General features: G+C 41.6%; 3 protein-coding genes and 5 long non-coding RNA genes across 15 annotated transcripts in view; 3 read left to right on the plus strand and 5 right to left on the minus strand.

The window, feature by feature from the left end:
- The first annotated feature begins 21,993 nt into the window (after nucleotides 1-21,993).
- EGFR (epidermal growth factor receptor) lies at nucleotides 21,994-174,549 on the plus strand. 5 transcript variants are annotated; one of them, XM_064419575.1, is made up of 29 exons: nucleotides 94,731-94,841; nucleotides 98,683-98,755; nucleotides 130,838-130,989; nucleotides 132,451-132,637; nucleotides 133,286-133,420; nucleotides 135,183-135,251; nucleotides 137,425-137,543; nucleotides 138,973-139,114; nucleotides 139,795-139,911; nucleotides 140,474-140,600; nucleotides 140,698-140,771; nucleotides 141,951-142,041; nucleotides 142,786-142,985; nucleotides 144,018-144,150; nucleotides 145,498-145,597; nucleotides 147,466-147,623; nucleotides 152,959-152,994; nucleotides 154,278-154,419; nucleotides 156,078-156,200; nucleotides 157,407-157,505; nucleotides 160,940-161,125; nucleotides 164,397-164,552; nucleotides 165,353-165,428; nucleotides 166,593-166,739; nucleotides 169,075-169,172; nucleotides 169,711-169,878; nucleotides 169,970-170,017; nucleotides 170,117-170,222; nucleotides 171,249-174,549. In XM_064419575.1, the coding sequence occupies exons 3-29, from the start codon at nucleotides 130,909-130,911 to the stop codon at nucleotides 171,623-171,625; spliced, it is 3,495 nt and encodes a 1,164-aa protein (XP_064275645.1). In that variant the 5' UTR covers nucleotides 94,731-94,841; nucleotides 98,683-98,755; nucleotides 130,838-130,908; the 3' UTR covers nucleotides 171,626-174,549. The 5 variants fall into 5 exon arrangements, with proteins under 5 accessions (XP_064275630.1, XP_064275623.1, XP_064275637.1 ...); XM_064419560.1 differs by lacking the exons at nucleotides 94,731-94,841; nucleotides 98,683-98,755 and adding an exon at nucleotides 21,994-22,447 and having other exon boundaries at nucleotides 170,120-170,222; XM_064419553.1 differs by lacking the exons at nucleotides 94,731-94,841; nucleotides 98,683-98,755 and adding an exon at nucleotides 21,995-22,447.
- LOC135300280 (uncharacterized) lies at nucleotides 28,656-43,155 on the plus strand. Its single transcript, XR_010362145.1, has 2 exons — nucleotides 28,656-28,734; nucleotides 41,541-43,155. It is a non-coding gene; the product is annotated as an uncharacterized LOC135300280 (long non-coding RNA).
- LOC135300275 (uncharacterized) lies at nucleotides 67,328-84,769 on the minus strand. Its single transcript, XR_010362130.1, has 3 exons — nucleotides 84,591-84,769; nucleotides 84,189-84,291; nucleotides 67,328-67,953 (listed from the first exon to the last, which is right to left on the minus strand). It is a non-coding gene; the product is annotated as an uncharacterized LOC135300275 (long non-coding RNA).
- Nucleotides 93,360-94,661, minus strand: LOC135288034 (uncharacterized). The gene is made up of 3 exons (XR_010351396.1): nucleotides 94,441-94,661; nucleotides 93,550-93,915; nucleotides 93,360-93,449 (listed from the first exon to the last, which is right to left on the minus strand). It is a non-coding gene; the product is annotated as an uncharacterized LOC135288034 (long non-coding RNA).
- On the minus strand, nucleotides 138,289-144,116 carry LOC135300278 (uncharacterized). Its single transcript, XR_010362132.1, has 3 exons — nucleotides 143,977-144,116; nucleotides 139,051-139,241; nucleotides 138,289-138,401 (listed from the first exon to the last, which is right to left on the minus strand). It is a non-coding gene; the product is annotated as an uncharacterized LOC135300278 (long non-coding RNA).
- A 21,408-nt stretch (nucleotides 174,550-195,957) lies between the features above and the next one.
- On the minus strand, nucleotides 195,958-206,839 carry LOC135300305 (uncharacterized). Of its 2 annotated transcripts, XR_010362158.1 has the most exons (4): nucleotides 204,262-206,839; nucleotides 202,061-203,527; nucleotides 199,116-199,333; nucleotides 195,958-197,372 (listed from the first exon to the last, which is right to left on the minus strand). It is a non-coding gene; the product is annotated as an uncharacterized LOC135300305 (long non-coding RNA). The 2 variants fall into 2 exon arrangements; XR_010362157.1 differs by having other exon boundaries at nucleotides 202,061-206,839.
- Nucleotides 206,840-207,029: 190 nt separating this feature from the next.
- LANCL2 (LanC like glutathione S-transferase 2) lies at nucleotides 207,030-241,089 on the plus strand. The gene is made up of 9 exons (XM_064419607.1): nucleotides 207,030-208,110; nucleotides 218,153-218,270; nucleotides 223,283-223,490; nucleotides 225,689-225,836; nucleotides 226,447-226,593; nucleotides 230,256-230,438; nucleotides 232,737-232,913; nucleotides 236,225-236,297; nucleotides 238,035-241,089. Exons 1-9 carry the CDS (start codon nucleotides 207,910-207,912, stop codon nucleotides 238,148-238,150), a joined length of 1,371 nt encoding a protein of 456 aa, XP_064275677.1. The 5' UTR covers nucleotides 207,030-207,909; the 3' UTR covers nucleotides 238,151-241,089.
- Nucleotides 241,090-245,434: 4,345 nt separating this feature from the next.
- VOPP1 (VOPP1 WW domain binding protein) overlaps nucleotides 245,435-288,358 on the minus strand; it is a 61,724-nt gene continuing 18,800 nt past the window's right edge. For all 3 annotated transcript variants that reach the window (XM_064419622.1, XM_064419616.1, XM_064419633.1), the window contains exons 2-5: nucleotides 263,530-263,588; nucleotides 250,306-250,383; nucleotides 248,149-248,285; nucleotides 245,435-245,892 (exon numbers count right to left, since the gene is read on the minus strand). In XM_064419622.1, coding sequence (XP_064275692.1) covers nucleotides 245,711-245,892; nucleotides 248,149-248,285; nucleotides 250,306-250,383; nucleotides 263,530-263,588 — 456 coding nt within the window. In that variant the 3' untranslated portion in view covers nucleotides 245,435-245,710. The remainder of the gene's footprint in view (nucleotides 245,893-248,148; nucleotides 248,286-250,305; nucleotides 250,384-263,529; nucleotides 263,589-288,358) is intronic.

Genomic DNA, 288,358 nt, shown 5'->3' on the forward strand with positions numbered 1-288,358 from the left:
TTCTTTTTAAAAAGTAGAATTGTTTTTATTCTCCTTGCAGAAATACATCACAATACATTCAAGGCTGATGGTGTAGTTCCATTTTTAAGCCTACCTAGTGGAGTACTGTCCTGACTGTAGAGCACAAAAAGCTGTTCTGCAGAGCTTTCTTTCAAAAGGAAAGAAATCCATTCAAAACAACCATCAAGCTATGGTAAGGGCTTTTGTTTGGTTTGTCCCAAACAGCCTCTTGCAGATGATTATAAGCTACATTTGTCTCTGCTCCTTGTGTCACATGGAACAAGGTGCTGTGGCTGCTCCTCTGACCTCTACACAATCATCACGGTTACAGAATTCCCCACTGCTACAGAGATGCTGTGTGGATGGTAGATTAGGATAAGATGCTGCTCCCAATGCTCAAACTTTGCTTCACAATAGGGCTATTTTTGGGTGAGTTGCTCCTCCATAGGGAATTCCTCCCCAGTGTTCAGTATGCTTCAGTGATGTAGGAATTTGGTGAAAATCCTGTCAGGTGAAATCCTGTCTGATGTAGCTGTAAATTACTGAGGTTAGGTTGTAGATGGCAAGAATCAGCCACTTAAATTAATTGTGACATGTACAATACTTGGTAGGTAGTGAAAAAATTACTCATAAACAGCAAAGATAGCAGTATTTAGTTCTGAATTATATCTGTGGAGCTATTTCTTTCCTTTAAAGTATTGAAAGCACTAAGTACTTGTGCACAATTCAGTTCAGTGTAGACACTTCTGAAAGCAGCTATAAATATATTTACCTCTCCAAATTTGAGTAAGCCTCTGGCAAGTGTGAAATATTGTCAAGTCTGTTTTGCATTCTCTCAATGTTTTGATGTCTGACTTCTGCTTCATGCTACCACAGAGTTGGCAAGGCATAGACAAAGCATTTTTCCCAGCTCCCAACAATATCATAAACTCCACAGGCTTATAAAGCTGTGTTTATTCTGGTGGCATTCCCTAAAGTTGCAAGTATAAAGACGCCTAACAGAAAAAAGTAATACTTTCGGTGCAAATAACAGCAATATATTTATATATAGAAAAAGTTTTGCTGTACTGTGGTAGAAATTTGCCAAGGGCTAACTGGCCACAGATTGCAATTTTTCTTGCAAAAAAGCTACTTTGAACTGTGCATGGCAATCTGACTCCATGCTTGGGACTGCTTGAAATGAGCAATGATCCAGTGATATTCCACAGGGAACCCTTTTTGGCACGGCCTGCACTCCTAACCTGGCCTTCACAGAGAACCAGACAAACAGCATAAAGGCATCTATGAAACGCTCCTGGTCGTTGTCCTACAACTTAATTAACTCTGTGCGGATGTGAAAAAGCCTCTGTGTGGAAGGTGACAGAGAGACCGAAGGTCCCAGGGATGAGGCACAATAGTGCCTTTCCCTCCTCCCCTTCCTCCCTGAGTCTGCTCAGATACATTTACATCTGGTATTGCAAGCCACAAATGTTCAAAACTCTTGTCACTCAGGAACAGTGTGATTTGTTTTAGTAATCAGGTCATCTTAATAAATATGATAATATGACTTTGTTTCTTTGCCTTCTGTTGTTGCACCTACAGATTACCACCTTTTATGGGATTTTTTTTCACTTCCTTTTCATTTATTTATTAGCCAGTCATTTCAATCTTTAAAGTTTTCATGCAGCACCAATGAGCATGACATTTTCCTTAAAATATGTGGATTGAAATCCTCTGTTAAACTGAGGCAGCAAATTTAAGAAAGATACAAAATGCCACAGGTTCACACTAGAATGACTGTTGTCCAAATTATTATTTATAAACATGTAGTAAGTAAAATATGATCATCCCAATGATTAGCAACAGCACAACTTCAACAGCATGTGTCAGAGTCAGACAGGCTTCACACAAGAATGCCAGACAGCAGGATAGAAAACAAATCATTCCCTTATCAGGTATGCCCTCAGAGAAGAGCTTCATGTCCCTAGAGTACTGAACACTCCTGAAAAACTTCAAGGTTGCAGGAAAAGTAAAGAAATAATGCTCTAGAGATTGAAAGTCCTTAATGAAAATTTGTTATAGCCAACCTAAAAAAAAAAAATTTATTAGGAGCTGGATTCTGTCTTCATATGCTACAGACTGTCTTAAGATGTAATTTGTACCTATGAGAGTCACTCATCTCATTTGAATTGTAGTTTTGGATTGAATGTGGAAGTTTTAGAGGTTTGTACCACTTGAATTTATATTTTTGAATAGCTGTTCAACTGATGGTGCTTCTGCAAGGCTCAAATCCTGACATGGAGAAGAAAAACTTTCTTGGGTCTCACAGGCTGTGGTTCAGCCCCCAAAACAACTCAGCACCTCATTTTCCTGTCCTTTTTAAAACTGAATTTCCTGAAGAAGCCACCATAGGCAAGTATCTCTGTCCTGGAACTGTACAGCTCAGAGCAAGACCACCAACACTCAACAAACGTGCCTGCCTCACCACAATCCTTTCAGCAAGAAGTCAAGTAAGGACTAAATTTCCTAGATGAGGTGGGCAGGGCTATTGGCAAGTCCTGTGCAAGAGTCATAAGCATTCTTTATTCCTAAATCATATGCCTTAGGTTCTTGGAAGCAAATTATTGGTCTGTGCTGGTATGTAATTACCTTTTAATCAAGTGACTGAGACTTCTCTTTTGTTGTTTAAAAATTCAGACCTGGTATTGAATGATAATGATTCACTTTTCAGGTAAAAATCTCAAGTAGCATCCTTAAAAGTTCCCAAAAGTCTTGTGAAGTAAGCAATAATGTCTGACTCTACAGATAGGTACATCTTGCTCTGGCCAGAGGACAATTCCATACAGACAACTAGACCCTCACGGCACCCATAAACTTTGGCAAACATGAGCTACAATAATTTGCCCACAGTGGGAATGTGAGGTGACTGGTGTTCAGTTGCCCGAGTGTTTTGCCTGCTAGCCATATTCTTTAGCCACTGGGCCTTCGCCTGGAGTGTCTGAGTGCTGTGGTCAAGGTCTGCTGCAGGCTACTGCAAGTTTGAGACATGGGCTCTGACTCAAAGCAGTCTGGATTTTGTTTGTTTTCTTCCTCAGATGGCTTTTTCCCTGGTCTCTGGCTATTATATTTAGGCAATGAACAGAATAAAATTAAAAACTACTAATAGCAGTTACATCGGACTGAAAAAAATACCAGCTTTAATCCTTTTTTCTGTGTCTTTTCATTTTCCAGTATCTATAAAATCAAAATATTGAAATATAGCAGATATTGGTCAAGCATTTCTACAGATTTGAAGCTATGTTTCCATAACTGTCCATTGCTTCTGGAGCGAGAAACTAGGGAATGGTTAAGCTTTCTTGAGTGTTCTGTAAAGGCAGTAAGCCCCATGAGAACTGTTTTAAGAGCAAGTCCTCTGTCAAGTGGGGAAAGCCTCTGTACACTGAGGGTCGTTGCAGTGATCCCATCTCTTGAAGTTTGTGGTCTTAGCACTGGGTCTGATGTCATTTGGGAATGTTTGCTTTTGTTTTTGGCAAGCATGTTTGCTAAGTCCATTTTACTTGACTTCTTGCAAGACAGTATTCATGCACTGTCTGCTTATGCTCTTTGTACCATGGTCACCATCTGATTTCTGCTTTGAGTTGCTTGAGTGCATCAAGCAACTCGACTAGCTATCACATTTGTACACAGGAATATTTGAGGGCAGTTTTACTTCTCCAGACAAAAGTGCTAATCTATTCATAAAATGAGTTTAAAAAAACCAAACCAAACAAACAAACAAACAAAACCAAAACAATGACAACAAAAAACAAACACAAACCAACCCCACAAACCAGAAGAACTAGAAATTATTTTGTGCCAAGGTGAGTATAAGAACTGTCGGTGCATTTGATTACTTTTTTCCCTTATAATTGTGACCATTTATATTCCTATAAAGAAAAAGCCAATAATATCTACAGAGCATGTTTAATATGTCTAAAGCAGACTCTTAGAGGATTCTCTTTTCCTTCTCTTTTTCTGCATGCAATGTGCTGTGTGCTCTTCAGGCACTGTTCTTGTATGTACAGACCGAGTCATTCCTTCAGGGAATAGGAGTCATGTTCCCGTGCTGAGTCACGCTGGCCAAATACAGAGTATCAAGCATCAAAAAATGAAGAGCAGCCTTTGCCTCAAAGAGCTTTTGGAAGTGGAATGTATCTTAACTATTACAAACATTTGTTGAGCAATTCTGACAGTTCTATAAAATTCATTACTATCCTGAGAGTAGGAAAGGGAGTACTTCCAAAAGTGGATGAACTAAAGAAACGTAATTTCCTATAAATCTGTTTCATTAAAGAAATATGTAGAAATCCTGAATTAATCTAATACCTTATTTAAATCTATTTATTTTTCTTTTCTATAGTTTGAAGAGGATGAGTTCATTGGAAATCTCTTTCACTACAAAACATTTATCTCTCTCTGAGAGGCATCCAACAAGACTGTTTCATCTCAAAAGCCGGGTTAAAAGAATCTTTTATTTTTGGGAGCTAGCAGTCACCAAACCAGAAGCAGTGCCTGAAGGGTTAGTAGTAGCAGGGAAGGAGGTGCTGCTGGGGCAGAAATGTAGGAAGATCCCGTAATGTCTAATGTGCTGAAAGACAAAGCAATAGAGTGAGTCAAGGGTGAGAAACTTATTTGCCTGTATATGAAGCACTGTAAGTCTCCTATAAGTACACCTTGGATTGCATTGCCTGATAAAGCAGTTTTATTCAGGGTCAGATGCAACCTGGGAGCTTGCAGAGTAGCATCCTGTTTGAATACACACAATGAGACATTAGATTCCTTTGTTTGGTTATGGAAGAGCCAAAAGCATGCTGAGGTGCTTGGGTTCACGCGTCGATCATTGTTTGCGTGCTTTTGGTTTTGGTTTGAGTGTACAGAACTGCTATAAACAGCTTCTGAATAACTTCTGAACTTGAGCCCTGTTTATGAGCTAGGACGGGTCCAAAGTTTCACATACTCTTTCGGTTCACTAACTGTGCTGCTCACATGTGACTGAATTTGTATCTGGACAAGATATCAGATTAAGGGGAGCAGTGTGTGGTAAGCCTCTTCCTTCTGGGATGGAGTAAACATCAGCTTATGATTCTAGCTCTAACCAGAGCTCTGTGGGTGCAGTAATTTGACTGGTGCTGTTCAGCATGTGCTAACGGGCTTGGCAAGGACAGCTTGAAACACTCTGTTCCAGACTGGACAGGAACCCTGCATGAAGTTTGGAGGAAAGGCTCCATTCATGGAGAATCACTAGAGCTTTTTCTTTTAAGGAACAACAGTTCCAATTCACGAGTTTGTAAGTGATCTAGCAAACAATACATGAAACAAGACTCAGTTGTGAACCACAGGTGAGGTGCTGTAAGCTTTGAAGCTGACAGACAGTGAAGGAGTTACTGCTTGGCTTAACCTCTCAGCAGAGCGAGGTGCAGTGCTGTGTACTGAAAATATGATATCCCTGGGAAATTTGTTTCTGGTAAAATATATTAATAACCTGATATCCTGTGGGAGGGCTCTGGAAGTTCAAAAATTACAATGTGTGGGCCCATCTAGAATGAACTATTTCTGATTGCTTCAAAATTACACTTAAAACTGGGGAACTAAAAATTCTCCCCCCAACTGATTTTCCTTTTCTTTTCTTGCTCCTCCCAGGGCTTTTCCTTTCCACACTTCCAAACACAGCAGTTGTAAACTATGCAGGAGAGGCCAGGCTCTTCGCCACTGTGGGAATTGTTGAATGAGGGCTACTTCTGAGACTTCACCACCAGCTGCACCACATTTGATCTAACAAGGCTCCTGATAAGTACACAAGGACTTTAAATGAAATAGCAGCTTTGATAAATAAGTAAATAATACCCCCAGCTCTCTAGAAAGTGGGAACTGTTCTCCCCTTTCCTTACTTGTGAGTATAAGCTCTGCCCTCTGAGGCTAGAGAAGAGCTAGCAGAGCTGCCTGCCCAGCAGCATCCCAGCAGCTGCCAGTTACCCCAAATGGCTCAGCATGCCTGGGAACATCCACGCTAGCCAGCCCTATGCAAAAAGGCTCTCTGGCTGCCTGCACAGACCTGCGCAGCTATTTGAGAGTGTGCTCTGCGAATGCCAGCAGTACCACCCAGACTCCAGTCATTAGCCTAAGGTCATCAGTACATTTCTCTGCATGGGAGTGTCTGCATTTTATGTATCACTATGGCTTGTCTGGGTGTGTGTATATTTGTTTGTGTGCTTGCTCTGTAATGATCCAACCTATCTTACATGTATATTTAAAAACATTTTTTAAAAAGAGGGTAGATATCATTATCTAAAGGAAAGCGAAGTGCAGGGTCGGAGGTTATGCCCTTTGCTGAAGGATGCAGAGCAGGGACATGCACTGGGGCACCAGGTTTCTGACACAAAACCTGCAGACTCTGTTAAGCCATGTTACTTTTTTTGCCTCCTCCGTGTAGGAAGCATTCTGAATTGTAGATTATCTAACATGCATTCATGCTGTTGTGCTTCAGAAAGCCCTGTGACAAAGGAGAGGAAATTCTGTTTCTTTAGCTAAGAGCCTTTATTACTTCTGGTGTTACCCACAACAAGACTTTAACTCAGCAACAATTTACACCGACTTAAGCCTGAACAGCAACCCACTGCTAACAAGAGCACTCAGTGCATCCTTCAGCAAATGTCTGCCAGTGACCAGCCAAGTCCAGCTGCATTCATTTCCACTGACCAAAGCTGGTGGTCAGGGACCCAATTATGACCTCGAAAACTAGAGCAGAGTCCTGCAGATTACCTGATCCAACAATTAGTCCAGCCCTTTGCTTTGCTGCAGGTTTGTTCACAATTATCACTCTTTCGTGAAATTATTAGTTTGTTTATTGTGGCAGAGTTCACTGAACAGGAAGCTGATTGGTAGCTTTCAGGTTTGGAATATTTTTGCTTCAGAACAGTTTTTTTCCCCAGAATTTTTCCCTAAAACAAAAATGTAGAAAGAATCACTTCTGGAAGGGACACATTTTGTACATAAGATTTTTGTTTAGCCACATTATTCAAAGAAGTCTAAAAATAAAATTTATTCTTAACCAATAAATCATTTCAACTTCAAAATATCTGAAGAGATGAGATTTTTTTTTTTTTAAATTTTTAAGCCAAATACAATTTCTGGAATACATCAGTATGGCCTATTCTGTGATTCTCACAGAAACTAGAATTTACATAACAAATGTGCCCACCTTCAAAGAAGACTATAAACTCAGAGAACCAATTGAATAAATCACTTTGCAAGAGAAAAATACTTTCCTTTGGTCTTTTTTTAGACTGCAACCCCCTAGGGCAGGGATAGTCTTTATTTTATACCATCTATCACACCAACTCACTGCTGAAATTTAAGAAGTAATAGTTTCCACCAGACCTGATTCACATCATAAAAATCAGCTTGTGCCCTCTTGTTGACACCTCTGTGTAGGACAGGAACTGAGCAGATAATTCACATGGGATGTTGTTTAATTTCAAGTGGAGTTAGTGAGATAATGTGGTGTAGACTGCAGAATTTGCTCATTAGAATAGCACAGTTGGGTTTTTTATTCATTTCTCAGCTCTTAACCACATTCTCATATCTCATTGTAGATTGTAGATTGCAAGCCATATATGAAACTAAAGCAAAAAACCTATGTGTATTTTTGTGATATATGACATGAGATAATTTTAACATTTACCTGTGTCATTGCTGTGTAGTCATTGAACACCATTCTGTTACAGCAAAAATAACTAAAAGAGGTTTTTTCCCTCTTTTTATTTATGTCATGAGGACAAGCTTGAAACAAACTCCATTCCTTCTCCTTTTCTTTTTGCCTCCCCTGCCAAGTCAGTTAAATACATGATTCATAAGGATATAATTTGATGAATTTGACTTCTTATAGTGGTACTAGCATTCAGGCAGAGCAGAAAATGTGCTTTCTGTGTAATATCTAACATGTATTACCCCATGTTCTGCTTTTCCACAGCAAAACAAAAGAACAAACGCTATCACCTTTCCTTCTCTGTCACTGTAAATTATCCTGGGGAATCTGCTGCTTGAGATTAAAGAAGATCAAGCCACAAATGCTCATGGTGCTGAGCATCCTCATCTTTTGTTAGACTTTGCTAGAATCTGTGGAAGCCATACGTGTGCCTATGGAGGCTGGTCTCTTTTCTTAGTGCTGTCCAAAATTGCAATGCCTCTGCACATGGATGGACTTATGGACAGGTTCGATAAGTTCTTTGAGGACCACATTCCTTAGATAACTTGTCAGCATCTTGTTCCTGCAATTTGCTGGAACATAAGATCAAGAGCTTGTCCCTTGGCTCTGTAAATCAGCAGCTTGAATGTAGACTGAGGTGTTGAACATGCCTTCCTTATTTTGCTCTTTGTTACTGTAGTGCTTTTCTAATGTTATGCACATGTCGTACAAAGCAGAAATTTACATATTCAGTGTGGCTACCGAAGTGTTCCACACTAGAGGCAGGATTCCAAAGCCTTTACTCATAGTACAAAGGTCCCTCCTCCATGAGTAATGCCTTGGAGATCAGGGAAGCTCCTAGTGAAATTAAGCAGTTACTTAACACATGGTCAAGCTTTAGAGCCTTTCCTTGTAGCATTAGGGACAAATATTAGGATCTCTTCCCATCCTGTACCTCTGAGTTGATGTGATCCTGTTTAGGTTTGTGTCATGTGGGAATAAAATCAACAGCCAGAAACATATAGACAGCAGCCTGGTACCAAAGCCAAATCAAGGGAACTCAACCCAAATTATCACCCAGCTCTGGATATCTTAGACATCTGTCAGTCCCTATACATCCAACATTCCACAAGTATTTTTAGTAGCTGGACAGAATATGTGTCCCATTCCATGATCTCAGAGAGAGAGCATCTCATGAGTTGACACTGGAAAAGCCTTCTCTGCTTTTTAAAAATAGCTCCAGTTGTGGTCGATAAAGGCTGTTCACTCCCCAAGGGAAGGAGAAGAGGTGTTCTGCCTTAAAAGCTGGAGAACAGTGCCTAAGGACCTCCATTTCTGCTTGCTTAATTAAGGAGAAATAGGTTGTACTGTGTCAAACTAAAATAGTGTTCCCATGACACCTCTCTTTCTCCATCCCAAACAATCCCAATTGTGGTGTTATACCTTTCCTGAGTCAGCAATTGTGTTTGTGCCCCAGTATTTAGCAACCCAATGAACTCGAGCTCTTTTATAAATTGCTCATATGCATCACCACATCCCATGGCAATGTCCTTCCCAGCAAAGCTGGGCACTGAGGGGAAAAGCACAACTTTGGTAAAATAAGGTTCTTGGAGAGTGTGGGCTATGGGTCCTGCAGGAGATGGCCAGTGACTTCTGCTCTTCTGGGCCTAGTGTCAGCAGAACAAGTTTCTCAATAGCCTGGCCCTGACTCCAGCAAAACTGGTGCCTGTTAGCAATGCCATTGCTATTTGGGTGGGAGGCAGTTATCTGTGTTAGGCCCAGATTTATAAAGACACTGCAGTATCTAATTCGTAAACTAAAAATCTCTCTACTGTGTTTAGGATGAAGGCTAATCTGCCAGCTTTGAGCAGAGTGAATTGGTGAAACATTGGAAGAGAACTTGCAGAACTTGTTATACTTGTTCTGTGAATAACATGAGGCTTTCTATTTCCCATACTCTTGTTCTGACGAATTTTACAGGCACTAAAGTAAACAAATGCCTTTCCTAGAGAAATGCTACTATTTAAAATACTCAGGCTGGATTTTGTTTTAAAATGGAAAGAAAGCAAATACATCATTCCACTCTGATTACCAAGAGCAGTGAATTTTTTTTGTGCTTTGGACCTGCCTAGAGGCACATATGCAACCACTAAGCAGCAAACCCTACCTGAGTTCATTGTCCTCTTTCACACTGGGCTCCAAGTAAGTCTGGGTGGGCTCCACATCACAGGCAAAAGGGAGGGTTGAACCAGTTCAAGCTCTGGAGCTTCCTGCTCATGGCCTCTGTTCTCCCCACCTTGACCCATACACACCAGCAAGTGGCCTCCCCCAGGGTTTTACCCTTGTTTTAATCCCGTCTAGAAAATGAAGTGTCAGACGTTCATATTAATGTAGAGGTTAACCACCTGTGTTAAGATCTTCTGGCTGGTCTGGCTTGATTCATACTGCTCTTGTCACCACACCAGTAATTAAGAGTGAACAGAGCAGCAATGCTAGTGCTGTATCACATCAACCTGGATATCTTTCTATTTCAGGGAAGAACCTTCACTTAAGAAGTGAGAGTGCAGCTGGTCCCTGAAGCAGGAAACATCCCTTTGCAGATACCATACCAAAATAATTTTGGAATGTCAAGATTTTAAGAATATTTAGCATTCTTGAAGCTCTCCTTGGATGTGGTAATTAAGTTGTAATTCTTAAAAACTATTTAGGTATTTGTGCTACTTGTTATCCCCAGTTTACATTGGGAAGGTTGGTCTTACACAGGCTTCCAGCTTTTGAAGCTCTTACTCCTACTTCAGCATCTAATTTTTTCAGGCCACACATAGAAATTGTGAGGTTTTGAGACATTTTCATTGTAATTCTTATTTCCCTTTATTCCTTCTCCATACTCAGATAAAACTATTGTTCACTTATGGTCAGTCTTCTGCTTCTTGAGAAAGTGCAAAACAAACACAACCTCCTTGTTTTCCTTTCCTGAGGGAAGTCCTTGTGAGCCAGCAGCCAACTCTCCAAGGAAGCCCTCTGACTTCTGTGTGGGTTTGCTCAAGTAGACCTGGCTTCTGTCGCACTTTATGTTAGCTTCAGGGTGAGATGCAGAGATAAAAAGAAAGGTCAGGAGCAGATCTGTGAATGACAAACATCAGAATCATGGAGTACATGTGCCTCTGCCATGAGCCGTAACAACTCTGGTAACCTTGGACCACACTGATGTCCTGATACAGTCTCTTTAAACTTACCAAAAAAAGCCTGGAGAGAGCTGTTCAGACACACTGCAGTGTGCTCCAATTCAAATAAGGTCACAGAGTTGCACTCTCTAAACCTATCATTATTCCTGAGGTGCTAGAAAGGACATCAAGGACACATTTCAGCTGTTTCAAGTCACACAGTCACAGCTTCTTGCCAGCCCCTGATTTTTTAGTTTGGAAGAAATATTCATGCATCTGTTGATCCCCATTCCTATTAATTAATTTTAACCAAGTACTGTGGAAGAGCGAGGACCTCCCAAGCCTTGTGAAATCAGATGGTAGGTAAAGAGGAGATGCTGAAGCTGTTGTATCACCATCAGCCCATGTGGCCAATTACCATGGATACATCTCCATACCAGCTGCCTCTAATCCAGCTGGCATTGGAGGGCAGAGGAGTGTACTGCAGATGACAGGCAACAACAAAGGGAGAAAGCAAAATCACTTGTAGGAAAACAGTCTCCAATACTTCCATTGCTGGGAGCTCCAGGCATTTGTTGCCTGCTCCATGAAGGAGAACCTTTTCTGCATTCTGCAACCACATAGAAAACAGGCAAGATTTTAAACACCTCATCCATTTGCAGACTTATTAATTCCCACAAGACCCTCATCTCAAATTAATAGATTGGGCAAGGCACACAGTGAAAAATCAGTCATGCAAATAAGTCAGAAAAGCCAAAGTATTGGTTTGCATGAGCAAGTGCTGGCTGGATAAGCAAGGGCTGGGCAATGTAGCATGAGCCCATGAAGGAAGAACATTATTGAGGCTTAAATTGATAAAACCTTGAGGAAGCTTGAGTCATTGGTGATAAATTTTTGTCTTCAGAGGAAATTAGGCTTAAAGGAAAAGGAGCTGGTTTAAAATATATTTAAAGTATCAAATTGCATGTATTTATGCCGAAGTCACTTTCCCACTCCCACAGACTGGGAATAGAAATTGTGGTCCACACTAGCCTCTTTGAAAACTGCAGCATCAGTTGTTTTACAGTCAAATAAGCAATGAGGTCAGGAAGGAAGCAGGTCTGGAAAAGTTAATGCCCTTGCACTGGGTCTCATTTTTAAAATGAATTTGGTCTCTAGTTCTGCAGAAGTTGCTGGGAAAGGAAGTAATGCATGAAATCAAATGACGAGGTGCTTGTAAGTTTGGGGAGCTTCTTATAAGATGGGATGATGGAGACTGTGAAGTAACCTATCCAATCTGAACTATTTCAGGAAAAAAAATTGGCAGGAGGCAGGTCTCTTTATCCTCATATACCCCTGGGCTCTTTCATGGTATGCTTTCTATTACACCAGGATATTGTGTTCCTGCCAGCAGTGCAGGATATCACACACTGGTAGCTGGGGGTCTGATGGAGGTGGGAGTGTACACACGGAATTGATTATAGGTTCACATCCTCTCGATGTAAAGTCACATGAGGATTTTAAGGACTGAATCTGAGTTTGGAGAAGAGGAAGCTACAGAGACAGCCATATCTTAATTACCTCTGGAAGGTTTACTGCAATGCCAAAAGAATTGCTCATCTGTCTGAACAGAAGGGGAGTACTGCCATCAAAGCCTTTGGGAGCTCAAGAAGTAAATACCAGAGAGCTGAGATCAAATAGATATCCTGAGGTGTGTTGGGGACCATGCTATAAATAGGAAGAAAGAAAAAGCTCAGAGCATTCAGGTGGCCCCTCACAACCCCTTTTTGTAGCCATGTTTAGACAGCAGCTAAAATGGGATGTCAGCTCTTGATTATCTGGTTTGTGGACTAACTTTGTACTGAGTTGCAGCACCTTATTTCTGTGGATGCAGTGGCCAGCCCTGGTTCCCACCCTGCCTGCCTGCTGATGTGTACCACTGTAATGGCTCCCTGAAGGCTGCTTTTAGCCTGTTCTTTTCATTATAAGTCCTGTGTATGTTGTTTACCTTGCAGTATCACTGGTAATGGGAAGTGCTTGGCATTCTCAACCTTTTGCCGTTTTCGTATCAAGTGGTTTTCTAGGTAACCCATAAAAGACAGGGTCTGTTTATTTTCTGGGTTTGGGGTCAGCCAGTTTGGAAACCTCAAAGACTGAATTTCTAGGTCTTGTCTTGCCTTCTAAAAATTAAAATTCTTACTTCTATAGGAACTAAAAAATTTTATTGTGGATGCCATGGGACAGAGAGAGAGAAACAGCAAGCGTTTCTCACAGTAGCTTGTGAGAAATTTTAAGGAGCTGGAAAGATGTGACAACTTGTTAAGTATAAACAATTTGCAGGTGGTGTTTTTCCATGTTGCTTTCCTGTTCTTTTCAAGGACAGTGTGCAAGGAAGATGTTTTTGTTAGTTAGCCAATCAAATAGAACCTATCCTATCACTCTGTAAAAACCACGTGGTTCTCTTGAATAAAGCCTTCTTTACCTTTTCTACAATCCTACCTCTCACCTGTTCCTGTGTCATTCTCAGTGCAAGAACGACATTTTATTGCTTCTCTATTTTTCTGGAAACTGCAGATTGTGGGCAAGAATTTGTAAAAGCATTTTGGTTAGATCTGGAGTGTGATTCTGGGGCTGATCCTCCTCATGCCATGGGTTTTGGGTGCAAAACCTGTGTTTCTTCCAAAAAGAGCTAAGCTGAAAGATGTGCTCCAGGGGCATATGTGGCACACCCCAATGAGTAGTGGACATTCAGTCCACAGGATCACAAGAGGCAGTCTGAACTGAAATGTCCAGAAACACATGCAGTGACGTTGACAGGGCTTATGTTGCAGCTGTTTTACTTCACAAATCCAATCCTTGAACACCAAGTCACTTTCCCAAATCTCAGTCTTCAATATTGTACCTTGCTCTGTTAGCCAAACTGCCTTAAGGCCTTCCACAGGGGCTTTTACATTGGCTCCTCCTCATTAGAAAAGAAAGATGCCATTGCTGGAAATTTGTGCACTTTGTAACATCTCTGATTTACAGAAGATGATCTTCTGCTCAGTCACATTTGTTGACAATCTCCAACATGCTGCAGAAAACTTTTACCTGAAAAAGATTTTGAAAATTAAAGGTATGATAAAAAGATCAGCTGTTACCTGTCCATGTCCTATGGAATTTGTTTCAGTGCAGTTGCAATATCTCTGGGATTTAGGTAACAATCATCAGATTGAATTGACTAAACTTTGCCACGTCTTTATTATTTAGCTATGCAGTGCTGAATAAAACATGATAGAATATTTCATAAAGCATTATGACTTGTTTTGCTTTAAATAAAAATGATCGTTTACTCTGTGGTTAAAACCCTTGGGGGATAAAATCTCAAAGCACATGACAGAAAAATGCTTTACCCCTTCTCTTCAGTGACAGCTTTGCTATTTGGCTTAGCTTTACTGTGGAAAATATGCAAGGTAATTATTTCAGTGGCATATTTCTGGGATCACAGAGAAGGAATAAGCAAGGAAGGGTCTATAAACATTAGGGTACTTACTAATAGGGCTGGGAGAAAAGAACTGATGATCACCTCTGCTTTTTTTGTCTAGAAAGGAAAATGTACCTACTCAGATACTTTAGTTCTTGAATATGTGTGCACTGGGATGTGTAAGGAACAGAACTGCTGACTTCAAAATGTTGGGAAATAGCTATGACCATGTTCATGTTGGTCAATTGTGCAGGGAGTGTTCCCTGCACATTGTGCCAGATCATCTGCATTATTCATTTACACAAACAGGCTAGAATAGCTAGTACTCTTACACATACGGTTTGAGAGGCAGTGGAGGGCAAGGAGTGCTCCTCATAGGGTGGAACTACATCACTCTGTAGGCTGAGAGACTTTAACATTTTGATGGATACAATCTACTCTGTGACAATTCATTTCATACTGGAGAATGGCCCTGTACATTTACTTGTCTAGTCAGCCTCTGTCTATCTTTGTTTTAATTTGAGTAACATATAGGAATTCATGTAGAAAAGTCAGCTAAGGTTAGAGACACCTCCATAGTGCAAAAAGAGGAGTGGATATAAAGGAAACTTGACTTATTTTATATTTGCTAGCCTATATAAGGACTGGTTGCTGTAGTTTTTCAGAAGAAGCACAGTGTTGCAATGTCTTATCATTCCTATCTTTGTCCACTTTGGATGCAAAGGGGAGGAGATGGCTGAATCTGAAGAAACCCCCATTAGCCACACCCTTGATGCAACTCACATTCTTTGTGCCTTTACTCAGGGCTACCAGCTTGCCTCACTCTCTCTGTGCCATAGATTCCTCAGCGCTACAAACACCTAAGGAGACAGCGTTTTGAGCAATCACTTGCAGTATTTGCATGTGGTATTCAACTTGGTGTGGGAGCTGGGAAGAGGGAAGGGAAGGGAAGGGAAGGGAAGGGAAGGGAAGGGAAGGGAAGGGAAGGGAAGGGAAGGGAAGGGAAGGGAAGGGAAGGGAAGGGAAGGGAAGGGAAGGGAAGGGAAGGGAAGGGAAGGGAAGGGAAGGGAAGGGAAGGGAAGGGAAGGGAAGGGAAGGGAAGGGAAGGGAAGGGAAGGGAAGGGAAGGGAAGGGAAGGGAAGGGAAGGGAAGGGAAGGGGAAGGGGAAGGTGCAGGATAAACACAATCAACCCAAGCCAACCACCTCACCTGAGCTTGGCTTCTTGGCACTTTTACTCTTCTTGAGTCAAAGTTCATGGCATGGGCTTATACCTTGTTGTCCCCATCTCTTTGTCACTGTGGACATACATGGGCTGTGACAGGCTGTGCAGTGGGTCAGGAATTAGGTGAGCAAGGGCATAAAGTGCAGAACAAACAGTGAGAGTAATGCAATTAGCAGTGTTAATGGTCATAATCAGACACCTAGCATTACTACTCACCCATCCTGAATATGCAATGTGCTCTGATAGTGTCACCATGCACCAGCACAGGCTGGGTGGGGGTTGACCTGCTGGAAATGAGCTCTGTGGAGAAGGCCCTGGGGGTCCTGGTGAACAACAAGCTGCCCACAAACCATGTCCATGAGAGGAGACCTTATGAATGCATGTACATATCTGAAGAGAGGGTGTCAATTGGATGGATCCACTCTTCTCAGTGGTGCCCAGCAATAGGACAAGAGGCAGTGGGCAGAAACTGATGCACAGAAAACTCCATCTGTGTATGAGGAAGAAGAACTTCTTTACTGTGCAGATGACCAAGCAGATTTCCCACAATACATTACTCAGAGAGGTTGTGGAGCGTCCCTCACTGTAAATATTCAAGAACAATCTGGATGCAATACTGTGTCATTTGCTCTAGGATGACTCTGCTTGAGCAGAGAGGCTGGACCAAGTGACCCACTGTGGTCCCCTTCGATCTGACCCATTCTGTGATTCTGTTAGCTCTGCTTCCACTGACATCTCATTAATTGACATCATGCTCAAACTATATTTGCTGCAATCATACAGAGTTGTATGATTCCTGGTTGAATGATGGAATACATGTACCATAGTAATATCCAGGTATAAGTAACCTCAACAAAGTACAGAAATAAGGGAGAGGCTTGTTTTTATGTAGGAAACTTGTGCTGTTTAGTAACAAAGATTTTGTATATAATATACCTCATTCCATCATAGTATCAGTCCTTATGTCTTTACCCTCACAAACTGCAAAACTTACTAAGGTAAGAAATGCCTAGTTTTTGTACTTGTTAAAGTTTGTGAAAAACCACAGTAGTTCTATGTGAAGTTACAAACAACAAAATGACAGATGCTTTTAAGCAGGAAATGCATTCTACCCTTTGAAATTATCTCCTAGATAGCAATGGAGGTGCCACATTCCCCAGGAGTTCAGCAGAGATTTTGCTAGAGGGGAAAGAACAACTATACAGTGAGTAAATCAGAAACTTTTGTCAATACATAGGTTGCTCCTACGAAACCCTGATAACCTTGTTCAATTTATGTTATCAATTGCTGTGTTTATCTTCAATACTGAAAGAATTTGCCATACCTTTTTTTCTCTTGTAATTACTCTAGATGTTAATCAAAATGCACAAAACAATTTTTTTCCCCTGCTTTATACTGGAAAAAAACTTGGGGGTCTTTTCAAAGAGAAGCCATAATTCAGAAAATAGATGGCTCACACTTTCTCCCATGCAATGGGTAAAATTAATCTTCGGGTGCTAAAAACCACTACAGCCACAGGTTTTATTTTTAAACTTTTTTTTTTTTTTTTGCCCACTTTCATTAATGTACATGCTAGTGCTGTGAATCCCTAACAAGGTTAAACAATTTTAAAAGTCTTTTCCTGATTTAAGAGAATTTTGTTGAAAAATGCCACAGTGAACTTGGTGACTGAGATGATAGATAAATGTAACACAGATATAAAAAAAAATAATTAAAGAATATGTAGGAACCCTCCTGAGATAACACTTTGGTCATGTGTTGAAATATTGACTGTGCCATTTATTATAATTAAGGCTTAATTTCAACACTCATGTTTGTTGGTGTTGTCCTTTTTAAGTGCTGTTATACAAACAAACAAAAAACCAAACAAACTGCTGGATTCTGCATGTGGGATGGGGAAACCCGGGATGTATGGACAGGTTGGTGAATGAGATGCTGGAAGCAGTGCCATGGAAAGGGACCTGAGGGTCCTGGTCAATGGCAAATCGAATGTGAGTCAGCAGTGCCCTGGAAGCCAGGAGGACCAAGTGTGTCCTGGGTACATCAGACACAGCATCACCAGCTGGGCAAGGCAGGGAATTGTTCCACTCTGCTCTGTACTGCTCTGCTCTGGGGAGGCCTCACCTCGAGGGCTGGGGGCAGTTTTGGGTGCCACAGTGTAAGAAAGGTACAAAGCTATTAGAGAGCATCCAAAGGAGGGCAACAAAGATGGTAAAAGGCCATGAGGGGAAGCTGTATGAGGAGCAGCCACGGTCACTAGGTCCGTCCAACCTCGAGGAGACTGATGGGAGACCTGACTGCAGCTAAAATCTCCTCATGAGCAGAAGAGGAGGGGCAAAGACTGATCTCTGTGGTGATCAACAGTGACCAATGACAGGACCTGAGGGACTGGCTTGGAGTTGTGTCAGGGAAGGTTTCCGTTAGATATTGGGAAAAGGTTCTTCCCCCACAGGGTGGCTGGGCACTAGAACAGTCTCCCCAGGGAAGTGGTCACAGCCCCAGGGTTGACACAGTTCAAGAAGTGTTTGGACAATGCTCTCAGGCCCATGGTGTGTCCTGTGCAAGGCCAGGAGTTAGACTCGATGATCCTGATGTGTTCTGTCCAACTCAGCATATTCTGTGATTCTGTAAACAGTGTTAAGCAAAGAGAGAAAGATAATCTGTGTAAAAATCCATCCATTTTCATCAGGGACACTCTCTAGAAATAGCATGTTCCAAGGTTTAAATAGAGTTCTTGAGTGATAACCCTAGCTCTACCACTAATGCTCCGCCCAAGGCAAATTATTTTACATCTATAAAATGGAAATTATAGCTACTAACCTGCTTTACAGGAGATTTGCAAAGATAAATTACTTAATGTGTGTGCAATATTTTCAACATGCAAAGTGCCATAAAGCTCCATGAATTTTTATCTCAGACCTTGCTTTAAAACTTGAGTGAGCAGTCATAGAATACAAACTACAATGCAAAATACAATGTTGACAATCTCAAATGCCATGCAAAATCTGAGCAAACCAGATTGTAAAACTCCGCTAATTCATCTCTACTTAATTTCCTCTCTTCCAGTAAAAGGCCTGCCCTTTGAAACTACTTTCATAACTCACAGAGAAGAACAGCATCACCATTGAAGAATGGTTGCTGATAAATTTTTTTGAGGGGCAAATGCTGACCCACTCTTGGTGGATAATGAAAAGCAGCACTTTTTTTTTTTTTTTCATGTAAGGAAAGGATCCAGCAGCAGGGATTTTTTTACACTTGAGAGGATTTTGAAACTCTGTGTTTGGAGGGAATGTGGAAGAGATAGGAGAATTAATCCTACTTTTTCCATTGAAAGGAAAATCAGTTATTCATTCTCTTACAGCTACTTCTCTCCATGTCTGGCAAAGTAACCAGCTCAGTGGTGCAGGCAAGTGGTAGTGAGTCAAATATTGCAATCCAAAAGTATGTTCATGTGGAAGAACTACCAGATTACATGATCTTCACTTCATAGGTCAGCATGTTTATCCTTAGTATATAGAAGACAAGATATCTATCTATCTATCTATCTATCTATCTATCTATCTATCTATCTATCTTTCTATCTGCATGCTATAAAGCAAGCAAATCAAAAGAAAGCTGAAGACAGATGTTGCATTTAGTATTTTCATTATGAACTATCAATTTAAAAATTGATGATCAAAAGGTCGACCTTTGTTCCATGACCTTTGATCCATGCACACATGCAGCCAGTAATAAGTAATAAAATTTTGCAACATGAATATTGTGTGCCCTTGGTAAAATTCATGTTCCCTCCAAAGGAGTTATACCAAAGCAGCACTGGGTATGTGACCAGCTGTTTAGGGAATATGTTGTGTTTGAATTCAATCCATTTCAGAAATTGCTCAGTTGGGTAAAAAAGGCCTGAAATTCCTGCCTGTGGTAAGCTTCTCAAACTTCAGTCTAAGAGTTCTTTTACGTGTCTCGTGACCTTGGCAAGCAGAGCACAATGCCACAAAAGTAACACATTTGTGCTCACAAAGGTGGGAGGACAGAATTTACAGCAGCTTGCTGTGCAGCCCCTTCAGCAGTACTGCACTGCCAGCAGCAGATGAGAGTCTCCTATAGTGGGTAGCTGCAGAGTGGGAAAAAAATTTAAAGGGGAATTTGCCTAGTCTCTCCTTGCTCACCGTGTCAGCAATGAAGCAGGTGTTTAGTTAGGATTGAATACTTGAATTTATGTGCGTTTTTGTCAGGGCAGTACATGAGTGGGGGGTGGGGGGGGGGGGGAGGGCGGGGGGGAGATGTGAAGCAAGTATGTAATGTTCCTGCTCAGTATATCAGGCAGAATCACAAAAATTCTGCAAAGCAAGTATTTGTTCTTCAGCATGTTAGGACAGGATTTGGACCAGTTTCTCCACTAAATTCACATGCAAAAATGTTTTCTTTTTTTGCTATATTTGGGTTGGTTTTCATTTGTTACTTTGAATCCTTTCTTTTTCTAGATTTTAAAAATCCTGTTACCTTCTATATTGGTAGCTTGATATCCAGTGTGCATGTCTAGGGGCACATTTTTATTTATTATTTACCTACAGAACTGATTTGAAGTTCATTTCTTGGTTGTCTTAATTGCATTTCCTTTATCATAGTGCAAGCTGTAATCATTAGTGTGTGTTGAGGATGCTTTGCCAATCTTCCCTCCCTAGAAATTGATCTCTTTTTCCTAGGTCTCTCTCACTTTTAAAGATCCTCCTATTTGTCTAAATAAATGAAAATTAGCCACATACACATAGTCTTTATGAAGTTGCACTGTGTGAGAATCTTTGAAGCAAATTTGTACTAATATTGTATTGTAAGCTAAGGTTCTGCCCTCAGCTACAGCCACGAAACCAATCACATGAACGGAGTTCCTCGGATGTTGGTAATGTCTGAGTTTACTTCAAAGTGCACCTTTCACATTATTTACAAAATATAATTGAACCAGAATGTCAGCTACAGCATATGAAAGCTGTCTTGTGATGCAACTCATCCCAATAAATGATTAAAGGCATGTGGCCAGGCATCGGGCTTTGTGCTAGGATGTGTAAATGGGATGGTAGTTTTCTTTGCCTAGTTAGGAGAGCGGCTAGTTGATCTATTAGAAAAAAAAAAATACAGAGGAATTTGACTGGTAGGAGAAGGGTGATGGATCTCTCAGGAAAACATGCATAACAGAGAAAAGTCAGGGTACACTCAGTGACTATTTTGCAATCTATTGTGCTCCAGTACTCTGTGACGGACACAGACGTTTAGCATGGAATTTCCCAAACCTCATGTCATTATTTGCTGTAGTTCTGGAGTTCCCACTTAATCACAGCACTTTTATGTCTTCATATCCTATTGACTGTGTAACCTAAGCCCTCAAAAGAGTTTTCTGAAGAAATTACCACCAGCGTTCAGCAGGTTTCAGTGTTGAATCCTGATTTACTCGGAGAAACCCCAGCCCAGACAAGTGGCACGTACGTGTCCTATTTACATATCTGAGTGACAAGACTGTGCTTCCTCCCACTTTCCAGAGAAACAGCCTCTTAAAAACCCATAGGAATATTTAAATGAATCCTGAATACCTTGGGTTTTCCTCTTGAGAGAAAGGAGCACCATACCGGTACTCTTTTGCTTAATGTCTGTAGATGTACTTGGAGCACCTCAGGAGCACTTGTGTTATTTTGTGTTTGTTAAGTAACTTGCTACGCGGAGCAAGGGAACTTTCTCCGTGCTGGCGGCAGGGGAATAGAGGCGGTACGGGCAGACATGCACCCAGCTATCCGTGCGCTAAATACGCATTAAAACCGCGCTGTTTCATTCCACGCACGCACTTGGCCTTGCAAATATTGGGAGTAAAATGACGAGAAGGAGAGCAGGACTATTCGCAGAGGCCGAGTGGGCTGCGCTGGTTTCGGGGGCAGAAAAGAGGCCGGAGTCCCTGGGGAGGGGATCGAGCCTCCGGAGCGGCTTCACTGCTCTCCAGTAAAACGCCTCGGCTCTGCCTTGCGCTGGCGCGGCGACGGGAGAGCTCTCCCTGAGGAACGGGACGGGACAGGGCTTCTGCTGCAAGCCTGCCGGGACACCCGCACTGCTGGAGCCCTCTGCCCCGCACCACTCCCGGGAGGGAGCACACGGGAAGGCAGGAGGCCAAGCCGCTTTTTTGCCAGCAGTGCCGCAAATGCACGCTCATGCCTTTGGCAGCTGCGGGGCAGAAACTGCCAGGAAGTAGAAAATCCATGTATACACACCCTCCCGAGCAAGGAGGAACGACTGTACTATCTCGTCCCCGCTCCCACCTCCTCTCAACCTGTATTCCGGGACAGGTGGGGGGCCCGCCCCTTCTCCACCTCGGCGGGGACGGCGCTGCCGGTTTCTCCTCCCCTCTCCTCCTTGCTCCCTCCCAATCCTCCTCCTCCTTGGCGTCCCCAGAGGGAGCCCCTGCGCTCCGCGACCGAGTGGAGAGCGCAGCCGGGCGCACCCCGTCCCACAGCCGGCTCCAGCCGCTCCGCAAGCCCTTGTGCATCCGCCGCCGCCTGCAGCAGGAGGAGCAGAGGTGGGAGGAGGAGGAGGAGGAGGAGGAGGAGGAAGGCGGCAGCCCGCCCGCAGCGGGGCACGCACGTGTGCGCGCAGACCTCGACGGCCGCCCTCCAGCATGCTGCTCGGAGCCGCGCAGGGCAGAGCGCCGGAGAGGAGCTGATCGCTGCGGCGGGAGAAGAGCAGAGGGGAGCCGGAGCGGCTCCGCGGAATCACCCGTGCGCCCGTCCCGTCCGACCCGCACGCAGTCCGCCGAGGGAGCGGCGGTCCCGCAGCATGGGCGGCCGCAGCCCCCGCGCTGCCGCCGGGCCCCGCCGCGCCGCTGTCCTGGTGCTGCTGCTGGGGCGCCTCGCTCTCTGCCTCGCCGTGGAGGGAAAGAAAGGTAGGGGGGCGGGGGAGCGAGGGGGCGAGGGCGCGGGGGTCCCGCCGTCCTCTGCCGGCTGAGTACTGGGGACCAGGGAGCCGGGGCTGCGGGCGGCTGGGTGCCGCGGCCTCCCGTGGGGAGAGGCGGAGGGAAAGTCCCAACTACTTATTTCCCTAAGAACAAAAAACAAATCAAAACAAAAAACCCACCCCAAACACAGAGAGAGGGGAGAAATGGGGAGAAAACCAAACCTATAGCAGCGATCACGCAGCCCTGACTTCCTGATTCTTGGCTTATTTTCTTTTGTGGGGGTGGAGGAAATAAAAGGGAATAAGCCTTGGCACATCTCATCTGTTGTGCTTCTCTTCTTTAGTGTTTCTTTTTACTTCTTTCCCCCTTCCCACGTTTCCCAGTCACTCCCCGGAGAGCACTCCCCGGCTCAGCCCAGCACAGCCGCTCTCGGCTCCCCTGCACCGGGGCGGCGGGGAAAAGCCGCGGGGTTCCCGAGTAAGCGCCGCTCCGGTGACCCGCTGTCGCTCTGACCCGGACACCTCCGCTTGTCCCGTTCAGAAATACTCGTAGTAATAATAGAAAGAAGTATACACCTGGGGAGGGGGTGACTGAAAAAAAGGGGAACTTCGTGTGGGTTCTGGCTCCCCAGTTATCAGAAAGAGGAGCGATTCATCCCTGCCCGACTCGGCGCTAAGGAGCCGCCGTCCCGTCCCGTCCCGTCCCGTCCCGTCCCGTCCCGAGCCTGCCGGCGCTCCGGCCCCGGCGCTGCCCGCCCGTCCCGGCGGTGCGTGGGAACAGCACGGCGGGGCTGGCTGTGGGGCCGGGGCGTGGGGCTGCCATGGGTGCTCGGGTTTTCCTTCTTTATTGGAGAAGCTGTTTCAGAGGGTGAGAAGACGTTTCTGGCCGGTCGGACCCGTCACATTTTCTCTGTGTGTGGTGTTCTCTTTTGTGAGTTTGGAGAGCAGGCCCCGGCTGCTGTTCCAGCCGGAGAGCAGTCCTCTTTATCTTGGAAATCTGCCAGCCAGAGGAAAAAATGCAGATTTGGGTGGTTTGGTTTTTCTTCTTTTTCCTTTCATTCTTTTTAAAGAAAAAGCGGGAGAAGAGAATTATTACTTACTCGAAGGGCTGATTGCATGGCTCATAGCAACTGAGTTAGAGTCTTTCGTGACTGTGGACTGTAAAGCCGCCCTGAAAGTGAGGAACACCCCATCCAAAAGAACTAGTTGCACAACCTTTAAAAAGCGGAAAGATTCTCTTGTTCCAGAACTCAAGTTCATACCTGTTGTTGATGTAACATGGGCAATTTTTCTTTCCTGGTTTTCTTTTTATTTATTTATTTTATCCTCATCCTTTGAAGGTGATGAGAAGTAAAGTGCCTCCCATCTGCTCTGCCTGTCTTTAGAGATGCAGTCTCAGGTGCACATGCCCTGTATAATGTGTTAAGAGTGAGGAGAAATACCTTGTTTATAATGCTTAATTCTGTGTCTTACAAGCTTAGGAGGTTGCCAGTTTTTTGAGGATTACTAAATAATCAATGGCTACATGATAAATCCAGTAGAGGTTATTCTCAGGATGTTGTGTCAGCAAGTAACTGTTCCTCTGGTAAGAGCTGGAGGCTCAGTGGCGGAGGTGGAGGCAGAAGGATTTCTTCAGAAAGCATTAATCAATTTATTTGACTTCATTAGTTTCTCCCCACACTTGAAGATAAGCAAGAAAATTACTCAGAGGCACAAAATGAAGCAGCATCTGAGAATCGTGCATTATTGATTTGAAGCAACAGGTCCAGCAGGTAGCAGAGGATCAGTGTATGTTTGGGACTGCCTCCTTGGTCAAGTGATAAGATCCAGCATCAGAATTCAGAGAAATACTGAAAGGAAATTTGCTGTCATAAATATATGCAATACTTCTGCAAGTTCAAATTGCATGTGAAATGGCACTTCTTAAAACTTCAACCTGATTTGTTCTATTACCAAATGGAGTGGTCTCAAAAAAGAAAATGTGCCTGGGCAGGTGTTAGAAGAACATCAGAATCAGCCTATAAAATCCAATCAACATAATGTTTGAATGGAAATTTAAATACAATTACATCTTCTCCCAAAATTGTAGAATTAATTTCTTGAAGATGGATGAGAGAAAACTGGTTTTCTTGTAACACTGTAACAATTAAGATACAAACAAAAGCCTAATTGAACATATTCCAGAACCAAACAGCATTGCTCAAAAGTGAAGTACTCTCATCACAGGGATCAATACCCGTCTCTATGTACCAGCTATGATGTTGACCCACATTAAGCACAGTAGAACTAATCCAGACTTCCACTAATCTACCCGGGAGGCCGGCTTGGTGGTACCTGAGATAAATACCTGTGATAGCTGGCCACTTACGCTGGATGCATTTGACCCGTGTCCTTTTTGTGTGCCAGTGCTCGGTGACAGTGCTACGGTTCAGCAAATTGTTTTTTGTTGCTACACATTGGTTTTGTATCTCTAGTTTTGATCTGTAGCTGCAGCCATTGTGGGATGGGAGTGTGCTGCTCCGTGTCAGGAGTGAGCATGCAGGCGTGCCAGGCAGCTCGGGAGCTGCCAGAGTGGACTGTGGTAGCCTTCTGTACCTGGAGTCTTATACAAAGGACTAAGTTCTTTAAGGGTATCCAAGTATTCATGTCCATGTGAAGTAAAAAGCTTTTGTCTAATGTCTTGTGCAGTGTTTATGTGTGGGCTGTGTGTGTTTTGTCTTGTAGTTTCTGCACTGTGTATTTTTCCATGCTTACTTGTGACAAATACCTACAGGTAGATGAGTCTTTGTGGATTGTGCAGAGCTTAATCCAGTTACATGCAAGCATCCAGTGCTTTTTTAGATGCCCTCCGGTGTAACCTGGCCTTCTCTGTGGAGCAGAGATCTGTCACGAGCCTGTGAGTTGTGCCTGCTATGGGGGCCTCCCAGGAGCAGAGGGCTGCCCACACATCCACAGGGTGGCTGAGGAATCAGCAGTGTTCTCTGCCTAGCTGGTACCAGGTAAAGGATATCGCAGACTCCTGTTGAAGTCCCGGGAGAGCTGGCACACTGTTCTCTCATTCCTGTGTTTGTATTACCACTGACACAAGAGGAATTTTCTATGTGGACAGGAGCTGGTAGTATGTTTGTGTAAGTATTTATTGTGTGAGGTATTGTCTATGCAACCATTTATTATTTTCTATTTTCTTGGTAAATGACCAAACATTTTTGCATTTGCAAACTAAAATAAATCTGTGTAGTCTTGATGGTAAATACAGTTAAAGAAATGGAAACTTAGATACTGATATGGCCCGATTTGGTGGGATAATAGAAATAAATAGTGTTGAGTGTAGAGCTGCTTTTACTCCAGTGCCTCAGTGTGTGAATGCTTAAGAAAAAAACGCAAAACTCATCATTAAGAGCAGTGAAGGGAAGGTAAAATGCTAGCAAGTAGTCTTAATTCAGGCAATCTGCAAAAAATAGTGACTATATGCAAAATTTTATGAGGGAGATTGGCCTCTCAGCAAAGTGTGTGTGTATGGTGAGCAAACTAGATGCTGAAGTGCTACTAAATACAAATGTGTTATTTCTTGCATCAAGAGTATATTAAGAGATTTTCAGATAAATAGGAAATCAAGATCAATGCCCTGGAGACTTTACAATCAGAGTAGTCCATTGTAATTTATTTGTTAATTTATAAAGAGAGACTTTTGGGGAGTGTCGCACAATGCCATTATGGTCCTCAGGGCTGACTTTTGCATTTAGGTATCCATGTATCACTGAAATCTGGAATATGCTAGCTTTAGCAGCAAGATAGCTGACTAGCCAAACCAGTTCCTTCAGAAAGTGTCCTTATCTTCCTTGAGCACAAACTGCCTTTGCTTAATAGCCCTTCGGAAACAAGCCTAGTGGAAGGTTTACTTCATTTTTGGGAGGATGACAGTAACTTCATGGAATGGTTTTGCATAGAAACTGTTGATGTTGCTACAAACTCTTGCTCTAGTCCAGGTTTCAGTAGTATGTGTGCATCCGAGAGTACAGTCATACCGTGTGTGTGAGTGGATTATCCCAGAAAGAACCAATACTCAAAATTAGTGTCAGCATGTTATGTTATAAGCACCAGCATTTACGGGTATGAGAACTTGTGTTAAATCTCATGTTAGACTTGCATCTGTATTGCAAAAGGGTTTGTGTAACACAAATTTGACATGTAGATCTTTTATTTGAGGGAGCCAGAACAGGCTGTACTCACAAAAGCATCCTCTGGCTGTTCTATATTAGGAACGCTTCCTGGGGTGACCTGGCTGACAAACCTTTATAAATCTACACTAGTCAAATTCTGTAAAAAGATTACTTGCTAAATAGAATAATTGCCATTTTGGAATTGTATAAATTGCATAAGGCATCTTCTAATTGTATTTATAATTTCTCAAACTTCCGTTCTGCTGTACTGCTCTCCTTGGACATCTACTAGTGGAAAATGAACTTTTGTCAGTCAGGGCTCATCTGGCACAAGAATCACATTCAACTTGGCTGGGAAATCACTAGCTTTATCAGAAAGAGAAAGTTATTAGGAAATGCAGCAGAGCTGTTATTTGCTTCTCAGTGGAGGATCGTTCTCACTCTTTGACTCCTGCATTTGCTTTGTGGAGCTGTGGGAGGTGTGTAGCCTGCGATGAGCACTCGAGCAGCAGTTTCTGCGGTGACAGGGATAGTTGCCTGTCTCGCACTCGCCTCGAGGTTAGCTTGAGCAACACATCTTGCTCTAAGTGCAGAACTTGCCTCTCTGGATCCTGAGCAGTGCTTCACGCAGCACCTGTGATAGGGACCATGGCTGGGAGCTGTGTGATGCTGCGCTCTATGGTGGAGGAACAGGGATAATAATGAGGGGCCCTCACCGCTGGGATCACCCTTTAAACAAAGCTTCTGCAATGCCACACACCTCTGGTGATAAGGATGGTACAAGAAATGAGTTGGATGTGACCTATCAGAAGCCCTCCATTCCTGAGCACCACTGCTGTTCTTACCTCTTGGCTTCAGAGAGCTCATGAAATCCATGAGTACATGGAAGGCCTGCACTATGGGTTTGTCAGCATTGTGTAGGTGTTGATAGAAAGTGTTCAAGTGTTCAGTGAATTATGTTTTTCCAGCCATTAATGGTACCCAGTGTGGAAATCCGCTGCTTAGTGTTTTTTGTGGACTTTGACAGTCCTTGTTCCGCTTAATACAGTGCACGCTGATCCTGTAAAGTACATATGGATTTAACCTTCCCTTTCTTCCAGAATCTTCCAGGAACACTATTAGTTGGTACAGTAGAGACCTAGTGGTATTTCAGTTCATTCTGATTATGTTACTTCTTGACTTCCAACTATGGCAAATGGAATTGTAATGCTTCCTTTTTTATGGCTGAATTCTGCTGACCTAAGAGTATTGAGTAATAGTGTATTTTTTTTTTTAATTTCAGAAATAGTTACAGAACATTTGGCATTAGTATGTGCAGAATAAGTCATTCTTAAAGGAAATGTGGAAAAAAAAGATGTACTCCTCTGTGCAGAGAAATTGGACCAAAATAAATGCCTATTTCTCCTGAAGCAAGGTGGTTATTTATTAGGAACTGCAACACGACTTTGTAGTTTGTCTTAAGGGGGGAATGTGTACGTGTGGGTATTGTGGTCTCCATGCTTAATGTTATTGAGGGTTGTTCAAAGGAAGAAGCATGAGAAAACTACCTGTGAGATTGTGTGTTTAAACAGGAAATCTTTCTGATGACCAAAGTGAAAAGATGCGGCCATGTGGGCTGGCCATTGACAAGTGCAAGTGCTACCACACCACACCTTTTAAAAATCATTTTTTAACAAACAGAAGGCATAGTTAGGAGACAGACGTGCTGGATTTATGTATCCCATAGCTTTCATTTGGAAGCTTCAATGCAAAGTGTGTTTTGCCTGTTGACAGATCCGTGCAAGGCAGATGCAGGGATTCTCCTTCTGCCAGCGTTCCTTCGTCCGCCCAGCACATCTGCGTACATGAAAGTAAACATCTACGTGTTCACATGCATGTTCTCCTAGCAGAGTGCATTGAATCATGGGTGGCTTTTGTTTGTTTCAGTGGTTGAAGAGGAAAAAAAAAAACTAGAAAAAAGAATAATTTCCAGTCATACTGAAGCAAGTATATCAGGGTGGTTTTAGTGAAATGAAGAGAAAAAAGAAACCCTGCAACAAAACACCAAGAAAAAAGCCCTGTTTTAATATAATCTGGAAGATCAAATTTGACTTGATACTATTTCTTTTCAAGTCAGGTAAGAAGCAAAATGAAATGTTGTTTGAAATGAAAATTTGCAGGTTTATTTTGAAAATACCAGAATACCACTTGATTTTCTTATACCTCCTCCCACTTAGTTTTTTTTGGCCAAGGTATGTTTGCTGAGCTTGTCTCAAAAAATTAAGGCTTTGGGAGTGGGGTAAACTGTCATTTGTGTACACATTAATAGTTCTGCTCTGATCTCTGTGAGCACTGAGATAAATGAAGTCCAAAATGCTTTGTGATCGCTTCTTTCTATTTTCATAAATTGAAATGGTGAAATAGCAAAAATAATGAAATAGGGATAAATAAATAGGTTTAAATTTAAAAAAGCTTGGTATCCATTACCTCCTTGGCCTTCACATATTTGGCCCTTTCACCATCTGAGCTGAGCTCCAGTGAAGGAGCCTGAGCCTTGCAGGCTCCTTGCTGGAGGCAGGCCAGGGCTCTGGGCAGGCAGGGTGACACTGCAGAGCAGGAGCAATGCCCCAAGGGCCAGCAACGCTTCTGAGTGGGTTAAAAGCCCTCTTGTCTAGCAGTTGCCTCTCTCTGGTTGCTTTACCTTGGAAAGGTGGTGTGTGAAAGGTGGGTAGCCTCTCCAGAGTATCATCCAGCTCCTTGGAAGAGTCAGGGATCTGCCAGCCCCTCCATCCCAAACTGAAAAACAAAGCTTTTTTAAATTCAGAGCCAGTTGTGCCAGAACCACTCTGCTGGGGTAGATGGCTCCTTCCTGGGTGCAGAGACCAGTAGGGCTGGATGAGTTGGCAGGGAGCATGCCAGACAGGATGTTTTCTGGGTAAGAGGTGGAAGGAAGGAGAAGAGGATATAAACCAGCTGTCTTGATGACAGGATAGTAGTATTTTAGCTCTGGCTTTTATAAGGAGAAAATTATCACTTTGTGGGAATGGCGTTTGTATGTTTGGTAATCAGGATATGGTGGCATAATCCCTGCCTTCCCATCACCAGATTCTGCAGTAAATACAAAGATAACCCGGAAAGCCTTGGAAATCAGCCAGTCTTGGCACTGGGGCACTGCGAGCTCGCACAGCACTTTTCCTAGATAGGGAAAAGTATTGTTTTACCTATCATGATTCAAGGGCTGGAAGCCACAGAGACTTTGAATGCCTGCCTGAGGCAATACATCTGGCCACTGATGAAGTTGCCTGCTAGTATTTTGGCCTCTCACCCCATGCCCAAGCCAATGATAAACACTGCCTGGAGTTGAAGGTAACCAACATCCTACTTGGGGCTTATTCACAAGCTTTGAAAAAATGTCTCATGCACAGCATCCTTTCTTCCCATTCCTGAAGGCCCTTCCGTGTGCCCTTCCCTGGGGACATGTCCCTTGATGGAGGCTGGCCGGAGCCTGGGATGAGGTGACCTGTGGTGGCAAGCATCTGGCCTGGCTCCTGTTGGCTGAGGCGTGCTCACTCCCTGCCTGTCGTAGGGCTCAGCATGCCTGGCCCCTTGCTCCTCCGCCCCGGGGAAGCCCTGGCACCTCCTGAAATAACAGCACTGTGAGACAGTAGCTGCAAATCAAGGCTGGGTGTAAGCAGGTGTATTGTTTCCTAAATTATGCTTTTAATGTAGCTGCAGCACAGTTATGATGGCAGTTTTAACATTTGCAAGACCTAACTTAAAAAAAAAAAAACCAAACCTAAAACCAACCAACCAAACAAAGAAAAAATTGTAGCTTCTTCTGTCTGGGAATATGTATTCATGGATAGGTATTCACTCCCTCTCCCCCATTAAGCTCTGAGACATATGTGCAATTCTGAAAGTTAAGTTTGAATCACATCTGAGGTGGTGGATGTTTCTTCTTGAGAGCTATGTACTTCAGTTCTGCAAAGTGAAGTTTATGGCTGCATATGCAGTTCCCTATTACTAAGCAATTTTTTCGTCTTGAAAATACCGATTTTCCCATCGCATTACTTAATTCATTGCATTGGAATTATTATTTTTTTATTGAATTTACAGTGGTTTTTTTTGAACAGTGATGTTTTCTGAAGTTCACTCAGGAAGTAAAACTAAAGAAGGAGGCAGGGTTCAAGGAAGAAGCTTGTTTTAGCAGTTGGGTCAGTTATTTCAACAATGCCTTTAGCAAAGAAGAGGCTGTTTGCACAAATCAGTAACTAGTTCCCATGATTCAGATTGAATCACGTAGCTCAAGTCATTTGAATAAATAAATGACTTCTAGTAAGTGAGACAACCTCTGCAATTAGGATGGCATGCTGCATATTTCATGTTATTTATTATGTGGTTTTCAATAGATATGATTAAGCTGGTTTACACTTTGAATGCTAGGTAGCATTTCAACACAAGCCACTTAACCAGAGCTCACATTAAAATGAGGTGCACATATGTTTTGCACAGGTGGCATTGTGCTGTATCTTCTACACTTATATTTTCTTGTGCATTTCCTACAAACAGATTCTTAACAGGAAAAAGAAATCACCTGGCCAAGATGTAATCTTAGTGGGCAATGCTCAAGCAGGTGCTTCCCAAATATTTACAGTTGCTGCAGTCTTAGCTTTCCTTCATGTCTTCCTTGGCCATCAACTCCCATGAATGTGCATAACCAGAGGTGCAGAAAACTGCTTTTCTCAGACGTGTTCATGGATTATGTGCTGCCCCTGGTGTTTCCAAGGGGATGTGCTTCATGGGTCACCTGCAACTTCTGCTCTTGGATTTGGACTTTGGATGAGAGCATTGCAATTCAGTGTAGAAGGTAGGGAAGAAAAGGTCTGCTTGTCCTTTGTTTCCTGATGTTGTTATTTTGTACTTTGTTGTAATTTTGAGTAGCTATATTATGGAACTGAAAACTCCCAGGTGGTTTTGGTGTTGTGAAAATAGTATTTAAAAAAATGTCTGGTCACTTTACTACTCTGTCATATCTGTTTGTGCCGTGTACAAAACAATATTAATTTAAGAAAATATGCCCTGGACCATCAATATGATATGGAGCCTTGGGATATGGAAAGATTCGGGGCCTACTGGCCAAGTGATCATCTGCTCTATTCAGGACAAAATTTTGCTATCGTGTTTCTTTCCAACTTTTTCAGTTAATATAGTATGAAAGATACATTAAACACAAGATTTATACAAAATTGATAAAAGCGATTTCAAAATAATGAAGATAACATATCTTCAGTGCCAGATAAAAATACCATTTTGCATATGTGATCACTGTTTCTTCTGAGAGTGGAAGTTACATGAAGGCATTGGTGGTGAATTTTACACAAATTTTAGAAGCTGGGAGAAAAATAAAACCTTCCTCATTTTCTTTAATCATTGGGAAGGGACAGCTGTGATATGAGCAGATATGACTAATGTTTGACAAATTTGTTTCTCATGTGTTGAATCTGAAAGTTCACAGATCATCTACTGGGCACAAGACAAAGAAGTCTTCCCCCACAAAAATGTGGGGGAGGTATCCTCAAGTCTGAGTGACTGGTGGGCATGATGTTTTGGAAACTGCTAAATAGCAAGGACCTCTAAAAATGAAAATCTAAGTTACCGGAGTGGTTTTTCTCTTCCGTTTTTATTTCTCATGAATGGAATTTGACATTCTCATTTCTTTAACTGCTCTTCAGACTATTTCAGTACCAAGTACATGACTTTTTTTTTTCTTTCCTATTAAAAACAAACAGAAAACCCCAAGTGAAAAACCGATTAAACCAGAACAAAACAAACCAATTTTTTTGGAAGCAGAAGTGTTAGTTGGCAAAATCCTGACTCTGGAAGCTGATTTGTCACAGCTAGACCATAATTGGAGCTGTTAGGTTTCCACATGTACATGGGTTTTGCACCACAGAGCAGCAGGTACGACGTGGGGCCCTTGGCATTTGAGGAGAGTTGGGAAATTGTGGAAGTGTGACTTTAACTTCTCTCCCTTAGCTGAGCTCTGAAAACACTCTTAAAAACCAAGCTGTCAGAAAACCAGTCACATCTCCCCTCCCTCAAGTACTGGTCCAGATCTTTCCTAATGGAGACTTGTGGTAATGTGAACACAAGATTAATTATGTCCAGCAGGAGAGTTTTTTACACCTCAGGTTCTATATTCGAATGGTGACTGGCATCAGAATGCTGAGACTGTCCTTAGTGAGACACAATGGCCAGTGCTGACTGCCTGTACAGATGGACCATTTGGTGTTTGGCTTTCTAATGAAAAAAGCCCCTTCTAGCTGGTCCCTGTGCACCCAAACATGTTGGGGACACAGCACAGGCTTCTATTTGAAGTTTCACTCGTGTAGCAGAGGAAGACCAACATGAGAACTGAGCTGGTGTCTGTGCAGTTGACTGAGTAAAGTGCTGGCAAGGTGTATCAGCTCCACACTTTGCCTTTATTGCCATGTTTGTAACATCTGGGTAGATACTGATGCCATTATCGCTACCCCAAAATGAATGGCAGAAGTTCAGTCATAGAGAGTAGGAGAAGGGACAAGTATTTCACAGCAGATCCGGAAAGGAAAGCCTGTAAGACAGATTTATGTTATGTGTTCAGCTTCCACCTGCCTGTAAGGATAAGTAATTGAGTTGCAGCATTTTTAATTTGGTGTAAAAGTAATTTGTAGTTCCTAATTTGACCTCTTGCAGTGAGGAAGTCTGCAGTAAGAGGTGAAGTTGAAACTTAAGCATCTTCAGTTATCTGGTAGGATCTCATTATTTCTTCAAACATCTGTTTTAGGATACATGCCCAGTTAATGGATCAGTTTGATACTTGTCTTTTTGTTTTGAATTTGAAAGGATGACCACTGAAACGCTCTCTTATTTCCATCTGGTCTTCAAAAAGTAATTAAATGTTGAACAATGGTATTGTCAGTCTGTTTCCTACCTAATAAGCTCTTCAAGGTGCTCTTGTTAATGATTTTATTATTTCAAATCTGCTCTTGTTCTCTCTTTCCCTCCTTAATGAGGCAGATCCCCTAGGCTGCATCAGTTTATCACAGTTGTCTATGGTAGATGAACTAACCCAGCACCAAGGAAGTTTGTGTTCAGCAGTGTGTAAGATGCTCCCATCAGTATGTGTGGATAATTCTTGCTGACACATGAAAGACTTAGCATGTGCAAAAAACGGAAGAACAGACCCTTTTTCTAAATGAGAGTCATCTTGATTTGAACAGCAGCAGTCTGGTTTGCATCAATGAGCACATGCTATTCAGTGAATTAAGAGTAAAAATAGCTAATTAACACCTTCCCTATTTCTTTTCTGTCTGGTCATTAGTTACTACCAGCCAAATTAATTCCTGTCAGCATAGGGCCTGGAAGGGTGTCAATGACAAACTCGGATCAAGAACTGAATCCTTTGATTTTCTGGGGTGACTTATCACCTTTTTTATTGTATTGTATAATGTAATTTAATACAGGTGTGCTAAACCTGTGTTTTGTATTTCAACTTGTGAAGAGAAAATCTGAGTTGATTGTTGGAATTTTAAAGAAGGGCTATTTTATCCTGTTTAGCATGGGACCTATTGGATCCTATCTGTGGACTAAAATACAGTTTCAGAGACTCAGATAATTTCAGAAATAGCAAACATATGACTTCTAAGTAAACAGACTGATTATAATAGAGAAGATTAGCAAATGGATAGTTATGGGCCAGCTCTGTACTACTGAGAGGGATGATATTGTACTGGTGATCGCACTGTTGGGCTTAACGGCCCGTAAACTCTGATAAAAGCTTTTGTAAAATTGTCAACAATAATTCCATCCATTGTTAGATTGTCAGTGAACATCTTAGGGTCCTGGAATAAATTGCTACCATCAATTCTGTTAATGTAATTTCATAAAATAAGGCTTTTGCTCTGAAGATGTAATAACTCTTAATAATAAATAATAGAAAATGCTGTCAGCTAAAAATTGATGGCTCAGGTCCACTGTTGCTGTAGCTGCCCAGAAGTCCCTTACCTGGCTTGGGCTGAGGTGGGTTTACATTGGAGGTTCCTGTGTGTAGAGGACAGGCACTTTTTCATTACCTCTGCCAGTTGCTCACGAGGTCAGCAGAAATAGGCAATGTCAGTGCAGGATTTGTAGGAAAATTTAAAAAATAGTTTAAATTTACTATATTTCTACTCTGTTGTTAGCTTTCACCATGGATTTTTTTACATTACAATTATTAGAACATGAACATTAAAAAGGCTTAATTAGTTTCATAAGCATGAATACTCTATTTAAAAAAAGAAGCACTTAAAGTTTGGCTATAACTTACAAGCTGTGTCAATGTATGGTCTCTTTCAAACTGTTTTCACAGCTACTAGCTTCCTATCTCCTTTTTATTTCCCTCATCCCTTCCACATGATTGGTTAGGTAAATTATTCGCCATAGTGTGATGCAAAATGGGCTTTAATCCAAAGTAGGAAGAGAAGGAAGTGCTTTTGCAAGAAAATAAATAGCACACGGTATTTAACAGTGCATTAAGCAACATCACGGTTAATACTGCACTGATAATGCAGTGAGGACGGCAGGAAAATATGTCATTAGTTTAGTCAAGCAGTGAATTGCTCCAGCTCTGATATTTTGTTGGTGATATTCAACATATCTAATGCGTAAGCATTGCTAATACAAAGCTTAATGAAGAGTTCAACATGGACTTTCCACTTCTGCAGTATGGGATAGAAAGAAAGAGCTGGTGTACCTGCCTGTAGGTGGAGTTTCATTTTTGTACTCTGAGAAGGAGGGGAACAGAAATGTGCTAAAGAGAGACGCAAGGTCTGTCCTCCTAGAGTTACTGCTTGCCCATATTTATTTTCTTTAGGGGTTGATGGTAGAGGTAGGAAAATATCTTGAGGGAATATATTCTCCAGTTTCCATCTACACAACTTCAGGAGTGCTTACCCCAGAAAAATATAATTTTGAAGTTATTGATCTTGAATGGCCCTTTGATAAACTTGCTTGCTTTATCTCCACTTTCCTGATGTACTTGACAGGGGGTGGTAAAGTTGAATTCAAGGAGGGGCTCAAAATTATTTGCCTCCCCAGCTTCAGAATGTGCAACTTTGAAAAAAAGCATTGCAGATACATACATGGAAGCTTATAGAAAAGGTGAAATTAGGGAGAGCTGGAGGAAAGAGAAGAAAAGCTGGAGCTCTTGCTTCTCAGTTACAGTAACACTGCAGCAGGGACATGCATTTTCTCTTCAGGCTCAATCCAGCAAATCATAGGCATTATATCCCTTTGAAGTCTGTGGATATTTTGCCTGCCACTGCAGGTTCAGGGTTTTTTTATTACTTATTTGCCTAAGAAATTTCTTCTCATCTAGTTTAAAGGGAAAAACTGATATGGAATACCACATATGAGCACTATGCCAAAAAGTAATTCTCCCAAAACAGAAGGTAAGATGATAATCACATCCCAAGATTTTATGGTATCAGTGTTATAACTTGCAATGAGTCTTTTGCCTGGGTCAGGCAAGTAAGTCTAGTAAGTAGATATTCTGGTAATTGTCCTTCCATTTTCTTTTCTGAAAATATTATTTCTAGATATATTCTTTATACAAAGAATAAAATATATATTTCTATATATTTTATTCTTTATATAAAGCGCTGTGGCTTCAGGCATTGATTTCTGTAAGCCAAAGTGGTGGTCCTATGGATTAGCAAAAATGAACTATGTCTAAACTTGCTGTAATGAACTTTATAGAGTTGAGAGGCATTTCACTCACACACTGGATGTGTTGAAGCCAAAATTTTTACATGGGAGCTCTTGCAAAGAAGCATGTCTATATAGCATACACCTCTCTCTCTCTCTCTCTCTCTTCCTGAGAACTATTTACTATAGGCCTGAGATGATATGTTAATATGTAATTCTTAGTATATGGAGGCCTCTGGCACTCTTGCTTTATCATTAAAAAAAAAATGGTGTTACCACAGCAACTGCTGTGCCACCCGGTACTGAAGCATCTCCCATCTATGTAGCACTTATAGAAGTACATTAGACAGATTTTTAAAGTGCATGTAGCTAAAGTGAGAGTAGGAACTTAACACTTGGTGAATGCTACAGTGGAAGGAGATCATAAATTTTTTTCAGAAGTTGAGAAAAGTTCTTAACAGAAAGAAATAGCAATAGATCTAATTCAGCAAGCTCTTTGACAGATGCATAGTTTCAAATCTATGTACAATCCCTTTGAAATCAGCTGAGCTCTGTGTAGGGCTAGAATTTGTACGGGTTCAAGAGTCTTGTTTTACAGGTGACAAAAATTGCATTGTGAAAGGGAGTGATGGTTTTGAGAGGTTCCAGTTGTAACACTTTCGTGGGGTGTGACTGGTGAGGGCAGATACCTGGCATTTCTCTACAATGAGCCACTGAAAATGATTGAAAGGGAAGTTGTGAGTAACTGGAAGTATCAGAAGTTTTGATTAATGGGTTATTTTGAATTTTGGACAAGGCTTTATGTTACATTTGTGTATCACCTGTATTTGATATAACAAGGAATATGTGTTGAAGGGTGTATATATGTTTTGTTGTCTATTAAACATTAGAGCGGTACATTGTAAAAGTTTCTGTACTATAAAATGTAATTGTTTTAGGGGAGGCAAGAGGCCTAGGAAAGACTATGAAAGGTTTTAAGTTAGTCTGAATCTAGTAGTGTAAACCTATGTGAGTTTTCCTTTCAAGACACTGAGGCGTAAGAAGACCCTGCTATAGCTGGATGTTCAGGGCTGAACCCAAGCCCTGGTGAAGCTATAGGTTGTCATTAAAATCCCTATGAAAATTCACAATTTTGCATGAAAGCCATGCTGGGTTGTAAGACAGCTTTCCCTTCCTAGCCTTGGTCAGGCAGGCACAAATATTGACAGATCAGTTTAGGATGATTTCTGAACCTCTACCTTTTACACCTTCGCTGTGGTATAACCCACAGCACTTAAGCTGATATTCCATCTCTGTAATCCCCATTCGGATCTTTCTCATGAATTCTCTCTCTTGGTAACTATATTTACTGTCACTCTTATTTAGGATGGTAGAGCAGGTTTATTCTTGATAACCATCCTACAGCCTCAGTATGTTTTGTTTGAACAAATGCCAAAAGCACTTGGCAGTTCAATGAGTTAAAGGCAGCAATAGGGACTGTATCCTAGGACTGGAAACAGCACCTTTGTGGTGCTGCCCAAACAATAAGAAAAACTGATTGAGAGGGTCACAAAGAAGTTTCTTCAGAAACTCAGTTTAGCTCTGGTACAAATATGACAGGGGAGTCCAGTGCATGAAAGATATGTCTTGCATGTCCCCAGTACTGTATAAAATGAATAGGTGTGTAATGAAAGTGTTCAGACACGTAACATGTATGATAATTTGCCTGAGACAACAAAAACAAGTCAGTTTGTGGTCAAAAGCAGAATTTTTAATTATATATTTTGCTATTTGTATGTAGTACTTTAAATGTACTACATCAAAAATTGAATGCAGGCAGTGATTTATCTCGGAAAAATCCGCCTTCAAAAATCCAGCCTGTCTGCCTGATATCTAATTAATCACTAACTTCTGATGATAAACTCAATGTTACGTTGGGAATGCTTTCCAGCACTAGCAGGTTTTTAACAAGCTGCTTGAGATGCATATTAAAAATGCTTTTGGAGACATAGAGGCAGAAAAGCTTAGAAGTCTGATGAGTGTTTATCTAAAAGAAGCTCCCAGGGGCAGAGGAACTGGGTTCACCATTCGTAGTAGTTTACCCAGGAAGGAAATTTATTTGTTTGTCTACTCATAGAGACATTGAGGGGACAGTCTGTTTTGAATTTTAAAATTAAAGGCAGTGGCATTATTTCAGTACATGAAGTTCAGGGCCTTGCCTAAAGGATGTGGTGGTAGGTAGGGTTAATACCTGAAAATGGTGTTTTGTCCATAAACTCACAGCCTGTGTACAAAGTGAAAGTGAGTGGCTGATGTCAGGGAGGGGAAGCTTCCCAAGGTTTAGAAAGTTATTTCATGGACTCCGTATTTCCTAATGCTTAGTGATTCCAGTTTAAAATGCATATGTTCCCTTGCTGTGTTTCCTGATTGTATACGATATGATATGCTAAAGAGAGCTTGTTTTAGCTATGGACTAAGTTAAACACCAAAGGCTTCTGAAAGCCAGGCAAGCTTGTTAGGATATCTCCCATTTATAGGAAGGAATAGCAAACATTTGCCTGTGCTGCAGGCAGCTGCATGGGAGCTGTTACCTAAAGCTGACAGTACTTTAACATGCACAGGTATGAAAAGGGGACAGTGTAAGTGTCTGCAGCACTGTGATATGAAAACATAAGGTTATATTCTACCCTTAGATGAGTCTTCTGCAGTGCTGAAATGCTGAGGTACTGTGCTCAGGTCTGAAAGCAGACCTGGGTAATACAGTCAGGAAAAGCAATGTTCAAATGCAGGGATGCAAGTCTTTCAGGTTTGCTCCCAGTCTGGGCTGTCAGGTGTATAGGATTTGTTGGGAAAAAAAAAAGTTTGTTCTTTATGATTCATTGTAGATAAGTCCTATGCCATAGTCTGTCAATTACTTTTTGTTGTTTTGGGTATTTATTTCAGCTCACTGCAACTGCAATAAGGAATTTTGCATGGAAATCATAATCTGTTGCAGATAAAGCAGGGGATTTTGGCTTAGTGTTTCAGAATAAGTGCCCAGGAAAGAAGTTTGCTCAGAAGAAGTATGCCCAAGAAAAAGATACCCCAAGGAGGAGCTAAAATTACCTGAATTCAAGTATCAAATCCTTAGCAAGCTCTAGATTTTGGGGAGACCTTTGGTTTTGATTTTGTTTGGGTGGGTTTGACTTGACTGTATAGGGATCAGAATAATGGATTTCCCATGAGATAGTCAAAAGAGGATTATAAAATCAGGATCTGTGTATTATAATTGTCTGCTGTATAGATTTGATATGGTCAAAGCCCCACCCCACCCCCAACCCCAAGTAATTGTGTGTTATCAAGAATTAAGTGCTGCAGTACAAGCTGTGTGTACTAAAGAGACTTCATTTTCTTAAATGTTAAACGAAGGGTGAGTGAAGCCACAGCAGTGTGTAAGTGCTGGGGTCTTGCTGTAAGTGCAAGTTTGGAATCTGCCACACAATCCAGTGCTTTGAGGAAATGTACCTGTTACTAATTGCCTCTGACTTTCCAAGGAGTGTGTGGGCATCCTCGAGCGCCAGACACTGCGCTGGGTGGGCGATGCCCCCGTGGGAGCCACTGTCCAGGCATGCCAAGGGGGAGCCTTTACCTGTCCCGTGGCTCCTGGCACTGCTCACAGCCTTGGCATGCTGGCCCAGCTCTGTGCCTTTGCTCTTTGGCCCCGGCTTGGCATCAGCAGGGGTTGGAGCCTCCTCGATAAGCAGGGAGGTTGTGTTTGGGTTAGGCATGATTCACCCTGTTAAAACTTCTCTAGGTGAGGTCTGCCTAACAGCTTCCTTAAGATCCCTTTAATTTTTCTGTCCATGGCATTTGCTTGCAAAGTCTGTCAGTGTTTCTAGGTTGTGGACTAATAGAAAACAAAGCAGGGAATTAAAAAAAAAAAAGAAACTTATAAAGCTTTGAACTATATGTTGTCTACAAACTGTCATTGGCCATGACTGCATATTTATTAGTTCGCAGCTTTAGGATATTCTGCTTTCATTAATATTGAGAATTAATCTGCACTGTGTTTTTTCTGTAGCATTAGCAGCAATCCTTTGGCTGAATACAAATTAGGTTTTTTGCTGCAATCCAAATTCAGCTGCGGGTAAATACTTAAAGAGGATATTTATGAGGTGCCTACATGGCATAGTGAATTCTGGTTTGGGTGTTTGCTTTTTGTTACTGTTTTTCAGCTGGGTTTTGGGTGTTTTTTAGTGACACTACTTTCTGCAGCATACCAGGATAACAGGTGGGATATTTACATCTCTATTCTTACTTTCTTTTTTTAATAGCACTTGATACCGTAGAGGCCTAAGGAATGCATAACTAATTTCCATTGAAAGAGAGTTTGGTCCATTGGCAAAAATCTCAGGACAATAGCTGCTTTGCAGTTAAACATGATTTCTGAAGACAAAAGGCCTTTATAAGGTAAAACTAGCCCTGTAATATCTGGAAAGCCTGCAAAAGGTGCTGCACAACTTTTGCACTTAACTACTGTATCACAAGGATACTTGCAGCAAACTGGCCAGACTGAGCTGTGAAAAAGAGGGTTGGACACTTCTCCTTGGCCAAAGAACCTAATGCCAATCTTGGTCATGTTGTGTTTGCTTTATTTTCTCCTGAGGTATGCCTTTGCCCAACCACTCGGCTGTTGCCCTCACCATAAGTTTTCAGTTGGCTGAGCATTCTCAGGGCTGATTTGTGCCTTTGCACGAAGCTTCATAGGAAGGAAAAGCATCTTACAGCTTGGAAGCGTGGAAGAGAGCACCATATGATGGCTGTCCATCCTATTATGTGATCCAAAAGGTGTTCCTCCCCAACAATTTTATTTATTTTTAATTGAATATTTTCTTTTAAATTATGTGCATTGGACAGGCAACGCAAAATGCCCTTGATAACTCCATGGTGTTTTGAAAATGCATGTTTGTTCTTCAAGCTTGTTTTGTACCTTTGTCCTGGGCTCCATTTTATTGTCAATTTAAATCCATTAGGAGGAGAAACAAGTCTCCACAGATCCTGTTGTGTACAACAGCTTCACATTTAGATTTGAAGTGTAATCATGCACAAACATTGACTTGACCAGTATTGCTACTGGCGTTCCTGTTAAGTGGCTAGTTTAAGGCTTAATGACCCCTTTGAAATCAAGTGCTTGCTTTCTGTCATGTATTGATGGTACTGAGTGAGGCCAGCAATTGAATTGTTTTATTTTCTTTTCAGTGATTTTTAGAAAATGTTTCAGCTACTGGCCTGGTTTGTTCACTCCATTACCCTCACTGTTGAAGATCGAGCTGTTTGGACAGGGCACGTGCCATCCAAACCCAGCTGGCTCATGTAGCATCCTCAGGATTTCTTCTCAAATTTGCTGAATGCTTGGTAATCTGCTTTTGCAATCATCATGGCAAGAAGTTGCCAGTTGATGAGAAATTTACATGATGCAAGAGAAGACCCCTACATAGCAATGAAAATTTTCATTGGTGACACCAATCACTGTGGTGAGGTCTGAAAAGTGAAGCTGGGGAGACCTTGACACTGAGTGTTGCCCTGTGTTTCTCCATAGTGTGCTTAAGGTGTAGAGAGCAAAAATCACAAAGTACCGGGTCTCTGAGTATCTGCAGTGAATGAAATAGTTCACAGAGGTCTAAAATGCAACTGATTGAAAAAATAAATGGTTTGAGGTTTGTTAATGGAGCAAATTGCTGGAAGCTTTGGGATGAAGTACATAGAGATGCTCACTTTTTATGTCACTTAGCATTAGTTTAACACAGGACAGGCTAGATGCACCATGCTTTTTACATGGGATTGGCACTTTAATGCTTTTAACCTCCTTCTCCTACCAGAGAAAAGTCTGCATCAGCCACTGGCACTTACTGAAGCCTTGGGCTGTGGAGTGAACATCCCCAGCTAAACATTGAGGAACCTGAACAAAATCAAATGAAGCTTTTGCACCTTGTTATTCATTTTGTACTCAGTTTCTCATCCCATTATGAATTGGAATAATTTAATTTAAAAAGGCAGCTGGTAAAACCAAGAACATACTGAACTTGGCATCAGTCCTCTTGTGCAAGTCTGGGACTCATAAAAGACTTGGACACAGGATGAAGCACCTTCAGCGAGAGCCCCTGGCTGCTTCCCAGGACAGCTGCAGGAATGCTGCAGCCTCCTCTGCCAAACGAGGGTGTTGCAACATGCAGCCACTCCTGAGCACAGAGGGTCTTTCCCACTAGCAGCTTTCTTCCATGGAAAAATGTGTTCCCAAAAGGGAAGACTGAGCCTGGGACCAGCCTGGGGGGTCAGATAAGATCTTTCAAAATGCCACTCTTCAGCCCAGAGATTGAAGAAGCCTTTGATTATGTCTGCTCTTTGGGACGCTTCACAGTTGCAGCACATGGTGTTCTCCAAAGTCGTGTGTGTGACCAGAAGCAAGTGGGCACTTGGGGAGACAGCAAACCTCTCTTTAGTTCATCCCTCATGCTGTTAAAGAAAATCCTGCTTCCAGTGCTTTCCACAGTGGTTCCACGAGCTCTTTCTGCCTCTTGCCACAGTGTTTGCATGCCTCTTGTTCTGGAGGGGTACAAGGAAAGTTGAAGAAATCCTTGCGAAAGGCAGGGATTTTGGGCTCTTGGCAGGCCTGTAAGCAAGGCGGTTTCTGACATTCCAGTTCTACCTTTGGAAAGTTTGTTGTCACATTATGTAGAAGGAGCTCTGCTTATGAGGGAATAGCTTGCTGCTCTTAATTTATGGAAATACATGGTGGGTCTGTACCTTCAGTGGTGGATTCTATGAACTTAGAGTTTCTTTAAAGTCTGAAATTAAAGTGTAACTTTTATTTTTCTGCTTAAGCTGTGCAATTTGGATATTTGCAGTGTTCTAGAGAGGCAGCAAAATTACTGTTGGCTTTCTCACAATAAATCTTTGACCTTCCCCACCATTTAAGCATTAGCAGATTCCCTGCGCTGTGTATGGGGGTGGAGAAAAGAGCTGTGGAGTTACACGCACATGCTGACACACACGCACACATTTGTTAGTAGCTCTAGCAAGCACTTGGCCTGTGATCTCAAGGCAGTGTTTGGGGCTTTCTTTCCTCCTCTGCACAATACTGGATGTAAAGCAGCTATGCTGCAAAATTATGTACAAATTAGGGCAAAACTGTTACTCCATGCAATTTGCATCATGTTCAACGCTCCCCCCAAGTTCCCTGGGGGAGACCCGTAACATTTGTTGGTGTGTGTTTGTGAAACCTCCCGCGCCCAGCCCAAGGCACTTGTGGTGCTTGGCTCCTTCCTTCAAGCCCTCAGTGTTCATGCACTGATCTGTCATCTGGCGGCGGATGCAGAAGTTGAAACTTCATCTGTGCATGATGCTGATCACGGAGATGTAGCGTGAAATGGGAGTTTTCCCCACGTTATGTTTCCATGAGTTTCAGACTTCAGCAGCTTGTGAGCTTTATGTAAGCTGATGGATGCAAAAGGAGTGCTGAGCGCTGTAGGCACAGGGCAGGGAGAGGAGCAGAGAGGATGGTTTCAGGGCTGCACACATCTGTTACCTTCATGCCGTGCTCACAACAGAGCAGCGGGGGCTTTTTGACACTTTGGATTTTTCTCAGTTCAGTTGCTCAATCCCAGATTTTGTTTTGTACATTACTGTAGTTTCACATTTCACTGGAAATTATTTACTCCCTGTGCCAAAAATAGAAAGTTTGCAGAAAATACAGAGTAGGTTCAGGAAAGATGAGCAAATACTTGTGGTGGAGGTGATTAGCTCCATAAGTTACACTCAGGTTCTCTCAGATGGAGCAGACGAACCTTTGTGCAGCGCATCAGAGCCAAGTGTGAAAATAACGGGTATGAGTCGTATCCATGGCAGATCCCAAGCCTCTCCCTTTGAGAATAAACCAGACAAAAGGGCATCTGTACTCTTCTGATGGCTAAAAGATCTTACCAATTATAGAAGATGTCTAAAACAGAGTAGACTATACATTGTATTACAAGTGCAGAGAAGTATTGCTGGTGACTGGGTTTTGCTAGGCTAACATTTCATCTGGGATGGAAACTATGAGGCTCTCCTTAGCCTGCACGTTCTGCAATAACATTTTATCAGCAGGCAAAGTCTCATTAAATACACCCCATCGGCTGTGCTTGCACTGCCAATTTTTGAGTGGAAACATTGTATTAACTTGGCTGTTCCCTGCAGGATATTACTCTTGGAAAATTATAACAAAGTGAACAATCCCCAAATCAGCATTTTTCATTTATAGCAGGCCATAATTTACAGTACAGTATGGATCCATGCCTGCCTGGAGAATTCCCTGTCTGCCGTGGAGGAGCATGCATTTCTGTATTTGCCCAAGAAGGCATTTGTCTTACATGCACACGGTGGTTTGGATCCACATGGCCTCTGTGTTTCGCTGTGTTACGTGTAATGACTCATTATCAACTCTCTAAATCCAGGCTGCATATCCGTTTTAGGACCACAGTTTGTCCCCTGCATGGGAATGGCATGCACTTCCCAGGGCCAAAAGTAAAGGACAGGGTTTTGCCCCTTGCGTTATCAGACCCCAGCCTGCTATAACCACCTTAATGTGAAGACTTTACAAGAGAAAGGAAAATAATTACTTCAAATACTAGACAAAAATCCAGCACCAATGTTTTTAAAGATGAGTTTCAGGCACTCACGGAGATGACTAAACAACCCACCTCCTTGCACTCTAGAAGTTTATTGCTTGTAGTATCTATGATTGCTTACTTAACTGGATAAAGCCAGTGCAGTGGTTTCATTTAAATTCCGGAAGCTTTCAGTAAGCAATGCCCTGAATATATTTAAAAAGAGCAGAAAATTTTGCTGTTACAGGAAAAGGAGAAGAGACCATTTTTCTTCCCCCTATAAAGTTTTCTTTGTTGAGAGTAATGAAGTTCACTGCATGCCCATAGGTTCTGAGTAGTTGTTCTCTTTTGTTTGTGTAACAATTTGTATCAGCAAATGAAAACAGTTCAAGCTATTCACTTTGGCAGTTTCTTTTTTGACAAATGCAAATACTAAATTGTAACATGCTGGAATAGTCCTAAGTCCTGGGGGCAAACCAACCTCTAGTGTCCACAGAGGTGTGGTTGGTGCTGCATTTCTGTATTTACTTACATGTATCTGTGGAAATGTAGGTCTATTCTTATTTTTACACATCTGCTGTGTAGTAACCCCGATTCTTTAAAAACATTACCAGCGGGGTTTTTATCAGGCAGCTTTAGTCTAACTTAGTATCAGATATTTCCTGGCAAGTGAAACTATTCCAGCACCAGTACTTCTGAGACTGATAGCTTTAGATACATAGTCTGTGGATATTGTTGTATGTTAAAAAATAAAATGAAATAAAATTTACTCAGACAAGTATAGTGCTTTTTCCATCCAAATCTTTTCCCTTTCTTTCTGGAGCATTTTGCGGAGTCTGGATGGGAAAGTATGCTTCCCTTATTACCATTATAGCTAAGAAGAAGGGGTAGATATGGTTTGTACTACTGGCTTTCATTCCCACCAACTCCTGTTGGAGTATGGCTTCTCCCTTTCTTACTCAGTCTGACCTGATTTAATATTCTGCTTCAAAAGAGGGCAATTAAACAAAAGGTCTGCGCTTTGTGCCAGCATCTTTGAAGCCAAGCATGAGACTCCATTCCCAGAGGATGAAAGATAATTTCCAATGAGGCCTAAAATTTCTAGAGCGTAAACAAAGTAAGTGGATGGTTTCACTAAATTGCTGTATTTATTAATAATTGCATTAACTGCCTCTTATAGGTCTACACCTGTTGATTTTTGCATTATTATTATGGTGGCCAGTTCAGTCTTTTCAACACCAGGGAGGTGTAGTGAGTGGTGGTTGGTGTTGTTTCTGTCTGGAGAACAGGATGAGAGTGAAGGTGCCAAATCTCTTTTTTCCACAATTTTTTAATAAGAAAGAGGGCAGCAGCAACAGTTAAATCTGCCCTGCACCCTTGTAGGTGATGAAATAAAATGGAATGACGTTTTGGGGAAACTGGGAAGTCACCTTAATTTTATTCTTGTCCTGTCATTGTTCTGTCAGAGTGAAAGGACCTCTTTCATGATTTTCCTTTCAATTTTTTTGTAAAGCTTTAAAACATGTTCACTGAGACTAGGTTCTCCTTTCCAAATTTGTTATTAAGAGTCAGCATATTTGAAGCCTTTGTGGGTGGGCTCATAAAAACTTGATCTTTCTTCATGTTCTTTGCATAATGAAGAAGAAAAAGTAAAAACACCTCTGGGGGATCCTGGTAATTGAAACCTAATTCCCAGGTATTTAAGCATATTAATGTCTTTAAAGACAAGGCCAAGACAAGAAAATTATGGGAACATCGAAGGACTTTGTACATATTTGTGTGAGGGGAAAAAAATTCACAGCCTTCACTTTAAAAAAAAATCTGGTTGTATTATTTTTTCTTTAAAACATAAAGAGAACTTCTAAATTAAGAAAATAGGAGCAGCATATAAAATGTTGAATTGTAGCCCTACTACTCACTGAGGGGAAAGCAGAAGCTTCCTGTGTGGTTGTATCTCTGTTGAAATTCACATAGAACTTCACAGAGTTGAGAAAAAGATTTTTTTCTGTACCTCCCAGGTGGAAGTGCAATGAAGCGAAAGGCCCATGCCAGAGCTCACTCACTTAAGCTCATGGGCTGTTCACAATTACACTCTCCAAAGTTGTTCCTGCCTCTTAAAGATATGTGGGATTACTAACTGAAGATAAGGTTGGTAACGACCCCAGTGCAACCTGTTAGCCTGATTTGATCCTGCTGTGCAAACAGAGAGTGGAGACCTGAGGGAGGAGTCACTCGTGTGAAGGTAGATCTTGCTGCTTTTCAGCTGAAAGCTATCTTTACTTTTCACCTTCCAAAAGTCAAGTCGATTTGGTTAGGGACTGGGCTCAGAATCTAGGTCTTGACTGTAATGAAATGTTTAAAAAAAAATAAATCAATAAATAATGAGAGAACAATTGTTTCCCTAAGGCAAATTTGAGAAGGTTGATTAATCAGCTTTCAAACTTGAAGTGATACAAACCACTCTCCTCCTCCCCAACAGCAGTTAATACCAGAAAATTTTCTATAGGTAGTAGAACATTTAGAGCTGAATGGAGATTGGGCAGGGGATGTTGTAGAGAGCCCACTTTTAAATATAAATTTCTGGGGAGTGGCAGCATGGAGGAACTTCTTGGTCCTGTCATGACTCATGTTTGCAGCCTTCATTTGGTAGAAAAGTCATTTGCTAATCTCATTGATGCATGAAACTGTGCTTGCTAGTGGTTTGGAAAGCGTGTAGGATTCCATGCATCCCATGAGTATAGGATTTGAGGTGCTTCACTTCTTCCAGGAGAGGGGCAGAAGGTTACAATTGGAGAGCTACAGGACAGTTGCAAATGTGTTTGGCTGCTTGACCTTTATAGGTCTTCACACCCACTCCTGTAAAAGGGAAAATTGCTCTGATTTTGAAGTTGTTAATCATTCCTTACTGTCCCAATGAGTTCTTGGGACTCTCCTGATCTTCTGTGTAGAAGCTGGATGCTTGCCAGCTGCACAGGCTGCTGTGACTCATTCCCACAGGACTCTTGCTGAAGCATCAGATATGTCAAGGCTGTCCTAACCTGTTATTGGGAAGTCTCCAGGTTTTTATAGATAACATGGTTGAATTCCATGCATTTGTCTTTGGGGAGAGATTTCTGGGTCCCATCCCACATTTCAGATTGATGCTTGCCTGCATACAGTTAAATGCCCATGGCCAACACTGCAGTCCATGGAATCCATTCCATGGAGAGCCCTCAGAGGTGCATTGCTTAGACCCTGGCGGGGGGAGGAAGGATACGTGTTCTGTTTGTGTTGTCTCATCACTCATTATTTGGGAGAGCAAGGTGTTTTGGGGAAGAGGGTCTTTTTGGTGTTTGGGTTTGAAAATGCTGTCCCATGGGCAGTTGGTGTGGAATAGTGGTTCTGTTAGACATATCTCATAGCACCACTGCTTCTCTATCCATGAGTTATCTTCATGTTGTTCAGAATGTCTGCCCTGGGGTCACAGACTCCCTCTATAACTGCTTGTGAAGAAAATTGCTGTAACCTATCTTTTTTGAATGGGAGAAATGAGGTCAGGACAGAGACTTTAAGTTGCCTGGGGTAGTTACTGGCCTTTCCTACTTTTCTCAGGAAAACCTGGATGTTGTGGTAGAAGCATCTGTCCTCTTGTGCTGGGGTGGCAGGTCTGATGAGTAACTGGCTACCTGGCAAGATCATTATGTGTAATTAAGACCTAAAGTGTTACTGAGAGGAATGCTGATTCCTCTTTTGTACAGGTAATTTATCATGTTTTGTATTTCAGCTGGGTTTTTTTTCAGGTGTGTTGTTCATTCATGTCACCCTGTTTCTGTAATTTAGTCCCTTCTGGGTGATAGTGTGCTCTGTTTGCATTACCAAGCACAAACTTTCCATAGATCAAACCTTTGGCTTAGACATAGGGTGCTTTCTTGAATCTGTGGGCTTTGTAGTCTTAACTAAAAGCCAGAAAACAAAAAAGGTTTCATACTTTGTGGTGGAGGAACATTTTACTGGAGACATTTCAGCCCAGCTGGTCATTACTCATCCAAATTCAGTGGTTGCACTTAGCCCATGTGGGAGGGACATTGTAATCTGTAGACAGGAAGTACAAATAAGGGATATTACTTGGGAAAGAAATTTAGATTATTTTCACTGTGAAACCATGTGTGTGTGCTGTGGCTCTGATACCAATGGAAAATGCAACTTTGAGTGTTCACTTCAGGAGAAGTTTTTAACAGTTTCTGTACTCAGTTTCAAAATTAAATGTTTCTGCAACAGGTTCTGCTCCTGAAATCTCTGCTCCTTTTGCGCACCAACACATAACATCCATTCTACTTTACCTGCACATTTCTAAAGCTTTGGGATCTTAAACTCATCTCAGATTTGTTTAACGTACATATTTTCTTGAAGCATTTAAAATAAATTAGCGTATTTTCAAGTCTCTTAAGAGGTGGAAGAAGGGATGGAAGTTTTCGTATGAGATTTTGAGGACAATTTTGAATGGACCCTTTTTATTTTTAATCCTTGATGTATCCAGAAAATTACTATGGTAGAAATGATGGATCAATTAAAGCTAAAATGGAAACACTTGTATATTATTAAAAAAGAAAAAGAGAGTAAAAGCCATGATGAAAATGTGGAGCAGACGCTTCTTCTAGTCTTAAGGAGGAGCTTAGTCCAATTAATGTAGATGGCTGCAGAGGCTTTTCATCAGAGCTGTGCATGCCAGGCCATGTCTGAGCAGGAATATTTTCTCTCAGTTAATAAACATTTGCTCTTTGCCCGGGGTGCTAAACAACCCTGTTGTTCTGTTCTGCCATGTGGAACACCTCTGTGAGCTTTACAAAGGAGACAAAAAAACTTCAGCTTGGCTGAGTAGAGCTCCTTGTGTTTATACTGAAAGCTGGAACATGTTCCCCCTCCTCTGCCTTGAACTTCTTGATTGGTGTAACTACACCCTGCCCTCTACTGCAGAGCTTCAAGCTGAGGTGGTTTTCTGCAGCAGCAGCCCTCACCAGCAAGGTTTCAGCCCTGGGATCGCCTGTAGGAACGCCAGAGGTGGGACCCAGCTTTCCCTTTGGGTGATCTGGTGGCAGAAGGACAAAGTGGACAGAGTAAAGGGCAATGTCCACAGCCTCCATGGAGAAGAGTCTCTCTCCAGAAGGAGCCCCTGGGCTGTCCTATCCCTGTATTTATATTACATGTAGTTGCATCCTGCAAGCGCTGTGCTCGATGGAAGAGGTGTAAGTGAAGGGCTGAATGTAAACTGATGGGTCAGAGTGACTTCATGTGTGGCCAGATCCACTCTGAAAAGTCAAAGCAGATTAGGAAAGCGGGAAGCTGTCTGTTTAATGGTGAGCACATACTTCTGAAGAGCACAATGTGTGGGTGGTGGTGTAGTAGAAGAGCAGTGTGTCTGTCTGTGAAGCTTTGCATTAAAGCAGCCCCACTGATTAAAACTTACGTACAATTGGATTTATTCTGTGGCACTTGAGAAGGCTTCTCCTGTTACTTTGAACGTGACCCTAAGACAGCTGAGATCATATTGTCAGATTTTTTTTAGCAGTACAGTGTTTTCACAAGGTATTTTCAACTGGAAAGAAAAGAGAAAATACTACAGGAAAATACTACTAATGCACCAACTTTTTTCACACACAACCCCCCCAAGTATACTTATGCCTTGCATACCTTTCACATGTAGCAGGCACTTTAACATCTGATTTGGACTTGAATGCATTTGTTTTCAGAGGATATAAATTGGATTGATCCTCACTTTTCATTCAGGAGAAAGGCTAGAAAAATTGCTTCCACAAAAGAAAGGTGGTAAAGTTAATGAACTTTTTATATGGCACAGACATAGCATGCAGAGCTATTCATATGCTTCTAATAATTAGTGAATTATGTCCACTTAAAGTGAATTGAATTGTATCTTCTATCCTGTCCTCTGAATAGCAGAGGTTTAGCATTACTTTGTTGTAGTGATTAATATTCAAAAGATCAGATAACACCAGATATCAGAGAATAGATAAAACCAGTTCTCTTGTGAGTTCAACTCCGATACTATATTGTGACTACTAAGGGCTCCCTAGCTTTTGTTAGAATGAATAGCATCCTTTATCTAGGTATTTTTCATGCAAATGGTAATATTAATAACAATGTAGTCTAGTTAAGAAGGAGTTCTGATTTCACTTCTAATTGTAGGACAGCAATAATTCAAGCGTTATTCAAGGAAATGTATGAATGAGGCAGTACAGCTTGGATTCTCATCACACTCAAAAGGCCTGATTTGGGTCCCTGGCAAAGCTATCAGGCCCCAAATCAGAATTTCAATCAAACCATGTCCACTGGTGGATGTTAAATGCCTGGTTGGCTCTCTGCCTTTCTTTTGCAGAGTTTAACAAGGGCCATAAGGCTTTTAGATCGGTATTGCCCTTCCCCACCTCATCAGCAACAGTTGTATTGTGATTCACAGCTTGGATAAGAAGTCCCAATACTTCCCAGAAGGGTTGGAGAACTGCATTCCCCAGCCCACAGCCAGTTCTTGACCTCTCCGGGAGACTCAGTGAATCGGGTAGAAGGCTTGGTGGGTTTTTCACTTTAGTTATTCACACTGCACCTGGAAGCATTTTAGAAGGTTTTTCCTGGTTGTGCCCCAAGCTCTCTGGAGCAGTGTGGCTGCAGAAAGCTCTTTCAGCCATCGGATGTAAAACAGTTTTGCAGTGGGAGGAAGATTCCTTCTCCCTCCCACCCTCAGCCATCCCTTAGGAAGTTCACTTTGGGAATTGTGTTACTGTGTTTGGCCAAGAGGAACTCACTTATTAAAAAAAAAAAAAAAAGTCCTGAAAATGAGCTTTACTGAAATTTTGTTAGTATCTGGGACTTCTTCAGTGTTTTTATTTTATTTAACCTTCATCAGACTTTCTTCTTCTGAAACAAGATAGTGATTTAAACTTTTGCCTTTGCTGCTTCCCTGGAGTTAAACATCACTCCAGTCCATGCTGTCGGTTGAACGTTCAGCTATTAAGCAGAACTTAAGTTAATTGCTGTACTGATTAAACAGCAGTTGTCACCACTCCCCCAGGTGAGTTGCCTGGGAGATACTCTTGTACTGAGGCAGTAAAACTATTTCAGAGAAAGTGAAGGTAAATTGGTATGCACGGGTATAATTAAATATAGTTATTATGGAATCTGAAACAGGACAACACTTGAATTTGTAATTTTACCAGACTGAGTTCTTTCACAGTGTATTTTTTTCAGTATTTTTCCAAATACACATGAAATTTATTTCTACAAATCAGTTTTGCAAAAAGGATGTTTTCTTGTTTGTTTATTTAAAAGGAGATGAAATGGAACACGTAGCTGGATGCTCTTACGCGCAAATGTTTGAATTGAGCAAGCCCAGAAAGTGTTTGTTTGCAGTTACACACATTCCTGAGCTAAAAATTTTGGCCTATGTTTCATAAATATCCCTTGGATCTCTTAGGATAAAAGATTCTAGGTAAATAGAAGTATTTCTATAATTGCTCTGCAGCAAAGCAAAAGCTGTTATCTTCTAATCCTAAACAAGGGAATGTACTTAGAAAAGCCCCAAACAATCCCTTTTAAATTTCTTTTATTCTTTGCTCCATTATTATGACTAGAGGAAGAAAAACTGCAGAATATTTTTTAAGGCAGTATTTGGAAACTGTATACATTTCCAGGCTTCTGAGTTTCTGAAACAGAACTATGTGTTGTCAGAGGCTTTTGAGGCTGAAAGAGGCTCGGGTGACAGGCTCTGAAGTGGAAGAGCAAAAGATGTGAATTCTAACATTTCATTAACAGGTCTGTTCCCTTGATCTTCTTCCTTTGAAACTGTCTGCTGTGCTGTGGGATCCAAATTCTGCTGAATACCTCTGTGAACAGGAATGTGAATAGCATCTCTTTCAGAGTTCCCGGGTTGTGCAAGGCAGTAACAAATACCCGGTGCTCTTACAGTTACCAAAGGGGCATTCTTCAAACATTTACACAGTGCCTTTGCTTTAAGCATGCAAGGAATCTCACTGCAACTGAGCTGGAGCCTAAATGTTTGCAGGACATTTAACCACTGGAAGCACAGCCCTGTGTCACTAATGAGTTTCTTCCTGCCAAAGGGGCTGAGACATGGGCCCATGCATTCCCTTTTCAAAGCATCCACCAATGCCTTTAGCTTTCCTATGTTTGCTTTTTCATAAATACCACACAAATACCACGTATTGCAACAGCACTTTGTATCCTATGTCCCGTTTGACAGCTCTGTCAAGTTTTACTTAGATTTTTAAAAAACCCTTGAACTCCTTACCACAGTATTTGCATGGGTTCAGAGAGCAAGCAGGGGAAATCTGAAGATGAAATATCTATCAAGTACCCTTTAATAGAACTGCATCCCCTTGTTTCCATATTTATTTTAGTGGTAGGTTGATGGAGTGATAAAAAATGTTATGAAAGGCATTCCCTGCTGTCCTGGCTGCTTTCTTCTGATGATGATGCTACTGGAGCAGGGACAAGGTGGAGGGACTTACTGTTCAAATGGCCAGAAGGCTTTTACAGTCCTGAGACACGCTGAGCTTGATTTACTTGTATTCTGCACAGGTTAAAATAGGGATTGAAATGGTATGGGCTTGGAAGGAGAAAAGAAACAGATGTATCCTTGGACATGAAGCCAGTACTGAAGAAAATTGGCCTGGTCTGTTCTTCTCATTGAGTAGTTGCCAACCCAGTTTTAGCATAGCAGTTTATTCAAACACAGGCAGTTTCCTTTTCTTGCGTGGTATAGTGGACATCAGATGAGTATACAACAGGGTGACTTGAGGGCAGGAAATGGATGATCAAAGCAAAGATTTTGAGGAATGGTAGAACTTGATGTCAAATTTCAGAGAATTTCCTTTCACTCTCTAGCAATTTCCAAGAAAAGGACTTGGGCTAGTTGTCCATCCCAGACCACTGTCCAGGACAACAATTCTTAACATTTTAAACAAAATTTTGGATTTTATAAAGGAAGTTGAGTGCAAACATCTGAATTCTCCTGTGAAGTTGTTCCACCACCAGTCTGCTATTTGTATGGTTTATAGGATTGTGCTTTTCTTATTCTGCTGACCTGTGGAGCCTTTGAAGAAATTTGTCCATTTTAAGATGTTTTACAGTAAACCAGGACACAGCTGAGTGGACTGGAGGCTATTTATCTGTAGTTCTTCAGCTGGTTGAATGCGATTCCTGCTGATTTGCTGGTGGAGACTAGTGCAGTCTTCTGACCCCTGGATGCTTCTCATAGCTGCCATAAATGGTTTTGTAAAGCAGCTCCTTCAAGTTATTGATATTCCTAGGAACCAGTTTCCTCTTGGCAGCTGTATTCAGATGGGCAGAAGACACTGCTGTTGTTTCTGTGCTCTTTACCATTCACAGGCTGGAGCTCCAGGAAACCATTTTTAAGATGATCATGGTGCTTCTCTAAGCTAAAGCCTCTTGGATGAAAATCTCCACCTTCCACCTACTTAAAAAAAATATCGCCAGGAGTGCTCTTGTGCTGCTTGTTCGCTTCACATGCTTCTGCTCATTTTTGAATGAGCATTAGGCGCTCAGAGGAGCTGAGCAAATTGTCACTGCCTAATTTGCAGAATTCAGTAAATGCCTCAAAGAAGCAGAACTGCTGATACAGAGAAATGTCCTGTTTGACATCTAGGAACTTATCTGGAAGGATTTTGCCTGTACAGATTTGGCAAACCGCAGATCTATTCAGTTAATGGTGACAATAGCTAAAGATGCAGTTGCTGTGGATTTAAGCAGCACCAAGGTATCTGTGCCAAAGCTGTATTCACTGGAAACTGAGCTTTAGTCATAAAATTAGCTTCCCTTTCAATAAGATAGAAATGGAGCATGTAGTGGAAATATTATCTGGTAATTTACTAACACTGTCCTGCCTGTAAATTCTTAAAGAGCAGTTAAAATTCAAAATACAGCTGTTTCTTAAGGCTTTTCTGGAGAGGCTTTGAATAACTTCATCTCACGCTGATTTGAAGAAAGCAAGTGAATGCATGGGTGTGACTTTTGGGAACAGGCCTTTGTAAACCGGCCATCTCCAGTATATTAATGACTATTTACTTTCAGGATAAAAGACATCTGTGACATAATCTTTATCTCTGTAGCAACTTTTTTTCTTAAAGCATTTGATAAAGATGTAACTAATATGGCTCCAGAAGCCAGTAAAAAGCCTAAAGTGAAACTTCAAGCTCTGTTGTTTTGTTTTTCAGATTAATATTACACAGTTTTTGTATGCCTTTGCATCATGCCTGTTCCAAAAGCTTCCTTTTTTCCTTTAAGCAGTCAAAGCACACAAACGACTTGCACACAGTCATGGCATTTATATGTAACTGATGAGATGTTTGTGTGGCGAACATGGTAGTAAAATCTGATCTGCTGGACAAGGTGTGCAGTGTAGTGGTGTGTTTTGCCAGTTAAGGTGGGTGCTTATGGGCACCCAACAGCCAGAACAAGGAGTGCAGGGAGCGTTCAGGCTCAGGTGTGTCTGGAAGCATAATGCCCCTTGATAAGGGCTGGGGGACAATCACGTTCAGCCATCAATGGCTGAAAAGGCTTTTTTGTAGAATGGCAGTGGAAGAATGCTATCGATGACTTGTGCAATCCAAACATGTGACATCAAGACAGCTGCAGGGTTTTGTTATTGTTCGGTGTCCTGATTCCAATCTCCAGTACATACCAGTTATGTTTGGTCACTGGAAGTGTTCCTGTATGTACATGAACTCCATGTGACAAAAAGTACTCCTCTCAGAGGTCACAGGTAATTCCTTTGCTTTGGCACAGGAGGCCTGCCTGACAGTACCTTCTAGTGTCCTTCAAAATGACAAATGTCAGATAAACACACCTTGGAGAAGGCCTCACTGGTTTTGCCAGAGTTTTGGGGCTGTAGGATTTCAGTGATTTCCCTTGTCTCCCTAGTCTCTTTGGAGATAAGTCCTTTTTTTCTCTAGAATGTGTTCCCATAAACTGTCTAAAGAGGAGAGTGGTCTGTGGTTATCAAGAGCTTTCAGTTCATGCTGTGGCTGATCAGTTACTTACAAGGACACCAACTCTTGTACTTGCTCTAGACATTTCAACCCTGATGATATCTGCTAAGCTCATCAAGAACAAAATAATTAGTGTTAGGTGAATAAGGATTAATTTATTACTGCAGGAATATATGTGAGGCGTTGGTATCCTCTAATCGCAAAGCTCTGCTTCCTCACAGACAGACATGAGGTTGGTTTTTCACAGTTCTATCCCTGAATCAGTAAATCCATTTCATGGATCCACCTCAGAATTTTATCAGAATGAGAAAATTTTTTACCTGAACTGGAAATACTCTCCTGATGGTAACAAGTGTGAAAGAAAGATGGTATTCACTCACAAATAAGAGGTTTCCAAACCAGAGCAGCAGAGGAATGCAGGTCAAGATCAGGGTGTCATCGTGATGTGACATAATGTGGTGGTGGAACCACATGATGGTAGCTGACACTTAACGATAGGTGCTTGGGCATGGAGCAGTGGAGCAATGATTGGTGATACAGAAGAAACAGTCTCAAATCATCCTACATAATGTCAAGGTGTCAGTAGTGGCATCACTGCTTGTTTTTAACTTGTGGTTCAGTCCTTAGCTGTGTTAAATTATGTTTGCAGTCAGTAGGGATGGTGATTATCATGTTTAATCTTACCCCAAAGCAGCAAAAGATAGCCTTTCCTCAGTCTCTCCTTTGTCCACGATGACTTATTTTGATCGCTATTTGACTTTCTGGGAAGCATGTTTTTCACAGAATCACAGAATGTTCCGAGCTGGAAGCAGCCATAAGGATCATCGAGTTCAACTTCTTAATGAATGGCCTATACAGGGATCTAGTCCACAACCTTGGTGTTAGTAGTACCATGCTCTAACCAACTAAGTAGTACCATGCTCTAACCAACTAATCTCAGGGTTTTTAAGAAAAGCTGTTTGTAAAAGTGGAAAGGTCTGTACCCAAAGTCATATCAGGTGAGGGTGGGCAGATTTTGAAGCCATTAAGTGTGACTTGATCAGATGTGCTGATGAGAACCTCTGTGTATCTGTAATAAAACACTGACCAGTGCAGTGCGGACTGTGTGGTTTTCTCACTGACTTAAGCAAAATGCAATGCTCTTCCATTTTGCTAATAATTCCAGCAATGGACCTGGAAAAAGATGTCTACGAGGAAGCCTGTGAAGGAAGAAGGCATGTTAGGGAATTTATCCTGAACCACAGTACTGTAAGGAACTAGTCACATTGGCTTCCTTTTTTGATTTGTACACAATTTTGTCCTTCAAAGCATCTGTTCCTTCCTCTCCTGGCTCCTGTAGATGTCTTTCCCTATAATATGTGCTTTTTGCTCTTGGGGCCATCAGCTAAAATATCATATATAAAGATATTTTTGTCTTGATTAAATGCACTATTAAACCTCCAGACATCTTGCAGTGAAAGTATTTTCTGTAGTTACTTGTCTTGAAGGCTCACTGAGGAATGAGGAATACAGGGAAACACTTGGAAATGCAATCAGATGGCAAAATATTTCTTTCTTATAATAAATAATCTTCATATTTTAAAGTATTGTCACATTAGCACTTGTGCAGGTCTCTGCTAGGTACAGTGGACAGTCTTTTAGCACTGTTTTAACAAGATACAAATCTCACCTCAAATGCCTTTATGTGTTTTCTCTTTACCACCAAGATAAATACAAGCAATTTTTGTTCTAAAGCTACTGAGTGAACAGTGCTGTCTAACTGTAAATTGCTTTAAGGGGAAATCAATACAGTGCATCCACTTCTAATAGCCCATTTGCCAATGTTTTTTTAAAATCTATGTATAAAGTTTGGGCATGGATGATCATTGTTCATTTTTTTTCACAATATATTGTATATAATTAATGGCACAATTCAAGGGCACAGTGAGAAGGTCATGAGGTTTTGAAAGAAAATGGCAACTGAACATGGCAAAGGGAAGTTTATTGTTCCACAGTGTTCTGTAATTAATCTTAATAAAGATTTGCTCTATATAATATAGCCCTTTTTTATTGAGTTGTTATGTAGTGGCTTTTACCACTGAGGATCCCTAGAGCACCTACTTTCGTAAGTGAAGTTTAGAGGAAAATGAGTTATTTGTTCATGCTGCTTCCTCCTCGGCAGCTGTGGATTTTCCCACTCGTCCATTTCAGTGTACCATGTTATGAGATGCATTTCCATAGCAAATACAACATAGCAAAAGCTTTCTCAGACTTGATTTTTCTATCTTTATTTTATAACTAGCTGCATCCAACAATTGCTCCCTGAGAGTATTATAATTTCATCTCTATAACTTTTGTGGTCACATACAAATCCCACTGGACCAAGCTACCATGATTTTTTGTTTTGTACAATTCACCATTGACTTTGAAATGACAATTGAAACGCAAGAATTTCTACTTCAAACTTGATTGCCTGTATAGCAAAATGATTTGTTTCTAACTGCAGGGCTGAGAGGGAATGCTCTGGAGGCATTTTTCTGCAGGGTGGACAGTGCTTGGCTGTTCTCAATTTACACATGCTTGAATTTTGTGTTTCCAAAAATATAGTTTCCATCTATGTTCCCGAAAGTTTTTCTAATATCTGGGGGGTTTTGGAATCTACTGAAAAGGCATCTAATTTGTAGGGGTTTTTCTTGTTCTATTTTTTTATGAGGTCTCTTGTTTTCTCAGAAAAAACTCTGCAATGGGATTTGTGCTTATGTCCCGAAGCAGAAGGATGCAGTAGGATAGGAACAGCTTTCCCAAGGAGCTGGTGCCGAGCTGGTTTTGAGCACATGCCCATGTCTCACGCTCAGACAAGAAGGGTCACAGATATCTGGGGGGGTATGTGTTTGCACCTCAGCCTCTCATAAAGTATGAGGGTGTATTGCATAGTGGTCAGCACAGATAAAGGAGTGAAGGCTTTATACCTTTCCTCCTTTCTGCTTGGTACTTGCCTTTGCTTGTGGCTGCGTTTGTGAGAACTGTGCTTCAGAACAGATGTGATGGTCTTGACCAATTTCACCAGTGTGTTAGAAAAGAGCAGACTTTTTCCTACAACATCTGTGTTGTGCATGTGTTTTCTATTTTATTCCTCCTTTTCCTTCAAATGTTTGTATTATGAACCTGGTGATGAAAGCTCCCTTTTTTTTGAGCCCATTTTCAGAGCTGGGTACCTTTCATAGAGTATGGTGGGGCAATAAATCACTTTGTCCTTTATGATTGTAACCCCAAATTAGAGGACCAAGGTGATGTGCAAGGCTGGTTATTTTAGTCCCAAGGTGTGTAGGAGAAATATGAATGACAACTTTTTTATTTTAAGGAAAAGGCTATTATAAATAAGTTGTTGAATAAGACTTTTATCTGAAGCAAGGCCACAACCTTGAAAGTCCATATTAAAAGTACTAAAATGCAAATAACACAGAACTATTATTTTGTCCACAAAGAAAGTTTCATTCAGTATAGCTGTTAAGGTGTGATATTGTCAGTCTTTATCTCTGAAAGCTTATACCCAAAGCTGTCTGGTGTCAAAGTAGAGTTTAAGATGGGTTCCTGTGAAGAGGTGCTTGTCTTTGTTGGAAGAAGGAGTCTGGCTACCTCAGTCAGGCAGGAATTCAAGTGGGTTCCAGAGAACCCTTTAGAGAAGACCTGGTAGCATTTAGAATATTATGTTGCAGAGTTGCTGAAAGATTGTTACATTTTTCATTTTCCCTAAGGTTTAATCTGAAGCTATTTCAAAATAATTATCTTGAGAGAGTTTTTCTAAAATACAGTATCCTCGGTCTGTGACTTTCTCACAATGTTGCTAGTGCTCCATGGTTACCATCAAAGTTCATGTCGTGCTTTGCAGTGGGATAGTCCTCTTGCTGCTTGCAGCCATGCTAGGACTCGTTTTTACAATGTACATTCTTTCATACGTGTTTAATCTTGGATTATCTATCTTTTTTCTTCATTCTGCTGTCAATTTACTATTATCCTACAGGTCTCTGCAAATGGTGATGGCTTGTCATATGGTACTCTTATGGTCTTTTGAGTGGTTTCCCCCTTTTTCTCAGTTTTGAACAACTATTGAGATAATGCTGGATTGCCAAGTCTCGTGGGAACACTGTTATTAAACTGTGGCCCATATTCTCCCTTCAGAGGCTGAATGAAAAAAAAAAAAACAGATGGGGCCAATTTACACATTAAGAAAAAAAACTTAAGTAAATGAACAGGAAATAACCACTGCCCTTATATTGCCTTTTGCTCATTTCTGATTCTTTCTCCTTTGTCATTACTCCCCTGTGATGTCAAGTGTGCTTGGTATGTGGGTTTGGGGCTTTATTGCTCCCAGCCATGTCCTCTCTGTCAAAGTTCCTAACTTTTGAGTCACTATAGGTGAGACTGCCTGCATAGCCCATGCCACTTCCCCTGGCAGATGGGTAGACAAGGCATTTCAGACAGTCCTTGTGGAAGATGAGGCAGGGGATCTGCAGGAGGAAGGAGAGCTATTGTACAAAAAATCCTGAGATTGACTTCCCTTCTTAAGCAGTTGCTGAAGCTGTGTTGTCAGCTGTCACTGCAACACTGCTGCTACCCCTGGGGACCTGAAGCTCATAATTAGCACTGTCAGTTGGATTGCCAGAAAAAAAGAAATTAAATAGGGGTTAAAAAACAAAACAAAACAAAAACAAAAAACAAAAAACCCACAAACAAACAAAAAAAAAAAAACAACAAAAAACCCCAAAACAAAACAAAAAAAACCCCAAAAAAACAACAACAACAAAAAAAAAAACACCAAAAAACCCAAACAAAAACCACAAACAAAAAACCCCAAAACTGATACATAAACTGTATAAAAGACCAGGGAGAAATCAGGAGTTGGAAAACTTTCCTCTAGTTACTATCTTGATGGGTTTTTCTGTAGCAGTGCTCTCTCCCTGTAATGGTGTTAACCTTTGGTCTGTAGTTTGCTTCCTGCCAACATCTGCCAGCAGCCATACTTGTGTTGGAAAACAGGGATTAACCAACCAGTGTAGGATTAACCCCATATTTCTTTCAGCATTTTCTGCTCAAGGAGAACCTCATAGTGCCTGAAAAGATCTGAAATTCATAGTAAAGCTCACTCAATAGCTTGAAGATTTTTCTACTAAATTTAATTGGGGCTTAAATATTTTCAGAAAATATCTGCTTTAAAAAGCCTAACATTCCAAATGAGAAAAGTAGTTTTTATGTTATCTTAAATGTCTTTGCAGTGATGATTTGCAGGTGAGGAGGGCCACCAGATTTCTTAAGTACAGTGCCACCAAAAGAACTTCGTTTGGTGGTCTAAGGTAAAATGATGAAACTCTTTAGGCCTACATGTCAGAAATACAAGGAAAAAAGAAGTGGAATTTTTATTATAGTTTCATGTAAATGGAGAGGCATCTGGTGTAGTAACAGCAGATTCTTTCATAAAATAGAAGGTGTCCCCAAACATTTACATGCACGAGCATGTAAGTGCATTTTCACTTTCCAATAAAGCCAGACCTTGACCAAAAACCTGTCTCTACCTCTTCAGTTTAGGCTCATCACATATTCAGCTACCTAAAACAGTGGTTGTAGGAGGTGTAAAGCTTAGCTCTAGTTCTTGTCCACTTGCTGCTTCATGTATTCTCCAGCAGTGAGTCTGCACTTGCAATTTGAAGACCACTGGGTGTGGGGCTTGGAGGGGTTTCCCTCAAACCAAGTCTGCAAACTCTTCTCTGTTCTTTTGTGTGTCTGCAGCAATCTACTTTTTAAAAACATGTACTTCCACTTCCTTGAGTCTAAACATGCTCTTTTAAAGATCCCTCAAAGAAATGCCTGGGAATGTTTGAGAGAAAGGGAAAAAAAATCTTCTTGATGTTTGTGTTATGCCTTAGTTTGGAACCCAGTAGTAGGCAGATTATTAAGAATGGCTTTATTAGTTAAATGTAATTGTTTAAGAGTTTGAGTTGAGATGAAGATGTGGATTACCGTACTGTACCGGCTGAAATAGGAGTCTTTCAAGTGCCTACAGGAGAGTTTCTCTTCCCTAGAAAGATATTTTTCATGCTGATTATTTCTTTTAGAGCTCTTTAGACCAAGAACCACACTGAAACCTCTGACTCCACAGTCAGAGGTCTGAAAACACTGAAAATGCATTAGGGACAGGGAAGGTGAAGGGGTCATGGCACCTTCAAAATGTCCTGAGAATAATACACACCCAGCTCCAGCAGAGGTATGGTAGGTGGCATGTCCTGGCAATGGCAGGGAGGACTTTTGTCAGGACACCTTCCTTTAGCTGCATACAAGCCCTGAGCCTCAGGCTCTCTTCAGGGAGGAGCTTCATGCTCTCCTTAAGCTTTTTGGCAGACTGGGGAAGTTGTTTCTTGTGGGAGGCTTTTGTGAGGCTTGACTGGGAGGAGGACAAGGGTGAGCTGCAGTACTGAATAGTGGCCAAGTCTGATGGGCAGTTTGATCTATATTGTATGGACACCTCTCCCCAGCTTATTATTTTTGGCTTGTATTGGCTTCACAAAGAGGTAAATCCCATTTCATTGTCCCTTGCCCATCTAGTCTCAAGATTTTTTATTTCAAATTTTAAAAAATACATATTAAAAGAAAAAAGAAAGCTGATTGATGTAATTCAGTACCAGTTGGCTTGGTGCCTGAGCAGATACTGACTGTTCTGCAGCTGTCATGAAGGTGGTCTGAAGGCACTGAGTCAAAATAAATGTCACATCACCTGCCCCAGGTAACCCAACAGAAATGCTGTCATGTGCCTCTGGCTGACCTGAACCCCTCATATCCTTCCATGGGACTCTTTATCATGGGTGATGGGGGAGCCACAGCTTTCCAGTCCTGTTGTTCAAACCAAAGAGGGAGGTGGGAGTGCTCAGCACAACCCACGAGGGCTCCAGCAGCAGTGTCCCAAGGGACAGCATTACCAAGAGCTCATTTTCTCTTGTCAAACATCAGGCCCTGGCATCTCTTCTTTTTTAATACATCAAGGATAGGTATGCTGTGGCTCTGGAATGAAAAGGAAGGTGCTGGAAGACTCTGCCTGGTTCCTGAGCTGCAAGCCAGTGAAATTTTGTGGCAAGTCAGCTCTTGAGTGAAGGCTAAATAGCAAGACCTGGGTGGGGTTCGCCTCTGCATTTAGAAGTAATTCGAGTTGTCTGTGAAGGACCAAAGCAATTTTTGGTTCTTTGATGTAAGAACCAGCCAGTTCTTGACAGTCTTGAGTCTTTCTGTGGAAAATAAATTCAGCACTGGCACTGTTTGAATAAATGAAGAAAATAACCTGAGTTAGAGTTTGTTTCAGAGGTTGTTACACCCTTTTATGAAATAAAGGATCTGGTAAAATAAACATCATCAGTGCCAACAAGAAGGGGGGAAAAGAGAAGCTGTTTGCCCCTCTGCTTCCTGCTGGTGTCATTGCCTCCTGCCCTGATGAGGTTTCCTCCAGCCATCTCTCCCTGCTGCAAATGTGCCTGTGCTGCATTGGTGGAGGCTGTTGTTTTCCTGCAGCACCAGTGTCTGTGGTCATAGCTGTCATCTCAGATCAGCTCTCTTCATTCGTTGCTCCGTCCAGCATTTTATCTGCACTAACCTGGACTTCAAGGGTAGAAAACTGTCTCTGCAATAGCAATGATGAAGACAGACTTGATATGTTAACTGTGAATTGGAGAAGATGAAAAAGCAAGACTTGCCTGAAGATGGATCATCAGAAATGAGCAAAATTAACAAGGTAAAGCAGAGCTGCTTATGCCTATGTGATAGTCTGCTTCCCTCATGGGTTACCTATAATTCTGGCTCAATAAATAAGCTGTGGACATTGAACCTGCTGGGAATTAAAACCTAGGTGGCAAGCTCAGGGTAGGAAGGAAACGTAAGCCAAGAGTTTCAGCGTTAGGGTCCATCAGCCACTGCTAGCAGAGCTGGGGCCAGGAGATGCAGGGGGAGGAAATGGGTGGATGCTCAGTTGCCTGGGTTGTTTGCTAAATTAAGGCACATCTGTGAGTCTGCCACAGAGCAGTGGAAGTCTGAAACAGTAACTGTCCACCCGAAGACCTGTTTCCCTCTATTTCCCTCTATTTTGTAGAGAACTGCCAAATAGGAAAGAAAATAAGTCAAAACCCATGGATAGGTATTAACCTTGGCTCTCACTTGATGACATATAATCCAACCTCAGTTCAGCCTAATGCTGTGAGAAGCAAAGCTAAACAAAGAGGAAAATTAAAGAGGTGAAGAGGAGAAAGAGTAGACCTGCAGTAATAATTTCTTTTCCCCAGTTCATGAGCCGAGAAGGCTGTAGGGTAGATGGATATCCATCTTGCTCATAGGCAAGAGCCACTTCTCCTTTTAAGGCCTCTTTTGTATGTGAGGTGCTTTGATGAACAATGGGAGTTTTCTACAGGAAAAGACAAAAAAAGAGCTAAGGTCACTTGTACAGTTGAAAAGTAATATATTTTCCGCTATACTGAAGGAAAGCTCAGACCATGCCTTCAGTGTTCTTTTAACTGATTATTTCCATATGGACTGACGTTTTATGCTCCAGTAATGTTAGTGCAGCTGAAACCCAAGCAGGTCTTAATTCCTGTACTTGCTGCTGCAGAAAATGCACCTCTTTGCATACAGATTAGTTACATTTTTCTCCAGCTTTCTAGTGTTTTGGGGGGAATTTCTTTAATTGCTTAAGAGCAAGCTACTGAAACCACTCCTGAGCTGTTGGAGGGAGTGGGCCCAGTACTAAATAGGAGCCTTTCCAGCATCCCAGAAAAAATTCTCTGCATATTGTTGATTGTTTAAAGTTTTTCCTTTTTTCTGTATTTAGGATACTAATGAAATTTAAACTAAACTAGGAAATTAATAGAAATATTTACAGTGCAGCTAAAATAATTTGTGGTGTTAACACAGAAATAAACATTCCCAAGAAAGGATTGGAAAGCAGGATTATATCACAAAAAGAAGTAGCCAGCACATTCTTCTTGTCCCATCTTCCAACCTGTCACTTGTGTTTGTCTCTCCCAAATGCCATGGACTCTTTGCATGTTTTTTTAGATTAAATAAAACATACAGCTCTATATATTTTTTTAATATTGGGTCAGAGAGCATAACTGGCTCAATCTGTAAAGCAGAAATGAAAAATATAAATATTTTAACAAGTGAGCAGCTGCTGCATTTTCACTTCTTACTGCATATACTATTCTTGAAGGTACTGGGAAGAGAGATAGGGCTGGAGGAGAAGGAGGGCAGAGAGATGGTATGTAAAGGGAGGCTGAGAAAATGCATTAAAATGACACATCTTGAGAGAATCTGTTTGAACAGTGGAGATTTACAAAGTTTTGTCCTACTCCATGGCAACTTGGGTACACAGATCAAACATGTCATAGGAGTAACATGGGGCAGGTGAGCCTTGAGCCAAAAAATTTGAGAGGGAGCAATGTGAGGGGGAGGGTGATACTGGAGGACTTTGGAGACCGTGTGCTGCACATGAGTAGCAGGTCTGGCTGAGAAGGGAGGAGGATTTGGTGCCCATCATGGGCTGCCATTATCTCCAGCTGGAGATTTTACTTCTCTTTCAGAATAGCAGATAGGTACTTATTCTTTTTGGGGATTTTTAGACAAAACCTTTATTTACAAGCCCTCCAACACTTGTTTAAGGAAAAATACATTTTTTTGCTTTGCTCTGCTTTAGGGATGAGGCTTGTTCACCGCTTCCCTATGGTCTGCCATGTATGACCAGAACACTTTACTCCATGTTGACTTCGTTTTTGTTTTCCAACATGCTCTAATATTTGCATTTCAATTTGGGGGCATCTTTTAATTTATTTTTGCTTATGTGTCTTGACTTGTTTATGCTGTGATAGCATCGAATATCCCAGCCACTGACATAGTCTCTATTATACAGAAAGCTAAAACAAAAGCATTGGTGTAGATTTGGAGCTTTGAGAGCTTTTCATGCAACACCAGAAACCTTAGATCATTTCTAATGCATCCTGATTGAGAGGGTCTCACTTGAATGGAAATTACAATGTGATATCATGCTGAGACCCCACAGATTTCTCATGGCAACTTAACACATTCTCAGCTCAGCATAATTCTTCAGTCTTGTACTACTCAATATACGCCATTATCTTAGCTCAGTGGGTCTATCTGAATTGACAGATTAATGACAAATTGTCTTGTTTTATTCCATTTCATAGTAGAGTATAGGAATTAAAAAAAAAAAAAAAAGATGAGCTGACTTCTTAAAATAGTCTTTATGGAAGCTTAATGTCCCCTGCGGCTAGAGAATGTGCATGCACTAAAATAGGAAAGCATGCTTCTCCATAGGAATAGTGAATATATTCTATAGTGAATACATTCTATAGTGAATACTTCTCCATAGTGAATTATTGCAGCTGAAACAAGGATTTGTTGCTTGAAATTCTGCCTGTGTAAAACTATCTGCAAGTGAGAGGTGAGCAGTCAAGAGGTGAGCTCCTGTTGCTCTCATTCCTGGGGTGAGTTACCAGTGGTCCCAGGCATAAGCAAGGTCCCCTTAAAAGAGGTGATGCTTAGGCTGATAATGAAGTATGGCCCTGAAGATCCTCTTCTAGGACAACCCATGGAAATGCCTATAAGGAAAGTAGGGATGAGGCGTGCTTTATTCCAGCATGGCTCATAGTTCCTAAAACAAGTGAAAGAACTGTGTTCAACTTCAGAGTCAACTTCCTAAGGGGAATGTTGGAACTGCACTCCCCTCTCCACTCCTTTTCTTCTGGCCCATCACACATTGTTCAGGTTAACTTGGTTTGACCCCAGTAGCTGGGTCTGCCATGTTTTACCTGACTGTGTGGTGGCTGCCTGTAAAATATCTGAGCTCCAGTGGGCTGGAGTGGAAGCACATCATAAACAGGAGCATGGATTCTCTCTATACCACCCAGCAAGGAGGGGAGAGGGGATTAATATGGGAAAGCTATAGGACAGGAGGAAATGTCCTCCTCCTGTTACTTTAACTTCTGATGGTACTCCTGAAAAGCAGGGGCTTTTAACATTTGCTTCTGCTTGTTTTCCTTGCTGTTTTTGTGTGCATCTCTGTTCTTCACCAAAACTTGTTTGAAAATGATAGCTGATCATGAAGTCCCTCAAAGCTTTTCATTAGATACTGTCAATAGCTGACCCTAGCTAAATTCCAAGGGGAAAGATACATGAAGCAGTACTACTGCTTTAAAATGTTACGTAATTAATTGCAAACTCACTATTTCTCCTTAGAAAAGACAGAGGAGGAGCAAGGTGGGCACCATGAGGACATCACAATTATTTCACAAACCTCTTCAGTCCCTTCACCTGGGCAGTGCTAGCACTATAAGAGAAAATACATGTCCACTTAGGGATGGTCAGTTCAAGTGGAATTTGTCTTTATTCATTTGTTCGGTTATGTGAGTGTCTTTTGTTTCTTCTTGAAAGCATTGTTTGTTCAAACAAATTATGAGAAAGAGCAAAAGATGGTTCCATTCTTTTCTGATAAAACCAAGGGGTTTGGATTGTGAGAGAAACATCATTCTTGCAACTCCAGAAACTAAGGCAGCTTTTAGGCAGTGAGCAGTAAGCAGGTGGTGAATGTTAAATAAAGAGATCAAGGAAGGGAGCCTGTGGTTAAAGAAGGATGGGGTGAGGCTGGGACACTTCTGCCAGGTTCTGAAAGTGGGCTATCATTGTTTAGTCTATGTTGTGTCCAAGAGGTTGGGTCACTCTTTTGTGACAGACCAGCTGCTCTACTCCCTCAAGTCACAAAGTTAGCAACGTGAGTCCAGAATATTAAGGTTTTGTAAGAACAGGGCTTACAAAAACATACTTATTTACATAAGTTCTTGTACTCTTTCACACACTTGAAGTTCTTTTGGACAGTGGATCAAGCAGAGTGTTTGCTGCTGCTTTCCAAGCACGTTTGCTTTCCCATAAATGAGTGGCTTCATCTTTTTACATTTATCCTTTGCTTCTGAGCAGTTAATTGTTAGCTGCCTGAACCTAAGAGAAGGCAAGAAAACATAAAAAATCAATACAGATTCAAAAATAAGACACTTCCCTTACCTATATGGTTCATTGGGAAAAACTTTGCTTTTTTTTTTCCCTAAGACCTTTCTCAGTAGTATATCTATCCAAGACAGTCCTTTATTTTTTAATCTAAGATAGCATCTTGGGAGCTTTGGTTAGTTTTTCTGAGATTTATGATATCTTGAGTAGTATAAATTGTAGGAACATTTCAAAATAATGGATTATTTGATCTCCTTTATTTAATACTTGTCCAGGGAGGACACCTTACTTTGTCTGCTGCTTCCTGGTTTGGGAAATTATTGGGTTGAGGAGACGGCACACATAAACTCATCACTGTGAGAAAACTCTCTAAGCTGGTCCCAGCTGCTGGTTCCACCACTGCCCATTGAAATTACAGCTAAGAAGGGCTTATTCCTTGGGTTGAAAACTCCAGGGTGACTTAGGTTTGGGAGGAAAGTGAGAGGTGTGGAGCTGATTGCCTCACTGGGGCAGCCAGTATCAGTGTAGTGGACAGGGATACCCATCAGCTGCTCTGTGGCCTGGCATGGCTGAGTGGGAGCCCTGGAGGGTGATGGAAGCAAATGTGCTCCATCGTTACTTGTGTCCTTCATGGAGCCATAGAATGTTTGGGGCTCGAAGGGATCTTTGAGACCATCCAGTTCCAGCTGCCCTGCCATGGGTAGGGACACCTTCTGCTTGCATCAAGTCCGATCCACCTTGGCATTGAACTCTTCTGGGGATGGAGAACAGGAATTGTAGCTGCTGCTAAAAGCAATTCCTGAGCCTGTGGATGTATAGCATGGCTTTAAATTAAGCTCTGTGATCTCCAAACCATATTGTTGTCTTGCATTACAGTGTGTTACCAGACTCCTTTCTTCTTGCTCTTCCTTCAGTGAATGCAGAAAACTTGCAAAGTTTTATTACTTGCAACAAAAGATGGCAAGCAAAGATATTTGCCTGTATACTTATGCCTGTTTTCTGGAGCATGTTTTTTGAGGTTAAACCTGCTGGTTAGTTCTGGTCAAAGCCAAATTGAAGATCCTGTATGTACTTGCAAACAAGAATATATTTTATTCCATTTCCAGCAGCACTGACATTTGACAATTGGCAATTGACATTTTCTTCAAAGCCCAGTATCCTGGAAACAAGTGATTAAATTACAATTTTAAAAAAAACCCAACAACCTCACAAACCCAAAGAAGCCCACCCAAAATGCTAGGTTTAGTCTTCCTGCTTGTAGAGAATGTTATGAAATAAGACTTCAGTGCTTCTTAGGGTTTAAAATGTAAATAAATACAGCTCTCTCCACATTTGTTATCGTACATTTATTTTAATGAAACTCCTTTATGGAGACCTGTTTACTTTGAGACTTCTGAAAACATACAGGTGATTGTAGTAAATGATTCAAACACGTAGGGCTTTCTTCTGTTTAGGCCTAACATGTTTTAATAACACATGTATTAATAATTCCAAAATGTTTCTTAATGCATATAATAGCTGCAAGTTTCTTCTTCATAGGTTTGAAATTTTCCCATTTGAAATTAGGTTTATTTAATTATAGTTGGATTAGGCACAGGATTGTGCACTGTAGAGCAGCCTTGAAGGCAAGATTTTTGTCGTGCTTGGTGGTGGTATCAAGCAGGATGGTAACCAAGCCCTGGCACAATCTCCAGAACTGGTTATTTCAACACTACAGGGTATGCAAGCACCTCTGCAGACTCACTTTTGTGTTACCCCCAGTTTCTCCCAGGTTGCTTGTGGTTTGGTGTTCCTGTTAGCTCTGAATACATGCTCTGATTGCCTGTAATGCTCGGAAGGTGGTGAGCACACTGAAACTGAGATGGCTGGGAAGGGGGATTGTTACTCAGGAAATCCAACCTGGTCTTGGACTTCTTTCCCCATATTTTTGGCCGACTCCAGCACCGCATAGATGAGAGCAGGGCTTGGCAGCTGTTCAGGGCTAATGTGCCAGACTGTATTTTCCTTTCCCAAATTAAGCATGCTGGTACAGTGTCTGTGAGAGGTAGTAGTTCCTGGCTCCTAGCTTTTGCCGAGTTTGGAAATCACTGAAAGCCAGGAGCTACTGTGTGCCAGTGAAAACTGGCTTCATACTGCAGCATGCCAGCTTGGTTTAGAGAATCCTGGAAGTGATGGAGAGCCCTGTGTGAAGGCTCATTTTTAAGATCTTTTACTTTGCCTGTGCTCAGACTTTTCCCAGGGAGCTTTAAAATAATTTCTATATTAGCTCACTTAATGGCAGTATACATTTTTCCTGCCCAAATTTTTGAATGAAATGGGGGTGAAGACATGAAATGAGGGTGCAGACATGATGTTATCTGTCTCTCAGCCCACCACACTGGCTAGTCAGTGAGTGAGAATCACAGCTTCCATCAGGTCTCTCAGCAGGCTGGCTTGCTTTCTGCAGGATGCTGAAGAGATGCTTTATTCCCAGCTGTTTCCAAATGCAAATCTAGGGTCTTTCCAATTCTTATGTGCTTATACTTTCTAGGGTTTTAGAAACTTGTCGTCTCCAAAAACCCCTTTTTGCAGCTGAGGTGCAAGTTTCAGAAATACACTCCAAACTGCTGGGGCTTCATCCAGCATCCATGTTTTCCCTTCCTGTCCCCGTGGAGTCTGTCAAGGAAGGTCCTTGCTGAATCTGGCACAGCAACTCAGCAGCAGTTGCAGCTGCTCCCAGGATTCCTGGGTGCTTACAGATAAACAGTGGTGTTGGTATCTTAATCCCAAAACCTTTAATTACTTTGACTCAGAGCTATGTCCCTTCACTTCTCCTGTCCCTGTTAAAAGCACGGCAGCCAGAAGTTGCTTGGCAATACCAATGCTCTCCTGTTACAATACAGGGCACATGCTTGGGTCTGTGCTGCCTTCGATGCTCAAGCCAGCTGCAAATGTTATGGCTGGCTGATGAAGCATGTCTCAGGCTGTGCTGCCTTGCTGGTTGCATGGTGTAGCTAAAAACCTGCACAGAGTTTTTCCTTTGCTTTTTGCTTTCAATTTGCCACTGCTGCAATATTTGGGCATATTATTTACCTGCAACTGATTTTCTTTAATTCAAGGGACATGCACTAATGAAAAATGGTAAAGTGGAAAGTAAGTAATAGTGAGATCACATGAATTCTCCCAGCATGGGAGTTCCCTGAGCAGTTTTCAGGTTAACAAAGCAAAGCTGCTAAGTCCCATTTCTGTTTTTGTAAGGATTCATCCATCCGTTCCCATGGTCTGTCCTCAAACCCTCTGAAGTTTAGTCCAAGCAGAAGCTACCTCTGATGTTCTGAGTTATCTTTTTTCCATGCAGACTTGTCAGCCTCTTCCATAGCCATTTACAAATAAACACAGGAATCAAATTCTGCTCCATTTACAAGTAGGTCAACCTCACTGATTTCAGTGGGACTGCTGCAGACACAAGTCAGCGGAATATGTGCTCCATGTTTTGCTAAGTTGTTGGCAGAAGGTGGATTTGTATAAGCTCACCAGAGCAGAGATTGTCTTTACATGAGAAAAACAACACTTAGCACAACAGTCCCTAATTCGGTTTTCTCAGAGGTGCTGCAATAACAAATACACTAGACCCGGTTACCAGCACTTAAAAGGATAACCTCATCCCTAGTTCTTCCCCCAGATGTAAGAGGGGGGATATATTTAGAATAAAGTCATTTCCCCACTACCACCACATACAAACAAAGCTGTGCAGTTGTAGAAATACTTGAGACAACATGTGCAACTGATTCCCACTGGGTTTGGTAACTGAGGAGACACACGGTGGGAACAGCTTGGAAGAAAATCTTCAAAGACTACGTAAGGACAGAAGTGCCTTTGCAGTGAGAGCCCTACCGCAGACTTTGGCTTTTATAAAACCATTCTGACACTTGTGATCTGAAGGAGAGGTCTGAAGCAGGTTGAAAGGGAAAAAATATCAAAGACATCCCTTACTTTTCATTCTGCTGTGTGCCCAAGTTTCCCTACTATCCTCCTGTAGACTCATTCACCAAAAAATGAGCATGCTGTGGAAATTCACCAGGTAGAATTCACAGTACTTCAGTTTTGCCCCTCTGCTTAGGCTTGTGAGAGCCTTGAAGATGCCCTCTGTGAGCTGATAACTGCTGGTTATGTCTTGGGGCCCTGACAGTGATCTGGATTCTGGACCAGACCTTTCCCTTCCCTCAGGCATTCTTCAAGGCAAGAGCAGCACAAGTGTCTGAGACACGGATGGGTGCTCTGCTTCTGCAAACAGGCTGCAGGTATTTGCACCATTGCCTTTTAAACAGCTTGGGCAGTACCAGAACATTGGCAGTTACTGGTAAATACTTCTGTGAGCAGAGGATAAACCATCAAGGGCTGCCTGATTTCTTCCTATTCATCTTCCCAAAACATAGGTTGAAAATAGTAATTGATTATTTCCCCCCTATTTATATATCCCCTAGAAGAACTGTGCACAGAAAGCATATAGACATAGACACCTGCTCTCCAAGTCGACTCTGTCTAGGTGGATTGCACACACCTCCTCCATCCCATTGGCAGCCCTCCAAATGTGTCTTTTTCTGCTGTTCTCCTCAAGGTAAACACTCCCTGGTGTTGCATGTAGTAGCTCTGTGTGAGATGTACTGCAAAATGTACTTCAGCATTGGAGTCTGCTCCCCCCAGCAGAGCTCAACTTCAAGCAGCAGTGCTGGGTTAAAGTCCCTGCAAATGAACCCACTGTTGAAAGCAACTTACACCAGCTGAAAGGATCATTAAATGAGGTGCTTGGGGCTTTCAAATGCCTGTGTTCTCAGTATGCCACTGTGTAGCCTCTCTTCAAAAGGCTGTAAGAGTATTACATGCTAATCCCAATTACATTCAAAATATCCCTGGGTGTTTACCACTGTTACCCTCTCTTTTTCATTCTTAATTGCATTGTAGCTGAATAACTCTGTACCCACATTGGATTATTCATGAACAGCATATTGAATTGTACTCTTTTTCATTTCACAACAGGGATCTGCTGTTACAGGATTGGTGTAGTCTGAAGCAAGAAAATAATATCTGCATTTCAAGTCCTTAATCTTGTCGCAAACCAAATAATAAGAGTTGTTTGGGTTGTTTTTTGGTTTGGGTTTTTTTTTTTTCCCCTACAGGTAGGTGGTTTCCCAGTGAGATGTTCAGCTTGTAGGATAAAGACATGCTAAACAAGATCTATGACCTGTCAATATTGGGTTTGGAGATTATTTGAACATCTGTGTATGTATGTCATATATATGCTGATGCTTTGGGAGAAAAATAGTGAGAATATGTAAAGCAATACCAACACTAATATAGCAATAACACTAATATATTGGGGGGGGGGGGGGGAGAAGAAACATGGGGGGTTTTGTCTGTCTTGTTAAATACCTACACCACCAGTTCATCCCTGTGTCACATCCCTGTTGGCTGTTAGGTCTCTGCAGAATGCAGCTGGCACTGGTCAGTGCAGCCTCTGTGCTGCGGCAGAGGAGTATCCTTGTTGCTGAAGGCAGGCATTCCCAGGGTAGTTAACTGGAGTAGCTTCTGCTACATCCCTTCCTTGAAGTTTTTCTGGAGATAAACTGAATTTCAGTTTCCACAGCTATTGTAATCTGCCAGGTTCTGCATGGGTTTTTTTCTTTCTTCTGAAAAAACCCAGCCTGCTCATATGTTCTTTTTAAGTTTTAAGCAAATATTCTCAAGCCTGATTTATCCTTTTTTTCCCCCCTATTCAATGAAGAGGAGATATGAATACTGCCAGTAGTGAAAATAATTGTGCAGGTATTTTCATCAGGTGTCCATGCAGACTTGTCTCCCTGAGATTTTAATGAGTGGCACATGTTGGACAAAGAGAATGAGCATGTGTACAAGTGGGGGGGCAGGCTTTGAAGAATAGAAAGAGCTGCTCTTGGGGTTAGTAATGTTAAAATGGATCAGCTTTGATTTTCTTTTATGACTAATAATAGCCTTTTCTCATAAACAGGATGGAAATTTAAAGTCCAAGAACTTCGCAAGTCACAGTGCATTTTTAGGGTTTTGGGAGGATTTTGGAGGAGGAGGATGGTTTTGTTTATTATTGGCTTCCGAGTCCCCAGAGAGGTGGAGCCTTGGATGCAGCAAAACCTGCAGAGTATACCTGCATTCTGACCTGGGCATCTTCCCATACCGCTTTGGGGTTTACTTGAGCCTGTGTGAGGTGCTGGTAGGTGAGAGCCCATGCTCTCAAGAAGGATTTGTCCCTTGTCCCCTTTGTTTTGAGGGTCGGGGGGGTTGTTCCTCCTGCCCTGCTCCAAAGGAAACGCAGTACAATGAAAACAGCGGGGCCATGTGTGTGGGCTTGTGCTGTTGTGTGTAAGCACGCACCTGGGAAGCCTGGGATGCTAAGCTCTTAGGGATATGGGTTGCTTAGTTAAGGATGGAGGCACCATGTGAGTCCAGGCTGCTTCAGCTGAAACTGAGGTTTGGAAGAAAGATATTAAGCAGGTTGGCAAGGTAAAGCACCCTGGCTGTGTGCACAGATATAAAATAAAAAGTTTGTGTCAGTGGTTTATTTGGATTCTGCTTACAGTTTTTGCTGAATATTTAGCACTTCATCTAGATTTTTCTGGATTTTCCTCTCTTCATCATTCTCCATTAGCAAAGTCCCTTCCTGAAATGTTTCTTGTTGCTTTTCTTTTTAAAAGCACTTTGAATTGAAGGGAAGTTGTTTTCTCTTTTCCCTTTTGCCAACCATGGCTATGTTCCCCTATCTGACTGGAGGAAACCTTTGCTTCCTACCCAAGCCGACCCTGGGTAACCCTGCTGCAGCTGCTCACACGAAAAGCCTGGGATTCTCAGTGCAAGCTGAAAGGCACATGCAGGAAAACTTTTTTTTTCCCCCTGACTAACAAAAACCCACTGGGGAACTGGAAGATTTCCCATTGGTTTAATTATGGTGGTCTAATGAATTGCAAAAGTTAAAGAGGAGGAAGAGTTCTTTAAATGAATCTCAACTGGTTGTTTTTGTTTGTTTTTTTTTTTAAATTGAGGGATTTCTGTAGCCTAAGCTGGCAGGAGAAGAGTGGATTCTTCAGTGAGAAATATAGAAAGGCCTGTCAATGTGTATTACTCTATTAAGCTTTAACCAAAATTAATCAGAAACAACCAGGGGAGAAGGCTTTATGTGGAACAGACCCTCAGTTAAATAACTTCCATTACTGCATTTAAAACATTTGTAAGTACAGTGTATAATAAGTTGATATAGGCAGTGGAGTACAGGTACAGGCAGGGAATGAAATACCAATATAATTTATTGTATACATGTATTTAGGAAACTGTTTCCAAGACTGTGTTCCTTATCCACAAATCTGGCTTAGGGAATATTTGTTTTGCCCCCTCTTTCATACTCACCTACTGTAGTTTCCCACCTCCACCCTGTGCCTGTACAGATGTTTGTACTTAGGGCTGTACTGGAAATCAGGTCTCTGGTTCTTTGGCCAGAGTAGTTAATTTGTGTTTAAAATATGAATGAGATTAGGGTGGGGGAAGTTGGGGTCTTTCAGGAGAAGCTAGAGGGTAGCCCACTGCATTTTTGGTAACTGCTAGAGAAAACCAATATAGCACTAAAGCCAATGTGGGATATCCTGTCATGTCATGGGTAACTCTTGGGATATTAAATCCCATTAACCACCTCCCAAATAAGCACAAACTGAAAGCCCCAGACCCCTTGCAGAATCCAACTAGGTGGTCAGGTATGGACTGGAAACTGGGGAAGGTTTTCTAATAGTAGCCAGGTGGTTTTGCTGCCCTGGGAGCTCAGCATGATTATTTTCTCTCCGCTTCTTGCTCCCCTATGCTCCTGGTACATACAAACATAGCATTATAGGCTGTGCTGCCTCTTCCTCTCCACATGCAAAGAGTAGCAAGCCAAGCATACCAGCAAAACAAGGTGGGTCAGATGAAATACAAATGTTTTTTATTTTGCACTTGTTACAGCTGCTGCCTATGGATGGAAGGATTTTCGTGTCCCAGCATCCTGTGACCTACTTAGAGAATTGGAATAGCTTATGTTTGCAGTTCATTAGAGAAAGGGATTCTAATATCTAGAGGAACATGATGACTAATACAATGTAATTGGTATCATGGCAGTCATATAGACATCAGTCTTGTCTGTACACTGGTGTTTCCATGAATGCCTTTAGTATGTCCTGCTCTCTCAACAGCACTTAGCATTTATCCACTGTCTTCTGCTTTCTGAGATACAGGACCATTTATGCATTTATACACCCATTTAAAAACAGAGCCAGGGGCCTTTGATGTTAAGTGTGCAATGCCTGTGTAGAAAGCTTGTCTATGAGTAAGTTTAGTCAAAAGAGCTGCAGTTCAAGTAGCTGCTCTTAAAACATGTCATTTGCCCTTGATACTTTCATGATAACTGTGATATCTATAGCAGTTCCTGTAAAGAGCATTGAATATGGCTAGATGATATGACAGTAAAATTAATTTAAGGCAAACTGCAGAGTTTTCAGAGGGGCTGACTACTTATATTGTGTTTCTGGCAGAGCTTGGCAGAAACCCTGCAAGGTTTGCTTGGCCATGCAGCCTGCCAGCTAATGCCTGCTCTTGCTGAAAGCGTGTTAGATCCAAATTTTCTTCTGTTTTTGCTTTGCTTCGTTGCTAGCAACAATTTCAGCAGTGTTGAAAGAGAAAGTGCTTAGGAGTTTCTTACAACAAAGCCAAGTAATCCCTCTTGGGCTTTGACTGTCGTGAGTTTAGCCCTGGTGCCACTTGTCCACATTTCACCCTTGGTGGGATTGTTCTGGTGCAAATACTTGGGAGTGTTATTTTTGGCAAGTTTGTTGCATTTTCATTTAAAATAAATCAAGCAAATTCCTTTGCTATACATCGGAATAGCCTTGTCTTTGATCTTGGTCATAGTTGAGAAGTGCAACGGGGAAGGAAATGGGGAATTGATGAGAATAGTGTTTTTCTTGCATGTATTATTTGATATTATTCATCTCTCTGGTATGAAGGAATGTTGCTTTAAGCTGCAGCAGTTCTATTTTCCAGGCAGTACCTTGTGTATGCCAACACCTGTTTTTATTTGAGATAATTTCTGCACCACTGTTCCTTCCCCCTCCGTCAGAGGAGGTGAAGGTTGGGTAGAATGGCCCTTCCCCTTCACTCGGATTAAAATCTCTCAGCCTGTTAGTTCACCGGGACTCTTTCCAAATCCTTAAAAGGGTTATTGGCAGAGCCTCAGCTGGTGCAAATCAGCCCAGCACCGTTGCTTCTCAGTGGCCCTCTGCCAGGCTCTGTGAGCTGGACGGCTGGCCGAGCAGCCCCAGCTATTCCTTATACCTCATTTCAGCTTGCTCTTGTGTCTGAAAAAGGGTTTAATTTGCAAAGGAAAGATGCATGGAAGAAGAGGGGATGTAAGAATGAGTCTGTTCAATGCTGTGTGTGACTCAGCACCTTTTCTTACAGACAGGGATTGCCACAGCCAGAATTGAGCAAGGCAGCAGCAAGAAACAACAATTGAACTACCAGTTCAGTTTTAATGTTGGATGCATTAGAAAGGAAAAAAAGAAAAAACTAGCAAAAAACCCCCTCTTCTTACCCCAAGTTTAGATACACTGAGGGGAAGATTTTTACTCTTGTCCAAATTAAGCTGAGGTTACTTTCTGCCTGGATGCCCCTGTGGCTTTGCTGTCCCTGTTCTGGGGTGACAGAGGTGGTGAGCACTGGGTTTCCAGCCCTTATGGCTGACTTGATCCATTCCTTGGTAGCCATCAGCCAGCAGGCTACAGCCAGGCATCAGCCAGCCCAGCTGGCTCTGCTGTAAGGCAGGCTCATAGGGAGGAAGGGCAAAGACCAGCAGGGTTTAATACAATAAACTATCCCAGAGAAGCCTTTCAGGGAATGGTGAGTGAGAGCTCATTGTGACTCTCTTTCCCACAGGAAAAGAGAAGGGAGGATACTAACCACCTTCGAGGAATGTGTTTAACAGATTGCAGGAGCCCATGTTGCTGACAACTGCAATTGCAGCTCTGGAATCAATACAGTCCCAGAAGTTTGAAGTCGCTTGACAAATTGCTTGTGAATGAAAATCTCTCCTAGAAAAAATAATACATTTTCAAGCAAACACTGGGCTTAGGAAGAAAAATAGCAGTGAACAAAATTCCCCACTGCTGCTTTGATAGCCTCATCCTGTTCCCAGCAAATTACAACCTGGCTGACATTGTGAAAGCAGTGAGTGAAAGTCTGGCTGTTCACTGCTATCATCTTAACAAAACCAAGGGTTGTTTGGAGCTGAAGGTGCTGTGAGCCTCTGCAAGCATCCGGTGCCTGCTATATAGATGTCAAAAGCAGGCTGGAAGGTTCCAGATTGATATTACATTCTCCACTATTCATAAGCAAAAGTGAACCAAGCACAGGGGAGAGAGATATTTTAGTTACTCCAGCTTTGAGAGTTGGATCAATAGCCCATCCGTCTGGATTTTCTTTGAACTGGGTGATTTTGCACTACAAAATAATTCTGCTCGCAATATTCCCAATATTGCCATTTACATTTATGGACCTCCTAGCATTATTCACTTCCAGACTGTTTGGAGAAAACCTCTGTGTAACATGTTTTCATTTTACCCCATCCCTACAAGCTGACTTCAAGCAGCAGCAGAGCAGCTGAAGGAAGAACTCGTAACTGTCTCCTGTATTTGCAGAGCTCCCTGCTTCCCCTTTGTATATATAAAAATTAGCAATGAGTTGGGGGGGGAAAATCATGGTGACACCAAATAAACTCTCTTAATTGACACGGAGTTTCCATGCCACTTAGCATAAACACTGTGGAAGTAAGAGATTTACTGGCCTTCAGTTCAGGCATGCTGCATGGTTGGGAAATCCCACAAGGTGCAGAGATTGTTTTGGCAGGAGAGTCAAAGTTTATGAAGTTGTGAGCACCCCTGATGCCACAGGAAGAGCTGCAGCTGAGGGAGGACGAGTAAAACAAAGCTTAATGGCCAAGCAATGCAGCTCCATAGTTAAGTCAACATGACATAGGTTTTGGAGACCAGTAGTACTTCAAACATAGCAGGCTGGCTAAGAAGCTTAAATCTGAGCTTAAATTTTAGCCTCAACACATTTTACAGTTGAGTAGGACTGGAATATTGTCCTTTGAACCAAATATAAAAATCTTTAGCCAAAGAATAAATGCTGCCATGTGGACTTTCCCATAAAGAGTACAAGCTGAATGGTAACTGCTTTTTCTTATTCCAGGTGTTACATTGGCATAAGCTACGGGAAGATTTTATAGTCACATTGAATATATGGTTGGGGAGATATGAATCAAGTAGGGATGCATATTTTTAAATCATAACCTTTAGTCCTGAAGCACAAACTAGAATTTAGTGTGTTCAAGCACAAAAGCTTTAAATGGGAAAAACTACTTATAATATAGTTTTCACATGAAGACAGCTTTTGACCTTTACATTGATGGGAGGAATTTTTTGGTATGAACACCATTTCAAGGTTGCTGGCTGAGATTCAAATGACATCCAGAGCCCATACAGGTAGTTGCTGCCAGTGTATTTAATCATAAATGTATGTGGCATCCCACCTGTATCACCAGAAATCCATCTGTAATAGAGGGGGCAGTTTAAATATCCATTCTGACCTCTAGCAGTAAATGCTTAGCAGCTTATGTGCCAGGCTGTGTTGCAAACATGAGACATTACATTTGTAAAAAACCCATAGTGCGTTAATCCCAAACTTTTTCTTTTCTGGATTTTGAAAATTGTTTCTGCTTGCAGAAAGCCTCCAAAGCTTCTTACACAAAAGATTTAAGTGATAGCTACTTAATTTCTTCACCTAAAACTGCTTCCAGGGATGGTAGTGCCAGTTCATTTATATAAGTTTTTATTCTGACTGTGGTTTGTTCAACACAGTGTCTTTCCCCAGGTATTTTCAGACAATTTCATAACAAATGTGATGGCCATGCAGTGCTGAACTAGCATTTGATATAGGTTGTGCACCCTGCCAAAAAATCCTTAAACAAATAAATCCTGAACATTTTGTGTGTGGTTGGCTTTCTTCTAAGAGCAAGTAGATTTATTTAAATATTTTTATAAGTCAAACTGTAGAAGCTTGAAGACATTAGAAGGGATTTTAACTACTGGCACACAGTCTAGTGTGACTCCAGAATCAGACCAGATTGAAAGAAATGACAGGCAAAGCAGCCATTGGGAATTATAATGGAGGAGAAAGTTACGATGTACATTTCATTTGACAAAATCTTTCCTGGTGTTACCCACTAAGAACATCCTCATTCTCCACTTGCCCTTACCTTGGGCTGATAAATGCCACCCCCTCACTTGTACCTGCCATGCTGTGCAACACTGGAGAATTTAAAAATAGCCTGGCAATTAAAATGGTTTAGGTTGGGCTGGTTTTTTTTTTCCTTCTTTTGGAGCCAGACCTGTTAGTCTGGTTCACAGAATGCAGCTGCTGAAACAGTTGAGCCGGCGCAATGGAGGGGGTGGCAGACAGACAGACGGCCTGGCAGGGACAGGAAGGGATGGAGGAACAGCAGCAGAGGACCAGAATGTATGGCTGGTGAAGAATCCACCTGAAAAGGCACAAACAGCACATTCTCATTTTCTGCCTCTGTTCTTTCTCCTTCTTGGATCTCTTTAGGGAAGACCCCTTATGTCACCATGCCTTCTGGGCTGCACATCCAAGCATTTGTCTCTTTCTAGGATTGATGCAGGCTGATATTAGCTGGGGGTGATCCCTTTTCAAATGCTCCCCAAGCCACTTACCTACAGAGTATCTAAGGAGAGCTGTTTACAGGAACCACCATACCTATTTTCATACAAATTAGCCACCAGCCTGGAACTTGTGATGAATCTAAAACAAACTTCTCTTTGTCCTGTTGGATGGGTTTGAAAAGAAAATTTATGGGTTTTGAAGTTAGTGCAGCGAATTAGCAGCTGCTTGTCCAGTTTCTGCTGCATAATATTGTCATGTTGCAACAGGTTTGTCCTGGAGTCAAGAGGCACTGGTATGCAACCAGCCTTCCACAATGCACAAATCCTTCCCGGGCACTTTTTCATTTGGAATTGTGTGTATGGTGATGAGGGAAAGCCTCTCTCCCCTCCCCTTCCCAAGCCCCCTGTTTTTGTAGCTTGAATGTGTCCAAAGCATGTTGAATTAGCACTGAATTTCTGGTATGCAAGCAGAAAGTTCTGAACAAAAACCAACCCTACTGTAGGTAGCCTCTGCTCACTTTGTTGCATGTGTTGATGGAGTGTGGGAAAACAGATGGACTGAGCTTTACCAAATGCAATTTGAAAAGCATGCAAGCATGTAGTGGCATAGGCAGCTATTAATACTTTAAACACTGGAGTTGTAGTTAAATAAGACAACTTTTCTTTTTAAACAAATGCCAAGGGGTTTTTTTTCATAATACCACTAATTATTAGAACACACTTGAAAGGTGTTTAACTTGCTCCAGCCACTTCATAATGGCACCTTTCCTACTACAAAAACCAGAGGGAATGAGGCAGACTTGCCCACACAAGTTCTTCCTAATTTACTAGTCTGTAGTTTGTTTTTTTGCTTCATGATCTCACCAGTCTTTCGCATGGCTCACAGTCTATGTGCTCTGTTGCAGTCATGCACTGACAGGGGTTTGCATGGTTCTCTAGCAATTTGTTAACTTTCTGTAGCTGAGCCTGTTTAACAAGATGAAATGAGATTTCTGCCCCAGAGTCCCCTCCCTGCGCTACAGCAGGTCTCACAGGAGGTTGATGAGGTTTTTAGGTCAGCTGGTTATTTCGCAAATGCTCGGCTGCAGAGGAGAAGAGCTACATCTCTCTGCAGCAGAGCTGGTCATCTCTGCAATAAGGTAGTAATAACACGTCCTAGCTATGGTCAATGAGTGCTTTGCAAATATTAGCAAATCCAGTTTTGATTCAACTCTTCTGTGCCTGACTCTGCAAAGATAGAGGGAAAGGGAATTACTTACCCAGCACTGTGCAGGAGGTGCATGCTGGGGCCCAGTCTAGTGCACAGAGGTAATGTTTCCTCATCTAGATCATTAACTGCAGCATTTTAGCTACTTTTCTCCTAGTGTTGCTTAGAAAGAGGTGTTTCTTAGCTGTGAGAACAGTGAGAGCTGTAAGAACATTGGCACAAGATGAAAGTGCTGTTTGATGAGATTAAAGTGTTGGGCATGAAAAAAAGCAATGCTTTGAGTTGGGCTAGAGATAGGCACAGGCTTGGAAAAAGAAGCAGAAAGGACAAGGGTCCTCAAATGGCTGGAGGTAACCATGCTCTGGCAGGCTAAATGAAAAATAGAATCCTGCTTTTTATATTGTGCAACATACTTCCATTGCAGCATTGGAAATGCTGGATGAAGCCATGGCTTTTCCATGTTTTAGACTTCAAGTGTTTTGTTTAACATTCTGGTTGTGACACCAAGTGGCTTCAGTGGGAAAGCATTTACAGTGGGGAAATAAATAAACCCCATAATCTTTAACTACCAAGACCAGAATCTTCATGGGCTAGTGGTGATAAAGCAGTGGAAGAGCAAGAGAACTGATGTGTGATGAGCAGCACATCAGGCCTTCAAGACAGCGGGCATTCAAAGTGCCACATTGCCATCGGAATGAATGAGCAGTGGTAGGTGTACAAACCGTGGCTTTGCACAGGCTGTTGGTCTCGTGTTGTTACAGCTGAAAAACTCTGATGTTCAATATGGTTTGTGAAAGAAGTCTTCTGTTTTGGAAAGAACAGACAGAGGAGTTTTGTACCATGAAAGCTCCCCAAAATGTTTGGGAGTTCACTGTGCCCCAGAGCTGTCTTCTTGTTGTGGAGAAGAGACAGGCTGAGGTTTCCCATGGTACTGACAGTAATGCAAACTGTGAGGGGTTTTTGTCATGGGCAGACATCAAAAGAAGGACAGTCCTGCAAATTGTTCCTACCTGCCTATTTCATCAGGCATCCTTATCTTTTGCCCTCAGTAATCTGGAAAATGTGGTTTATTCAGCTTTACAAGGTATGAACTGTTTCCCAGGGAATTCTGGGCACCTATACCTCTCATTTAAACTTTCAGATATATTAGTGTACTTTATTTGATAACTGAGTGCACCTGCTTTTCTTATTGCTTTGTTGGAGTTCTCTTTGTTTGAATTTGTAAAATATTGTTTCCTAGAGGTAGATGTGCAAGTCACAAGTGTTAAAGCTTTTCTTAGCAGCTATCTCAGCTTGATGCTAAGAAGCGGAAACATATCAGACTTGTGCTCCCAATTTATAGCCATTATTCTGCACTCACAGGAAACCTTAACACAGAGTGAATGAAAGGACTACAGTGACCTGCATATCTTCCCCTTCTGGTTTCATATTCAGAAGCTCATTTCACATTTTACATTTCTGTCCTGTTTCTTAGATTTCCATTTTCGTCATTCTGGTAATAGCATCAATTGGTAAAAAAAACAAACTGGGATTGGCATTCAGCTTCATTTAATAGAATTATCCAATGACGATCCCTGTGACATTGGATACCTTGCCACTGCTTCTGGGGGCTGAGGACAAGGAGAGGAAATGGGCTGATCAGATAGCTTTATACAAGAAACTAGAGTGAGACTTAAGTTCTTTTCTTCATTCATTCATTTTTGGTCAATTTCCTTAGTTACCCAGACTAGTAGGACTCAGTGGAGTACATTCTTTGCATTTACATGAGAATAGAGGTAAATGCATTTAACCAGAAAAAAAATTATTGTTAGCCAGTTAAACAACCTGTTTTTGTACTTTTCTCCCTTTCAAAGTTACTTCACTTTAACAGTATATTGTCAAGAGTACTCTGTGCACTTAAAAGAAATTTCATTCATATGAATGCAAAGCTGCACAAAACCTTCCCACCTTACTGGTGAGCTGCTCTCTTAAGACTGGAGTGAGTGTCCCTTGCTTGGGGATGTGTAATAAAAACAGAACATGGGAAGTCTCTGTTTCCTTTTATTTGTCTTGCATTCAAATGCTTGCATCAAGGACCTAAGAGTTTTGCTACAAATCATGCCTCTTTTTGAGGTCATTTCCCCCAAATTTGCTTATGCCTTCTCTTTGTGGTGATACTTTCAGTTCAAAACCCTACTTCAGTCGTAGTGGGAACATTCTTTCCAGGCCTGAATAAATGGACTGTATGATCAAGGTAACCCTTTCTGATAATCACTTACCATGTGATAACAGACACCAGCCCTTGCACTGCGCTCAGCCATGGCAAGTGATTTCACCTTCATGGACAATTTTCAACAGGTGCTTCTTCAGAGAAGACAGGAACTTTATAATGGCACAGGAAAAAGTGAAAGTTAGAACTTACACAGATTTGATATTTAATAGCAATTTCTCAGCGAAGACAGTGACAACTGATTTCTTGTGTGTTTACTGGTCTGGACCCATCATCTTTCTCAGTTTCTTTCTCAGAGCAACCCTGAAGAGCTCTGAGTCTCCCTGAAGGGTTCAGTAGCAGCACGGGCTATTGCTTTTCAGTATGCTGCTGGAGTCCCTGGCTGAGGCTTTGCCAGTGTCAGGCACACGCAGGAGCTGGTAGAACAATCTTGTTTCAGAGAGGACTTTACCTGTTGGCTCTTTAGGGTGGAAACCTCATCACAGGACAAAGAGTAAAGCCAACGTGCTGTATTGGCTTGAGGCTATCCACCCTCCCAGGGGTGGGTCTCACAGCTCCTGGGAACACCCAGAATGTTTGCAGGCTCTGGTACCACCTGTACCACTGAGGTAGAGCAGGAGGAGCCATGTAACAACTACTGTAACAGTTTAACACCAGAACGCCTGCTAGCCAGCACTAGATGGTAACTGTGCCCTGCAGCTCATGCATGTACTCCTGGCTCCTCTATTTTACCCCCACCACACATCTGTGATGTAAAAGCCAACTGCTCCATCATCGATATTTACAAGGTCTTTCCAAGCCACAGCCCACACTGAGGCTTGATTCAAACCTACGGGATGCAGTGACAGGGCTATTTAACATCAAGGTAGGGCTTCCTTTTTTTTCCCTCACCTATTTCATGTGTAATGGCTTTGTTTTCTCTGGAGAGGTTTATTTTCCCCAGTGGAACACCCCATCAAGGTCAGTCATCAGGGCTTGGAAGAGTGTGTCAGACCTTGAGTCATATCCTATGCCATCCTTCTCTCTTATCCGGTTGCTCATTTTAAGAGTTTTTGGAATGGCTTTGTCTTTGTTCATGCTTCAAAGATGTCTCTCTTTTCATATGTGATCCCCGTTGTTTGTTTAATGACAACCTTTCTGGGAACAAAAAAATTAAACAGCCACTAATCAGAAAAAGAATTATTTGTGATTACAAGGGTTCCTGAATTGACTCTTCAATGTTCCTAGGCTGCTGAAACTAGAGGAAAAAAGCTTAGACTTTTAAGTCACTTAGAACATCACTTTTTCCAGTCCTGCAAAATGACTTTTCTACCCATCAACATTTTGGATGAGCTCACAGCTGGTAAATGCTTTTATGTTGGCGGCTTACAAAAATACAAATGCAGAATTTGCTTTCACCTAGATTTACTTCTTCCCCCCCCCCAGTATTTCCATTTTCCAGGAGCAGTTGTTATGAGGAACAATTTGGGTGAATATCACAAGGAGTTAGGAAAAATTATATCGCAATTATTTGCACCAGAAATCCATTTAAGCATTTTTTTGCCTCTTATTTGCCGCCAACTCAATTTTACACTCCAGAAAACTCTCCTTCCCCTCACCTCTCTTCGTCCTTTCCAGTGCCTTTGTGTGGTCTCCTGGGTCTGGAGCTTCTTTCTGGTTTTTAAATATATTCTCTGCTCAGATGAAAAGCAACATATTAAGGTCTCTAGACCAAAAACGGGACATTTAAGGGTTTGGCCTTTTCTTTTGTTTGACCTTTTTTTTGTTGTTGTTGTTGGTTTTTTGGTTGGTTTTTTTGTTTTGTTTTGACCTTTTTTTTTTTTTTTTTTTTGCACTGTGTGTGTCTGTGTCAGTGACATACTTACTGCTCAGTTCTGAGCACACAGAGGTTGGAGGTGTCTGTCCAGTGAGGCTGTCCCATTATCTCCAGTTGCAGATCAGTACTTTTCAGTTTGACATTCCCATTCAGTGGCTGTTCCCAGTGGCCAATGGGATGCTGATCAAAACAGGAGCAGGTGTGAGGAGTCCTGCACAGATCCTTCCTCCACCACAGAGATGGTTGACCATGGGGACTTTATATTGAATGTTGCAAAAAGAAAGGCTTTAAAGTGGTTAAGTGGGAAGGAATGGGAAATGCCTGTGAAGAAAGTACAGAGCAGTAGGGAGCTGAGGAAGAAGTGAAAACTGCTATATAGGTGGAGTGGTTTAGACAAGAGCAGGTGCACAACAAAGAATGTGTAAAGAAGTGAAAAATTCAGGTGTTGTCTGAGGGCATTGGCAAAGCGTGCTGATAGAAACATGATGGTACAGAGTTCGGTGAGCGTGTTAGGGGAGGTTGTGTCACTGCCTGGGAGGCAGTGCACTGAGATGATCTTCGTTGCCACATTTTATGGCAGCATTTCTGTGGGTGCAGCAAGATAAGCAGCCAGAGCAGGAGCTCACATCTTGATGTACCAGGAGGAGGTGGAGAGGAATGGAGAAGTTTGTAACAGTTTTGGAGAGGAAGATCAGCGGTAACTCCAGGTCACACCATCTTCCAAATGTGGTGTTGAGCAACCTATTTCTCACTGCTTTCACCTTCAAAGAGTCCAGTGAATATAAACAGCACACGTTACTCTTTTTGTGGCAGTCTGGAGCATCTGGTTTGAGTCTGAGGAACTGTAATTATACATGACTGGTGTAGGTGCTTCCCTAATGAATCTAACAGCTTTAGCACACCAACAGTATCCTACACGCAAGCAAGAAAGTTAACAGGGAACATCCTTGACTGAAGTGACTTAAGTGAGAAAAAAACTTTTCCAAGTTGTGAAGCAGTGAGACATCTCTGCAGAGGTACTGTCAGGGAGCTGCAGCTGCCGGAGTGCTGCTGGCAGGGCTGTGAGATGCCTCGCCTTGCAGCCCCAGTGGCTGCAGCCTCTGCATTGCATGAAACATGTGGGGCTTGCATCCTGCAATAGACACTTAAATAGGGGGTTTTTTTTGCATGGAAAGAGGGTCTTCATGGCTTTGGCTAGGTATACAGCATGGTTTTTAAGAAGGACAAGGGAAAAAAAAATTCAAATTAAAACTAAAGAAAAGAGAGAGAAAGAAGGAAGGAAGGAAACAACCAGAGTTTTTAGTTGACATACTGATCACTCATCCTTGTGTTTTGTTTTCTTCAGGCAGGAACAAGAACTGTCTCTGTGTTTTTTCTAGGCCATTCAGGAAGTGTTACAGAGCAATAATAGCCCAGTTATCTAATAGTCAAAGTTTATTTAGGCTTTCACTGCTTCCCCTGCCCACTTGAGCCCTCCCCTCACCCCCCCAACTCCTCCTCCCCTCCCCCCGTGCAGTTTGTTGGGCTGTTCTAGACTGAGCTCAGTTTGACAGCCGAATGGGGGAGGGAAGCTGCTGCCCGCATGTCATTTCCATTACACTCACGCATATTTTCATCTGGAAACTTTTTTTTTTTCCCCTAGTCAACAATAACAACGGGGGAGGGAAAAAACCTATGGCAGTAAAACATCCTGTTTATCTTCTGGTCAACGCTTTGGGGACTCACCTTCATGAGACCCCCGAAGCATTACATGCCTGCTTTAATCAAGCAACACTGATCAGTTGGTACGACACTGATTGAAAAAGAAGTCTTCACTGTTAGGGCTGCCCAGAAGTTATAGATATTAAATGCTTATTGTACTTCTGTATATTTCATGAGCAGGAGGATCAGATAAGAGGATTCCTTTGTTAATCATTGCAAAACCCCTTATCTTTTCCTTCCTTTCCTCTGCTTTGAAGCATGCTGGAAATATTGTGATAAATTTAGATTAGGCAGTGGATGATAAACCCCAAAGGGTGTTTTAGTTGGTGTGTTTGCTTAGAAGTTGTCATTCAAATGTTTCTGATGCTCAGAAGGAATGGTACGTTGGGAAAATAGCTGGTGTGAAGTGTGCCATACAGTAATGTATGCAGTGACACTGCAGTGAGAGGAAAAAGCAAACAATCAGGTATTTTGGCCACTTCTCTTCTGACTCTGCTTACTGAACTGACAGGAGATGCATGGATGTAAGATACCAAAGACCGGGTCAGAAGTAATTCCAAGCTGGTTAGCGGCAGCCCTTCCTTTTTCCCAGGACATTGTGTGCAGTATCATACAGAACACTGCGAAGACCCTCAGGTGGTTGAGGCATGGTGCTAACAGTGCCAAAGCTGGGGTTCAATGCCTGTACGGGCCAGGAGTTCACTTAGGAGTTGGACTTGGTGGTGATCCCTGTGGGCCCCTTCCAACTCAGAATACTCTATGATTCTCTGAGTTTATCAGGAGTGGGACGTAGAATCTGACATCCCTAATCTGATTTTGATCTTTTTATGATCATCATCTTTTCAAAATCATAACACAAGTAGAATCTGGGCCTTGGCCAGCAGATGATGCTTAACTGCCAGTGGGCAGCTCTCAGGTCAAGGTTATTTCCTTGTTTTCAGTCAGTGAGCCTCTAAAACAAATGTATGGTAAATTGCATCAAATGCAGAAAATTTCAGTGCAATTTCTAAGTGAATTGTGAGGTCTTTTTAACTTTAAAAATAAAATCCGAGGGTGTTATTTTGTTAAGGTAATGCAACATTATAGAGCAAATTATAGTACAGTGAGACACCTATGAGCATGTGACATTTACAGTAAAGTCAAGTAAGTGTGTTATAGCATGACTTACCTCTGTTATTACCACATCATTTGGCACTTGAAAGAAATGTTCCCTTATGTGACATATGTGAAAGAAAAGATCCAGTCCACTCCTTTATGCTAAATGTGAGTCTTTGCAGAGCTGTAGTTTCAACTCCCCTTCTGAAGTGCTGAAGTTTATTGCTGTATTTGGCTTATCCTCTGAAAGGACTATTTAGCAAGTAAAATATTCTTTTCTTTCTCCTTTTGTAGAGCCACTGAACTGTTTGGAAGCTTAAATTGCACTTCTGAGCTCTTAAAAAAGAAAAGGCATGGGATTGTAGCATTTGTTCTGCAGTGTTTCTAATGCAAGCAGTAATCCCCCTGTGATGTTATTCAAGCCAAAGAACTAGTTGTGTACTAAAAAAATCCTGTATGCACAGATTTATCCTTGATATGTTTGTTCCTCCACAGTTTATGTTGCATATTATTAGGGTCAAACTAATCAACTGCAAAGTTTCACCAAGGGTTTTTCTCCTGGTTTACTGTGTCCTGACACCAAAATGGGACTGCTGTGTTCAAACATGCAGGCTGGTAGAGATCTCATGGTGGACATGCTTCCAGCCAGGGGCAGTGCTGGTGCAAGGCTGCTGAAAGCTGTCCTAGGGATGGCCAGCTGTGCTGCCAGCTACCAGCTTGCTTGTGCACTCAGATTAAGCTTACTGGTTTCCACTGATGTGTGCTAGGTTTAGCTTCTTCCCAGTGGTGCTGGCTGGCCTGACGTGTGTGTACTGGCAGGACTCTTGTGGGCTGTTCCCTTTGCCCTGGCTGGGTTTGGAGCATGAGTGAATATCCTCTCTAAAGGTAAATGTGTGTATTTGGTGCAGGCTGTGTTGATAACGCGTATTCTATTCTCCAAGCACACAGCTCCCTAGGGATCTCAAGGCCCTTTGTGAGCTTGTGCATCTGCAGTCGATAGCTGCAAGCAGAAGTGGCATTTTATGTAACTGCCCCACCTGCACTCTGCACACTTAATTCCAGGCGGGACGTGCAGCTCACATTCCTGACCCCCAAGCTACTGCCATGGGCTCCCCATAGTTCTTGGTTCAGCCATCCCCATGGAGTTTGCACTGCTCTTGCTCCCAGGGCTGCAGCCAGGAGCCCTTAGTTCCTGTTCCATTCCAGCAGCAAACTGGGGGCTTGACAGCTGGATATTATAGTCAATTCAAGGGAAAATGGAAAAGTTCCTCCTCTCCTTAATCTACGATTTAGCATCTATCAATGGGACATTATTTATATTATAGGGTCTTATTTATTTATAGAAACCTGCTTCAGAAGTTTGCCAGTTTAACCTAATTATCCCCTTCTGTGGGTGCACTTACCAGTAGGTCTTTAATGTGCTAATGGGAAAGCTGTTACCGATAACATGCGGGAATTCTGAAGCAGATCTGGAGATTATGAAGTACAGTGATTGGGGGGATGTGAATCCTTAGCATCTCTTTGGGACAACCTGTGGCTGGTTGGCATTCAGGTATAAAGTAGCAAATCCAGCCAACATGTAGGTTAGCCACTAGAAAAACTGTTGTGCATGACACAAATCCCAGGTTCCTGGTTTTGTCAGGAACTGGTAATTCTAGAATAGGAAGGGAAAGACTGTAAGGCATTCATGTTAGGGCAAACGGGCAGAAGAAAATAATTATGTGATCTTTGAACCCCAGATTTACCTTCATATTGTACCACAAGTTTGTTCTTCAAAATTGGATGCAGGATGAGCAGCTGGACATTTTGACTTGTAAAGCCTTTGCAATTGCATGAGTGCACACATGCACCAGCACTAGGTGTACACATCCTCCTGTGTCAACCACTCAAGTCTGCAAAACTCTGTTAGACAAATATCATTTATTTCTGTGTTTTGTTTGTTTAAGCTTAGAACACCCAAGTAAAGCTATTGGCTGCTGCTGCAGTTCAACAGGAATTAGATTCATATTTCCTTAAAATGTTTTGAGGGGGCTTTATGGGAGACAGACAAACAAAGGGTGAGTGTGTGTTGCAAGTGAGTGTGGAGTGTGCTTACGGCCAGGAAGAAGCTTGTGCTGCATCATGTGGGGATCTTCTGAGCTGTGGGCATGAAGGAGGAGAGGGGCTGGGCAGCATCACTCCCAGCGTAGCCTGCCTGTCCCTCACTGCCTTGCTGTGCCCAAAACCCGAGTGAGTTGCTGAGAGGAGACTTCATCCATCTTAAGACAGTTTTAATAGTCCTAAAAAAAATATGTGTAAGCCATCTGTTAATTAAACTCTTAGTCTAAGTGCTTTGGAGACTAGGATGAATGTGAGGGTATGCAAAAAAAGCCTACTTGGATTTGCTGGATGTGAAAAACAGGGTCCTTGAACCTCTTCTTTCTCCTTTATAGCTCCAAAACCATCTGAAGCACCAGTAATAGAATTACTACAATCACAGTTGCCAGTATGTTACACTTAGAGCTGGTCTTGGCTTTTCTTATGTACATCCAGTTGCTGTGGTGAATACTCTTGTGTTCACAAGTCATGCATTAGGACTCTTAATAGGTGCCTTCTATGTGTACCCGAGGAGAATAAGGTGAGAGGCATATTTTAGTAATGAAATGCAAACCCTGTCATTTATTATGTTTGTCGAGTTAATGAGAGAACATGCTGTCCACAATGCTCCCACATGCTGTCCACAGTGCTCTGTAGAGATGCAGCACACTGAACAGCTTTCCACACTTCAAGAGAAAAACATAATTCCTGAGGCTGAGTCCCAGGAGATAATGTCTGGTGATAGCATTCATTCGCTGGAATTTCTCTTTCTGTGCAGATGGCAGCTGCCATTGATGGAAAAAATATATTGGTACGGTATCAAACTACACACCCACTTAGGATATAACTCATCCCATGTATTACACAAGAATATTGTTATGTTTCAGATGTCTCCTGGAAATAGCAGGCTTTTGACTTCTGGGAAGGTTTGGATTAATTTTGCTAAACCAGATGCAATGACGAAATTATATAAAATTCACATGTTCTTTTCATTGTGGTCAGGGTGTATTAATGACAGCCATCTCCCAAACGTGAATTCTCAGCTCATTGTTTAGAGAACATAATTAAATTTTTGAAATTAATTAAGGTTTCCAATTTAAGTAGCACTGAGCTGCATGCAAGAAGTTCTATTGCCAGGTAAAAATGCTGTGACACAACCATTTCAGTGCTGTATGCTGTATCAAACTGCTAAAGAATGACATCCAGCACAATATTGACAAGGTGTGTTAGATAAAACATGTGCTGCTGTGATTTGAGTGCTTGTCCTTTGCATTTGTTTCATAGCCAATATAGTTATAAGAGCATTGAAAAATTATTTATTTTGTTTATCTGCTCAGAGCATTTACAAATCCCCTAAAACTAAAATTGTCATGGATGTGGATTTAACTTATCAGATAGAAAGTCTAGATTATCTGTTGTTTGCCTAATACAAATAAAGCCACTTTATTTACAGGGTAAATTTGGTGGCATTTGCCAGCAGAGAACCCCTTCTAATGAACTGTGTGCTATTCCATTTGCCAGACAAGTGTTTTATTTTCATTTCATGGTCAATGGAATCTCTTCTTACAGCAGTTGCATCTAAGCCACAGTCCAAGAATCTAAGACTTGTGAAATACAGAGCAGAAAACAGTCCTGTGCTGAAACAAACAGATGGGAATTTAATTGTTGGGTCTAATCTTGTCCTTGGTTTTAGTCAACAGGAGATAAACCTGCAAAGTAAGGGCACAAATGGACACTTAAAAGTTTCTTAGGTGATAAACACTCTTTACTTTCTTAGATTTCAAAGGGAGCTCTAAGGCCAGAGCTTACAAACATTATCATCTATACTTAATTTCATTTGCTTTCTTATGGGCAGGGGACTATTTAAACTTCCAAGTCAAGTGAATAAGAGCTTTCACAGCTGGAAAGTGGAACATAAATTGCTAAAATAGTCCCTGAAAATTTGTGCAGCCAAATTTTCTTTTCTTCCTGTAACCTGCATCTCTTTCTCATCCATCCGCTAATTACAAGTTTCACCAAATTATTGGGATGTCAAGGAATTTTTCTTTACTTCTTTAGCAAAAGGACAGATTTATATTTTTAAATAAGACTGAGATCAGGTATTGTTATTGGTTCTGAGACTACTGTGATTGTGTGTGTAAACAGCCAGCATAACACAAACTGCAAACCTTAAAATCATGTAATTATCTGAAGAGTAGTATTTTATAATACCAGTGGTGCTCTTTGATTCACTAAATTGTCATCATTTGCCATACTTGCATTTCTTTTTTTAAAGTACTATCACATGCCTCATTACAATTGCATTACACACTGTTATGTACTTTGCCATCTACCTCACAAAAATACTTCTTTATAAAAATCCCACTGCACATGCAACACTGCAGAAACCATCACTAGAATGTTACATTTTGGATGATTTTACTGACCTAAGGTGTTATTTATTATCCAACACATTCTTCCCTTGGCTTTGCTGGTACCTAGTACAAGAATAGTGAGCATGATGTTATCCCCTCTCACAAAATAAATCCCCCACTGACCAAAGGTTTCTGAAGAGAAGGATGGATGGACAGACCAGCAAAATCCACTGCACATTCCAGTTGTAGGGATATACTTCTAATGCTCCTACAAAACAAGTCTTTCATCTTAGTGGGGTTTCCCCTTCACGGTTATTAATGAGATTAACATGTTTTCTCTTTCTTTAATTAAAATTCCACCTACTTACTTGGGGATCTGGTACTGAAATGCTGCTCAAGTGAACGGATGGGCTCCTGCCTCATGCCCCAGGGTCTGATGGAGCCCGTCAGCAGAGGCAGCAGAAGGAGTGTCAATGGCACACGTACATCTCAGCATGTAAAACACACTCGAGGGTAAGCCAGGGAGAATGTGCCTCTTCTCGTCCCCCCAGCACTGGCCTGAAGTATCAAACTGTCAAGAACAACACTGGGCCCTTCCAACCCCTGAAGGAGTCAACAGGGAATAATGCCTTCTGTCTCCCTCCAGCTGGGCCATGCAGCTGGAGTGATTTTGAAGCCAGTTGAGTTTCTTTTCTTTTGTTTGAAGTTAGTCTATCTGTAAGAGGGCTGGAATTCTGGAAAAATGAAATGCATCTCATTAAGTGTGAGATTAAAACTGGTTTTGAAAACATTAAAAGAAGCTCTTGGTGTCTTGGTGTCTGATCTTTATTAAAAACACTTTGTTCAAGCCCATGTTTTATTAAAAACAATTAAATTAGTGTGTTCAGTATCTTGGAATTAAATATATGCTTTTCATTTGAGGAGCTAAATTCATTTGCCTCCAGAATTTCCATGTTCATGCAGAAAGAAAAGCATCAAGGAAAGAGCACCTTCACTTTCTAGAATGGTACCCTTTTAGGTAAGGCTCACAAATGCACAGCTGTAGGGGGGAACTAACACAAAGTGTTAGTCTGACAGCCATCCAAATAGAGTGTTTAGGTTTTTCTTTTCATAAAAATGGAAAGAGTTTTCCTTTTTACAGCCTTGAACAGATATTTCTGCTGCTATACTTATTTCTTATAGGAATTTCTTAGGGGAAGTTTTGTTAGTGTGGTTTGGGTTTTTCGCCTGTAAACCAGAAGCAGAACATCCATACATACATCATAGGCTCTTTCAGGCAACAAGTGTCCCTTATGATCCAGAATAATATAGACCATTTAACCATATCCAGTTATTCCTGAAAGTGTTCTTTCCTGGGCTTTATCTTTCCCTTCTCAGTGTAACTTTTGGCCACCTCTGTGAGTGGTAGAATTAAAGGAGCTCCTTCTCTGTTGATGCTTCCTGTGTCTCCTGGGTGTGGTGCCTCATCAGAGTAACCCCAGTTGCCCTCCTCTTGTTGGTATGTCGTGATCTCCTTTTCCACCACTTCTGGCCCACCTTTCCATGACCTCACAGCTGGGTAGGAGTTGCTCTGTTCAGTCTGCCCAGTGGTGGAGGAACAGAAGAGCCAGCTTTATGCTGGTGCCCAAGGAGAGAGAGATCAAAGTGAAACAGCACCAAGGTCAATGGAAATTTTTTCTGTTGTGGCTCCCTAGAGCCTTTGTTTGCTAATTAAGGGGCCGGGGGAGAATTCAAAGATTGTCATGTGAACCTGTGCTTTTTTTAGAGCCCATATCTTTTATACGTTTTGTTATTACAGTAACAGAAGAAGTTATATATGAGGTCACATACAGCCAGGCCCGCGCTCGTGTTTGAGATGCGGGCTCGTGATGAGTGACTTTGAGTGGAGACTGACTTCTTTATTGTCTTCACTACTTTTTTACTTCTTATGGGTGAGATAAAAACAAGTAAACAAAAGCATCACATGTCAAGTGCCCTGTGGTTTTGAGTGTCTTATTGGCCAAGATGAAGATGCTGAAGGCTTCTGCTTTCAGGTGCTCTTTTGCATCCCTCAGACTGTGACTGGTATTTCTGTTGATATTTTGATTCTGTTGGAAAATAGAAAGAAAGATGCCTCAATTTGAGTGCCAAAACTGAAATCACTCAGAAAAGAATTTATACCATAGAGGAGAAAGAGAAACAGAAAACTTGTCGCTAAAGATGTAGGAAATTGCTCCAGGCTTAATTGTCATTGATTTTTTCAAGCCCATGCAAATCAGAATATGTGTGTTTATCTGTTTCTGGAAAGAAAGCTTAGCCACAAATGAAAAAGTTGTCTCTTGGTTTTGTTTTTGTCTGTATGTTTCTTTACAAGCCAACAGATCAACAAAAACTTCAGCTACTCAGGTTTTTATATTATCAGGTCTTCTTTCCTTAAGATTATTCTCAAAATGCCAACATCTGATAAACTGGAAATCTGAAACACCAGGAAAATCTCAGGGCAAATAACCAGCTCTTTTTCATATTTATCTAGCAACTTCGATTTTTTTTTTTAGCCTTTTGAGCCCTCTGCTGGGTTTGTATTTGTTGAGGACAGTGCAAAGAACAAGTCAATATTTATTCTAGTTAACTGATAAATAACTGGATGATTCAGAGAACCTTAGTAAGAATACCCTTGTCATGGTCATTACTGACGTCTATGGGTTTATTGCTCACTAGGTTTCTGCAGGAATCTGTAATAAAACCCCTAAACATAGCTAGAGCTCTGAATGTAGGAATTGGGTGCATACTGCATGTAGAGAGTTAGCAATTGCAGAAACACAGGGAAGGTATCAGAGGTTTGCAATTAAGCTTCAACCCTAGCACTTGCACTCAGAAAGGATTCATTGTTTATAAACTGCTCTGCTTTTCAAGGACTGAGCACATAATTAGCATCCTAGCTTTTAAATTCTTCACCTAAAAGGCTCCCCCCTCTTTTGTACGGGTTATTCTCTGTGCAGTCATGAGAGCAGAAAAAGTGGTGTATTTGGTATTTTTACTTAGTATGCACACCCTTTGTAAAAGGAAGTTTGAAAAATATTAGTGGAGCTTTTCTGTTTAAGTAGCTGAGGCTCTTTCAACCAAACTTTAACAGCTCCCTTGCTGCCACCACAATCTCCTCCAGCTCCTTCCCCTTATCATTGAGAGGCCAGTACAGTACGATCTGCTAGAGAACTTGTTGCTATCTGAAAAGTGTCATGCCCTGAAGCTGCTTTGATTTCAACCAGCTGAGCTTACAGTCAGACCTTTGTAGACCATTAGAAAACCAAACAGGGCTCTAAAAAAGCAGAATAATTGTTTATAATGGAAGCTTTTCAGCTGTGTATTGCAACAATCTAATACAGCGTAGAAAGCTGGAATGTCCTCAGTAGAATAGATCCATGGCTGGAATAAGGCTGCTAACAACTTTGGTGTGTAAGTTAAAGATGTGTGCCAGATGGTGTATGTTTAGTGTTTTCCTTCTCTAACAATATTTATGGTCCATACATTGGAAAAATAAATCTGTGGCTTTTTAGTACAGACCACTCTGGTTAATATTTCTATTTGTGGTATATTGCTCAGCTTCTAAATAACTCTGTGTTTGGAAGAAGGAAACTTAATCCTGTTATTAAAAAATGGTTCTGGACCTCCCCAATTGGTAAGCACCTATTTGTAAATATATCATTGAAATGCTCCTGTGGTATGCTTGTATCTCATTTTCTCATGAGAGTCAACAAGCATTCTTGTGGCCACACCTTTTCTCTGCCCTCTTTATTACCTTCTTGATAAGTGTAAACCTTAAGTTCTGGCATGGGTTGTGTGGGGAGATGTTGTGTTTTTAATAAAACTTTAGAGGGCTACTAGATGTTGTTAACAGAGTTCATATTTCACCTCGCATCAAAGACAAGGGCCATGCAGATGGCATAGAATGATTTGAGTTGGAAGAGACCTTAAAGATCATCTAGTTCCAAATCCCCTGTCATGGAAAGGGATTCCAACCTAGGTAAGGTTGCGCAGGGCCCCATCCAACCTGGTCTTGAACTCTACCACCACTCAGATCCAGTTTACTATCAGTTTCCATCCTCCTTGTGAATGGTTTTGGAGACATCCATGTGCTCTCAGGCACCAGGTTCTGTTATGCTCTCTGTTCCTGTTATATTTCAGCCCTACCATACAAAATGGTGAATGTTCTCAGAGTCAGCACAGGGGCATGGCTATGTCCTTCCACTGAAATGCTTGAGATTTTAAATCTGCCAGCCAGAACATGCCTGCATTTAAAGTAAATTGCATTTAAATAAAATTAAGACCAGCGTTTCTTTGCCACCTATGGCTCCTATCTGGAGAGGGTGTATAGTCAGGGGAATAAGTTGTGCAGGCTTTTGCCCACGTCAGGTTAGTCGAGGGAAAGCATTGCTGCAGGGTTAAAATCAGTAGCTTCCCAAAAGAGACTGATGCAGAAAGACTATCTGGGGAGTTGGGGATAACTGTTTTCAGGAGGGAAGCCTGTGATATAGAGAAAAAATGCCCTTGGGAAGGAGAGAAATGGAAATAGTTTGCACTGTTGGTTTGGTCTCTTTATGCTGGAATTCTGAAAGAAAACTTAATGATTTAAAAGGTTTGGCCTCAAACTTTTAGGCAGTAGTAGACTAGGGCTGTTACAAAAGCAAAACATATGTATTTCCTACCGTATGCCATCACTCTCATCTGTGGTCCTTCAGAGGAAACATGCCACAGAGGGGAGGACTGGGGCCACGTTTCCCATTTCTCATCACGCAAATGTCCTCATTTCTCCTTCCAGCTCTAAGCCTTAGGAGCAACACTGAAATTTTATCCAAATATGTTACTGCCGAGAACAGAAACATTCCTGGAAAAGCAGTCCCTGCCTATAAAATGTCACCTGACTTAATTAGTCTTGTGAGACATTTCCCTAAAGGTTAATGAATACACCCACTCTCAAAGAGGAGTTTTGTAGTGGATTCAAAACCCCAGAGAGATGGAGAGAGAAGAGGGGTAAACTGGCTCCTGAGAGGTCTCAAGAAGGCAAAGTATCACCAACAGCCTTTCTCCGATGAGCTCTCCAATGCTGCCATTGCACTGTCTCTCCAACAGGTTGTAGCTATGGCTAAACCAAGTTATTACAGCACACTGGGCACTTTCTCTTTACAGCACAGCAGATGCTTTCTTTCACTTTCACACTTTGAAACCCTTGGATTAGGCTTCTAGCACGCCTTGTACAAGACTAGCTTGTAGCTTATCCTAAGAACAGAGTAGGAGTTCGGTTAGATTTTAGGATAGGTCATGTGTGTGTTCTTTCCCTTAAATGATCCTCTTCCCTCTGGGTGGTGAGGAGAAGCTACACTGGAGTCCTTTTGCCAGCCTCTTTGTTATTCATTCCCAATCAATATGCATCCTACAAAGCTTCCATCATTTTCATATACAAATATATGGGTAATTATATTATCTCACTTTTTTGTAGTCAAAGCCCTATCTGTCTTTTCCCATAGAAGCAGAATAACAGCAAGAAAAATTAATTCCTCCCCATCTGGAAGCTGATCAGTGGAGACTGAGCCGTCAGAGGTGATGTTTCTTTGGTTTACTGGCTATATATATTTTTATTTCCTGGAATCCAGCAGTCTCTGTAGTCAGTGTGTATTATATTTCTAGGCATCTCTCTCCTTCCCTCTTGAGGGAACTGCTCATAATGTTTCTCTTTGCCACATTTTTTTTGGACTTGTATTACAAGGAAGAAGGAAAAAACCTGCAACGTAGGAGTTTTTCCGGACAAAAGCAGTAACACGCACATCTGGCTTATTCTGATACTGTTTAGAAGGAAGAAATCTGGGGGCGTGGGGTTAGGTTTTGTTTGTGTTGACTTTTTCTTTGGCCTCTCCTACCACACGCAGGCTCAGCCCCTGCCACTTGAATTGGCCAGATGCTTTTGGATTGTCCTTATGTTGCTGATGCAGTGGGTGTTCAGCAGCTGCATTACTGGCTGCTGCAACAGGGAAAAGCCCGGAGCCTTTCTTATCCCAGAGCTATTATGGAGGGAAGTCTTAGGGCATGGTGTCCCCTTGTTCCAACATGTACCAAGGTGCAAAATTATCAAGGTATTGGTATTTGCCCAATTTCTGCTAGATGACAGGAAATACAATGAGTCTGGGACTTCTGCCTGAGACAACGTGCTCCCAGTGGAGTCAGTGACAGAATCAATAATTCAAAGGGCACTTAAAAAGCCCAAAGGAGCAGTGAGGAGAGTGTCCAGGTATCCATGAACTGAAGAGACTTCTTCCTCTATCAGTACATCCATTACCTGACCTGAGGCACTAATATGGACGTGATCTTCTGAGGGACATCCTATCTGCTGCAAAGCTTTGTAGATGTCTTGGTGGCTCCCAAGGCCATAGAATGTGGTCTGTGGCTTTTCTGTTGGAAAGGAAATTTTATAAACCCTCTTAAGTTGACTGGGGCCATGCTGGTGACCCATGATGTAGGCTGAGGCATATGGCACTGCCTTCCAGTTCTGAGGCCTGATTTTCCCCTAGGAACAGGATTTTCTCTTTTATCCCTCCACAGCAATGGGTATTTTGTTGGTGTTTGTTGTGTAATACCACTGGCTTGTTGTTAAAGGTCAGGCTTTATGAAAAGCCACTGCACACGCGTTAGGTTTAATGGCATGACGTTAAAATAAGGAGGGGCTGGTCAAGAGGCTTCCATACTGAGATCTACACTGACTTAAGTGTAAAGTCTCTTTTTTCCAGTAATGTTACCAGTCCACAAGATACTGCTCCTTTTGCTCAAAGCACTACAGACACTTCAGCCCTTTCTTTAAGCAGCAGGCACATTATCACTGCTGTTGTTAACAGCTAGTGCATGAATAGAGCACTTTCCCAACTCTATCCCTCCTGGTTAAGGACTGTGTGTACTGACTTTTTCTCCATTTTTTGGGAAGCATCAGATACCTCACATCTTACAGTGCTGGTGGTGATTTGCCTGGGGAGCCCTGTGATACAGCTGTGAGCCCTGTGATCTGCGGAAGTTAGTTAAGAGGAAGTTCTCCCAAGCTGAAGGTCCTGAGCAGCAAAAAAGCCTTCTTGTCCAATAAATTATGGAGATGGATCTGGCCAGAAGAATTTTCTTCTGTGTCTCCTTTAGTTTTAAATTGAATTTTGATAAATAAGGGTTTTGTATAGATGTACATTTCCTTTTGTGGATCATGACATTGCGGTCATGAGACTGCAATCTCAGCTGGGTTTTGCACACAGGAACTGTATCTGGTTGTACAGATGTTTTCAGCATACTGTTATATCAGAGATATCTTGTATGAACATTTGTTATAATTTGTCTGTCTGGGTGTTAGGGTTTTGGGTTTAGTGGGGTTTTTTTTCGTTTTTTTTTTTTGTTTCCCAGGGAGATAAAAGAAGAGTTGATTTGATGCATGAAAGGAATGTTGGTCCCAAACCAATTGTTTGTTATTTTCTCCAGACCAGTATGAGTGAGAAAATTAAATGGGTTAACAGCAGCTGACTGACTGATCTGCAGTCTGTTTTTCTTCAGCATTCTCAGTCTCTGAACTTTGATCCAGTTCTTTGCAAAAAAAAAAAAAAAAAAAAAAAAAAAAAAAAAAAAAAAAAAAAAAAGAATAATACCTGTGTTGCAGAATTAAGCTTTATGGCTCTTCTGGTGACGGGGCAAAGAAGATCAGGACATTTTTGTTTATAGTCAATATTTTGTTACTCAAATGCTTATTAGTACTACTAAGTGAAGTATGAAGTATCTTGGAAGAGTATAAGGGTTTTGCTACAGTGATAGACATATTTAAGTAGAAGGTTGGGGAAAATCAACTGCGTGTGCAGATTTCCTCTATATTTTTTAAATTGCTGTTTTAAGTTTACTTTCTGTTTGTAATTTGGTTTTACCATAGCTGTTTTCAGAGCATATGTGTAAGTAAGTGAGTTTTGTGCTAAGCCATTGTGAAGAAGGTAACTTAGGAACACAATATGAATCTGAAACTCATGGCAGAGGTGCATACTAGCTGTCCTTCTTACAACCATCTACTTTGTAAGTGGAATTATTGGAATGCATTTTCCCAGGTTACTAGTATTTGAAGCTCTGGAGATATACTTAGATTTTGTTATATGGTGTAACTTGTTGCTCAGCAAATATTAAGTGCCTGATTCTGCTCTCCTGAAGTCATTGGGATCTTGGCTGCATGTAAGATTAAGTGCAGCTATGTTTTGTGTGTATTTAAATAAGTTTCTGATGAGACTCTTAGTAGTTAATTCTGCCCTTGTTACTTGATGTGAGGGAACTGGTTGTGCTCAGTATCATAATTCAAGCATCCAATAAAGGAGCCAAAATGACATGCCATGTCTCCAGAGTCCTACCCTTACAGGAGCTCACTTTTTTTGTTTGCTTTTGCAGGGTGCTATGTCATAAGAAACTTAAACAAGTATGTAGCATATACTAGTCTGCAAATAACACGACCAGGGCCAAAAATAATGTTTCTTCTTTGATAGGAGAATAACTAATTGTATTTATTTGTAACAGTTGTTGTTAGAATTGTAGTTCTCACTTGTGCAGAGTGGCCTTTGTAACATAGAAGGCCTTTTCCTGATGACATATCTGTAATTCAAACTTTGAGAAAAGACAGAAACAACCTTTGAAGATTATTTTGTGCATGAACATTTTCAAAATATTTTAATATTAAATCCTTTTCACTCTCTTTTGTGATAATATTGTTTTCGAAGAAATAAGGTGATCATATTTTTTTGGCAAAAAGGTTTTCTGAGGGAAACTGCCCACAACTGAAATATAAGTGCATTTTCACCCCCAAGTAGTCACCAGTCTGTTTGGGATGTTAAAAATGTGTATGTCTGAAGATACTGTTGTTTAGGATAATTGTGTTGATAACAGCAGTCTCATTGATTAAGGCTTTTAATAGAATTTTAATTTTAAAGTGTGTGTGTGTATATATATATATTAGAGATTGTTAAATCTCTAATAGTAAAAATTTGCAGCAGCTGGAAGCACGTTCTAGGTTGTTTTTAAATTCTGTGGTCCCAAACTATGCAGTCTAGAGACCACAATTTTTTCCCCATAGTACAGCATCTTACCTTTTTGCTATGCCTAATCCTGTGCACTTTTTGTTGTCTCTTTTATTTATATTAAATCCATCTGTGTTTCATATGACAAGTATTAACATGACAGATTTACCCCGTCTAGGAAACCAAACATATTAGAAAGCCTGGTCTATGCATTACCACTTTCAGAGCCTTCCAAAAAGTTATTTGATAGTGAGTGGTGACAAAAAAGATAGAAGTTTTGTTGCTCTGTAATTTTCATTAAGTTTAGGCAGGAAAGATTTAAGCTGAATTTTTAATATACAAGATGAGGAAAAACTGTTGAGGTCCTCTGGGTGCACTGCAGAGTGAATTGAAAGGCAAGAGTTTCATAGAGGCAGTTTCTCTTTTTCCTTGCAAATGAAAAGCCTTGTTTACCAAATTGGAAGAGTTTTGGAAAACTAAACGATTGTCTGTTCATCAATTCTAGGGTCATTTTGTAAGCTTTTTAATGGGCTATGTAGTCTACTGCCTACAAGCAATTTTAGCATAACAACAGGATGGGAAATTCTTTTAAAATATACATTTTTAATGGTGCTAGAAACGTACTTTCTTGCGTAGTAACATGAGTGATGGCAGAGTGTGTATTTCTGGTTGTGAAGGTAATCATTGCAACCCTCCTAGAAATACTGTGTCTGGGAACACACATTTCAGCAAAGCTGCTTCTCTGCCCAAAATCTGGAATTTCAAGCAGATTTTGCAGGAAGTTGTGGTTTAATCATCTCAGTTGAACACAAGGCAGATGTGGCCAGGTGGCTTCTGTGCCCCTTTTTGGAAGCAGAGATCTTCCAGAGCCCTGGTTCAGACAGGTCAAACCCACAGAACATGGGAGAGTGTTCAGCTGGCAAGTCTGGAAGAGGCTTCTCTTCCTGGTCTAGCAGACTCTGCAGCCTGTGGCTTTCAGGCTTGCTTTGAGCCTGCCTAATAGCAGAGCAGATTCTTTGAAGAGACTTCAGTGTCACAGCTGGTGAAGGGATTTCGGCAATTCAGCTTGGTCCTTATTTTCTAATTTTTATAATGGTCTTCTTTTATATACTAAACCAGGCCTTATCCTTTCTGATTGAGCAATTTAACAGATTTTAACAGATAGCTGTGTGGATGGTAGCTACAGCACATGTATTTTAAAGAAATTTGAGATCCTGTAGCCCAGGTTCTTTTGATGCAGACCATGTTTGTATTATTTGCTTAGGTACCTTGTTGTAGGGGTTCTGGTTTTAATTTGTGCTATTCTGGGGACACCAGGATAAAAAAATGTAAGTATAAACACATGTGAAAATGGGATTCCTTTGGGGTCCTTGAGTGAACCTGTTAGAAAACAGGATTGAAAGTATCTTTTCTTGACTGATGATTTTCAAGAAGACATAGAGCCTACAGTGCAAAGGCTCTGTACCCAACCATGTACCCAACCATAGTCAATTCATTTTATCATAATTTTAATTTCTTTATCAGTAGCCAGTATTCAGCTCTATGTTTTTCTAGGCAGAGAATAAAATCAGGTGCTTGACTTCAGTACTGAAACCCAATTTCTGCATACTCATTCATCATGTGAAAGATAATTTGAGCTCGGCCATGAACGTTTTACATCAGTACTGGCTTTTACAAAGATAGACAACACAATTACCAACAGTCAATTTTTCTTATTAAGACAGAAGAGAGGGCAAGTTCATTTCTCACTAGTGTAATTCTGAGGTTTTCTTTTAACAATAAAAAGAGCCGAGGGAAAGCACAGGGGGTTTTACCTCAGGAAAAGATGTTTATATCACCTTAGCAGGAAATTAAAATTTGATTCATGATAGTAAGAAGAAGAAAATCATGCAGGTATTTACTTCTTTGGACATTGTACAGGGCTGTGATGGTTATTTTCATGTTGCCTAATTAAATGCAATCTCAGTAACTGAACACTGATTTCTCACTAATGAGGTGGATGAAACACTGTAAGATGACCTCTCAGTTATCTCTAAGTCCAGCATGTTGCCACTGGAAATTAGCACTGCAAATACTAATTAAGGTCTTGTTGGGTTGATCCCTGCTCTGTTAGCCCTTCTGAGAAAGCCACAGCCGAAACCTTGCTCGCTTTAACCCATGCTCAGAGTTGGGATGTGAGCAGGCTTTGTCAGGAGGAATAGAATCATCTTCATAGCTGGGTTCTCTTCTCTCTGTTTGCCCCTTGAGAAGACAGTGTTGTTGAATGTGATGCCCAGCAGTGTTCATGAAATGAACCTTGGCTAGGAGTTAGGAAAAAACCAAGAAACTACAATCAATCATATCCAGCATCTTAATAAATCAAGGACAGTTTCTGTAGGAAAGAGGGGACAAGCACAGTAGAAGATATAGCCTTGCATTTAAAGATTTCTCTATTAAGACATGACTGTGAAAATCTGATTTCTGCCTCTCTGCCTGAAAAGTGCAGATTAGCCAGAAGAAATAAAAAGGTGAAAAGCTGACCTGTTCCACCAGCAATAAAAAAGTCCATCAGTCAATCTGGTGGATTAATCTCTTTTCTGCTGTAACTGTCTTCCATATGGGAAGGTTTGGGTTTTTTTCTGAAACATCTGGTTCTCTCAAGGCAAGAGAAGATCTCACTGTTTACACAGAGCAGTTCATATTGAGAACCCCAAGACACTTTAAAATAGTAGCACTCTCTTTTGGTATGTTGTTCATGGAAAGGCTTGCTTTCTGGCATGAAATAAAGGTGCAAACTGTGAGAAGCAGCTAATTATTGAAGGAATATTAATAGAGGAATGACAGCTTGGACCCCCCCCCCCCCTTCCCTCTCCTGCTAGGCTTGATTGCTAAACTAAAAAAATGGAGCAGAATATCTTTATTTGAAGTGTAGTATCATTGCTGGTGAGTCACCAACTCCTATGGAGTTAAAACAGTACAAATCCTGTTATTTCAGGTGGTCGTGCAAACTGCTTAGTTTCTGTGTAATTCTGCTGCTCCTGGTAAACACAGGGCAGAGAGCAGAATGGGAATAACCACCCCTTCCACTCGAACCTTTCCCTAGTGAAATTCCGCTTTTATTTGAGAAGACCTAATATGAGTGGGCTTGTTAGTAAAATGGTATAAAATTAAGTCACCTTTTTTCACCATTATTCCCACCAGACAGTTCTGTGAGGCCCTGAAGCAAGTCACTGGCAGGCAGGATGAACTGCTTAGGAGCTAATAAAAATATTTAAAGGCTATGTAAATATACAGAGCAGTAACCAGATACTGACTTTCTGTTCTCTCCACAAAACACTGAAAATGAGGCATCTGCCTGTAACAGGGGAAAAAAAAAAGGAGAGGTAGAGAGATCTTGCTATCCCCTTCCCTGCAAAACCTTCCCAGAGGAAATAAAATGCTCTAAGTCAATCTCACAGTTTTGAGTGCCACCGAATTCGTGTCCCTATGTTGGATTTAAGCTGCAAAGCCAGGCTCTGTCGGGTCAGTCAGGGGCAATCCCTTCTGCAGAGAGTGGCACACAGGTGTGCCCTTCACAGTCAATGGGGCATGAATAATTTGCATTTTTAAAAGTATTTTCATTAATACCACACATGTCATTGCAGATGTATTCATGTGCTAGTACCAACAGTGAGCTCTGATAATTTGCTAAAAAGAAAAGAAAGGTTGCAAAAAAATTGTAATTTTTTAGGAGCAGTGGTATCTCTCCTGCTCCCCCTGTCAAATTCCAAGAATAGACTTCTCAGATCTTGGGTTCACTAATTTTTCATCCATAAAATAGATTTTGATAGCAGAAAGGATGGGTAAGCCAACAGGGTTATGCTAATGCTGAGAAGGGAAAAAATATATCAGTTTTGCTACTGCTCATGCAAAGTTCCTTCTGTGTGCAGAGGCAGGCTCAGCTGTGTATCTTTGAGGGGAAGAATAGGATATGATTTCTGATAGCTTTAAAAAGGAAGGTGGGGTAATATGAACACATTGTCTATTGGTTAATAGTTGTTCTCTTCTTTACAAATAAAGCAAGAAGGGACAGGTACAAGAGAAAGAATTGGGAGCTCTTGATTTTTCCCAAATGAGTCAGTCTTCCTGAGGGTATTAACTTTGTCGTTTATGCAGATGATAAAAAAAAGAGTGGATATTTAAATAAATGCTCTCAAATTCACATGGGGATTTACCATTCTTTGAAACCGGCTTCACACTGCCCTTGTTCATGTTCCTGACTGCAGTTTGGCTAATGCTGCCTAATTATAAAAGGCTGTCCTGGAATTGGGCCACAGAACATGGATCTGAACAAGCACTTCCTTGCATATTTTAGGCTATGGCCAGAGACCCTGTCACCAGGAACACCCATAGGGAAAACCCCTCCAGTGTTCTTGCCAGTGCTGCAGGCACAAACATGATGTGAAATTCTGGGATGAATCGCTGGTAGTTTCAACAGGATATTTTCCCATGGCAGCAGATCAGGGACATGCATTTGCTTCAGGGCACAGGTAACTGCATTTATTTTTCCTGTTACTTGCTATGTGCTGTGGACTGTGTTCTCCCTCATGTCTTTATCTCAGCAAGTCAGAAGATACTGTTAAGTGAAGGCAGAATTTGGTATAGTAATCCTAAGCATGTGGCCTGTGGTAGTCCCCTTATGCGTCAATCAGAGGAAGTATTAAGGGAATTATTTTACACAGACCATTTCGAATTTTGTTGTTGTAGCTCTGGAAATTAAGGAACTGTATCATAGTTCATGGGAAAATTCATATTCTACTCTGTGTAATGTCAGATATGTGTGTGTGCATTGGAGCCTCTTTGACAATGAGCAGCCTTGATCAGCTATGAGGATCATCCCCTAGTGCTATAATTTGCTTTGTTTCTCAGGAAATTTCATCAGAGCTGGGTGGTGATTTTGTGCAAGAACTCTGTTAGCTTTCTTTGCCATTATTCTCTTCTTGCCCTGCTTGGTGCCTCCACATCCTAGCAGATACCACCCTAGAGGGTGGTGGAGATGGAGGTGGTGGAGATGTTGGTGTCCCCAGGGGCATCTAAATGGCTCCAGCATGTATTTCAGAGAGGCCTGAAGAAGCAATAACTTGCACTGGCTTTAGACTTCTCAATCTCTGGCATCAAGTGGACCAAAGTGACCTTTGTTTCTTCATAGTAAAACATTGTGTCATGCCAAATACTGTGAGTAATTCCCATTTGGCCTCACATCATTTGCCTATGAGTTGTACATGAATGGTACTAGCAGCAATAAAATCTTGGGTGATACCTGATATGTAACTCCCTTGTCCCTTGCTGGGCATAATTCTGTTCCTAAATGACATGCAACATGTTTATTGGGGACAGGTTTGTCCTATCAAATTCCTAGTGCTTTGCTGGGTAGCAGCCTGCAAGGGCAGAGGAGGAGTGCCCCTGTGGGCAGGAGAGCTGACGCCATCCCGTGTCTCAGGGATCTTGTTGCCCTGTTTTTCTCTCGTCCACTAAAATGTGAAAAGCAGACTTAAGTGGGTGACAGATCCAGTGAAGAGTCCGTGCCCAAGTGAGTGCCCGGATGTTTCTCCCACGTGTCAAGTTTTGCTGGTTGATGTTTCTGTTCACAGCCCAGAAGCTGACTTGGTGGCCATGCAAGCCCTGGCCTGAGTTAGTGGTGAGCAGCTGACTGCACCTACCCTGTCTGTTCGTCACCCTCTCCCATTTGCTCTTCCCAAATCCTATGTATGTTAGCTCAGAATGTGAATTTAATTTTTTATTATTATTTCTGATTTAACTCAGCTGGGGGACATGTTGTATTGCAGCAGAATGCTGACTTCTCTGCTCAGCAATGGCTTGGGATGGCAGGGCAAGAGCTCTTGCAGGCCACGGTAACCTTGGCTTCAGCCAGCTGTCATGCTCAGGCAAGTTTTGTCTTGCTCCGTGATGCTTACCTGGCCTTTTGTCACAGACCAGCCCTGCCTCTCAGAAGCATGACTACACCATGAAACTCCAGATATTGGGCAGGATGGTTCTCAGCACCCTGTGGTGGCTGAGAAACCTCTCAACGTGGCTCTTTGGGGCTAGAAATAGAAATCCAGTTGTGCAGTGAGCTGGGTTTGCTTGGCTTGCTGCAAAGGGTCTTCAGTGGCCCAGATAAATATGAGTTATTATAAGAAAGCCAAGGGTGTAACCAAGGATAAGACTTATGTGTTTTAGTAATTGGAAAAGTACTTTCTTTCTTTTTTTTAACAGTACCCAGTCAGTATGACTGGTGTGTTCTTCAGAAAGCAGTTATTCCACCCTTACTGGGAAAAGCCCAGGCAGCACCAGGAGCTGAGCTGGGAGCAGCCCCAGCAGTGCTGCCAGAGGCAAGGACAGCATCAGCTCTCCCCTCTGCAGTTTCCTTGGTGTCTGTGTTGGGAGGCCGGGATACTACTTCTTACCTCCTTGCCATCACAGATGACCCCAATAATTCTTTTCCCTTTAGCTGCCATTAACAGAACCATCAACCACTAATGGTAAAACACATCCTTAAATGTGGCTGTCTTGATTTTTGCATATTTTTCCTGGTGTTGGTTGTGGTGGGGTTTATTTGTTTTTCATTTGACTCAGATAATCTAGTATTTAAAATTTTTTTTGTGTATGTTCACAATGGGGTTTTATTCAAGGCTCCTGGAAATTGGCACTTCAGTAAGTCATAGTACTTTATTATCAAATATTGGCAGGGATTTTTATTAGTGGTCACAGAGAAGATTAAACACCTCCTGAATGTAGATAAATACATGTAGACATTTTAATAAAGTGATAGGACACAAGGCTCCATATATTAACAAACAATAACTGCTGTTGGTTATCACGTTTACTCTGGGTAAATGAACTCGGAGTGCGTCATAGCCCTGATTTTCAGCTTGCAAATGGTTTTGGATGATGTGGATAAGAAGGCAAAAGGATTTTGCTTTTGGGAGTTTCTGGGTGGTGATGTCAGGCAGTGGGAAAGGAGGCAGTGTTGGCTCTGGGATGGGCACAAGGGTGTGGGAGCAATGTCCCCTGGCCTGTGCCAACCCACCCAAGCTACAGCTCACAGGTGCTCTCCTCACTGCACAGTAAGCTCATGCCTTCTTCACTCCTGGGCTTTGCTTTCCTGAAATAAGACCTTTCTCCTCTTTGCCTTTTTCTCTTAACTATTTTGAGAGAGGCTGGGGGAGAGCAGCCTTCTAGTCCCCTGCATTCTGTGTGCTTGTTTGGAAGATGGCAGATTGCAGAGGTTAGATCTTTAAAGAAAAAGTTGAATCTCCATGGGAAAGCACCAAGTAAAAAATAAAACCACAAGGAGTCAAGGTTGAGCATATATACAGGGAAAACCTTGATTAGCAACAGACAGTGACTGATACACAGCCCTCCTATTGATGATGGGAATATTTGTCTTTCCAGGCTTCTGGTTCTTCAGTACTATGTCCTCCTTTAGACAGGGAGTGGTGATGGTGGCCCACATCATATTAGCCAATATATGCAAGATCATAATTTCTTCCTTTCGCTTTTGAGATGCTGATTCTCATTTGACCTCCAGAATAGTGTTAAAACAGAGTTTATTCTTTGTGGTGCATTTGGTTCCCTTCATGATTCTGCCCAAATATAAGTGGTACTCAAGTAAGTACATAATAAACTATGGGATAGGTTACATTATAGGCAGCTTTATCACAACTTTTTAACTCACTTGAGCATCTCTTTTGAGGAGAAAAACAAAGCTTAAAAAGCACTTTCAGATTATGTGGTTCTTCTAATCAGCACTGGGTGCTGTAAACCTGTGTGTGTGGTTTTTTTGGAGCATGAAGGGAGAGGCACCAGGACAAGTTGTGTGTGCTGGGACAGGTAACTGGCCACACATCTCTCCCTCCTCTGACCCCCTTGTGTACTGTGAATACATGACCTGATAATTGCATAAGCAGCCCTATGTGATAGCTTCCCTTTCTCCCAGCACTTAAATCAAGGCCCTAAGATCTCTGCAAACAGAGAAGTATTTCATTTCAATGGTGAAGACAGATGCTCTCGCTTTCATCCAGGAGAGGATGTAGTTCCAGATGCCTTTTGTGGGGATAAGAGTGGTCACACAGGCTGTGTACTGCAGGAAGATAGGACTGCCAAAGAAGTTGTTTTGACTGCAGCAGAGAAAATAAAATGTGAAAACCATTAAGGAAATATGAGACAGAATTCAAAAGTGTGGCCCTCTTAGAGGATAATTTCATTCTGGAAGGACCATTTAATCAAAACTCCAGATCAAGCAATTATCAAAGTTCGTAAAGTTATTCTCCTTTCTGCCATAACTTCCCTGCTACAATATATGTACTCATTCAGTTTTGAATTCGAGGGGGTTTTGTAGTGAGTGCTCCTTGGCAATAAGACAAACATACTAAGTCTAGTTTTTCCTCTTGCTCATAACTTTAAAAAGTGTGATGAATTTGGATTTAATTAACTATATTGTCTTTAAACTGTTCTTTCTTGGGGCTGCCCGTGAGAGAGATGTAGATCTGGAATAATTTTGCCCCAGTCAGTATCATTAGTTCTGTTTTGATGTAGATGTAACTGAGAGCAAAATCTGATCTTCCCTGAGAAAGCCATCATCTACTAGTTTAAAAGGAGGAGTGAAAGCTCAATGTGTTATGGAGAATATTCTTAAAGCTCTGCTGTGTAAATCTCACAAATTTGCTTTATTAAGAGAAAAGACAGATAATTCACTTAAAAAAAGACTTCATTTTGAAATTTTTTTCAGTTCATTGAACTTGACATGGATTTTCAGAAAGTATACCAAAAGTAGCTTGAATTCTGTCAGATCTGGGATGTATGGTTCATTTTATACATTTCATCCTTCCTCAGGGGAGAGAATGCCTTCAAATGCACATTTTTTCACATTTCCCTTCTAGTGCAGCTTTATCCCTCAGATAAATCACTACTCACTGTTTATGTTATCACCGTGGAAAAGTTTGTGAAATCACAGATTTGGCAGCACAGTTTCACAAACATCCTTGAATAGGAGAACACCGTCTGGGAAAAGTGAAATGCTTCATTACAATTAGAGCTCTCAGATTTAAATGTCTGCAGTATCTACTGAAAAACCTCCTCCTCCGGCCAAGAAAGATGGGAATTAGACTGATCTGCCAACATTTATGGTCTCATCTGACGATCTCTTTTGCAATTTTTTTTTGTTTCAGCCATAGTCTGGGCTAATTTTGGCACCATTAATACAAAATTTGGGTTTACCTGCTTTAATTTCTAGTGATTTTTTTAAACTTGCAGAGACAGGACTTAACCACATGTGAGAGTGCTGTCTCAAATCAGTAAGACTGTGTTACAGGTATGAACCCTGTGAGTCTGTCCCACAGGGACACAGTGAAGGGGACAGAAGCCATCACCCCAGATATCAGAGCAAGAAGAGATGCCAGTGAGCGGTTAGCAAAGGATGCAGGAGTAGTTGGTAGGATGCAACATCCATTGCTCTCCTGAAATACTTTGTTGCTTGCTGCTCAGAAACAGACAGTAGGAAAGAAAAACCCCACAATTTGTCAGTAGCATTGCAGTGAATTTCAAGATGGTTTTGTCAATGAGCCTAGAAAACGGGTTTTTTTCTCCCTCTAATCTGTAACTATTTCTCAAACCACTCTGTAAATAATACCTTCTAAAAAATCCATAATAAACAGAAAGTTACAGTTCTGGTCTTCTACTTATCTCCCCCTAATTTTCAATCAGCAATAATGAAAAAACTAGTGCATGTGGAAATAGAACCTTATTGCTCCCCATGACCTCTCTGACCTTGCCTGAGACAACATTTGCATTTGGCTTACTGAATAAGTTTTGCTTTTCAGATAAATATTTGTTCTGTTTAGAAAAAAAGTCCATCAGGTTAATTGTGGTTAATAGTTAGCCAAAAAGTAACAGGTAAGTAAACAGAGCTTTACAAACAAGGTGTACAGGAAGCAGCAGAGTGTTTCTGAGGTATCACAGACAGATAATTTATCATGTACAGCTCATGGAGCTTCAGCAACACAGATATGACTGTCTGAGTTTGGGCTTTTTTTCAATTATATTTCCCTTAAAAATTAACTTAGATTTAAAAGACCAAACTTCCTTATTTCTCTGCAAAGGTCATGAATACTAAAAACTTACAATAATTAAGAAGAAAATGAATCAGAGGTTAGCTCCATGTTACATCAGCTTGGCATTTGCTACCATGAAAGCATTAAATGGTACGGAAGACAGACAGGATGTTTACATGTACATGTAAAAGGTACATGGCCAGGAGAGATCTGCAGGAAAGTAATTCTTAATGGAATTTCACAATATTTAATCTTCACTGAGAGAAATGTATCATCTCCACTTTTCCAATCACTCTCCAGTCACAGCACACCCAGGTCAAGCTCCTATTATGTATAGTTAAAAAGAGTGATAAATACTTTATTTTAAAAGTAAGCAATATAATCTGTCATCAAGAAATCATGATTCTAAATGTCTGTGCAATAAAATGAGGCCTCCATGTTTTCAATAAATGAGGAAAGCTACATGACTTTAGAACCTTTAGAACCTTTATTCTGCCTTTGAGATCGTGCTGAGCTTCAGAAAGTGCTTTGAAGGAAAGGAAAATTAAGGTGGATAAAGTAAATGGAAAATAATCTAAAGCTTTAGTTGTGTTAGCAAAGATCAGTTCTACCAGGTTGTCTTTCTTGGTGAGATGGTTGGGTTCTTGTTTTTGTTTCATTTTGTGGAGATAATTACTAGTCTGAACTTCAGTAACCCAGGTAATGAAATGAAGTTACTACATAACTTGAAGGAGATGAAGTTTAGTAGCAGAGTTTAAACTCGGATAAAGAGCTGATTAAAGGGAACACAACAGATTGTATCAGAAAAGCTCTGGAGACAGGTATCTACTGGGTATCCTTAAGAATTGTTCTTGGGATGTGTCTAACTAAATACTTCCGTTAAAGATCTTTATGTAGGTGTTTCTCACAGTGATGTTTCACAACGGAGAGCTGAGAGAGAGTGAGATGGAAGAGGAAGGTTTGGATGGCATTTGAGTAAAATTGGAAGATGCTAAGAAATGGAATAAAAGTTAAAATTGTGCAGAATGCAAAAGTACATACTTTGTTTAAATCTGGAAGAATGGAGAAGCCCTTATCCAGAAAATAAGGATACACTGTGCAGAAAGTCCCAGCAATGATAAAGCATTAATACAATTTAAAATACACTGCTAAGTCCTTGGCAGGAACACTGCGTATAGTTCTGGTCCCCAGTTTAATAGAATATGTATATTAACTGGATGGATATAATAAAAGGAAAATCAGGGAACTATGCTGGTTTATGAGACAGGGCTAAGAGAGTTGAATGAATCAAAAGAAACTGTAACATGGCATATGCATTGGAAAAAACAGTGTCAGACTGGGAAGAAGCTACCTTAATGGAAAGAACAATGCTAGCACAACTTATACAAATAGTCTGAATGGTAAAGCCTGAGTTTAGGCTGAACATTTAGAAGCAAATTTCATAAATATAAGAGGGTTGAAGGTCTGGAGCAGCCTCCAAGAGCCACAAAGGGCCCTGCTGCCTCCCTGGGGCTCCATGTGTTTCCAGAGGTCTGTGCCATGGCACACATTGAATTGAACATGAGTACTGAACAGGGAACCTGTAGAAACATCACATGACCCTATAGGTTCTATTGGATAAGAAATCTGTTTATAACTATCACTGGTGTCATTCATTCCTATTACTCTCCTAGTTGTTTGTAAATTAATAAATCACAGGCATGTTAGGTCTTGTTACAACCCAGATGTTTGTAGAGAAATTTGATTTATGCTGTGTCTCTATTGAGATCTTAAGCTGTCTGCAAATAAAGGGGCATTGTATCCTGTGCAGCAGGGATGAATAATTCTGTTGGTTTGCTTATCTGTGCCCACTGACTGCAGAAGGTCTAGTGACAGCTCATGCCAGTGAGTCCTTCGAAAGCAGCTGTGTCTGGTGCTTCCCCTTCCTGGGCATGAGTGACTCAGCAGCACCCAGTTGTCAGGAATGGTGTGACGTGGGTTTCCTGCCCTTGCAGAGGCAGGGTTTGAGCCCATCTGGCAGGCAACTGGTAGGGTTTGTCTGTGTGTGCAGCACAGCTGGGCTCCGTGCTTGTTTGGCTGGTGGCTGGCGTACCAGTGCTGATCTCTCCCCACAGTGGCAGTGCTCTGCATATAATGGAATTATTACAGTCTCCTTCCAGGAGGGGAAATATCCCAGGAGATGTCCATGATCTCCTAAACTAGACATTCGTGAAGGCACTTGGTGCTAAGGTAAGGTGGTCAGAGGAAGTATCCATTTTTAAAATCCCGCATAGTGAATCACTTTCAGAAATACCTCAGAGTTTTCATGAATATTTGTAAGATTGCAAAATCAAAACATTTTCTGCAATTAGAAGGCACTCAGAAAGCATATGTTATATGTCAAAGCCATAACTTTTGACCTCTTAGCCCTCTTGAGCAAGAGATTCCCAGGCTATTAAATCGTCTTTATTGCTCTGTCATATATTTGTAGCATGTGTTCAGTAGTAAATATCTTATCTCAGAACTAAATAAAAAATTGTGCTTTCCTTTAAAAAATGATAAAAAAATCCCAGTGAATCCCAACCATCAAACAAAAAAACCCTCAACCAACCAAACAAAAAATTTCTGTACTTTCTTAGTCGAGACAGGAGCATTACCCGAGATGTAAAACCTCTGGCTGAAGAATTCAAGACTTTGTTTTGAGTCGTGATATTGTGCCACAGGGGATAAAGTACATTTTTAAGTCACTGATAAATATGCTGACTACTTTTATTTAGGGACACACTGTTACATGATAGTGCTGAGAAATAATTAATGCACTAACTTGGGCAGTTGTCATTGCAGAACATAATGCTTCACGACCCCACGTAACTCCTCCACCCTCACCCTTTTTCTCCAGCCAATTGGTGAACAAAGAAAGAAATTTTTCACATCATAGCAAGGAAATAGTTACAGTATCTGGGTTATGTGATGATAAACTCCTGTGGAAATTGAAACAGGATTGTTTTTCACTCATGGTCAACTATGTGTCAGTATCATACATATCTATAAAATGTACCAAGTCTCTGTTTTCTGAAGCACTCAAGAACACTTCCTAGCTCAATGTGTCTTCAGCATTGCGATATTCATTGCACAATTAGAGGGGTATTTATTCATCTGAATGAAAAACTCATTGCTGTGCTTCAATTAAAGCTGATGACATATATTCCTTGAAAATAAGTGAGGAAGAAATGGCAGTGCCTCCATAGGGAGATTCCTGTAAGCATTTGCATGATCGCAAGTGTTTCTTGTTAAGGGGTCTGTGCATAAGCACACAAGACTTTATGGGAGACAGTGGTAGGCACTGCTCATGCTCAGGGAGAGATTGGAAATTGGTGTGCAATACTCTACCACTGCTCTCCCACAGTTCAGTCTCACCTCAATTACTTCAGGTAGACTTACGGTGGCATCAAGAGGCCATGTTATATATATATATATGTATGTATGTATGTTATATATGAGTGTGTGTGAACATACAGTGATGGGGGGTGCAGGGGGTCAGGCAGTGGTAGGAGGTGCTTTAAAAGAGTTCACGTTTATGCGCACCAGTGGTTTCCAGCATTGGTCAATATGAAAGCACCTCCAGTAGTTCTAAGGGAGGTAGGGTACAGATCTCTCTTGCAAGTGTATGCCTGCTTTTCATTATTTAGCTTTCACAGGCATGAAAATAGTCCAGGGTGGTGTTGAGCACAAATTGAAAATCTCTGGTTGAGGAAGCACATAAAATGATGCCTTAGAATGAATGAGATAATCCACTTTTGCAGTAATAACCACAGAGATCTAGCAGCATCTCTTTACTAAAAGCAGGCAAAAAATAAGTTTCCAGTGCCCTGTCTGAGAGATGTACACATTTTGTCATTGCTTCTGAAATCCTGTTGCTTCTCCATAAGTTTTCACATAGTGGGCACAGTGAAATGCTTCTAACAAGAGACAGCCTTCCAGTTCTGTGGTATATGGTTTGATTAATTATGATCAAATTTTAATCTAAAAAAATTGCTTGAAACCAAAAAGAATGAGATAAGGCTTTAAGACAAAATTTTCAAAAGCAGTAGTAGTATCACCATCAGAGCTTCAGCAGCTTCATCTTTACACGGTCACTGACCTAGGCCAATGCAGATTTTCCAGTTGATGAGTTTTGTATTCCAGAAGCATCAAACTTATTTTCCCTTCCTGATGGAAAGCCAAATTTTTAAGTAAATGGACTTAAATGAATGTCCTTAAAAAGAAGGACAGACTGTTTTGCATGCTTGAAGACATACATTATTAGGAACATGTAAGAATATGTTTGGTGTTCATGAACGTCCCCACATTTTTGGGTAGGATGAATTCCTCACAAAAGTGCAACCTTAATCTGGAGGTTTCAGAAGGCCAGTATTTTGCCGTGTCCCAGCATCTGGCAGAGGACATCAGTCACATCCTGTGAGATGCAGTTGCAAGGGTTGTGGGACTCCTCCTTGGAACAATGGGCTCCAACATGCAGAGGGAAAAACAACACCCTAAATAACCACATTTGAGTTACTCTGAGACCTACATTTTCTTTCCTGAGTTGCGTTAGTAGCACATTATCTGGAATAGATGAACACTGCTGGAGCTTTTTCCCACAAGTATAAACTGCATTGCCATTTAATGGGAGAGTTCAGTAAAGCATAGCAGAAACTTTCCATAGACAGTTTTGAAACTTTTAATGGAAACTTATTTTGGCAAAGATCTGAAAGAACTCAGTAATTTCATTTATGAGATCCAAGAGCTAAAAAACACAACCCCCTTCTATCGGGTGCTGTCTCGTAAAAGCAAACCTGGTGACAGCAGAGACATCCTGTAGCTGTATAACACAGCCAGATCAGAAGCTCAGTTTTCCCAAGGGGTTGCTTAACTCTTGTACCAGAACCTTTGGGGAGCTTGTAAGCTGAATGCGGCTGTAATACATCTACCAGCAGCTGTTTTCTGTCCCTTCTAAGCCCATCTTTCTTTTTTTTTTTTTCTTTTACTACTATTATTTTTAACACCATTTTGTATTCTGCTTAAAAATGATGATACTGCTCCAAGGTACTGCAGCCTGGTGCAACTAAGTCAAGTCAATGCCCTTATGCAACACTGATATCAACACAGTGAAGTTGCATTTGGGGCAAAATGTGGGCCCTTGTTCCTTCAGAATGTTCCTTCATGGAGGCATAGTAGGTCTTGAAAACTTTACTTCTTAGTGGCAAAACTTCCATCTTTTTTTGAGTAGTGCTGATCCATCTCAAAGAGAGCATTTTCAACAGCCAGTGCTGATGGCCACCTCCCACTGGCATGCTGTATGATTTACATGCCAAACGCCTATTCCTACTTTGGAAAATCTGTCTAAACCTTTTGAAGTTTTGTAATGCAGACCTTTAGTTCTACTACTGAGAACAGGATTGTTCTGCTTTATTTTTCCAAGGCTGGCCATACCATCCAATGTAGTACTCGCATTCAACACTGCAAAATTCGTTTCCTAGCCCATGGAAGAAATCATTTTATTTGTTCATTATGAGTATTTGTTTCCACATTTTGGGTGGTGAGGACGAAGGCAACACAGAGCTGCTAAAACATGAAGCTGCTAACACACAAAGCTGCTCTGTTCTCTGGGACTGGTGGCATTTCATCACTTGCAGTGAGGCAGTTTACTGGGCTCACAAGAGCTGCTGCAGCTCCTCCATGAAGTGATAGACAGATAGTGATTGAAGGCTGGCAAATGCATCAAAGGCAGCCAAACAGACCTATGGCTTTAAAAACTTGGTAGGTGTCATTTTTCCCAGATAAGGTGGCTCTGATTTTAGTAAGGCTTATCAGAAGATATTTCACAAGGCAGGGAGCAGCTTTGCAGTGGAGTGGCAGAGTTGGCTGTGTCCATTTGTCCAAATGGATGTGTCCATTTGCTTAGAAGGTGACCATTTTGCAATTTTGGAAACTTTCTGGGATGCAATGACCAAGGCCAGATCTTTCTGAAGTTAATGTCATTTTCTGGAAAACAAAGTCTGATTGGTGTTTTTGGGGTTTTTTTTTTCAGCTGAGGTACATAAATGCCTGCCTGACATCATTTTCCCCCCCATAGTTTTAGTACTCCATAAAAGTCCTTGGAAGATTCAAGCATGCAAATTCTTGGAGGGATGGATCTTAAATCTTAACATTGCTTGCCTCTAATATCTTCTAAGATTGCTACTCCACCAACTCTTCATTTTGTTGAATTTCCACCAAAGATATGAGCTAGACAAAAATGTGGCGTCTCCAAGCAATGTACCAGAAATATATTAGAATGTGATTTCAATTGTCTTGCTGTTTAAGAAACTTCTTCCCACAAAAAGCTGAAGTCAAGGAGGTGGGTTTCTTAGGCAGGTGCCTAAGAAGGTATTTTGGAAGGTGTAAGGCATCCTAGCAGCACTGGAGTAACAAACATGTATGTGGTGTCTGCGCTTGGCAGATGAGCAGGGCCAATCCTCCTGGAACACTGCCAAGATGCCCCACAGCAGTGATGCTGGTGCTGGAGCTTGCACTGGGATGTTCCCAGCTCTGTTTCCCTTTGTTTTTTTCTAGGAAACAAAAAAAGCCAGAGACCTGTGTACAGCAGCAAGTTTCCAAATTGTAATATAGTAAAAGCTGATTATTTCTAATCAGAGTGAAAAAAAAACCAACCCAAACCCAATGGATCACAAAAATTCCTCCATTCATCAAAACTCTTGAGTGCAATCTTTTGCAGAAGGAACATTGCAGGAACAGAGGAGCAGATGGGAACAGGAGCAAGTGAGATTAGTTCTACAGTCAGTCATCTCTTGCTTTCATGTCTCTTCATGCATTTTGCTGCACTAGTAAAAAGTTTCTGGCATTTTTCCCCCCCTCAAGACACTTTTGGCAAAGATAAGCACAGTCCAACCGTCTGCTACTGATAACATTTTCACATTCTGTGCTGGAGCTTAGGCTGTAGCTGATTTACCAGCTTCTTGTATACAAGGGTATGTTTATTCCCTATGTTCACTGAACTGATGGGGTAGTTTCTTTCTGGAAATTTTTTCTGTGGGGGGTGGAATGTGTTAAAGCAGGTTTGTGTCATTTATGTAAGGGTGGATTTTCTTTTAATCCTTATCTGCATGTCATCTTCTAGATTTTCATATTTGCATGTAGTGGGGGGGTGACGTGTTTGACAAAGATGTGCATTATTTCTCCTGCCTTGTTGCTTGGAAAAGGTCCTTGAGAAGGACCATCCCTCAAACATTAGGGACAAAGGAGCTGCAGAACCAAATTTCGCACCTGTAGTAATCTTTATTATTATTTGAAACTGTTCACAATTAAACAGTCCCTAATTCTGAGTACATGTGAAATGATAATTTGACCTAAAAAGACACAGGTCAATAGCAGTCACAGCTATTTGATAAACATGAGGTTTTGTTCATTTCAGAGAAAAAAGTTTCACTTACCCATTTTCAATATTTGTTTTATTAGTATTTTCAAGGACAAAAACTTTTTTTTAAAACCTACAAACAACCAAAAAAACAAACCTCAGAAATTTTTTCTCTGTGACCTGCATGAATGGATATTATGATCATAGAACTCTAAGAGTGTTTATCCAGTATTACATTATATTTCTGGAGTTCAGATTGCAGATTTTCTGGGCTCTGTACTAAGCTGTGGAGCTTTTGCTTTGCTGAAAATGGTGAAAGGACATGAGGAAGGAACCATGCAAATCATGAAATGGAGAGGGAACTTCTTTGGAGTTTGAATTTCATGAAACGTACTGTAATAATACATTTCAAATACCTTTTGTAGTGTTCAGACCTGTTTACAGGTCTTCACAGAACTGAACTCTGGCATTAAATGTGACTGAGATTTCCTATTGCTAAATAAGACCAGCTCTAAAAGCAGTCCACTTGCTATAACTTGCAAGATTTATAGTAACAATGACTGAATTCAATGTTTTATTTTTCCCCAGACTTTTGAAGATAAATTGTTCTTCATCTTCAAAACTTACCCAGGTGCTGTTAAAGCATTTTGTGGCTTTTTAGCTGGGCTTTCAAAATGTAATTGTAGTTCTCCTCCTTCCAGAATAAAGGGTGGTAGAAAGTCTATTTACCTCATTTATTAAATTTAACACAGTTAAATTAAGTGAAATGAATGCTTGATTCAGATCCCATTCATTTCAATAGCAGTCTTTCCACTGAGTTTTAGTCAAGGTTTAAATGAAGATCAGAAGATGATCCTCATTTGCATCTAATATGCTTTTCTGCTATGCCTTTTAAACTTAAATATTACCAGAGGCTCTTCAAACCCAGCAGCGTGTATTAACTTGCTTGCTTGTCAACATGCACAAATATCCAAATTTCATCTGGAAGCCCTAGAGTAATTGTTAGCATTTATTCCCATGAATGCACAGTTGTTGAAAACAAACTTTTAAAGCTTTTTATCAGCTTGCACTTGTTCTTTGTAGTCAGTTGACAGGACATTTGCTACAGTAGTAATTTAACAGTACCTTTTATTGTTTGAAGCAGTAAATACTGTTTATCTTATCCTGTCTGCAGTTTGTGTCTTGTTTTAGTCTTGCTCGAGAAGGTGACCTCATTCTTAAGGGACAAGATGTCCCGTAGGGAACTTTGAGGCATAGATCTTCCTGTGGCTTTCCAGCTTGACTCCATAGGAGGCTGGAACTTGCTGTAGATGAGCTTGGGAGGAAGTGTTGGGACTGATGCAGCTGTGCAGGCCCAGAGGCTCAGTGCAGCATTCACCGTGGGTGCTGGCAGCACTTCCCATGTCCTCAGTGGGCAGAACCACACCTCTACAGAAGTAGATGGCTAGTTATCATGGAGGTGGGCAAGTGTAGTTCAAGGTAGCAGATGAAGCTTGTGTGGTTGCTGTTGTGTTTCAGCAGTAGTCCACATATGTTGCATCTCTAGAGATGTCTGTCTTCTTATCTGGGAGAGCTACAGATACAAATATATATATGTTTGTGTGTGTGTATGTGTAATCATATACTTACTGGTGAAAAAAATAAGGATGTGTTGTATATTGCTTGTAATAGCAAGCTTTTAGTGTTCTTCTTGGAATCAGCTGCAAGTGGTTTCTGTTGTCCTTTTTGAGCCAGTGTGTGAGTGCTCACATAGAATTTACACCTCGGGGGATTCAAAAATACGTGCATGAGAACCACAGCTTACTTCAACACAAGACTTGATTTAATCTAAATAAAGAAAAACATATGACTTTTTTCATTGGAAGGCACAAATTGAAATATGCAATTGCAGTGTCTCAAGAAATCCCACATGCTAAAATGTTCACAGCACAGTTTAATGTCTTTAACTCTCATTTCTCAAGTTAACTCATTTTGAAACAATTTTAAACAATTCAGTGCTGATGTAACTAGCAACTGATCCCATATTTTCATGGCCACACATCTTCGGTTTCTTTTTATTGTGCTATAAAATCCTGCTGCTTCATAGATGTTGCCAGAACAAACAACAATGAAGAATGAAGGTTTTTTTAGACCATGGAACACAGGCTTATTTATCCATTGTCATCTACTTGTTTTCCAAAAATCTCTTGGTGTAGATCTTAAGGTGCCACAGCCCCGCCAGACATGTGTCACCAGATTAAAGACTTGGTGAGCCATGCCCGTTGTTGGAGGTCTCTTGGCTGCTTGCTGTTGTGCTCTATGCAGACTGTTTACACCACTTGCAGCAACACAGCAATACAAACTTCACCATGGATGCCAGGAGAACCATTTCATTTCTGTGAGCCATTTCCCAGGGCCTGAACTTCACATGAATGGAGCTGTGTGGCACTTCTCACACTCCAGAGCTCTGCCCAGCAGATGCACACAGTTTTTTTTGCTATGAACATAGTAGATGTGCTAGTATATGAAGCTGGAGGGTGGGAAGACTGCAGCCATGGACTTTTAGCCAGGGCATGTGCTACCTGATAGGCAGACCCAACCTTGGGGGAAACAAGCCACTGTAGTGCACAGAGCTTCTGGGACTGACACCAGAGTCTATTGCCCCTTGCATGGCCTTGTTTGGGTACACACAGTACAGTGTAAGACAAACGTGCTTTGGTCAGTATGTGGATTTCACACAGCATGAAGATCACTCTTCTAAAACATAGGCATAGACAATGCTTTCTCTTGGGGGACCCAAAGTAAGTAGGATGGCAGAACTTCCATCCAGCATAACCAGTATACCACCAGCTCTGCCTTTCACCCACTCCTTAATTTCCTCCTCAGTGGATGTCTCATTCCTTTCCTAGTCTCATAGCACTCAACAGTGTTCTCCTGTGCTGTACACCACTTGAATGTCTAAGCTGCAGTTGACATTTTGTCTTGAAGAGCCCCATTTTGCATACTGTAGCATCCAGCTTCAGTTGCTCTGTTGTATGTAGGGAGCAATGAGTCTAAAAATGGCAGCTAGGGCATGAACTCATCACTTTGCCCATCCTGATACTGATATATTTGTAGAGCCAAGCTGATCACTCTGCACTGTTGGGCTCCCATGGAAAAACTTCATGGGGGATCTCAGAGTCCATGCTGACTTCACATAGCACAGTCAGTATGGTTTGAGTTTCTCTAAATATGGTTAAAAAGGGGTGGGGGGAAGGTGCCTCTGTGGTTTTCTGCACAAAATTTGTTAAGTGTTGTGTCTAATATTTATAAACTATTCATTTATAAACTACTCATTATTTAAGTTCACTGCTTACTGCACTTGTAATCGACCTGGCCTTTTAACCTTGAGCAATAGCTCAAAAGAGAAAGCCCCATGCAAGCTCTTAGTTACCTTTGTAGCAGCCTCTCCAGAGGGTGTGAGTGGGAAGAACACCCCAACATCAGCACTCCAGCTGCTGGGGAGGACATCTTGGGGAGCTTGACTTTCCAGCCATCATTCTCAATAAATAGCCTGCAAAAGTCAAGGCAAAATCTTATGCACTAATCACTGGCCATGTGTCAGGGACGTGGGCTGAAGTGTAGCTTGGTGAAGCCTGAGGGGAACATCCTGGTACCAGTGGGAGTAGGAGCTGCCCCAGCTGGCAGCTGCTTTGCAGGGAGAGGAGAGCCCTCCTGTGCAGAGGCCACCACCCTTGGGGCATGCTGGGGCACTACCAGGGATTAATGCCAGTGCCTGCCTCCCTTCCTTCAGCAATTTGCCACTGATGGACCCAGTGGATTGTGGTTTCTCCCTCTGGTCACCTCATATTATTCCCAAGTCTTTTTCAGGTCAACTGCATCCCAGGACCCCATCTTCTGCCTAATATGTGTTCTGCAGTCTTTGATGTAACACCTTGCCTTTGGCTATAGTTCATGTAATGTTCAGGGAGCTTATTTTCCTAAATTTTACAAACTAGCCTGTGCAGGTCATCTGTCCCTCTTTGTTATTTAGAACAACAGCAATGCTTGTGTCATCTGCAGGAATCCTCAGCAGTGATTTGAAGTCTTCTTAGAGATCACTGACAAAACCATATGAAGAAAACTGGGCTAAACTCAGGTTATCTTTCAGCACCTCAATGGAAATAACCTCTCTCAAAATTCCCATCTATTATTCACCTTTGGAAATCAACTTTTCCCCAAACTGTAGAAACGATTCCTGTTTCTTTGAAATTTTGGTCATATTTACAGAAAATATCTGTATCAACAACAGTTTTATCCTAAGACATTCAGAGGGTAAAGCTTAAATCTGGGCTAGTCCATCACGTTGATGTACTTGCTCCAAATTTATACTGGTATCAGCAAGAGAAGAATTTAATCCCCCATCCAGTTCACATTGAAGCCAGTGGAAAGACTGATTTCAGCACATCCTGGTCTGGCCTTAATCTCTGGAGGATTAATAAACATACATGCAGAATTAAATAATGGCAACAAAGAAGAAAAATAGAAATATTGGTAAATGATATTGGGGAGGGAAAAAAGCACTCTGAGGAATTAATAAGGTTGAATCTTTCATTGTCAGAAACACTGTGACTTTGGTGAGGTCTTCATCCAGAAGCAAGTTGATTTGTCTGTGATTATTTGTTCTTTCAGGCAATCACACTCACCAGCATCAGACCATCTGTCATGATGCCTCCATCCTTTGCAATTTAGGATGTGACTTTTGACGTTGAAGGGCAGGTCTCCACTCCTAATTTGAGTTAGGAAGGGAAACTTAAAATTACATTTATCTGGAAAAGTTGTTTTTGTCAAGTAAATAGAAATAAGAAACCATCTGGGAAAGCTTTCCCTCAAGGCATGTTCTTTTTCTCCACTAGGGTGTTAGTTTTGGTAATTTTTGCAATTACAGTTTCCATCTAAGTATTTTTAAGAGCTGTGTCATTGTTTTGGTCCCAGTGTGCCTAAAAGATGGAATTAATCTCAGCAACTGCATTACTCTAAACCACACTGTTTGAGCAAGAACTTGCTAAAGCCACATGAGGTTGTTTTTCACAGTGTTTTAAATTATAGTATTTGGATATGTGCAAAATCATTATCTTCTGCGGAAGAATTTCCAGTGCCCAAATGTTGCTGTCATGAAGCTGAAACTGGACTTTTTAGGCATTGTATGGGTTTGCAAACACTGTTCTCGAGGGAAAAACGTGTGCCAGCATGTGAGCACTGTTTGTACTGCTCACCTGCTTCCCAGCTTTCTTTTCCACAACTTCCCATGGCACACTGCAGCAGATTTGGTTTTCCTTTTGTGTCACGGTGAACTTTCCTCCCTCTTGAAATTCTTCCTCAGTGAAACATACTCAGTAAACATACTCAACCCAGCAATACTGGGTAATTTCTCCATCCCTTCTCTCTGTAGAGCTGAATATGTGTGAATATATGAAATACTTCTATGTGAGTGATTGATTACATAAAATGTAATGTCACTTTCTTATTCCAGCCTCTGATACTTCATGCCCTGTTTTCTTTAGGGAAAACATTGCATGGTTCTTTCTCTTTTTAATAGGTTAATCATGATGACAAATGTCCTGTCTGTTCTAGTACTTTGTTGTAAGCTTAAATATAATTATTTTGATCATTTGACAGCCAGTAAGCTGCACTTTGCTGGTTTCCACTGCACGTTATGTGGATCCATTTGATAGCTTTAAGGGTATGCTTTGAAAGTGGCTAAAAAAATACCTGATATAGAGAACCTGCCCTTAGAGCCGATGTACATATTTATGCTTAAATGGCAAGCATCTTCATTTCATTTCAGAGTGCCTATTAGATGAAGGTCTTCATAAAGGGGAAACAGTTTTTCCCCCAGGAAAAGTCATGGAGATGCAGTCTATGGCCAGGATCCCCTCTGTTGTGCAGGAGTGACCATGGGGATACAAGAAGCAAGGGTTGGGATGGTGTGATTGCTCATACAGACCCAAATTGAGCAGTATTTCCTTTAAAGTTATTCCAGTTCACTTGGAAGGTATTTTCCCCCATGCTGATGAAGGTGTATTGGGTGTGGGCAGCACTGATGATAGCACACCCAGTAGTAGCATTATCTCCCCAGGCATTCAGTGGCAGCTTTGCATCACAACCAAGCACCCAGCAAGGTACTGCTCTTCCCTAAGTACCTAAAAACAATCAGAAGTTAAATTATTGCCAACAAGTGAGGAGAGGAACATTTATAAATGCACTGTCAGATTAAACAAATATCTCTTATCTACAAGTTTTGTGTTATTGTCAGTAATGGCTAGAAAACATGCAAAAGTACATAAATTTATCATACTAGGGCATATATAGTTGTAAGTGACACATGAAGCATGGAAATGGACTTGCATATATCTGAAATTGCCTTTGTGAGTTACTATTTGATGTGTCTATCAGAGCTGAAGGGAGACTAACACAGGCTAAGCATGGATAGAAACAGAGGGTGATTTGGGGATTGGTGATAATTTGGTTTCAAAGCATTCTCTGGAGTTTTTCTCAAGTCTGGAGCAAATATGCATGACAGGCTTGGGACTTCAGTAATCAGAAATTTTCTGGGGAAAAGATGAAAACAGATTTTACTTGTATCAGTGCAATTGCTGCAGGGACCATTTTGTTTAATCTGAGCTTGTATGGATTTGGGAAAATATTGTCGCTTAGCATTACAGCAGTATGGATGCCCCCTCTGTCTCCCTACCATCACTTGGGGAAAATGCCTTTTAGAAAATGCTTTGGTTTCATGCTACTACTTGAGGCTGCACAAGAAAAAAGGGGCCAAGGAGCAAAGGGTTGCAGTGGGTGAACCAGTTTGCATCACCTAGAAATACTCCAAGTTTAAGGCAGAGAAGGGGAGGAACAAACATGTCTGTGGACACACAGAAGCTTTTAGTAGCCAGGACAGCCAACCCTGCACTTTTCATTTGTCAGTATAGTGTGCCTCTTTCCTGAGCCCTTTGATTGCTCATGCCTTATACAGCACCTACATATGGGTCGTTTCAGCAATATCTAATTTTTTTTTAGGCTGCCTGTTGAGGTAATGCTGCAGCTGATTCAAGATCAACATCACTTTGGCATTTCGGAATTGCAGCGTATGGGCTAAAATCTATATCACATATAATTTAAATGCTTCATGGTAGTAATCCCATGATGCTGCCCTGCAGAATTCTGGGTTGCCCCCCTGCAATACAAGTGGTGGCTGGGGCACTAAGGGCCCAGCAGATCACCCTGGATGGGATAGAAGAACCCTGCACTCCCAGCATGCAGCACTGCCACAGACAGCAGCCTCTTGGGATGTGCCCTCTGTGTCAAAACTTTCCAGACCAGTTGTGTTTTTATTATATTAACATCACAGATAAAAGCAAAGCTTTCGTTTTTCAGGGATCAGCCCATACCCTGAAGTTCAGTTCTGGATCTTGGCTTTTCTACTGGTCAGGAATGTTCTCACCCTAAATGTTTTACTCTCCCTTTTAGCTAAAATGTGTAAGTGTTCACACAGAACATATATTATACGGTACATGCTGCCATAACCTCCAGCAGTACCATGCAAGTATCCATGCCCACCACTGTCTCCTAAACCTGGATAGTGCTGGCTTTGCTACACACTGAAACAAAATTACATGATGAATGTATTACATGTGGCATCAGAATCTGTCCTTTAGAGGACAAGTAGGTTGAGTTCAATAGAGGTTAAATCGTAATAAATTCCATCCACTCCAGTATGCACGTCCCACTTAAAACTCCGTAGAGCAAGGCAAACACCTCATTGTCTGCGCTTTAGACTCTGGCCAGAGTGGCATTCACACTGTGAATTATATACAGATAATTATAGCATGTATCTTTTTAGAACAGTTTCCATAAGCAAAGAAATTGCAGGAATGGTGTTACTCATCAGATACAAGCAGGCCATTTTATTTTCTTTTGAAATGTTCTAGTTGGAAAATTATTCTGCACTGTTGCCTGAGCTTGGTAATACTGCTGCAGGGATTTACCTTGTTTTGTTTGATTTGGGTTTTATTTGCTCAGCATATACTGCTTATGACTCAGGTTCTCACTTGGTAAATACTGGTGTGATGAAGTCCACTTTGTGGATGTACTTAGATCCCGTATATCTCTTAGAGCAATCAAAAATTTGTGCATGAGGGAGAAAGCTGCACTGAGGTGTTCTGGCTGATACTCTGACAGCCACATTAACAGAAGCAGCCCTCTTTATTCCGCTCTGTAGATTGTAACTAACATCTCATCTACAGCTACTCTTTACTGGATGGAGGATGTGATGAGGGGACCAGTGGTTTTGCATGTAGCTTAAAACATTTTTGGTAGAGAACCACCTAAGTGCTCTCTGCTCACAGTACAAGGGAAGAAAGGAGGTCCTGGGGAACCAAGCTGAAGCCCTTTCAGAGCTTGTTGTGTTTGGGTTTCCCTCTGAAGCTTCACAAGCAGGGAAGATCTTTCTCTTGGCTATTTTATTCTGCCTCCTTACTGTCTTCTGAGCTGTTTCCAATGCATGGAGCACTATGGTGAACCAAATCAACAAGCTTTCCTGAGCTAAAATACCCTCTGTCCAATTATTTATTTATTGTCCTATATAATTTGTAGTTTGGATTAACTCTTTGGCATGGTTCCCTGAGAGGTCCCATAGGAGTGGGAGAGGGAGAAGTGCAAGAGTAACCATGCCCTCTGACTGCTGCCTCAATCTTGACTTAGTAAGCAGTGAAAAAGTCTGTCTTTCTCAAGACAGCTGGCCCAAGTTCAGTGCTCCAACACTTGTCTGATCCCAAGAGAAGCACATTCAAATGAATGCAGTTTGTCTTAGGGGTTGTTTCAGCAAGCTGGGCTGTTTTACTCTATGATCTGCATAGTCGGTCGAGGGCACGGGTCGCCAGGAGGATGCCACCAGGGAAAGCTCCTCCTTCCAGTTGTCCTTTGGTTCAGATGAAGCATAAACACTGCAGCTTTTGCATTGGGCCTGTCTTGAGTGTTGGGGCAGATCTTTGCTGGTAACCTCAGAGATGCCCCTAGTGCATCAGGCACATTTGGGGACCCTGAAGACCACAGCAGGATGACTTATATGTTTTAATTTCTGTGAGCAGGCTAAAGTGCACCTGTTCCTGCACTGTGTTGGAGTGCTCTCCAAAATCACACTATTCTAAAGATCAAATATGAGATGCCTAAACTGAGCATCCAAGCTGAGGGTTTGAACAGTCTGAGAATATGTAATTACTGGTTTTTCCTTGGCTGTAGGATAATATTGCTTAAAATGCCAGATGCCCTCTGGGATGACTCCTTGACTTTTCCAGTCAGTTCAAAGACTCTTCATCCCTGTCCCCAACAGCAACATATATTCCAGACCAGATTAGCCATATGACAGCATTTCTAACTTTCAAAATGTGACCACTCCGCAGAATAAAAACCTACCCATGACTCTGATAATTTGTGGTCCTTGTACTTGAAGCACACATCAAATACAGATTTGAAGTACGAACACAATGCAACAGTTAAGTTTGAAACTGGAACAGAAACTAAAACAGAAAATCCCACTTAGAATTTTTAAAGTAAGTGTTAAGAAATTCAGAAATTCAAAATATATAAAAAGGGTCAAGCAGCTTAGATGATGTACTCAGAGCCTGTCACAGTGTTCCCATTTACCAGCAGTTGTCGCTCTGATTCCAAACACTGTAATGTTTCACTAGATATATAATGAGAAAGAACTGAGGAATGTGAATGAACAGCCTTGCTTTAAAGATGGTCCAGAGTATTTAATCTGTTATCACTGTAACTCCTAATGCTGATGATTGTACTGAGAAGTACCACATGTTCAGTGAATAGTTTTGATGATTGGTAAGCGTGTTTTTATCACTGTCATTATGTTGTTTTTCCTACTAATAAAGCATCAGTTGTTCGGTAAATCTTCAACAGGTGTTGTCTTTTGTTACTAGAACTGAAACATATTTCCAGCTTTGTCAAGAGTCTTTGTTATTTGCTTTGCAGCACCCCAGTTTGTGATTGGTGCTTCTGTGAATTATGGCTCTACAAAAGTACCGTTTCTTGTATTCATTTCTCCAAGTTAAAAGAATATAATTCTTTCAATATGGAAAGCTGTGCAGTCAGGCTGGGGTTGCATTATGCACACAATGAGATAACAGCCTCCTTTTGCTCCCACCAAAGAGCAAAGTGGAGCTGAAGGAGCCTCTGGAAGGGGTTGTGAAGTTTTTTACCACATTGTCTTCTATATAATTCTCCTTTGCTGTGTATTAGCATAACTGAGAGATATGTTCATTTGACCCCTGTAGGGATAGCACAGGGAATAACTGTATGAGTACAAATTTTTTCAGGGTTGTGTCTGGTGTTTTTCTTCAGAGCAAGTTTGAATTTTGCTCACTCATTGCAATCAACTACAATGTTGGTAACTTTTTTCCAGTTCCTCTAGATTTAATAAAGCACAGTAATATAATTTCAGGAGGGGATTAATTTTTCCATTGTGCTGTTATAAATATTTGGAATCTCACTGGTGCTCTGTGTGACACCTCTTCCTTCCCCACCAGGCAGAAGTGGATTTGAGTGCCAAAGATGAATATGCCAGAAAATCTCCTGAATCTGTCATACTCCCAAAATGTCAGAGTGGCAAGAAATGTGTAAGCCCTGGAGGTTCAGTTAGACCTTAAAACCTGAATATGTAGCTTAAGGGGTCCTTTAGGAAGTTCCCTTTCCTCCCTCTGAGCTTACAAGAAGACCCAATGCCCCTGAAAGTAATGTAAAATAGGTCCTCAGGAAAATCACCTTTGGTGATACCTGGCAGCATGCCAGTTTCAGTAGTGTTCAGTGGAACTGTATGAATGTCCTCTCTTCAGGAACTGAGTTATGTCTGTGATGCAGAAAACTTAGTGCTGCCTATGTACAAAAGGCTCATATTAGAGCTTATCTATAACAGAAAGTGATGGATGGTTATTCCAACTCTAAATTCTGGTACATCTCTGTCCCTGGGAAACACGGCATATTCCTACACTATTGCCATTGGGGTCATGACAGATAATATTCTAGTTTCATATGAAGCTGATGCTTAACTTACTGTGGTGCTTTTAAAGATAAGTGAGCAACAAGTCTTTGCCCTGTAGTTATTTTTCCTTTCCTTGATGGAGCTTTCTCCTTTCCTCCACAGTTTGTCAAGGGACAAATAACAAGCTGACCCAGCTGGGACATGTGGAAGACCATTTCACCAGCCTGCAGAGGATGTACAACAATTGCGAGGTGGTACTCAGCAACCTGGAGATTACATATGTGGAGCACAATCGTGACCTCTCTTTCCTGAAGGTCAGTGTTCATGACCAATGGGGCCTTCTCTGCTACAAAACATCCTACTCCATTTTTTAAGTGCAAAGGTTGAGCTGCTGATAAAATTCTGTGGTGATCCAAAAACATAGCTAGCTAAGGTCAGAGAAATCGCAGCCTACAGTCTAAGCATACCTGTAGGCTGCAGGATGTGCTCGACCCTACTAAAAAAGTCAGGTACTTTGAGAAATAGCTTTTCAAGCACTTGCCAGCCTGTGCTGGGTGCCATGCAGATGGGTTTCTTCTCATTTGTAATTAGAATTACATTCTTACCTATTACCTCACTTCTCAGAGAGCAAAAGGCTTTGTGGTGCTGTTGGGCAAAGCAAAGCACACTGCAAATGGCAGACTGTGAAGTGTGGAGGCCTTTTCCCTGCCCTCCACACTGCGATCTCTTCCCCTGCCATGGTGGTGAGTCCTTCTCCAGCCTGAAGTGCTCACACCCTCAGCAGGCAGGCAAGTCCTGCGCAATAACTTCCCACATGGATTCTTGAAGTGATCTTGAAGATAATCCCCTGTGATTGACACATGGACTACTCCCATCTCAACATTTGTTTTGTGCACAAGTTCATGGGCAAATTAAGGCAAGCTGAGGAGGGAGTGAACAGAGGAGGGATGTTAAAATACAGCCACAGCATGGGGAGGAGCCATGGGTGACATGGGGACCTCCAGGTTCTCCACCAGCAAGCAACAAGCAATATCAAAAAATCTGGTCTGAACATATGGGTTACAAATATGATGGTGTTGCCATTCTTCTTTCCCAAACACAACCTGATCAGGGATCTCAGGGTTCCAAGGAATGTAACAAGTCTCTTGAAAATTTACTGGTAGTCTTCATAGAAAAGGAAAATATTCTTATCATTTACAGTGATTTTTGTAGGGGATAGAAATGCATATGTTTCACAGTGCAAGACAGGAATAAACCAACATGCAGGAACAGTACTTCACTTGTCTTTTTATCCTGTAAAGATATATATTTAAGAAGGAGAAGGTTGCCTATTCTTCCCCTCTGATGAGCATGGGAAGAGGCACATGTAAAAGCCTGAATCAGGTGGTATCTGTGTACTGCCAGTTGCTCAACACTAGAAAAGTATTTATGGAAAGCATCACACTTAGTCATTTCATACATCAAATGCCCTTGCCCCTTTCCCTGCATCTCCTAGTCAGCCCCACGTATCCTTACTTGGGGACAGAACCAGGGGTATGATGGACCTATGGAATGACCCCCTGGTCACTGCTGAAAGGGTGAGTTTATACATGCTTAACTATGAAGGTTTTGTATATAGTCACTTTTTCTTCTTGGATTTATTTATTTTTAGTGAGTTTAGGTGGTCTCTTATCCCTTAAAATTGAAAGATGGTGGATTGGAGGAGTTGGAGGAGGAAAGCCATTATTGAAGAGTACTATGAATTAAGCACCTTGTTTCTTCTGTTTCTCTCTCAGACAATACAGGAGGTTGCAGGCTATGTGCTCATCGCCCTTAACATGGTGGATGTCATTCCCCTCGAAAACCTTCAGATCATCCGAGGCAATGTGCTGTATGACAACTCTTACGCCCTGGCTGTTTTATCCAACTACCACATGAATAAAACACAGGGACTCCGACAGTTGCCAATGAAGCGGCTTTCAGGTGAGACACGGGCAAGAAGTGGAGGCACCTCTAAAGCCAACTTCACTGTCAGTTTATTGGTGTCAAGATCTATTGGAGATTGCCTCTCAAAGTCATAGGCCATCAAAATCAGCTTTAAGAGCAAGGATCTGAATGTAGTTTTCTAATTGCTTTCCTGCTAGCCCGTCTTCTGCAAAAGACAAAGAAAACTCATCAAGATTCATCTTTGTTCCCGAAACTGGCAAAGAAGCATCCATTTGTTATTTGGTATTACTTGATTCCAGTGCATACATATTGATATTTTCTGTTAGATCCCTGTGGTAATTGGCAATATGTGTGTCTCATGTGGTCTCTGGCTGGGCACACCAGCAGTGCCTACTCTGCTGACCACTGTGGGCCCCAGAGGTGGCACCAGGCAGAAGACTGCACATAGTGGCATGTTGGTGGCATCTGAGAAAAGCTGACTGTCATTCTGATCCAGGTGTTGGTTACACTGTAAGGAGTGCTGATGCCCTGCAGATTGTTCCTTTCTCTCAGTATCATGTGACTGAGGTGGAGAAAGATGTAACTTATTTCTGTTTACTTAGATCAGAGACATTTTGGGGATTGTCTCTGGGGCAAATAAGGGATTTGCTTCACTTAGCAATTAATTTTTTTTTTCTTTAACAGAAATTCTTAATGGAGGTGTTAAAATCAGCAACAACCCCAAACTGTGCAACATGGATACTGTTCTTTGGAATGACATCATCGACACAAGCAAGAAACCTCCAACAGTGCTTGAATTTGCAAGCAACCTGTCTTCTTGTGAGTATTAACTTAGGAAAAGTGCTATGTGTCCCTCTCCATTTCAGAGAGTAAAATGAACAGCCCATCTTTCATGCAGTGGGTTCCTGGTCCAACAATTTCTAATGAAGGCCACCCAGCTCTGTTCCAAGAGAAGTGCTTTCATTTCTGCACCATTGGCCTAAGACATAATTTTTCATTACAGTTAGGTCCTTAACTCATAGCTCGGCAAAGTTCTTGGGAATGTTCCTCTTGATTTAAGACAATACCATGCATATGTGCTCAGCGCAGAAAAATATGCATTCATTTGCTTTCTAGCAATCTTCTGTTTAAATTGTAAGGCCCTGGTCTAGAAAAACCATATGGTTAGCTTAATGGAGTTACTTGAAGCCTTTTTAGAGCTAAGGCCCAAGTAATGCCATAAAATTCTCCTGTTTTGGGCTGCACAGATTACCCTGGCAAAAGTATTAATAAACAGGTGGATAAATCTGACACTTAAGATCAACAGGGAGATGAGGGGATATTTAAAAGTTTGTACAGCATATGCTTAGAGCAGACTCAAGCTAATCCTTCAGCCTTACGAGTCCCTCGTAAAATCCCCAGTCGTTTCACAGAAAGGAGGGTTTATTTTCATTTCTGAGCATTTCATTTCTGGCATTATAAATTGGCAGGAAAACATATTTTCTTTATCTTCTTCCAGTTGCATAATTGCCTGAGAGCTAATAGCCAACTTCTGTGTTGACTTATTTTTCTATGGAGCCCTGGCGTAATCAAGGAGTTGCAAACTATACATGTCAGCACAGGAGTTTGGCTCTGAACACCACAGAAATGTTAACCTTTAACTTTTCAACTTAAAAAAAATAAAGTTCTTTGGTCCTACACCAAATCAATCAACTCTTGGACAACTATTGGCATTTGTTCAGCTATTTGATGGCTGACGGAGGGAAGGAGAATCACATGCTGTTAGTGGGAAGAAACATTTGAGTAAGAAATGTCTTTTAAATGTAGTGAATTCCACATTAATCTGCTAAGACAGCCTTTTAAAGCATTAATAATGATCCCATACTCTAAAATAAGTTGTTTCTCTGGGACTTTGCTTGTCAGTAAGAGAAAGAAGAAGAATAGAGCAAGGAGGGAAGAATGGGAAAGAACCCAGCACTGAACCCTCGAGGTCAGGCAAGGTGTCTGTCCATCCTGCCCACTTCTCCATTAATCATCCATCTGCAGCATAGTCCTGCACAAGGAGTATTTTTGGCAGAGCATGGGAGGAGGGCACAAAGCAGACAAGTCAAATTGCTTTGTGGTCAGAGTAGCTGGCACTTGCCTGTGAATCCAGTTGGATTTGTTTTCTTTTTAGAACTGCCTGGTTCAGAAACACTGATTTACATGTGGCCTGTAGTGAGCAGCTGGTACATGCCTGAATTCAAGCCAGTGGTGACTTGCCATTGCATGAAAACCCCAGCAGAAGGGCCAGCCGGGCAGTAGCTGAGATTCCTTGTTCCTGGGAAAAATATGCCTCTTTCGTAAGCTAGACTGGCTGGGTATTGTGCTCGCTTGCTCAAAGGTGTGGAGGTGGAGAGCTGCACGTAGGAAAGCAGAGGTGAACAAAGCAGAGGTGAACAAAGGATAATGAATTCAGCTCTCAAATTTTTTGAGCACTGTTATGTAGGTGCTTCCTATCCTGGTTTATCAGGAAGGAAATCTCAAGTCATTGTTTTCTGTTGTTCATGGTACCTTGTTATTTTCTTCATTACAGAATATTATACTCTCTCTTGTGTTTTAGGTCCCAAATGCCATCAGAACTGTACAGAAGACCACTGCTGGGGTCCTGGTGAACAAAACTGCCAGACATGTAAGCCTGCAGATTAGTTAAGAAATAGCTTGTGTGCTCTAACACACATACTACATTTCTGTCTACTGAAAAACTAACCGTAATTATGCAAGTAGGAGGCTTCCTTGATACTAAGAGAGAAGGAGAAACATCCATTTACAAGTGCGTGAGATTTTGCAACAGTTTATTTTTCCTAAAGTAAAGGTTGAGGAGGTAATTAGTTTCACTGCTTTTTTTTTTTTCCTTTAAAAAGTGAGGAAATACACTGGGTTTTGTTTTGCGAAAAGTTTGGTGGGAAACTGCGGATCTAGTAATCATGCAAATGGAAGCAACATCCTACATTCAGTTTTCCATTGCAAATAGTCACCTGAACCTAAGTTTTTTGTCTGCAAATATCAATCCAAATTTGTGTGACTTAGAGCTTGAGGAAAGAGGAGCATATACCCTTCCTGTCTTCACTTAGTGTAAGCTTCAGCTTTTGTCAGTTTGGCTCTCGGGGTGGACAGTGGCTGTGCATACAAAGCCCTTCCTGGGTCGGTTCCTGCAGCTGAGGCTGCACAGCTGTCCCAGGAGCTTGCGAAATCTCAGGTCTCAGCCCTGCAAGCTTCCAGCATTTACAAACCCGCGCTGGAATCAGGAGGTTGACGAGTGCATGAAACAAAATCTTTTGCGGGCTCTTGCTCGCCTCTCCAGGCATTTGAGAATCTGGCCAACTGAAAATGTATCCCACATTTCCATATGTGGGAAAGTTTGGGGGATACGTCTCTTTCTTCTGGAAATGAATGTGGGATATCTGTATGAAGTAAAATTGTTTGATGTAATATATGTCTCCAGCAGGAAACTCTAGTCAATAGTTATCAAAGTGATGAGGAGCTTTATTCCCCTGCTAATTCTTATGAAAAAAATTGTATCAAAATGCTGTTCATGTAGAACAATGTGCCTTTTATTCCCATTTCTAGTTGAATGGAGGAGCTGCTATCAGAGAAGCTAATACATACTGTGGAAATAATCTGTTTCCTTGAAAATGTATTACCTTACTTACAGGTCTACAAGAAAAAATAAAGTAATACAGTTTGGATACAGAACTGTGTAATAGAAAAAGAATATATGATTTTGAAAAATCACTGTTGTATACCCTGTAGCTGTCCATTTTTTGAAATAATATTATGTTAATTAACAACCATGGTTTTCAGACTTACAGGAATTTCTGATAATATTGCTACTCATTTGTGCCAACTGTGAAGTTGATAACAGTTACCACAGTGCACAGCTGAAACGCTCAGGATGCTGTATGAAGCAGAGTAGCCATCAGGTTCTTCTGGCACCTTATGCCAGACTTCGTGGATCAGTTTTGTGGGTTTTTTTTAGAGAACAAAACAATCCCGTTTTGGGTATCTGGTACAAAAACATGGTAGCCATTTTTAAAAAATTGTTCTGATTATCCTTTTCTCTGCTTTGATATTCAAATGGAGAAGCTTTCCCAATTCTCAACAAAATGTTGCAGGCAGTTTTTGCTTCCCTGCAAAAAGCTGGACCAGGGCCAGTTCCTTCCTTTGGGTTGTTGCACTGGTGCAAACCCTGAGGGAGTTGTGTAATGAAGATAAAATTTGGCCAAGGATTTGAACATTAAAGAAAAATAATTCAATGTGCATATGAAATCTGCTTGCTGAGTGAGTCTCCCTATCCCTGCAAATTTTGGAAACATTTTAGTGCTTTAAAGGGATATTTTACAGCACCACACCTACAATGCACAGTTTCCAGTTATAGTATGGCAATTCTGTCACATTGTTTTTCCCAAAGTTAGCACTATAATAGTAAATTTTCTCAATGAAATGGAGACAGATGTCTCCATGTCTCTGTCGCCCAGCTATAAGATGCAATGACTGTCACAGAGTTTTTCTTGGTCTAGGCATTGGTGCAACAGGGTTGTTCTTTCTAAGCAGGACATATTTCCTGGCTGGGATCAGAGTTCTTAGCACCTCATAAGAGCCAAGATAATTACAGGCTGAACATGACCCCTTCTTACCACCACCCACACTCCTCTCACCCCTCCCAAACTTTGGCCTTAAATGAGGACAGAACGTCCCATGAGGAAAATCTAGCACAGAACCTGCACCAGACCTTTTCTCCATATTTCTTGATCTCATTACAGCAAATACAGCTGATGTTTTTCATTTGTTCTTGTATCTTCCAGTAACAAAAGTCATCTGTGCTCAGCAGTGCTCTGGGCGGTGCAGGGGAAAGGTGCCCAGCGACTGCTGCCATAACCAGTGTGCCGCGGGGTGCACCGGGCCTCGGGAGAGTGACTGCCTGGTAAGGATGCTGCACCACCACCACAATGGCTTCAGGCCCTGACACGGCGAGCAGGGCTTTCAGCTGCATGTCCTCTAGACTTCTTCAGCCCCAGAAGGCATCCTGAGGGATGCTGACCTGGAGGGTGCTCCAGGGCTTCCCTGCATGGGGGGTTGGTGGGAGGGAAGATGACATGACCTTCACAGCACCCTGAGCTGGTCTTTACTGACTCTGCCCATGGACCTTCCTAGTGTGTTCCAAACCAATGCTAGTGCCTTTGACTGCCCAGTGAGCTCCAAGTTGTTGCAGAGCATCTAAGTGTTTGCTGTAGGCAACTTCCCCACATGAACAGGCGCACAGCTGCCCGCACGGTGCAGCAGTTATCCTTGTACTCCACAGCTGTGATCCACAGCTTTGCCTTGTACCCCTTAGCACTGACTAGTAGTAATCTTGGTTTACTAAAGCAGGATCTTGTAAGGGAAGTAAAGAAGTGATGTGTTTTCATTTTTTTGCATTTCACCAAACTTCATGTGTGAAATCCAGGTTTCCCTTTCTGCTTTTAACTTGCCACAAATGCACTGTATTTGGGGAGCCCTGGGGCAGTGAAGACAGAAGAAACAAATGGTGCTTCTTTAGGGAGTAAAGGTCCCATTGCCTTTCCACAAGAATTTCAGGGGTTTGATGCATGCCGTGCTTTTAACTCTTCCCCATGTTTGCTTTATACTTCATTGAGAATTAAGGGACATCTCAGTAATCACCATAGAAATCATCTGACCTGGATTTTACTGTTGTTGCCTCTTTTCCTGGTTTCCTTTTAAGATTGCTATGATCCCCTTACTGGCTTACAGGGAAGACAGTTACTCTCTCTCATCTGGAAAGCTAGGGGAGACGAAAGGGAAAAAGAGAGTCATTATTAATTTAACGCAGATTTAGATTGGAAGAACCAACTTGCCCTTCATAAATGCCTGCTAAATTGTTCATTACCTGCAGCCAAATATAATGGCTTGAGTTTAATATTTAGCCAGAAAAGTCAGTAATTGGCAGGAAAGGACTTGATTTGATTTAGGTTATTAAAAACTGGCCAAGAAAAGTACAGTTTGTCTTGATCTGGTTCCTGCTTGTAAGGGAAAATTTTTCTGTCTAAGGCATGCAGATTTACTCCTGTTCCCACGTGAATCCCAGCAGCTCTCCGCCAGAGTGCCAAGGTTTCTTGTTCAGAAAAAGAAAAGTTCATAGGTTTTTTTAAAAAAATTACTGAACTCCATTGCCCAGCCTGAAGCAACCTTTCAACTTCAAAGCCTGAGGGACCATCCCTGTAGCTGCTTGGGGTTTCCATTAGAGCTAAGCAGGAAGCAGATGAGGCCATCAGACTGTTTTGAAGACCTGATGTAAAATCACTGTCGTTTTTTAAAGAAAAGGTAGTTTAGTGGGTGTTGTTGTTCAATGACAGGCATGCCGCAAGTTTCGGGATGATGCTACGTGCAAGGATACATGTCCCCCATTGGTCCTGTATAACCCCACCACTTACCAGATGGATGTGAACCCTGAAGGAAAATACAGCTTTGGAGCCACTTGTGTGAAGGAATGTCCACGTAAGTTCATTTCAAGCTGCAGCCCCAGAGGTGGAACGTTGGAGAAAAAGGAGGAAGGGTCCTATGTCATCGCTCTGTGTTTGTGATCAGGTGAAAAAGCACTTGTTCACTTCAGTGTCTGTGGGAGCTGAGAACAGGTGACAAAGTGAGCCTCTTGAAACAGTCTGCATCCATCACCTTTCCTGGTTTTAAATCTTTGCATTTTGACTTCTGAAAATTTTTCTCATGGTGAAGAGAAAGGTGTCTTCTAAAAACCATTAAAACAATAGCTATAATGGGATCAATGCTATGGATTACCAAAGCATTATCAACTCTTAACTGGTTCTTAATTAGGACTGTTAAAAAGTAATTGATTTTAACACTCTGTCTCAAGGACTGTGATCATTGTTTTCTCTACAGATGCTTGCTTTTCCTTTCTTCCTGTTCCATTTTGGTATTTTTTAATCCATCGGGACTTTAACATGGTTTCATCCTTCTGTGACCATTCCCCTCCCTGTAAAATGGTGATAGCACTGTATGTTCATCTACCTTCAAAGGATGTTTGTGATGTTAATGCCTGTACTTTCCTGAGTGTGCCAAAAGCTCAAAACCCTTTTTTCTTACAAGTCTTGAAGTGCTTGTCTGGCCCTCAAAGCATCCCCCTTGTATTTCAGTCACCTTTGTATCCTTTTTTTTTCCAGACAACTACGTGGTAACAGACCATGGCTCCTGTGTTCGCTCATGCAACGCTGATACTTACGAAGTGGAAGAAAATGGTGTTCGGAAGTGTAAAAAGTGTGATGGGCTATGCAGCAAAGGTAAAAAAAGCATGGAATAAACCAGTGAGGCTTTGGGGTGATAGAGAACTTACTAGGAAAAGTGCAGGTAGTTCTGGTCTTAGTTAAGTGCAAACTCAAGATAAATCAGATCCAGTAATACTTTGGAGATCTGACAAGAGGTTTGATCAGGAAGCTTGACTGTGGAGCATGCCCTCTAGGTGGGATACGCCACAAGTACAGTAGATAAAACTGTGTGTTGTGTGCATGTATATCTTACACACCAGCCTTCTCCTCCATTAGTCCTTCCCTGGTCTCATCAAGGGGAATGGAAATGTGACAAAGAGAGAAGGGAATATGCTAGAGCCTGTGTGCAGAGATGCTCAGACCAGAGATGCACAGCTGGACAAGCAGGAAGCAGTTATCCTGTGGCACTTTCTGAAAAGCAAAAATAGGCAAAAGATTTATGAAACTCATCTTAGAGTGGCTGGTTTGACTATACGGGAATTCTTGCTGAACTTGTGGCACCTCCGTGTTTCTACCCTGCCATGTGACTGGGCTTCACTTTTGTCTCCCCCTAACTTTTGTATCTCTCCTTTAACAGTGTGCAATGGCATTGGAATAGGTGAACTTAAAGGGATCCTCTCCATAAATGCTACAAATATCGACTCCTTCAAAAACTGCACCAAGATCAATGGGGATGTCAGCATTCTCCCAGTTGCATTTCTAGGGTGAGTTACCTGCTGGCCATCAAGCACTGAAAGAAAAGTCTAGGGAAAATACAGGCTAAGCTGTTCTTTTCCCAATTTCTCATTATGTTTGTTTCAGTGATGCCTTCACGAAGACCCTACCTTTGGATCCCAAGAAACTGGATGTCTTCAAAACAGTCAAAGAAATATCAGGTTAGCAGTGAATTTAAGCTGAGTGGTTTTTGACTGATACTGCCAAAAACACAAATGGGGAGGAGGGGAATTTTTTAAGCACATGAAGAGAAGTGCATGCAAAGTGTTTCTTGTCTCTGAGCTAACAAGGGTCACTCTTAACCAAGGTGGTCAGCAGCACATTGCCAGCATTACGCCCACATAACCCATACTGGTCTTCCATCCAAGGTGTGTGGTTTGGCCAGAACATCCCTCCTGCCGAACTGTCAGTCCTAGAGAAAAGCCAGTGGAGATCCTCAGCCACCCAAGAAGCCTGTGGTGATGTAGAGGCGTGCCACTCCAGCTAAAAAAAGCCAAGTGTGTTTCTATTTGTGGAAAACCTTTCAGCAGCTCCTTAGGGAAGCGTGCTCAGTGGCTTGCGTCATCCTTATGGAGACACCCTCTCCAGCCTGATGAGTTCTTCCTTGGGCTGAATGTGTCTCCATGAGCACAAAGCAGCCAGCAGAGCACTCAGCCACCGTCTTGCACCAAGTATCAATTAAAAGTAGTTGTGTTCAGCCCATTATGCAATGAATGTAACATCGGGGCTGGGTCTACAGACACAACTCCACTTCTCCTCTTCTCTCTCACCTGTATGGTTCCCCTTCAGGGTAGCAGTGACTAACTGCAGAGCTTCATACAGCAGCCTGCAATTTTCCACATTCTCCCCTTCCTCCCAAACACCTCAGCTGAGTGGGGAATTCTGCTTGCCTCAGAAAATCCACTACACGTAGCTATTCTGCTCTGTTCCTGATTTTCAATTTTCCTCTTCCCTGAGGTCAGCTGAAAAATGAGATGGAGTGCTGCCTTTCTCCCACAGATCCAGAGTCTGCAGCCTCTCAGCCAGGGTATCTACTGGCAAGAGCCATCGTTGCTGGTGACTCGGTGTGGCAGGATGTGCAGCTCACCGACATGCTCTGTTGCACTCCTAAGCCCTCATGGTGGGCTGAGAAGTAAACTGTTTATTAAACAAGGTTTAAAAATATCTCCTTGCTCCCTAAAATGTCATGTTAGACTTTGAGATCCTTCAGATAAGCATAGGGAAAGTACAAGTGCCTTCTCCTGGTGCAGGATTTGCTACAGGAGAAGGTTCTGCTGCTAGTAGTAACAGTGAGTTTATTTCCATTATGGTTATTTTTTAATCTTCTTTTCCTCTTGCAGGATTTTTGTTAATTCAAGCCTGGCCTGAGAATGCTACTGATCTCTATGCTTTCGAAAATCTGGAGATTATACGAGGCAGAACAAAGCAGCAGTAAGTAAATCATGTGCCACAGCCACTCAAAGAGAAACCCTGTTTTGAGCTGCTCTTGTCTGAGCACATGAGGTTTCAAGCGGTGTGAGACTCAGGTGTCCCTAAACTGATGGAAAATGGGGCAAACCCTGCAAGGAGTAGAACACCATCTCTGTAGCATAGATAATGTGCCCTAGGAGCAAAGACTCAGCTCTGTGCCATGTATGGATGGCTGCCCTGAGCCTGCTTTCAGGACCAGGGTTTCCCCCACCATCCTGGAAGCACAAGCAGAAAGTGCTCTTTACAGTCTGGGGTAGGTCATAATGTGATCAGAAGCACTATGGGATTTGAGGCAATTGGGCAGTTGTGGATGGAGGCTGCCGAGCAGTGCAGACATCAGCAATGCTTCCAAGTGCCCTCCTAGGCTTGCCCCAGGAGGAAGAGTGACTTGGTGGACAAGCACAAAATAATAGTTGCTTTACCTACAACCATTGTTCCACATCATTTATTTGTCAGAACATGTGTGTCCTGACAGTTTTAACTTAAAAAACCCTTGCAAAACCAAATGTGAGTATTGCAGTTGTTACGTAAGAGGCGTGGTATGTACATGGCATTAAGTTTAGAAGGCTAAGAAGAACCTTGCTTGAAGAAAATGCAGTTCACAGCAGGACACATTTGACAACTAAAAGAAAAACATGCTGAGTAAATCCTGCTTACTAATTACCTTTCTTGCCTGTTTTTTCTATTTGTCTATCTCCATTTTAGTGGCCAGTATTCCCTTGCCGTTGTTAACTTGAAAATACAGTCCCTAGGGCTGCGCTCCCTCAAGGAAATAAGTGATGGAGATGTTGCCATTATGAAGAACAAGAACCTCTGCTATGCTGACACCATGGACTGGAACAGCCTGTTTGCAACTGAGAGCCAGAAAACGAAGATTTTACACAATAGAGATAAAAATGAGTGTGGTAAGTGAGTGCTGCATTCCTGCTCACCATCAAAGCTCATGCTGGAATTCAAAAGCTTGCTTTTTCATGATTCAAGCAAGGCTTTTTTCTCCATGTTCCTCTGGCTACAAAATTCATTGGTGATACTGCTTTAATAAAAGGTGAAGGAAGAGTGGGATTTTTTTTTTTCCCACCAAAATGTGGACTTTGTGGTGTCCAGCAAATCAGGAGCTTCTTCACTACTATGAACATGGTGAAGCCATGTCACTTAAAGGACACAAAAGCTAACTCCTAACACGGACCTTTTTTAACAAGGTTGGAGCTGTTGTTCAACCATACTGCTATTGAATGCAGTGGTCCCTGGGCCAAAATCTTTTTTTTTTTTTTTTTTTCCAGAATATGATTTTGTTGTATTTTAGAAATTTGTCATAGAAATACAGAATGGTTTGGGTGAGAAGGGAGCTTTAAAGGTCATGTAGGCCAACCCCCTGCTGTGGGCATTGATGTCTTTCACTAGACCAGGTTGCTCAGGGCCCCATCCAATCTGACCCTGAACTTTGAGGAATTAGGCATCCACCAATTCTCTACGAAACTCAGCATCTCACCACCCATTGCAACTACGTCTTCATTGTATCTAAATCTATTTACTCTTTCTATGTAAAAGCATTTCCCCCTGTCCAGTCACTACAGGCCTTGTTAAAAATTGTTACAAGTGCACTTCAAGTACAAAAAAGCCCCAATAATGTTTCTCCAGAGCTGTCTCTTCCCCAGGATGAACATCCCCAGCTCCCTCAGCCTGACTTAACTTTATTATACATCTGTTAAGCTGTCACAGAGGAGATCATTGTTATTTTGAACGGCCAGAAATCACTTAATTTCAGGCTTTGGGATTTAGAGAAGCATGATTACTCCTCTTCTACTCTACCAGAACCATTCATATCTGTTTTGGAACAGGCTGGGGAAACTGGTTGGCCAGATGGAGTGAGAATGGAGAGTTTGACCTCTCTCTTACCTTGACATTCATGTCTTTTCTTGTCCCTCTTTCTCTCTCAGCTGCTGCCAAGCATGTTTGTGACCCCCTGTGCTCAGACGTAGGCTGCTGGGGCCCAGGGCCCTTCCACTGCTTCTCCTGCAGGTTTTTTGATCGTCAGAAGGAATGTGTGAAACAGTGCAACATCCTGCAAGGGTAAGGTGTCTCAGGGGTGCTCTAGGTTTTGGTGATGCTGTAGGGGCTTTGGTTTTTAAAATGCTTTGTAGCTAGAAAGAGAGCAAGAAGCTGGGTCTCTGGTTGCATGGGATTGCCCCAGCTTGCAGAGACGTTGTGTGAACACAGTACCTAGCTAAGGTACTTCTCCTTCACCATTCAGTATTGCTTAGGAGTTTGCTCCTGACATGGTGACTGCTAATAAAACATCCCCTTAAGCCCACAAGGAGACTATTTGGAGGCCCAAGGACGCCTTGGGCTTCCTTCCCATAGGAAAGAAAGGAGTTTAAAGCTCAACCTGTGGCTATCATGTCAAGAACACTGTGTGAGAGCCATTCTCTGGGAGCTCAGTCATCACCAGACCCACGGCTTTGCCGCTTGATAGACTTCCCCCCTCTTGTATTTGCTCAGATGAGCAGCTCACTCTTGCAGTTTGCAAAGTTGCAGTCAAGGGAGAATGAACTTTCATCCGAAAATGACTGAGAGCAGCAATTTCAGAAAAAATTATTGCCTCAGCCTCACTCAGGACATGGAAAAAATATTGCTGCCTTGCGTGTCAATTCAACAGGTGATGCAGGTGGAAAAGGCATGTCTAGCAGCAAAATTACAAAGTCTGACTTTTAAAGTTCCTGAGTATTAAGCAAGTACTTGTCAGGCTGCTACTGCCTCTGATGTTTGTATTTCTCTAGTGGTTTGCAGTTTAGCAGCTATCTTTTTTTTTAAAGTGAATTCCCTCTAGCAGCTATTATAACCTGAAGGGCAGATCAGGGCATTATTTTGTGTCAAATGATGGGTAGATTTAGTTTAATTAATAACACCATTACTTGAAGTGGAACAGCTTTATTGCTATTAAAACCATCTGTTCCCAACTTTCATATTTTAATGATTCATTGTGTGTTGTAGAGAGGACATGAATTTAATTATCAGTGCCTTGCTGTTTAACTTTTCTAATTATTATTTGTAGCCTTGGAATTACTTGAACTGTTTTTGCTGATCTCTTTGCATCACTACCATTTAAAAGCTTCTAGAAATGGTTGTGAGTATTCTGTGACATTAGCTTAAAAGGGAAAGTAAACTAATTTGTAGTGTGCAATCTGGAGTGCCATGTGTTTCACTGTCAACCAAATTTCCCTTACTCTTACGTCCTCCTGGTTGCACTGAGCAAGTACTACTGGTGTAGCCAAGAGGGTCCCTCCTCCTGTCTGAGCGTCATCATCATCATCTGAATCAAATGTGGAAAAGTCTGGAACATGAGAGAAAACCACAATTTATCACTTGCTATTATTTCTAAGGTTTAAATGTTTCTCCTTTTTTGTTGTTGTTTTCCAGGGAGCCAAGAGAGTTTGAAAAGGACTCCAAGTGCCTCCCCTGCCACCCTGAGTGCCTGGTGCAAAACTCCACCATGTACAATGCAACCTGCACTGGACCTGTAAGAGTAGATTCATCTTAGCAAACCTGAGCCTCAGATCACATATTAATATGTATTTCCCATGTTCAGATAATCCTGAGGTCGCATTTTAACCCTATTTGAGGTGAAACAGAGAATGGGAGTGGTTAGAAGTCAAGATCTTGGGGCAAGATCTTGGGGCAGGATAGGAAACCTCGGGGTGTTAGCTTTATTTTCTGACAGGTAATCCACAGTCACAGACATTGTAGAGTCTTTAATATTTTTTAAAATATTAAATTTTGTATTTTTTAAAAAAATACTTACTTTGGCAAATATGGCAAAAATTTGAGTAACATGTAACCACTCAAAGTTGATGTGAAGACATTAGAATCAAACTCAGATCTTAATTGCAAAAGTCTAGTTCTCTCTCTTTTCTTTTTTTTTTTTGAGATCAAATCTCTTGCTTCCATCACAGGTCCACCTCTGTGTTATTTAGCCCAACTCTTTAAACCTCTTGCCGCTGCCAGCAGCCTCTGAGTGTTTGACCCTTGATCATTGTTGTGGTTTAGGAATGGTACTCCCCAACTTAGTACTCCCACTGGGACTCTCCAAATGACAAGCCACTCACTCACTCCCTCCCCCACTTCCCCTGTGGCAGGCTAGAGAGGAGAACTGGAGCATAAGAGGGGAAAATCACGGATTGAGATAAGAACAATTTACTGGAAACAGCAATGAGATAAGAAAAGGAGCAGTAACAGCAACATTAGTAACAGTGTACAAGAAAGGTGAAAGATTCTGATGTAATTGCTCAGAACCAACATTACCCCACTGTTCCTTCTACCAGGCTTGCTCAACCAGAAGGAACCCCTTCTCCCCAGAAGAAGCTCCTTCCCCCTGCCCCTGGGGGAAAGAGGTATAAATGAAGGGATATGGAATAACCTTCATGTCCTCCTGGCTACTGCAAAAATTAACCCTATCCTGTCAAGAACCAAGACACCCATCATCAGTTTGAAGAGTCACTGCTCAGTAATGTGAAGCATTTCCATCCTCCCTCCTAGCACCATGGCCTCAAGGATGCTATTTACATTATAAACTCCTTTAGGAGTGACCCCCTGTTCCATATTTGCCTAACATCTACTAATCAGTCTATTACAGTGGCCCTTAGACATTACAGTGATTAAAATAATCTTCCTATAGCGTGTCTTACTTTTGTCCCACTACAACCAGCACTATGGATCTGGTCTGGTTTTTCTCCACAGTAGAATTTGGCCCACAATTGGTGGTTCCCCTGCTTTAAAATATTTAGGTCATTCATGGTGCTGTTACAGTCTTAATAAAAACAGCTCTGTCAAAAATGGCCTAAGGCAATGCCTTTAAATACAAACTAAGTGCTTTTCAAAGCAGAAAAAAAAAAATGGACTCCTTGGGCTGCCTTCATCATCCTATGCTTCTTCCTAACAGAGGAAAGAACCTGTGCTGAGAAACCAGAAAAATAATGATTTTATTCCAGTTTTTCAGGGAGGTATCAAGAGGTCTATATCCACTATTTTAAATTATGCGACAGTAGATTGCACCAGGTAGCAACCAATCTGTCTGCTTTTCAGCTGGTCCCTTATCAAGGTGTCATTAAATTCTTCCCCATTTAAAATGCAAAACACAAGTTTTCCAAGCAGACAGAAGGCAGAGGTGAAAAAGAAGCAACATTGTAATGCAAGAAAATATTAGCTTTAAGCAACAGGAACTGTCTTTTGTATGGTCCATCCTGCAAGAGGAATTGCTTGCAAGAATATCAGGTAGCAAGGTAGTAAAACCAGACAATGCTGAACACTTCCAGCAGTAAAAGGCATTTAGATTTATCTTCTGAATTTCTTCCTGAATAGGAATTATAAACAAGTCGTTTCTCTCTGCAGGGCCCTGACAATTGCATGAAGTGTGCCCATTTCATAGATGGCCCTCACTGTGTGAAATCCTGCCCAGCAGGGGTTCTGGGTGAGAATGACACCCTCGTCTGGAAATATGCTGATGGGAATAATGTTTGCCAGCTCTGCCATCCAAACTGCACCCGGGGGTGAGTAAAACCTGGGACTGAATGGTGACAGGGAAGAAAAGAAACAGAGAAACAGCTTGTCTCAAGCTCTTTCTCCTCCTGACAGGCCCATGTCAAACCACTGAGAGGAACTAGCAGGAAGCAAGAGAGATCAGGAGGACATGGTTAATGTAAGCAGAGTGTGGCAAACTTTGCAAGTAGGAAATGGTCAGTGGTACTTTGTCTTTATGCAGAAGGAAAGAAAAAAAAATAGTTTAAGGGGTTTGAAACAGGCTTGTTTGATAACTTGAAAGAATTTTACAGGACTCACCCACCACTTCTTTCCCCACCTGGCTTGTTGATGTGTCCTCTGCTTTTGAGAGGAACATCAGTGACATCTGGTGGATGCTGGGTTCCCAGAGCCCATTTTTCTGTGCACCTTTCAACTTTCAGGAGGGAAATCCCAGTGGGTTAACACAGTGAATTTCTTTTTTTCCTTCTTTCCATGTGCTAGCACTTGGTCTGAGTTTAAAGCCTTGTGAGTGTGGCTTTTCTAACAAGAATCACAGTAAATCAAATCTATATCGGCCATTTTTTCCTCTTTAAAATGGTTGCTTAAACTGCAACCTGCAACAAGGTGTGTTTGTTTAACCTACATCAAAAGTAGTAATGGTCTTGTCTCCTGATTTCCAACCTACAAAAGACATGCGATGCACAGGAAAAGGTTTTAGGGTTTGAGAGCTGGTTATTGGACTGTGATGCTTTCAGAGCAAAAAGCCCATGTTTGGTGTATTTTCCTTCACAGACCTCTGCTTTTTACCCTACAAGTCTGTCTGATCCAAAATCTTTCTATAATAAGCCCGTAATAAATGTTGCAAGAGCAGAATTGTAACATATTCAGACCAACCATCACATTGTTAGCTAATCCAACTGCCAGTTACCCACCTTGGTGGGAAAAAGGAGCTGAAGGGTGGAATCAGCAAGTAACAGCCCTTTCTAGTGCTTGTAGTGAAATTCAGTGCAATGGATTTCAGACAGTAGTTATACCAGCTTGCTGGATTTGCCACGATTTACAGCAACAGCTGTGGTCATAGACAAGGCTTATCAGGGCTTCCCACTGCAAGCCCAGGAAGAAATGTCCTCAGTTGAAAATGGATCATAATACAGTTGCTCTTTATTAATTTCTTCAGTAGTCCCTACTGATACGAACCGGCCACAGTGGTCTGATATCCTTCTTCTAACTGGCCACATGGAAATGCAGCTGATAGTGGAATAGTGTAATGAGCAACCATATCTGAACAAGGCTTTTTTTTTTTCACTGTGCAGCCTCAGTAGTGAGATCAAACACTGTACTTGAATGCAGATTTGTAGAACATAATTTGCCAGACAGGGATGTAAAACAAGCCACGGGCTCTTAGTGCACAAGTAAGTTCCCCAAGCAGAATTGATCAGAGAAGTCAATTCTTGCCTTGCTTTAGCAGTGGATGGGGGAACCACAAGAGTCAGGCAGAAGATAAGGTTACAGTAAGGAGACTTTTTTAAAATGAGGGTTACCCAACATATGGCTCCGTTTATTTGGCCCTGTGTTATTAAGGCAGAATATAAAAGGAAGTATCAATTTAATCTTTCACATGAAAGAGCTGGGCTGAGTTTGCATCAGTTACATTGTGAACGTGCTCAGTAGGCGAATTCAAATTGATGCCCAAATGTGGCAGATGAAATAGGCTGTATCCCTGAAGAGCTCAAGAGAGCTGGAAGGAGGTAGTGTTGCAATATTTGCTATACAGATGAGACATCTGTGGCCATGGATGAGTAGGGAGCCAGTGTCAGGGTTATAATATGGGAACAAGCAGTCAGGCACAGCATTGTCCCTCTGAAGACAATCCATCAGCAATGCCATTTCTCTTCACGCCTTTCCCTCATTTTGCTGTGGGAATGGATCTGTTCAGCAGTGGGTGGAAAACATCTGTCTCACAAAGCTTTTGCATCCTTAGAAACCACTGTCTCAGCGATTCCTGCATGACAAGAAACAACTATCATTTCTATCCCTGTCCAATTTCACGGCTAGAGCCCACAAAATCTTATCAGCATGATTAAGTCTGCTGACTTCAGTAGTCATGCAAGCAAAGGTTCCCAGGATCTCTCTCTGTTTTCCTTATTTGAAGAAGCTTCAAGTAAAAGACTTCTCTTCCCAGCTGAGTTGTGTCAGGAATTTCATTTTTTCACTTTAGGTATGCATACTGGTTGTACATTGCTTCTTTTGCAATGCCATGAAGGATTCCTTTGAGTCTCATTTTCTTTGCTGAGTCCATTTTTCAGCCTTCATTAGGAAACAGAATGAAGGATGCTTTCTCCTGCTTAGCTCAAAAGACCCCTTCTCTCCCAATTCTCCTGTATTCTCTTGGGGATTTTGTACACAAGCTTCCTTTTGCCCTGCCTCTAGCGCAGCTGAGAATATATGCTACGATAAAGAAAGCAACATCTCAAAAGCCCTGGAATTACCCCATATGTTCATCAATGAAAGACACTCATCATCTTAATTAATCTGATCCGTGTTGAAGGATTTCCCTTGCCAGTCTCACAAAGTGCAGGAAATAGACACAGCCACGGGGATGGATAAGCAAGGAGGAGAAGAAGCCACCGCTGTAGCCAATACCACTGGCTGGCACATCCTGCCTCCATCCACAGTTGCTATCAAGACTCTGTGTCTCACCAGTCTTCATTTTAAATGCTAAGGGATTCTTGGGGGAGATGAGAAAGTGGACAGGGGATCTGAGAGGGAAGGCTGCAGAAGCACAGCACAAATTCTATGCCTTTGTCACTCTTGGAAGGTTGCTTAGAAAGGAAGGACAAAGTAAAATTTTTGTAAATTTTCAAAACATTTAAAAATTGTTTTCCATTTCTTTTATGATTGGGAAGTAACTTAGGCTGTTATAGTGCGAGTCCCCTTTGAAAGGCCATCAGTCATAACAACTTGACTGTATTACATCAAATTAGGAACTATAGGTTCGAGTAAATGGATTTAGGAAATAAACAACTGTGTGTGCACTGGCACAAGTAATATTTACATAGACGGGTAAAACGTGTAGTTCAGGATGAAGTAGTTTTCAGAAGCTGTACACAGAACTAATTTTCCAATAAGTAGAAAAATATGTCTAGGACTACTACTGCTGTTATATTCATCTCATATATCCATAAGATCTTAAGTTACTTCATAACATAAGGTCACATTTGTCATTTTGGTTTCTGTAAGCAGAAGAAAAATTACTCAGGAATGGAAAACGTGATTGTTTAGATTCCATAAAATCTGGGTTACTTATCTAGGGTGTCATCATAAAATTACACATTAAGAAAGATAGTTATATGCAGTCCTGGAGTGATAATTCTTATGGGCTTTTTTCCTTCTCTGACTTGTGAAATTAATCAGAAAATCAAGTGGTATTTGAAAAGCACAAGCTGATCTCCGTATTTCTTCCCAAAAACCTTTATCCTACAAGACTTGATATTGATGGATTTGTGTGGGAAAAGGAAGGGAACTGATAAAAATCTCCAATTCTCCTGCCTCTACTTTGATGTGTAAGAGAAGAACTGGTCAGTCATTCCTCAGACTAGCTACAGTTCCCTCAGCCAGCTTTGTTTGCTGTTAGGAAGCACATAGAGAACTTGTGGTCTTAAAGTAGCATGGCAAACCAGAATTTTGAGGAAGACATCCTTTGAGGGACAATAGTCATATTCTGAAATTAGGTGAGGTCTTCTAATTTCACATTCTTATCAAGAGCACTGCACATGTTTTACTGCATTACAAATTCATATCTGGGAGGTAGACCATGACTGGATGAGGTCTGGAGTCCTAGATCAGTTTTCCATTGAGCACCTGAAAAGAGAAGCCCAAGGCAAGATCTGCCTCCCATGATGATAAGGGAGCTGGTGGCTCTGCTCTGCACATGCAGCCTCTCTGTGCTTAGTTGCACAACTGAGCAAACAAAGCAAGCTGTATACTGGCAGGAAAGCTAACAAGGCTGAGGACCCGGAATCCGGGAATTGGTATGCACAGCACTTCCAGCATGTCCAGGACACCAGGATGCACATTCTTGCATGGGAGCCCAGTGAACTTACAAGACCTTCCAGATGCTGGGTCTTGGAGCACTGTGTCGGCCCAGAAACAAGACAAATACACAAGGGAAGATCTGAATAATGAAAACAAACAAACAAACAAACTAAAACCCAAGAAAAAGAGTAGTTGCTTCACTTCTTCCTTCCCCAGACCTAGTCCAAGTTATGAGAGAAGATGTGCAACTCTACCTGGCATTTTGAAATTTTTTTGCTTCCTCCTGTCAGTGAGAGGGATTCCAGAGCAGTTTTCCAGGCATGGGCTCACTCCTTACCCCCTATTTGACCTCCTCTGGAATTGTTTTGGGATGATCCATTTTGTTTAAGTCAGCGCAGGGAGCGGATACCACAAACTGGACTTTACTCCTTTCCTGTGCTCTGTTTTCTAGAGGTGATGTCACTCTCGGTAATGCTCTCCTTCCCCAGTAGACACCACAAAGACCACAATTCCCATGAAGAGCATACATCTTACAGCCCAGCAGCGCTTGAGGAAAGCACTGTGCCTCTCACACTCATTAGACCATCAAGTGAACACAGTCACTGTGTTTTCATCTGTTTTTTTTTTTTCTCACTGCGCTGCCAAAATTTTGAGCATTTTAAACTCAAATGGAGGGTGAATGACTTGCTAGTAGAGTTCCTGGCTCCCTGGATAATGATTGTACCTGTTTACATTACCAGTAATATAAGACTTTGGATTCTAAAGGAAAAATACCATGGACATGTGCCAACAAACTGTAGCCCGAGAGAATGCTGTCAAGTCCCATTTTTTGATGGAAGTCCGTGTATCTGCTACCCAAGTTTTCCATTGAAATAGAACGTCTGGAAATTGAAATCTTTACCTTATCAGGAAACAAGGATTATGCAGGAGGGTCTGCAATGGCATGTTTCCACATGTATTTCTGTCCATGTAGGAGGAGGCAGCTACTTCTGTCCTCCTCCACATTCAGCTCTGGGCTCTGCACCGAGATAGGGAATCTGTGAATTTTGTGTATCTATGTCCTCCCCCACTTCTACCACATGCTAAAAAATTGTTTTAAAACATTCTTTAAACTAAGTATGCAGTGTAGCTATTTCTCTAGATAAAAGATTTTGGAGCAAGGTTGTTGACTGATATCTAATGGAGTGTATGACTATTATAAATTCCTATGTTAACACTTGAACTGCTCTGAAACACAAACTTTCAAATCAGTAGCACTCTTCTTAGTTGGAATTACAGAAGTATGTAGGCCAGAGCTACTATGTTTGTAACGTTCATTTGTTTTTACAGGTGCAAAGGGCCAGGTCTTGAAGGCTGTCCAAATGGGTGAGTATTTCATCTGCTACAATTAAAGGCAGAGTTGGAAGGAATGTATGTGTGTGTGTTTACATTTCCACACTGGACACTGCAAGGCTGGGACTAAAGTCTTCAGCTGTTCACAGGGAAGTGACAGATTAGAGCAGGCTCAGAGCTATAAAAATGGTTTAAAGAACTGAGAAATATTGCTACTGGCACAAGACTTCAAAATCTTGTTCTGCCTACAATTTTTGTCAAGGTGAGACCATCTGTTGCTGAAGAATAAAAGGAAGGGATGGAAAAAGAAAGGATTAAGGACAGAGAGAGATAAGTTTAGGACTGATATAGTTACCCGTGTTACAGGAGACTCAGAGATGCAGAGGGTCTTTTCCAGCCCTGTGACCTGTACATCTCCAAATACTGTGTGCCCCATTGGATTCTCATTCATCACACTTAGTGTACATTTTATATCACACTGTTTGGCTTCATGATGTACTCAAGGTGATGCAACAAGCAAACAGTCTTCTCTGACTGAGAGTGATTTAGTTTCTGGCCACAAAGTCATGCTATGGCAAGATAAATTCACCCTAGAAGTACTGTTAAAAACTGACTGCATTTAATAGCAATCCCTGGGGCAACTTAGAAAAATGCTGGGAAGAATCTCTAAGTACAGACCAAAAAACAACCTGGGAAAACAGGTTTTCCTTTTCAAGTTAAATTTGCAATTACCCAGGCTCTAATAAAGAGGCAGCAGTCCGTGTGTACAGTGGGAATGGTACACAATACCTTTGTACTTGTAAGGAAGACCAATGATCTGGCATTCACTGTGACCCTTACAGCGTGCCCCTTTTCCCCTTCAATATGGGGAGATATCAGCTGTACTGCTGGTATCACAACTGTGTATGCTTTTCTGAGAGGCCTTCTCTCCACATGCTTCATGTCTCTGATCACATGTGGGCTGCCCACAGCTGGCACACATAGGCAGCACAGATCTGATGCTCATGCACTTGGTGGGTTTGATGGATGGAGGAGAAGTCCCCTCACTTAAGCTATGAGGGAAGTTGTGAGTTTGAGGGAAGAATGAAGACTTGTGATTGAAGCCCAGATGGAAATTAAGCACCACTTTGAACAGATTACTGGATGAGGGACTTAAAAATACGGGTGCCCAAAAATCTGAAATGTCAAATAGGCTTATGTGAGCATCCAGAGTCTGTTTGATCAAAACATAAGGCTTCCTGCAACCTCTGTAGGGCTTCTTTAAAATCTAACACCTAAGAATCTTTTCTCTTTCTGCCTCCCCTCCCATGCTGCAGCTCCAAGATCCCCTCTATCGCCGCCGGTGTTGTCGGAGGGCTCCTGTGCCTGGTGGTGGTGGGCCTGGGCATCGGCCTCTACCTGCGGAGACGCCACATCGTCAGGAAGCGCACCCTGCGCCGCCTGCTGCAGGAGAGGGAGGTAAGCACTGCCAGCCCCCGCTTCATCAGGCCCAGTGGGCTCCTCCTCCTTGTGCCAGAGGAGTAAAGCACTCTGCATCTGTGTCCTGCATCCGTGTAGCTCAGCAATCCCTCGGGATGGGAAATGCGGCAGTTGCCACACTCCTCAGGAAAGGAGCAGCATGCACCTAACACCTTCTCAATCTCAAAGCTGATCCCTCTGCATATAGTTTGCAAAATATTGAAGGGATTTGGATGTCTCAATCCCAAGGAAAGTCATTGAGATTGTCTAGGCAGAAAAAACTACACCTTCAGGCTGAGGTGCAGTGTGTTGGCTGATCCATACTGCCTTCCTGTGTAGACCTTCAGCCTCATATCGTGAGTCCCTCCAGACAAGCTTTGAGGCTCCTGTGGCAGCTTGGGGTGCTTTTTAAAATATTTTCCCTTTGATCAGGTGTGTGCCTGATCCTGTGGAAAAAAAGGAGAGGAGAGAAAGGAATTGAGGAAGTGTTTGTGTCTAGTCTTTGGTTTGTTTTTAGCACAAAATGCCCACAAAGCCATCAAAGTGAATGGTTCACTCTGTTAGGCATGAACAAGGCTTCTGCACTGCTCTTTGTTTTTGTGTGCATTACAGCATCACCCTCTGGATACCTCATATACAGCAAAATTCCTAATCCTGTGTGGAAGCTGCTCTTTTGTGGTTAGCCCCCTTCTCTTTCTAGTCTGATTCTAGCAAATTAGACAATTGTTTTTAATATTCTGCTAAAAACCCAATTGCAGCTTCATTTTGTAGTTGCCAGCTTTGCAGAGTCAGCTGCTAATGTCCTTAAAAAAAAAAAAAAAAAAAAGACAAGCTAGCTTGTTTTTCATTGCACTATGAAACTATATTTTACATACTGCTGTATTCTGCAGTTGTGATAGTAGAGTTTTTGTGCTCAGCTCATATTGTACCCTCTGGACTCCTCAAAATGAGGATATTTCATCACAACAGAGAGGCTGCTGGTCCTCTAAAATCAGATTTAATCTAGCTAAATATGGTTTTATTCAAAGAAAAAACAGAAGGGAAGACACTAAGGAAAAAGCTGACTTATGCATCATAAAAGCGTTACATATCTTTAGAGGGCATTACCACAACGTGCAACAAGGCTAAGATAAAATTTTGAAAAAATCAATAGGCAATTCAACATCCTTTTTCTTTGAGGAAAGAACCACTGTCAGAGTTTCAATTGCTGCTTGTACACTGCGTGATCTGAGGGAACCACTGGTACCATGGGAATTTTATCCAGTTAAACAAGAGCAGACATGAAAGGTTGCAGGTGATTCTTGCCCATTATTTTAAACATTTTAATAATTTATTCACAAGTTCAAAACAAAAATAATCTCCTTTAGCATCTGCGGTAATTACATTATTTTTCATGCCATGTGTTTCAAGGCTTTGTAGTCATAGCCTCCATTTGAGAAGAGGTATTCCTTCATTCTCCTTCAAAATGGCAGCTGCCACTCTGTGCTTGATTTTTGGAGCAGGTATTTATTCCTGCAAGTCATAGCAGAACTGGCCTCCCAAAAACTTCACATGGAATCAAATGTTCATTATTTTAAAGGAAGGACTTATTTGCTTCCTCAAAGTGTTCAACCTTCCACACTGTGTAACCTTCTAACATCATCTTCTCTCTTCACCAGCTTGTTGAACCACTGACACCCAGTGGGGAGGCACCAAACCAGGCTCATCTGAGAATTCTAAAGGAAACAGAATTTAAAAAGGTCAAAGTTTTAGGCTCTGGAGCTTTTGGCACTGTTTATAAGGTAAGACCATCATTTTTCTATTCCCCTCTTCACCCTGTTCCCTCCTGCAGAAGCTGCCCAAACAAAGCAAGAACTGGGAGCTTCAATCATTGTGTAGATTTTTTTAAAATTAGATTTTATAGCATGTATCTATCTATTGAAGGGTAGAGAGATTACTCAATCATCATTAGTTTTGTTAGAAATTGGCTAACAGGAGAAGGTTTACATAAAATGTTACCAAAGTCATACTGCTGAACCTGGAGAACAAAGATCATGACTTTAAAACTACCACAGTCAGATATGCCCCACTGTAAATATTAAGAAGAAAAAAAAGTGCATTGTGGTTAGCTCAGTGCAAAACCATTTTTTCTGTGTCATCTGAGATCTTTTTCTATTTTTCAATCATTCTTTCATTAGAACTGATTCAGATGTGTGAAAGTGTCTTCACACCTTCAGTTGTGTAGATTCACAAGTTATTTTTTCTCTTGGTGTTTGTTTATCCTCTGTGCTTCTTCATTAAGTTCCTCCTTTTATTCAGGATATGTATTTCAGGCTTTTCCATTAACTGTAGTTTCCTATATTTCTTCATAAAGCTCTATGTTCTGGATCAGACCTCCAGCTATAATTAGGAACTTCAGGGGCACAAAAAGATGTGCACCTGCACTGCTGGGCATTTCAGCAGCATATCCTCCCAGTGCCACACTGCTGACCTGCCACCTAAATGGCCTCCTGACACTTCAGATGTAGAGCACTGCACCAGTGGGACACAGACTCCCTACCTCTCCATGTGTATGACTGGATTGTTTGTACAGTATAGGTGCCATCTGGTTTTAATGAGAAAATGCTAATTATTTTCACCCCATGATTTATAAATTGGAAGTGGCAAGGTTTTGCACATGCAGTTGCTGTGATGCTTTAATTAGTTAGATTTCCATCCATAAATGTTGCTCTTTATGCATCTCTTGGGCTATTTACACAGGCATAGTAATGAACATGTTTTTTCAAGAAAGTATGGTAGAGGTGACTGAAAAAGAAGTACCACCCCATTAACAGGAATTTGGTAATACCCACAAGAGACATTTTTTGCATATTTTTGTTGTCTGCCATGTCTTTCCATTGCTCAGAATATTTAAAAGTCTACTCAGAAGATGTAAAATATATGTGTAACTGTGAGAATTAACTTGTTAGGTATGAGACTGAATAACTCTTTGTACTTCTTTTTGGTAGGGACTTTGGATCCCAGAAGGAGAGAAGGTTAAAATTCCTGTTGCTATTAAAGAGTTGAGAGAGGCTACATCACCAAAAGCCAACAAGGAAATACTTGATGTGAGTTTTCCTGTTTGTTTTCTCAAGTTGCCAGTGGTCTGTGGATTTTCTTCTCTAACAACTAAAGGGGTTTCAGGAATTTGTGTGGGAAGAAATATTTTGTATCCTAAACTCAATTGTCCATCTAGAAGTTCTGCACTTTGCAGCCCAGTCTGTGAAATGCTTTTGTCTCTCTCATGAACACAATCCCAATACAGATTTTATACTTGTGGGGTAGCACCTAAGGAGTAGTCAGGACCACACATTTACAGGTAATTATTTTTTCTTTTTTCTGATATTTCAGGCCTTAAGCTGTAGCATTCATTGTCATTATAGTGGTACAACTAAGTCAAATAACAACAGACCTTATGATTTATGAATCAGCCCTTTCCCAGGTCCCTACCTATGTGGCCCTCATTCCTGCCCCTCACCAGACTGTGATTCCTCCCTTCACCGGCATTCCCTGCATTGAGGAGCTGGCAGAGATGCTGCTCAGCTGCCTGCCCTGAGCTCTGCCCCACAGTTTGCTCTTCACAGTGATAAGGAGCATAACACAGCGTTCACAAAGGATGCTTTGGACTTAATGGCATTAAATTCCTGAAGGCATGTATCCTGGAGGAAGGGTTAGTTAGAAGCCTACAGTACTTCATCCTTCCTACAGCAGATCAAGATCACCAGACAGGGCAGTAGGTGCATGGACTGTGTGCTCTTGAGTGGTATCAAAGTGCATTCTCTTCTAAAAGAAATTTCTGTAGCAAATCTCCACATTATATTTTCCTTTGAATTAGGATGCTTATCAAAAAGCTCTTGCTTTTCCAATCCTGTTAATTTTTACATAATTTGGTTGATGGAACTCTGTATGTCAGAACTAAATTTCAAAAAATACAAAACTACTGAAAGAAGCCAGAGGGATGATTCAAAAGCACTTCTCAAAACAGATTTTTGCTACACAACCAATTTTCCAAGGTCACTGGAACCTCAAAGATAATAATGTCTAATTGAAGATGATTTGTCTTACGGAATCGCACTAGGTATAGAACAAGCACAGCAGCTTTAGCTCTTAATAATCCAGGCAAGCTCCGGCTGACTTTATTAGGGTAGGGTTAATTCAGAAGGTTGTTGTTAAATACCAAGCATACTTGGAGCAGGTCAGAGCGCACCCGAAGAGATTTCCAAGATAAACAGCTGAAACAAAGACCCACTTTAATGTCTTAGGCTACTTAGAGGGACCCACAACCACACAATAGCTCTGTTCTGCTTTTGAAGGAGGAGGGGGTGGCCTGTTTTCCTTTGCAGTATCAAATGGTGGAGATGATCAGCACATGGATGCTCACTGAAGGCTGTGTGGCCCAAATGCCCACCCTTCTCCTGCAGTGTCCTGGTGCTCAGCTCCCAGGTCAGACCCGCATGGGCTGTGTGGCAGATGGGCAGTGAGAATAGCTCCTCCTCTGCAGTCTTCCCCCCACCCTGCCCTGCCAAAATGAATACAATATGGATCTGAATCCCAGCAGGAAGCAAGTCATCCTTCATCATTACAATGGCTCAGTTTGGAAGCATAGGGAAATGAAGTTGTTTTGGTCTCTGCTTATGTATGAGCATTGGATAACAAATTTGCAAGAATTTGTAACAAATGATGCCACAAATATATACAAAGTGAATAGCAGATTGCGTTGCTGCTTTATCTTTCCTTGAGCTAACCCACACAGTCAGTACTGTCCATGGCAGAGGGTTGTTTTTCAATGGTGTGTCCACATCATGCAGTAGGCAGACGAGCTCTTACTAATTCTGATGGAGATCCTATTTAACCTGTCTGCCTGGAGGCCGTTTTCATCCTGAGGGCTCTGAAACAAGGATAACAAATGCAGAACTACTACCTCAAAAGAGGTTGCATTACATCATGTTTTGCTTAGGCTGGTCCATTAGGCAACAACACAGAGGCCAGAAAGTATTGCTTAAGAATTGGGGTTGCTTATTTCTTAAACGTCACTGCCTTAATAACTTTGTTTAATAATAGCACCGGCTAGGAGCTATGTGACATCTGTGAAACGTTGCTAGATGATGAGTAAAGTGCTATGGTATTTATTTTCTTAAGCTCTTAGAAAGAGCAGACTTGCTCTTTCCCTTGCACTATTCGTGTCTTCGCTATGATTTTAGGCTTTGGGGGACTGCTAGCCTGAATTGCCAAAGGGTGATTAGTAGAAGTTGCTCCAGATACTGAATCAGGATGCTGACCTGCTCACTGAATGGCAAAATTACCATTCATTTCCCCTTGTGTTGCTTTTCAATCAAATCACTCCTAAAATATCTAAATATGACATACTGTAAATCAGACACAAAGTTAGTTAAAGAAACCAAACAACTGCAGCTCTAATTTTTTTCCCTTGGAATCCATTCTTTGAGCTGGCACTTGACCATGGATTTGAGTATAAATACAGATCTCAAATTTCAATCTATAAGTAGTTTTTGCATTAAAAAACCATGAGATCAGGAATTTTTAACCCCTGGCCATATTAAATAATGTATTTGAACCAAACTCTGAAGGTGTCTTTCCCTTCCCACAGAAGAACAAAAGAAGAGGAGGTATCTTGGGTGTTGTAGATAGGTACCTAAAGCTACACAGGGTGTACCCATATTTGAAAAAAGAGTTTTTCACATATATATGAAACTAAACCCCAGAATTCCAGTTGACCAAAGAGTCTGTAATGCTTGGGCTCCCACATTCCAAGTATCTTTCTAGTATAATTTACATTGCTATATGAGTCTAAGCAAGCTTTTCCAATTGAGGGCAGCATTTTCACCATTGTTACTTAAAGAAAAGCATTCAAGCTTGTAAAGCAGTGAACTGATTATTAATCTATTTGGTTTGACATGGAATGGAGAACATGGTCAAGAAGAACATGGTCTCTTAAAGAAAGAGACTCTCAGTCACATTCTAGATGACAGCTTTGACTTTCTGGGTTAGTACCAACCTTGACAGGGGAGCAGAATTCTCAAAAATACTGATTTCCAGTCAGTTTCATTGAACGGTCTGTGAAGAAAAAAGTCATATGACACATGTTCATAAAATGTATCACCCTTTCAATTAGGTGCTCAAAATTATGAAATCCCATCAGCTTCCAGTTGGTGTTCAATTTATTAATTCCTCCTTGGTCTGTAAGTTTTAATCTCCCCAGATTTTATGTCCAGTGTTTGCATGGTGTACAGTAGTGAGAGACTGGCTCTTCTGTACCATCTCAGTGAGGATTTGGTGTTGAAAATCTGGACATTCCACTGAATGAAAAATAGTCAGTCCACAGAGTGGAAATATGTGTATTTTGTATGTGATATGAGACACAGAGTTTGCATATAGTATTTTAGCAACTTCTTGGATGACCAACTTATTTTAAACTGCCTCCAAAAATTCATGTCATGCCAAAGGGAGTGTTTTACATTTCTTTTTTTGCCTTTCTTCTCAGGAAGCTTACGTGATGGCTAGTGTTGACAATCCTCATGTGTGCCGCTTGTTGGGAATCTGCCTCACTTCAACTGTTCAGCTTATCACACAGCTGATGCCTTATGGCTGCCTCCTGGATTACATCCGAGAGCACAAGGACAACATCGGCTCGCAGTACCTCCTCAACTGGTGTGTGCAGATTGCAAAGGTAAGCAGACCAGAACTCTAGATCAGCTAAAACTCAGAGGTCTGACAGCACGTAATTACCTGTCTCTGCAAATCTTTCTGTTTTTCACCACCTGGATCGTGGGTATCTTATACATGGCAGTAAACAGTTTCTTTTTCTTGAACAATTTACTATTTTCATGCTGATGAGCAAACATTAACTATTCTTCAAAATGCTTCTAGGCAGCTTAATATTATCACCTAGACATTTATGTCCAAACCAAGCACCCGGTGTTGAAAGGATAATGCGATGCAAATGTGATGCAGCGCAGGCAGCAGGGAAGGCAACAGAACAATTTGTCAATTTCCATAGCAAAATGCTGCTTCCATCAGTGGATTTCTTCAGGCTATGTCACAGGACAGTGATGTTGAATACATCTTCTTGTGTGCCTTGGAGAGTTTCATGCTGAAATCTGAGGGATCGAAACTGCTGACTACTGAATCCCAGCGCTGTCCTTGCTCAGGCTGGCTTTCACCAAAAGACATTAAAGCACCCCACAGCTATTCTGTAATTCATAGGTGCTGAGCTGGGATCTGTAACCTAACTGCAATGGCCATAAAAGTCTCATTATCACACCTGGTACTGTTTGCCAAAGTGCAGCAAAGGAACTGCAATACAGCCTCTAGCCCTTAGCAGCAATATGCTGTGTTTGGACGGTGGTTAGACATTTGCAAGCATGGAAGAACAAAGCAAAACCAGCAAAAAAAGAACTGCAATTTCTTGGAGATTCATCATATGAGATGGCAGTGTCCACAGAGCATGGTTGTTTTAATGCTTTTTATTTCAGGAATGCTGGTCTGCAGGAAAACCACACACTTAAAAACTTATCGGTCCCTTGAGGCCTTGTGTACATGCCAGGCTGGCCCAGCCGTGGTTTGCTTTCAGGAAACATGCTGAGGACCTCAGAAATGTATCCACCAAATGTCTATAGAGCACATTTTTCATCTCACTGTACTTTTTTTACATTTTGCTCCACAACAAGTGAAATCTAATTTATGTGTCCACCTGGGATGTGAGTCACTTTTTTTTTGACTCTTTTGCTTTCTTGTTTAAAATCAATTACTGCTCTGTCCTGGTTTCAGTCTCTTTGGAGGGTGAACTGGAGACTATATTTCCCTCCTCCTCTTTCTTCTCCTTGTTAATTTTTAAGGTGGCAAAATGTATCCCCAAATGGGTCCTTGGGGCATTGCTTGCCCGAAAGGTTGCCATTCACAATTGTTTGCTTTTGTTTGATTTTTTCATGGCAGTTCAACATTTGCCCATAGCAACTTCTGCCCTCGCCAGTGATGCCTGACCTTCAACATACTCCTTTGTGCTGCTCCACACTGAACTTTTCCTCAAAGCACTCATAAATCTTATGTACAGCTTTTTCCCACCAATGTGTCTGGTGTTACTACTCTGATAAAGTTATGCCAGATTTTTGAACAGTCTCTGCCTCTTAAAAAATTTACTTATGAGTGAAAAAGAGAATTGAAACAAATACATGTCTGGTAACTAATCAGCAGGAGGCAAGTTCCCTAGGAAGCTTATTTTCATTACTGTTTTCACAGCTTTGAAATAAGTTTTCTTTGCATCTTTTACAAACATTATCTTTTCCTGAGGTATGGAGTCCTCTCTTCCAGGCAAGATGTTATGATAGCATAAACACTCCATGTGTAGAAACACTGTGAAGGAACTCTTTGAACACAACGGTCTCATGCTTAGTGATGAAAAATGGATTAAACTCCAGGCCTGCACACAATTAAAGATCTGCTGAACTTTCTAAGCCAGCAGTTCAACATTTTCAGTGTATGGTTATGCACGTGCATGAGTCTTCAGCCATCAGCGCCCTAAACAGCTTAATGTGACACTGATATTCTGCCTTTCAGCAGCTCTGAGTCTTATTAGCCCCTGCAGCAAGTCAATTTTAGCAGGACATTTTTTGTCCTACTGGGGTTAGATTATGCAATTATTATATTTTTTAAGATAGTCTGTTTTCTGTCAGGAGCTCAGAAGTTTTTGTTCCGAGAGCTCTTCTTGCTAAAGATCTATTTGTGTGATTCAGTGCACGCTCCTAGTGGCACTGTGCCAGTTTGTTTGGGTAGTTTGTTTTGGCAGCATTGGCAGAGCATGAGTGAAGTTCTGCTGAGGGACTTGGAAGGAGGATTTGATGGTGGTCCAGCTTAGAAGTGTGCTTAGGAAGTGGGTGGAGGATGGAAGGCTATTATTCCCTCCAGTCCTCTACCACCACATCAACATGATCATTTTGGTGCTAACTTTGTAGGCTAAAAGTAATTTTTTATCAATTCTCTTCATAAAAATACAAGTGCATAAGCTACCACCAGCAGAAATGCATGGACTGGGAATATTAGTGGGTTTTGGAAAAAATATTGCAGGAAACTTGAAAATCATTAACTTTTTGATTCCGTATACCAAGAGACTCGTGTTGAAGGAAAGTGGAGTAATCTCTGTGGTCAGAAACACAGCTGTTAAATTTATGCTTTAGAAGACAAACCAGCGCAATTAGTTCTATTCTTCCTTGAGAGGCAGTCATACCAAAAAAGCACGTATGCTATGGCAAATCCAGCCTAATCATGGGAGGCAGTGAAACTGGAAGAACTTGCCTTTTTCAAAGAGAACTGGAAAATGGATGCAGCTCTTGAGTTCAAACTTAGAATTATTTTTTTTGTTTTCCCCCATTTTTACATTTGCAGTGGACTGCCTCATTGTTAGCAGGGAGAAGGCAGAATATGCTGCCTGTAATAAAACACAGTTTGAGCAACTTTGAGTAATTGTCTACATACTCTGTGTAGGGTTGGTGTGCGTACATAATGGCAGGGAATAGTTAAACTCTGTACTGTGCTCTCCTGAACTCATTGGGTTTGCACAAGTGCAGCCGAAAGAAGACTTCGTCCCTTTATTTGTAAGTTCCATCCTGATTTAGTATTTCTTGAACTAAATCCTAAAGGAACCAGATCCCCTGCTGCTATCTATTCTACCCACTACTGCATCTTTTTCCTTCATCACTACACCAGTGCCTGCACCCACAAGAAGGTTTCTGCAGGGTAATAGGAACAGTCAATAATATTACAATAGTAACGCTCATCCTCGCCCTGCAATAAACTTAATGTAAAGGGAGAGTGCAGGTGGGATAACATACCACGTGTTTATGGTGGTGTCTGTAGTTACCACAAAGCAGCTGACATTTGGTGACTTCTCTGTCCCAGCTCTGAGTGCACGAGGCCTGACCAGCAGTTTGTTTGCTACCTTGCAGGGAATGAACTATCTGGAGGAACGGCGCCTGGTGCACCGTGACCTTGCTGCCAGGAACGTCCTTGTTAAGACTCCTCAACATGTGAAAATCACGGACTTCGGGCTGGCAAAGCTGCTCGGTGCAGACGAGAAGGAATATCATGCTGAGGGAGGCAAGGTAAAGCACGCTGCAGAATGAACTGCTGAGCATTTGCAGGTGCTTGTGCTTGCACACAAGCCTCAAACAAAGTGGGGGGGAAGAGAGCATGTTTTTCAAAGCTCTCAGCTGCCATCTCAGCGTGCTGCCTTTGAAGCCTGTGGAAGTCCTCTGAAATCAGCCAAAGCAGCATCAGGCCAGTGGGACTGCAGTGGGAGCAGAGGTAGCAGAGCAGCAAATGCTTTTGAAATTCCCACCCAGAAAGTCTGGGAAAATTCATCAGTGTAGCCAACACCAATAAGACTGTGCAGTTTATAAAGAGAAAGGGAATGTTGTATATTTATAGCAGAAGAAAGACCTGTCAGACTTGGTTCAACATGCTTTCGTGTTGTACTGCGTGCTGATGGAGAGAATGTGTCCTGCTGAGAAATTAAAGAGAAGCTGCTTGCAAATATTGCAGAGGCCATAAATAGAAACCATATGAGTGTAGATCAGTCATGTAGCCTAAGGTTGGATTTGTGGCCTGTTCTGATAGAAGGCTAAAAAGTAGTTATTTGACTGTTAAAAATATTGTAAAATTGTTTAGTAGTAGATATTTCTGATGCCCTTAGTATTCCACATGTTTTCAGATTCTTCATAATATATGAAAATAATAAAGGGGAACTCAGAAGTTGCCTGTTCTACCATTCAGATAGATCTGCTGGCTGGTTTTGGCTTTTTTCCTTCTGCAACCAAATTATTGATTTACACACCACCTGGTGGTAAATATCTCTGATAAATTTTAGGTCATCTTCTTAAGGATTTTTTGTGAATTTTCCTAGGTTCCTATCAAATGGATGGCATTGGAGTCAATTTTACACCGGATTTACACTCATCAAAGTGATGTCTGGAGTTATGGTGAGTTTAAAAGCAGTTACAATTATTGCAGATGGGTTGGAAAATCTCATGATTTGCTGGTGACTCTATACTGGCCTTTTTACTTTGTATTGTGAGAAGAACAAGAGATCAAATATATAAACACAGTGCCCAAATCACTTATTCAACAAGTAAAATCCCCATGAAACTGCATGTGTGTGAGGTGTAAGATGTTTCACAGAATATGCTTTGGGTAATGAGCCCTCCCCTGAAAGGGACAACAGGTAGGAGACTCTGGTCTATTTCTGAGGTTCTGTTAAAGTTTTTCTTCAGCAGCTTCACATGAAATATAATGGAGCTGGCAACAGAGACGGGTAGCTAGGAGGACTTAAAATCACACTATCAGTGAGTGTCAATCAGTGTAACTCTGCTGAGGCCTGAAATGCTTATGCTGTCCTGGTACTGAGGACAATGCTGAAAGGGAAGCAGTATGATAACCTCCTTGGAGAATTTATTTTGTATTTGGTTTGTTCATAAAGCCAGCTTGAAAGAAAGGAAACTTTTCAAAACAACCTATTGCAAAATTTCCCCCTCATGGGCTCTTATATTTCTGGAAAATATTTAATGCAGATGGTCAGATCCTATGTCCTTTTTGAAACAGTACAGCCTCTGGTCTTCTTAATCCATTTATGAATCTTGTTTTGTATCCTAAGCTACTGGACAATCACAACAGCTACATCACAAGAGTCTATGGTATGTCAGCAAATGACGCTTAGGCAGCTGGTTTACACGTCTTTCAAAAACTGCTTCTGCTCGTCTCCAGAGAGATTGTTTTCAAACAAAAACAGAACTTCCATTTTTAAAACCACTTGCTGTGTTGCAGTTGAGAGACAGTAACCTGCATTTCCTTTCTGCGGGGCCAGGAAGTTTGTAACACTAATATATTAACTGAGATTTAAAAAAAAAAAAAAAAAAAAAAAAGGAAGAAAGCAAAACCTTAAATGGAAGCAGGATGATTTATGATTTCAAAGTGTTATATTAATCTCTCCATAAAATCATGGCAGAAAATGGTTTCTCAGGTTGGGGTTCTGGCAAAACAGTGCTTCCATGGGACCCCTCTCTGCTTGCCACTTCTCCACACCCAGGCAGAGCAGTCCAGCTTCTGGCAGTCTCTTTTCATAATCTTCTGCTCTTCCCACCCTGCAGGTGTGACAGTTTGGGAGCTGATGACATTTGGTTCCAAGCCGTATGAAGGGATCCCTGCCAGTGAGATCTCTTCTGTCCTGGAGAAGGGCGAGCGTTTGCCGCAGCCCCCCATCTGTACCATCGATGTGTACATGATCATGGTCAAATGTGAGTTCACACCTGGGGTTCTGGCTGCTCATCTGAGTTGAATAAGTAACTCATTTGCATTTTATGCTGCATTTCTGGTAATGGCACAGAAATAGGGTTGTGTGAAATGAGTGGTGACAACCAGAGTGTGTTCCCACACCTTGAGCTTTACCTAAGAGCACGGGATGTGGCTTCATGAGTCACTCCTTCAACCAGCTAATGTTTTTTTCACTGTTCACATCACTGACTGATTAAACCGATATTATTATTATTATTATTATTATTAAACCGTCAGGTACTATAAATTAGCATGACACCAACCACTTTGCCTGATACTCTGGTTTTGTAATGAAGTAATGTGCTTCCCACTGCAAGCACACAGGTGGATTATTACTAAAGGACTGTTAGGAGTGCAGGCACAATCATAATGTTAGATACACATGAGGATTCAGAGTTCCTTTTCAAAATTCTTCCTCATTTTTGGTTGATCCCTTTTTGGCATGCAGCTCTTGCAGTATAGTAGCTCAAGAGCAGAGGGTTTCTAAAGCACTTTTTGGCTGGTATAGGGCATGTCAAAGGGCTTCTGAACCTCAAACCCCCTTTCCATCTGTATCATCTACTAAATGTCAGATTACTACCTGGCTTCCTGCACATCTTTAGGCCATGACTGCACATCCCTGCTCACTGCTATGAGGATGTGATAGGCAGCCCACTAGGTGGCATTTAAGACCTTCTCACTGGAGCAACATGTACCTGTTCCTGAAACAGGAGCCACCATGAACGCTCCGTATTGCAGCACTTTTGGGGAATCCTAGAGCACCCACAAATTGCTGTGGTGGGACAAGCATCACACAAGGTGACCCCAATCCTGTGCTCAGCAGGGCAACAGGAACTGCATTCAGAAGTGTACACCTAACCTGGGAGGTACCCAGACCCTAAAGCAATGTCCTAGAAACTCCTTCTCAGAAATTCTGAACCCTACTGACACCTCAGCCCCTATCTTTCCTTAGGGTCAGTCCAGATGCAGAAAGGAGGCATTTTGCCAGGCACCTAATCTGGTACCTGTCACTTGTAAAACACAGACAATGGAGTGTCCCCATCCTTTCCATGCCATTACACTGAATTTAAAAGTAAGAGTGTGAGGATCTGGGAGCTGAGCCTTTTTCCTGGCACAGGACTCAGTTGCACATCTTTTGCTGCTCTTGTCACCTCATGTTTGCAGGCCACAGTGCAGATCCTATTGAAGCTATGCCATTTTATCTAAAGGAATTCAGGATTCCCAGTCACCTCTTTTATAATCAGAAAGTATAATCTGAAATGTTCAAAGTTATTGCAAAATAATTGCTAATTTTTAAATTTAAAAACTAGCATTTAAATATAGGCAACTTATAGATAAAGTCAGAAACAGTAGATTCTACTCCTGCAAGAAAAGCAAACTTCCAAACACTCAATTTTGTCTAATAGCAAGAAGCATTTCTTTTTTAATTTGTGGGGAATTATATTTCTAGCATGCTAAAAAGTCACTGGAAATTATGAGATTTTGTCTAACATGGATATCTTTGCCTAATGCAGATTTCAGAAGGCCACTTCATTTTCCCATTAATATAGATAGGCTGTTTCTTCTGTGTTCCTCTAGACATACTAAGCTTGACCTTTATTATTTTTAAGTTTAAAAACAAGAGTCTCTAGATCAGCTTATCTGTTAGTTAATTACAGAAAACGTGGGTTTCCTAACTAATATCACATGTAAAACCTCCAGTATCCATATTTGAAATCTCTTCTAGCATTGATCCAAACTAAGCTGTAAAGACTTTGTTGAAGTCAGTTTACTAATTAAATACAGCTTAGTTGCAGTAATCTTTCAATACGTCTCCAGTGAGGATGTTTTGTATTTCAGAAGACATCTGGTACAGAGGGAGGCTTCTGCTGTAGTCTTCCCAGGATTTTATGAAGCAGTCCAGTGACTGTCAGACAGCCAAATCCTGGTACCTCTGCAGGCACCCATTGGTGTTTGTTTGCTTTCTCTCTTTCAAGAGCTTTTTTCAAAGCAAACTTAATTGGGATTATCCCTCAGGTGGGACCTACCTGCCCACATGGAGATAGGCCAGCAGGAGAGGAGACAGATTTAGCCTGGAGCTTTTCCAGTTTTATTTCTGTCTTCCCAAAACTGCCAAGATCTGCATTTTAAATGCTGAAATTCACAACCGTGGCTGATGAATTCACTTTTTATGGTGGTCCCTTAGGGTAACTCTTTTCTTTGTTCCACACATGGGACTACTTTTTACTGTTATATTTTATTTTAAACTCAGTGTTTGATCACGAAGTCAATTTTGTTTGTGCACTGCTTTTCCTGCAGGCTGGATGATCGATGCAGACAGCCGTCCCAAGTTTCGTGAGCTGATAGCTGAATTCTCAAAAATGGCCCGTGACCCTCCACGCTATCTTGTTATACAGGTACTAACCACAGTGGTGGGAAGACCTCTGATGATCTGAGGCCCAAAGTAACTAGTAATGCATATGAGAACATATTCTATGGATAACTGAAGGCCAGATATATTGTTGCTTTACAGGTTTTAACTCGTTCAGCTAGAGCCACAAACAAAACATCAAGACTGGTCCCTATTTTCTTAGTACTGGTCTCAGTTTAGCACCAGAAACAGTCCATGAGAGGAGAACAGAATTTGATCCTCTTCAAAATGCAGTTATTTTACAGCAGCATGGACTGAGATTGCAGGCCTAAGCTCCCCAAAACTCTAGGTAAATTTGGTTAGACACACAGATCTCTGACTGGGCCATTTACATTGGACTTGCCTTGTGGGTCCCTTGTGGACTTGCCTTGTGGGTCCCTTCCAACTCAGAATATTCTGTGAATCTGTGAATCAAGATTTTGCATCTTGTGCCTCTCGTTAAATTACCTTGTCTCAGAGAGAAGGGGAGAATGAGGGCTTGAAAGGAGTCTGCAAGTCTTGTCTCATGCTGACTTTTTCACCAGGGAGATGATAGGATGCACCTGCCCAGCCCTACGGACTCCAAGTTTTATCGCACCCTGATGGAGGAGGAGGACATGGAGGATATAGTGGATGCAGATGAGTACCTCGTGCCACACCAGGGCTTTTTCAACAGCCCTTCAACGTCTCGCACTCCTCTCTTGAGTTCATTGGTATGAAAATTTTCCACTGTGGAAACATGACATGCAATTTTAAGAGTGAACTGCTTCTCATAATGTCTGTATTTTCTTTCTCTCTCTTAAGAGTGCTACCAGCAACAACTCTGCTACAACCTGCATTGACAGGAATGGGGTAAGTAGAATGACCTTTAATAAAGGAGCAAGTCCTCCTATGTGGATCAGCTTCTACAAATCAGCCCTTTTAATATTGTTTTGTCTACCTTCATCCTAGCAGGGGCACCCTGTGCGGGAAGACAGCTTTGTCCAGAGGTATAGCTCAGACCCAACAGGTGCTTTCTTGGAGGACAGCCTAGATGACAGCTTCCTACCAGCCCCAGGTGAATACTTTTCCTATTTTTCCATCCTATGGCCACTCACTCACAAGCCCTTTGCTTGCAATTATAATAATTTTCCTTCCTTTTCTATAGAAATGAAGCAATTCAAATGCTTTCTACCCTTTTGGCTCAGTAAATGGGAGTGGAAAAGTGTTCACATATCATTTTTCTAGCCTTTATCTGTCTGCTTCTAACTGTTTCTCCTTTCAGTTCCCTCCTGAGCCAGATTCCTTATGTTAGCCATGTGTGCCATCTAGGCAGGAAGTTTGCATGTGTGGTTATATGTTTAATGCTTTCTATTTGAGAAAATACCCTCTAAAAATTTGGTTTCATTTTTTTTTTTACCATTTCAGCAATATAAAGAGCGTTATGGCTGTTTCATTGCTTTCAGAATTTAATCCACAGAAGGCAGTTCATGGTTTCATGTGGACTTACAGTGTAGGCGGCCAGAGAGAGAGCCAGTGAGCACTTAGGGAGATGGGGCTGGATAATGCAGTGATGATGCTTTGTGTCCTTAAAAAATCCTAACCAACCATTCCAAGAATATGCCATAGCTAAAAAGGGTGAAAGGCCCTGCGAGGAATAGCACTGACGTGAAATGTGTAGTCAGTGTTATTGCCAGTCCTGTATTTTCTAGGCATTTTCCTCATCTCTAAACATTTTTTCCAGGGAAACAGCTTCTGGCAGCTAACCTCCTAAACTGCCATTTCAGAACACTATCTGGGACACAGCCACCCACGCACCACTAAAATCAGCAGTAGCTATCTCACTGTCTCATGGTCCAAGCCATCTTTCTGCTGGTTGGCAAACAAAATTCCTGAAGGTGAACCTCAGGGCAGCATGTTTGGTGCCCCAGAGTGGCAGTCCCTGCCTTTGGCTCTTTTCCACTCTGGGAAATTCTGAGATATGCCATGTGCAAAGAACAAGTGGCAGCTGGGTTGAAATTAAATGCCAAGTGACACAAATGTCTGAATTAATTTTATATCTTCCTTTTCGTTCCTTCTCATTTTAATTTTCTTTTTATTCTAGAGTATGTAAACCAACTGATGCCCCAGAAAGCATCTGCCTCAGCAGTCCAGAATCCAATCTACAACAACTTCTCTCTCACAGCAAACTCAAAGGTCCCCACAGACTCCAGCTACCAGAATTCACATAGCACAGCTGTGGACAACCCTGAGTATCTCAACACCAACCAGTCTCCCCTGACCAAGACAGTCTTTGAGAGCTCTCCCTACTGGATCCAGGCAGGCAACCACCAAATAAACCTGGACAATCCTGACTACCAGCAGGACTTCTTACCGAAGGAAACCAAATCTAATGGTCTCTTGAAAGTTCCTGCAGCAGAAAACCCAGAGTACTTGAGGGTAGCAGCACCAAAAAGTGAATACATTGAAGCCTCAGCATGACCATAGAGAATTTCTTCTTGCAGCAAGGCAAGCTGGATAAGTGAACTATTGACTGCTGCAAGAGTAGACTCTGGCTCAGAGCAAATGGCAACCACAATGCATCAAAAAGCACCTCTGCTTTTCAGCATGGGGCTTTGAAACTGCAAAGCCTGTCTGATGGTAGTTTGGGTCTTTCCTTACCCATTTCCATGTAATAACTGAGGCCCATAGCTTGCACTCAGATGCATGCTGGGATGGAGCAGGATCTTCCTGGACTGAAGAAATATGGATGCATTCCTTTCATTTTCAAATGGTAGCATGGTAAAAAGCCACTCTGGGATGAACTCGAGAACTGTACACATTGTACAGTCAAATTCCTTTCTACATTCTGTATTTTTATAAATGTTTCTAACAGAAGTTTTGGATCTTTTACAAGATCAGATGCTTGTACTGCTCGTCTGCTAAGTGTTGCTCAGATCACCAGCAGAGAAAAGAATTATGTTCCAAACCTCCTGGAACTGAAACTGTTATTCCAAGCCACTAGATTTTTACAAATTGGCTCCATATACTGCCTTTTGGCCCAAAGGTGAGAAGTGCATCTGAGGGACGTGTGGGCAGTTCTGCCCAGGGCAGTATGGAGTGGATTGGTCTGGGGAAAAGTAGCACAAGGAGCAAAATGGCACAATGCATCACCTGCTGACCACTACTGCTACAAACTGACAAGAGGAACACACCTCCAAGTCACCTATACATGATTATAAAGTTGCTCACTAGTCTGTTTTCTGATGGTCAAACCCAAAACTTTTTTTTGTTCTGATCCCTTATGCAGCTGTCAAGTTGTCAAAATGCCTTTCTTCTTCAACAAAACTGTTAAAGATGTTGCCGTAACTGAAAAATGAAGTGTCAGATAATGTTTAACAGACTTCAATTAAATGTCAAGGAAATGCAAATAGTGGCAAATTGGAGCACTCACGAGACAGACTGGAAGAACTACACTAAATTAAACTTGACTAAGGCAAGAAACACAGGTAGTTCTGGCCGAGCAGCTTTATTTCCCATTTTAAAGGGACTCAAAGCAGAAATCATTTTCCCTTATGCATTTGGCAAAGAAAAGGGGTACTATCTAAGCTGTACATTTCACTCACTTCAAGGCAAAGTAATATCAATTGTTGTCCCAGGCTGGGGCAGAGGCTGGGGCTGGTTACATGTCCCTTTGGGGTTAATATTCTGGCAATGCAGGAGGAGCAGTGAGAATGAATTAAGGAAAGAAAGAATAATCTAGAGTGATGGAAAACATTATCTCCCTCTTCTGAAGCACAAGGTTACCTACTGCTTCTTTGAAATATGCAGCATCATCTTCTGGTTATTAGTGTGGTATAGGTAGGCAAGGCAATGCTAAGATTTTGGCTTGACAGTATAAATCAGTCACAGCAGGAAAAGCAGCTACTCTTTCTAGTGACCCATAAAATTATTCCATCACTAACATTTCTTATGAATGTAGGAGGAATAAAGTACCTAAAGTGTGAATTTAGTCAGTCCTTTAGATGCATCCCACCAGCAGCTTGGCAGTGCTATTTTAATCAAACCACTAGATCAGAAAGCAAATTCTCATTTGGGGACAAAGGCCCTTAACTAGTTGAATGTTGGCATCTTGCTTGAGGGTAGCATAAGCAGCTGACTTGGAGAAGATCTGTAGTCTATATTAAGTAGCAAGAAACAGTCAAATTTATGCTGCTGCTGTGTTTAGAATACATCATTATGTGTTTCGGTTTAGGTATTGCATCTGAAGTCCAGGATCAAGCAGCAAATCCTTAGAGCACTGTTTTTAGAGATTTCCTGAGGAAAGGAAACCTTCAGTCATGTGAAATGAACCCTTTTTAAAGTAACATGCATTAGCAGTTTGTATGTGTACAGCTCATGGGTCCCACTACAGTACAGGGTGAAGTGGCATGTTGGGTCAGAATCCAGAGATTGCTCTGTTTGGTAGATGTGTCTCACCATGACCAAGTCCCAGACACAGCAGTGTGGAAGATGCAATGTTTGACTTGGATTATCAGTGGCTTTTATTTAAAACAGTAACCAAGATTCAGTTCCCATGTCCAATTAGCAGCAGATTTCTCCTTGCATTCCTGGGAGCAGATTTGTTGTGTTACTCTCACAAGTGTGCAACATGTGCACACAGGCAGCGCTGCTTTCCCCCACCCACTGCCCTGGCAGAAATGTACATAAAACTAAAAAAAGATCTTAACAGAATTCACAGATAATTTTTCAGTTTGCTGAAGTTGTTATGCCTCCAAGCAGAACACTAGAAAATCACATAGTGCATATTCTCCCACAGAATCTTTCAAACACTACTGCACAAAGGAATTTACTGATTTTAATCTGTTTAATCTGTTAGCTAAAACAAGAAAGCCACTGAGAAATAGCATTATGTATCACCAGCATTATGTAGCATGAATAGAGGTTAATGCTTGCCCTTTTAAAACAGTTCAGGAGGGATTCAGTAGCAACTCATTGCTAGAAACAAGGAGATTCATCTAAAAATTAAGCAAAGTTTGAAAGAACATCTCTCTTTGAATGTCATGTTTTTGATGAAAAAAGTAGGAAAGAGGATGTAGGACCACAAACTCTTGATACAAATGTAGATTCCAGATTGGCGGGATCAACTAGTATTTCTGGTACATGGCATCTTGTAAGCCATGATTTGTAAGTTGGCAGCTCAGTAATGATTCAAAAGCCAGCAAAAAATAAAAACTAGGTAGTGCCTGCAGGGGCAGATAGAGTGGCACTGGGAGCAGATGGGACTGTGCAGCAAATGGCTGTGGCTGGAAGCACAGGTGCTGTGCAGGGTGATGCTCACAGGTAACAGATAATAGCAATATACCAAATCATTTCCACCAGGATTAAAAAAAAAAAAAAAAAAAAAAAAAAAACAAAAAAACAAACCACAAGTAAGCAGCAGAAATGCCCTGGTTTTGCCATTGCAGTTCACTGAACATTAAATAGCAAGGAGATCCCAGCAGATTGTGTGTGCTCATACAGGAGACCATGGTTAAGCAGCATAAATCAACATCCAGAAATAACTTGAAAGGTCAGCTGGAGGTGTGGGTAGAAAAGGCTGATTTTAAAGACACAGCTAAATAGGGAAATGTAGCATTCTGAAGCCTCTTCTGAAAGCCAACAGTCTTACCACTTGAGAAAGATAAAATTTCCCTTTTTACTGTATTTCTCATGGAAGACCAAATAAAACATAAGTTAGTCCTTAGCATCTATCATAAAGCTGTAGTTATTGCAGAACTCCTTTTGCAATAATAATTTAGGACTTTTAATAACTTCTAAGTGTATGAAAATGTAATTTAAGAGTCTTCATCTTACTTTGATCTTTTGCAGTGACTGTGTACAGTGTCAGTGCACTTGATTTCATTGTGGGCCTTGGGTTGTTTTCTTCTGCTGCAAAGCAGTTGATCTGGGAAATTTTCTTCCTCTTGCAATTGATTTTGTTGAGTAAATTCATCCAGAGGCCAGGGGCTTGCTGTTGTTCCCAGCCGGCAATCAACACTGAAGTAAGCTTTTTTAGAGAGAGCGGTTGGAAACAGATGGTGGTTTCTGGAATGCCTCGGGGTGATGCCCCATCCCACCAACTTCACCATGACTTGAAGCCTGCCCTAGCATTAGGAAATGTGGTCCTGCAGTTTGTTTGAAAGGAAGGGACTTGTATAGGAAGAGTAATGCCAGGGAAGGGCTGCAGCTGACCAGTCCATACCTGAGACAGCTGCTGAGTTTGCACAGGGGTATCACTGAGGCCATTGACTGTTCCTGCAGGTACAGTGCTCCTGTCCTGAACCCAGCTTGATGTGAAGTGGGTTGCAGAGACTGCTTGTGTGAAAACCAATGTACATGGCATTTGTACTACAGGGGGTATCTCTTCTCTTCCCTGGGGGCGTAGTTAGGATTACAACAATGTCACAGGACCCCAAACAGCTTGAAGAAATCCCATCACAAGGTGCCTGGGGTGTTCTTGGTCTGTCTGCGGGTGCTCCAGGGTGTCAAAAACAAACTTTGCATTTCCAAACAAGGGCTCATTTTTCACATTCAACATTTTCTGTTAGTATGACCACTGCCTGTCAAATGAGCAGTTACGGTACTCTGGCCATTGTTTCCCTCAAAGCTTCTCTATGAGAAAACACTTGAATCAGGACAAAGTATGAAAATTTACCTGTGTCCTCCTTCTTGGTGGAAACTGTATACTCATGAAATGTCAGCCTGTGTACAACACTTAGCAGGAGTGCTTTGTAATGTTTTATCACCACTGGTTCAAATTTTTATATTGGGATCCCATTTTCTAGCTTTCTTCTTATAAATGTTCCCTCTTTGTTCTGACAGACAACTTTCAAGAAGCCTTTTTAAATAATAAAAAAAATAGAAAAAAAATTTATGCGAAAGAAAAACTTGACACCTTCAAGTAGCTTGTCAAATGGGCTGCATTAGGACCAAAGATGTAACGTCTTGTTTTCTTGGTTTAAAGGAATAAGGTATTGATCACCACTTCCACAGCCTCTTTTTATAGAAAAGAGCTACAGAGCTCCACCCTTCATTGGGGCAGGGTCAGACCTCCACTGAGCAAAGAGACTTTGGCAGGAGGGTGAGGCCTGTCCATAGAAAACCAAACTGAATATCAGGACCATGTATCACTTCAGGGCCAAACCTACAACCTCTGCTCTATTGCACTTAATGCAATATCTAAACAGAGACATAGCCAAGAAAAAAGAAGCAAAAGAAGCCAAGAAAAAAGAAGCAAATGATATTTTGGCTCAGTATCAGAAAAAATACGATGATGTGAAGATGAGGCATGATAAAATAACTTCTTTGTGTGAGGAAGTGTGTAGGCAGGCAGTGAGACTTTAAAACAGTAACACTTTTGGTTATGTATTACTTTAATTATGCAGGACAGTTGAAATCACAGAGCTTCCATGATATGCTTTGCTTTCTGCCATGTTTCCTGCCTGCTTTTGATGTCTGGTGTTAGGCAGATCACCACCTCTATCACCATGGCTTGTGTGGACTGAGAATTGTGGGTCCATGCAGTCCTTCTTTTTATGCAGGGAGAGAAAAGTGCAGCCATAGTTGGCTGTACTACAGTTAGTGATCAAGCTAAGCACTCAACAGCATCCAAAAATGGCTTTCCCAAGGGAAAAAAAAATGGTAACTGAAGACCTACCTGGCAAAAGACACAGCACTTGTTGCACTGATGAAGTCAGCAGTCAGAATGTTGAACACCTTCAGCCAAGATTTGGGGCTGGTGTTCCATCAACTTTGCTGTCATCTAACATGGTGCAGATGGGGTTGTCTGGATGTGCAGCAGCACAGGTCCTATGGTCTCTTTCTATCTTTCACTTTGAAGTAATGGATTTTTCTGATTAATAAGGTGAAAACCAGAAACCAAAAGAAAGAAAACCAGAAATCAAAAATGCCTCTAACAACTGGACTGATAGAAGGTGTTGTTCCTATACAGCCAATACAGTACATAATTTCCAGTCAGGCTGGAATTTATCTCGACTCTTCTCCTTACCTCCCACAAGCTAGCTGGAGAGTGTGCATTTGCAACCACCATCAATGTTATCCTCATATTTTATTAAAGGGAATAATCAAAGTAGTTGTCTACAATGGTAGGAGGCTTGGCTCATATACCTACATTCCCTTTTTAATCCTACATTCCTAATAGTGTTCTCCTTGAAATTAATGAGATGTTTAAATTGATTACAGTGAGAGTATAAAACAAGGCTAATGTTGAGTGATTTTTGAAAATCCCTCACAATAATCAGAGATCCTATGGATCCATTGCCCATTTTAGGCTGCTTTGTATTGATGCAATCAACCGAATATAAGGTATGATGACTTGGTTTTAATAAACTGTCAAGCAATATATCCACAGATACAGATGGTACCTTCAGAGCATTGTAAAGTTACTCAACTATGAAAGCACTATTTGTAAAATAAGAAACTCTTGACTTTTATATGGTTTAATGGTTTATACTGTTGATCAAAGATTGTTTGTATATGAGCGATGAAAAAATGAGGTGTATATTATTCTTTTTAATTGTTTTTAATTTTTGGAGGACTTTTATTGTAATATACTGTTGTATTTGGGGGGAACAAAAAGCAGTGGCTAGCTTGTAGCTTGTAGCCAGAGGAGAACTCACAGTAAGGGTTCTTTATTGATGGACTTAGATTTTTTTTTTCTGGTAAAATTTGTCACCTTGGGGATTTATCCAGAGCTTAGTGAAGCTAGTAACAGCACTCTTTCCTCTCTTCAACAGCACTCTTTTCTCTGCATGCACAGTGCTGGAGTTTCATAATGTGAGCAATAATACAGGCAACCCTTGTGACCAATGGAAGTGCAATATGAAAGCCCAGGTGCTGCTTATCAGGGCCTAGAAAAAGCTGCTCTTTTATGTGTCAGGTTCCCACTTCACTTCCATGACAAGAGCAGAAGCAGAGTGAAAGCAATCCATCAAAGGCTGATCTATGTGGCATATGAAGCCATAGTGTTGGCCATTTCCAAAGTACATAGCTAAGGCAAAATAAAGTCTCAACCAGAGTTACACTGGTGACTTGAAGTGTTGTACTATACTAGTCAGGAAGAGAAATTCTGTTAGTGAAGGCAGCCAAATGAAGCCCCAGTGTACCTTGAGTATGTGTATTTAACATCCAACTGGTGGAACATGTGGCTGACAAAGATTAAAGGAATTGCAGGGTCTTCAGCATAACAGAGCAAAATACACTGCATTGGCAAGACAGTAAAGAGGAGAGGAGCTGGAATTGTCAGTATACATTCAGCCTGGATAGGTCCCTGGTATCACAATTAGTAAATGAAATAATTTTTGTCTTTATAGATTAATTTTGTACACAGGAAAAAAAAAGCCACAATAGCACCTTTCTCATTTTCATCTTTCCATCCAAACCCTTTCAGTACATAGGCTGCATGTTTTACCAGCTCGACCTATTTTATGCAGAAATTATGTAGTCTTAATCTTCATATTACTGGTTCTCAGAAATGTCTAATGCGTATTAATGCATGATATTTTTATTTTAATAAAAGTAATTAAATAAATATTTGCTCTTTTGGCACATGATTCCTTCCCACCCACCCCCACTTCGAAATCCCACTTCTGGTTTGAGAAGATTCTAGATAAGTTAGTATTGCTCTGAAGAAGAAAATTAGTATCAAAAAGGAAATTGAAATATACATTGTACATCTATGCTCCTCCTCTGAAGATCAGAAAGCAACTTGTAGATTTATAAGTCCTTATCTGACAGGAAACTGCTGTTGTCTGTATCTGACAGAGGCAGAGCAATGCTTCTGCATTTACCCCAGAGGGGTGAGGACCTGACTTGCTAAATCCCACTTTTAAAGCACCAAAAGAGAGGAACTTAAAATGAAGAATGGTATAAGTATAGAAAATCGTGGGTGTTTGAGAAGGATGAGCATTCAGAAATTCCACTGAGTTCAGTGCAGTCAACTTCAAATAAACAGAAAAGTGACAGAGGGTGCAAGAATAGAAGACAGCCAAAGAAACACAGCTGCAGTTTAACCTCCCTATCTGCCTGCACAGGAAAAGGCAGATTAAGATAAGATATAGAAAATTGCTATTAAAAGATAGGAGAGGAATACAAGTCTCTTCCACAGGCTCCATCATTATTAACAGCAGCCCTAAGCAAGCCTTACCCTTTGGCACTCCTGACCTCAACCCAGGAAAACAACAAAGCCAGCCTTTGGGGAATGAATGCCCAATAATTACATCAGAACGCATCAGAAATGTACAAAGGAACCAGTAAAAGATAATGTGCCCTGAGGAGGCTCACAGCCACAGCTGGACCACCTACCATGGCACCTGGGACAAACCCACATTCCTACAGCACTGAACATGGAAGGGCTTCACCATCATTGAGACTGCTGAGACTGTCACCTTGCAGCAGTAACTCGACACAAATGGCCTTGTTCATTCTTGTCCTCAAGCTGCTGACTGGGGCAAGCATTTGATAAGGGGTGTTTGTACCAGGCATTGGTCTGGCAAGAAAGAGGGGCCTTGCAGTTGCCAAAGGTGCGGGTGGGAACAGCAGTGAAGGTGACAGCTTCCTTAAAGTGACATTATGTTTGCTGGCTGAGATGGGCTCTGTTCTTTTGTCAGCAGCCTCCTGCATCAGACCCATGGCAGACCCCCAGGAGGGGTGCCACTGGCACAGCAGCCATTCAGGGTGCTCAGTAGGGGGCTGATCTTGCTCCCCACATGGCCTGCTTGGAGCCCATCTGTAAACATAAATGGAGGAAGTAAGGCCCCAGTCCCACAATGTGAATTATTGCTGTTTATTTGAAAAAGGAGCTGCTATTGAAGATCAGGTGGTGCTTTAAATTGTTTGTTGGGAATTTAAATCTTTTTAATAAGTACCATCTGTGTGAAGTTCAACACCAGAGCTCTTGTTGCAGAAATCCTTTTACTTGAAAACCTGTTTTCTTTCTAAAGAGAGCAGAAGGAATGTTATTTAATGTGTGTGTGTTAACCTCAGAGACTGCTTTCTCCAGTGAGTTACAGCCCTGAAACTGAACTAGATCAGAAATAGCACAGTAAGTGTTGTTCTTCTTTATCCTGTACTGTATGTATGTACTGTGTGTTTGCACCTTTTATATTTTTCTTTTTTGAAAGCACACAGACTTATGGATTGCTCTAGACTTCACTGGACACTGTCCATCTCAGATAGGAGCAGTGATGATACAAGAGGTGGATATCCTTGTTTCACAGACAACTTTTATTTAGCAGTGTTTGTCCTGGCACCAATTTAGCAAGCCAAAGTACAGATAGTAAAGGTCACAGCTGGTTGTACAGATTCCCATCTAGCTCTTGGAGCCTGTTAAGTCATCAAAAGCTGAGGATCTCTGTGTGAATTGGCTGGTTGTAGGTAAGAAATAAATAGAGCAATGTGTAATTTCTACTGCTGCCCATGGAAGCCAGGCTAGGTCGAACCAAGCCTGGCTCGGCATAAATGTCACAGGAATGCAGCTCTGGCACAGCACAGTGGTGGGGTCCTTCAGGCACAGCCTTTGCCCCTGTGGCCAGACATCCTATGGGGCACTCATAGAGCACATCTGCAGCTATTTGAGATTTCCCAAAGGAGCCAAAACTTGCAAAGCCCCTATGGGACTACTCCTATTACCCCTGCTTCAAAGAGCAGCAGAAGGAAAGCTAAGGGTGCCCTCTCTTGGAAGGAAGAAACTCTGTCCAGAGCACGTGTAGCTTTAAAATATGTCTCCCAGCAAACCACGTTGAAAAAATGAGCTTGCGTAGGCAATTTATTTTCCAGTCCATTTGGACTATAGGTTCATGGTACATTTAATCCAACCTATGTATGGGATGCTGCTAGAAAGGGTTGCTGCAGTGTTCCGATGGAAAATTAATCCTTCTCTTTGGCAGCTTAGTTTTAGCAGACTTGCAAGAACTGCATGCACCACAGAGCTGACTTGTGACATGGCAATGTGCATGAAAAGGACACAACCATATCCCTTGGTGACAAGGTACTAGTGACAGCATCATAACAAGTGTGACATCCTCCTGCCCTCAAAAGATCTTGTGCATGTAACTGTGAATAATTCTGTTTCCCCAGTGCTCAGTTACTGGCTTTCTCCATGTCTTGCAAGAAAAGCAATATTGTGCAGATGAGGCTGTGAAAAATCTTAAAGTAATGTAAATAGGCTGTGTCAGATCAAAGAGATCTAGGTTCATGTTTGGTTTGTGATCATTATACTGCTGGTAGGAAGAATTCTTCATCCACCCTTTTTGTATCTTATGGGAATACTCCAGCCTGAGTTTAACACAATGCAGAATAACATTTTTAGAAAAGCCATGGTTTTGCCTAATGCAAACACTGCCTCCATATACTTTTAAAAATTAGTGTATTGGCCCCTGGGGCTTGCTAAAGCAAGATTATTTCTAGTACTTGTTTTGTTGGTTTAGTATCCAGTGGGGATCTGCCTAAAAAATCTGTCCACTTTGTGTTTTACTGCTGTGAATAATGATGCTGGAACACAATTGTAAACAAGCAAGACTTTCAATTATTCTTTGGTTTTGAGTGCTTACCTAACAAACCTAGCTTCCATCAGACATGAGTTGTACCAATGGTAGAAAGTAGCAAAATGTCGGTGTGCAAAAACCTGGGAACATTAACAGCAGAGAGCAATGGGCATGCCCCTGAGGCATGTGTCTCTGCACCACAACATGTCTATAAGTAATAAGTAACAATTCAAGAGCACACACACAGCTGCCCTCCTCCCAAAAGTCAGGCTGCTTTCTCCCATCTCATATCAATGCCTGATAAGGAAGACTTTGTATACCTACCAAGCCTTCCCCTTCCACCAAAGCGGAGGCAGCAGCATGGGACACCTTCATAGTTACTTGATGGTCACTTGAAACCAGCACAAAAAGGCAGGCACCAGGCAATTCCTGGGAGAATCAGTGATCTATATGTAATTAAACCAAATGTGATTAGGCAATAGTTATTAGAGGTAACACTGACTACAAATTCATCTTTGTAAGCAGCCTTGTCAGCATGCTAATTGCATTGGCTTTCTAAATCTTCCCTTCAATAGAAACTGGTGCAGATCAATAGGTCACATCTCCCAGAGGGACAGTGCTCACTGGAAAGCTTAAATGAATTATTTAGCCAGAGATGAGCCCATTGAAGTACTGGTGGCTGGGTCAGATCCATCAGAGGATTTCCACCGTGCTAGTTTACAAGGGGGAAGCCAGAGGAAGGAGACAAGAGGGTGTAGGGGACATTCGGACTATCCAAAGAAATCCTGAAGAGACCTTGGAGGGAGATGACCCTGTCTCCTTCGCAGTATGTGACTCATATTTAGTCTTACAAGGACCCTGGGAGGTAGGAAAGCTTGTTACATGCAGGTAATAAAAATAACGGGGTTTTTTTCTTTTTTAAACTTTAAGAAGAATGAGAGAAAGAAACATCCCACCTAGTGTGGGATGGCCTAAGAGGAGGGAGCAAATAGATGTTGGCAGGACTGTGAAGAGCTGTCAGGATAGAAATGCCTATTTTTTAAGGACAGAAAGATAATGTGATGGAGGGTAGAGCTAAGAAGAGGTGTTTCAAAGACTGGTTGACTGATTTGGGAAAACAGGTATTTTCTTTAAGATAAATTTGCACCAGAATTTGGTTGTGGTTGAGTGACCAAAGGCACTTGCACACAAAGAACATTTTATTTCCTAAATCATTAACTAGATCCCTTTATATATGTGTTATTTTTATTTTGCAACAATGGTTTGAGCCCTCTGGAGATGTTTTGGACAGGATTGGATAGATTTGCTTCTTGGATGGTCTTTTGGACTTGTATTACTCAGTGGAGGACGATGTAGCAAGGGGCATATGGGGCAGTGCTGCAGAAAGAAAACTGCCTGTCTGTCCTGCCTGGAAGAAGTGTGGGCTGTAGCAGGAGACAGTTTGGAGGAAGTACCTACAGAAGTCAGTTTTTGAGTCCATGCCTATGACTTTAGCTGAGGTGGTGGCAGCATTTTATACAGTTTCTTTATCAAAAGGTCAGTGCAATTACACAAGTATTAGCTCTGTAGCTGAACCACTGACAGGCTGCCAGCTGTTTTGTGCACTTCATGTTTCTTAGCAAGGTTTTGTAGGTACTTAGCACAGTGAGGTCCCTTTGAAATCGGACCCTTAGATTTTGTGTGGGAAAAAAGATCCCAAGTGTGCCTTCTGAAAAGAGATGTTGGGTGTGTACTCTTCTGGTCTCACCTTTCCAAGCAAAAAGGTTTGCACAGCAGGCAGAACAAGCGACAGACATGTATATATCCTCTTGCAGGGTGCAATTTCCTATTTTGCAAGCCTATCACGTGCTTACATAGAGAAGGTATTACCTCGAGGACTCTTTAATGGGCTCAGAGATTATATTTTGTCCTCAATGCTTGGTTACGGTGTATTGAAGTTATCATTCAAAATGTTTGCTCAGAAAACTTTCTTGGATGAAAGACTGTTATTCTATTTCAAACTCAGTTAATGATCATGTCTCAAACTTATGCTTTCTCACACCAAGAAACAACAAAAAATTACCTAGAGGCTACCAGGAAATTAATAAATAGGTTCATCATAAACTGAATTATTCCAAGACCGTGGATGCCTTCTTTTCTATGTGCTTTCATTGAGCACCTACTTTTTAGCCACTGGGAAAGATATTTTGCTATATGGACCTTTGGTCTGATGAATTTTAATAATACTGATGGAAATTTGAGGGAAACCCTGGATGCAACTACTCTTGAAATATTTTTGGTAGATCACTCCTGTTCACCAAGCAGAAGAGTTATTTCCTGGTGCTGGGGCTGCTTCAGCTCTCCAGTGAGTATAACACAAAAGGGTCTGACTGGAACCCTGCTGGTTTACAGCCACTGAGCCAGCAAGGCATTATATCAGTTTACCAATTTATGGCTTATCTTCTGTTATACTGACCATGATTTTTGCCTTGAAATATCTAATTGGGACACTCTTTATATTGAAAACATAAATATAGAGAGACTGCTTACCCATATGTGCTGGGAAATTAGTGCTCAATAAACTAATAGCGATAATTTATAATATCATTTCAAGAAAAAGAGGGAGAACAATTTATGTAGTATAGATGCCTTCTTTCCAACAACATATTGCTCTAAAATAAATATTTTAATACAGATCGTGCTAAAGAGGATTCTTAGCTCTTTGATGAGGAAATGCCTTGTTTTTTCATTTAGTAAAATGAAATTTTACATTTACTTTTTTTTTCATTTTAGAAAATTCTCAGTCTGCACATTGCTCTGATCCAGCACAAACTCAGAAACACCACTGGTTTGCTCTAGAGGTGGGTTTTGTCATAGTTCTCTGGATGCTTTTTCTTATAGGGAAGGTGCATTTCACCCTATGCAGAAGCAATGCAGGCAAACAAAGCAACATGCAGTCAAGTAACTAGCAGTGGCTAAGATGAAGTCCAGTGATTGCTGTTTGCATCTTCTCAAGGTATCCTCAGGTCTGAGCTATAAAAACATTCAAATATGTAAATGTCCCAAAACATATTTTCAGCACTAGAAGCTGTTTCATAAGCCCACTTGTATAGGTATAAAAATTTTCCAATTCTGCAGTGGTCTGATTAATGAAAACTTAATAAATTTGACCCATCAAGATTGCTGGTAGAATAATATTAGCTAATTTTACTGAATATGAAAGTATACTAAGTTGTGTGATGAAGGAGACTGCTGTTTGCCTTGTTCCAGGCTCCAGTTCCTGAGGAAGCGTAGGTAGTAGATAAAGGACAACCTAATGAGTTCAGTGAAGAGAAGGGGAAGTTTTTTATTGAAACAGCAGGAAGCTCAGAGAATTAGACTCAAATCCTGCTGTTGCTGCTGAGCTCTCATGTTTAAATTAATAAGATGCACTAGTGCAGACTGTTTAGTACTTGACTCCTTAAATATTGGTATTTTGTGCAAAGAAGGTTTTGTCAAATTTGCCAGAGACAGAGCTGCTGTCATTTTTTTCAATTTTGCATGGTTAAGATGTATTCTACTAAGCAGAATGGCAGTGTGGGCTGCCTTTGTAGATGAGGAGAGCTGGCCCCACAGATGCTGTTCAATAAGCACCATTCATTTCCTGGCTCGCTGAAGTCAAGGAGTAACTGATGGACTTAGAGAGAATGAGTTTCTTTCACTTGGCCCACTGTGGGGTTCCTGGTGGTGTGCAGGGACATTAGCCAGCATCCTCAGCAGTGCTGGTCCAGGGGGAAGAGGGAAGCATGGCAAAAGGCAGCAGCAGGTAAAGCAGATAAACTAATTGCTGAAAATCTGGCAGCAAAATGAATAAATGGCAAACTACTTCAGTGCAGCATGCAAAACATAGAGGCTGACAAAAATCCCACCTTTATAATCATCAGCATGTTTAGCTCAAAAAAAAAAAAGGAGAAAAAGAGAAAGAAAACAAGATTTTCATCTTCAAAGTCCTTACAAACTTTCACTAATTAGCCTTCTATGTCTCAGTATTGCAGCTATCATGGGAAGGGCCTTAGGGGAAATGGTAGTAAAGCTTCTAAATATCCCTTTGAGGTATCAGCTGAGCCACAGATTTTTTTTTTTTTTTGGCTTATTACCAAATGCAAAACACTTCTATAAATTCTTCAAATAGCAGTAAGTATGCTATTGAAATGCGTATGTGTGTGTACAACCTGTGTAAAACGTTATGCATCATCAATGTCCTGTTAAGTCTTTAAAGTATGACTAATGGCGCATCACCCTCTCTGCTGCAATGAACATCTTTAGGTTGGTCTTGGAAGACTTGCATACAAGATTAGCTCTGTGAAGTAGTCCCACAGAAGCTCAGTGAAATCGTTCCTGGGGTAATACAGGAATGTAACCTTAGCATGAGCAAAGCCGTGACGAGTGTAAACTGGCTTTTGGGACCGTTTGTCTTGTTGGCACACACTGATAGATCCTTCAGCCATGATGAGGTTACTACAACGACTCGGGTTTTTTCTGGTCACCCTTACATCTGGGGAGGCACCCTGGGGGCTCCCTTGAAAGCCCAAGCCAGAGAGTGACCCAAGAAGCCTCACCTCACCAGGGTTTGCTGCCATGCCACCAGTAAGAGCATCAATCATTTGTGCATGATATCAAAGCCAAGTTCAACTCACTAGCTTATGATTTTTATCCAAAAGGTGTTTTAAACTGTATTTTTAATCTGTATTTTAACCTACACAGTTCTGTATATATTTCCTCTTAGATGACATCAAAAATACTGTATGGCATATTGTTTATCCCTCAATGAAGGCTAAGAGAAATAAACTTCTAAGTAGCTATCTCTTTTTTACAATGAGATTTTGAATAACCAGATCACTTTTGACCTGATTCTTCAATGTACACATGCACTTAGACATTTAAACAGTCTCCTAGCAGCTGGATTACCATCTGACTACCACTGTTTTCAAAATGTAGTTCTGATTAATTTACGGAAACTTTGCTTTACTCTTTTCTCATAAACCTTCTTAGTTGTTTTAAAAGTGATCATAAAGTTTAGTTTCCCATGTAATACTGAGTAATGTCTTCATAGAAGGTGTTTCTTCCTGCACTGAATTAATCTCTAGAAATCTGACTTTCTCATATACTTTGTTCGCTGATACTGTTGTGACTGCTTCAGAATCAACTGTGCTGAAGACCATATTGCATAGTTAATTTCAAATGCAAATTTTTAAAGGCTTTGCCACCATAGAGTATATGCCGTTCTTATATTCTATGAATACCCCAGTTCTTCAGTTTTTTGGTTTCTGCAGTGACCACCATGACAGAGTGACAAAATAATGATAAACTGTCATCACTGAAAATTAAACAAGACCAGCAAGATTTGCTGTTTACTGGTCCAGCTGCAACTTTCACCAGTCTCAGCAGTTTGTCAGTTAATTGAAATTACGCAAGTGAAAAACTAGATCTGTAAAGTTGCTAATGAGCAACTGGATATATCAGAAACTTTTCCTCAAGCATGATTTGCTGACAGGGTTAGAAGCAAAGCAGAGTTGTCCAAATGGGGTAAGACGTTCTTGGTTTTGTGGTGCACAAATGACTGCAAACACATACACTAAAGCACCAAATGGGCTACTACTAATGGGAATTTTCTCTTAAACTTTCCTGAGGGAAGAACAGTACATCTGTTGATACAGGTGAAAGCTTTTAAGTAGGCCTCCATACAGGGATGTCAGTTTGTTATATTGACTTTCTGAAATGTTTTAATTGAAGCTTTTATCTCAGCTCCACACAAGACAACCTGTTCATCTTTTACTCCTTTGAGGCATATATCTAACATTTGTTTCCAAACAAAAGGTTTTCTCATCTTTCAGGGAAACTTTCAGCACCAGAAATTTCAAAGAAGACTTGAGTTCACACTGCATGGCAGAAAGGCATCTCCTTGCCTCTTAAAAATCCACACCATTTCTTCCTTATGCTAAGCTCTGTGGGACTATAGAAAGCTTCTGGACTACCAGGACACTTGTTTTCCACAGTGGATCTGTCTTGCCACCTTAGAGGTTTAGTCTGGAAATTAGCAGTGCTGATATATGCTGGTTGGGTGTCTTGGGATATTTGAGTCCCTGCTCCAAATGAACTCTTTTTAATACTTTCAGGCCCTGAATGAGTTCATGTAAGTTTTGATCCATTGTTTCAACATTGCAGTTACCTTTTCAGACAGTTTGGTAGTATACTGAAGTTTATGTATTTTCCCCTGTGCAACATGGACCAAAGTACAGCAAAGTTCAGAGCCTCGTGTTCACTTTTTCCTTTAAGTGATGAATCGTTTTGCTATCAGACATATGCTAGCACAAGATCTGTGTGTTTCCTATTGCCTCATCAGCTTTCAGCATCTCCCATGAGCTACATTATGATGTGTTCCCTGTTTCGGAACAAATTCTTCCTTATTCCAATATTTGAAGTAGTGGTTGAACGCTTGCTGTCCTCTGAGCTGCCACCTATTTATCCATCAGCAGCCCACACCAAAACACACACTGGGCAGAGCCACACATTTTAAAGACAGAACACTCTGGAAGCAAATGATTTCAGGAAAAAATCAAATCAGTACTAATTCTGAAAAAAAAAAAGGGTCAAATAGTAGGAGATGAGGCTAGATAAGCTTCTTAAGAGCTTACTTCTTTAATCTATTGAGGACACTTTATCTGGGTATTTACCAATAGCTAGAAACCATAGAGCATTTCCTTTTTGATTTTTCTAAGCTCTCCATCTGTTTGTATTTAAACCCAGAGATGGAAGGAAAGAGAAATATTCACAGATCTGGAATACCAATGGAATTGGTAGGGGACTGGAATGAATTTTGAAAGTGGTGCTACTTAGAACTTGCGTTTGATGAAAGTTAAGTCATCTTCTGATGACTGTTTCAAGTATGTGACATAGATAGATGGATTCAGTTCAGTGATTGATACACAATTCTGACATCACCAACATGTTGAGTCTAATCATGAAGAGACGCCTGCTTGTTTATCCTCAGAACTAGCCCTAGGAGAACTCAGTATCACAGAAGCTTAAAATGTCTGATTGTACTTCATATGAAATATTTCAGCCTCTTCAGCTACCAGAATGTTATTTTCCTTGAGCATTAAGACCAATAAATAATCATTTATTAAACATACCCATTTTGCCCACATCTAGAAGGGACATGGAAGCATCAATTGCTCACTCCTTTTTCCCATCCTGCAGCCTCACTTGGCTCAGCGATAACTGAAATGGTGCAAGGAAACACTCCTGGTGAGAAGAGTACATCCCTCCTCCACATCCCACCTCACTAGGATTGGCATGCTAAATCTGTACCACTCATACCAGCAACATGTCTGGTCCTCTTGTTCCACTTGATACCTCCCCTGCCCCATCACATGTCACACAACTTAATATAACACTAAAAACCACCTTCTGCCTCCACTATCATAGTTCTTAAGCAAGATGTGTCTCTCTGAGAACGTCACCCAGGATTTTCATCTTCTCTCACTCCACTCTCACCACCTACTTGTGTTAAAAGACCAAAGAACTCTTGGCCAAGGTCAAGGAGCTTTTCCTGATCAAAGTAGTAGTAGAAGTTGTGCTGTTGGTTTTCTTTTTCTTTTTCTCTTTTTAATCCTTCACATCTTCATTCTATCTGTTGTTTAACCATCACATTTTTCACCTTAAGGGATCCTTTACCTCTTCCCATCTTTCCTTCACGTTCTCGGACCACCAACTTGACTCTTCAGTTTCTCATCCCTTCTCGGTCTCAGACCTCTGTCCTGTGCTCTTTTGCACTATGATGAAGCCCTGACTAGAACCATATGTACTCTGAGAGGCCATATCTGGCAGAGCCACAAGAATCAGGCGCCCTACTGAGGAGGAAGATCTCATAACCAAAATCTGTAGCTCCATCCTGTCAGTCACTGAATACTATACACTGATGTTGCCTTCTCCCCTCAGAACTGCCTTGGGTGAAAAGCATTTTTTTTCTATGTTTTTTTGTCCATGCAAAGCTAATAGATTATCTTACTTAATGAAGCAGTCTGCAGCCTGATGACTGTGATTTATTCTCCTTCCCAAGTGGTTTAATTCTACATCGGTTATCCTTGCCAAAAAGAAACAATAATTAGAATGGAAGTCACAGAGGCTGCTTTAGATCAAATGAAGCAAGAATTCCCCATGGTCTTCAGTCCACTATAGGTTTTCTCTTTTTTTAAAACTTTCAGGCCCTGAATGAGTTAATACACGTTTTGAACCGTTGTTTCAACATTGCAGTTACCTTTTCAGACAGTAGTTCAGACATATTCTTTTTCTTTTGTATTCTTTTTCTCAGTGCCTGACAAAACTGTTTATTTTTGTTGAAATTCTCAGCAAAAATAACTCAGTGGTTTGGAGCAGGAATGTTGTTGTCAGAGGTAAAGACAAGGATGGAAGGCATGTTGTGAGTAAAATAATCTCATGCTCTTAACAGTCCTGGAAAAAAGAAGCAGTTAGCCACTGAACTTTTCAGTTAGCCACACTGCTTTCAATGGCAACTGGGCAAAATTTTAGGATTCACAGGAGAAACTGATTCTGAGTGAGCAGATACTTCTGCTGTGCTAGTAGGCTGTGCATATCACATACTACTCACTGCACCAGACTGGATGCAACACTCATTGGGCTGTGAAGTCTGGCCAGACACTGTCAGAACATGAAGGGCTGTTGGGAAATCTCCATCCTTTGCAAGGCAAAGAGATCCTCACAGAATTCCTCAAGGGGGGTGCTGATTTGGAGATAGCCCCTATGAACATCACTGTGCAAAATCTAATATAGGCTTTCCATCACACATTGCTGCTGAGAAGTCTCTGAGCATAACCTTCTCCCTGAAACCAAGCATCTCAGGGCTGATGGGCTGAATCCAGGGTAAGTGAGATGAACTGGACTATGAGAAAGCTGGTTTTGCTCAGGTTTTATTGTTTCACAAAAGTAAAGCCCTAATAATGTTCATGCTCAAATACTTGAAGATTGAGATGATACAAGTCTTGTATTTCACAGATGTCTAATGTAGAAAGTATCAGTGTGGGTCGACACGCAACATCTGACAATCAGAATGCTTTTCATTTTGATAATGCTGTGAGGAATTTAAGGTGTTTTATATACTTTTTTACTATATTGCCAGATGGCACTCGGTCTTCAAATGCATACTTCAGAGAAGGAAAGAAGGATAAAAGGGAAATTTCCTCAGCTTTTCAAACTGTGCCTTGAAGAATCATAGAATGGTTTGTGTTGGAAGGCATCTTAAAGATCACCTAATTTCAAACCTCCTGCCATGGGCAGGGACAATTTTCACTAGACCAGGTTGCTCAAAGCCCCACCCAGCTTGAGCTTGAACACTGCCAGGGATGGGACACCCATCCCTGAAGAAGCAACTACACTGTAGGACCCTCACTGCTTTGTGATATAGTAAGTACATCAGTGCTGGCATGAACTGATTTTGTTGGAAAGCTCTATTTAATATATTTGTAAGCCTCAAAAAAAATCATTTCCAAATCCTCTCCTAACCTGCAAATCTGTAGCTCCCCTCAACCTTGGTTCTTGCATGTGGGAGACTTAGTACCCCAGAATCTCACATCCTCCATTCTGCCAATGCCAAAGAAAATACTAATAGCCCTAGTTGTCCTTGGCTCCAGATACTCCAATGACTCTGTTTGTGTTCTAATTCAAACACTTTTTTAAAGCAAGGACTTGGTAGCATTCATTATAAGAAAGAAAGTATGGCTGAAAACTTCAAATACAATGGCAAACGGCAGTGCAGGGACATGAACACATGAAATTTAGGAAAAATGAGAACTACTACATGGATGTATTGGCACCTTGCAAAATCCACAATGTTGGCCTATGTTGTCTGTCCAGCACATGTTGTCTTCATAGTAATGTCACCAAAGAGAGCATTTTCCTTTCATGTGACAAAGGATGCCTGTGAAATTGCATGGTTGGTTTTGACCCAACACTATTATAGAGGATATAGAAGTGATATATTTGAAATTTTGCAGGGTGTGGATACAGACTCAGACAATCTTCAGGTTAGAAAGATTAGCTTTAGCATCTTTAACCTCATCTTGAAGGTAGAAAATAGTCAGAACTAAAGAAGACTGAATTACAAATTGTGCTGTGATCAGACAAATTTTATTATATTTTATTAGTTTGAATGTGGCACTGCCATTCAATTTGTTAGAAAACAGTAGACATCAGAAAACGTCAAGAGAACCACTTAAATACTAAGCATATGAAAAAGAAATAAAAAGAATTGGCAAACAGAACATACCTGACAATTCTATTAAAACATAAATCTTAAGTTTTGCTTCTCTTGTGCTTAATTGAAGTCCTGGCTTGAAGACAGATGTAGTGAATGTGTATTCCCTAGTACCCTATACAGCCAGCAAGTCAATTCAGTCTCAGCTTGAACACAGAATCCTTTCCCAGATGATACATCTGTGATTCTTTTGCATCCTGAGGCACTTGGCAAGAACCCTGACAAACAATGTTAAACGCAAAAGAGACTGAAAACACCCGAGGCAGTGGGTTTCTAAGCCTTGATCAGCTGGAAGACAGGGAAGTATTTATTTTTTAAGGGAGAGAAAAAAGAACAAAGAGGTCATTTAAGCAATGCAAATTCAACTCAGCTACCAAGAATAAAAAAACCCACAACACTGACAAACCAGGAGGCAGCAGGCAGAAAATATCATGTCACTAATGTTGTTAGTAGAGCCAAAATAGCACAGGAATGAATTTCCACTGAACACAAAGTAAAATCTAGAGATGGTCTAGATTGTAACCAGCTTTAGCAATTAGTGAGTTCTTCACAGTCATCATCACTAGCTGTTTGATATTGTTAATAATGGTTCCTTTAAAAGCAATGTGATATCTTCAATGGGAGAGCAAACACAACTAAGGTCAATTTCTTCCACTAGAAGGCAGATCTATTGAAGAATAAACTTTCTAAATAAATGTGCCATATTTTACCTAATACTGCAAATTCTGAAGCTGTCACAAGCATACACCTTTCTTTTTTTTTATTTTAAATTTTTCTAATGAGAGGCCAGACCAGAGCTAAACAAGACGCTTTTCTTGTTACTTCAACATCCTTCAGTTTCACCCTGGATAAGATGGAAGCATCACAAGGACCTCCACGTGCCCATTTAACTCTTTCTTGATATTGCTACCAGGCATGGAGTTAATTGATATTGTCACAATACTGTGTGTAAAATGAACATCTTAACTATCGTAAAGTTAATGCATCTTTTATTTAGAAGACGAGTCACATATATGCTTTTAAATTAAAGATACTTTGTTGGTATGCTGAAGCACTAATAAAATTCAAAATACCTACTGATAAGGATGGAGGCAAACAAATAGAATTTGTAACAAAGAGAAAAGCCAAGGTGTCTTTTTGAAACACGCTACAATTAAAAGTTAAGTTATTTGCTAGCTGCAGAAATTGCTGTGTGTTGCTCTTTGGTTTGCATTGCTTACAAATACAGATACTCAGCAGTTTATTTTAAACATAGAAATCTGAATGCTAGAGACGAATTGGTAAACTTAGAGGCAAAGAAAGAAGCAGTGAAAGAAATTCTTACAACATCAAAATACATTAAAATTGAGTCTTCCCAATTATTTTTGAAAATACTTCTACGGTCAATAAAATCAGGAAAGTAGCCAGGTTTTTTTAAGGTGTTTCTTTATTTTTCAGTTGATTTTATACATTTGTTAAGAATTTACATATATTAAGGATTACATTACATTTATTAGGAATCTTTTTGGCTGATTTCAGGATAAAAATACTGGGTTTTGAATCTTAGTCATTTGAGCTACAAAAATGCTGTACAGTTAGGAAAGCCCAAACCAAATTTTAACCTGCTTTGCCTTTCATTGAGAGAATTGCTTAATTAAATCCCACATAAAAGATTCTATGTGTTACAAGCAACTTTTAATCACTGATGATGATGATTAAGCTGGGGTGGGGGGGAAATCATGTTCCCACACCCTGCTGAGTTTTTCAGTATTTGCAAATTAACAGTGTTCTCTTGTAAGTCTTTCCTCCCTTCTCTACAGCACTTCTGTTACAAAAGATGCTCAATGTACTGTGAGACAAATAGACATGCTTGCACTATTTCAGCACATTCCTAGAGTAGATATTTCTTCAGTAACTCCTGATGTGAGGAAGACAAGCTGATCATATTCTACAGAAAATGCACTACTGGGTTTTAGCCAAATCTCCACCTATCTTCAAGAAAATGTGAGTTTAAACTGGCTGTAGCACAGGCAACTTCATTGTCTGGAAATGCAATAATGAGCATCACAGATATAGAAAACAAAAGTCACATCATTACACATTAAATTTTCTCTGTTGAGGTGCTTGAAAATACAGACTAAAAGGCTTTATCTTAAATTTTAGTCTTACTCATTAATGGGGGAGGATTTGTTTGCAATACAGTAAGAAGAATATCCAAAGTTTAAAGGAAGCACTGTGCATAAATCCTCTCCTTTGTAGAGAAATAATATGTCCTATATAAGTCTATTTGTCTCTTTATATGTCTATTTTGTCTATTTTATTGTTGATGGTCAGGGAGATCATCTGAGACATAACTATATTCTTTAGCTAATTAAGATACCATGTCTTTTTGACAGGAGCAAAGTTTTGCTGTTATTTCCTCTAAGCAAAAAATCCTTCTGTTTAGCTCCTCATAGGTACAAGGTAAATTATTGCCTTGTATAACTCTTCAAATCCTCAGGCTTTATAAGGCAAAGATGCTGACCTTATGGCTGCTTCTCTCTCTTTTCAAAAATCAAGTGGACACATTTAAGATTTACAGGTCACTGTGCCTTAGGGTCTAGCTCTATTTCATCCCCAAGCATACAACACATGGGATTGTTGAGTCCCTGTAAACCAGAGTAGACATACATCAGATATTTCAGACATTTTGCTTGCTTCAGCTACAAGCAGAAATATCAAGATTTTTTCATTGCTCAGTAAGAGCAGGAGTGTGCTTATGAACAAAGATTTAACAAATCCCACCTGCTAAGGCCTGTTACCTCCCTCACCAACTCTTATGCCCACTGTCTATTGCTGCTCCCTCAAGGGGCATGTCAACCTGTATTTCCCTGCCTCTGCTCAGAAGGCTAAGAAGGCCCTTTGCAGTCACTGGTGTTTAAGGATAATGACTCCAGATTAACGGTCAGGAGATTTATGTGGAATAAAGCTAGAACTCATGTAAACTTAATTCCCTTTGCTTCACAAGCTTTCTCAGAAAACATACTTCCCTCAGAACAGCTTCTTCCTTCCCTCCTACTCTGTGTCTTTTCTAAACAGCATACCATAGCAGATGCCAGGCTTTCTGCTGAAGAGTGGAAACCTCATTGTAATGGATCTCTGGCTGCCAGACATCAAGGTTCAAGGTTCAGGTATGCTGGTCACTGAGTAGGAAAGGGAAAAGTTTCTGCCCCAGACCATGGGGCAGCTTCATTTGCATCCTATACCCACTTATTTTGCTGAGGTACTCCCCCTGCCTTCTCCACATGAAAGGAGGCATGTAGCCCAGATTCAGCCCCCGGACTCGTGTTAGATGCAGAGATCCCAAGATCCCTGTCCTAAGAGGAGTGCTGCCACAAAAAAGGGGTTCAAACAGATGCAAATATTGCAGTTGGGAAAAGTGTTTGTGGGAAATAAGCCCAGACACTGCACTGTAAGGCTCCTGGCTGCCATGTCTCCAGGTAGGGTGAGAGGAGCTCTGTCCTTTTTGTAGCTCCTCCATTGGGTCATCTCTGAGGATCATCTCTGACTGGGTGAGGCTGCAGTGCGTGGGAGATGAGGTCCCAGGAGGGATGCTGTGTTTGCAGAGACACTTGTCCTCTGCACTGCACTTATGGCACCCGTAGGTTGTCTGGAAGAGGCTGTGTTGGTGACACCAGCCAAAGCTTTGCATCAACAGTTTGCTATCAGTGAAGCCTCCTTCCTCCAAGGCTGTCAGCAGCATTCAGAGCCACTACATGGTGTAGATGGGTCCAGCAGATGAGGAAGAAGGGTGCTACATTTTGCAGTTCATAGGTAACTCCTGTACTGCATTTCACATCTGGGGCCCCACCACTGGAATTCAAAACCCCAAAGCTGTTCTGATAAATGCATAAACTACAGCAGCTAGCAAGCAATGCCCTTTACTGCTGCTGCTGCATTAAGAGACCTCATTAACCAGCACTGGCACAGTCTTAACATACAAACCTTTTATTTGGGAGAGATCTTACACATGGAGCAACCCAAGAGGGTTAGGGTCATAGCCCACCAGTGACCACCCTTCTACACTATGACTGCAGAGCACAGGGGTGTAAATGACAACTTTGGAAACCTTTACAGTCTCTGTCTAGGTTACAGGCTCTTCAGGGAAGTGGTCACAGCACCAAACTTGACACAGTTCAAGTGTGTGGACAATGCTCTCAGGCACATGGTGTGATTTTTGATATTGTCCTGTGCAGAGAGAGGAGTTGGACTTGATAATCCTTGTGGGCCCCTTCCAGGTCAGGATAGTCTGTGATTCTATGACAAAGACAGAGAAGATTTTTGACTTAAACTTATTTCTCAACTATTGCTTCTGATTTTTAAGGTCTTCAGGATTTTGTACACCTCTCCTTGACTTTTCCTTTCTTGTGTGCTTAGTTTTTCACATTAAAGTATTCTGTATTATGCTCCATTTTCTTTCCCACAATAATCCTAAGAATGGATTTTCAAAGTAGGTATAATTAGTCTGATTTCTGCCAACAAGGCTACCAGCTCAACCGGCCTGCTGAAATTACTGGGATTTCATTATACACACCAGATTTAATTCTTTACAGGCCCCTTATATATTTCCTTAATTACATCTTGTTTTCCCCATATCATTATTCTTTAACCAGCCCAAAATTAAAGACAGATAAAAACCAAATTAAATCACATTCCTTTCTTATTTGTGGTTGTCTAACATCCAAATAAAACAAAAAATGCCTTAAAATAGCCTTGTATATTTGAGGTATAGAACTGAACATTTTCTGCAAAGATAATAAAGTCAAATCCTGCTGTGTTCCTGGCCTTAATTTAGTAGAATAATGGCAATGTAAGCCTGGTAAGGACATCCTGGGATCTAACAGTCATTTTTCCTCTCTGAAGGATTGGGCTATTATACCTAGACCATGCCTAATAATTTGTCCAACCTGATTTTAAAATCCTTCCATAAACACTCTCCTGTGTAGCACATTTAGGTACTGCACGACAGATAAATTCCTAATACCACGCCATAAAATATCTGTGATGCAAATTCATTGAGTTCATCATGGTCTGTTTTGCAAGAGTCTCTTTGAGAACAAATTACCATCTTTCTCTTTAACAACCCTTGAATACAGGATTATCATTAAATCTTATTTCTAGTCTTCTCTTTTCTATACCAAACAGAGAAATTTCCTTCAAGCTTTTCTCAAAAGTCATAACTTTGGCTCTTGTTTTCTGGCCATGATTTCTCTACCTCCTACCTTTTTCATTTCCCTCTTCTGGACTCCTCCCAGTTTGGCAACACTTGAGAAAGTGTAGTGTCCAAAACTGTTCCATGCCAGTGTCAGCATCCCAGGGTCAAGCAGGAAAGGATAATTACCTTGCATATGTTACCCACAACACTTCTGTCAGCGCCTCACAGCATGAGATTTGCCTAGTTTTGTAAAAGCATCATATTATGGCACCATTAGACATTTCCATAACAGCAACCATCCAGCTTCGTTCCCTAATTTATAATTTGTATTTCAATTTCCCTTTCCCAAGGTTAAGTGTTTGTATTAAAATACTGAATTTTCCATTGTTGATTTTGGGCTTCTCAGTATGGCTCTGAATTTTGCTCCTATATCTCAAAGAGCTTCTAATCCTCTGGCTTCAAGTTGTTTGGACACTTGTGTGTTTTATGATTCATGTTGTTGATGAAATGCTGAGATGATTTCTGTAGACCCCTGCATGTAATGCCTTTACAGTTTAACCTCAAAGCATAAAAGTGTGTGCTCACTGTACTGTGACCCTGGGTAGATATATGTTTCTTTTGTTTCCTTTAGAATATGTTAGATGGGACCATGCCAAAAGCCTCAGCAGAGTCAAGACATGTCTACAGCTTCTCCCTTATCCATGAGAACAGTTTTCCTATCAGAGAAGTAAGCCATTACTTAGACATGATTTATTCTTGACAAATCTACTCTGACTATTTTTATTAGCTTATTGTTCTCTACATACAGATCACATACATCTTTCAGGATAACACAAATAGACTTGTTCTCTCCCTGAATCTTGCTTTTTGTCTTTTGAAGAATGGGTTCTGTAGGTTTTCTTCTAGTTCCTAGAGAACCTTGTCTTCTTTTGTTTCCAATAGGTGTTACTGATTCAGACATTGCCTCAGTTTCTTAGATATTCCAGGGTCAGTTTTATCAGGCCACACTAACTTTAATATATGTAACACATTAAATATTTCTAACATCTTCTTTCCCTACTCTGTGCTCTTGTAAACAACCTAAATGCTTTAGGCATTCGCTAACAATTTACGTCATGCCTGAAGGAAAGATGTCATTAAATATCTTGGCTTTCTCATCATGGCCTATTATTTGTATTCCTTGCCTATTAAGGAATGGGCCAGAATTTTACTTTGCCTTTTTCTGCTGTTTTAGTGTTCATAAAATCTTTTCACATTAATTTGCTATCACCCTCAATAGTAGTAAGTCATTGTGTAGTTTATCCATCTGGGCTCAGCCATGAACTTTGGGTCTATTTTGTTTCTACCCAGCTTCAGCCAGATGTCTTTGCTCCTAATTTGTAGATAAATCCCTATTAAACATGCAAGACTTTAAAGAGCTTCTGCTCCAGCTATTACTTCTTATGCTGACTCCTTTCTCCTTTGCAGCACAATAACTTGCTGTTGTGTCTTAAATACAGCTTCTTTCAGTAATTCCTATCACTCCTGCACTTTGTCCCTGAATTATCCCTCCAAAAGAATCCTCTCACAAATTTTACCAACATCTGTTTTACTGAAGTCCATTATCTCTATTTTGCTCCTTTCATGCTGTCCTTTTCTTAAAATAGTCAACTATGCTCAATAGTTTTGCAATGATTTCCTCCCCCTTAGTCCCTGGAATCTATAACTTTTACAGAAGTTGGCCCAGTGTGTTAAGGAGCCCCTGGGCCAGGAAGATGCTGTAGTTTATGGTCAAAAAAATAGATGTGAAAAGCATGATCTGCTTGAGCCTGGTTTCAACAATATTTGTACTACTTGATAAGGGCCAAGATTACTCCAGAATAGCACAAAGGTTATTTCTTTAATTCTGATGTGATATGACAATTGAGTTGCAACACTTACATGGAGAAGTAATGTTAATTTATTTAACTACTTAATGACGTCCAAACCAGTCAGTGCAGTTACCTCAGCAGAATTTAGATTTTCTGTGGTGTTAGCAGTCACCTCTCTCATTATTCAAGCACACAAACTTCTGTATTCTGCAACTTATTATCTTCATAACTGCAGAGGGATACTCAGCCTTATGGTGAACTGCATGCAGTGTGACAGTGATGGAGGGACTAAACAACAACCAAGTAATTCCTCTATGCTGTGACCCAAAATGTTCTTCAAAGCTAGAATACCTGAGGAAAAAAGGGGAGAACATCCCACATAAATTCCTTATCTGTTCAGGTTAGGAAAAAAATCTAAATACAGCACTATTAGTAGCCTCTTTTATGTCAAACTGATAGATTTTAACTGGCTTTCAGGAGGGCCCTACTTTCATATTTCAGCTGTCTTCTCATTATTGTTAGACCTGGAAGCTCAGTACTAGATGATGGAAGAATTTGTGCAGTTAAACATCAGGAGAGAGCTGAGGAAATAAACACATATGTCAGGAAACTGTCTGAACGGGGAGTTCAATTCAGACAAAAATCTCCCTTCAAGCTATAAAATGCAAGACTGCCTAGATCCATCCTTTTCTAACTTTCTCTTATCTGTCAGACCAGTAATTTGGTTTGTCATTTCCTTGGCAGAATTTGAAGCAGGTTTAGATGCCTGCTCTCCATCCTCACATAAACACAACATGTGCAGAACCGCTAATGACAATTAGACCTTAAAAGCCTGCTGTGGGAAAACTCACACTGAAGCTTAGTGAATATTACAACCATCTCACTTGCCAATATCCCTCCCTCAGCAGGAATTTATGAAGAAAAAAAAACTTTGTTTGCATATTCACTGGCTCCTAGAAGCTGTCACTGTTGATGAATAAGGATAAGGTCTTTTGTGTCCCTTGAGACTACTGTACTTCCCCGAGTCAGAAATATGAGAATCTTGGTTTACTGGCTCACAACTACCACATTATAGCACTTTTTACCCAAGAAGTTTATTGGAATACTTCCAAAATGCCTCACTGATAGGTTGCCCCAAAATCTTCCTCTTCTGATAGTTAATCACTCTTTTGTTTTGTTTTGTTTTGTTTGTTTGGGTTTTTTTTTTTTGTTTGTTTTGTTTAGCTTGAATTTCATAATGAGCAACATATAATAAATAAGGAACATAAAGTATGTTCCTCAATCATTGCTCACCTCCCTAGTGTAGACTCAGCTGTATATTTATATCTCTCTCTTTTTATGAACAGCATCTATATACCATTCCAGCCTTAATTCTGCTAAACAAGCCAAAATGCTCTCAGCTTTCCTCATTAAACAGATTCTCAATTCACATTTTCTGCATCTGCTCCAATTTTAATGGATTTTTTTTTTGGAGTACAACTGACTAGCTCCCCTGCAGGCAGCTGCTGTGACCTTGGAATCTGGTCAATACACCATTACCCTTAATAAAGCTACCAACCTTCCATTCACAACTTCCCATTTCACTGAGGTCTTATACTACAGCATTCTAATCATCCTCTGCAAAATTCACTGGGTTTTTTCCTTATTTGCTGTACAAACATTGCTAATACAAATGTCTGTTAAAAGTACTCCTAAATCCTCTCCTTTATTACCTTACTACCAACACTACAACTTTTCTTCTAGCCCCATGCATTCTTTTTGACAATGGCACATTGTTGTCCCCCTTTCTTCTGGATCCTCACTTACTGTAAGATAATTGTATTAACCTGCTACTGGGGTACATGTGAAATTACCAGTTATGTTACTGCAACTGTACAAAGAGTGACAGCTACCAAATTGCTTTTCTTGCCAAAGAACAGTAGTGAGTTTCTTCACTGTGAATGATATATTACAAATCCACAACATATTTTTTCCACTTATCTCCATCTTTCCTATTAATCTTTTCTTCAGTGTCTGTACTAAATCTTTGCATCCTGCCAAGGTCAACTAATAGTTGGTAATGGATGGCTTCATGATTCCTCCGTTGGTTAAACAGGTCCTATATGTGCTGCTCCCCAACCACACAGTACTTGCTAATTTGCTCACTGTATGGATAAACATCACTAGAGGAATTACAGTTTCATTTGACAACTTTTATAATCCCAGTTAAACTGAATAATAAAGAATCTAAGTTTAGTTTTCATCCAAACCCAGAATGTGGTAATTTGTTCTCCTTCACTTGTTCCCATTACCCTGTTTCACAGCCACATTGTGTAATCTCTCTGCTACTAAATACTGAGCAAAAATACTAATTTTGCTTTTCACTAGATTCAGATTACCTTTAGTATCCTTAATGGTTTTTAACCTTATCCTTCCCTTAAATAAAACAAAACCTCACATCTCTTTCTTTGCTCTTTGCTACTTACATAGCTAAAGGGGTTTTACCATTGTTATGGTAGTAGTTGGCTTCTTTCTTAAGATCCTAGTCACCTACATTTTTGGAAATTTGACCTTTTTCCTCATGCTTTCTGAAACAACATGTTTTTTTTTTTTAAAGATGCAAATCAGAACTTGACAGCCAAGAAGAATTCAAAAGACAAAATCATCCAGGCACAGGCTTTTGGCTAACACAGGCCATTTCAGTGGCTAATGGAAAAAGTGGATCTGTTCCTCTTCTGTCTCTCCTTCCTCCTGTCAAAATGTAGAAATTATGGGAAGAGCAATGCTAATGGTGCTAACATACACCTTGCAGAGGCAGCTGAAGCCCTGCGCTGACTGGGAGGAGCTGGGATGGATGTGCTGCACAGCCTCGTACCCATGACTCCATTGTATAACGTGTGAATGAGATTGCGTTAGGCAATGGTAATAAGGGGCCGTGATTCCCTTGGTCACCACTGCTCTTCAGTAAAAACACACCAGCTCCCCATGCTGTTTTCACAAGGATAAAAAAGGATCTGCTATATATAAAAGGGAGAAGGGGGGCAGGAGGCAGGGGGAAAGAGAAGAGTGTTTTTCGGTCATGGAGCCCATTTCACACACCTTGCGCCATGATCCACACGTGCACATGATCCAACACTGTGCTGAGGGCAGCTGTACCTCTGCTAGTTTTGATTCCTTAGCAAGGCAACAGAGGCATGAATAATGGTGTAAACACTTCTCTACGTGGTCTGAAACTGCAGCAGAGTACTTTCATGTTTGACACAGGAAATAATCTGATCAAGGGAACAACAGCAGAGATGGCTGCCTGTGGAGAAAACCCTTCTTGGTGGTGTTTTTCAAAACCTAGTCAAGCAAACACATCAGGAACAGCCCTGACCTCTTGCAGCTGAAAGATGGGTGAGAAATTTGTTTGTCTCTAGGTTGGTGTTGTATTGTTGATTCTGAAGGCTGGTGACTACCTGCAGTTACAGGCAGTGGATGGTATCTCCTGTGTTAGAGACTCTCTTGCTGTTTCACTACTATCATTATCAAGGCTGCACTATCTTGAGCATTACTTGCTGTATTTGTGCTCTCAGTGTAAAGGCAGAGATAAGCTATGTGCCTCATTTAAAGTCAGTAAGATCTTTCACTAGGCAGGAGCAGTACAGTCCTTGATGGTTTTTCATCTAGTTTTTCTCGCATTCCCTTGTCTCCCATTGTTTCTCCTCTCCCTTCTTGTACTGTTGTAGTTTGGTCTTATCCTGCAAAAGTTGTAAAGCTGCTTTGCCTGAAGGTGCTTGTTCCCCACTCTGTCCTGATTCAGCAAAAGCCACTGAAGATGGAACCCAAACCTATGGACTTATGAATACACTCTGAAGATCACAATCCTCTATAAACCAACCCTGAAGAAACAGAACTGAGCTCACTCAATGCGTCACAGCAACACGTCCATAATTTCTGGTGAATCCTAGGCCTGAGTCTTTCACCTATCTTAACATCAAGGTAGAGACCAGGGCTGCTCTTTAAGTCCCTGGCATTGAGTCATTCAAAGAATATCAGAAGAAATAAGGTGTCTAGTTTGCAAGAGCTTCCTTAGGCAAAAGGAATCTACTTGTTTTGTTGCTCCTTTTTATTGATACTGGCCAGCCACAGCTATTCTAACATCTTTCACCTCTGTTCCTCATGCTTCCGGAGGATTACATTTGTTTTCTACTAACTGAACTTTTCCCAGACTTACAAACCTTGTCAGGTTTGGAAAGAACTCCTTTTAGAATTGAACATTAGGCAAATTATTATAAAAGGTACATTTTAATGGCAGAGAGCTCTCTCCATTTTCATCGTAGACGGTAAGGACCTCTAAGAACATTTACAGACATCTTTGCATGATTTCAGCATTTGTTGTGTTGCTCAGGATGTGCAAATCAAAAACCACTGGCAGTAAGGAGATAAGGAACATAAATGTTTGATTGTAACAAAATCCATTCTTTAAAAACAAGCTGAAGTGCAAGAACTGCTGTTCAGGCTTATCATTTATTAGTAGGCAGTCATCAGAACAGAAGTGCAGCAGACTTCATGACTTTTTTTCTGCTACTAAACAAAAGACAAGAAAAGAAAATAAGAAGACAACTAACTGTATTAGAGAAACATTTCTTTTGTGGTTGAATAGCAAAGTGTCTTCTCAGATGCACAGGAATCTCTGAGATATTAAATAGCAAAATTATACAATAATAGAGATCAGTTATTTACAGCAGCCAGAGAAATTTGTTCCTACTTATAACAACAGAATAACATCTCACACAGACTAGTTGACTTCTACATTGCATTACTGAACAGAGGACTGGACTTGATCCAAAGCCTGCAAGTTCTTTGCAATTAAAGTGCAAAACCTAATCCTACATATTTTATTTCATAATATCATGTTTTTTACAAGCAGCAAGCCCCCATAGCTTATTAGACCTAAACAGCTTTAAATAATTTATTAGCAGAATATATTCTTATACAATGATGGAGGTAAAAAGAAACTAGGAAGTGTAGATAAAGGAAGGTGAAGAGGGAATTAGGAAATCCTTTCTTATAGGCTACTATAGGCCTATGGTAGTGATCAAGGAGTAAAAGGTTTGCTGCAGAGCACAAAGGATACACCACAGATAGAGTGCAGCCTGAAGAGGTTAGCAGAGAAAAAGCAGAAGATTTGTGTGAAAGTATGAAAGACTATATTTATGTTCAATAAAAGTATGACCCCTGATTTGCAGCAGGTATAAACTACTCCCATCTCCACTGATCTGCTGTCCTACTTGACACTAGCTGAGAAATTGCCATACCTTGTTTTTCCACAAACTGCTTTTAAATAAAGCAGTGCACAGCCCTGTTCTCCATTACGTACAACATCAGGGTCCATTCTTGATGCTCTTGCTTCTCTATTAATTTCAGCTGGATCTCTACAATCAGAAATAAAATAAGATTAATTCCAACTGCTACAATGGTTTCCCAGAATTTAAAAAGCACTTTAGCATGGGTACTGAAGTCATATGCCCATCATCCTGTGTTCACGGAGCAAAGCATGGATGGAGCTGTTGCTTGCACATTTGTAGAGTCCTTGTGCGTGAAAATAAATGAGCACTATTATACTGTAATAAGAATGACCACAGATGCTGAAAGAATCATTGAACATGTCACAGCTAGAGCTATGGAGATTCCTGATGGGTGCTCACACTCGTTCCACAGGCCACATACATTGCATCATGGTGTAGGTCCCATGGAAGGTTGACTCTGTGATATACGATGCTCTTTCCCACCTTGTTAGCTAGGTTCATTTACAACTCATGCTGGGAATCAAGCAGTAAAATGCACAGGAAAGCACAGCATCACTAATGATTTGTGTATGGATTCTGGTTTTTAGTCCTGATCGAAAACGTAACAGATACTTTATTTTACTATTAAAGAAATTGGCACTAGTCTCATGATGAGCAGAGTATCAGACACTGCAGCATGTGAAGAGGATTGGAGAGAAGGAAAGGCCATAAGAGAAGGGTTTATGATTTCCTATTGTGTAAAGACTGAATAGCCCATTGATCTGATAAGCAAAACCTTTCATTATTTACATGAAGAAACTGATTTCTAAGTAAGAATCAGGATTTGTTCAGACATTAGTTGGATTTTACCTACATCACAGAAAGGAAAAGGACAGCTTTCAGCTAAATGAGCTTGCTGCAGGGCTGCATATTTGCCAATTCTGCAGAAGGCAGGTTACAGGAGTGCTTAGCTGGGGTGGTGAAGTAAGGGTGAGGGCTCAGTGCTTCCTACTGTTAGAGATGAGAGATGTGAATTTATTATTGCTTAAAACTTATGTTACAGATTGATGCCTCACTCAGCCCAACTTTTTTCCTCCTCCTTCATCCATGATTCCCATTTGGGCTGTGGGAGCTCTACACGCATCAAGGGTAAAAGAGCAAAAGGAGAAAACTTTTCTGAAAAGAAGGCTGAAAGTCATTTGAACTCTATCCCACCTGCTAAGAACAAAAGAAGGCCTTGTATGCTTGAAATTAAACATACCACATTGCAACAAATGTGAAGAACAGTGAACATTAAAGAAGTGCTCCAGAAAACAGGGTGTTAAACACAGCAGCATGCAGATAATCAAACAGTGCAATGATGCAAAAGGGAAGAAATGCCAACCCAGCAACCCACAGCTCCAGAAGGGAAGAACCTGCTCTTGCAAGGTACCAGGGAGCACATTCTCTCCTTACCTGTAGGCCTTGAGCAGATACCAATTGGTATGATCCTGCTTTTCTATTTCCATAATTTTGATTCAAGAAGAGTAGAAGATGTAAAAAAATAGAAAACACACACTCATATTAAAGGCCTAACTCTCATCTTCATTATGGGAATGCCATTACTTCTGCTGATGCAGCCGGTCTCCACTAAAGGTAGAAAACCATCCTAGATGAAAACATATTCTTTAAAATATTTACTCAGAGGCAAGAGATGTTTTTAAAAGGCTCTGAATTTACCTTTTCAGGCACTGCAATACAGCACAAAATACTTACCCATTAAAGAGTATATGATGCATAAAGTGATTTCTTAATTATCAAAGAAGAGGATATTTTATAGAATACACTAATTTTTAAGTGACTGGTTATATTCGCTTCCAAAGCAAATACAAGGTACTTTGTGTCAGGTTGCTTGGAATTTCTGCTTTGTCATCAGCTTAATTTATAAAAATAAATAAAATGAAGCAAGTATTAATTCAAATTCACATCCTGTGACAAGGTGACAGAAATGTCCCATTTATTCACATGTATATTGCTACAAGCAACTGTAAACTGAAACCAGTGCCAGGACAGATGTCACCTTAATTTAATCTTACACACTGAATATGTATTTTGATAGCAATAAAATTACCCAATGCATAAAACTAAAGATCAATAAGTCTGCACAGTGCCCAGCTATTGAATTAATGCTTTATGGTCCGTCTGACCTACAATTAGTGGCAAAAAGGAATGGAATAGTTGGGAGTAAATATTTCATGGGATAATGAGGTCTCCTGTGCCCGTATTTTTACACAATGCAGCGTTTGGCCGGATTGCAGGCTTTCTGACGGCTGCCTGTACACAACGATGTTTCAGTACGCAGTATCAATTCCTGAAGGCTGTGACTATATCGACAGCACGTACCATTTACTTGTGAATAGAAAAAAATTATCCTCAGTGATTGTATAGTGTCCTCTCATCTGGAGCTCTTCTCCTAGCTGAAAGTGGAGGTGTCATAAGATAACGGGCTATATTTATGGTGACACGGTGCCCTGGCATTCAGCCCCCCCCCCCCACCCCAGGACTGGATTCGAGACACAGACGCGCGATTCACACGCGATCCAGACGCTGCTCCTCCCCAGGTGGGATGCGATCCCACCCTCACGTCCAGCCGCCACAGCCGATCGCTGAGGGCCTTCACCGCCCACGGCCGCCAGCCCCCTCCAGGGCTGTGAGATTTTCTGATGTCTTTCGCTGGGGCTTGGGGCTGTTTTCCTAGTATGCTTCGCGTTGTTGCAGCGGACTCCCCGTCGGCAGGACAGGGAGCGCGGCCAGGCCAACATTACAGCCCGGGGGCGGGCCGAGGGAAGGAGACCACCCCCCTTCTGGGGAGCTGCCTCCTCTCGCCGGCTGGGGGGCGGTCGCCGCCGGCTGCGCCGTTCCCGCCGGGCGGTAGCCGCGGACCGCGTCCCTCCTCCCGCCGGGGCTGGCCGGGGACCGGCGCGCCGGGCGCGGGGGCTGCCGGCGGATGAGCGCGGCCCGGCGGCGGCTGCTGATGAGCCGGGCGAAGGAGCTGGTGGCGTACTGCCTGCTCCTGGGGCTGTCCGTGCCCCTCCTGCTGCTGCTGCCGCTCCTCTGAGATGCGCCGGGCGGCGGCTCGCCCCCGCCGCGGGGGGACGGGCGGGAGGAGCCGGCGGCAGCCCCGCTCCGCTGCCCGGCGTGCGGCCGGCGGCAGCAGCAGCCCGAGGCACTGACGCCCCGGCGGGGGAGGATGAGGCGCTGGAACGAGCTTTGCAGCCGTGCCACCCAGCCTGCGCCGGCGGGCGGGCTCGGCCGCGGACCCGGCCGCGCTCTGCCCCTGTACAGGCTGTGATGCCGCTGCGCTCGCCGCTCCCCCGCCTCGGCTGACAAGCACGCCGGGCAGAGCCGCGGCCTCGCAGCTTTCCCTTTCGCCTTCCAAAGTTGGGCTTCGGAGGCTCGGGGTCGGGGCGGCGGCGCCTCCGCCCTGGAGCGGCCCCGATGGGCCCGCGGCCGCAGACCCTGTCACCGCAGCCGCCCTCCTGAGCCAGCCCCGCGCCCGCGGGACGGCCGCTGTAGCCGGGGGCAGCTGTAGCCGGGGGCGGCCGCGGCGCTCGCGTTGCTGCAAAGCCGCCGCTCTGCGGGGCGGAGTGTGTCCCCGCCGGCTCGCCGTGCGGGGAGGCGGGCCGGGGGCCGGCTGAGATGGGAGAGAGCATGTCCAAGAGGTTGAAGCTGCAGCTGGGCGGTGAAGCGGAGATGGAGGAGCGGGCTTTCGCCAACCCCTACCCCGACTACCAGCCCCAGGGAGCCGTAGCAGCCCCCAGCGCGGCGGACGCCCACCGGGACAGGGCGCTGCAGCCGCCGGCGGAGGAGGAGTCCCTTCCCTTCGGCGCCGATGGGAAGGTGAGTCCCGGGTGGAGGGCAGGCGCCGCGTCCCGGATCCCCGGGCCCGGCCTCACCCGTGGGTTGCTCGCTGCCGGCGGCAGCGGCGGCCCCGCAGCGCAGGCGGCCGTGTGTTCCGCCCCGGGGCGGCCCCGGCGGGGCGCGGGCCCGGCGGCGGGGGTGGTGGGGCTGCCCGCGGCCTGCGCGCCGGCCGAGCTCGGGGCGCCCGGGGAGAGGAGCAGCGGGGTGAACTGAGGGGAGGAGCGGGAGTTCAGCCCGGCAGCAGCGGCTCTGTTTGTTTGTTTTATTCCGGTATGGGAATGAATGCGGTGTCCCAGCTGGAGGTACTAGGACGCTGTATAGCAGAACAGCTATAGGTGCTCTTACCACGGTGGTTGGGCGTCTCGGAAGAAGTTGTCAGCACAAGTTGCCCGAGTTTCACCAGAGAAAATGCACAAGGGAATGGAAAAGATGAAATTATGCCCGTCTAGAAATGGAGAGTCTGTTCTCAGGTGACAGAAACACTCATAAGGTGAAGCTAGAGTGTTCTCATGTGTTTATTTACTGGCATGCACTTTTATAGGTTCAGGTGCACCATGATAGGCACCTGGCAAGTTGGTTCATGCTCGCAGAAGGTCTGCCTAGTAGGAGTGGTCACACAAGGTTTGCAGTCTTCCTGCCCTGCTTATCTCCTCGATGCCATGTGCTGCTGTTTGGCATACTATGAGCGTGTTAAGTTTTAAGGTGAGAAGCTTCTCTGGCCTGGCCTGTTAACATCCAGACTGGATTAATCTGGAGAAGGAATGCCAGAATGTGGACTTTCTGTCATTTAGCCCCTCTGCAGCCTCATTCCTCAATACTGTGCAGCTTTTGCATGGAAACACTGCATGGTGACACTGCCATAAGCACAAATGCATAGAGAGTGGGAAGTTAGTTTCCTAACTCCCTTGATTGTATGCTGGGATGAATAAAAGAAAGCTCTTGATACCAGCTCTGTATTTTTCTGCTTGTGGCAATATGGAATTACCTTGACTTACTGATAGAGTGAGACAAGCATGGTGAAGCCCAGCAGTGGGAGGGCCATTTGCTCTGGCCATTGTAAGAACCTGCAGGACACCATCAGCTCACCATCAGTCCAAGGCAATGAAAGGTTTCACCAAGTTGTTTATAACTGAGGTTTATGAAGTTGTATGTGGCTAAGCAGAGTGCACAAAAGAGAATGCTTTGGGGCTTCAGTGTCTAACAGCTGCAGTTAATTGCAGCTGTCAAAAGCAGAGCATTTGAGAAGGTTTAAAAAGCAAGAGTAGGTTCAAAAGTGAAAGCTGCTTTGTTTTGTACACAGCTCCCTGGTAGTATGCTGAGTGTTGGTAAAACTATTTTTTTTTCCTTGTGGAAGAGAGGTATCTGGCTTAGTCTGTAAAAGTCTTCCGAGTATGATGAGTTCAATTATAAAGGCAGAGAGGAGATGGCAGAACTGCTATAGCTATATATTGCTGTTAAATTGTTAAGAACATACTGAGTCCCTTGTAGGCCAGTCATCTTGTGTATCTGCTTTAAATCCCACACTTCATGTCCATATTTTAAAAGAGAAAATACTTCTTCATTTACTGCTGATCCAGATGGACTAAAGCTTTCTCAAGTGAGACTTCCAGAAGAATGGTGAGATATCAAAAGAACATGAACATCCTTGAAAAGAACAAAAGAACACTGCATCCTTAGAAGATGAACATCTATACATTTTAGAGTATACTAGCTCTGTTGCAGAATAGCTCAACTCTAATTTACTTCAGATTTGATTCTTGAATGAATCCAAATTGAGAGATGTTGTTCTGTGGCAGAACTGAAATGAGTTAGTCAAGAATTTCTAGCCCTGTGTTCACATTAGGAATGCCTCTTATACTCTCCTATGCATGAGAGTGGTGTTTCACAGTGAATGCATGTGTTTTTTCCCAGCATCAGTGGTGGATGACATTCCTTTTTAGAAAGTGACAGTCAGCAGCTATTTGTGCAGGTGTGTTCAGAAAATATGTTAGAGCACCTGAGTAGTCTTGTATGTGATAAAAGGTGGTGTCTGGGCTCTGTTCAGGAAGTTGAAGTGCCTCTGGAAAAAAAAAATCTTCTGTACTGCCTTAAAACCATGTAGCTACAGCAATTCTGTGCATTTCATAGGAGAAGGCAGAAGCAAGTGTACATTTTCTTTTGGTTTTGCATCTGCAAAATCCTAGGAGTAATTTTATTTGTTTCTGAGCTAGAATATAGCTGTGAGAATATTTATATGTATGCATATTTTTGAAGTATTTGCATGCTGTCACTCCTAGTATTACCCTTTTCTGACATTTCATGATGGATACTATTGGGGTGCATTTGTTGTGATTTTCAATTTATGTTTTAGTGTTTTATTTTTGCATTTAATGACTCCTGTTCCATCACAGAAATGTCTGCTTGCCTAAAGCCCCAGTGAAGACAAAGGACTTTACACAGTGTAGGAAGTCTGTTCTGTAAACTTGTATACACAAGCACACAGGTTTCCTAAAAATGAGATCATCTTTCAGAAGGCCTCAGTGCAGTGCATCGTGCCTTCCTCTCCCATCTGCTGCTGAGTGGAGCGAGGAGCGCTGAGTGACTCACGTAGTGACAGCCTGAGGTGTGCGGGGCTCTGCTGTTGTCATGGAAGGCAATGCATTATTAATCCATTCGATTTCTTAGTCTGTCATGATTGCCATCTAAAATTCACCTGGTTGATAAAAGGACAAGAAGCTCTTCAAGGCATTGTCTGAAAGGTGAGACAATCGGAACAAAACTCTCCATATGGAAGTGTGTGTGGGTAAAATAATGTTCAGAAGTCTTGAAGGTATGGGAGTAGGAGAAGCAAAATTTGAGGTTGCTGATTTGCTTTCCTATAAATAGTCACAGTAAACACTGCCTCGTCTGTGTGGGCTCTGCTCATGTAGTTGAAATTCACTTTTTTCATAACTAGATTTCTTCATCATTAAAGTATCATGAACTTAAATTGCTTCTGTAACTTGTCTGAGAAAGCCAAGGTAATAATTCATCAGCCAGTATTAATTCTAGATTAATAAGAAACATAATTTTAAATGTAAACCTTTGTTTAATAAGTGATGTTTAATATTTCAATCAAATATACATTCTTTAGTCTTTTTCCTTTTCATGTGGGCCCCATAGAGATACCTTAACATAAAAAGGTAGTTATAGATAGTATCTCAGAGTTGTCAGTCCAAAAGTTTCCAAAATGGAAATGTAGGTGGGTGGAGAAGGAAGAGAAATTAATAGACTCATAACAAAGAACACTCCCTAGTTCTTAGTTCCCTAGTTCTTAGTTCCCTAGTGTGGTAGAGAGTTACAAAGCTCTAAAGGATTTCCTGGGAAGGAAAAGGGTGAGGAGAGCTTGCTCCTGAGGGGTGGTGATGGCTTGTTAAAGGATCTCTTACCCCCTGTCCTCAGAGTCACTGCAGCTGTGTGGCTGCATTTATAGTATAGGCGGGTGTGATTTGGGATTCTCCTTCACACTGACTAAAGCCAGTGACATGGGAAAAAAAGGCAGCCTGATGTTACCTGCTCAGCCAGGGGAAGATGGAAGCCTAGACAATGATCTGCATTTTGTAGTTGTGCAAAAAAAAAAAAAAAAAAGAAGCATCCTTGTCATCAAGAAATTAAAACGATCCCAGCCCTTACTTTAAGATTGTCTGAATTTGTTGTAGAAGCACAAGACAGAGGCAAAATTAGATTCAAACTTCATGGATTGGTCACTAGAATGCCCAAACTTTAACTTATTTTTTAGGCAAATTCTTTCTTTATAAGTTTTTTCTTGACTTGACATGATGTTCTAAGAATATTAGAAGAAAATTGTATGTTCTGAGAAATGTATACAATACCTTATTAGGCTTTGCAGGGGACTTCTTACAGGGAGCCTGTTCAAAGATGATGGTGCTCATTGGCAGTTACCTATTAATGGTGATATAGAATATTTACTTAGATTTATCATTGGGTGATTTAGTAGTGTTTTGTTTCCTAATGCTTTCTCAATCTCCTCTTACATCTGATAATTCCTTTAGGTGGCTTTCAGTCTTCCATCTCCTGTAAAATATATTTTTAAATGTATATGGATTTTGTCATAGCCTGACTTGTCTTCTCCCTTTGTTTTTTGGTTTGTTTTTGTTTGTTTGTTTGTTTGTTTTGTTGTTAAAATTTTTTTGAGGTCTCACTGGGCATTTTAGTTATTTCACTGGGAGCAGCAATTTCTCTTGTCTTCTGGGGCTGACTCAGCAACAACTTATACAAGTGGGAGTTATACAGCTTATTGCACTGGAGGCAAAATTCAACTTCCAAAGCCACTAAATAATTCTTCCCACTTTTTTCCAGAGATGTGGGATGCAATTTCTTGCTGCATTTCTTGACCTTGTTACTTTTTTTGACCATTTTCTGGCTCCCCAACTCAGGCATGTGCTGTTTTCATAGGGGACTCTGAAACAAACAAGGTTTGCAGTATTCTCTGTGATTCTTCAGAAGAAAAGTTGGTTTTGCTTTTTGAGAGTCTTGGTCAAAACTGGGCCTGAAAATCAGTCTGTTGTACTTCTTTGTCCCTCACTAACTCCTGGCAATTGTACACAGCCTGAAAGGAAGAACTGCTGCTTCTTTCCTACAGCACAGGCAGCACTGAAGACTGCTTAGGGCTTTTCTGATGCTTTTGTAGTGAAAGCGTCTCCTGCTATTCAGGAGGTGACCACAGATTTAAGCCTGTTTGGTTTTAGTCAACCAGTTCTGAATGAAAATACTTCATAAAATCAAACCCCCAAGTTCTGATTAAATTGTCTCACATCCATCCGCTCTTCATCAGTTTCTAGTTTTATCTTGCAAACCTGCATGTTAATGAGTTGTTACTCCAGCTAGTTGTGTGGGCAAGTGCAATAACACATACTTAACTTCCTGGTGAAAATAAATTTTATTTGGGTCTAACTGCACTGATCTGCTGCAGGGACCTCCTTTGATCTTTGATGGGATCCCTGCCCACAGAGTGTGTCCTATCTGCTGTCACGCTCAATATGTGGAATATATTTGCTCTCTATGCAGATATATTACCTCTATTGAGGTAACTTAGACAGAATTGGTAGAGGTTTTAGCTTTTTTGAGGACCACCTGAAAGTGTCACAGCTGGGATAGACACTTCTGTGTAGTGACTGACTTTAAAATTATACAACAGACTTTTATTTTCTCTGCTTTCAAGAAGTTGCATGTTGGTGTTAGGCTACCAGGAGGACTAGTGATTTTCAGTATTGCTCTTTTGCTTTATCAGTCTCCATTTCCCAAAACATAGGATATCTGTTAATTTTGTTCATTTTTGTTACCAATAATCTGGAGCTTTTTGATGATTCTTTGTGGTGATCTAGATCTTTAAGCTGTGGATTTTTGCTGTTTTATAACCAATGAGACATATAATTTCTTTCACACACAAATGCATTAGAGACACAGTTTTCACATGCCTTAAGTAGTTCTTTCTATAACTTGAATGTTTGACTTTTAATGATGCCTTTCACACCCTTATATCCTCTGAGACAGCGACGACTGTGTTTAAAGTCTATTTCTAAACTGGCATTTGTAGCAGTGTAGGAATTTGCCTACAGCTATTGATTTCTCTATCTCTTCCTCCTCTCCCTCTTCTTTTTTTACTTTCTTTTTTTTAACCTTTTTTCCCCAGTTATCACATGTATAGCACTAAGTGACAGATCACTGAAAAACAGTGCAATGTATTCTACAGACAGTAATGTTTCAAAGCATTTATTAAGCATGTGGTTTTGCAGAACTGGCATTTGTTTCTGGAGGACCTGTCTGAGAAGTGTCAGAGAACTGTGAGTGTTTCAGAGGCTGGATGGTGAGCTTCAACAGTATCTGGTATTTTCAGAGAAGAAGGCGCTGCTCTTGGAGCTGTAAGAGTCCTTTGACTTAGGTAAAAATAAAGTAGAACTTGTTCTTCTATACAAAAAGACTGGTCACTTCCTAGCAGACCTTGCTAGATTCTGTGTATAGGATCCTGCCTTCCCTTCTTGTCTGCTTTTGCAGGAACTTATGGAGGTAAGTATAAGAGCTCATCCAGCTTCAATAGACCCATGCTCCAATGCATGGGTGTGAAACCTGGCGCCCTTACAGTCAGTGGCCAAGTTCCCAATGACTTCTGTACAGCCAGGATTCCTCATTTCAGCAGAACTGTGGGTTTTCCCCCACTACACTCTTCCTCACTAGTGTCTGTCATGTCCTTTCTGCAATCTTCTATGCAAATTTGGTTTTTGAATGACTTCTTGCTGCAGTACCAACTTCAGCTATATTTTCTTCTCTTTGAAATACACTTTGGCAGAGACAACACAGCACCATGTTATGTGTTCTGTTCTACACATCACCAACAACAAAGTGAGGTGAAATAAAAGTGTATTTTTCTTGTTTGGGAGGTAGCATTGTGTGCATAGGTCATCTCCTTTCTAATTCTGCAGAATCAGCTGCAGTCTGGTTTTGCATGTAGCATCTGTCCCCAAAAACATAATGTATTAAAATAGGGTTAAGAGCAAGATGGTTGTTTTGGGAGCTGGTGGTAGCAAGAAAGATTGGTACATTGGCAACTTGTGAGGAAGCTCTGAGCTCAGGTCTCCATTGCCCTGCTGTGGCTCTGCACAAGTTTTTAGCATAGATGTCATGAGCAAGTAAATGCCAGGAGCACATGGGTATCTAAATGTCTTTGATAATTGCAAATGAGATTACTTATCCCCTGTCTGTCAAACCAGAGTCTTACTTTTAATGACAAAAGGAGTGCCATGTGGCCTCAGGGTTATATTGTCAGACTTACATCAGCACTGTCATATTTGGTCCAAATGCGCATGCAAGACTCTAAAGTTACAGACTTCTCCTACCTACCAGAAATCATGATACACAGTACATACATAGCAGCTGCTTATTGCCTCATCTGCCCCTGCTTCTGGTTTGTTTTAATGCCATGGCTATAAAGCTGGATGTGGCTGCAATGGTCAGTAAGAACTGGTATGTTATTGTAATGTTGACTGCAAGTGAAATCTTTGGGGTTTTTAGGAGATTTTTTTATTTGCATCATGATATAAATTTTATAAATATGTAATTATTTACACATATATAAAAATACAAGTTTTATAAAAATATTTTATAATAAGAGAATCACAGAATATTTTGTGTCGGAATGGACCTATAACAACCATTGAGTCCAACTCTTAAGTGAGTGGCCCGGATGGGGATCAAACCCACGTCCTTGGTGTTGTTAGCACTGTGCTCTAATGTAGGTGTGTAGTTCTAGTGCTGAATTTACAGAAGAAGATGAGTTAAATTCTCTTTAGAAACCCTACAAATGAAAGAAAGCAGATAGGGGAGAAGGACAGCACAATTTAAATATCTTATGATTAGTGCCAAAGGTGAGTGATGCTACATAAGTACTTATGTTCCTTACATTTGTGTTGGCTTTGGGAGACTTTGTATTGGGATGTAGCTTTGTCTGCTGTCTCACTGCAATGGAAAAAGTGATATGGTTTGAATAAATAACACAACTATTAATTTCCAAACCAACCTGCTTCATTTTTTCTGCATTACTTTTATGCTGATGATGAGCCTTTTTAGTTACCATAACCAATAGGACACAAAGTTCTATTTGGTATAATGAGGAATGAGCTCTTTTTTTTGTGTTGTGACAATATACACTTGAGCAGTGTTTGGGATGATAATGATTGTTCTTTCTGCAGCAGCAGAGGAGTAATGCAGTGTTGAATTCCTGGAGAGAGCCTTTTCTAATTAAAGATACTCTTCAGCTCCTGCTATCACCCAGTCTGTTGTGAACCAGAAGTAAATGTGCCACTAGATATCAGAGATCAGGCTTCCTGTTTTTTGTTTGGCCCTACAGGAATAACAAGTCACCTGCAGCAAAGGCTGAATGCCAGCTGGAAACATCCTCTTGAGATGAATGCGCTTCTGATGAAAATCGGTCTGTGCTCCACACAAGTGTGCGTGTTATGCTCAGTTGTAATGCTGCCACAAGATTCCTTGAAGGAAGCTTTTAAATCTTCCAAGGCCACCTTTCAACATTCATTTCTTCATGTAATTAATTTATTTTAGTGCATGTAAGCATCTGTTACGAGCTTATAAGGGAAACTTCTAAAATGATCAGTGGTAGTGCTTGCTTGTGAAAGCTTCAGAGCAACCAGAAAAAAAGAGAGAAGTGGATAGCTGGGGAAAACTTTGTTGCCACTTATAACTTATTCACACTGACATAAGTTTGGGAGTAGCTTTGTTTGGACTTACAGATAATTATAAAAATATTAATAAAAATATCCTTTAATCTGTGTTTTTCCAAGCACTGAACCAAGACAGGTAAGTTCCAGTTCAGTTTCTGGAGGGAGGAATTACGAACCTGAGCTAAATTATTTGTATGGGACGGAGATTTCAATGCAGAACCCAGACGTCCTGATGTCCTAGTATTCCCCTCCTACCTCTAAGTAATTTAATCTGGTGTTTGATATAAAATATCCTGATTTGGTAACAGCAGGTGTATTGTTAGAACAAAAAGATAACCAGCATGCTTGTGATGTGCAGTAGGTAAATAAATGGGGAGTCTGAAGCCTTAGTTCACTCTTGTCAGATAAGCTGAGCTCTATGCCTGGGTGCATCCATGTGAATATCCTCATGCTGTTTCACCATATGCCTTAACATCGACATAGCTGTCTTTTGAAGGAGAGAAGCCCTGCCCTTGAGGAAGGTTTTCCTTTGTGTTGAGACCTCACTGAACTAGTCAAAAAAGGGAGGGTGGTGGGGTGGTAGTGGTCATGTGGATGCATGGTACGGTTCCCTAAAAAAAAAGTGTTTAAAGCCACCATATTGAGGCAGAAGAGTAACAGGCTTCAGATGCCTACTGTGTTTGGTTGCTAGTTCTAGAGATATTGGAGAAGGTTAAGTTGTCTCTAGCTTATTTCTAGAATGATATGTGTTCAATGTGAGATAAAATGGTACAATTTCCTTCTCCCTTCCTATCCTACCATGGCTATCCTTAAATGGATTTGAACTATTCACCCTGAAGATTTCTGGTGTGTCAGAAGCCTTGTGCAATTCTTAAATCCTTCTAATTTCTGAATCTCTTGGATGGATGTTTGAAATCACTGATTTTTATTTGAAGTTCCACTCTGAACAAGAGTACAAAATGTGGTACATCTTGAGTAATCGGCATCCAGTAATGGTGGCATCCAGGACCTGTAACTTATCCAAACCCCACACTTTTGGGATGGGCTGTAGTCAAGCAAGAACTTGCTGTACTATTGTGCTAATTTCTATGCTCCATAGGCTTTAAGGAGTAATCAGTAACATATCTTCCCTAAAAGTTGCATAATGAGAGAGAAATGTTGGAAAGGGTAAAGTACCCTCTGTTATATATCATGTATTTCATCTATATAAACATTTTTTGGTCAAAAGTAATGGCAAGCAGTGTGTAAAATCAAAGACTTGTTTCTTTGCCTTCGTGCCTGAGCTGAAGATGCTGAGCTGCTTCTGCTCAACTTCTTTGGCTTGATTATCTTGAGTATTCTCTACAAAAAGACTGGTCACCTCATACATTTCTTTTCCTTGGGCTATTTCCTGCTCTGTAGTGCTACAAAGGGTGTGCAGGGTGATGAGAGTAAGCACCTACAACATGGGGCTTGTGCTGTTTGTCCATAACATGGTCTTGGCACCAGGACCCTGATCAGAATTACATCCTGTCGCAGTGTCCATAGCTCCTCTTTGTGTGACTTTAAAGAATGCACGGGTAATTTCTGTCTAATGTAGATGCTCGTAACTTACCCTAAAATGTAGACAGAATGCATTTACATGAGACACACATAAGATGAACCACCTTGATGCTGCTGATTGCTGTATGTTATTTATTTCCTAGTTATTTTTTGTTTGATTTGGTTTGGTTTGGTTTGATTTTCTTCCCAAACAAGAAAGTGGAGCAGGCACTTTGCATTCTTTAATTCCTTTCTTTTCTGGCTTGTTCCCTGACTCCTGCTTTCAGGTCAATGCTCGGTTCTCAAAACGGATCCAGGCAAAAATCAAGGACCTTCTGCAACAAATGGAGGAAGGACTGAAGACAGCAGATCCACATGACTGCTCTGCCTATACTGGCTGGACTGGTGAGAAAGCTAGAATTTGAATGAAATGTATTTGTTAGGTGGTGTAATTGGATTTATGTGCAGGAGGTTCTGATATTCTCATAGGAGTGGCAGAAATACTCTGTTACGGGCTTTTTTGTGAGTTGGTTTTTCTTTTAACTCTGGAGCGTTGGTCACTACTGTCTGTAACTTGCATTGATTTCAGCAGACAAAGATACAGAATGATAATTGGCTTTTGTATATGGAGATCATTGCTTTGCAAAAGAATGGATTTTCTAAGGCTGCTCTTTTACCTTATCTCTTGTTTTTTTAAATTTGCTTTTAAAAATGAGTTATTTTTCACCTTTTTATGTTCAACAGGCTATTAGCAGTTTCCTAATGGTAACAGCATTTTCTAATCACTGGGAGTAGATGGGGGAAATTTGTTCTGTGGCCAGGAGCTTGGAGCCTTCAAATCTGGAATTTGGGTAATTTGTTCTGTCTGTACAAAAAATGGTAAAATGATTCTGTGAGGAGGGGGAGTTTAGAGGTATGGTTGCAAGACTGTAAAGATCATGAAGAAAACTGGGCATGTGCAGGTGATGGTTATTGCTGGAGACCATTTTTCGTTTAGCATTGCATCACTGATACTGTCCAGATGTACATGAGCCCTTATAATTTGTGTGATTTAATTCCACCTGGCAACTAAATATCACACAGCCCAGCACCCTGCCCCTCCTACATCCCCTCTGCCATAGTTGCATAGGGAGGGGATTTGAAAAAAAAAGAAAATCCATTGGCTGAGATAAAAACAGTTTAGTAATTAAAATAAAAAAATTAATAATAGTAATGGAACCAACAATAATAATTGCAATTGTAATGAAAAGGGGAGAGGGATAAAATGCAAGAAAAATGAGTGATGCAGAATGCCTTTGCTCATCTCCTGCTCACCAAAGTCCAGCCCATGCCTGAGCAGTGATTGGTGGCTTCCAGCCAGTTCCTCCCAGTTTATGTGCCCAGCATGATGTCCTGTGGTAGGGGGATATCCCTTTGGCCAGTTCGTGTCAGTTGTCCTGGCCATGGTCCCTCCCAGCATCTTGTGCACCTGCTCCCTTGCACAGCATGGGAAACTGAAAAATCCATTACTTAGGGTAAGCACTGCTCAGCAACAACTAAACCATCAATGTGCTATCAGTGTTATTCTCACACTAAATCCAAACTACAGCACTGTAGCTACAGAGAAAAAAATTACCTATGTCTCAGCTGAAACCAGGACGCTGATCCTTTAGGCAGAGCCTACAGTTTCATGTCTGATGTGGCCACTGTTCAAGTTGCCAGGGTGTGTCCATCTAGCCCTGTTAAGTGTGAATTTGCTGGATAGAATGGCATATTCTGTTCCTGCTCTTCTAACTCAAACTTCAGGCATACTTAAACTTTTAGCACCACATGTTTGAAATGAGCCCTGAGGAGATCTATTCTTTTATCTCTGTGTCATGAAGGGCGAGTAGCTTGGAAAAGCTCTCCAGCCTTCATTCATCCTTAGGCTTAAATCTGGCAATTAAAGGGTGAAATTTCTTTGCTTTCTTCTTGATGTTTTGGTACAGATGGTGCTGTGGGTGGATGGGTGGGGAACTTTTAGACAACTCAGGCTTAAAAGATAGGCGTGTTTCAGGGTCTGAAAGTGACTGGCTGCTGAGTGTGTGCAGATCTCCAGTGGTGGGCTTTCTAGTGCTGACAGTACAGAATGGCTCCCGGGGAGCTGTGTTCTGGCACAGTGACTGGCAGCTGAAATTATGGCTGATAAACCAGAGCATACTGAAAATGAGTCATAAGGTAAAAGTAACACAGCCATCATTAGCTGAAACAGGGATATAGATGAACAAGTGACGTTGTCTAATGAGTGTGGGATTTTTCCATCCTGTAGAAGGATTGCCATTTACATCTCTTCTAAGCTGTTAACTTCTTTCAAGGCTCCAGTGGATATGGTTCTGAATAAAAGTATTTAAATGATCTGTTTTTTAAAATACTTAATGCAGATACTTTTCCCCCAAACTTGCTCTTTGCTGCATTTTGCTAGTGTGCAAATCAGAAGGTAAAAATAGTGCTGTAAACAACTGCCCTGCTTTTTGTGTACCAAGTCTAGACAAGTCTCATTGACAGTGCAGTCATGACCATTGGCTTGCATTTTGTGAAACATCTTTAAAATCTTGGAACACCTGCTGTTGGCATGTAGCAGTCATGGGACACATGAAAGAGTCCATCTTACTTATACAAATACTTTTTTATGTGCCAGACCTCTTGGAGGAGCCATTGGTGTTGCACTGAGAAACATCAGGAAGGATGAGATGAACTGGACTTCATGGCTACATTTCTAATCATCCTTTGGTCACACCAAGATATTTACACACTTGTTGCAGAATAAAAATTAGTTCCACAAATCCCTGTGTAGCCCACAGGTTCCGATGATGTTGAACTGGGCTACCCAAGCTCTGCAGCTTTCTTCATAGATTCACCAGAAAGCTCACAGAGAGGCTACCTCAGTAGTACCAGAACAACAGCAGCACAAGAGTGCTGGTACATCCTCACATGTTCCCAGGGCAGCCTCTGAGTGAGCCTAAGTGGGCCTTGTGTGCATTCAGCTTTGGATGAGGCTCAGGGGAGTGTTCTCTCCATTCAGAAATGGGTTCAAGTTACAGTGTAGTCTGGAGATAAATTATTTACTTCTGCATGTGTATGCATGCAGTTGGCCAATAGACATCCACTTGGATAGATGGATTTGTTTCACTTCCTTCAGCCTACATTGTTATTATTTCTAAGGTTTTGGTTTGTTTTAATGGAAAACTATGCAATGAGTTCAATGGAGTGAAGCTTGATAGTACCTCCTGGCATTCTTAGAGCCCTCATTTGACTTCAGGCTTTTACAAACCTGCTTGACTTGTACAGGCTTGTAATCTTGTTGTGAAATACTTTTAGGGGTTATGAAGAACTTGGCAACTTGAATCCAAAAACCTCATCAAAATATCCTTTTACAAATCAAATGGGAAGTCACTTCTTGCATATAATAGATGAGTATTGTACAGTTAGTGTGCTCAGTCACGCATGTGCTTGTTAACTCAAAATTTTGAATCTTCAGTTGTGGGAACCCAGGGCACAGGAAATATTTCTCTATCTGCTCTGAGGGGTCCTCACCTGAAAAGCACTGACTCTGACCTTCGTCCATGGAGAAAGCTTTGAAGACTTCGAGATAGACTAGAGTCTACAAGAGTGTGAACTATATAGTAAAGAATAGTATAGTATGTCACAGGGTGAAAAATTTAGGGTTCAGCATTTTTTAATATGGAGGCAAGATAGAGGTCATTGGGCTTTGTCCCGAGCTTCTTCTTCATCTACTCCATTTTCTGCATTGTTGGTGGCACAGGGTGATTGGTCAAGGAAAGCCACAGTGCAGAGGTTACGTGGACAGGGGGTGAGTTATTAGTAGAAAGGTAGAAATAAAGTACGTTTAAAGAGTTAATTGGATGAAACAGCTTTAAAAGACCTTGACACTGTACATCTTGTAGCCATTTTGAGGTGTTTCCCTGCGTGCCGTCTGGTGCAGAAGGCATGCCAACTATAACAATAAAACAACCACCTGGAGACCCGTGCATCTCTGAATCCTGACACAGAACTGCTACAGGAGGCTTTCCCCGTTCAGGGGAGCCCCCTGAGGGGCCAAAACCAATATTCAGCGATCTCTTTGTATAGTGGGTTGATGCTGGCCGAATGCAGGGCACCCACAAAGCCTCTCTCTCACTCCCTTCCACAGGGAACAGAAAAATATAACAAAGCCTTCATGGGTTGAGATAAGGACCAGGAGAGATCACTCACCAAATACCATCATGGGCAAAACAGGCTAGAATGAAAGACATTAATTGAATTTATTTCTAACAAAATCAGAACAGAGAGTGAGAAGTAAAATAAGACCTTCAAAACACCTCCTTCCCACCTCGCCCTTCTTCCCAGCTTTACATCCTCCTCCAGTGGCACAGAGATAGGGAATGGTGGTTATGATCAGTTCGTCACCCATGGTTTTGCCCACTGCTCAGGGGAGTCATTCCCTTGCTCCCCCACAGGTGTCCCTCCTCCAAGAGACAGTTCTCCACGAACTTCTCCAGTGTGAGTCCATCTCACGAGTAACAGCTCTCTGCAAACCTGCAGTATGGGTCACTCCTCCATGGGGTGGAGTCCTTCAAGCACAACCTGCTCTAGTGTGGGCTCCTCGCTCCTCAGGGGTTACAGCCTCCTTCCAATAGGTCACAGCCCCTCATCTTAGGCATCTACCTGCTTTGGCATGCTCCATGAGTCTTCTCCAGGGGTTGCAGATGAATGTCTGCATCCCCATGGTCTTCCATGGGCTGCAGGGGTACAGCTGCCTCACCATGGCCTGCAGAGGAATCTCAGCTCCAGTGCCTAGAGCACCTCCTCCCTTCTTCTTCACTGACCCTGGTGTCTGCAGAGTTTTTCCTCTCACATGTTCCTACTCCAGTCTTCTCTGGCCACAACTGCAGCTGCACAATAACCTTTTTTCCTCTTCTTCCTAAATCTGTTATTCCAGAGGCATTGCCACTATTTCTAATTTGCCCAGCCTTCACCAGTGGCACATCAGCCTTTGGAGCCACTAGGGACTGGCTCTGCCAGACAGGGAGGAAGCTTGCAGCAGTTTCTCACAGAAGCCTGTAGTCCCCCCCCTACCAAGGCTTGGCTATGCAAACCCAGTACAGAGTGCCAAGTACTGAGGCCTAGTCATGAGTTTTCTTCATTTTTTTTGGAAATTGAGACTACCATTGGGCTTCAGTCTGATAATTTTTATTTTTCCCACGATCCCATTGAAATGTCTTCCAAATAGTGGCCTAGTGCCCTCACACTGCATAAGCTAGGACCATTGACTGACATGTTTTTATGGACAAAATACCTGTTCACATTTGAGTTACTGGTTCAGAGGCACCAAAGAGAGGAACATGATACACTTGGAAAGAAAAGTAAGTGAAACTCTCTTTTTCATGTGTTCATTTCAGGTATTGCCCTCTTATATCTGCAACTATACCGTGTCACGAAAAACCAGAGCCACTTGCAGCGATCTCTTGATTACGTGAAGAGAATCCTTCGCAATCTGAATGGCAGAAGAGTTACTTTCCTCTGTGGTGATGCTGGGCCATTGGCAGTGGGTGCAGTGGTTTACCACAAGCTGAAAAACAGCAGTGAATCTCAAGAATGTGTTGCCAAGTAAGTGGTTAATGGTGGGAAATGCCCTTCATTTGTAGAGAGCATTGGTTCAGTAACTTTACAAGTGAAGTTTTAGAGGACACCGTTAAAGAATGGACACTTTCTCTCCTGATAAGTTTTCAGTACAAGAATACAAAATAGGCTTTATCTTTATTAAAGCTGGCTTGCACTTGATTCGTATTTAGTGGGTTATCTTGAGTCCTCTGTCGCTGTTAGGACAGGATGTCCTGGGCATATCTGTAATGCACACACATTCTGATTTTGTCACATTGAAGTGACATTTAACAAAAGCCACAGTCCTGTCATCGGTAATATGTAGTGCTTGTGCAATATGTGATGCTTACTGTAAAGAGTGGGTCTTAGTGGGTTTTGTAGATTCATTACAAAACGTGTACTGGAGGATCTGGATGCAGGCAGACAGAAACACGGTGTATCCGATTGATATGTAACAAAAATTTAATAGAACAAAGAGGAAGTATTTGCAGGAGCAGATTTGTAAAGCCAAAGAATTTAATTAGGTCAGAGCATATGAAGGGTGGCCTGAAAAAATTCCAGCCCCTTTTCAAAGTAATCTAAATGGAACAAATGTCTCAAGAAATCCCATTTAGGTGTAGCTTCATTAGAGAGCTCACCGTGCCTTTGCTGCTACAGAGTTGATTGCTGTCCCAGCAAGGGCTAGAAGCAACCCTGTGGGGTTTGCATTCAGCACCACAGTCCATCTGATAGCTGTCCAGCAGCACACCTCAGGCTGGCAGAATTTTCAATGAGGCTTGTGTCCTCATCTCCATTCTAGTTTGTTTGGAAATGTAATTGGTTTTTTTCTATTCTAGAATCCTAGTGTGATTAACCTCTGCTGCTGTTCCTGAATGAATATTTCAGTTTTGAAGTGAGTGTTAGGTTTGGGGTTTTTTGCTTTTACAACTGGCAGTAAGCTTGAGCATGCCATTTTGAATGCAGCTCAGAAAGCAGTGTTGCTGCTGTAAGGCAAAAAGCATGAGTATAGTAAAATGAGATTAGCAGTAAATCTTCTAGTGTTGCCTCTCCTTGGAAAATAATTTCTATGAGGAGTAGTGAAAAGGAGTTTAGTTTGATTATTTGTTTATGTTATAACTTTTTTTTTTTACAAATATGTACATGACACCAGCTGAGTGCTACATTGCAGATGTCAAAATCTATCTGTGATTTCACTTTTAACTTTTTACGTTGTCCAGTTGTATGAGTTCAACATAAAACTTAATAGTGGACAATTTAGAAGAAAATAATGTAATTCTAAACCCAAAGCATAGTTCTGAGAAAGGTGATATAAAACTGGGATTTTTTAGTAGCTTTTCTCTAGTGTTAAGCAGGGACAGCATAAACACATGATTGAGGTCAGTGGTTTTGCTATGGCCTGATATTAATGCTAACATTTCTCCTGAGAAATAATATCTGGGGGAATCTGGGAATTGAATTTGGTCTTAATCCAGATTGTTATTACCCCTCCCCCAATTTAAAATGTGTTCATCACCATGGTTTCATCTAAATATCAATTTAATCAAAAAAGATAGGAAGAGACAAGGAGGGAGTGGCCATAAAACAAATCTCTGATCCACCTCAGTGCTAATACAGACTGATAGAGTATTAGCAGAGAGTCATTCTGGAGAAAATGAGAGTTACCATGGCCAGCACTTCTTGTTTCTTGTTTTTTCACTGCTAAAGGCAAGCAGTTTGTGCATTATAGCAGTGTCCTTTTCAAAACTGAGGTGCTAAATGTTTGAGACAATGTGTTTTCTTAGGAGAGGGAGACGAATGGTGGCATTGGAGTTTTTTGTGGTTTTTTCCCTCTTATAAAGATGTACAATTAAGTGTTCCTCAGAGGCTCCAGGAGGTGAAATTCTCAGAGGCTCCAGCAGGTTTCTGTCTTTGCTGGAGTAGGTCTCTGGGCTTCTGTATCTCCTGCCCTGCATCTGTTTCTGTCTGCACAGAATCCTGACAGCTGTTCTGATACTGACCTGGCTCTGGCTCACTTTCCCATCTCGAAGATGGCAGGTGTGCAGAGATCCTGCCTGTAAACCCAGCAGCCAGCTGGACTGGGAGTGATTGAAGGGGGTTGGTGAGGCTTCACCATTTGCTCTGCTTTGGGTTTGATTGGTGGCTTGTACAGTGCAGTGTGGTCTCTACAGAAGATACTCTCTCCCCACCTTCCTTGTCTGATGCAGGTTGCTGCAACTCCAAAGGACAGTCATCAGCACAGATTCTGAACTTCCAGATGAGCTGCTCTATGGCAGAGCAGGTTACCTGTATGCCTTGCTGTACCTGAACACTGAAATTGGTCCAGACACTGTCCCACAGTCTGTTATCAAAGAGGTAAGACACTTTTCTCTCTCCAGCATCACAGTATCACTGAGGTTGAACTGGGATCACTCTCATACATATTTCAAGCAGTTTAAGAGATGGATGCTGGAGAGAAGAGGGACCTAGAGCTGGAAGCCCAATCTCATCTGTCCATCCAATCTCTTCCCCCTTTCCCTGCTGCCCAGCTGGGGCTCGGACAGGTCAGTGTGGGTGAATCTGTGTCCAGCCAAGGAAATAAGTTAATATGTAACTAGTTTTGGCCAGGTGAGACATTGTTACCAAAAAAACTTTAAGACAGAAGTGTGAAAGTATTTTAAGTTAGAAGAAAGGAAACTTAGCGTGGGGAACATGCATGAATGTTTTGCAGATACCAGAACCAGAGAAGCCAGGCCTGGAAAAAAAGTAATTAGAAATATTGATAGATTAAATTTCTACTCTTAAAATAGAATTGATTTCATCCTTAAGGAAAATACCTTTCTCACTCAACATTCAAATCCAAATAAATTGAATATTCTTGTCCTACCACTGTATTCAGGCTTATTGTTTTTTGTGGGTTTAGTCATGCAGAAGCAAAACCCTCTGAATTAAAGAAAGCAACATCAGGGTGTGTTCTTTTTCTCAGGTAATAGATGCTATTATTGAGTCAGGAAAAAACTTCTCGAAGGAGGAGCGGAAAACAGACCGTTGTCCTCTGCTGTACCAGTGGCACAGGAAGCAGTATGTTGGAGCAGCCCATGGAGTGGCTGGGATCTATTACATGCTCATGCAGGTAAGAGCATCTTCTGTTGGCTGGGGTGAAGTAGCAGTGATTTTTTGATCAGAGGGATCTTATCTTCAGCTTTCATGCATGTGCAGTGTTGTGCTGGATCAGGGTCTCACAGTTTGGAGTTAGACTGCAGCACAGAACTGTGCAGATGTGCTACCTAAGAGTTTGATAGCAGAAAAAATATGTGACTAGGGTATGATCACATGAATTAACTCTTGAGCTGTGGTTCAGAGCGCCAGCTTTTCAGGATCTGGTTTCTTGTCCTCACCAAAGACAGTGAAGTGCTTTCTCTCATCTTCATACTTACTTCTTCTGGTGCTTGCAGTTAGAACAGCTAAAAATTCACTTACTCACTATCCATCACTCTTCAATTTTTTGCTATTTTTAAATGATTGCACCACTGATGCCTCCTGTCCTCCATGCCCTTCCTCTCTTCTCCAGTGATTTTCTTTCTCCCCACTGTCTTGGTGATTTTGGAAGACTATCCTTCATCACGTATTAGTCTTCAGTATGCTTTATTATTTAGATGTTTTTCTTCTTCCTTAGCTCCCCTATTTCTCACACAAAAGTCTTTAGTTGTAAAGGGGTCATAGTCTTTAGTTGTAATGGGGTCATAAATATACTAAAGAACTAAAGATGTTTTTTAGTGTATTTATGTCCCCTTCTTTCATCTTCCTGTTTTCCTTAGTGAGATTCCTTTCTTCTGTAAACCTCCTCTTTCCCATACTTAAATTAATTCCCCCCTGCCCTGAGATTTGCAATAGGATCATGATTATTTCTGTTCTACAGTCTGGGAAAAGAGCCTTAAGATTCAGAATAGAAGATTGTTATAGAGCTGCAAAACTTTATTGCACCTGTTTCTGGTTTTTGAAGGTGCTGCTGCCAGTCTGTACATCTTTGTAAATACCAATTTCCTTGCCAGCTCATGCAGAAAGAGTTTTCTTCAGGCAAATGGAAGGACTGTACCTCCTCACAGTCTGCAGCTGTGTACAAATGTACACTGCAGAAGTGATTGAGCTGCTGTCACTGCTCAGCCATTCCTTGCTTAGAAAAAATGCTGCATTTCAGATTACCTTACACCACTTCCACCAGCAGTTCTGGTTAAACCAGCTGACTTTGCTATAGAAATAGCTACTGTTCTGCTACCTGGGGTGTGTCTTAACTTTACTACATCCGTTTTCTGCAGTGACCATCCTACTGGGGCCTCGGGCTGCTCTGATTTACCGTGCTCCTATCTTTACCTACTGCTTTCTTCAACTGGGTTGTTCACCCTCTTCTGCTTCCTTCAGCTTTCTGGCTTCTATTTTTCTTTCCCTAGTAGTGCTAGATTTTCAGAGAAACATCTAGTCTTCTAAAGAAGGCTCTTTAAAGGCTCCATCCTTCTTTTACTATTTAAGGCTGATAGCAGAAATCATTGCACAGTACTTTTTGGTTTGAGCCAAAGCTACTCTGTCTATATGCTAAAATCCTAATTATTTTTCCTTTACGTATAATTGCTGTTTTTAAGAATTATCAGAAAGCCATTGTTTATGCAGCATTATATTACCATCTTTTCACTGTATGTTAAATATTGTGAGTCATGCAAAGTTGAGTCATCCACTGCAGAGAAGATGGCATATCAGAATCCCATCCTTTCCTCATCCCTCCCACGCCAAATGAGGTGAATTTTGCTGTATTTTCATCAAAGAATTCAAGAGGTGGTTTGTTGAGTGGTTATTTGATAACAAAAAAAAGCATTGAACATTGCACCTGAGATGTGAAGGTTACTGAGGGTAGTTCCTGTACAACACTTACTTAATAAAATCATAAAATATGCTGAGTTGGAAAGGACACATCAAGATTATCAATTCCAACTCCTGGCCCTTCACAGTACACCCCAACAATCATACCATGTTCCCAGAGTGTTGTCCACACACTTCTTAAACTGGAGAAAACATGTATTGCTGGAGTTACTTACAGGCTACTGGAAGAATAAGAGCTTAGCCATGTCAAATAACTCATCCAGGAGGTAGAGGTGGAATTCTAAAGTGCTAGCTAGGAAGTCTCTACTCCAAGATCCTTTCACTGACCCTCAAGCAAAAGTGTCTGTTTGCATACCGTTGCTTTTAGCCAGAAGTCAGGACACACACCTGTATGTTACTCTTTAGCTGTTTGAAGCACGTGCTGGGAACCTCAGCAGCTTGGGCAAAAAACTCACTTGTACTCAGATCTTCTTGGAAGCACAAGGTAAGGAGGTTTGTAGAGTTCTGCTCTTCTTGGATGTACATCCTAAGGATTTCTGAGCTGGGCTGGGCTTGCCTTGCACAGCTCAAGACTGAAGGCATTTATTGCTGGTGCCCATCCTCTTTGCCACTTTCTGCAGGGTTGTGTTGTGAAATCAAGAGCCTCAAAACAAACATTCCTATGAAGCCTCCCTACCACACAGGGAGGGTTCTGAGTCAGGGCTGATTAGCTTTGGGGTGTTTTACATGACAAGCTGCTCTGTATTCAGGTGTACTTCTGAGGAGCAGCATGAACAGTCTGCTTGAGGGACCTGGTGGATAGAACTCTGGCAGAGGTCTTCTGGCTGAGGGGAAATAGAGGCTTCTTGTTTCTTCAGGTTACTCAAAATACAGCTATTGAAAGTTTTCATTCATTTGGCTGTCAGACTTTGAATTCTAGGAGTGTGCTCACCTGTTGAATACAAATGTGCTGGAGCTGGTGGGAAACAGTGGAATTTTATGACATTGAATCAGTAATAAAGACAATTTATTTAATAATAAATAAGCTCAGTTATTAGGCTGTTATAGGCTCCAGTGCCTGTGGTTGTTCCCACAGCTTGCAGAAGTTCCAGAAATCATATAGATTATGTAAAAATAGAGAGCTCTGCTGTTAAAATGGTGGAAAATGGGCTGGCTGGTAGTGGAGGGAATGCCAACCAAGAGCAACTGCAGACACAACAGTTACTTGGCTTCTAAACCATTAGTTATAAGGAACATGCAGGATGGTGAATGTATTCTCCATTTGACAAGGATGTAAATGAAACAAAAAAACTAGAAAGGAAATTGCTAGAAGCAATTGAAGGATAATTTTGTAGTACAAAGATGTTTAGATACTTGGTGAGGTAGCTATAGCTTCTGAAATTGGAAATGCAGATTTATAGCCCATAGCTTCAGGAAGCTTTGTTTATGATGGAAAACTTCAACCTACATAAATCTCTTGCCAGGTATGCTGCTATATACACTTGCCTTCATTTGTTGGGAAATAGTTATTTTTAAAACAAAATGTGTAACCCAGTATGTTGGAAGTCTGTATTATGAGCACCATGTGAACAACACTGTCTTTCTCCTGTAAGTGTTCTCTCTATTTTAAGTTACAAAGAGGTCTGGGAGTCGTCATGCCTGGTTCTCAGTTCTTCCATAATCTTTCTGTATCACCTCCATTAAGACAGGTAACGACCTGGTACCCTGATTTCTTTGTCTCTGCAATTACTGTAAAAATGCTTTTAGCAAGGGTGTAATAAGTAGGCATTAATTAAATCCATAGAATGTGATTCACAGTATTTGGATCAAGGATACTTGTATGTAGGATACTTGAAAGCAGATTGTAGAATTAAGTGTTGATACACAATTTGTTACTACTTCTGTTGATGTGTTTAGTGATGTTTATTTTAATGTTTTCCTCAGCCAATTGCAAATGTGGACCAGGAGACTCTGACAGAGCTGGTGAAGCCAAGCATTGACTACGTGCGTCATAAAAAATTCCGATCTGGGAATTACCCATCGTCGCTGAGCAATGAGACTGACAGGCTGGTTCACTGGTGCCATGGTGCCCCTGGAGTCATCCACATGCTCATGCAAGCTTATAAGGTAAATCATTCTGTGCTCATAGATTTCACAGATTCACAGAATATTCTGGGTTGGAGGGGACCCACAATGATCATCGAGTCCAGCCCTTAAGTGAGTGGCCCAAGCAGGGAGCCAACCCACAGCCTTGGTGTAATTAGCACCAAGTTCTTAGATATTTGTATATATACACACACAGATATATGCATATATACCTCTGTCTTTGCAGAGAGACTTATATGCAGGCCTGTTTGTTGGCAAGACTTCAAATAGTATCTTTCTAAATCTAGGCTTTTGAACAAGAACCCCATGCAAGACACCTAAAAATCTCAGAATACATACATTGGTATGTTTTAAAGAGAAAAAAAGTGGGTAAAATTTCTTCTCAGGGCACTTGCAGTTAGTAAGCTTTCTTGGAAAAGAGACATATATTTAAACAGTTTGGCATCAGAATCCTGGGTGTGAGCACCTTGACCTAAATTCTTTGAATCTTCATCCCAAGAGTTTTAACAATTATGTTGGTTTTCAAAAATATAGGTTCATGTGCCTTGCCAAAGAATGCGTTCCATAAATTACTCCTTTATTAAGATATAACTCTCCACAATTTAACGACAGAGCTAAGATCCCAGGCCTTTCCAGGCCGTAAATAAAACTGCTGAGCTACCACAAGCCTGCTCTTTGCCCTTCTCCATTCTTAACTAGGTTTGCTACCTGACTTTTTGTGTGCTTCTGATTTGCGTGACATTTGAAAGTATGCCGTTTAATTAAATTTATGCAAATCGATTCTTGCTTTTGACAGCCCTCCTTGACAGATTCCCTGGTTGGCATCTGGGTGGGCTGATGAAAAGCAGCTTGGTTTATGGAATAATTACTCATGCTGCTACCTGAAATGTGAACTTTAAATTTCTTACAGCATGTTGGTTTTTTTTGTTTTTTTTTTTCTTTTAATGCATGTAACAGCAGTTGCAGTTGATTTTTCTTTGGACTGTGGTAGGAGATTGACTTCACACTTCTCCACTCTCTTCTTCTTTGTCAATGTGATGCTTTCCCCAGCACAAAATGTTTTGCAAGAAGTGAGAGGGATAGGACCAAGTTCTGATTAGCAGTCTCCTTTTTGGCCTCTGTGTTTAAGGTGATGAAACATATGTGTTTCTATTATTCTTTATGTTCTTCTTTTTGAAGCACTGAAAGGAAAAAGTTGGCATGTGTTTTGCTGGCTATGCTTTCATACCAGGCACAGGATTTGTGATAACAGATAGCAGTGTTTGTCCTGGAAATCAAGTGCTGTCACCAGGCCTTAATTCAAAATGTTATGGCTAAGCAGCTGGCAAACCCTGTTCAGAGAGAGGCACTTCCTGTATCAAGCTTGTGAATTTAAGAACCTTTCATGTTAGTTGCTTCTATTATCTTATTAAATAGTTTGGCAGGGGATACCATCTTCAAAGTACTAAGTCTACAGTAGTACATCAGATTTACTTTGTTAGGGTTATTTTGGTAGGGTATTTGTTGTTGTTGGTTTGGGGTTTTGTTTGTTGATCTGTAAAGTGACTTAGGCAAAGGTGAGCAACAAAGTGGCTTTATAAAGGTGGAATTCTGGTGTTAATCATCTGAATTACTTGCTTTTGTTTGCTTCTTTCTAGACGAGCCCTCTATGTTTAAAGTGCATTTCAGTTGCAGTAAACTTTGCAAAAGTGTTCCTTTGCTCAAACTCACTACTGCTTCTTAGTATATGCTGTACAAATATACTAATACAAGTACTCATAAGGGAAATGCAGCGTTTCTGCTTGTATTTGTGACAGAGAAAAGAGTCCTGGGCTATACAAAGAGATATTCTTGTGCATTTTTGACATGGAATTGAAGGCAGAGAGCAACCAGGGAAAATTATTCATGGAGACCAGACCAGCAATTTAGGACCAGATTTGATATCCACTATTCTGTTTTACGTTTCTTGGAGGCAGCATCACATTTCTGTATTTTCAGATTCTGGTTTGGGGATTGAGAATGGAGAAAAAAGGACCACATACCCTTCAAATAGATTGTAGGTTTTAGAACCAAAGGCCTTGAACTTGAGTTTTTTCTTTGGAGGTCCTGATTTTGGAAACAAAAACCTGAAAAGTTTTTTCTTTTACCCTGCAGGGAAAGGACAAACAACTTACTAAGAAGAGAAAGAGAAGTCTATGAAAAATAGACTATTAAAATCCAAAATAAATTTGATAGGGAAAAACCCTACACAAATAGCAAAACATCTCTCAGGGGCAGCTTCCTTTTGTTTTCATTAATACTTCAATTGATGTGTGTTTATTCTCTGTTTTTATTCCACAGACTTTTAAAGAGGATAAATACCTGAAAGATGCTATGGATTGCAGTGATGTCATCTGGCAGAGAGGTTTATTGAGAAAAGGGTATGGGATCTGCCATGGTACTGCTGGCAATGGCTACTCCTTCTTGTCTCTCTATAACCTAACTCAGGACAGAAAGTACCTCTACCGAGCTTGCAAGGTGAGCTCTGCAGCATCCCAGCAAAATCACTGTTCCTTTTCACATCCCAGTGCCTCACTGTTCCCTTTCACATGCCAGTGCCTGTACAAGGGTAAACTGGGGTGGGAGTGGGCTGATGTGCACTGGGGCTGGCTGAGACACTGGGTGGGATAACAGGGCCCATCACTTGCTTCACTTCACTCATTTTGACTGGACAACTTCCACTGTGTCTGTGGGGCAAGCCTCTCTTAGAAATAATTTGTCTGTTTCATTCTGCTTTTTAAGAGGGAAGGGACTAAATGTATTCAGAAGAAAATAAGAGCCTGAAAATTAGCCTGCCTGAACAATAACAGACTGATGTTATGTGGTGCTAATTATTCCACTGAGAGTTTCACTGTCCTCCTCAGGTCCTCAAGCTGTTTGTATTTGTATTTTGTAATTATTTGTTTTCAGACTAGTGCCTGTTTGGGGCTTTTAGAGCTCTGAATTGCAGTTATTAAATGGCTCACTTAGAGTGTTTTTATAATACAAATTGCAGAGAAAGACACACTCAGAATTTTTCCACTGGAATTGTCCAAATTCTGCTCTCAGCTCTTGATGTGCTAGCACTTACTGAAGGAGAAGGCTTTCTCTGCCTGTTTCCTTACCTTGTAAGACCTTGGTTTGGTTTGTTGGATTTTTTTCCAGTTTAATTCACTGACATGAGGTTTCATATTGTGTACACAGCTTTTTAGCTGAAGCCTTTTACACAGTATTGCAAATGAAATTTGATGAGTTGCTTCCTAGGTGCTTTTTAGTGAATATTGGCCATATGTAAAGTTACTGTATTCATCTCTGCAGTCAGCCTGTCCTCTCTCAGCAGAGTTTTAAAAATCTGCTGATTGTCTTACATTTACCAAAGCATCATGCTATGAGGACACCTGTAGACATACCTGCATCCTAGAGACTGAAATAAAACCCTAGTACTCCCACAGCAAATATGTGACTTTGTTACACATGGAGTCACCCACTGCTGATGTGTGAGCCACAGCACCCTGCAGGCATTGCTGGCAGCACAGCTGTCAACTCTATCATCCTCTGTGCTAGCACACCTTCTGCAGCTCTGGGCAGCATTGGCAGCTCCTGGTGGATTTCTGGCCCAAGAGAGCCCTGGTGTTTGTGCACACCATTCTAGAGAAAAGCTAACGTGTCTGTCTCAAAGCCAGAAAAAGGCAGAGACTCTGTAACATACCTGAAATCCCTTTAAGAAGGAGGTTGTGATGCAGTGGCCAAAGATTGTTTGCTGGAGCTGCCCGCCATAGTCGGGCAGTGGATTTGCAGCCACTCTGCCACTTAGCATCTCCAGCATGCCCCAAGGGGATTCTGGAGATGCTAAGTGGCAGAGTGGGGGGACAACAGGCAGAGTAAGGGGGAAACAGGCAGAGAAATTTGCTTGTCTGGCATTCTTGAAATCTTTTCTTTCTGAGCCAGAGTGTGCAGGGAAGCAGACATGCAGTTTGTTGTACCTAGAGGCATGTAACTGAGAGAATGAGATGGCTGCCCTCCCAGGGGTCCTTCTTCACACTGAAAACATCAAGCCCAGGGGAAGGAGTCTTTCCTGGAATACCTGGTTACCTCATGAAAGCCATGAAACTGTTTCACAAATGAACCACAAGAATATGAACTTGAATAGAGGAGACCCCTGTTTTGTGCTTCACATTTTACCTTCACTGCTTTTCTCTCAAATTATCAGGAGGCACTCTGAGCTGGCCTGTCTGTAAGAGGAGACAGGGGCTGTGGCATCCTGGGCTCCAGGCAACAGAGCATTGGGCCCTGTGCTGTTCAGCCTTGTGATTGCCACTGTTGGTGGCAAGCATGCCCATCTGTGTGACAAATAATGTCAGATGTCTTCCTAAGATATTGTTTCTTCCCCCTCTTCTCTCCCAGCCAGTTAAACAAAGATCCTGTGGCTTACTGGGTCACAGTTGTGCTGAAGTTATGAACTTGCAAATGATGGTTGTGTTTCAGTAGCCTAGGGTGCATTTTTTAAACTTCCATTGCAGTTCCCAGGCTGGAAGTAATAATCAAGGCTAGTGTGCAATCAGATGTGGATGTTGCAAGAATTGATTGTAGCTTAGAAACATGCCATAAACATGTTTGGTCCTCATATTTAAGACAGGATTACAGGATTAAGGCAGGGACAGGATTAAGACAGGGAGAGTTAAACCATACTTTGGAGATCTATATCCAGAGGGTGCCCAAAAAATGTTCAATCAGTTCTTAATAACAGTGTGAATCACAGTGTTTGTGGCTTTTTCCTTGTGTTTCCTGAAGACACACACATATGCACATACCTCTATCAAGAGAAGATCATTATCCTTCACTAAATATTTAAATAGAGAGGAGAGGGGAGGGGAGGAGAGATACCACCCATTTCTTTCCAATGAACAGACTGATGACTCTGGAATCATGCTTAGACCCCATAAAGCCCCAGCTCTAGGGCAGGGGCACCCTCTAGTTAGGCTGATGTGTTTGCTGACAGGTAGGCCAAATTGCAGGGGAAGCAGGGAGAGACCTTTCAGTTGTTGGCTTTGCAGGAGTCCATGCATCCATTTCGAACAAGCAGTGGTTTGCATCCAAGCACAGAAATGCCAGGGGAACTTGTGCCCCCCTGATGCTCGGGGGAGCCATAAAGGAGAAGTAGCTGGTTGTTACTGAATGATCCAGGTGTGGTTCTTAAGTCATGTGTGTCTAATGTAGCTACTGCAGCAGTGCTGATCAAATGTGAGACACTTTAACTCTTTCTAATGATAATCTATCTCCTGCAACAAAACATTAATGACCATAATTGTCTAACTGTATTTATAATGATTTTTCATAAGGCTTGGGAAGAGCAAATAAATGAAACTAATTAATGACAGCTGAAGATTTAATACTCTAAATTGGTGCACAGAAATGAAAGAAAATGCAATTAACAGCTGTAAGTCCTCAGTTTGTGGATAAATTAAGAACCAAGAGAGATAAGAGATTGATACAACATTAGTAAAATTTTGACTGAGTATATCTGTTCTTACAGCATTTTTCCTTGGCATGTGGCAGGGTTGATTGACAAAAAGCAGATGTCTAGCCAACCATTGCATTGTTATGAAACTGAAACTCACTCTATGCAAATACATATTTTAAAATCTGATTGCAGGCCTTGTCATGGTTAAAGGAAGACAAATTGATCTCAGAGATTTTTATGTTGTGTGTCTGCTTACACTGCTTCACATCTTGTACCTATTAATGATATTCAGATACTCATTGCATTTAACAGTCTTGAATAAAAATATATTTTTTAATGTGTTCCCCAGTTTGCTGAATGGTGTTTGGAGTATGGTGCACATGGATGTCGTATTCCTGACCGACCTTATTCCCTCTTTGAAGGTAAAGTAATGGTGTTGCAAATGGTCTTGTACTACAGGAAAGAGTGACTTCCTTGCAATTTTGGCACGTGTGTAGGAGTTGGGAAGTCTTCAGTGGGTTCCTCCACTATTACAGCCCCCCTATACCATCATCTCTGCCTAAAAGAAGGCAGGGGTAGAAAAGGACAAAGAAAAAGCATTCACTATCACAACTCTCCCTCCTGCTTTCATTTCAGCAGCTCAAATGTAAAACCAGTGGCAGTGTTACTCCGGAATAAAATTCTGCTGTGCTGGTGCAGCTTGGTTTAAAGCAAACAGAAGTTCAGGCAACAGAAGTTCAGAAGTTCAGGTGGTTTTTCAGAGGGACTGGGCGGAGGAGCAGCTGTGGGTAGGGGGTCTCCTAGCTGTCAGAACTAGGCCTTCTCTGCTGCCATACTCAACCAAGGGAAAGATAGTTTTAATATGAACCTAAATCACTTGAACAGAAAAGCAGTGCAGAGTTCTTAGGGGCTTATCTATAAGTTCCAAGATGTTACCAGATACTTTCCTAGAGCTTTGTATTTTCTTTAATATAGTTTATTTTCTATTCCTTGTATCATCCTCATGTTACAGAATCAGTAGCAAGGAATTACAGATCCAAGTAGGATTTAAGGTAGCACCGCGGCTGCTCCATGAACAACGAGCCTCGTGTGCCACCTGCCGCAGATACTTGAAATTACAGCAGCCGAGCAGGGATATTTGCAAATTAACAATCCAGGGTGTGAATGAACACAAGAGAGCAGGAGTTTGTAGGCAGCCCTTCTAAATAGAGAGTTATTGTCTTAATGCTTAAAGGAGAAGAGCATAATTACTCCTACTCCTGAGAGCACCCCTGCATGCTCTTGTAGGGAGGGAAAAGAGCATGCATACAATCTCTTGTATAAAAGCTTTGAAATTTGTTGAGAAGGTGAAACAGTGCAAAGAGCAGGATGATTTGTGCTTGAATGCTGACATACAGCTTTATTTTAGTTTTTAATTGTCTTGAATTTTTAAAGAAAAATATAGAAGTCTCATATTTGAGATGAAAAAAACCTCTTAAACTGGGGCTTTGTTTCTTTTTGTAGCCAAAATTGTGCTTGCAGTTGTCCAATTCTGCCTGTACATGTGTGCTTTGAACAGAAGTTGCATGTGCATCTTATGGAATTGTCCTAAGTGTTTTGTTTCAATCAGATACTGTAATTCAGAAAGGTTCCTTTATATGCATAGCTGTTTATAAAACAGGATTTTAGCTTGATCATAAAACTGAACTTGTATGATTTCCTTGTTGTGCCTCTCTTGTCTGTCACCCTATGAGTTCTGCTGGGTGATGCACTTTGGGGTCTGGATGGCCTCTCATAGATAGTGAGGAAATGAATCTGTACTTCACAAGTGCAATAAAGTTTTGGCTTTTTCTTTTAACCAGTGAAATGAGAAGCCAGAGCTGCTCAAACTAGGAAGGACAGTCCAAGCTTGGATTAACTTTTTCTTAATTTGAAATAGCATTGAGGTTGTTCAGTTGAAGACATATTAGCAGAGACATCTTGGTTCTTGCCTTTGATATTTTCAAACAAAATTTCGTTTACTGGGCGAAGTACAGATGAACTTGCCTTTCTGTAGGGCCTAAGTTCACCTCTTTAAAAAAAGATCCTAGTGAGGGAGGTGTTCAGTTGGGTGCTGTTGCCTTTGCTGTCAGCTGTGCTATTTTAATGGGCACAATGATCTCCTTCTCCTTATGTTTTAGGCATGGCTGGAGCTATTCACTTCCTCTCAGACATTTCAGTACCGGAGACTTCCCAGTTTCCAGCGTTTGAACTTAGACCTCAAAGGAGGGAAAACAAAGTGGAACAGGACGGCTAAAACCATCATTTTGAAAGGAAACTGATGCCAAAAGAGATGAGACTGTTTCGTGCCTCTGATAGTGAACGAACTTGACGCTGAACCGACAGATGGATAAAGCCCTTTTCTCCCCCCTTCTGCCCCAAAGGACCATGAAGTCATTAGAGCATGAACAGGAGAAGCCACACTTAAGTTCTGTTAAAGTGACACCTTCAGATGTAGGACCAGAGAAGTCAAGTTTTGAACTTTCTCTTTTCTGTTGTATTTGTCTTCTTCAGGTCTTTGCCATGCTCTGCACGTTTATTGGTGTTGTGTGTTGATCCGAGTCTTTTGTTGTTAGCCAAAAGCTGGTCTCCGTGTGAATCTCCGTCCTGTACCTTCGTGCATGACTCACAAGAGCAGTGTTGCTTTCTGCAGCTTGGTTACCCGCAGAGAGAGTTCGCTGCAGGACGGTGCCCAGCTTCACTGGTGTACTAGCAGCTCTAAAAAGAGATGAAAAACGTTTCTGTGTTCCTTTTTTCTGCCTTTTTCTCCACAGTCCTTCTAAGCTAAGCTGGTGGTGATCAGCCTGTTTTGATGAAGAGGCGTGAGGCCATTTCTGTTTTCATAAAGTTAGCAGGTTGGAAGGGATCTGACTTGTCTTTTGCTGCTGTTGTGGGAGGCTTCTTTTAAAGTCTGAAAGAGAGGTTCCCTTTGATTCCTGCAGCTGGTTAGTGTGTTAGGTGCTTATAGCAGGGTGGAGATGCTTCTCCCCACTGCTGCAAAACCCTATGCCATGCCATGCCATGAGTTTAAACTGCAGGTGGAGTCACTTGGACTAACCTCCCTCTGCCACCAACAGCACAGCCTGGACAGCATAACTGCTTCTCCTCTCCTAGACCTTGATTTGGAATAAACCTCTCCTGCAGCATCTCATATACAGATGAGCAAGGGAAGGTGCCAGGACAAGCCTCTCATGCAGGTGGCTCAGGATGGTTGTTACTTTGGAACCAAAGTGGTGATTTGTTCAGGCCGTCCCCTCCCGTGTAGTAGTAGAGGAGTGATAAATACCAGCTGGTTTTGGAAGCTGCAGAGGATTATTGAACAATATGAAGCCATTGCTAGTGGCTGTAATTGAAGTAAAATTCATTTTCAAATCCACACAGAAAAAGCTCTTTTCCCATAGTCTTAATTGCTGCTAGTGCTTTGCTTCCCCCTGTAGAGTGGTGGGGTTGTGAAATACTAGACCTGCCTCTAGGTGCTCCTGAGTGTCAGGCCATTGGTTTGGGAGAAGTGGGACATACTCCAAGTACTCTTAGAGTAGGCTTGTGTGTCCAAGTAGTACCTGAAGTGTAGCACACTCCCAGTCACTCAGGCTCTGTGGTCATCCTCCCCCAGGTCTCCTTGTGCTCTGTCAGTGCAGGTGCTGATTTTAATTGGTATCTTCTGTCTGGTGCGAGTGTGACAGATGGCACAGTTTGACCTTTTGGGCACACATCGGGATATCTGTGACCTGTGGGCCATCTGCTGAGTGCCAGTGCCTGTGGTTTGGCTTGGAGATGCATTGTTCCTCCTTAAATTGGTCTTGATTTGTCACCTTGCAGGTGGCTTCCTTGAGCCTCTTCCAGTGTCTGTTGCCAAATCCCGTGTGATGTTCTGTTGGACATCAGCAGCAGTGTAAGTGCACAAACACCTTAATGTCACAGTGTAGCAGCTTCTCTGCTGGTTTGTCAGGTAGGATTAAAACATGGGAGCAGCAGAAGACTCTTCCACCCCTCTGACAAAAGCAAAAGGTGAAATGGGAGCAACAAACCCAGCTGCATCTCTACAGCCAGAGATTGGGGAAAATGCCTCATGGCAAGCAGCTGGGCTGAAGCAAACAAGAGCAGAGCAGAAAAGCGAGGAAGAGAGGGAGTTATTATTGTGAGGGATCAGTGAGGAACAGGAAGAGCTGGTCATGGAGGCAATGCACAGTGTACCAGCAGAGACATCTCGATGAGAGATTCCTCCATGCCAAGAATGCCAAGAGCTAACTCTTTCTTTCTTCAGTCTGATCCTGCCCAGAGAAAAGGCAGGAAGGGAACTTGCCCAGGAATTCTCAGAGAAATACTAACAGAGATAGATGCCAGCTCTGATCCTGTTTCACATAACCCCCACCTCTTTGTTCCTTCCCCTCCACTGTGGGTGCAGAGCATTTTGGGGGTGTTAACAGGGAAAGGGCTCACCACATGTACAGGACCTGCCTGCAAACACTGGCCACCCTGGCAAATCCCAAGCCTCTGTTGTATGGATTGTTTAACTAGGGGGTCAGCTGGAAGGTTTTTCATTCAGTGATTATATGCATATTGGTCTTGGCTACTGTGCTGGGAATGGCTCCTGTGGGAGGCGAGTTTGACTGGCTGGAGCCTAAAGGGAATTAAAACCTGCTAGTTTGAAAAATATACACACTAAGAACAGCTGAATCCCCAAGATGCTGGAGTGTACCTGTCAAGATAATGAGCAAGTCAGCTACCTGCTCTTCTGTAACATAGCCAGCCTTCTGCCATGGTGGGGCCTGGCAGGCCTAGCATCATCTTTCTCTGCAGAATCCTCTCAGAACTGAGTAAGACTGGAAATGTATTGAGCTGGGAAGTGTCTTGACAGTGCAACTGCCTCATTTTCCCAACGTGACTTTCCCTGTGGCTCCTCCTTTCTGTTTGTCACAGCATTGTGATATCTTGGTGGCCCCTTAAGGAAAGATATGGTGTGAAGGTGAAAAAGTGTGTTTCACCAAGGCATTGTCTGCAGAAATGACATCAAACTACAAATGTAGAAAATGTCTTAATATCCCCTAGTTTGCTTTGTCTGTGTGTAATAGTCCACCTGTTGCAAAAAGCAGTAGTGTTAAAAATGGAAAAGCTCTTTGGGCAGAAAAAGAGGAAAAAAATGCTGATGTTTTGTTCTTTGGCTTTATTAGTAAAGATCAAGCTATATGGTGGTAATTTGTCTGAGCGTGGTTTTTTCTTCATTGTGGTTCTCCTTGCTTCCCTCCAGCACTGTGGTGCTGGCTGTCCCACTGATCTGACTGCTGAGCTGCTTCTCTATCTGATAGTCCTGCAGGATGAAACACATGCCAGAAAGAGGGCAGATTGCTGTTTTCCTATTTTCCTAGCACTGCAGGTGCCATTCCTGCTGCTGCTCCCAGATGAATTTTAGTGTACATTGCTTAGGGCAAAGCTCTGCTTTCCTTTGTGGCCACACAGATCCTGTGGAAGAGTTTGCAGCTAAAGCCAGACTCGGGATGAACTGGTTTTTAAAACACATGTATGAAATCTCTCTGTCCACCTGAACAACAGCTGTTTCCCAGCTTTGAGGAAGTTTCAAATGTTGCTCTAGCTAGGCTTTAACAGAAGAAAACATCCACGTATGCTGCAGGGAAATGGTAGTATTTGTTTCACAAAGCCCCTTGTGCCACTCATGGCCATCTTGGCCACCAAGAGAAACTGCTGCATTTTTTGGATGGAGAGGATCAGTTCTGGTCTGTAGACAATCTGTACAAATTCAGGTGTAGGTTGGTAACGGCGTTGGGGCTTTTCTAGCACAGCAGATTGCTAACATCTAAATGGCACATGAGAGAGGCATGGGAAGCAGTATGTGTGCTGTGTGTCACCTCACAGCTAGGGTAGAGTCACCACTGTGCTGCCCAGCCCTGCCCAGCGGGGTGTTTGATGCAGCAGCCTTTCCTAGTGAAACTGTTCACTTTTTTCCCATACGGTTTCATTGGTTTCATGTCGATTCACAGTCAGGACCAGTGTGATTTGTGCACAGGGACCTGACTTTAAACCACTGCTTGCTTCTCCTTGACATCTACAAGTGGATTGTGGTAAATCCAGCTTGTAGCTATTAGGTGAGATAGAGTTAGGCAGCAGGACAGAAGCAGAGTGGGACAGGTAAAGACACATCCATCCTTTTGACTCCTCTCACTGCATAGAGCTAAAATAACAGATTGGTGCAGGAAGGCAGGGCTGCTTAATTGGTCACTGTTCCCTTTGCCTTCTCTGCTCTCACGTTCACCTTGCAGTACATGGCAGCTTGGAACAGTGGCTGCCAGTTGCACCTCTCATCTTTAATTGCCTTATTATCTAGCGGTTGCTTTGTAAAAGCTGTCTCATGCTGGATCTTGCCCTGCGTGGTGTCTCTGTAGTCGTTTCCCTGCCAAATAGTACAAACTGTAAGATAGCTCAGCTCCTGGTGACAGGGCATCAGAGGGGAGGGTTCCACAGCCTCAGGGCCTACAAAGGCATCCTGTTCCACCTACTCAATTAGCAATGATGATAGCTTCACTATCTGAAAAAGTGTTACAGCTTCTTGGCTGACCTGTGTGCCAAAAAGTGACCTTTTGGATATATGTATATGTTGGGTTTTTTAAAGCAGGGAAGAAAGAAAACCTCCTTTGCTTCTTCACATGGTCTGAATACCTTTTTGGAAAATACAATTCTAGCTGTTTGTTGTTACAGCAGTGTAAGCTGTCAAAGAGGCTCCAAAGGAAAAAAAAAACCAAAACAAAACAAAACAAACACCCATAAACCATAAAAAGTTTTCACTACATTATCACTTCCCATAGTGATGAAACACAGGCCCCACCAGAGCTACAGGCAGGGTGAACCAGGAGTCCCTGGTGGTGCCTCTTCTCATAAAGCAGCATAGTTGGAGATTTCAGAAGGGCACTGACCCCCTTCTCTTTCTTCCTCCTGCCAGGTCAGGCAAAGGTGTACTTCCCTGCCTGGTCCCTGCCTCCTCGGAGGTACACCAGGTACATTCTGGGGACGCAGAACTGAAGAAAAGAGAGGTTACATTGCTCATGCTCCTGGCTCCCCACCCAGGTTCAGTGGCTCCACTAAAGCAGCTCCCTCTGCCCAAGCCCTGTCAAGGGGTTTAACCCCCTAGATCAAACCTCACTGCAAGAACCAGGAGACAGACAGGTAAAAATCACCTTCCTGAGGTTGACTGGAAGATCTCAAAGGCCGGCTGGGAGTCAGCTGCACACTGGTCCAGTGCCTCTGGGAAGGAGCAGGGGAGAGCCCCACAGATCCCCAGGGCTCCCAGCCATGACAACCAACCTTACTTTGCAGTCAAACCACCACCCTACCTCAGGGAGGCACCAAAACCTCTCTAGTGTTTGAGAGAGGACACAGTAGCTGCACCCACAGAATCCCAGCAGATAAAGCACCAAACCTCATGGGGAAGTTCACATTAGCAAAGCTGCAGCAGCTGGCAGCTCCTAGGGCATGGCCACTGCCAAGTAAAATCCTGTTGGAACTGGCGAGGCAACTGGAGGAAAGGCATGTAAACAATTTGCAACTAACACGTATGGATGCCCACACAGGCATTGTGTTTTCAAGAAAAGACCAAGCAAGTTTGCTAGCAGAGAATTCCCTGTGTTGTATGAGGTAGTGTCATCCATCTACACTAGTAAATAAATGAGCCAGACTTCAGGAAAACTTCACCTGAAGCTGAATTTCACTGTACAAAGGCTTCTATTTGATGCATCCAGGATAATGCCAGCTGTCACAGATATATTTTATAATATAAAATGGACTTAACAACACCTATCTATTAAAATGAGGTCTGCTATCATTTATATTGACAGAAAAAGGTTGGAATTGCTTTAAAAAAAATATGTTCTGTAAACACAATCATACTCAGTGACATACACAGCTTTCACACTTCAAGACAAGCTAATTTAGAAAATATATACAATTGTGATGTGCAGACGGACCTCATATTCATCTATATAGGTACTTTTTTGTTATCTGAAGTGTCCCTCAAGCTAAGACTGCACACACAGAAGTACTTTGCTTTGTCTCTTATTATGATGCACAGTAAGGGAAAGCCTTGATTTTAATTCACCCAAGTCCACAGGAATGAGCTCCTCCAGTGCTAGCTCTGCTCCAGATGGCTACTGATTCCACCAGCAGGAACAGTGGCCCTTACAAGTTTTTCTGTTAGACACTCATATTCACAGAAAAAGGGATGTTTAGCAAATCCAGCTTGACATCTACAAACAAATTCTCAGAAGCCACTGGCACAGAACAACAGCAACAAAAGCTTTGGCTGCCTGTGCAACACAGGTCTTCAGATGACTCCAAAACACTACAGTGAAACCTCTGTGCCCTGGCATCACACAGGAGCATTCACCTGGTACCCAAAAGACCATATGGGACTCCTAACCCTATGTTATTTTGGAGGTCCTGCAGCAGCAGGAGGCAATGACATCTTCTTTTTGTCACTTCTCAGTGACGTGACTGAATATGCACAAAGGGAGAAGATCCCATCAGTACGAAGTCATGTTTCAGAGCAACTTCAAATTTTTGCTAGACCTGGATGGGTGTGAGAGTCCTCAGAGGCAAAGGGACTCTGTGTTTATTCGAAGATATTCATTTGTGGTCACTAAGAGGACTGGCCATGAGCACTCACAACAAAATACATGAAGAGCTGGGAGATATTGAAAGCCAAACCATCTGTGCATCAGGTCAAATAATGGTATTAAGAACCTATCCCAAAAAGTTACTATTTTTTTTGACCTAGAGAGGAGAGCAGATTTACAGATCTATCACCTAAGATGACAGCTTTACTTGGTACTCTTTGTGGCAGCAGTAAGTATCTTCCATTATAGCCTATTTCTCAGGGACTAAACTCCCATCAATGCCAAAGGCAGTAAACTTGTACCTATGCTCCCATCCCTTTTTGCTGTAAATATTTTCCAGTTTACGTAAGAAAACTTATGTATTTCAGTGTTTCTAACTGTTCTGTCAAAAGGCACAAGTAGCTGTGTGGTTTTAACACCTTCCTCTCATTCCAACATCTAGGTCATTGTCTGTTTCATACAAACTCAGTGCTGGTAAAACAAGGGGAGCCAAGATGCTGATCAAGCAGGTGAAATTCACATGATGGGCAAGAAGCACTCAAGTCCCAGTCCTTAATTCTGGATGCATCATTTAAAGTAACAACACCCTCTTTTCTAGGGCACTTGGCAGAGCCCCTGCTACGACTCAACCAATACTGGTGCTCTAGTCACAGTGACTTTTATCAGAGCATCTTTCTATTATACATCAGAAATGAACTGTAAAAGAAAATAGTAAAAATGAAAGATGGTAGTCACAATTTCTGGTAAAATTATTGCCCTGCTGCTTCTACCTTTATTTGTCTGTCATTTCCCTTAGCTGAGGGCATTTCTGCTGTGGGGTCTTAGGAGGCTGCACTGGGGTCACAAGAACTGCTGTCAGTAACCTGCCACAACGCAATTAAAACCTTGATTGAAACAAACAATAAATAAAGAGAAAGACATACAGGTTTTAAATATAGGTTTCCATTAAAAGCATTACAAAGACAACTTCTCTCATTTTGAAGAAAAAGAAAAAAATCCACTTCTACTAAAAAAAAACAAAAAAAAAATTTAAAAATCACCCTTTTGCAAGTAACTTTAATGAGGAAAGGTGCAGGGAAGGGAAGGAGAGAGGACTTGGAGAACTAGCAAGTGTTCAAAAGGGCAGGTGCCCTCCACCTTGGTCATTTTGCAATTGCACCTTCTTCTCACACAGTCAGGTCAGAGAGCCAGAGTCCTCATGTGGAGGATTTCACCACCTGCTCATATGGGGGAGGTGGTGTGTTGCAATAGGAAGGTGGGGGTGGGTAAACCGGGTTTCCTTGTGGGGAATTGGGCTGGACGTGGAAAGCCATAGCCATGGGATTCATCACAGGTCCACCTGGATCTGTGTAATACGGCACTCCAGGTTGTTGTGATCCTGAAAGAAAGAAAAGGAGAGAAAAGTATCAGCAACAGCAGGGGCATCAGGTTGTGCTCTCCCAGGGCCTGTGTACTGCATACTCAGACAAGGTTTTTCAAAGTGTTCATCAATGCAAAGACAAGGAGTCTTTCTCCCTTCCAGAAAAAAAAAAAAAACAGGCTGGCAGGACTGCATCCACCTCTTCAGATACTACTGAAAAGTTTCAGTTTTGCATCCAATGGAAATCACTTAGTGAAGCATAGAGCACCACTGCCCCAAGCAACTACCATTTCAAAAGGAAAACAGTGAGCCCTGTTCAGTTGCTCTGACAGAAAAGCTTTTCTGTCTGCAGAGAGGAGAGCTGCGGGATCCCAGATGGACAAAGGAGTCTCTACAGTGGCCCTGACTCAGGTGTCAAGTCTTACAAAAGGACTTCAGAGATTATTTTGTGGTGTTCTGGACCTGCTGATAAGCCAGAGTGAAGCTCAGATGGATTATTTCCCTCCTAGGCACAGTACAGTTTAGAGAGGAATCTGTATGAAGCAAAGAGCCAAGCTGCAGTCAGTTACTGCTGGCTAGCACAATGGAACAAGATTGCTTTGCATAGATTCAACTTAGAAAATGACGTCGGAGCCTGCAGGGACAAGGAAAGGAAATATATGGCCAAACACAAAATTCCTTGGCTATGACACATAAGGAGTAACAGAGGTTGCTGCCAGAAGAACAAAACTGGGGTGTAACCCTCCTCAGATATCACAGTGGGTGGTGGAAGATGACTTAATGCAACTGAAGTCACAGACTATCTCAAGATCCAAGTCAGCTTTTTTTTCTTCTTTCTCTCTGTCTGTTTAAATAAAGATGGACTGGGAAAAAAAGTTGTGGCTGAGCAACAGGTTTTCTTCTTTTGGTGCCAGTCTGTGTTTCCTAAAAACAACACAGCTTCTAAGTCATCTTCCCCTTCCATTCTCCCAGTTAGGCTCCCAGAAAAGCAGTCCCAGCAGATGCTGCTGGAATGGCAGAAGGTGCTACTGTTATCTCTGCAGGGAAGGAAGAAGACAGGCAATGAGCCACACTTTCAGGGCTCCACCTCAACATTTGGCTAATGGTACCGAACACAGAAGAGTAATTACTGGAAAATGGGAACTTGCTTGACTACTAATTCTCATTGCTTTTGCTGTTAAATATTTCTAGAACAGTGGAAAAACTAAAACTAAAAAATAAAATAAATTGTGGGGTTAGCTCAGAGCCCAAAGCTTTTAAGTAACAGTAGTAACAGTCTGGAAGCAGGTGCCATAATCAGGTCATCAAAGAGCTTGTGCTTATTTCATATTTGCCTACAATTCATGTTCCATGAAGCACTGTGAAAGAGTAAAACTGTGCTCTAAATTTAAATCTGGTGTTTATCAATCCAGCCTAAGACACTCTCTGTTCACATAAACTCCAGGCTATTTTTCAGGCTTAAAAATATTAATCTAGCTGGATTGGCTCCCCACAGCTGCAAAATACTCTGTTCAGTTAAGGAGAAAAACAGATGCAGAATGAGAGCCCTAAAAACCCTTAGAATTTAAACAAAGAAGTGTCAGTTTGTGTCTGTAACATCTTTGTAACCATTTAGGCCTAGGAGAGTTCCCAACCAGAACTAGCTACCAGACAGGAAGAAATTACGAACTTCGAAAGCAATTTTGGAAGAGGAGCCCTCACTAGGTAGGTTCTCCTGATGCTCACAGTTATTACTTACCCAAGAGACAGCAATCAGACTAACAAGGGGAAAAAGACCACTTTGGCACAGAAAGACTGTAGCATGGAACACTGAAGGCAAATCAAAAATACCTGCAAGATGGCCAGATTGTGGAAGAAAATGCTAGGCTTTCCTTCAGCTCTGCCAGATGTTATCAATTGTATTTAAAATTCTTTCTTCCTGTGACTGTTGAATTTGGACACCTATCATTTTGTCTACACTGCAATGGAAGAGCTTGCTAGCCTCCTTCCATGCATGGACACACACCTGTAAAGGTATTAGGAACCAAAACAAAACTGAAATTTCTGTCATGCCATGTGTTTCAAAACCGCTTCTGGATACTGCAGCTGAATTATGCTGTTGGAAATGCTGAGGACATCACTCACTGCAGGAGGTGGATGCAGTCTGAGTGCAGCGAATTCCCTTGTACAAATCGCAGTGTCCAAAAACCAGTGAAACAAAAGCTCAAAACCCACCCTTTTTTAGTGTCTTGGCCAAATAAGAAACCAGTGAAACTTATATGAGCAGTCTCTGACCTGATGCAGTGTTGACTGGTTGTCTGGTGTAAGACACATTAAAAGTAGGTTCTTCTACTAATGGAGGAGGGTACATCCGCCTTCGGATAAAGAAACCAGCTCCACAACAGAATAAAACTCCCATCATCAAAAGGAACCTAAGCAAAAAGAGAAGGGAAGTCAAAACCTGCACATTCAGCCAGCATTTAAACCCAAACTGTTCACTGAGAATACACCAGCCTACAACTTTTAACAGGATTTCTTAAACAGGTTGCCTCTTGAGAGCAGGTCTGTCATTTGGGATAGCACTCCTGGAGCACTTGTATTATGGACATCTTCAGTGATTAGTATTGTCAATGTTCTCTGGCACGTAACCTACAAGTAAAACACATTTGAACTTTTCAAAAGTTCAGGTTCACACGTGACCTTGGCTGCTGGGATGCTAAACTGAAATTCCAGGTCAGTACAGTTTCAAACTGCGCATCTTGGATGCAGGCCCCAGGCTTCAGCATCTAAGCTGCTCAGGAATGTTTGTGGAGTACAGAGGGGAATACTATTCTGCATTTGCCCCTGGAAGAAGAACCTTAGATATTCTTAAATTAACTCAACATTTTAATTTCATCTCCCATGGGAAATATGGTAGCTGGCACTTAAGCTCAAGCCGGAAGACTGAAGCGTTCAGTACTGATGGCAACAAACTTTGCTTTGTGCTTCCTACAAGGGATATTACATTCTCCATAAAAAAAAAAGACATTATTTAGACACCATTCTCCTTCTCTCAGCATCTTTTCCAACCTAATTAAACTATCCTCATCATTTCCTTGTCCTGGTGTGGTGGAAACAGGAACATGCAGCAAGGGCACATCAGATTTTGGTCTTCAGACAGCAGCTTTCACCATCTTTCCTTGATCAGTTACCAGACACTACAGTGACTCGTGCAAGCTCTTGTAAATAGGAATGGTTCTTTTGCCCGTAATTGCCATCTTGTTTCATGGCCTTTTACTGGAAGACAATGAGAACTGTGCTTTTTTGGAAGGCATGGAAGTTGGCCAGAGGCAAGCCTACGCACCATGATTATCTCCTCTGGAAAATTCCCAGGTGGCTGAGAGAAAGAGTGTGGCACAGTATGGCAGCAAGAGTTACTTCATCCAAAGGCTCAAACTCTGTTCTTGTTTCTACATTAGAAATGAGAGCAGAAGGAGGTTCTTTTTCCCTGAGCCAATATTTATACATTCCCCTTTGGCAGTGTTCCTGCAAAGGATTTTTTTTCTGAACAGAAAAACAGAGATTTACGACGTCACCCCAGGGATTGAGAGAGAGAGCTCTTCACTTATATCAGTAAGGATTGTACACTAAAATCCCACAGTCAGCTTTGGCAAATCTCTGTATTATAGTATACATCAGGCTTCTGTTTCTCACTATTTATTTGTTTCAGTTTTGGGGGCTTTTAAAAAAAAATCAATCTTCAAATTCCACATTAAAATGCCTGAAAAAAGGTTTTCTAGGGAGTCTTTCCTTTCTCTCAACTGTAATGAGAAGGTTTTATTCAGGTGCTTTCTTAAATTACACTCCAAAAGGAATTTACCTTATTTTTTCATTATGCATATAACAGTGATTAGTTTAAGCTTTATCCAGATTACTGAGCTGCTGGTTTCACAAGCTCAATCTTTCTGCCTTCTTTTCCTTTGCTGTCATCTCCAGCAAAATCCTCATAGTCATAAAAGTACTTCTCTTCCTTTTTAATTGAAGCCTCAATTCAGCTGGCAGGAATATATTAAATCCTGCCTAAAAGCACAATCCTGCTTATAGGATCCACTTTTAAAACTGAGTGCCCAAAAAAACCAGGAAGAATGTTGCTCTTTGGTAGTAGCTGAGACAGGCATAAAGACTTCAGCAGTTCTGGATAAAAGTGGAGCCGCTGCTTGTACAAAGCAGCAGGATGCATAAGCAGGAAAGGTCAGCCTGACATGATTAACCTCCTTTTTCAGTGTTTTCTTACCACATCAGGAGAATTTTATAAGAAAAAAGCAAAATCCATGCACTTCTATGTACATACATACCTTCCTACATACTTGCACCTACTGTACTTTAAAACTACCAGAGCTGGCAATATCCTGATGTTAAGTCCAACCAACAAGACGAGGACAAACACAAAATTCCCAAATTCCCTGCACCTACCAAAAATACCATAGTCGCTGGATAGAGAGAGCTCTTACACAGCATCTTGAGCCACAGCAATCCTCATAGGAGCGACATCTGCATAGGAGAAACAAAGAGACAGTGGTGTTGAGTGGCTGTCGCTTAAAGGATTAAAATGGCATCCCCAACCCTGACACCATTCACACCCCCAACCAAAGCATTATTTTAAGAACAGACTACCCTTGGATGGATAAAGCTGTCAATCATATGCACAGCACAGCTCTATCCCTATTCAGAAACTTTTCCCATGTTATTGAAACTAACTTCCTATATACTTAATCTCAAAGCACCTCTAAAAGACCAAATATGGTGTTCAATTCTATACAAAAAAAAGGACAAGTTATAAAGAAAAGCAGTATCACTGGGTTTTCTTCCACAGTAAATGAATACTGACTCCCAACAGATGTTTGCAGTTTTATTCACAGGAACAGACAAAATCTGCCAGAACGAAACTGCCAGATCACCCTTTCTTTGAAATCAGCACCTTCCAAGCAGAGTAACCACTGAGTGCAGAGGAAATTCCAATTGTACCACTATTTGCAAATTTTATGCCCTTTTTTCTTCTCAGAAGTTGCACTGGACTGCAAGTGCCAGCAACTCCCATTATTAAAGAAGCCTTTCCTCTAAAAAACCCCCACACTTCAAATTAATATTTCGTATGCACAGAACATTTTCAAAGGTATTACATCACCAGTCATTGTGAGGTACCACTTCACAAAAAGCAAGCACATACATTAAGGGCAACCTCTGAACAATTCCTTTGGTAACTCCTATTCCCACACCAATGAAAACAACTTAATAGGGAAAAGGACCAAGTTAACACAGAATCTATGGTATGTAACAGACTTGAATGAAAATAGACATATAGCAATAAGATTACTATATCCACATACAAAAATAAAAGAGGAGGTGACTACAACTGGATTGATGTTTTTAATTTTTTAAGGGTGTTCACATCTGTGTGCAGAAGGCACATATTTATTTAAGCATCTGATCTTGGACAGTTTGCTCAGCTGCATGACTGTGCTCCCATATTTGCATGCAAACTAAAACCACATCAACTGAATAATTGTACAGACAATTACACATTTACATGCTCAATTAACAAGGCTTCACTCAGAAAATACATTGTCACATAGGCTTCAGCCTCTAACTGGGGCCAGAGAAGGATGCTCTATGGATACATAATCAGTTGTTTGCAAGTGAAAACAGTTACGTGCTCTTCTGATGACAAATAAGTAGGATTTATTCAGGCAAGCCAAAGGATCTGACTTGATCATCATTGCAAGGTTCATTAACAGACTCAGGCACCCAGTTTGAGACTCAGGCAAGGAAGTTGCTCATACCCAAAAGAGAAAACACCCACTTTGCTGCCACTGAACATGAAAGTGACCCATCTGCAATTTTTCTTCTTTAAAGTTTCCCAAGACCCTGACAACTGCTCATACTCAAAACTACCAAAACTCACACAACTACCAATAAGACTTAGCAAACCAGCATTAACTTCAGTCCTCTTGGGACCAAGAAATTAAGTATTCCTCAGTATTCCTCCATGTTTCCACAGTGATTTAACCTAACAGGAGCTTTCAAGACATATGTTGAAGTCAAGGACAGATTCAGGTTCCTTACAAAATGGGCTGGGAGCTGCTGTCTTCTGTTACACCACTGCTCATGGTACCCCTTTGCTCTTGAACATGTTTTGATTGGAGCACTTCATCCATGGTGATGGGTACTTGCTCCCTTGAGTGATGCTGCACAGCAAGGATTTTATTGGGCCAGAAAAGCAGAGAAGAAACTCAGCCCATAAATCTAGAAACCCTTCTTGAGTCCATTAGGACAAAAATAAAAGGAAGGATTTTAGGAATGTGAATAGTCTTTATCTCTGCCTCCACACACTGGCTCTCAGTCCAGACACATACATCTGACCACACACAGGATGGGGAGGGGAGGCACCATTTCCCAGAGCCCCAAGAGCTTCACCTTAAAAAAACTTAAACAGAGAGGTCACAGAGACTGCACACACACCTCCCCCATGCCCACCCTTGCCTTGTTTATTTTGCACCTGTTTTCTCCAGAGCCTGAATAGATGGGAAATGGCTATTTAAAAATATATAATTATGATCATTCAAACCACCAAAATTAAAGGAGCATCTGTAGAGGAATATAGTACCTGAGTCTGCTTTTTATCTTTAAGTTATCCAGGAGTCAGCACCATTTTTCAAGTCTCAAAGGCTTAGCTTTTATTCCTGCAGAAGAAGGCCACAGCACCAGCTGGATGGCAAAAAGGCTACACTGCTGAATATTTATGAAGCTCCTGAGACCACTGACTGACAAACAAACAGGCCATCAAAGAGAAGCTTCAGGTGACTGAACTTTGAAATGGTTGAAAACAATGATGCAAAGGATGGAGGAGTCTCTCATGGTGGCTCCAATTCCTGGCAGTCAGTAAGCTTTCTTACAGTGAAAGCCAGTAAGCTCAGCCAGCTCATCCCAGGCTGACCACTGCATTTGCTGGGTGGATCTGTGAAAGGAAACCAGTACCACAACCCTTTGAGATCTGACACTGGTAACTTTGTAACTTCTTACCCATAAAACCAAACAGGAGATTTATTCTGTGTGCCTGTGAGAATGGACACATGTACCCATATGCAGGAGCATGGAATCAAGGCTGGAATCAAGGATGATGCCAACCTGTACTCCCCACCACTTGACAGCAGCACCAAAAAGGACGGGAAGAGTGAATATTCCATTTGCTGATACTGCCATCAGACTATAGCAAAAGCTCTGCTGATCTCTTGTTCTTGATTCTATGCACTGTGGAAAAACAACACAATATCCTGACAATATTAATCCCCATTACATGAAAATTAACTTACTTACAAAAGCCATATTTATTAGCTGGCAAAAATCAACAACAAAATCAGCTTATTAATGGAGTAACATGCAAGCTTAAGTATAATCAGTCTTTGATGTACTATCTCTCACTGCCTGATGGCAAATCACAGCAGAATTAAAAACCTGGTTCATCAAAAAAACCATAATTAAGCACATGCACATATATTTATTTAATGGTATGCATTTTCTTTAAATTAAACCCATACTTTGGCTTTGCTTTACAAGGAAGGACCAGTGTGCCTAATGCCAGTCGAAGCAGAATGAGCCTTACTATCAATCAGAAGTGGACTGAACCCATCTCCAGAAGACTTTTCTAAAGTCAATTTCCCTCTTTCACAGATCAGTGATGATCCCAAAAACTGCATTTCCCTAGGGTAATGTTCATTTCATTGATCAAAAGTTAACCTATGACACAGGAAAAGACATAATTAGTTGATTTGCTAATCTGCAACTTCACCAAGAATACAGTCTCTCTTTCAAAAACTGTGTGCAATGGGATTTATGATTTAGAAGGTACATATTTTCATTCCTAATTCAGTGGAATAAAAGGACAGTATGTGCATGTCCAATGTTTTGAACTGCTGGCACACCAAGGAAGTGCTGTGTCACAGATCAAAGTTACACAGTGTGTCAGGTCACAGGGACATGGCTTTTCTCTGGATTCACGCTTAAATCACGGCACTGAACTTCCTTTCTTTATGGACAAGCAAAGCATAGTTTCACATAAAGGTGTATGGTATGACCCAAACCTTACAAACCAACTCTTTACTTGCATGTGTTCTATGGATAATAGCTGCTCAATGATATGGTCCAATAGCTCTTCTCCAATTATACCTGCATCTACACAGCTGAACAATTCCCATCCCAGTAAAGCTGCTGCAGCAAAGAGCTGCATTCCCTACCACCACCACATCTTTGAAAAAGGAGCTGTAGTATTCTTAGGTTTTTTCTCTAGCATCGTATGGGCCAAAACCTGATTTAACATTTAAGATGTTTGATTAGTAATGTATTTTTGAAGAGTGAAAAAAACATAAACTGTCAATCCACATGTAATGGCAGAAACCCTACTGTAGACACAGAGACAGAGAATGAGTGAGTGAAATAAAACCACAACCCCACATCAACAACCAAATACAGTAAACTGCATCATCTCTAACCTCATCTTGTTCTGAAGACAAGCCTGACATGAATTCCAGAAAAAGGTTGTATACCAGTCAGAGGTTAAATGATTGCTGCACATATCTGTAAATTCTATGATACAAATTGGGATTCATTAAAACACAAGAAGCACTGGCAGTTTTGGAGTGGGGGGCAAGAAAACTGAAGGGAGTCGGGGAACTGTGTAAATGAAAATACAGCAGTAGTCCAAAGCTAAGGAATGAACTGCAGAGGCTGGGTCATCTCCAGGCAGATTCAATGCTGAGCCCTCAAAGTCAGAAGGTTCAGGTCTGCTCCCATGGAAGAGATGACAGCAGACAGCTGAAGTGTGCATATGCACTTACTTGTTCTAGGACAAAAGAAGTTTTAAACATAAAATAATCTAATCTGCTTGCACCTCAGCTGCCAGGATATAATGAGGTTGAACAGATTAAAAACAAATAAGGCCTGAAACAAAAAGAAAAAGCAGGCAATCACCACAAAGTGACTAGCAGAAACAATTCTGATGAAGCTCTGAGTCATGGCTGTACTATCAATGAGGAGTGATGTCACTGAGGTACACTGCCACAAGACTTAGACCTGACAGACAAAAAATGGGGAAGATCAACTGAAGATGTACCATGTAATTGAGAAAGAGTTCTTTTTCTACCAAGTTTACTTAAACTTTTATTAATTTCAGACATTTCTTAAGTGCATTTCCATCTTTCCATAAGAAACAGTCTTCAAAGCAAGCCTGTACTGCTGTCTAAGGAATGGCACAGACTATTGGCTGCAGACATGAGGAAGACCACCATACAATGGAGGGGTTATCCCAAGGAATCTACACTATATCTATGCACCAATGTTACAGGTGCCCACAGAACATGGAAATTGAAACAGAGAGTCTAACTCTGCACTCTGGAGTCCCACCTAAGCATCTGTTTCTGAGTCCCAAAGTGGTTTAATCTCTCTCCAGAAAGATGCTGCAACACTAAGGCCACATCCTTCCACTAGCATTCACTCAAGTGCTTGAGGAGCAATAAGATAGGCAAGGTCTTTGGCTGTAGGGAACATCTGCATTCCGGCCTTGGTCTTAGGGTCATTTGTGTCTCCTTGGTCTAATTTTCAGCAGACACAATTCCACCACAGCTACCTGCAGTTACAAGTTCCCAGCACCTAAAAGCATTTATCTTCTTATAAATAGCCAAGGTGATCTCTCAGCATATGCAGTAATAGTGCCTTGTCAAACATAGGTCTGATAAGTATGAATAGATAACTTTATTATAATAAATACAGCTGCTTCATAGATGAATGGACCTCAGCGCACATCTGTACTTCAGGGTAATATCACTGCTACTGGTGCCAAAGAGAGATAGTTATCCAGGTATTTGGTAGATCACACAGCCCTTACGTAAGAAAATGTAAGCCATAAAAAAGGAAAAGGGCTGTCAGTTAATTTTTTCTACAGAGTAGAAACAACTGAGACAGAAACGGTATTTGCTCAGATAAGAGTCCTGTCTGCTTTGACACAGCTAAAATCTCCTATAAGACAAGGTACTTGGCTCCTGTCCTTCATATAGACATGAAAAACAAGAACAGGCAACAGCTGAAAAGGGCTTATTTCTCAATTACTCTTTATGTGAAGAGTCTATAAACATATAAACACCATCTCTGTGATCTCTGTGCAAGAACTCAGCAGAATACAGTAAATCCTCCCCCACTTCTGATGGGATGAGAAGTATTTGCTCAGGTGCTCCTATCAAACCAATCCTTCTCACACTCTTCTGCTACCCAAAGATTTACCATAACCCCAGCCCTCTCTTTCCAGATCCTAAGAAGATAGCCACCCTGCAGAGGAACTCTCTTTGTTATCTGTAAAGTACCACTACATGGCTTTCTGGCCAGCACATATCCATCTAGAAATTTTCCCTGCTCCCCTTGCGGCAGAACCTAGCAAGAATTGCAGTAGCTTGGGCTTTGGCAGTATATGGAGCCTTAAAGAGTCATTTTCCAACACAGGCTGCAAGCTTTTCTTTCACAGAACTAAGCAGAGAAACAGCATTGCTTAAGGCTCTGACAAAAGTAAGCCACAGATAATGTGTATGGCAAGTTTGAATTTTCTGGAGGTGGAATTGTAAATTTCTTGTATCAACAGCAATGAGGAATTCTAGTTAAACATCAGGCCCCTTATTAAACAGATGATTAGTATTTCAAGCTGCTCCCAGTGGGCAGGCAGTCCTACTGCATCTCATGCCTGCTTTGGGAAATCATAAGCAGTCTGCTGGCAGGGGGCGATGGGTATCCAGGAATTTGCTGTCTGCCTTGATTTGAGATACTAAAGCATAGTAAACCTTTTTTTTTCCTGCACCAAGCCACTGCATGATCAAATGCAGAGAAGGACTGGGTAGTAATGGCCAGCTGTTAAGTGCCATCAAGTCTTTCAAAACTTTAATTCGGGGTCTCCCTACTTAGGAAGGGTTAGAACTTCAAGATTACTTAGGTGTCAGATGCACTTTGACACTGTCCATTGAAGCTCAAACCAGGGGCAACCTTTCCTTTCCCACTGACAGGAAGCTGGAAGAAACTGATTCTGTCTCTATTAGGGTTCTTGCCTGGGACATGGAAGAACTAAGACCTGATGAGTATTTCAAATCAAACACCTTTCACAGGAAAAAGTGAGGCTCACTCACAGGAAGTCACAACTGTGGTTATCACATCCTTTGGAAATGAGAAGGGAATGGGACTGGGTTCTCTGCTCCACCTCAGCCAGGGGAGGGTCTGGTCTCAGAGGAGTACCCCACTAGAAGACAGAGGATGCCCTCTTTTTCTCTTTCCTCACCTTCTCAGAATTAGCTGTTCATACCTGGTCAGCCTCCAACTCCAAAACCGTCCTTTAAATCTGAAATTAGGTCCATCACCTGTTTGATGGCTTGTGAAGGTTGATATATTAAACCCCTCTCCAGGACCTACTCCTAGCAAATTGAGCTGGGTGTTAATTTGGCAGCCTAATCACCCCAGATTGCTTTAGATAATTGATCCATTGAAGGAAATTCCAGTATGTGGCAAGGCACCTACCTGCTGGGTAACTCTAGTCTCTTATTTGGAGCAAGGAGTAAGCCCCTTCAAGGGCACTGACTTTTGAAGCTTTGACATTTTGCATCGTTATTGTTTAAGGCCGCAGCAGACTGAGGAATGGTGGTGGGATTCTGTTGCCTTTTATACAGGTGGTCTGATAATTCCTGCTGTCTTCCTTCTTGACACAAACCGTGGACTTACGTCCTTGCAATGAACTACATCTGCAAACACGCCCTTCCTGGGGCTGCCCACTGCAAAAGTGAGCCCTGGAATGAATCCAGGTCTCTGTATCTGTACAGTGCCAGCTATTCAAAGTGCCTGGAAGAATGCAAAACTATTACATTGCCTCCCCTCTCCCTCCTCCCTGGTGGCTTCAAATCAAATGGAAGGATAAATCAGCAGCTATATTACTTCCCTAAGCACACACCTGCTGACACTTCATGCAGCTGTAATTGCAATGGAAAGCTAAGTGTACCACATCAGGAAAGCCAACTTAATTAACAGCAGCAAACACAACAGGATGTGGAGCACAGACAATAAGACACCATCATGCAACACATCCACTGCCTGGTTTGGGGTGGTTTCCCAGCCTACTGGACAGACGTTGATGGGAGAAGTGCCCTCTGAGCTATCTGAGTAACAGCAAGAGAAAAACCCTTTTTAATGTTTTCACCTGGAACATTTTGCAGGTTCTTGATAATGCACAGAATTATTATGGACTGACCATGAAGAATGAAAGGACTCACATTCAAAACTCAGATGAGTATGGCTGTGTGATAAATTCAATAAAACTTAATCAGCAAAGTAAGAAAAGTACGTGAAAATGCACAAAAAATTATTTCAAAACCCATGAAAAACCACAAACTTAATATATTCCTCATTCTTCTCTACAATAAGAAAAATAAATTACTCTTCCCATGCAGGGTAGGAGCATGTCTTAAACACGAAGAATACTAGCAAACATTTATTTTTTAGGTGTCCATTAGTGTTCTTATACTAATTCTAAATGAAAAATTAAACAGATTTCATAAACACAAATGTGTACATGTGCAGCTGTCTGCTGTATGCAGTAAACTGGTTTCTATGGCCAAAATACACTAGCCTAAAAATAGGACTTCCACCTGCTTTCAACATTAATTCAGGTCCTGCTTTGGAAAAGAATTAGAAGACAATAAGAGATGCCAGTCCTCTCTGTTCTGTTCTTCACTTAATTGCCAACAGCAATGGTTAACACTTCCTTCCAGAGAAAATGTTCATGTTTCTTTCTGGAGGTCTTTCACCTAGTAGCATACCTTTGAGAAGTCAAGACCTACCTAAGACAAGGAACCCAGGGCAGAACTCAGATGCAAAAGGTCAGTATTTAGGAGGCAGAAGATGATACAGGCTACCAAGGAGGCATTTAGAAATCATCACACATACAAGTAGGTGCGATGTTAGAAAAGCCAAACCTCACCTACAACTAGTAGCTGGAAGGTACACAAAGACCTGCAAGAAGAGCTTCTACCACTACACAATGGCAGTGGAAGCCATCTGTGGACAAACCAGAGAGTGGGAAATGTCATTTACCCCAGCTTCAGCATGGCTTTCTATACTGTCTCCCCTCAACATTCTCATAACCAAGTGCACACCGTACAGCCTGGACAGGCAGGCAGCTAAATGAGTTAAAAAAAACCAAACAGAAACACCACAGTGAGGCTCAAAGGGCAGGGGATAATGGGTGCCCCTCCCTATGGATGAGTCCTTCACTGCCCCAGTGGCACCAGCCATGGTATATCTATTGCTGTGGACACATGCCTACCACTCATACTCAAAAACATTCCTGCTGTTTTATAAATATGCCACGAAGCCTGGCAAGGAGAGGATTAGAAACATGCATCTGGAATTTATAACCTCACTAAAAGCCCCAGTATGATGGTAGCTAACAACTGAAGAAAAAATAAACAGAAAAGACCTACGGGACTGATCAGTCATAGCAGGAAATACACTTCACCCTGCAGTGAGGGGGACATTCACAATCATGCCAATCAAACTACTACTCATCAGCAAAACTTAAGGCAGCCTTCCCTCTCCTACTCATGCCAATTTAGAAATGGAAAAACAACTGGAATATCTTAAGTGCTGCTGGCATCTGCCTACAGGGAAGGTGGTTTTGCAATCTAATGCATTCTTGATGTTACCATTCACATCATTGCCATGGAAGAAAAGTACCTTGACTGTTTCTTCTGCCAACCATCAGCACATCTGAGATAAGGCTGAGCTGGCTTACTTAAGTGAGAGTGGGATGACGATACTTGTAGAGCATCAGTCGAGTCTCTTGAGACAGCTTTAAATTCAGAATCACTTTCTGTGCATCCACACAAGGAGATGTATGATCTAATTCTTTAAGCAAACTCAGGAACAACTTGGCTCCCTGATTTTCCAAAGGATAAGAATTAGATTCCAATAACTAATTCCTTTCTCTGCTTTATATTTGCCTACTTATTTTTCTAAGTTATATTTAAAAAGCATTTTGCTGAAGTAGTAGAAAAGTATCTAACTGACAACAGTCTCTGGTGACTCAGGTGACAAGGACAGGGAGAAATGGTTGGATGAGTTAGGGAAATAAGAACAGTCTTGGGAATTGCCTGTATTAAGGACAGAAGACCAGCATGTCTCTCAAATTCTTGGTAAGCTTTCCATGCTCACTTCTGGTCTGAAATAAGCTGTACCTAACTCCCATAGGAGAACAAAAAGATTTTGGAAAATTATCAATTTCTCAGTCTAGCCTTAAGAAATGGAATTACATTTGGAAGAAACATGCTTGAATTAAATGAAAGCTTATTGATGATATATGAATGATAGAATAACTATTTTCATTGGAAAAAAAATATTTTTAAAAAATACTAATATCATTAAATAATTGGACAGAAAGATGTATCATTAGTTCTGGAACTGTGATCGTCAACCTTTGCCCTAGCTGTTAAGATGCAAAGAATAAAAGACAAGTTTGAGAAAGTTTTGAACAATATCTCTAACAGATTTTTCTTTTCAAAATTGTTATACTGGAAAACAGATTGAATTTTAAAAAACACTAAAAAAAACTTAAGCTACAAAAGAGGAACTCTCATATAATTGCAAGTTTTACCCACCCAAATATAGCTGAATTTCCAGAACACTTCTTTGGCACACTGTTCCTCTGGCTTAGCAGACACATTCTTATCTGTCTTTGGATGGCTGAAGAGCCTTTATAGGAAAGATTAACTCAGCTATCTTTCCTTTAAACTTCTGAGAAAAGCAAACACCACTTTATATGATGGTCCACCAAATTTCTGTTACTCTGGATAATTTAAAGAGAGGCAGGCACCTTCTAGGAGGATGTACCTACCCAGAAGTGATAAGGACATAGATGGGCCAGCTCAGGGATACCTCGGTCCTAGCATGCCACACTGCATTTGTGAATAGACACAGCACTTGGCATTTCTGAGCTGACATGCCAACCTTTTCATTATAATACCAACTGTCTCCATGAGAGATGTGACATAGTGCCAGCATGGGACTGAAATCACAGGAAAATCATTAAAAAGGATTGCATTGCTGGGTTTTGTAAGTCTCCAAAGATAGTCTTGAGATGAAAGGAGACACTACATATATTTACTGGGGAGAAAAAAAGGTTGTTCACAAAATCACTGATAGAAACAAATGGAATCTACAGCAAACTCCTTTAAATATAAATCTAAATATATCTGCTTCATATGGACTGTTGCTACAGAAATGGCAAGATAAAATAAGACCCGTTTCACTACAGCACATTCCAGCTCTAGATTCGTACAGAGGAGGCACTCTCAGGACAAAGTTATGTATTATGCCTTTAGATAATTTAACATGTAACCATATGCTGATGGAGACGATGCTATTCATGCCTCCTCCCCCACAATATGCAGAATACTCCCTTCCTCCCATTTCACCAGTGTTTGCCAAAAATTATACCAAGCTGATTCAACACTGACTTGAATGTGCTAAAATGAACAACTTTCTTTGGGATTAGCAAATTGAATTAATTCAGTGAAGGGTCAAACAAGTGCTGAAGCAATGGGACTTCGCCCTAAGATATTGAGATTGGAGTTGTGCCTCTCCTCCACTATACAGGTGTGAAAAGACAGCACAGGTAGGAAGCAGCTGGGGACCCTAGACAACAGAAACTGATATTGCAGAAGTAACAAAGTAGAGCAGCCCAGGCACTGCAGACATGCACGACCTTCCTACTGCTTTGAGGCATTCGCCCTTTAACCCTACTGGGCTCCTGTGCACTCAAGTACCCTCTCCCCATTCCTTTCCTTATGCCTTCACTTGTCATACATAGTATCTGTCCTCTGAGCTTTACCATCCCCAAATCCTTATCATCTTTCCCTAGTGTTTCTTGTTGCCCACTTAAACTCATAATCACAACAACAACATTAGCATTAATGTGACACTCATCACTGTCGGGACAATTGCTGAGCACACACATCCTGCCCCTTCCCCTTTCCTTTTTCCATTGACTTGCACTGTTCAGAAGAGTGTCAACCACGACATTTTCATGCAATGACTTGGATAACACAGTGCTACAGTAACTACCACAAAACAAACAATTGCAACAACTAGTGACAGTCTTCTGATTGACTTGACAGTGTCAATAGACAACAGGATTTTTTTTTGTAGCCCTTTCTTTTGCAGGAATCTATATGTACACAAAGGGTCTGAACCAATACCCAATCTCCAAGTAGCCACCCCTTTGTATTGCCAAGGGAGACAAACACTACCCGTGAAAGCACGTGGGCAGAAATGTAAGCAAAACACCAAGGTGATGATGAATAACACACTCTTGAATGTCAAGGTACAGTGGGATTTTTGTAATTTTGTGACATCTCAGCTTCTTTCCCACATTACAGAAAAGCAAAATAAAATGTAGGTGGAACCAAAGTCCTGTTGTTATGCATGTTTAGCATGCAAAGAAAATGAACTTATTTAAATTCCCCCATCTGTTTTGGCCAACCATTTATGAGTAATTCTCAACATTTCAGTCACCTGAAAAAAAGACAGTGAGTTCTAGGCACAAACACTTCCTAAGCAGTTAATATCCAGGATCGCAGATGATTAAATCATGGTGTTTCATTCTTTCTGTGGGCTTTGTTTTGCAACTGGCTTCCTGGCTGCTTTTTGTCTCTAGCATTTCTCTCCTGCTTCTGGCAGATGAAGTGGAGGTGGAAAAAAAAAAAAGGAGGGAAGTTCTTGGGTAGCATAAGGGTTACAGTAATTTCCAATCCTTCAACAAGAAAGAGTTTGCTCAGGGAACAAATAACCTAATACTCTTCCACCCCATTTTGTTTTTTGGTTTTTTGGGGGTGTTTTTTTTTTGCTTTTTCTTTTTTTACTTATGTTTACAATTGTTTGCCATTATAAAGTTATACAACCCAGGTACAAAGCTGACTACATTTATCTCCTTTCTACCCCCAAACCCGCACGAATGTATCTCCCATCAATGTATTTCCTCCACTTTTTTTGTCATTGCTGTGGGCAATACGAAACAGAAACCTGCAATTAGAGACAGCCTCAGTCATGCATCTACAGGTCACTGACATTTGGTTCATACCCAAGCTTGATGTGTATGTGGATGCCACTCATCAAAAGACAGTTATGCCATGGATAACAAATAATCTCAACTCTCTAAATTAAACAACAGTATTAGCACAGGGACAAAGTTACTTTCAAAGTATTCTTGGCATTCTGTCTGATTACCTGTCCTTGTTCAAAACAAAGGGAGAACTGTCTTCACACTGATCTACTTATGTTTCCTTTCAGTGTTCTGAAATAAGAGCTGTTCAAGTACTTGAGTTTTGTTTTCAGTTAGAAAGGTCATCTGGGGTGGGTGGCAAAATGAATCTGTACACTTTTTTTAATAAGGAAAAAGGGAAAGAGGTTACAGGGAAGGAGGGAAATGAAAGTTTACTGCATCTTCATTTTTGAATTTGCAGAAGTCTCAGATGAGTTGTACAAAAAGTATACTTAGTAAAAAAGTAACAGTCTAAGAGCCTACGGAATCTAATTCTCTTTTGAAAAAGAAAAACAATGACTACTTACATATAATATGTAGGATATAATCCTTCAAAGTACCAGCAATGTTTTTTGGCATCTGTACACTACAAAGAAAAAGAAATATGGTATTAATATTTATATAGGATGATTTACAGTTATAAACACAAGCCTAGAGTATTTATAAATACTGTGACTCCAAGCAGTTAGGAAAGGTTTATACTCCCAAAGATTTCCCAATCCAGATACGCACAGCAAGTGGGAAGTCAGTTCATGTAAATGGCAGTGTGTCCTGCCAGGATACAGCTCCCTCACGCAGGGCTTTGTCTGCGGGGCCCCAGCAGCTTCCCACAGTTCCCGAACAAAGTCAGTACATTTGGCGCTGACCCAGGGTCCAGCTGCGTGTGTTCCCTGGCAGAGCTGCTGCCTCAAAACCACGGACACCTGAAGAGCCATGGCACTTATAGCCTCTTACGTGACATCCAAGGCACAAGCAATTTGATGATACTACGCATACGACTACACAGTAAATTCAAAAGTTTTAGGGAATTATTCATCTCTCGGGAAGTGTGGACATGCAGAGCTGGCATCAGGAAGGAGCAGAATGGAGAACCATCTATCCCATCTCCTCTTCCTACAGCTTGGAAATGTCTCAAGTGTTCATTAAAATAGTGGGGAAAGGAAACTGCTTTCTGCAGCTGAGGGGTATTGTTCTCTTTTGCAGATTGCCGGTGTATCCCTGGAAAGGACGGGACAGGCATTTCCTCAGCACATGTGTGCCGACAACGTGAGAAGTGCACATCCTTACAGGCACTGCCAGAGCACAGGCAGCAGCTTGCAACAATAGCGGCCCCTAATAAAGAAAACCAGATGTCAAGTTTAAGATCTACACAATGCACAAAATATTTCTGTGTATCCCACTGACATCACTAGCACAAAATGCCATCTTCACTGCAGACACAGCTCCAGCAGCTCCCCTGCAAGCGGTATTATCCCATCACTCATGGGCAGGGCATTGTGGGACACCCACTGCAGAGCAATGAGGAGTATCTGGGGTTTTAGCAACAATTCCCACTGCTGCTCACACCTGAGACCTGACAACAGAAAGCCCTTGGCACACTGCCAGCATTTGGATCATTCTTCATGTTCACTTGGCAGCTCACCTTTAAATAATAGCTCGTTTAAGTTTATTAGCCTTCCCAAATCCCAGAATACTAAATGAATCCAGTTAAGACAAAGACAAAGTGGTTTTAGATCCTTGAGTTTCACTCTTCATGAATAAAAAAGGCTGCAAACTCTTTAATGAGTGTCTGATGAGCTAAATCACAGACAGATCAATTACAGCCTGTGAAGACAAACTGCTATGGATTAAATTGTTAAGAGTGGTACAGGAGACTGAGGGAAGAGGAGAAGGAGAAGATGCTTTTGATGCGTGTGATGAGGCCTTTTTCCAGTAACACAACAGGCTCACACCAGTCTTTGAGATGCACAGACTTTAGTTTATGCTGGACAGACCAGCCCTCTCTCCCTAGCATAAAAAGCAGAAACCCTGTTTCCCTCTCAAACCGATGCCACCGTCCTGGCAGTACATTCAGGAGGACTCTTTAGCTTCTACTGAAGCAAGTGGTGTTCAACGATCCATCTCTACATTTGCTTTATTCCCTCTTTGTCCCCCTCCTTCAAAGCTTCCAACTTTTTAACCCTTCCTTCCAAATAGTTTTACCATCCGGTTGTTTCCTCTTACTCTAAAACTAGAAATATGTCAAGTTTCTCTCCATAACACCATGAAAACCTACATGCATTGAAAAACCCAGTAGGCATGCTGCCAAGTCACCGAAAAATATTTTGGCTCTTCACCTTTCAAGGCCGTAGATCAGCAGACATTGGCTAAAATCCCAGTGTCTGCAGGTCAACCCCCTGGGAAGCCTCATTTCAGAGTACAGCTTGGGGTGGCGCTGCCATTAAATGTTTTTCCTTCCTGCTTCTCAGCCAGTATGAGTCACCATTTACCTCAACAGCCTTGAAGCCTTTTGTCAGTCTCAAGCATTTTAATTGATGTTTTCCCAGAAATGTTTCTGAGAACGTGGAGCCTGCATACCCCTTTTAAGTGTAAAGCAGACATTTATATTCAGCACTCTCCCCCCATATTTTAATCTGCTTTACAAGTTCTAAAATGAGTTGGGAAGATTCCACCTTCCAACATATCCCTAACTGTCGGATTTCTGTTTCTGCCTCTAAATAATTCTCTTTTTCAGACAGCCAATATGCTTACCGCTGTCACAAGAAAGGCTCCAGCCTGGGAAAGTTCCTTCCAGCTTACAGGGCTTAGATACCTGCTCTAAACATCCTTTGGTGTCCAGATTTAGTTTTAAATTGGCCCTGGAAGAGCAGGCACCAATCCCAGTTCTGCCTTTTTTTAATATCACACTGCTATGAATACTGCATGGCAGTTATTCAGCTCTCCTACATGGGAATTGGACAAAAAAATCAAGTGGACCTCAAATGTGAGCAGCAGAGGCAAATCTGATCCACATGACATGTCAGACAGATTTACACGCACAAGGGCAAACCGCCGAGCTCCCTGCTCAGTTAAACTCCCACCCATCTCCATGGCAACTTTACTCCAGGAAAGCCTGACACAAAGCAGGCAGCTACTAACCACCCTCTCTACTGCTGGTTAGCAGACTTCACAGGAATTCGCTGCTGAGAATAAGTCGAGAATGTCACTGCCACTACGGATTTGAGTGCCTTTAGCACTCAGGCCCCAGAGAGATGAACAGGGGTCAGGGTACAGATTAGCTTTTCCCACCCCACACATATCCTCTGAAGAAGGCTACGATAATCCGCCACTTGCCAAGATCCAAATTATTCTTCTGAGTGGCATTGGCCTCACTAGCTAAGCTGGTGGAGAGCCACACAAGAGTAAGAGGAGACATATTCCAGCAGCATCAGACTCTCAGCCTTTGGAGAGCCATGCCCTTATAGTTGTTTGAGACTATTAAATCCTCAAGAAACCACAGCTGGCAGGAACTCGCTGCAGCCCACAAACCAGACGCCAAGGGAAGATCAGTCATATTGCTGCAATACAACAGGACCTCACACATCAGGATGGGTGCCCACCCTGCCAGCTCCCATATCAAGACAGGCTGTATCTCAGACTTTCTAACAAGCACTCATTCATGTATTTAAAAAGCCATTTACCCATTCACTAATAGCCAAAACAGTGTGTGTACGGTTTTATAACTAAGATTAGGTACAGCCCTACTGATACTTCCAGTTTTTCTAGGAAAAGGACTACTACACATTTCTCTTACAAAATTCTCCCTTCTATGCCCTTTAAGAATTTGGCACAGCTATGAAATATAAATATGAGAGTACACTCATTTTTAAAACAAATTATGCAGGTCTAATTAAGTGTGCATATGTAATCCTTAGAGAATTAATGGTATGTGAATTAGCCAGATGCTTGAATACATTCCTTAAGTTTGCAAAGAAAAAGAGAGAAAGAGAAAAAACACAAGACTTGTTTTTTTGTTAGTCTGATTTTAAATAAATCAGCATCTGTCTTGTAGCCTGTTTTCTCTGCAAGACTGTAGCAACGTGAATTGCAAGCTGTCCTTTTCTGTGGCCGGCAAATTATTTCAGATTTCCTTTTAAAAAGGACACCTGCTTCCTGCCACAGACTGATATTGCAAATGTTACGGCTGCTAGTAATAACAATGAGAAACAGGAGTTACTAAAGCATTATCCAAAGACTGGTTTTGATCACACTATAAAATACAGAACACAAAATACATATGTATGCACATGGTGTGGGGGATGCTAGAGCAGGCAGCCTGCTCACTGAATGTCAGGTGGTACTCCAGAGATAGTATTTCTGCAAATCCTGCAAAGCCTATCTCTAGCAGGAATATCCTCCACATTGCACGTCATTATCTCTCAGTCCACAGGACAACAAAAATAAAGCAGATCTGATCAATTAATTACTCTTTGTAATCAAGGGATTCACAGCCAGTGACTTCAGTGGAGGTTTGGAAATTAAAAACAAAAAAGTAAACACAAATAAAACCCCATACGCATATTCCAGTATGAGTACAGTCCATTTCTGTGATGGGTACCAATGGAAAAAGCAGCCTGCTGTAGACAGCCATGCTTGTGGAGGGCAGATGGAGGGTGACTGCTATCTGTATGCTGAAGGGACATCCAGAGTGAATTAGTGACATCTCCTCAAAGCCAGATTCTGTAGGAGGCTATTATCAGTCACAAGGCCAATGAAAACCTATTAGTTACCAGCAACTGAGTGTGAGCCTTTCTTTTCCATTATGTATTACAGTCATAAGGATCCAAGGCAGATTCAGAAGAACAAAAACAGGTATTTAACAGTGCCCTGCCATACTGATGCAATTGAAATGGCTGCTGGTATTCTGGGGTGACCTGCTTAGTGGCTGTAACCTCCCATTTAGCTGGGAATATGTTATACATTATTAGGGTTCAAGATGATCCACATGCCAGTCCTGTGGCTATGCCTCTGAGGGTTTGCTTGGATTAATACACAGATGAACAGGAAGAAAGAGCTAGAAGTATAATGCTTTTGACAAGTATAATGCTAGAAGTATCTTATTGTTTCTGGGCATCACACAATCTGATTCCAACACAGAGCCAGAACTCTGTCTTCCATACTGCTGGATCAAACTAAAAACTGAGAAAATGGAAAGGACAACACCTTTCTCACCATATGGCTCCACAGCATCTGAGAAACAACTATCTATACCTGCTGCCTCTCTTATAGAAGGCCACTTGAAAAATTCAGCTCTTCCCTGGTTTTATTGGTCACTGCATGTGGCAAATACTTGATGAAGCCCAGACAAAATGAAGATAAAGTCTACGGTGCAACTCCAGACTAAATAAGCAGTTCCAGAAGGCACATTACTGGCTACGAATCACAATGTTTTATGGGATCTGACCTTTAAAACTGCTTCAGTTTTCAGGACACTATCCCTTTCAGTGCCTAGACAAGAGCTGGAAGCATTATGAGATACAAGCTGGGCTGTATCAGAAGAACTTCTGTGAGCTGAAAGTTTGAAAGACTGTATGTGCAGACACAAGAACATGAGGCATCCTGTTCTTCTATTGCCAAGAAAAGGGCAAACTATCCATTAAAGTAAGAGACAGCATATCCTGAATCTGGAAAGTGCAGCCTAAGGGTGAAAACAGTTTGCTAGAGAAAACACATTTTGTTTTAGCCTTGCCTGAATCCATCAAAATTCATCCCTACTTCTTCCCTGGTGATGCTAACAGCTGAGGGTGAAAGTTGCCCATCTGCAAAACTATTCCAAGACTCTGAGCTAGCAAGCCATGTTACCAGTGATTTCAACACATACCCTTGTTGCAAAAGACAGGAGCAACTTTTACTAAAACTCAGGATTATGCTAAGGTATTTTTATTTAATGAACTAATGAGAACACATCAGGAAGCTCTTGTATAAAAGGATGCCAATCCTTTCTCAAACTTTCCCTCCCATTTAAGAGTAAACAGAACAATATCCTATTTCAGCTATACATCTCTTTCACTAACACCAAGATTACAAAGTCATACAGCTCACAGTATAAATAGTGATTTAATGATTTTCATATATTTCATAAGGAAATTAAATGGTTTTGGTTAAAACTTTTTGGTTAAGACAACTGCTTTTGGTTAGACTTTTTGTCTGTTCTTTCTCTAAGAAAGAAGAGAATATTTCTGATAATAGGATTCATAAAAGAATCAACTTTTCCACCTTGAATTAATCAGTGTGTGTTTTGCAGCAGCAAAAATTTCAGCACAAGCATCTAATTCTTATTACTTCTTCTCCTGTTCAGAGCACATGTATTAATTATCATATTTTTATTTAGAATTAATGTGGGTTTAGCATTAGATAGCTTCCCATCACAAAGCATTATTTTACATTTAGATCTATTAACCTTTCCCATAGAAGAAATACAAATATCCCTTGCATTCCATTTCACCATTTCATTTCAGGAACCTGATTCATTTATTTGTTTAATTTTCTTTCTTTTTTTTTTTTTTCTTTTTTTTGGCCATTATGCAGCAAATTGCAAATGCACTTCAGTCCCAGAACAATACAATTTCAATTGAATATAATTCCTTCATCCATATACAAGGAGGGGGGGGGGTGGGGGAGGGAAGAAATAAAAGGCACAGCAAGGCACCCTTCTTTTTCAGAGCCCACGCCAGGGAGGGCGGGGGGCCGGCGCTCAGCACCGCGGACAGCGTCCCCCTGCAGTGCCCCGGCGCTGCTGCACCTTCCCCACAGCCCGACCGGGCAATAAATCACCTGCACCAAACCTCGCCCACACACATCACCTCACACAGCTCTCAGCTCTCTCCGTTCTCACCTACACCTGCTAACAGCAGCCACACCTACTAATCATCTCACAGAAGTGTGTGAGCACTTCTATGAGAAATTAATATGCACAACCACCATAGAATCACGGAACATGGCCCATAAAAATCATTCAGTCCCAGTCCCTGTTCCTCACAGGACTATTTAACATTACACCATATGGCTGAGAGCATCATCCAGATGTTCCTTGAACTCTGACAGGCTTCGTGCCACAACCACTTCTCCGGATAGACTGTTCCAGCGATCTTCTCAGCAAGGAACCTTTCCCTAATGTCCAGTCTGAACTTCTGCCAATGCAACTTCATTCCATCCCCTCATGTCTTACTGCTGGTCACCAGAGAGATTAGCACCTCCCCATCCACTACCCCTCTTGAGGAAGTTACAGACTTCCATGAGATCACTCCTCAGCCTTCTTTTCTCCAAGCTCCACCAAACCAGTGATCCCAGCTGCTTCTTGCAGCTCATTACATCTTGCCCTCAAGGTCTTTCACCACCTCAGTCACCCTCCTCTTGATGCTCTCCCATAATTTTATGTTCTAATATTGTGGCACCCAAAACTGCACACAGGAGTCCAGGTGGAGCCACACCTTTCAATGCAGTGTAGAGCAGGCAATGCTGTGCTTGATGCATCCAGGACACAGCTGGCCCTTTTGGCTTCCAGGGCATACTGCTGACTCACATCCAACTTCACATCAACCCAAACCACCATCAGACTGCCTTGGATGAAACAGCCGTACTCAGTCTTTTCCCAACTGTTTGGAAAGCATAGTTATGACAGTTGTCATAATTGTGTGAAATAGCCAGCTCAGTTCTACATCTGAATGTCAAACACGATGCTTACAGAAGTGCCAAGAGAGCCTCCATATCAGAGACATTCAGGACTTGCTTTACCTTCTTGCTTTCATTTCTACACCCATGAATGCAGCAATAATTGCACAAACATAAAAGGTGGGGAGTGGGAGCATTTAAACCTTCCTGTTGGAATTGACCTTGCACTGAAAGTTCTAATGTTAGACCTGCAAGAAAGCATGTGCCATGCCACATACTGAAGGCATTTTCACCCAAGAAAAGCAAAACAGACACAACATTCCACTGGAGTCTCTGCAGTTTCCAGGGGGTAGTGGCAGACTTTTTTGTTCCAACTGCAAGGAAACAGATGTAACATTTTCCCAACTCCATTTGCAGAAGCCGATCCATTCCAAATGGTACTGGACAGGTTCCACAGCTCCAAAATTGAATTTAGCTTCTGCAATTATTCTTTTTCCTTTTATATGTGCATGAGAAATAAAATCAAGGGTACTATTATTTGCATTCCTTACAAGAACAAGTCACATCACAAAACAACCCATAAAGTAGGGTGCATAGGAGGAAGGGATCACTTGTCAGGAACTGAAAGGAAGACCATGCTAAGAATGAGGACATCACTATTTCCACCATCAGTCTTTTTAAAAATGAAAAAAAAAACTAAATTAAATTTTCCACATAAAATTATTCGGTGATACAATGTTTTTACTTTTATGCCTCTAATGAGCACCATCAACACAGACACCAAACCAGCTTTCCTTTGACTAAGAAATGGAAGCTTGGTTCATCTCCAGCCTCAACCCTGAATGGGCACTTCCTGCTGGAGGGAGATGATGCTATTTAGGGTACTACTAAGGGGAAAGTCTAGTTTTAGGTTTCCCCACTTTTTTATCTAAAACAATGCCAGTCCATGCTGAAGTGGCAAATTTGCCTGTTTCCTACATGCATTTTGTTCTTCCACTTTACCATCCCAAGAATGAAAACAGCCCTTAAATTACCTAGAATTTAAATCCTCAGGGGTTGTCTTTCATCTATCAAACTAATAAAACCAAAGCAAAGAAAGACTGAGCAAAAGAAGATGAATTCAGACTCAATTTTCTTAGTCATCTGCGGTGCAGACAAGATCGAGGCACTTAAAAGCACTGCACTACAGATGCTGGTTAGGTAAGTTATGACAGCTCTCCAAAGGATGCAGGAAAATAGATTTCTTGGATGGTCCCTAGGACGTAGGACAGTTGCTTTGGGAGTTCCCAGGCTCTTTTCTGTTGATGTTATGCAGCCCCCCATGTGCTCATCTGCTCCACAGAGAGAGACAGCGCGAGCTGAGAGGACAGAGTGCAGCTGCATAATCACGGCAACTCTTGCTCCCCACCCTAATACCCTTATTTTTCATTCCTGACATTTAATCCAGGGATGCACACCTTCCTCAGATCCTTCTTATGAGAAGTTATTGGAAAACAAAACATTTTTTTCTTCAACTAAGACTCTTATCTTTTCCATTTTCTGAGGTATTTATTCCAAAACTGCAAATACTGAATCAAAATGCTTTGTGCTTAGAAGTCCTGAAAACATCTGTAACACTGAAGATATCAAATCCCCAGCCTGAAAAAAAAAAAAGGAAAAAAAAAAAGATGCAGAGTCCATCAGCAATCACATACCCAGTAGTGCAGGGAACAAAATAAATCAATAATAATGACATATTATCTAAGTACTGTTCCTGTAACCTGGAAGGTAAGAAATGCCAAGAGAAGTTCTCACCTTGAAGAGGTTATTCTAGAACCCCATCATGTTTAGTGTTGGATTGTTTTTAGGAGCATCTGTTAATTTTAAATCAGATTACACGTGTCATGTGTATATTAAATTAGTAAGCATTTGAACACAGTGGAGATTAAAGAGGTTACCTTGGAAACATTCTGATATTTGAAAAGCAGTTTGTAAAAAAACCTGGCAAGTGAGAATCCAGGTACTTCTTTGAGAAGAAGTATCTACTTGAATGCTTTGTTGGGGGAAGCTTCATACTTGGCCAACTCCCACCTGCTTAACAGTGAAGTCAATTATTACCTGCACATTTACAATAACAGCCATCATTACTGTGCCCTTCACACCCTCGCAAGGCCACTCAGTCTCTCAAGGCAAAAGCAACGACGTATAATGATTGTACAGGTCCAATCTGGTTTTATGACTGTACTGGGACTTTCTAAAGACTTAGAAACAGTTCTAAAGGAAACTTTAGTTCATTAGTTCCAGCTACATTAGACTTACTGCCTTGCAGTAAATGCAGATACTCAGACAGTAACACAGCAAAGACAGGCATGGTCTGGTCTGCAAGGCTGGCTCATCAAACAGGGCTGTCACACAATCATCTCCATGTCACAGTCCAGAAACCCCTTTGCTCTGGGACTCAGTTACTGGAACACTGGGAGGAGTTTATGGGCTTGGGTTCACCCCAGGCTAATAACCACATTTTTCTACTCTTGCACACAGTCTCTTGAAGTTCCTACTGATCGGCAGCAAACACATCTTGTCTCAAGCCAAAACCCTCCTCACAGAAAGAAACAGCAGAAGAGTGAACTGAATGTAATTTGTACTTGTTTAACACATCAATTCAAGCTTTTTGGGAGATGTGTTGTGGCTTTTACACAGACACTCACCAGGTAGACTGAAACATCAATGCCTTTAAATTTAAAGTAAGAACTTAAATGGACTCTTATTCAGACAGTCCAATATATACCACCATAGCACTAGCATATGATTATTCAGTTCCAGTGAGACTAATCTAACAGCTGTACCCCAGAACTACTTATTTGAGCGGGAAGAAATACTAAACATTTGTCCTTGTTAAAGGACTAAAATAGCAAATAAAGACATAACCCTTTCAGGCAAGTAACAATGACTACTGATGGTAAAGCATTCTTCCAAATGAAGTAACTTCCTACACAAGAACTTAATATTTGTTTTTCTTCTATTAGGAGCCTGAATGTACCTAAACAATAATCTACAATGTTCCAGACTGCCCAATTTCAACATAAACCACCAAGAATGCAAAAAATCCCTTCATTTAAACCTAACGCACACAAGCTTTGGCATTTTTCTAAATGGATCATTTCCTTGCTTTGAGTTATCACCTGAGTTTTATCACACTCAAAACAGCTTCCTGGAAGAAGAAAAAATATATTCTTAAGATGACTGTTTACAAAGAGATACTGGATACACATAAGCAGCCAAATTTGCATAACCTCTTTTGTTACGTATAGAAGCCACAACTTGGCTCAGAGTTCCTTTCACCCCTCAAACCACTCACTTCACAGCTTGATGAAGGACATGCCGGATGTGAGTAGCCTGTTACATGCCTCCTCTCACTGTTAATCAGTGCGTGCCCCACGTTCAAACATCTGTCCGTATACACGGATTTTTCTGGGACACCATCAGGCTTTCAGCTTCCATTAATAACAGTTAAAATGCAAATGTCCTAGTTATCACTGCCGGACCTCTTGCTACCACCCTTGTGGTCTGTGGTTCATGTGATGTTTTCCTTTTTTCCAGCTTGCAGATGATAAGTCCTACTTACGTGTGTTGGGAAGTTACTTGAAAAGACATAAAAAAAATTCAGGATGCTGCAGTGAACTCTGCTCTTTCCTTTGACACAGACATCAAAAATTTTCTTACTAAGGTTATTTCCTCCGAAGAAATATCTGAGGTTACCTCAGGGATGTTCTGCAACTGAGAAGTGCCAGAGTAAGATGAAGCATAAATGAAACATTCGCTCTTCTTTAACACATGGCCTACTCTCCAAAAAAGCTCAAGAACCTTGCCTGGAGGTATTGCTATGGATGGATAATAGCATGAGATATGGCCATAAATGTTTAATTTATAAACCTAGCAGCTAGAAAATTATTCAACTAGACTGAAAGTGCTGAGGATTTTAATAGTGCCTGCCCACACTAAGAGATGGAAATAGCACCAAGAGCTCAGAGATGAGCACAGACACACTTGCATATTTTGGTCAGTGTTGATAATGTTGCATGAACTGAACTTTCAGAGAAAATTTAATGCCTGTGCATGTAGTGGGCAATTCTAGGGATTTCAAGGGCATTGCTTCCGCTTTCACAGGATATGGCTTGGCTTGCTGCCCCTCTCTTCACAGGCCTGCCAGCTGCTCTTCCAAGTGCTGGGTTCATCTCAGAGGGGACACAGCACTGCAGTACAAAGGGATTAATGCTTCTACATTTCTCCAGGGCAATTCTGCTCAGGCAAAGGAGCCTTTATACTGTAACTACAAATGCAAACTCATGGATGAGAGAAAGAAAGAAAGAATAGGAGCAGCAGGGCAGAGAAGCGAGGAAGACAATGACATGCTCAAGAAAACCAGAAAACTATGAAGCGGAATAAAACCTAGGGCTATCTGGAATAAATGGCACTGACTCTGAGCCACAGCCAAGCCTTCTTCCCAGCATGTTGCCCAATAGGCTTCAGAGGATAGAAACCAACAGGGTGGCAGCCAAAGAAATCACAGAGAAAGTCCCTGAATTACTGGCCATTACATAGGAATGACACCATCTTGCAAAGGTACTGAAGAAGGGACAACTCCACTGACTTTGTCATTTTCACACTACAGACAGATACCTGGGTGCACCTCTCCTCGATGCAAGGCAGCAATTCCAATTTTTCACCCACAACCAAGTTTTGTACCTTGAGCCCTTTCCAACACAAAAACAAGACACCACGAATTAGCTACAGCTCATCATGCAAGCCCAGGACAGAAATCTTTTTATGATCTTCCCACAGTGCAAGGCGAAGAAATAAATCCTTTTTTGTGTAGTGTGCTTAGTATCCAATTTGGGAAAGGAAAAGCCTAGCACCTCACCATTGAGAGGCTCCTTGCCTTTGGTACATGCTTGCGACTGTTCTTTTTCAAAGAGAAGATGAAAACTTCAAATAGCTTAGATGCAAGAGTGTTAACCCATGTCAATAAAGCCACTTTCATCTAAAGTAGCAGAAATTTTCACCAGTTTAGAGACTCCCAAATCAGACACCAGATACTGGATAAAGGCTCAGTCCTTCCAATATGTCAATAGGGCTCCATATATAAAGAAGACTCTTCTTACTATTCACAGTGGACCCATGTTAGGGGGAAAAGGTTTAGCTCTCTCCTAAAATTTTAAGTTACTGAATGGGAAGAGCAAACCATCGCCTTTATTAAATTCCACTCAAATCCAGAAATATACCAACCCATATTAAACACTTTTAAAGGAATGCCTATGAATTCCTATAGTGGTATGCAGTTTTTTAAAATTATGTCCAGCCCAATGAAAAGATCTCTGGCCATGAGTTAGGTCACACAACCAGAGCAAAGAACTGGACCACCTCTTTCTTCAGTTAAAGGGAAAAAATACATTCTTGTTAAATTGCTTTTCAAATAAAGAAAGAGTGCACTTATGCCTGGTTCCTACAGTTGCTCTAAGGAGCATTTTCTTGAACTTTCAGAAAGGATAAGGCTCTGCCTTGTCATTCCTGACACATGGTCATGAGACTTATAGGAAGCAAATCAAGCCACTGGGCCCTTGAAGGATACTTAAGAAATCCTGTTTAACAATCACCCTCTAAAGCTTTCCTAGCTTGACTTCAGGGCCTCATCCAAAGACCACCAAACAGAGTCACTTTTGGGGATTGAGGCTTATAACTCTGACTAGGAGCATAAAACATAAATAAAATTAAAATTGTTTGCTGCCAGCAATCTTTTCAAAAGGCTAAGACAGATGCTATTAGTAGCAGGGCTTTTAAAGGAGAGGGCTGACTGTGGAAAGTGCCAATTACCTCACCATGCACTAAGGTGCCACTAAAGTCCTCAGAAATTCATACCAGCAACCACACTATGGGGCTCACACAACACTGAGAAAACTGCTAGGCAACCCTTGGTACTATTTGTTTTATGGATGCTTTTGTTAGGCACTGCCTTTTTTTTTAATTAAAACCAAAAAATCAGCCTCTTGGGGGATCTATTTTCCTTTCCTCTTCTGACTTCAGCACAAACACACTAGAAAAATTAGAGCCACAGTACAAATAAAAATAGCTGAAGAACTTGCAGCTGTTGTTAATTTCCAAAGTATTCAATGTTGCCTGTTTAATGATGGAACAATATGCTCCAGTTTCAGTCCTGGCACAAGGCTATCTGAGCAGCAGGCAGATATTTTAGCTCATGTGAATGCCAAAAGCAAGTCAATGACTACAGCAAGTAGAGAAATGGAAGGAGGACACGATGTAAACCACTGAATGTCCACACCAAACATTTTCTCCAGCTTTTTGTTTCTCATTTAATGATATTAGTTGGCTCCCCAACTGGATAGATCAGGCTTGCAGACTTACTAGCATGCTTAGCAGGAAAAAAATGTGTCTAATAAAAATTCATGAAATGGAGAACACTTTTACAGCTGAAGAGCTGATTTTTCTATTTTAAGTATAGGGTGTTTCTGGTGTGAAATGATTTACACAGGGAGGTTTTGCTCACTTATCTCCCTGAATAAACCAACTTGTGTATGGTCTGGATGAGTGGATTTCCCAAATTTCATACAGAACAAAGCAATAAAGTATTTGGTATTTGTAGAAGAAAAGAAATTAAACAAAACATGCCTCTTAAGCTTGACAAAGAGAATCTAAATACCAAAACCACTTTTGAAACACTGAAGTGAGATGCAGCAGTAATGCTTTCTTAGTTACACCTCTTGAAGCTCTGCCCTCAGTTGCTAAGCATCTTCTCATGCATACCCACTCACAAACCAGACTGAGCAGAATTAGCAAAGAGACAATGCTCATAAATTCACACACAACAGCAATGAAGTACAAAAGAAAAATTAAGACTTTATGTATAGGATTAACATTCAAACGCTCAGAAGTGACAAGGAAATTGGGAAATGGCTGATTATTCCTGGAAATACAGTTTCCATCTTGTTGGGCTCAGTTTGCCTCATTCTCATTTAAAAAGGCACAGCTAGAGGTCATAAAGCCACAGCATTTAGGAGTTAATACCTAGTGAAAAAAAAATATTCTCCTGTTGTTAAGGGCTCACTGACAGAGCAAAATTTAAAATGTGGTCAGTTACTGTTTTAAGGAGGGAGAAAATAGAAATTTTAAAGTAAGTCAAAGCTTGTAATATTGCAAAGAGCCCTCTATTATGCTCAGATATGAATTTAATCTACTCAAGGGAGGGAAAAAAAAGGCCCCAACAATCCAAGCCTTGGCCCAACAATCATAAAAGCAAAGGCTCAATCCAACACTCAACAGACCAGAGACCAGGGTTCAGGTAGCTCTATATCAATAAACTGCCCACTGAATGTGACTGAAGTGGGGAAGAAAATAGCCTGGTTGCGTTGAAAAGCAGACATAAATAATAGTTTCACACACAGCCTGATGCCTTCCTGCAGGTAAAGAATGGGATTAGCTTCAATCCTGTTTAAAAAGGCAATTGACAGCACAGATGTGGCAAAGCCATCATTGCTGAGCACCTGAAGGCAGGCAGAGCAGGCACCCAGGGCCAACAGCACTGTGCTCCTGCCCTGAGCCCAGGGGGAAGAGGAGCAACCAGCTGGATTTGGTGGAGTCTTCTGCAAAGGGCCAAAGCAATGGTGAAAGCTATGGAGAACCTGTTGGAGAGAGCTTGGTGTCCAGCTGTTCCCCAGGCTTTTGAGCTCTCCCTGACTTCATCCTGCACATAGAAAGTGTACTTCCTGATCCCTTCCCCCTGCTGTTTAACAGAGCACAGCCATAACCCTCTGGTGCCTACAGAGACAGCAGGTTGAACTCGTTATTCACGTTAGATGCTTGTTCTGGCTGTCCACAGCTCAGTCCCTGCACGTATGGCTGCTCCCGTGACAGATGATATTTGCACATAATAGGTCACATCACAGGACAGTAAATGTATCAAGGCATACAGGCACCCGTCCAGCCAGGTACAAACCTGCCAGGATACACTCTCCAGTCATAAAAGACAGAGCCTTCTTTGTTTGAAGCAGGAGTGGCTGCTACTCAGAGGTCTCTGATAGGGATCATTCACTGTATACTCTCTGAGAAGGTATCAGCTTCCTGACATATTTCGTTTTCTCTATAAAAAAAAGAAACTAGATCACAGAAGTGACTTTATTCAGCTTTTAAATCTAGTCTTAAAGCTACCAACAGAGTGAGCAACTACCTGGCCACAGAGAAATTGCAAAACTAGATAAAATTAGAGAAATGAGGGAAACTGAGGAAACCTCCAGAAACAGAGAATCACACACCTGGCACCGCAGCAATGCTTGTGCACACACTGCAACATGAAGGTGATGTGTGGAATGGGTGAAACAAGACCCTGTCCATGGCTGACAAACCACTTAATACAGAGAGTTTGGAAGGAGAATTTAGTTGGCATTACACCAATATGAACATGCACAAATAGTGCTTATATGAGAGTTTGGAAATCTAGGGACCAGAAGATGTCACACTTCAAGCCTAGTCCAGCCACAAGCTTTCAGGGCTTGCAACTACATCACCAGGTAACTACTAAAGAGCTAACTGTGTTTTCTTTTGAGTAGTAGGAGAAGTGGTAGGAAAAAAAAACAGGAAAGAAAACACGCCTCACTGTATATCTGACAGGGGAAAAGCCAAAATGAAACCCTACATCCAGAATGACCAGATCTGTGAGATGATTCGATGACATATTCCAGGCACATCCATATGGACTGCTCTTAGAACAGTACAATGTCCATTTAAACAAAAAGAAAAGAAAGAAAACATCGTCAGGAGAAATCCTTCACTTTGAAACTGAAATCAGCAGGGCTTTGCAGTGATATACTGTTGAAATCCTTCACATGTTTCTGTGTTGACTTTCTATAACTCTGTTCAAAGAGAATGAAATATCAAACTTTTTTGTCTGCAACCATCAGACTACAAAGCTCCCTGCTCATTCATTAAAGCAATCATAACCCCTTGACTCTAGCAGCTGATCTTGGCAGTAGAAAGGAAGATCACCAATGTGAGACTGACAAATAAATGGCAAAGATTACTAAAAATAACAAACCCACAATGCACCAAGACACTAAGGATGATCATTTGGAAATTCTTGTTCTATTTCAGATCAGCTCTGCAAATTTAAGTCTAGCTATCACAGTAAAGGCATTCTTAATGGGTTAGAAACGTCTGCTTTAAACCAGAACAGATATCAGGAGACTGGAAACAACAGGACAAACATTCTTCAAAGTATAATAGCTTTGAAGAAATACAAAGATCCACCTAAAGAAGCAAGAAGAGAAGCACATGATGCCAGGACACCAGATTGTGAACTCTCAGATTGCTGCCAATGACACTAATGAAAACAAATGAATCAAAGAATGATTAAATTTTAAAAATGTATACATGCAACCACATCCATCTAGATGACTGGGAGATGTGCTACAGGAACAGTGAAACAAATCCTAAGAGCGAAACAATATCTGGACAAGCAAGAAAGGTGATGATGCTGTGCTGTTCACCCACTTGTGCAAAAGCAAAGAGATGGAAAGGAAAAGCCGATAGGAACTTAATAAGTGCTCCTCAGGGTTACAGGGGCACAGAAAGAAGCCTCAGTTCCCTTATTAGACTTAATGCACAACTACCAGAACATAGCACATAACAGAGAGATATTAATCTTTTCCAAGCTCTGTTTTAGGAAAATTTAATCCTCTCTCCTATCCTCTCACTGTCCCTGAGGTCATCTACCTCCCTCTTCCAGCATCTGTCTTGTTCTAGCTGATACTACATTTTAAAATTGCTTCAGTTGACCAGACGTTTTGGGGAGGACCCATACTAAGTGTACATCTTAGAAAAGTTTGAAGTGCTGAGAGCTTTTCCTGGAAAAGAATGATCATGACATCTTTAAATTCAGCAATTAAAATTAAAAAGGCGGAGTTTTTGTTTTCAGCTTTAAAGAAGGAAAACAAAGGAAGAGACCTTTGTCTCTTTGTCTTTGAAGAGGGGACCAAAGCTCTCAGAATCTTGTACTGCTTTTGCAGAAGTCTAAGGCAAAGCCTAAACATAAAGCACCCAGAAAAAGGGTGTCAGCAGAGCAGAGGTCTGACCTGCCCATCTGTGAGGTTTACCATTCAACAGAAATTACCAGGGTGCAGCCACCCTCACAGGCAGCTGTGTCTGAAACCAGGCACTGTCTGCCCATGCAGGTACCCAAACATGAGCACTGCTTTTGTTTATCTGACACAGCAAAACACTAGAGGATAATACATAAGCAGATGGTATTAGTTTATATCTGTTGAGGGTTGGTAGGTAGTTTTACAGACACTGCATACTTTGAAATGCACAGTATAACTGCATAGACATCCTTCAAGACACACTTAACAAACCTTAGGTGAATAGAAGGCTCACAGGATTTTTGTTGTTGATGCTGATGCTCAGTACAGAAGGCTCCATGTGGCGGGTCCCATGAGATGCTCCTTTTCCCAACCCCCATCACCAGTGAGGTAACCAGAGGCATTCTAGCAGAGACCTCCTGAGGCTCCTTTGGGCCCTGTGGGGAGACTCCTGCTCTTCAAAGCCAACATACCATACCTGGCACATGAGGTACACTGCAGGAAATACATAATCTGCTAGCATTGCAGGGCAAGAGTTTAGGATGAGCCAGTCTCATGCATAAAATGCAAAACCTGTCAGATCTCTGTGCTTGCAAGCTAACTGGGAAAGCTCCTCTGGTGCCTAGGCAGCTGCCAGCATTGCTGGAAACACTGCAAAGGATATTTACAGAAGACAAAGCCAGAATGTAAAACAAATTATGAGAAAGTGCCGACTTCTCAACCTCAAACAAAGAGCTCACAGCAGCCAGCGTGCATATGAGTGGCTCTCTGGATTCACTGGCACTTGGTTGACTTCTTTTCAGAGCAAATTCTTGGATTTGTCACTGCCGTTTTCCTTTGTCAAGAGCCAATAATATTGTTTTTCTAATGGTTTATGCAGAAGTACTGGAGCCAGCAGCTTGCACACTGGTTGCTTTTATTGGTCTATTAAAATGAAATGAAGCTGATACTAAAGCTTTTATAATCATTTAGGTTACTTCATTACGAGTTCAGGGCAGAAAAGCAACCAATGGTGTGTTACACAACTGAGCAGGCAAAGTACATCTGCCCCTTACTCTAGAGGAGAAATCCATATGGACTGAAGGAAAAATCAACAGTGGGAAAGTTGGTTCTCCAGAGTTTCTGCTGGTAGACAGCTGCTTGCTGTACTTAGCACCACAGGGAAAAAAAAAAAAAAAAAAGAGAAAATCGTCAGAAGTAGAGTTTGACAGAAAGTGTGCCAGGATGACTGCTACTGCACATTTATCATTGGCTGCATCCAGAAGCCCATATCAGGAACCAGGACATGGCTGCACAATCACTACACAGGAACGGAATACGGACTATCAAAGTATAAAATGAAAGACACAACAAAAAGCAAGATGCAAAGAGAGGGCAAAAGCAAACAATGAGCAATATTTCTTCTCCTGACAGCAACAGGTCCTGCTGCCATGTTTTGCATTCATGGCAGGGAGGGAGTCCATGGCAGGATCTGCAGATAAACAAGGGAGGAAACTGCAGGTGCTTACTAAAAGGCTTTCCCAGTGTTTGGGAAAAAGGCAGGACAAAGGAGGCTTATCAAGAGTTTCACAGATTTATTTGAAGGCTAGGTTGGATTTAGGAAGAAAACACTAGGAACATTACAATAGTACACGAATGCAAAAAGTCTTATTCTGACTACCTACTTAAGTTTTCATCCAAGCAGGAGCAAAGCAAGACCATCTTGCAGCATCATGAACATCAGGGAAACCATCAGATGTATCAAGGAATCCCACAACGGTTTGTTTTGCCAGCAACCAAACACTACTGTTCATGTCGCTGTGTTTCTGCAGACTTCCTTGGAGTGTGAAATCAAGAAATACCATGTACCCACAATAATTGCATTAGCCTTATAAGCCTACAAATATTTTTCTTAGAATTTCATTTTCAACAAGTCACTACTCACATTCCTACAAGAACAGCAGATTTTATTTTTTAACTTTTTAATTTTTTTTTTCATTCCATCTACACTGACAGGTTTGCAACTTGATTTTCTGGACCAACATAAATAGAACATTATTTTAGCATCAGGCTGTCACATAATAATTTCTCCTTTTTTTTAAGCTCTATTGAGTGACATTCTTGAATTTATAGAACAATTTTGAAGAAACCTAGGAACTAAGAAGAGAACTGGTAGTATAATACTATTTTCCATTCACAACAAAACAAAAAGAGTACGCGCACCTATGGTTCAAATTCTCAGATAATTTAGAGCTGTGACTAAACCAAGATTACTGTGCTTGAATTTCACATGTCATTCATTCAACTAGCTCAGGTCGAAGGAACAGCTTTAAGCCACTCTTCATTGGCATGACATAGAAAGCACAGATCACCAACTCTAAGTATCAGATGTGCTTAAAATTGCCCTTCTCAAAAAAAAAAAATACTAGCCATACATCATCAAAATGTAGTAACACTAAAATGTACAAAGACCTATGTGAACCAGGCTGCATGCATTTGAAGTGAAAAAGAGAAAAAGAAAGGGCAAATCAGAGAAGCAACATGTCTCTGAGAAAGCAGCACCCAAAGTCCTTATGGCTTTCCATGAGGAACAATAAAATCATGGGCATATGATTTAGCAAAAAACCTCTGTGTTGATGAACAAACTTACAGTTATTATAGGCCCACACCTGGAGCTCACCTAAAAAAAAAAAGCAACCAACCCACCAGGTAAGATCCCCAGCAGCTGAACCTTGACTTGCAGTATTTAATGTAAAACACACTCAAGCATTAGCTGTTAACAGCCCAACTATGTAATCTGACTGCCTCAACACAGAACAAAGCATACAATCCAGTTCCTTCACCAGCAGTTTGAGTCCAGACAATTAAATTAATGTTCAAAAGGATCAATCAATTTTCTTTATTTACAGCCATACTGAAATGGGTGAAAATTACATGGATATGAATGCTAACAATCTGCAGAAGTTTCAGCTCCCCCTGCATCTCACCACTCCGACCACAGTGGCACTACTGGGATGACAGGATTAGATAAGGAAGGCAAAATACAGAGTAGAATGTGTCTTGAGGATTTTCCATTAATCTCTGACCCTCCATATACATCCACAAGTGGTCAAATTTGCCTACCATTTCAAGGGCAGAGCACAATTAATAGACACCAACAGCCTCGAAGTCCCAGCTTCATCTTGTGGCCTACATCTTGGCATGGGCGCCTTTGCCATCTCTCAGTCCAGCTGTGGCACTAACAGATGTTTGTGATGTACCATAAAGGCATCAGTGGCTCAGAAAATCCAACAGGCACCAGGTATCAAATTGTACTCCCTCAACAACACAGGCTAACAGATAGAGAAGAAGACCTACACCTCATCCTGACTCCCCCCAAACTCACACACACACTCCCCACCTCAAACATAATAAAACAAATTCTACTTTCTCTCCTTTGTCTACAAGAAAGTTGCATAGGATACAAAACTGAGCCTCTTAAATGAAAAACTACTCAGCTCACTGGAAGAGGACCCAGAACAGATACTGGCCATGCTGTTTGTTACACCACTGGAAGAGTCCACCACAGCAGCGGCAGGACAGCTATATGAAACAAAACTTAATCCTAAATAACAGCTACAAACCACATAATAAAACTTCCATTATGTAATACAACTCTGAAGAGCCAGTTGTGATGATGAGCAGCCTTTATGCTCATGCTGCAGAAGGGAGCTGAGCGTTGGCTGCAGAAGCAGGACGTGTATTCCAACTGTCTTCTGACAGCTGCACTTATCCACACTCCTTCAGGCTAAAATCTGTCCATCTCCTCCTACAGGTACTCTCCAGCAAGCCTCTGAGCACTGAATTTTGAAAATTCAACTAGACTACTTTCTCTCAGAGGAGGTAAGCACATAATAATTTTCCCCTTAGCCAGCCCCATCAAAAGCAGTGAAGCTTCAGGAGGCACGAGTCAATATGTGCTTTTCTGGTAGGTTTAATGCTCTTTAGCTCTCTGTGTTGGAAAGTCCTTTACTCCACTAATAACCCCTTGCAGAATAAGGGCAACTAAAAGTCAGCAACACTACTGGAATCCAACTCAAACCAATGAGTTACTTTATTACAGTTCTGTAAAAGCTTAGAAATTAAAATTAGCTGTATTTTAAAGATCAGTTTGAGCTCTTTTTCCATACAGGAGGTGAATCCCAAATTTTCAGCAGACACTAGTCACCAATTCCTCCCTTACTTTAGAGTGCATCACTTAGTTCATACTTCTGCTTTCCAAGAAGTGCTTGTAGCTAGAAATCAGACATACAGGGAGGAAAAACTACAATGAATAATCAAATGGAGCAGCTGCCTTTCAAGAAGGGTTTAAAAGGTTTGGGAGCCTTCAACTTGGAAAACAGATGCCTGGGTGATAAGGAAAAACAAGGTTGAATGCACATCTAAATGAGGCCAAGTACAGAACTATTATTTGCCAAGCCCTGTAACAATAGTTTCAATGAGTGTCCCTTTTCCTAGCAGGAAATTCATTTAAGAAGTACTTTTTTACACAGCACACGGACAAAATCTGAAATCTGTTGCCACAGGAAACTGCAGAAGACAGATTCAAAAGGAACTAGACAAATCCACGGAAGACAGATGCAAACCAATAATTAAACCAAATAAAAAGGGAGCTACTCCCTAGTATTTCTGATCAAAGTGGTCCATATATTGGGGAGGCATGAAAGGAATGGTCTTAATACAGTGGGCAGTCTTGTGGCCCTTCCTGGCACAGCACCTGCCACCATCTAAGACAGAATACAGACAGACAGACACCTGTCTCACCCAACCAACTACTTTCAGTCTTGCAGACACTCATCTTTCTGAATATACAATTACCAAGAGCTCAATTAATAAATGGTGTGAACAGAACAATATTTTGGTCTGTAACTGAAGGCGAACAATGCAAAAAGCTTTTACAAAGGTGCAAGAAGAAACATCCTTACAAAGGAGGACAACAGAATCAATTTTTTCAAGTCTTCAAATAAATACTTGCATTCTTTCAGCAGAATAAATTCAGGACAATAAGGAGATTTTCCATCTTGCTAATCCTGACAAAGTTTTTTGAAATAAAACCAGCATGGCAGCAATATAATTTTTTCCTATTTTGTATTAAATAAATGAAATATTCATCATTCTGTATAATCACCACTTAATTGAGTTTTAACCACCACCACATATCTGGGGGCATGTATGAAATATTAATTATCTAAAACCTATGCAAGATATATAAAACATTTCAGACACATGATCTCTGACCCTACAGAGTTTAAGAGGCAAACCAACCAATCCATCAAAACACCTTCTCCAAGTTCATACATGGAAAAGTTATGCAGTATTCAATACCCCATTAAATATTCAGACTTCCTCTGCATAGCTGCAGCCAAAGAATACAAACCCCATGATTCTGCAGATTTATAAAAGCATAAGCAGCCACTGAGATCATCTTAATGCCTGCAAGACAAAGACCATCCAATTAAACACAAAACCACAACAAGTAGGAAGAGCATCTTCTCTCACCCTTGCAAATGTCCCACTGAACTTTATGGCTAAATGAGGATTCATAAAGGTGCTCCATTTTGACCAACACCTCCCAAAGAGCAACATAACACGTGGATGGGTCTGTACGGTAGCTTACTGAGGGAGCTTTTCATGAAAGCATCATGATGAAATGTGCTGAATTTGGCTGGGGTAGAGTTAATTTTCTTCACAGTAGCTAGTTTGGATTTGCATTGGAAAGTGTTGATACCATAGGGATGTTTTAGTTATTGCTGAGCTGTGCTTACACAGCCTCAAAAGGCCTTTTCTGCATCTTGTACCACCATGCCCATGAAGAAGGCTGGGGGTGCACAAAAAGTTGGGAAGATACAATCAGGAGAGCTGACCCTAAATGTCCAAAGGGATATTCCATATCATACAGCATCATGATGAGCATATATAAAGCTGGGGGAAGAAGGAGAGGGGGATGTTCAGAGTGATGACGGTTATCTTCCCACGTAACCACTATGTGTGATGGAGCCCTGACTTCCTGGGGATGGCTGAACACCTGCCAGCCCACAGGAAGCGATGAATTTTGTTCTGTTTGTGTGCGCAACCTTTGGTTCAACAGCTTTTACCTCAACCCATGCTTTTTTCTGACTTCTACCACTGATTCTCTTCCCCATTCCACTGGGTGAGAGTAAGGAAGAGGCTGTGTGGTGCCGTGTTGTTGGCTGGAATGAAACCACAGCCATCCTTTTTGGTTGGCAGCCTGGGGTTTGAACATTTGGAGATAACAATAGGTTAGACTGAAGGGGGCTAGATAGAATTCACAGCTGTTATTGCTGTTTGGCTATTAATCAGCAGGTCCCTGTGCCTGCACGGCTTGCTTGCCTTACTGTATGTCAGGGTCTGGTGCTCATTACTGGCTGCTTTTTGCTTTTACTGCTTCCTGTACTGCTGTGCTGCTTATCATCTTACTCTGCTGTGCCTGGGAACACTCTGATAACAGCCGTGGCGATGCGCCTGGGCTGGCAGATGACCAGAGCAGCACTGCTCTGTTGGACAGGCTGGAATTCCAGTGTGACTCAAGTCAAAGGGATTGTCACCTGTGGATAAGTCCACACCGGAGCAGAACACTCCAGAGCACCTGTGGTTGCAGATAAGCCCGTGCCAGAGCAGGTACTGCAGCTGTGCTTATGTCTGTGCTGCAGCAGGTGTACCTCCAAAGGGATTGTGGCCAATGGATAAAAGGCCATGCTGGAACAGGCACATCTCAGGTACACCCTGGCTCATAGATAAGGCTCCACTTGGGGCAAGTACAACCCTAAGGAATTGCAGTCCATGGATAAATCCAAGATGTAGCAGGGTCAAGTTCATTGCACTATTAAACCCCAAGGTCTGGTCCAAAAGGACCAGAATTCTGTTATGGGAATTACTACAGCAGAAACCACCTGAAACAACAGAGGACAAACCTTACAAGGAACAGTGCAAATGCAGCAATGACTTAACCTGAGCTGGTTGTGGTGCCCAATAATTCCATGCAAGTAACTCCACACCATTTCTCCTGTCCTGAGTGCTCCCTATAAGAGATGGAACTCCTAAGTCACGGACTAAATGGACCCAATGTTCATTGACAAAAGGAATGATATCTACATATACCAAAGGATGTGAGTGAAGGGTGGTGGGGGTCAATGAAGATGTATTGGATAGTGTGGGACCTGAGCATGTAAATGGGATGGAATCAGCAGTACAGAATGTACTGGTTTTGGCTGGGGTAGCATTAATTTGATTCACAGTAGCTACTATGGGGCTATGTTTGGGATTTGAGATGAAAACACTGTTGATAACACAGGAATATTTCAGTTATTGCTGAGCAGTGCTTGCACAGAGCCAAGGCCCTTTCTGTGCCTCATACTGCCTCAGCAGGGAGGACATTGGGGATGCACAAGAAGGTGGGAGAGGACAGAGCCAGAACAGCTGTCTTCAAGTGACCAAAGGCATATTCCCTACTATATTGTGTCATGCTCAGAATATCAGGTGTGAGAAGAAGGACGAAGGGAAGGTATTCAGAGTGATGGCATTTGTCTTCCCAAGTAACTATTAT

This window comes from Passer domesticus, chromosome 1 (assembly GCF_036417665.1).
Source record: "Passer domesticus isolate bPasDom1 chromosome 1, bPasDom1.hap1, whole genome shotgun sequence".
NCBI lineage: Eukaryota > Metazoa > Chordata > Aves > Passeriformes > Passeridae > Passer > Passer domesticus.

Excerpts from the sequence above, each read along its gene's own strand:
- EGFR (XM_064419553.1), top strand. The coding sequence starts at position 22,342 with ATGGGCGGCCGCAGCCCCCGCGCTGCCGCCGGGCCCCGCCGCGCCGCT. Across the intron at positions 135,252-137,424 it reads TGAACAAAACTGCCAGACAT|TAACAAAAGTCATCTGTGCT; the intron begins GTAAGCCTGCAG and ends TGTATCTTCCAG. Across the intron at positions 156,201-157,406 it reads CTTTTGGCACTGTTTATAAG|GGACTTTGGATCCCAGAAGG; the intron begins GTAAGACCATCA and ends TCTTTTTGGTAG.
- LANCL2 (XM_064419607.1), top strand. The coding sequence starts at position 207,910 with ATGGGAGAGAGCATGTCCAAGAGGTTGAAGCTGCAGCTGGGCGGTGAA. Across the intron at positions 225,837-226,446 it reads CACAGTCTGTTATCAAAGAG|GTAATAGATGCTATTATTGA; the intron begins GTAAGACACTTT and ends TCTTTTTCTCAG. Across the intron at positions 226,594-230,255 it reads TCTATTACATGCTCATGCAG|CCAATTGCAAATGTGGACCA; the intron begins GTAAGAGCATCT and ends TGTTTTCCTCAG.